Source organism: Tamandua tetradactyla, chromosome 13 (assembly GCF_023851605.1).
Source record: "Tamandua tetradactyla isolate mTamTet1 chromosome 13, mTamTet1.pri, whole genome shotgun sequence".
NCBI lineage: Eukaryota > Metazoa > Chordata > Mammalia > Pilosa > Myrmecophagidae > Tamandua > Tamandua tetradactyla.
Genome location: NC_135339.1, coordinates 25,668,051 through 25,955,364, shown reverse-complemented (window position 1 = coordinate 25,955,364; position 287,314 = coordinate 25,668,051). Strand labels below are relative to the sequence as shown.

Genomic DNA, 287,314 nt, shown 5'->3' with positions numbered 1-287,314 from the left:
TTCTGAGACAATAAGCAAAGAGCCCCACTGAACTGTGCTGTGCCCAAACTTCTGACTCACAGAAACTGTTAGATAATAAATGGGTGTTGTTTGAAGTCAGCAAGTTTGGGGTAATTTCTTATGGCAGCAATAGAAAACTAATACACCCAATAATTTGTTTTCTTTGATTCCAGACATTGAGTTTGACCTTGTTGGGTGCTATATGTTTATGTATTCCTATAAGTGTCCTTAAGTTTTGTTCTGGCACAGTTGAATTACTTGGAAATAGTTGGGTTCTTTTGAGACTCATTTTAAAATCTTTTTTTTTTTAAGGGCAGATCTAGAGTACTATTTATTGTAGGACTGATACCCTTCTGGGGGTTCTAGCTGGTATCTTTCGCATTCTAAGGTTTTCTGCTCTATGAGGTAAGCAATAACAATTCCCAGGCCCATGTGAGCTCTGGAAATTGTTCTATCAGCTTTCTAGTGGTTCTTTTCTGGTCCTAAGTGACTCCCTTTCGTACAGGATCAGACTAGTTCTTAGCCAAAGACCCAAGTGGACCCCTCAGCAATACTCTGGGGCGCTTTCTTTCTTTCTCTCTTTGTAGCTTATCTCCAGTACTCTACCCCATAAATTCTAGCCACCTAGTTCTCCACAATCTCCCATCTCTGTCCCTTCAACTCAGAGCAGTAAGCAGATGAGATTATAAGGCTCACCTTATTTCCTTTTTCTGAGGGATCACAGTCCTGACATGCCTGCTGTCCAATGCCTGAAAACTATGATATCCTCCACATTGTTCAGTTTTCTAGTTGTCTGAAGTAGGAGGGTATATTCAGTTCCCACTACCCACTTATGGCTGGAAGCAGAAGTCTCTAGGCAGCATTTAAATATTGAAGCATAGGTCCCATCCCAGGATATTCTCTGCAGGAAGATCTGGATATGTGAAGCCTTATAAAAAACTCCCTTACTACTTCCAATATACTGCCAAGGTTGAGAGCCAATGTCCTGGAAGATCTCCACAAATACTTATTAAAAGAAAGTACGTACTGCTTACTGAACACTTACTACATGCCAGGAACTCTGCTAGGTCTTTTATTTATCTCATCTAATCCTCACAACAACCCTGTGAAGTGGGTATTGTTATTCTTATCTTAAAGATAAGGAGGTTGAAGCTCAGGTCGGTTAATGACTTATCCCAAGCCATACCACCAATAACTGAAGAACTGGGAAGTGAAACCAGACTGGTTGACTCCAGGCTAGGCTCTCCCCACTCCTAACACTACCAATCTTTCTGAGCCTGATAATCTGAGTTTGGTGCTGCCTCATCCTGGGTTCTGTGGAGGATGAACAGCCCATGGCCCAGGATGCTTGGACAGAGTTGGGCTCTGCTCTTGGCTTTCCAGTGGGTCCAATGAAGGGCTGTGGGCTGAGGGTGCATGAGCCCAGCCTATGTTCTCCTCAGCTCAGAGCCCCTCCTGACATTTTCGCTTCCATCTCTGATCTTGCTTGAAGCTGATGAGAAAAGCACCTGTTTGTCTTTTGGAATCTCCACTCACTTGATATATATATATATATATAAAATACGTGGGCAAGCACCGGGAATCGAACCCGGGTCCTCTGGCATGGCAGGCAAGCGTTCTAGCCGCTGAGCCACCGTGGCCCGCCCTCACTTTTTAAAGATGGGGAGCTCTTGGTTGCTACAGAGATGGCACTGCTGGAACTGTCCGGCCAGGGGCATGGTTTCTCTGGGTTGTCCAACCCTCTCACACTGTTAACTTGATTTGGTAAATGATTTTGGCCAGGGAATCGGGACATGACAGGGGATGGTGTCAGGAGAAGGTCACAGAGCTAGCAGGATCCTCAGAGAATCTTTGTCCCATGCTTTCATCCTGCAGATGGGGAAACCAAGCCTGGAGAGGCAAAGGGACTATACCAAGACTATACGGAGACTTGGGGGCATAGCCAAGTTCCCCTCCTAGGACAGGGGTTGCTATGCCACTCCAGCTGCTTCTCACCCTGCCAGTGAAAGCTCAGCTAGGAGTGACAGGCTCCTGCTCCCCCCAGGATGAAGGCTCCCCCATATAGACTGCTGCTCCAGAAGAGCTGAAGAGCTGATCCATCCCGGCTCACCCTCCCTTTCAGGAGCCTTGATTGAGGCATGTGGTTCCCTTGGAAACAGAGCCGCCTGTCTCCTGGGGTCAGCAGCACTTAATCTTCAGTTACTGCAATTTTGATGCTAGTGGGGGAAGGGACCCCAAACTCCCCTCCACATTCCTACACCATCCCTTATACCTGCTGCTTGAGAGCACAAACACTTTCCTTCCTCATTCTCACACCCAGCATGAATGGGGATCGGTGAGCACACACAAGCATGCACGTACACACATACTTTCTCCCAAGCCAGAGAGCTTTTAGTGACTGTTTTGTAAGCCCCAACTGAAAAGGAACAATCATGTCCCTTGCTTGGTGCCCTGAGGTTTCCCAAGAATCAGAATTGGAACAATCTATTCTTCGAAAGCTTTCTCCATAGCATTATGATCAGGTTAGGGCGGGATGGGGAAAACAGCCCAGAACATCCCTTTGTTTTTTTATCCCCCGCCTCCTCCTAAGAAACTTAAATGTCTACAAGGAAAGTCGAGGATGTGTTGGAGTACAACTTCGGGTGCCATGAGGCTTTCAGTCAATCTGCCTCGTAATCCTTCAGTATACCCACTGCTCCTGGTGCGCTGTGAGGCGTTTGAGGGCTGGCTCCCTGTCTGATTCCTGCTGTGGCTCCCTAGCACCCTAGGACTCAAAGGGTTTGCTCTGAATAAAGAAATCCTGCTCTTCAGGCAGGCGGAGATACACACTTTCAGAGCAAAGATAGTTGTAGTCCCACATCCCATGTTCTGACTCTGAACCCATGACCACAGCTGATATCAAGGAAGAAAAGGAGAAGCTTCTAAAATGTGAATTAATGTGGCTGCCAGGTTTACCAGGGACTTTAGCAGGAGAGCCACAGCCAACGCCAGGGAAAAAAGGCCAAAGTGAACCTGTAGTTTGGGGGTCAGAACGAGGAAGGTGGTTGGTGGAGGTGGGGGCTGGCAGGGCTGGGAGTTGGACAACCAGCCAAAGCAATAAAAAAACAAGCAAAGGCATGACGGAAATTTTAACAAATTCAGGCGCTCTTGGTGAAGAAAGAATCAAAACCTGAATGATAGACATAGCAAAAGAAAAAGCAGTAGCTTTATTTTTAATTATAAAGGAAATTGATACCATATGCTCAGATATAAAACAAAAATTAAAATTTCTTTTTTCTTTTCCAAACCCCCGTCCCACTCTCCAGAGGTATTTGCAGTTTCATACACTCTTTAAAATATTTTTATGGCTCGATAAGCATCTATACCTAATTTACACAAATAGAATCACACTGCTAGACTGCTCTGCATCTTGCTTTGCTCCACTTTGTGTTTCTTGGAGATCTTTCCATATCAGCCCAGGCAGGCCGAATGATTAAATAATAGGTCATTTGGGCAGGCCACGGTGGCTCAGCAGGCAAGGATGCTTGCCTGCCATGCCAGAGGACCCGGGTTTGTTTCCCGGTGCCTGCCCATGTAAAAATAAATAAATAAATAAATAAAATAAATAATAGGTCATTTAATAGTATGTTACCTTGTGTGCTGGTTTGAAAGGAAGTATGCCCCCTATGAAAAGTCATGTTTTAATCAAAATATCATTTTGTAAAGGTAGAATAATCTCTATTCAATAGTGTATATTTGAAACTGTAATCAGATCATCTCCCTGGATGATGTGATTCAGTCAAGGAAGGTTGTTAAACTGGATTAGGGGACAACATGTCTCCACCCATTTGGGTGGGTCTTGATTGGTTTACTGGAGTCCTATAAAAGAGGAAATATTTTTGGAGAATGAGAGATTCAGAGAGAGCAACATTACGAAGCAGAGAGTCCACCAGCCAGCGACCTTTGGAGATGAAGAAGGAAAACGCCTCCTGGGAAGCTTCATGAAACCGGAAGCCAGGAGAGAAAGCTAGCAGATGACTCCGTGTTTGCCATGTGCCTTTCCAGCCAAGAGAGAAGCCCTGACTGTTCGCCATGTGCCTTCTCACTTGAGAGAGAAACCCTGAACTTCATCGGCCTTCTTGAACCAAGATATCTTGCCCTGGATGGATATTTCTATAGACTTGTTTTAATTGGGGCATTTTCTCAGCCTGAGAACTGTAAACTAGCAACTCATTAAATTCCCCCTTTTAAAAGCCATTCCATTTCTGGTATATTGCATTCCAGTAGCTAGAAAACTAGAACACCTTGCTTCCCATGTTTTTTTTTTTTGCAGGGGCAGGCACCGGGAATCAAACCCGGGTCTCCAGCATGGTAGGCGAGAACTCTGCCACTGAGCCACTGTCGCACCGCCCTTTCCCATGCATTTATAATCTTACAGTGAACATCCTAAAACGTAGATTTGAGTTATGTGATTAAGTCTCTAAGGGCAAATGCATATGCACTTTGATAAGTATTATTTCCCTACCCTTATAGTACACTGCGGTAGCTTACACTTTGACCAACGACATACCCTGGCGCGCGTTTCTCCATATCTTGCCCACAGATTTTAATTTTTTCATTCGGTTCACTTCCAAATCTAATCTCTTGTTTTGCATTAATCACGAAAGACAGTATATTTTCATATGGTTATTGACCTTTTTTATTTCTGCCTACTCATATCCTCTACCCAGTTTTTCTTGAGTTGTATATCTTTTTCTTATTGAGTTTTAAGACCTACTTGTATGATGGAAAAATCAATCCTTTTGTAATATTTGTGGCACACATTTTTGTAGTTGGTTTTTATTTTGGAGAGGTAGTTTTTCCATGTTTAAGATTATTTATGTAGCCAAATGCAACGCTTGCTGGTGTTTTTTTTAATAGTTCCTAAGCAACGAGTCCCTTTAAATGAGTTTGTCTTCTCATTTATGAGACGTTATATTTTTAAAAAGTTATCTTTGAAGTTTCTGGAGGAACCAGCAGGTACGTTTTCAGAAACTGAAATAGCAATTCTTGAAAAATCATGGAAAACAAAAAAGAGGGGCAGAAAGTCAATAAATATTGTCTCAGTTTTACAAAAAATAGAAAGATAGATTCCGGAAATACCAGACTAATTGATTTTATGTGAGTCCCAAACAGAATTGTAGTGCTGATTAGGAAGCAGGCCGTTTGGGAGCCAACATCAAAGGGCGTGGAAGGCGCCAGGAGGGAGTCACGCCAAACCCACTCAGTCCCCATTTTCATTAGGGTCACAGACGTAGAAATCAGACGATGGTTTTAGACCTAGAACCCCTAGGCTTCAGCAGGGCACTTGATAGAGACTCTCAAGACTCCCCTGGGGACAAGGATGTTCACTGGATCCAACGCTGATTGAAGGAGTAGTTCCAAAGAGCCTGATTAATGAATCAATATCAAATTGAAGGGTTTTCTAGGGACAACAGGGCTTTCTTGAACTTGATCACCTCCTGTTTAATGCCTTTATCAGCGGCTTGGATAGAGGCGCAGAAGGCTGCTTATCAGATTTGCAGAGGACATGAGGCTGGGAGGGAAAGCTAATGCAAAGGGATGTCGGAATCAAGATACTAAACAGTATTGACAGCTTGGAACTGGGTTCAGAGGGGTGAATAAGTAGAGCTTAGGAAAGATATGGGTTAAAGCAGTAATGCATGTGGGAAAAAAGACCTTTGGTTGACTGCAAATCCAAGACATGCCTGGTCGATGAAGAAGAGCTAACCCGGTCCTAGGCCCAGGGAAGCACTGGTTCCACTTTGCTTTGTGCGCCCTTGTCATGAGGGATGGTAGATTCATCCCAGAGAAGGCTGGAGGGGGCACGATACTGTCACTCACGATAGCAGGTGAGAGGAGCGGACTGGTGCCTTTTGGTTCCAGCTGGCTGAATGAGATCGAACTGGGGTATCATAAGAAGGAAAACTGAAGCTCGTGAGAAGGGCTTTCTAGCAGCAAGCTACCCCCGAGTCAAGGGTTCCATGCCCAGGCCAGGAGCTGCCTGGTTCCCTCCCAGCCTAGGTACAGAGCCGGAGCACATTACTCTCCTGTATCTTTAGATTCCATGATCCTGTGATGCATGTTCAGAGTCATGTGGATCACCTAAGGCCTCCAGGAAAAAGCAGGCACCTTCCCAGAGGAGCACACAGATGCTCCTGCCCACGTCTGCCTCCCTATGTCTGCAGGGTAGGGGTCCTGGGCTTGCCTTGCCCCTACCTGGCACTCCTGTCTGGGCTGGATGTGGATGGGTAGTGTTTCTAGAGCTCATCAAGTGTAACTGCCTTTGTGTAATAGTCTGAGAAGCAAAAGCCCAGGTTGGGGCATGGGGGGCAGTGACAGACCCCAGGTCACATAGCAGGCAGAAGGAAAGATGTTCTAATCTGCAGCACAGAGCTGTCCCTCCTCGCCCTTCCACTCAGGTGAGGTCACTCTGGCCAAAGAGCAGCTTGGGAGGATAGAAGTGCCAAAGCTAGAAACACCTGGCTTCCCCTGACTATGCCACACACTCAGCTGTACCACCAGGCTAGCCAACTCCTCCCCAGTCTCCGAGGGGGAGAACCATGTGGGGCAGCACCAGGCTTCAGAAATTTGGAAGCTGCCCCCACCCAATAACTGGGTGAAGTTTTCCCCTCTGGTGGGCTCCCCTCTATCTCCCTCAGGCCCCCAAGTCACCCTGAGTGGATGTTCAATCTCAGTGGATTTGCTTTGCAAATGCAGCTTCAAGACAAGCCCCTAGGCCCCTTCCTGACAGCCTGCTGCACCCTCCCCTCCCAATCCCTCCGAAGTGATAGTAGGTGCCACAAACCCACCACCCTCATGGATTGGTTTGACCATATTGACAGCCAGGAAAGGTTCGATTTGCTCAGCCACCTCCTGGCTCTGTGTGTAATATGCCCCCCCAAACACGCCACCCCCTCCTCCAGCCATTTCCTGCTGCACAGTCATTTCCTGCTGCACACTCAGCAACCCCGGAGTGTCCTTTCGGCTCAGGGGTGGCTGGGCTGCCTCATCTTCCACCATCATTCCCACTCTCCTCTGGCATCTGCTTCCTGCTTCCTTCCCTCTCTTCCATCAGCGTCTCTGCCACCTTCCCATCAGCCCCAGGCCCAGCTCTGAAGTCACTTCCCAATTCCCTGCTGCTGGGGTGAGAGGTTTTGTTTTCCAGATTCCTCCTCTCCTGTGCCCTTGGCTTTCCAGAACCTCCGTTTTCTCTGCATAAAACAAAGACCCCTTCTGAGTCCAGCATCTACTGTCCCAGCATGTTATATCTTCTCTAATTCTAAAAATCCATGTAATAACTGGCTCACCTGTGCTAGGAGCTCATTGCAGCCAGACACCATGCTTTGGGGCAGTATCTTGTTTATTCCTCCTGAAACCCTGGGAGGTGGATAATGCCGTCAGCCCTGCTTTCCCCTTGAGGAAACTGAGGCAGCACTGAGAGAAGTAAGCTGGCTGGAGGGGCTCAGAGATTTGGGGGTGGGGAGCTGTGTGGCTCAGAGACCACCCAGCACAGCCACGTCCCAGTGCCACGCAAGCCCCGTGATGTTCCTAGAGTTTGGGCCTCCTTCCCCACTCGTGCTGATCAGAATCCGGGGCCGAGAGCAGCAAAGAAAACCCTTCCTCCCTGACAGCTCCAAACTCTGAGGCGATGACTGTCCCCCCACCATCAACCAGGGGCCTCTCCAAGCACCTCCCCTCCCCCAGGCCCCAACACCGTGCCCCCCCACCTCAATTTGTCCCAAGGAAAGGATAATAAGAGATGTCCTTCCATCCAATGGGAGGGATTTGGGTTAGGCCAGAAGGTTTGCTAAAAAATCATTTCTCCTTTTTGTCAAAGTTAAAAAAAAAAAATCAGAAAGTGCTAATAGGCTTTGAGGAGAACAGTTTCCTTCCCTGAGGCCCCCCCACCCCGTCACCCCCACCCCCGACTCCAGCTGCCTGGAGGCAGTCACGTTTAATGCTTTTAGCTGTTTCTTCAAGCATTTACTTTCATCTTTCTAAATGATGTGCTTTTACTGCTATTTCTTTACACATTGATTTTAGCCATTATCTATTGACTTGGATGGAAGATTTCTGACAGTCTGTACACGTGCCAAGGAGGGGTGTGGGCGGGGTAGGGGGAGAATGTCTTCCCCGGGAGGAGAGGAGCCAAGAGACGGGTCATAAGAACAGGGTGCAGCCCATTTACACAAGGCATAGAGGGGCAGCCCTGCTGAGGGGAAGGGGGCAGCCAAGGGGTCCCCAGCCTCCATGTCCGAGGCACTTCCCTGATGTGGGAACTTTTGAGACAAGCCTCTCCTCTCAGTAACTACAACAAGCCATGGCCATCCCACCCCAGACCTGCCTGGGAGGCACTTGCTTCCCCCACTCCCACTGGGTGCTCCTTTCTGCTCTTCCCCCTTGAAGCCCTTCAGTCCTCGAAGCCCTGACTCAAATGTTTCCCTCCTCCAGGAAGCCTCCATGGCCAGTTGCCCTTCCCTTTCCTTGAGTTGCTAATGGCTTGGCCAATGCAACTGTTCACCTCTTACTTCTCAGTTCTCTGCCAACTCAGGGGTGCATAGCTGCCCTCTTCAGTTAGACATCAAATCCCTAGAAAGCAGGTGTCTGATCTTCCGTCATCCTGAGCTCAGCTCCTGCCACACATGAGGCCCAGCCCTTGGGGCTGTGGCAATTATCGTACTTTCTGTTGGAGACCCCAACAGTGGGGAGAAAGAAAAGTTGACTGGATCCTAAGCAAGAGTCCACTCTGCTGTCTGAGGTCCCAAACAGAAGGAATTATCCAAACGGCCCTTTAATGGTTACAAAACACTCATGTAACCACTCTATGCATTATGCTTTATCACCCTTCCAACTTTGAGGATGAATTAAATGAGGCTCAGAGAAGTTTTTCAGAAGTCCCGTGGCTAGGGGGCGTGGGATTGGAATGCCAGGTCTTCAGACTTCCTGCCCCCAGCCCCAGCCTCAGCAAGGGAGAATGCGAGTGCTGCCAAATCGTGCAGGCGACACAGTCACCTGTCCTCCAGGCCACCATGAGGCCTGGGCAGCTGCTCCCCCTCACAGAGCTCTGTTGGCGGACTCCCTGCATCATTGCACAGCTTTCAACATCTGGCGCTTGTCCCCCAGCCGTGCGAGGCCCAGCTCACTGGTGGGAACATCCTCAAAGCACCCACCTCTCAGGGTCCTACCTATCTGTGACTTCAGGGTCACAGATGGGGAACGAGCCAGAGCAGGCAGCGGCCCGTTGGTGGCAGAGCTCGGGGATCTTGGACCCTTGACCTCCCCCTCCCTGCCCCTCCCCTCCCCTGCTGCCTCTCCTCTGCCCCTACCTCTGAGGAACCAAGTAAGGAGACAGAGCTGCTATGTACAAATGGGAGTGAGTTCAAAGGCAGTGTGAACTGTCCCCATAGCTGAGGGCACGTTGTGTGTCACCACAAGGGCATATGGGGGATTCCTCACCACGAGAGGGTCATTGGAATGTACAAAGGCCCACACACCTTGACAGAAGCAAGTTACAGGGTAATGATGTAACTCCGTTTTAGTAGTGTGTGTGTGTGTGTGTATATATATATATATTTGTACACATGTTTAAGTGTCTGTGGGTTTGTATAAAGCTCTTATATTATCATTTATAATAATGTATTTGTTGTAACTTTTAAAGCTAAAGAAAAAATCATAAATCATCCACAAGGACACAGGAGGGGAGGTGGAGGGGAGAGAGAGGCTGAGACCTTAAAAGCCAGGTCTGGCACAGCCTTACCAGCCTCCTTGTCCACAGGCTTGAGTGTCTGCAACCACAGACACCTGTCTGAAGTGTGAAAATTCACCCGCGCACTCAGATGTCTCCAAGTAGCCACCGGGTCTGAGCACACCAAGCCCAGTGGCCTGAAATGCACCCCTTCCACGTCTGGGGTGTGGCTGTCTTCAAGATTCGGGGGTTGGGGAACCTCGTTTTGGTTTTGACAGTGGCAGGTCCAGGAGGGATCTTGCACACCCGACACCACCCAGCGCCCCTTCCTTCACCCAGCAGAGGGATGCTCCGGCCATCCTGGGTCGCTGCCCCCGAGTACACTAGTGTCGCTCCTGGTGAATCTTTCAGAGGCCCAGCTGGGAGGCGGGTGACCGGAGCAGGCACATCCCCAGGCGTGGAAGAAAACTCGATGCCCGGTTTATCCGAGGCCTTGGACCTCTCATCTCTTAGAGATGAGCAATCACTGCCACCATGCCCCTCAGACAGAAAAAGAATCTGAGGCCCAGAGAGGGAAAACCGTTTCCCCTGAGCACCGCCCGGGCAGCCTGTGATAGCCCCTCCCCACCCCATCCCTTCTCTGCCGTGGGACCTGCTCCCCACGGCCCCTCCTCAGGCTGCCTCCCACTCTGGGGAGGGTGCCCCCACCCCCTTACCCCCCCACCTTCCACTGGGTGCCCCCACCCCCCGCACCCAATGAGCCTGGGACATGGAAGGTAATTTTCACTGAGTTCCCTCCCTCCCCCACCCCCAGCGGCTCCAGACAAGCTTGGCAGCTGAGTCCCAGGGAGCAGCCGAATCCATCACCGGGGTCAAAGACTGGGCCTGGGGTATGTGTTAAAACAAGAAAACCAATCAGAGCTGAAAATGAAAGGAGGCGAAGGTGTGAAGAGAGGATGGAGGCTGCCAGACGGGGTGGGGGTGGGGGCTGGCCGGCAGGTCCTCGATCGCCCCTGCCTGCACACCTGCCTCGGATGGACTCAGCGAGGGGCCACCAGGGCCCCCGGCCACTCCAGGAAGTGCAAGGCCAGTGGGAGCCACAGACCTGCCTCTCTCAACCCGAGGAGCAGGGCCCAGGCTTGGGCCGAAGTGACAAGGGCCATACAGATGCCAAAGAGAGAATAACCATGTTTGCCAACTTTTCCACCTGTCAAAGACAGAGAACAGAGAGTGCCTGCTGGGACACCCCAGGATGGGCCAATGCAGGCTCGCTGGGAGTGTGTCCTCTGAAGAGCAGAGCCTGGGTGGCTCCTGGGCTCCAGGCTGTAAAGCTGGGGGAAGGAGGTACTGCGGGGTTCCAGGTCCAGGGAATAAGGGGCTATCCCAACCAAGCCCAGGTCCTGGGCCTGGCCTGTTCACCATCTCACTGACTCCAGTGTCACAGCTGTGCAGGAAACACTGCCTCATTCCGCGACACGGGGTAGCCAAGTGATTCACTCAAGGTCACACAGCTGCGGAGGGGCAGAGCAGGGATTGCCAGGAAGAGATTCTCCTCACCCGTGAGGCTGGCCTCACCTGGGCCCCGACCACAGACCATGTCTCCCCCGAGGGGTCCGAGCCACTCCACAGCCTCTGGGCCGGTCCACCTAACACTTGTGGCAGTCCTAGTATATGCTATGAAAACAAGGGGTCTCTTTTCATGGAGTGCAAAAGACAGACTCCTTCCCTTTCTTGTCCCCTCATTACGAGCTGCCACCATGGGAACTTTCCTGGCTTGGCCCTGTGGATGCACAAGAGAGAGAACCAGAGAAGTCCAGGTGGTTGGCTGTAGGGGGGCTATTCATCTATCTAAACTCCCATTTTACAGAATAGGAAGACAGAGTCTGCAAAAGGCAATAGAGCTGTCCCACTGCCCCCCAAAGAGTGGTTGCAGCGCTGGGGCACCACTGGAGGCATCCTGGCACCACTGCCAGCAGGCTTTCCTCTGCCCCACGCAGAAGCAGGGGTCATGATCTCAAGTGGCTGAGGACTGAGGTCAGTGCACTGGGGCAGCCAGAAGACAGCGGAGCAGGAAACCCAGTGAAAGGTGGGGCCGAGGGCTGGTGCAGAGGGGCAGCAGGGTGGCAAGGGAGCAAGAAGAGCGGAGGGAGAGGGGAGTGTGTGGCGATGGAGGCAGCTACATTGGGACATGAGCGCCGGGCAGCGACTAGGGGCCCACCAAGAATTGGCTGGTTTCAGGCACCCTAAGCACCAGGCTGAGCTGGAAGGGTGCATTCTTCTAGCCACGTCAGTCCGTCAGCCCGCTGGGCTCTGGCCCCTCATCGTCACCAGGCCCAGACGAGGGAGCAGGGCAGAGGGTCCCGGTGGCAGCGGGCAAGGTGACCGCCTGGTCTGGGAGAAGAGAGCGGCCGGTGCAGGCTGAGCCCCGCCCGGCAGAACTGCTCCACCAGCCCCGGAGAGGGCCAAGGGCCCGCAGCCGCTCTATTAACACACACACCGGTGGCCCACAGCTGCTGACACCGGGGTTAATTAAATCTATCTCCCCATCAATTCTCATTCAACTACTATCGATGGCCATTAGATGGGTGACAGAATGACAAGGAAACAGTAATAGACTTGTCTTAACCCTCTTGCTGTGTGGAGAGGCCCAGGAGAGCCCCTCCCACATGCCATGCTCCCAGCTTGCTCCCGGGGAGGGCTCAGCTAAACGGTGGCCATCTCTTGCCACCTGCCTCCAGCCAGGCTCACCCCACTCTTTGTTCATTTTGCAAATTCTTCCCAGGCATCTCCTCCATGCCAAGCCCAACGGGAAGAGAATGGCATGGCAGCGCTCGGATTGCCCCCTTCTCTGCGATCAGTCCAGATCTTTCTCTGCTAAAGCCAAATCCATCCAAGGCTGCCTCCTTGCAGAAGCCCAAGTCAAGCTCCCATAGCCCTGATGGCCCCTGCCACCCCCTGAAGAAGGCAGAATAATGTGCCCCCCAGATGTCTCCTCCCTAATTCCTAAAGCCTGTGAATGTGATTCCTTACGTGGCAAAAGGGACTTTCTTTGCAAATGTGATGGAGTTAAGCATCTCAAGGTGGGGAGATGATTCTGGATTACCCAGGAGGGGCCAGTATAACCACAAAGTCCTTATAAGTGAAAGAGAGAGGCAGGAGGGTCAGAGGAGATGTGACAACAGAAGCAGTGTCCGAGAAATGCAGCATGGCCAAGACAAGGCTGATGGTGAGAGGCTCTGAATACAGAAGGGGGTCATGAACCAAGGAATGTGGGCAGCCTCTAGAAGCTGGAAAAAGTAGATGGATTCTTCTCTAGAGGTTCTGGAAGGGACACAGCCCTGCCAACACCTTGATCTTAGCCCAGTGAGACCCATTTCAGACATCTGACCTCCTGAGCTGTAAGATGAGTTTGTGGTAACCTGTTAGGGCAGCAAGAAGAAATCAGCACCCCAACGCTCCTTCTATGCTCCAACCACACCACCACCTGCAGCTGTGTGATCCCCCATCTCGGTCCCCTTGCCGTCATATGTGCTGTGACCTCCACTTGTTCCTGGAGAGTTTGCCAGTGCCTTACTCCAAAACTCCTAGACATCAGACTAAAACCATCAGCCTTGACTGGGAGAGCCAGAGGGTACCTGGGCTTCAGGAACAGGATGACACTCCCCGCCCATCACTTCCCTTCAGGTGACTCTGATGGGCCCACTGTACAGTGCATGCTTCTCACCTTGAGTTGTGCTCCGTTTTGCACTGGTGTGAACTCCATAAATAGGATTTTTTTTCACCTTCATAACCCAAATCTTCTCACAAGACGGTGCAGTAAACTATACTAGTAAAGTAAACTATCTGATAACCTACTTTTGTGCTACCTGGGGTCCAGCAGCAGTCAAGCACAGTGGCTCCAAGGGGAGGCTCATGCCAATTTCACATCAAAAGAAAGAAATTAAATATTGAACTTTAACATTCATGCTGAAGTGTGTAGGGGAAGTATGCCGATATCTTCAATGTATTTTGAAACACATCAAAAAATAAGATGGATTGATGGATAGGAGAGTGATGAAACAAGCTTAGTGAAATGTCAATAGCTCATGGGTGGTCACCGTAAAATTTTCCCACTGTACTACTGGAATTTTTCATAATCAAATGCTGGGAAAAAGTGTCCCCCCTGGCATTAGCCAGGGATCAAATCTTGGCTTTACCACTCGCTACTATATAAACAGGCAAACTGCCTAAGCTCCCTGGGCCTCAGTTTCTGCATTTACAAAGTGAGAGGCTGGCCCATCCCATGGAGCCATAGTAAGAGGTGAAGGGTTAATGCCCATGAACTGCTTACGAGCACGCCCAGGGCCAGGCAAGTGGTGGCAGCCATCATCTCAATAACCCCCACACCCCTCCCCGCCCCAGGAGCGTCACAGAGCCTGGTGAGGAGCAGGTGCTCAGGATCCCTGGTTGACGTGGTAAGGCTCTCAGGCTGGGGCCACGGGGCACAGCTAATGTCTGCAATCACTCTGTTTTCTTTGGTTGGAAGCGGGCAGGAGGTGGATGTGGGGTCAGACTCCCAGACTTGAGGCTCAGCATGTGCTAAGCACAGCTTCCCTGTCTCCTTGGGTCCAGGTCTGCCTTGGAAGTCTGGGCTGAGAAGGTACAAAGCGTGAGAGCAGTTTCTGGAAGCAGCAGCAGTTAGCCCACGGCCACCAGGGCTGTGCTGAACAACATGGAACCTTCCACCAGGAGCCTGGGCTGTCAGGAAAAGCCACATCGGTGTGTGCTCAAGTCATTTGTTTTTAAAATATGAAGAAGAGAGAGGAGACGAATGCAAGCCCAGGGGCCAAGCAGAATGCTCGTACAGTAATCTAGAGTAGAAAAAAGGGAGGCAGTGGTGGATAGAATTTATGTGACTTTCTCTACTTCTGGATCCATGAAAAAGAACATTTCATTTGGCATCCCACATTTAGCCTAAGTTACCACAAGCACGTTTGAGCCACGCTGTGGCTATTGAACTGTTAGGGCCCTTTTACCCCATTTAGCACCCAAGAACAAGGGCATGGAAATCCTTCCGTGCCCCACAGACCTAAGTGGATGCCTACTAAGCCTGGGAGACTGAGTCACCAGTCCTAGCGGGAGGAGGCAGGCCTGGCAGAGTCCCGCAGCTCACAGGACAGAGGGAGAGGGCCCTGGATTGCTCCCGCTTCAGTAAGTGACAGCCCCCGGCAGCCTCAGAAGGTGGCTCCAAGGCGGAGAGGGGACCAGACCAGGCCACTCCTTCCCTCTGCGTTTAAAAAAATGCCCCAGCGTCTGGTGCACAGACATTGGATCTATCTAGGAAAGACATAAAGAGGAACATGGCCTTTGGGTAAGTGAGGCCAGGGGCAGGGGGCAGCAGCTTTGTGCATTCACAGCAGGCTTGCTGTGGGGCTGGAGCAAAAGGCAGTAAGGGCCCTCGTGAGCCTGGTGGGCAGTGGGGGTTCTGAGCACAGCCGGGGTGCAAGACCAGCAGGACGGGGGGGCGCTGATGCAACGGGGGAGAAAGCTAAGGTCACCCACCCACATCAGGGGCCATGAGAGCAGCTCTAACCTTGAACAAGCACTAGACATTGAAGTAAGAAGAGCCAGACTTTAAGAGAGAGCCAGAGGCCAGAGGGGTGGATAGTCACTGCAGTTCGCCCCTTTTACTATCTAACATCCATAGCCACTCTCATCCCTCTACTTCAAGAAAATCTCATGTAGCTATTACACGCTCATCCTGTTTTCCCCACAGAGATTACCCCAGCCTGCTTCATTCTGTCCTAATCCAGTATCAGATTATATATTCTTTCAGCGCTATCCCAGCAGTGCCATGGTGGTGACTGGATTGTGAAATAAATCACCTCCATCCTACCCTGTATAAAAGGGGCAAAAACTAACCACAGCCAGGAAAATGCAGATAGGCATTTTCTTTTATTGTCACGGTTATGATAAAGGTTATAATATCATGGTTAGCTGTGGCCTGTTTTCCAGTAAAAATGCCACCTTCCTATTCCCTTAATCTGAAGCTTCATCTGATTGGGTTATTTGGAGGGAGGAATGAGCTAGCCTCTCAGTGCTGAGATGGGCGTACCTGTGGCAGCACAGCCAGTGTAAGGCAGCTGTAACTGCTAACCTGCCCCAGCGCTGGGAGGTTTGCCGGGAGCCCCCGGATCCCGGATTATATTATACTACCCCTGCCCTAATGCATAGGGCAATCTGCTTTGTAATCATTCGCTCCAGCCAACATTGCAACCTCCCTTTTTTTGTTGCCTGTTCAAAGTAATGAGGAGACAGCCAAGAAGAGGCAGTCTCCACTTCTAGTTTCAGGACAGAACAGGGTTCCCAGGTAGAAGCACCCTTACTTTAACGACCGAGGCCTTGGGCAGAAACCAGGAAAGGGAATTGGGTTCTACGAGTGGGACTCCTGATGTCACAGTGAGGGGTGAATCCCAGCCTCCTGGCTAGGCAGGAAAACCACCTTAGGCACTGGCTGGGAACACATCCTGCCCCTCGGGGATAATACTCCAACCCCCTACACCAGCATTCCAGTGCCGCCTGGGATTTGGAGACTCCAATAGACTACGCCACCATCCTGTAAGGCCAGCTGCCTCTGGGGGACAGGGCTCAGGCTTCAGCCTATCGCTCTATCCACTGAGAATTGGGCCTCTCGGTCAGAAGCCATACTGTGTGCGGTACAACGAAGCTGAACATTACATTCAAGTTCATAGAAATTATTCAACACACCTGTCAAGCAGGAAGGGCATAAGTCCAGAGTAAGTATCTGTTCTGGTCATGCCAGAGAGGAGTCCAGCAAATAGAGTCTGCCATCAGGTAACTGGCTGTTCTCCCAGGATTAAAGGGCTTGGTCAGGGCTTGGCCGCTCAGCAGTGGCCAGGGCCAGCTTAGCCTTTGTGAGGAGCTGAAGTTGTTGATCTCATGTACAGCCTTGGTCTTCGCCTCCTTGGCACTTCCTTCACGAGTCTGTTAAGCAAGCATTGAGGTGCCACGGGCAGGAGACAGGTGGATCCAAGGGTAGCCTCCTTGCACGCTGAATTAAGTGCCTCCTCTGTGAGCATTTGCAAGGGATGTCACCCATTTGGGGTCCATTGTAAGAATTCCTTCTGTAACACTTCCTCCTTGAGCTTCCTTGTCCCTTTTCACATAACCTCTCTCCTTCTAAATCCGTGGCCATCCATTCACATCCCCAGCCTCTGACCACAGATGCAGGAAGATCCTTATTTTAGGCATTGTCTTTCCAGGCAAAAGATGATACAAAATAACCCAGAGTCCTACCCCTTAGCAAGATTCATTTTTCTGTGGTCCTTCAAGGCCGCCCTGAGTGGGGTGACAATGCCACAGCAGTCCATATCCAGGTGACACAGGCATATGGTCTAGAACCTTTAAAAGTCCCTTGATTTTTTTCCCAGTCAATTTGTCGTGAGCCATAGGTATGGACTGAGGGATGGCGGCAGTGTGACAGGATTAGACATGCTGTAGCAGCCAACTGCTTGTGCTTGTGTGTAAGCTCTCATATGCTCTTAGGACCTGCTTGGGCCCTGTCTCCCACAGGATTTCCATTTGAGGGACTGCTGGGCATGTCCAGCAATGACTAGGTGGCCAGAAAACACCTGTTCCTTGTTGTAGTATTCTCTTTCTACCAGAGACCAAATAGCACACCAAGCACCATTTCTCAAAAGCAGTTACTTGCAGAAGGCAGCCTGGCTTTGCCCTAAAACTCTAGTGGCCTCCACTGAATTTTCTTCATTTGGACTTGCCAAACATCCCACACATCATCCCAGTTGGCTACAAATTCTTGGACACCAACATCCCCCTGGGAGGTGGCAGAGCTGCCCACACTAGAGCCAGTTCCAGCTGGAGTTTCTTCTTTCTCTGGACCCTACTCAAAGCAGTCCTCCAGGCCACCGCTGGAGTGGCTGCAAGCATGGGTACACACTGTCCTCAAAACCAGACCAGCCCACCCCACATGCATCTGCTAAAGGAATGGCCTTGGGTGACAAACCACCACCTTGGAGCAGCAAGAAATGCGTGACAAATTTAAGGACTGAGCCCGAGTTGTCACTGGACAACTTTAAGGACATTTCATTCTTGGTGACAATTTGTTCTTTCCCCATGACACAGACTATAATAGTCCCAGACCTTCATGTGAGCTAGATTGTCACTGGGCAGCCCCAACTGGGCCTGTATACCAGTCCCATTTCCTTGAAGTTCTAGGTGCTTGCAGTCTCCCGCACTGGCAGTCTGCCAGCCAGTGTTCTCAGCCATAGGCAATTGAAACCAATTCTGGCTGATTTTAGCAGAAAAAGGAACTCATAATGAACAGTGGGGGTAGCCCACAGAATCCCCAAGAGGGCTGGAGCCTGAGTTTCAGAGGCTACACACCACAGACCTGTCACTTCAGCCACCACCACCGGATATTAGATAGTAGAGTGGATATTGCCAATGGGACGGATGCGGCCACGCCCCGCAGTGCCCGGAGCTTGTAATGGTGACTAGTGCACCAAACCAGAGGAAAGACTGTCATCCTCAGCCCTAGAGCCTTCGTCTCACTGGCCCTTAGTCCACATCTGGGCTGAGCATTTGTAGTCAACAGAGCCTGGAGCACATGTCTGTACTGTGACTGCAGGAGAGGTTGGAACAGAGGTTATTCAAACTTCTGTTTCTATAGCAGCAAGCAGGTGCTACTTCCCACTAATACCTAAAGGGCAGACAATTCCCCACATGCAGGGACGGGGGTCCAGATACCTGGTGGCCAAAAGTGGCAGACACAGCCAGGTTTACTCACATAGCCCCGATTTTCCCAGGTTCAGCTCTTACCTGTTCATACGGGCTGAGAGCCCCTTGTGGTCTCTTCTACCACATTTAAGGAAGAGACACAGACCAGTCTTCAGGCAGATGTGGTTTTACTACCGTCTGGCTGCCCTTGGAAACATCTTCACTCATAAAGCCACTTGTGGGAGCTTCCCTGACGCTAAGCCGTGGCCACCATGAAACTGCCAGCCTCCGTGCCACAGCCTGAGCTGCAAAGCCACCACGCCTATGGTGCCAGGGCAGTGCCTGCTTCTGAGCAGAAAACTGAGTGAGAGGAGAGAAAAGAAAGAAAGGGCTCAGGGATCTGACCTGCACCATGCAAGACCCCTTGTCCACCGGACGAAGGGTCTTGCATGGTGCAGGTCAGATCTCAGCTTCAGTTTCTGCCTGAAGCCCTCTTGCCACAGGCTTCATGAGCTAGTCTAGGAGCAAAGGTAGATAATGTGCTGCCCTAGTCCTCTTGTCCTCTCTCCCCTCACCCCTGGGCAAGGAGCTCCTCCTTCAGCTGTAAGATAGTGTGAGGCTCTGGCCCCAGCTCTGCACTGAGCCCTCGTGGCCAGTGTACTTCCCTGAGTGGGAGTGAGTCATGCGCTTAGTCCAGGTGCTGGTCAGTGACTAGGAATACTTGATTTTTAGCCATCAGCAAATGTATGTATTTGTGATTTTTTCTGCCCTTCACCTTGGCTCTGGCCATGCTTCCTTCCAGGCTGCTCAGAGTTGTGGAACCCACAGAGGTAAGACAGGGGTCAGAATAGCCAGTCCCAGTTATTAAGCCCTGCCTACCCACCAAGGTGATATTTGCACTGGATACGATGTGTTTTGAGGTACATATGGGGACACTCTCAGGCTCTGCAGAGCCAAGGACTGCTTAATGTACCAGGTACCAGGTACTCTCTGGATATTGTCTACAGAGAGTGTGGAAGAGGTCAGAGCTACCAAGCGGGTGCATGCAGAAACCCACATACCACTGTGGCCAGGCGGAAGTCTTACCTGAAAGACATCCATGAGCAGCAAGAAGAGCACAGGAAAAGTCTGGGGCCAGAGGCAAAGGGAAGCCACTTCTGAGGAGCATGAATCAGAGGCTTCAAGGCTAATGTCTTGTTTTGGCACCAGATTCAGTCTAGGCAAGGTGACTACAATTCTCAGAAGGAACAGAGGCCACGCTGTGTAGTCCAGAAGCAAGCCTACACAGGGGCTACCCGTCTTTTGAGCACATGGGTTTTGGCCTTCTCAGCACGTCTGTCTGGGGCCTGTGTGCCAGCCTAGTTCAGTGGGGTGCAATGCCCTTGGGCTGTACATACCCAGTTGTATGTGTCTCTGCTGCCAAGCAGGCCACAGATGTTGTTGTCCTAGACCCCCATGAAAGGACAAGTCAGGAACCCTTGCATGAAGGTCTGTGCTCCCAGGTGGGGGAAATGGGAGATAGGCACCCAGTTCCGGTGTCAGCCTCGTGTCTGCTGGGAGTATCTTTCTGCTGCTCCATAGCAGTGACCGTCATGGAACCTACAAGCTCTAAGCTCAGTCTTGAGCTGATGACAATTAGCTGCAAGGCCACCCCTGATCAAAGTCATCCTCGGTGTTTTTCTGGGACCTACATACAGTCCGGGGGGCCCCATCCAAGCCTAGTCTCTGGCTTCAACTCCAGCTCCATTTCAGACAGGAATACAGACGGCATCCTTGAAACTCCCACTATAAGGTTTCTGGAAAATTCTACTTCTGGTGACTTCTCATACTTGCCCATGCCTCTTGCCTAGGTCAGTCTAATAATCTTTGCTTGACTCTAAGAAATGTCCACAGTGTAGGGGGTAGGTAGACAAGCCCAAGATGTTAGCACCTCCTGCCACTTTCTTAGTCTTCACCTTAGGATCTGGCTGTTTTAGAGGGTTGTTCTCCTTGCTTCAACCTCTAGCCTTCTGCCCGCCCCACCTCCCATATATATACCACACACTATGCACACACCCCTCTGGAAGGTCAGGGAAAGGAAAGAGAAGGTATCCCTGCACTCGAGAGGTATTACACGTGGGCCTCAGCCTGAACTTGGATGGGGCCTGGAGCAGGAGAGTGAAGGCTTGGACAGCCTTCATTTAGAGGCAACTTAGTCTAAGGACACGGGACCTGCTCTGGACCCACACTGTTAGGATCTCACAGGATACAGAGAAATCTGTTTCAAATAGCATTGTGCTCCCTCCAGGAAGGTAGGGAGGTCACAGCCCCCAGCAGAGACACCCTGAAACTTCTCCTTTTAGACAAGGATCTGGCTTTGGGCACCTGTCCCCACCTCCCAGACTCTTATATATGTCAGTGCTTGGAAGCATGACAGATGCCAAGGACTTCTCTCATGTGGGCCAGGCTACCCCTTTCCCATTTAATCCCCGCCAGGACTGGCTCCACCTGCTCTGTTGTGCTTCTGGAGCTTCCTTGTAGGAGGGCTGGCTTGCATGGAAGCCCTAAGTTTCAGTCGCCCTCAGGGATCAGGATAGAAGCTGTCTCTTGAAAGCCAAGTGCTGATAGACTACTTCCAGCAGCTTTCAGACTCCCACTATCAATACCTGGAACAGACATCTCTCCTGAGAGGTGTCAGTCTGTCTTTCTTTCCTCTTAAAACATAAGAGCATCCTCCAAACCTGGTTGAGGCCAGCCACCTTGACCAGCCCTGTCCCTGCTGCATCTGGCCTTGCTCCTCCCTGGCCAGCTCAGACTGAGAGGCCCAGTTGCTGGTGTCCCTGGAAACATTTGGGGCATATGGGAAAGCCCTATGTTCCAGCAAGGCCTGCTTTCTCTCTGCAAACTTAAGGATAAGACTGAGGTTCCCTGATAGAAGGGAAAGCCATTAGCATGTGATAATGTACATTTGACTCCATGCCCAGGAAACCAGAATGTTGTTCTCAAAGCCCTGAGGTCTGATCCATTGCAGAACAAGGGCTGGCAACAAAGCCAGGAGGCTGTCGGCATGGGGCTAGCCAGCTGGCCAGAGAAGCCAGATTCAGGGATGGAATATGGGAGGGACTGTAGCCAGACCAAGATGGGCTGGAGGCCTCAGAGACAGCAGGTGGGACATAGGAACCCAGAAAGAAGGAAGATGGAAGAGAACGCAGAGGCATGTGACAGGGGTAGCAGGGAGTCTGAGTTGGGGTGGAGAAGGATGAGCCCTGAAACAGAGAGAACACTAGGGCATAGAAGGAAAACAAGAGACCCAACTTCAGGGTCAGAAGCAGGCAGGGCAGCTGGGACCCCAGGGTCCCAGATCTGAAGGGAAGAGGAGAACCTAAGCCACATGCCCCCTCTGAGGGCATGGCCATCTACCTACTATGTGCACTTAGTGAGAATATATGACTCTAGGCCTTAGCGTGTACAGCTGCAGGTACCTAGAGACTCCTGCTTCCAGTCAGGTCCTCAGCTAGGCTACTGAGACCAGACACAAGTATAAATGGTGGCTTCTGATAGATGGATCAAGTGCTCTGGGGTACAATTAGCACTGAACAGCTGCACCCTGGGCCAAGGGCCTGGTCCCAGAAACCTTCAGACCCTAGGCTGCATCTTTTCAGTTTCCAATAATTCCACCTATAGACATGGCCTCCCCTGGGAGATATTGTTCCCAGGGCAACTGGGCAATTCTGAACCCTGATTCAGAGGTGAGCTACCTGGCTAGCCTCCTGAGCTGGTTTTTGACCTACTTCACCTGTGCTTCCATTATAGCCCCAAGGTTATCACAGGCCATCTGTTATCTGTCATGCCGCAGGCTATGGCAGAGTCAATGTCCGATAACCATTTATAGAATTGCTATAGCAGGTAGATTCCAGAAAGTCTTCCCCAGGTTAAAGAGAAAAGCAGAACCCTAGGTAACATGTTCAGCGTGACAAACCTGAAAAGTCTATAGGATGGACAGTTTTAGGGACCTTCTGAGTTCCTTTGGCTGTTGACCCTAAACAGAGTGAGGTGGGACAGAACAGTTTTAAGAAAAAAATGGCTGGACAGCTATGACCCCAGCTATGGACTTGTCTGGTCCCTGTCCAAGTGAAGACCAAATGCTTATCTGCCACAAAAGCTTCCTGATCAAGGGGAACCTTTAGGGTCCCATCACCTCTGGCCCAGATGGCCAAACATTGACGATAATATTAAGGAGCCTTTGGCCTTCCATGGCCTCCATTAACCATCCCACCCCTCCTCCCCAACACCAAATTTTCAATCTACTGTTTAGATATGCACACAACTACATGGTAAATATGCCAGATACAATCCCTGGGACCAAGAGTTCTTAGAAGAGGTGATCTGGAAGGAAAAGCAGGAAGGAGAGATGCATGGGGAATGGTCACGACCAAGTCAGACCTGGAGGTGACCATGACAAGTTACAGCACAATCTATTCCTGGCCAATCAGAGCACTGCCCTTGGGACTAGGATGAAGAGAAGGAAGACATCTCATCCTCAGGATTATGGGGAAACCACAACAGATAGTAATCAGAACTCAGAGGCAAGAGAAGCAGAACTCTGATGTGGAAGATAGAGGAGAAAAGACAAGTGGGAATCAGTAGACCTTACCAAGGAAAGGCCACTCATAGACTCGGTATAACAAGGAGACACGGCACAAGCAGGAAGAATGCCCTATTGTTGGAGAAATGGAGGTTCTAGGTAGAAGGAAAGGTGAGCAGGTTCAAGAGGATCTGGAAAGGAAACATGGAAGGCAAGGCTCCACATACCCAGCACTGAGTAGACCAGTAGCCAGGATGCCCATGGTTGAGTAAGGTCAGCAGCCAGCTTCTAATCAGTCCATTTAGCAGGTGTCCTAGTCCGCTAGCTGCCAGAATGCAATATACCAGAAACTCAATGGCTTTTAAAAAGGGGAATTAAACAAGTTGCAAGTTAACAATCCTTAGGCTGTGGAAATGTTCCAATTAAAGCAAGTCTATAGAAATGTCCAGTTTAAAGTATCCAGGGAAAGATACCTTGATTCAAGAAGATTGATGAAGTTCAGGGTTTCTCTCTCACGTGGAAAGGCACAAGACACAGTCAGGATTTCTCTCTCAGTTGGAAGGACACATGGTGAACACAGCATTATCTGCTAGCTTCTTCTCCAGCTCCCCGGGAGGCGATTTCCTTCTTCATCTCTGAAAGTCACTGGCCAGTAGACTTTCTGTCTTGGCTGTGCCGCATTCTGTTTTCCTTCTCTGCTTTCTCTGATTCTTATGGCTTTCTCTCTTGCAGTTCTTTAGTTTTTACCAAACTGCTTCTTCTTTTAAAGGATTCCAGTAAAACCAATCAAGGCCTACCTGGAATGCATGGAGACACATCTCCACCTAATCCAGTCTCACACCCACTCTTGAGTGAGTCACATCTCCACGGAGATAATTCAATTAAGGTTTCCAACATACAGTACTGAATAGGGATTAGAAGAAACCGTTGCTCCCACAAAATGGGATTAGGATTAAAACATGGCTATTCTGGGGTACATAACCCTTTTCAAACTGGCACAGCATGGATGCAGTGATGGGGGAAGCATAAGAAGGATGAGGCAAGGACCCAGATGGACATCCTTGAAATAAGAGATTGCCAGTATCCTCCAGGGCAGCAAGGCCCCAGTGACAGCCACATGAGCCCTGCCACAGCTCCTTGTGCTCCTAGAAGCTGCTTCTCCCTAAGCCCATGCCTGCCCCTGGTGCTCTTCTGGGCAGCAGCTGGTCATCCACCCTTAGCCATTCTCCAGAAGAGTCCTAGGAATCCTACCATCGAGCCAGAGGCCTTTGGCCCGACCACAGGGATTGGCAGAGATAGAAAAATACCCAAAGCAAAAGTGAGCCCAGTATCAAGTTATGCAAATCATATGAGATCTACAGATGTCTTCACCCCTGACAAGGCCACAGCACCAGTACAAACAGACCACAGACCTTTTTGAACTTCTCACTTGCTGTACAGCCCACAAATCTATGTAAATGCCACAGATTCTGATCCCCATCTAGTTAATAAATCTATGCTGAATAAAGGCTAGAAGCAGCAACACCAAAATATTAAGTGGAGACTGAATACTAGTTTGACTTTTCTATAGAAAATATAACCTTGTGGCAGAATACCCCACTGCTTCTCTTTAAGATTCTGGGCCAAAATCTAATTAGGTGTTTAGCTAATAAAGAGGACATTTATAATGCATAGGGAAAGGGTTATATATTTTACTTACTAGCTCAAATTATTCTATGGAAATTCAATGATTTCTGTACTCAGTTTTACCTACTCGCACCCTGAAGGACATGATGGAAGTCCAAACTCTCCTCCTGGGGTGGCCTGAAAGAGCCTAGAAGGGAGAGTGCAGGAGAACAATAACCCCCCACAGCGTTTTACCAGGAGAGAGCTAGAAGAAAGCAGGTACCTGTGCAAGTTAGGCTCTGTGGGGCCCAACACAGGTGAAGGAGAAGCAGAGGTAAGGTCAGCAGCAGAACTGCTAAGCTGCAGGGTGGGGCCCCGACACGGGAAACGTGTTTTATTAGGGTAGTCCCCCCTTGAGCACAGCCTGTACCCAGAGTCACAGCTTTGGGGAATACCTAGATTTGCCATGGAAGCAGCAGCACCTGTCCTAGCTGAGGAAGGGAGATGGGGCAGCGGTGGAGTTGGTGGGGAGAGAACCACCCAATCCATGGCAGACAAGCATAAATTGAGGGAATGCTAAGCTATGTTGTTATAGCAAAAAACTCAGAAGGAAGAGGCTTAACAAAGGTTTACTTCTTACTCGAGAAGAGAGGGACACACCCCCTCTCCTCTGCCTTGGACCGTAACGACATCACTTCCATTGAGTTGGTGAGTTACCGGCCCTGCCTTGCTGCTTGCGGCCAGGAAGCAGTGGACACACAGAGGGCCGGTGAGCATTAGCTGACAGCCCCAGCGGTGGTCCTCAGCACGATGCCCAGATTCCCATCACAGCCCCCGAGTGTTACACTCACACAAGAAACTGTCACTGCCACCCAGGCCAAAGAATTCTTTGGTAATGACGAAGAGACCCTGGGGAGCAGCCATGGGATTTAAAGCCCCCAGGGGGTTAACAGGGTCACTGGAGGAGACCTCCCATAGTACTGGGGGCTTCACCTGTCACCCAAAATACCAGAGACACCAGCACAAAAGGACTTTCTGGGCCAGCAACATTCAGGAACAGCCCTCGAATAGAGGCAGAGCAAAAGGCAAGCTCCTCCCTTAGGCCCAGGGATAAGTCGCGGCCAGGGCAGAGCCCGCCTGGCCCACCTGAAGCCGGCGCGCCCACGGCCTCAGGGTGTGGAGAGGTGGGTGAGGCCCACCCCAGAGGCCCCGGGCTGCCGTCGGGCACCGGCTGCCTCACCCCAGCAGCAGGAGGTGGGAGTGGGAGTCTGTGAAACTGCCTCCATGAAGCTGGCCTGACCGAGTCACAGAGCCCGTCACAGGAGAGCTGTGACGCCCGTACAGCCCCACGCCCCTGGGGGGAGGCCCTCCCCCCACCCCTCACTGCCACATCCACTGCGGGAAGTGATGCCTCCGAGTGGGCACTCCAGCCACGTCTAGACGTGCTTAATGGCGCAGTAAACTGTACACTCCCATCCGTTTTAAAGCAGCTGCCTTCCCCAGCACAGCTCCCTGGGGAATACCTCAGTGAAAATGTAAGTGTAAATTTAAAGAGCTGAAGAGAGAGCTCTTGAGTGAAAAGAGGCTACTGGATGGAAGGCAACCAGGTTCTCACCAGGTCCCTGGTGGCGACAGTCTAAGCACATCACTCCGTCAGAACCCAGCATTGCCACGCAAGACGGCTGCTGTTCATCCAGGAAACGGGGGAACGATGAAAAGTTGAGTGCCCAGTGGAATCAGGATGTAGCTTCTTCTCCAGGAGTCTCAAACCTTTCCCAGAGGATCCTGGGGCCAGAGGTGCCTCTAAGAAATGCAGCACCCCTCATCCAGGCAAGGATTAGCAATTTTAGAGATAGCTAATGAGCAGTGGTAGTCTGGGTATCTATGTAACACCCAACCGACTTGACTTTATATTTCTTCTTGATTACGAGAAGATGAGATACAAACCACATGATTAAGGGACCAAACTGTTTGGTAACCCAGTATAAGTCACCACTAACGAAGGCGTCTCATATGAAACAACGCAGAATTATCCTTACCTATTTTAGATTCATGTTCAATATTTATAGCTAGATGACATCAAACATTTAGATACAAATTCTGTGTTCTGGAGTACAAAGGGATAGGAGAACAGGCTAGAAAACACTAAGAAGCAATAATTTCAAAGGTGAACATTATGTAGAACAACTTGCTTGTTTTCTTGATCAAAGAGATTGTACTAGGGGGGTGCAAGGGGGAGGTCAGTGCTAGAATTCTCGCCTGCCATGCGGGAGACCCATGTTCGAATCCTGGCCCATGCACTTCCCAGACAAACAAACAAAGAAACCAACAAAAACAAACAAAATTCAACAAATGGTGCTGCAATAATGGGATACTCACATGGAAAAAGAATGAAATGTGACCCCACCATACAGCATACAAAAAAAAAAAAAAAAAGAGAGATTGCACTAGATTGAGACTTTAACCAGGTACAATGTGGGGTGCTGGATTGAACACTGCTGGAACAGACTACAGAGGACATCTCAGGGTCAGTGGGAAAACCTGGAAGGTGAATTTGATGAACACTTGATGTGAAAAGAGATCAGTGACTAAGAAAGGCAGGTTATAGGATGATATGCAGTTTGGTCTCATCCTGTCTGCATAGAAAGACCTGAAAGAACAAACACCAAATATTGCAGCAGTGATCTTTGGTAGCAGGAATATGGCCCTTTTGTCTGTCTTTCTATAATAGTAATAGGTTATTTAGAACAAAGTTACTGAAAAGTTATAAGCATGGTAGAGTCCTTTGACAGAAGCTGAAGACCCGATAGATACTAAGGTCTCAGAAACATCCCACAAGCTCCGATTCTTGCTATATTCACAGGAAATGAATACACTTACTTGGTCTTCTGGACATAATATTGGAGAAGCCATTTGTAGGCAAGACAACAACCTCTAAGGGGTGGGGGTGAGGCTCCAGAGCCAAGGAAATTTGGACACAGCAGCTCTGCTGACATGAAGCCCACCAGGATGGGAAAATCTCTCCAGCACCTGTATAAGAATTTGGAAGACACTCTTCTTTCCTAGAAATTACAACCCTCTACATTTTTAGTCTGCAAAAAAATGATTCTTTTACAGCTATTGTATGCCAAGTTTGGTTTCAGCCAAAAAACACCATAGGCCCATTTCACCTATAAATATGGACACAAACTAAATGAGAAATTAGCTGAAAAGATTAGGTAACTAAATCCAGCAGTGTATTTAGAAGTCCACCGTGGTAAAATAGGTTTTATCCTTGGAGCAAAGGAGTGTCCACCTTCAAAAAAGTCTTCCAAGGAGTTTTAACCACATTAATTCATGGAAAGGAGAAAGTTTTTTATCAGGTGCTTTTTCTCCAGAACACACATACACACTCACACCTGCCTGTTTAGGATTTGATGAATTTAGCAGCCAAAGAGAAGGTCCTTAACTATAAAGTTTCTAGCAATTAACAAAATACTTCTATTAAAAAAAGGTTCCGACAAGATGGTCTGAATAAATAGTCCATGCTCCTGAAAGAATTACAGGTTTTATGAACTAATTTGAACTAAAATAAAAGTAATACCCAAATTCTTCCTGAATTTATGGAACTCAAACTTATTCTAAAATTTGTGTAGAGTAAAAGGGTCTCAGACAATGAAGTCAACTGCAAAGAAGTGTAAGGAAGGGGGCTTGACCTGTTAATACGGTTCCATAGTGATAGAGCCAGCACCACGTTTGTACAAGAACTGAAAAACATCTGAAGGCACAAGACCCGAGAGTCTGTGAGAGCTAATTATGAAAGAGGAACTGCCACAAATCAATGGAAAGGACAAACTCATCCAAGTGCTGTGGGGAAACCAGCTTCCTCTAAAGAAAAATAACTGATACCTGATCACTGTATGCTCCTAATCTTTTAGAAAAGCTTTTCAGCCATAGTTATTTCTGTAAAAGAAAGAGTCTTGATTGATTATAGACCTAAAGAAGAAAATATAGTGTGACCTGGGGATAGAAAACACCTACTTAGGACCAGATGAGTACAAACCATAGGCAAGATTTTGAATTTAAACCAAAATTATGTTTCTATTTAATGGAAGATACTATGAGCAAAGTTGTCAGACATAGATTTGCATGCATTATCTAAAACCAATGAAAAGCCATTATCCTTCTTGAGAATTGAGACAGATGGGACCCCCCAAAGAAAAGGAAAAGACAAGGATACCCAAAGTTCTATAAGAAAATGCTCAAATTCAGAGATACACAAACCACACAATGAGATCCCTTCGTGCCTGCTAAACTGGGAAGTTCTAGAAAGCCAGATTATGTGGTATATCGACAGGAATCTAGGAACACTGATGCATTGCCATAGGAACATGTTCTGGGATGGCCATTCTGGAGAGCAATCTGGCACTATTCAATTGAATTAAATAATCCTTTATCTGAGAATAGTACCCAGATTATTTGTCTGACATGTTGATAAGGGAACACATGTGAGGATGTTCTTATCAGTATTGTTTGCAGTGGCAGAGAGATGGAATTAATTGGGTTCCAATCCTGGGAGAGTGGCTGGGAAAGGTGAGGTGGCCATAGGCCGTGGGGTACCATATAACAGAACAGACTGGATGCACACATGATATAGGTGTATCAGGTAGGACTAAGTGGGGATGAGACAGGATGACCAGCTAATTTAGGCACCTGAACCATTTTATCAGAATGCAAGGGAATATTTTTCAACACCTTACACATAAGAATTATTGACTATGGGTTGTGGGGAGGGGGAGAGGGGCAAATAGAAGGTCTCTGTGTGGTTTAGTGACGCTAATGTGCCATAAACTAATGGGAGTCATTGATTACCTCAACCTTCTCCACTAGGCCCCCAAATATAAAAGCTGTCATCTTGGAAGAGTTTTGGACTTCTGAAGGGCCACGATGTTAACAGGGATGTGAGACTAAACTATGTACGCTTTTTCCCTACTGGTTTCTCAAACTAAGATTCCCAGGGTTGTTGCCTTAGTTTGTAGTCTGTCCAGGTTCCTTGTCTTAGTACAGACACCTGAACCAAGCATGCTTCCTGCTGTGTATTCCCAGTAGCACACTATGTTCTCTTCTGTAAATATATTCCTGTGCCATTCTAACTTTCTTCAGCATCACAGACCATAAAATGACCCCAACCCTTAAGTCTCCCCTTAGATCCACTTAACTAAAGCCTCCTGTTATTCCCCCCTAATGGCCCTCCAAGGAGGATTCCAAGACCTGTGGGTCTTCAAAGGGAGCCCACCTGATGGCAAGTACTGGGAAGTGGTAGAACCACCTTAATTCAAGGTGTAAGGGGTTAGAATGGGGAAAAGGAGAATTCAGAACACAGATACAAGAGCCTAAGATACATGTTGGACTTCAAGAGTGATTAGAGGAGAAGACTTGTAGTAATCTGATGCAGAGGCCAAGAGGCCTGAAGGTTACAAGCTCAGCAATCCTGCTCTTAAATGAGCCCTTCACCTGATAGAAAAGCTAGAAATAAGGCAAGAAGTAAACTCCGATGTGGAAATCTACAAAGTGCCCTAGCCAGATTTCTTGCCCTCTGGGTCTGAATATAATCACATAGTCAGTCACTGTGACCAGGGACCCACTAATACTGCCATAAGATTAAATATCACATATTTCCCTACTGAAATCAAGCAGTACTTCCTGGACATATAGATGTCCCTTAGATCTTAGCCTACAGTTTAGGGGTATCCAGAAACAGATCGCTAGCTCTCTCTTTACATTCAGCCAGGTGTGATAAAGCACACTTAGTCCACTCATGTGCCATGCTGTCTGACTCAACCTTAATGAGGCTGATCAGCAGACTCAATGCCCAAACTTAAGGAGGGTATTTGGAATCAGGAATACCATGGATTCAGGACTAAGATGCCCCTGGATGGGGAAGAGGTCCTTTTGTAGACATATATATGTACATATATGTAGACATATATGCACATTAGGTCCCTATCAATGGAATAAGTCCAAGTACTCTTTTCTTATCCAGGAACTAGACTTTGTTACAGTAGCTCAGATCTTGGTCTAGGACTCACTTTAATATGGCCGAGTCTCCTGGTTTTTTCAATTAGCATGCGAGCTTTTCTCCTGGCAGCATTTATATACCACTCATAGGAGGACGAAAGAAGGATCCCTGCACTTGTCATATTTCTTCTCCTCTACATCCTATTCAGACTATGTTCCAAATCCCAACAGTATCTCTACCTCAGTTTCTTTTTTTGGGGTGGTGGTGGTGGTGCATGGTCCAGGAAATGAACCCAGGTCTCCCTCATGGAAGGCAAGCATTCTACCACTGAACCACCCATGCATCCTTCTACCTCAGTTTCTATATAGTGAAAACTGATATAGAAGCCTAAATCTGACACGCCCATTGGGATATTCTTCAATGCTTCCATATTGAGCAACCATGCACTATGATTGGAGCAAATCCTTCACTTCCACACAGAGCCTTAGAGGACCTGACCACCTGTAGAGAATCCAGATCAGGGCATGAGCCACCTGGGACGTTGCTGTCAGGCAGACCCCAGGCTCTGCCAGAGACAGAGGATACTAAGTCTGCAAGTCCCTTGCTCCATGAGCCCAGGAATCAAGCACCAGTTTAGAGAACAGCCAGTAGAGATCAGAATCAACTGGAAGACATCAAGGCAGGTCATCTTTGACCTATAGGCCACTGGACAGGTCAAATAGCTCCTAAATATTTACCTATTAGATCTGTGTGCTCAACTCAGTGGAAGGGAGGGTGTAGAGACATGCTAGTACTTAACAGAATGAAAGCTCAAGAGCAGACAATAAGACTCAATCAAGCAAGGGCAGGAGAAGGTGACCATGGCAGCAAGTGATATGAATAAACCTATCATATCTGTTGGTCAGAAATGGTATATCCATGTACCCCATGAAACATCCTTCCCTAACATGCCAAGGGACTATTCTTTAAAGAGAACAAGAATTCTATGGATTTTGGTACCTTAAAAAAAATTCCCATATTCAAAGGTCTAAAGAAGACCAGTTTTATCTTGCCCAAGGAAATATCTTCCAGGAGAAGGGCCACATCCCATGCTCAGCTGAGCAAGAAACAAGAGTATAGCTGCCAATGGTCTTAATGAAAATAGCTGCAGCTGCCATTTCTCTAGTCTCCTCAGTTGGTGGCAATGGGGGTCTCAAGTAGAAGGAAATGAAAATCATACTTAGACCAGAAAAGGTGACTCTGCAGAAAAGTATCAGAGACTGTATGGAGGATACCAAGGAACCAGTGTGTAAATGGCAAGAATGCACAGAGTTTATCTCCTGTACTTGCCAGCTTATGATAGCCAACTCCTAGGAAAAAACAAGATGAAGTCCTCAGTGGAAGTAAATGAGAAGGGCAGTCCTGTCCAATCTTTTATTTTTTCTTTTTTTAGTCCAAAGAACCTTGCAAATGATCACAAGCTGAATAAGACCTCAGCACAGCTCATTCCCTCCTACCAGGGACCACCAGTGCCTGAGAACAGAATCTGACCTGCAGCATAAATACCTTATAATAAGATGCCCCAGCTTGTTAAGATTATAACATTTGTCTGAAATGGTGCATGCCTTACAAATAAGATGCCAAGGCTGCTCTGTACTGGGCCTCAAAGATGGCCACTGCCCTTAGATACTCAATGATTGACTCCCAGAAATCTGCCAGCATGAAGGAGGCCCACGGCCACCTTCAGGCTATGCACCTAGTCAAGGACAATGATCAAAGCAGACAAAAAGACAAAGTTTAGAGGCAGGAAGAGATTTATAGCCATGCTTATCCCATGACTGAGGCCAAGATCCACATCATCGGACAATATATCAAACATCAACTCAGGAGAAATTCACACGCTAACACAAACATGCAAACCTTCTACCAAAATACTATGATCACAATTTAAGAGAAAGCACAAACTAAACTTAGAACTAGATCTGGAATGATATGCTTAAAATGGAAACGGTTGCATCCTCTTTTCTTTCATAGGAATAGTCTATGCTTGTCATTGATGAGCCTGTTCTAACCAATAAATTCTTAAAATTCAGAAAAAGAACCAATTATATATATATATATATTACATAGTAAGATGATTTCTCTAGTATGAGGAAAATGTATTAAAATCTTTTAATACATTCTTGGATCATTCAAGATCATTGGAAAAAGTTATACCCCAAGATGACACCAGAGTAATCATAAGAAGCCTGCTGTATACTATTGGAAGAAGATGGTTGTCTTATGGAAGAATGGAGCTCTCCTTCTCACTACATGCACAGATACAGCAAGAAAGCAGTCCCCAGGAGCAACAGAAGACAAAAACAGTCTTAAGATACTCAAGGTAAGGACGCAGCATCCTGAGGGACTGAATCACAGGAGAGCAAAGTGGAGGAGGCTCCAGTTTGACATTGGTGGGGAGTCCCTGCCAGGTTGCAGTGTAGGGGCCAGGCAAAACCAAGGACAGTCTCACTGAAGTGCTCAGAAACCGAGAGCAGCCCAGAGTCCTAACACCTGCCCATGGAAACAGTTTTCGGAATCTCCGTGGGGCACTGGCAAGTTGAGTGCCATTGGCAGATGAGGGAGAATTCAACAGTCATCACAAAGCTACATGCTCAAGAGCAGCCTGGTACAAACTGGGCTTGAAGAAATGGAACTTCCTGTTTGGAAAGAAAACGCAGTTAGAGAAAGGTACTGATATTGCTCTCTTTCCATTTTCTGGGTGACAGGGATTGAGGAACCAGATATAAGGGAAGAACATTAGGCCTTAGTCCAGGAAAAGCCCCAGAGATGTGATTCGGATAGGAACAGGACAAAGAGTCACAGCATGATCAATAAGATCACCAGAATCTGTTTGCTATAGTACCTGGATAGAACAGTTCCTCCTAATGAGGAGAGAAATGAGTCCTACTATGTCCTAGGAAGCTTTGCTGGTAACACATACTTCACAAATCTAGCTGTGAAGGTTGGCTCTTTCCAACCTAGCTCTTTCAAATCTATGGAAAGAGCCCAGCATGGCCACACCTGCATTCCAAGGACCTCAGATGCCCAGGGTAGAAGCTCCCTAGCATAGATTCCAGGCCCAAGCTACATGCTCACCTCAAGGCTTACAGTGTTGGGCCTCCTAGATGGTCACAGGCCTTAGAGAGACCCTCAAGGGCCAAGACCCAGCGTCACGCCGCAGCAGAGGCCTGCAGCCAGCTAGCTCCCAGGCAACCCATCTAGTCTCAGATAATGATCAAAGAGGACACCGGTAACACTACCAGTCCCACCATCACCATACCTCCTTGGTAACTGTAAGAAGGATCAGTTAGAACCTCAGGAGATCCACTAGGCCAATTGACATATGTGCCACTAATAAGCTCCAACGAAGAAGGTGTGCCCTGGCTATGCTTAGGACTCAGTTGAAGTATATGTAGCAATATGTAAAACTGTTGTTTTTACATTACTTTCTCCTATTGACTTTTCTATGATAGTATTTATCATAGTAAGATACACTAAGATGCCACAATACATTTGAAATTCAGAAATAGGATGAGGTATTGTACAGTCATATGAAAGATAACATCTAATAGGTAAAGAAAATCCTAATTCTTGGGATGATGAACAAACTTAAGAAAGGTATTAAATCTTCAAACAACCCCACAAAATGCCACAAAAAAGAAAGCTCGATGCTGTTGGAATACCCACTGCATTCCCTTCTCCGCACATGTTGGGATGGAGGCAGATGGAACCATTATGGGTGCTTCCCACATCAGAGGATACTGGGCCTCTGATTCCACCCAGTTCCAGGAAAGTCTGGTCTCAGGTTCAAGTCCTTCTAGATGGAAGGTGGCTCCCTAGGGCAAGTCAAATGCACCTCCTGTGTAGTTTTAAGTCCTAACTGCTAGTCCCATGAGGGTGAGCCTGCATGGAGAGAGGGTCCTTAAAGATATTAGTTAAGGCCAGACTGGTTTCTCTTGTTTGGACTGGTGGATCCTTGAGAGACTTCTAGGATGCTAGTCTCAGTTTTGGCTTCATGACAAGAGTTTTGGCCTCTCACTGGCATCTACCAGGACATTTTGGCTGTGCATACATGTGTATTTTTTAGTCTGCCAGATGCCTGAGGGACCAGTGTGGATGCTGGCCTTGGTTTAGGCTGCGAAAGCAGCAACTAATGCTTCCCACTGAAATCCACCAAAAGAGCCAGGGGAGCAGTTACCTTTGCATGTTGTCGGGAGGAGGCGTTTTCAGTGACCTACACATTTGAATTCTAAGCCAAATCAGTAGTCAAAGGCAGCATTACAACTGCAGGATGCAGTACGAGCATTTATGCTTTCCCATGTGGTTACCTATACCAGAGGACTTTTTCTTCGTACAGCTTCAGGCTACTGTCTAGTGTCCTTTCAAGGCAGACTCTAACATTTCCTATAAGGCAGGTCTAGTAGCAACAAATTCCCCCTCTGCTTGTCTTAATTCCAGCTCCCTCAGAGATAACTTAATTTTTTCCTCATTTTTGAAGGATAGCTCCGCCAAATATTATTCTTGGATAACTTTTTTTTTTCCCCGAACACTTTAAATATATCATCCCATTGTCTTCTGACCTTAATGGTTTCTAATAAGTCAGACTTGATCTTAAGGATCCCTCATATGTGATGTGTCACAGGAATCAAGACAGTGTGGCACTGGCATAAAGACACATGTACAGACAAATGGGGTAGAATGGCAAGTCCAGAAATAAACCTACACATCTATAGACAATTGGTTTGATGAAGGTACAAAGGGAAGAGATTAGTCTCTTCAACAAGTGTTAGGAAAACTGGATATCCACCTACAGAAGGGTGAAGTTAGAGTCCTTGCTCACACCATGTATAAAAGTTAATTCAGGGCGCGGCGGGTCCCCTGGCCGCGAGTCCCACGTGCTGCGGTGATTCTGTAGCGGGCTCTGGTTCTCCCGGACCTCCCCGACCTGCCGTCCCGGCTCTCTGAAGAGATGCCGAAAGTCAAGTCGGGGGCCCGCGCAAGTCGCCGCGCGCGGCAGGAAGAGCGCCGCGAGCTGAAAAGCGCCGGAGGACTCATGTTCAACACAGGGATTGGGCAGCACATTTTGAAAAATCCTCTCATTGTGAACAGCATTATCGATAAGGCTGCTTTAAGACCAACTGATGTGGTCCTGGAAGTCGGACCTGGAACTGGCAACATGACTGTAAAGTTGTTAGAAAAGGCAAAAAAGGTAGTTGCTTGTGAGCTTGACCCAAGGCTAGTAGCAGAACTTCACAAAAGAGTTCAGGGCACGCCTCTGGCCAGCAAACTTCAAGTAATGGTGGGAGATGTGTTGAAATCAGATTTGCCATTTTTTGATGCTTGTGTGGCAAATTTGCCTTATCAGATCTCTTCTCCTTTTGTCTTCAAGTTGTTGCTGCATCGACCTTTTTTTAGATGTGCTATACTCATGTTTCAAAGAGAATTTGCTCTCCGACTAATTGCAAAACCTGGAGATAAGTTATACTGTAGACTTTCTATTAATACACAGTTGTTAGCACGTGTGGAACATCTAATGAAAGTTGGTAAGAATAACTTCAGACCACCACCAAAGGTGGAATCCAGTGTTGTAAGGATAGAACCTAAGAATCCACCACCACGTATCAATTTTCAGGAATGGGATGGCCTAATAAGGATCACTTTTGTTAGGAAAAACAAGACACTATCTGCTGCGTTTAAGTCAAGTGCAGTGCAACAGTTGCTGGGAAAAAACTACAGAATTCACTGCTCAGTCCATAACATTATAATACCAGAAGATTTCAGCATAGCAGATAAAATACAGCATATCCTAACCAGCACAGGTTTTAGTGACAAACGGGCCCGTTCCATGGACATAGATGACTTCATTAGATGGCTACATGGGTTCAATACTGAAGGTATCCATTTTTCTTAGATATGTGGAAAGCAGAATTGTTCAAGGTCAAGGAAAGAAACTGGAATTATATATTCTTGATAATTTGAGAAGATGAAATATGTTTTGTACCACTGGGGCAATTTTTGCTTGGCTACTTCTTAAAACTATTCTTGTCACCATTTATTATTCTGGTTTTTTAAGGTAGTAAGTCAGTTCTAAGTTCCCAGGTTTTTTTTGTTTTGTTTTGAATATATAACATAGGGCAGGATCTGGTCTATATATAATATGTCTAAGAGCCGCAGATACGCACAAGTTTACATTCAAAACTTACTTCTATCAGTTTATTCTATAAAGATGTTAACCTTCCTATTTTCTGTAATATATTACTCTGATGATCTCTTTACACCTTAGCTCTGTCTCTCAAGTAGTAAAAAAGTTAAAATATGCTCAACTAGTCATGTCTTCCCCATACCATTTCTTATTCACATGTACAATAAATGTGCTTCTTAAAAAAAAAAAGTTAATTCAAAATGAGTCAAGAAACTGAACATAAAAGCTAAAACCATAAAGCTAATAACAAAGAGGTAAGTTTTCATTACCTGAGACCCAGCAATGGATTTTTAGATATGACACCAAAAGCATGAGCCACAAAACAAATAGAAAAGTTTAATTTCTTCAGAATTAAACTTTTTGCAGAGGATAAAATGGACAACCCATGGAACGGGAGAAAATAGTTGCATATCAAGTAAGGGCCTAATATCCAAAATTAAAGAACTTCTATAACACATAAATAAACAATCCAATTTTTAAAATGGGCAAAGGACTTGAATAGACATTTTTCTAAAGAAGGTACGCAAGTAGACAACGAACATATGAAAAGATGCTTATGATTGGCCATTAGGGAAATGCAAATCAAAACCACAATGAGTTACCATTTCATACCCACAAGGATAGAAAATAACAAGTGTTGGAGTTTGTGGACAAATTGGAACTCTAGCGTATTGTTGGTAGAAATGTAAAATGATGCAACCACTGTGGGAAACAGTATGGCAGTTCCTTAGAAAATAGAGACTAGAATAACCATATGACCTGGCAGTTCGTATTTCTAGGTATATGCCATAGAGACTGACAATGGGATCTCAAACAGATACTTGTACACCAGTGCCTACAGTGTTATTCACAATACCCAAAAGGTGGAAACTACTCAAGTATCCAATGAATGAACGGATGAATGCGGTGCATATAGAAATGTAATGTTATTCAACCATACGAAGGAATGAAGTTCTGAGACATGTTGCAACGTGAAAGAACCTTGAAAATACCCTGAGTGAGATAAGCAAAAGACGTAAGGACCAATATTGTATGATGTTACTCAATGAGATAACTAGAAATAGCAAATTCGCAGAGACAGGAAGTAGATTCGAGGTTACCGGGGGATGGGGAGGGAAGAGTGAGTGTGTGCTTAGCGAGCATAGTTTTGATAAATTAAAATTTTAAAAAAGATAAGACCAAACTGGATACAAGTGGGCCATAATTCAATAGAAGCCGTATGTTTATATGAAGAAATTAGACACAGGAGAAGGCCATGTGATGACTGAGGCAGAAACCACCATAGATTGTCAGCAAGCTAGCACCAAAAACCAAGAGAGGCATGAAACAGATCTTCCCGAAAGACCTCAGAGGAAGCAGGGCCCTGCCCACACCTGGATTTCTGACTTTAGGCTCCAGAACTGTGAGAACAAATATTTTTTCCTCCATCCAGGCTGTGGTACTTTGTTATGGCAGCTCTAGGAAACCCAGCCAAGTCCCAAACCCAGAAACAGCCATCTTCCTGCTTTTCTGAAAGTGCTAAAGCTGACCGTCCCTCCAGGGGTAAAGGATACCCCAGGAATAGAGATCTCAGGCCTCTAGCTGTCCTCTGACTTCCTCACGCCCAGAGCGAGTACCTTGTATCATACCAAATACGCTTTGCATCTCACCAGGCTGAGGCGAACTGCCTGACAAGAACTGGTGGGCCCGGGTCCTCTCAGTTCAGGATATGCTGAGAATCTCAGAAGAGAAAGAGCTATTCTTATCCCACCCACTTGCCATCACTCCCAGGAGCCAACCCTGACCATATGTAGTAATTCAGATAGCAAAGAACCTCGGTCCACCTGGACTGTGCCTCGGCCCCGGGCAGTGCTTGCTCAGCCATCAGGTCAGCCTCAACTCACCAGCCAGGATTTCTAACTAACCTCATTCCCATGGGCCTCGGGTTGTGCTGCCTAAAAGCTCCCGTGCAAAGGCTCCCAAGGTCAGAGGGAAGACTTCAGGACACTGCTCTGAGCTAGAATCCAGCTAAGAATTGTTAGGCTAGGACAAGGTCCAGGCAGGCAAGATGCCAGGAGAGCAGGGCCATTGCCATTGCTCACAGCCAGGGAAACTCCCAGTGCAAGTCCATTGGCAGGGACACCAGTCCTCGTGGAGAAAGAAAACACCAGACCCACCTCAGAACCCACAGTTCAAGGGCCCACATGATCAGCATTATGAAGATATTGGTGCCAGCAGAGATACATCTGTGGACAGGGACTTGTATGTCCCAACCAAAGAAAAAACAGTCACTGGAAGAGGAGAACCTGACCCACGTTCGGCCAGTGCAGCAGGACACAGAGGCTAATGAGCAGCCCCTCTAGAGAGGGGAACAGGAGTGAGGGGATCCAAAGATAAGCCAGCAGGCCAGGTTCCTTAATCAGCAGTGAGCACAGCAAGGGACCTGGAAGTGAGCAGCAGGGGAGCCCCAAAGGCAGCCTGCACCCACCACCAGAAGAGAAGAACCCTGAAGGATGCAGAGTCTCCCAGGGAATGTCAAGTCATCTGCCTGGCCACTAGAGACAGGTTTTCACAGGCAATACAGACAGCAAAATCAGACAGACAGCCTGAACACCCCAACCACGGAGCTACAGAAGGCAGCTGAGGCCCCAGGCTGCTCTGGGGACTGCATCCAAGCCCCAGATCTGTTCTTCCCTAGGCCTCCAAGAAGATCCTCACCGCCTGTGTAACCACCTCAGCTCCACCAGACCCCAGTGTTTGTGACATATTGAGGTGGGAAACCGACGAGTCCATCAACAGTGGATTGGATACATAAGATGTTGGCTATTGATAGAAGGGAATAGTCTGGAGCAGTGAAAGTAAACCATGCTATTTGCACCCTAGATAAAATCAAGTGTTGGAAATTAAATGAATATTTATAAAATTCAAAAACAGACAACAAGGGCGGGCCACAGTGGCTCAGCAGGCGGTGTTCTTGCCAGCCATGCCGGAGACCCGGGTTCGATTCCTAATGCTGCCCATGCAAAAAAATAAATAAATAAAATAATAATAATAAAGACGCCAAGACTGAAATGAGCTACCTTTCCTTGATAGAAATGAGCTTTTCTTCCTGAACACGAAAACCCAGATATCAAGGAGTAAGATTCCAGAAGAATCCAAGGAAGAATTTGCCACTATCAGACCTAAAACCCTGACAGCAGGGAGTCGAATGACACATGATGATCCACACGGCACATCTGAGACGGCAGCACCCCGCCGGGCCCAGGTGCATGCTGCAGAGAACCCAAACACAGCCTTCCCAGAGGGACGTCAGACGTAGCGCTTCCATGGGAAAATGAAGTAATTTGAGCCTGTGTCACTCTCCCAAATCTTGCTCTATGTGTCTCTCCTTGTATCCTTCTCTATAACAAAGCTATAATTTAAGTGTAAAAAACAGAGGGTACCATTCAAAGATTGCCAAAACCTGAAGATACCAATACCTTTTTGTCTGTAGCCAACCTTGTTCAGGGCATCCCACAGCGAGCAGCTCAAACTGAACATCGGTGAAGTTAGAAGCCTGTAAGTGACATTATCAATGATAATTTTCCTACTTAGAATGCTCCTGCCAAGACCTAAGACTAGATAGATGGGGGTTGTGGGGAGTTAAGAATATGGCCCTGGAACATTCTCAGAAAGAAAGCTAAGAGAGCTGCACAGTTTGGGTGGCTACATCAAGCCCAAAAGGTCTATGACCTTCATGGGCAGGAATTGTTGCAAGTACAGGAAGCCAGAGCAGCGGGCTTCCCTTTATTTCTATTTCTGCCAAGTGCCAGAGAGACGCCTCCATGTCCTGTGGTGAGTGGTAACATGAGAAGGCTCCCTGCCAGCCTTGCCTGACTTAGGGAAAGAAGAAAAAGGCTGCCCAGTTAAATCTGAGTTTCAGATAGACAAATGTTTTATTCATAAGCATGCCCCATACAAGTATCCTGTATTTAATTGGCAACCCAACTGTCTGCAGGCACCGTGACAGAATTCACCTGTTTCTTGCTGAATCTGGGAAATTGGGGGGAAATAAACATTCTTGTCACCTGCCTGTGATTTTCCCACCTCCTTAGCTGGAGGTTACCTGCTTCTGATTTCCAGCTCTTTACCCGCAGAATAAGATATTATACTCCAAATGTGTTTAAGGGACAAGAACTTGATGAAAGGGTCAAATAACAGAACAAGTGAGAAGAGAACAGGGCACCCACTTCCTTGGCTCAAGCTAACAGTGAAGAATCAACCCCAAGCAACGCCAGGGTCTCATGGTCTCTGGATTCCTACTCTCCCCACTCTCTTCTGTGTTGTCTTTCAGCATGAGTGGAGAAGCAGGTGGCAGATGGCACTTAGTATGGATTCTGGGCTTCAAGTGTGCAGTAGTGACCGCTACTTTGTGAGCTGGAGTACAGGAGACACTAGATGGAAAGTCATTCCTCAAACTTCACTTATGCATTTACCCTAGTTGAAGCTGGTCATTGTCTGCTTACTCTTTTTTTTTTCACATTTGAAATACAAAAAGGAGTGGGAATGACAATAACAAATAAGATTTCACCCCTGAATATTTGTGACGTGACCATAGCAACCTTCAATTTGAAACTCAAGAAGGAAACAATCGTGCTCCGAAGCTAAATATGCAGGTCCAAAAAAAAAAATGAAGGTTTTTTTCTAAACTGCCACATTCACTCCAAAGCCCATTGATCTCCCTCAGTGTCCCGAAGATTAAGCACATGCTCTGCTTAGCTATATAATAAAGTGGCAACCAAGCTGCACCGCTGACATCACAGGACAGTTGCCTATAAAACTAGACTGGTGACGCCAGGCTTCAGCTCCCTTTTCTCACGGGTCGTCGTCCTCACCCGGCAGAGCTGTGTCTGAGCCACCTCTAAGTTATGCTCACATGTGCTGCCAAAGCTCAGTCCATGACATCAGGTGGGGCAAGAGCTGGCATGGCAACAAACTACAAGTTTGCAATCAGTTTTCTAGCAAGCCAAGGGAAGGGCATTTCAAAGTTGTAGTTACTTTTAGCAGGAGAGTTATAGTACTGAAGATTCTTCTTTCGGTGGAAGACAATGGATTTTGCCTTAACTTTCCAGTCCTTAATATCCAATTTGTTGCCACACAACACCATGGGGATGTTTTCACACACTCGTACCAGACCCACATTGCCAGTTAGGCACATTCTTGTAAGTCACTCCTGATGTTATAGCAAACATTATAATGGCACACTGGGCTTGGATGGACTAGCCGTCTCTCAGCCCACCAATTTTCTCCTAACCGGCTGTATCCCATACGTTGAAATTAATAGGTCCTCTGTCGGTATGGAACACGGGGATGGGCCTCAATGCCCAAGGTAGCTACAGACTTCTCAAACTCACCAGTCAAATGACATTTTATGAATGTAGTTTTTCCAGTACTGCCATCACCAACCAATACAAGTTTAAACTGAACTTGGGATTCTCCTTGGGCAGCCATTGCAATGGTTCTTCTAGAAGTGTCTCCGTCCCCTGTTGTCTGGTAACTTCTTAATTGCTCCTCTGAAGTAGAGGAAAATTCAGCATCTCTTTTAGATGGGAACATCTTCAGGTGGGCATCATAGAGAAATGAGAAGAGAAGATTTCTTCTTTAATTTTTGCGGTGGTTTGGAGTAGTATGTACCCCAGAGAAACATGTTGCTAAATTTTATCCATTCCTGAGGGTGTAAGCACTTTGTAAGTAGGACCTTTTGATGAGGTTAGCTCAGTTAAGATGTGGCCCAGCCCAATCAGGTTGGCTCTTAATCCTATTGCTGGTGTCCTTTATAAGAAAATGAAATTCAGATCAAAGGTGTGGCGGAGTTACACAGAAAAGATAGGATTTAACAAATGCACATGATTGCTGAATCATTAAATTGATACCTCTTTTAGTCTCTAGTATCTTAGGGCAGCAAGAAGTAAAAACCTAAACCTGTGGAATTGTAACCCATGTCAAACACTGAAATATGCTCTACAACTAACTGTGGCGCTGTGCTTTGAAATGTATTGTTTTACATATATGTTATTTTTCACAAAAAAGAAAGAAAAAAGTCAATTGTGATGATAAAAAAGACATTTAAGCCCTCTAGCCTCCTGTATTCTGGAGCAGCTAGAAGGAAAAATCTGAGAGGATCGTATCCCATGACAGACTCTGGAATGTGTCCTGTAACTACTTGCTGAAGAGCGCTTTGAAAACTATTGCCTTTTTATTTCTTTGCTTTGAATATGTTATACTATACAATTTTAAAAGTTTAAAAAAGAAAGAAAGAAAGAAAAGAAAATGAAGTTCAGACAGATAGAAATCCAGAGGACACAGCCAGAAGATGATCACCAATGGAACCCAGAAAAGAAGGGAGAGGCCAGGAAATACCACCACGTGCCCTGCCAGGTGACAAGCTAAGGACCAATAATTGCCAGTAGCCAACCCCAGAATGCCCAATCATCTGGGAGAAAGCATCACCTTGATGATGTCTTGATTTGGACTTTTTCCGAACCTCAAAACTGTAAGTTAATAAATTTCTCATTTAAGCATTTTTTGGTATTTGCTTGAATAGCCCAGGAAACTAAGGCCTTTCTTCCTCAAAGATACATTCTATCCCAGGAGCTGATCCTTCTTAACTAGAAAATAGGAGAGAATCCCTAAATTGTTGGATTTTAAGAAAAATATTTGGGGCATGGGGAGGTGGGACATATATAGCCACTGTTCTTAATGTCCAAATCAGCATTTTTCAAAGTTTCCCAGAGAGTCTGAGTTCTAAAATTGGCTTCCAGAGCAAAGACAGGAGACCCTTCAAAGTTAACCCAGAAGTTATTTTGTAATTTCATCCTCCCTAAATAGAGAATTCCAAGTTCTTTCCCGGCATTGCCCTTGCTCTGGGGAGCTTCAAGTTCAATTATCCAATTACCCATTTGACGTTTATACTCAAATGTCCACAAGCAATGCAAACCAAAGCTGAATTAGTGATATTCCTTTCCCAGGAACCCCGCAACCAATGCTCTTCCAATGTTTCCTAACTCATTAACTGAGCACATTCGTCTACTTAACCATCTTTGCCAGATACTTCTGAGTTCTCTTTAATTCCTGCTTCTCTCTCTAACCTGGCCACCCAAATCATTCATTCATTCCCCCAACCCCATCCCATTTCCCTTGTCATAACCATTTCTGGCTAAAACAGGCTAGGTGGCTTCCTGGCCTATCTTTACCCCTGCTTTCCTACCCTACCCTATCCCCTTGGCCCACAAAGCCTAAAATATTTATTTGGCTCTTTGCAGAAAGTTTGCTGACCTATACTCTAAGAAAAAAAAAAGTCAAACTAGGAAACAAAAAAACTTCAAGGCTACTCTATCACATTAGCAAGGCATCTTATATTATTTAGTTTTCACTTCTAAATGAGAGCAGTATAATACCCCACCCACCGCCAGGCAGGCAGGATGTTGTGTGGGGTCACATTTCCAAATGCAAACCCAAAGGGTCTGACTTTGGACTTAACTGATGAGGAGCAAAAACTAGACGAAAGCTAGTTCAGGCTGTAAGGAACCAAACCCCAACCTCCTCAGCTGGTTCTGTGCCCTTCATTTGCTATTAAGTGGTCCCTGGTGTTTTCCCCAAGCCTATCACCACCAAGTATATCCAAAGAAAGACACCCTGCCATTTTTAAACAGCTTGTGCAAATGAACAGACAGGCAGGGGATGTATGGCCTTGTCACAGCCCCCGCAGCCTTATTCAATAGGAGCAAATTGATGAGGTACTCTTTCCAGAAGTTATGGCTGGTTGCAAATAAGATCAGCTCACTTGAGAGCCAGCAGGTCAAGTGGTATGAGTTAAGAGCTTCATTAACATTCACATATTCACTGTTTTAGTTTAGTGTTACTTTTCATACATTTGCATTTTATTTAGCTCCTATGAGAAAAGTGGAATTTACCAAAAATACAATATGTCCACTTTTAGTCACTAAGTACAACTAGAACATACCAATGCATCAGATTTTCTTCATGAGACTTGATATATTTTGTCCTGATACTGATGGCATTGATGGCTTGAAAAAGATTAAGTTTCATATCACTTTCCCTCCAAACACTCTTCAAATTAAATGTACAGCCGACCACAATCATAGAGATTAAGAAATAAAATAGGGCATGAAATCTTATAGTTGTTGTTTTCTTTCGGGGATAGAAGAAATCTCATTTTTTAGGTCTTTGAACACAGCAAAGTAAAATCACCAACAGTAATTTAAATAGTCAGATTTAATCATCCCTCACTACAGATGGAATCCAGCACTAATTTAAGTGCTATTCACCATGTTAATACTCCTTATAAAAGCCTATAACTCTTGTATTCTAAAACTCTCCAATGAGTTCTTAAAGTTCAGAAACAGAAACAAGTATATAGCCCAGAGATGACATTTCAAGTAGAACATATATGCATGGATTTAATATATTTGAAACAATAGAGAACCATAGAAAAGTCTGAAAGATCAATGTATGCCACCAATACATGATAAGCAAGGACTTGAGAAGCCCAATATTTGTAGCATCCCAAATGAGTGAGGAGGGGTCATATTAGATAGTACTGGGAAAACTGACTCTCTTTACAGAGCAAGCTGAAACTTGATCTCTAGCTCATACCATATAAAAATAAACCCCATATGATATATTTAAGATCCCAAAAGAGAAAGACTTCCAGCCAAGAATTCTGTATCCAACCAAATTGTCCTTCAAAACTGAGGGAGAGATTAAAATTTTCACAGACAAACAAACCCTGAAAGAATCTGTCAACAAGAGACCAGCCCTAAAAGAAATACTAAAGGAAGTTCTGACAGTTGAAAAAAAAAAACAAAACAGGAGAGGAAAGTCTGGAGGAGGGCACAGAACTGAAGAGTATCAGTAAGGGTAACTTAAAGGATAAAAAGAGAAAGAGGAAAAAGAGTATATAGATCTGACAAATAAAATCCAAAAGATGAGATGGTGAATCCAAGAAATGCCTTTTCAGTAATAACTTTGAATGTTAACAGACTAAATTTACCAATTAGAAGATACAGATTGGCAGAATGGATTAAGAAATATAATCCAGTTGTATGCTGTTTATGAGGGACTCATTTTATACAAGGATACAAATAGATTGAAAATGAAAGGATGCAAAAAGATGTTCCATTCAAGTTGTAACCAAAATAAAGCAGGAGTAGCTATACTTATATCAGCCAAAATAGGCTTTAAATGTAAAGACAACAAAAGAGACAAAGAAGGACACTATATATTAATAAAAGGAACAATTTATCAAGAAGAAATAACAATCATAAATGTCTATGCTCCCAATTAAGGAGCTTCAAAGTACATGAGACAGACATTGGCAAACTGAAGGGAGTGATAGATGTTTCAACAATAATAGTAGGAGAGGACGGACCACGGTGGCTCAGCAGGTAAGAATGCTTGTCTGCCATGCCCGAGGACCCGGCTTCAATTCCCGGGGCCTGCCCATGTAAATAAATAAATAAATAAATAAATAAATAAATAAATAAATAATAGTAGGAGACTTCAATACACCACTCTCCTCTATAGATAGAACAACCAGACAGAAGATCAACAAGGAAACAGAGAAGTTAACCTGAAAAATGAATTAGATTTAACAGACATATATAGGTCATTACATCCCAAAACACCAAGATATACAGTCTTCTCTAGTGCTCATGGAACATTCTCCAGGATACATCATATGCTGGGCCACAAAACAGGTCTTTATGAATTTAAAAACATTGAAATTATTCAAAGCATCTTCTCTTAATGAAACTGGATATTAATAGCCAAGAAAGGAACAAGAACTTTCACAAATATATGGAGATTAAATAACACACTCTTAGACAACCAGTGGGTCAAAGAAGAGATTGCTAGAGAAATCAGTAGCTATCTGGAGATGAATGAAAACGAGAATACAATACATATCAGAACTTATGGGATGTGGCAAAGGCTGTGATGAGGGGGAAATTTATTGCCCCTCAACAAGAATGGCTGCTATTAAACAAACAGGAAACTACAAATGTTGGAGAAGATGTGGAAAAATGGGACAGTTATGCACTGCTGGTGGGAATGTATAATGGTACAGCTGCTATGGAAGACAGTTTGGCGGTTCCTTAGGAAACTAAATATCAGGTATGCAAACGCACTACTCAGTATATACCCACAAGAGCTGAAAGCAGTGACACAAACATAAATTTGCACACTGATGTTCACAGCAGCATTATTCACAATCGCCGAAAGATGGAAACAGTTCAAATGTCCACAAACAGACGAGTGGATTAACAAAATGTGGTGTATAGATACAATGGAATATTATGCAACAGTAAGTAAATGACATCCTGAAGCACATGACAAGATGGATGAACCTTGAGGACATAATGCTGAGTGAAGTTAGCCAGACACAAAAGGATAGATACTACATGACCTCCCTTTTATGATCATGGTAAAGGTAAATCAGAGGCTTATAATACAGAATATAGGGGCCTCAGAGATACATGGAAGCTAGAGATGGGTGAACATTTAGCTAAGGAGGTTGAACTTCAATGTCAGGGAATAGACATGAAGTAAAGTGGTTCTCTAGTGGGTCTATACGTGATATTTGAACATGATTGAAGAGGGTTGCATAGACATATATATCCCACTGATTAACATTAGAAATATAAATAAGTTCTTGCAAGAAATACTTCAAAGATATGATTCATGCACAAAGACTGTTTAAAGCCAGAGTACAGGGGGAAAACTGCTATTGCATGCTGTGGGATAGGTTTAACAGGAAAACATCAGCAGTGCCACAGCAACACCAGGGGTAAATAATGGGGTGGAAGGACAAGAGTTAAGGGGAGGTTTAGATTTCTTCTGTGTTTAGGGTGTGTTTATTGGTTAGCTTTCTCTTGGGAACAATGAAATTATCTGAAACTGAGAGTGTTGATGGACTGTGGACTTTGGGCATTATACATGATGCCTGATGAATGCAGGCGGCTGAAGGATGCATGAATGAGAAGTAGACTGGTGAATGATCAAAAATACATTTGATCAAATATTGTGCTGCTATAAAAAGGAACGATGTTGTGAGGCATGCAACAAAGTGAATGAACCTGTGGGACAGTTGGTGAGGCAAAATAAGCCAGAATGAACAAACAATTATTGTGTGGTCTCCTTTAAAAAATGCTGATAAAAAAACAGGAGCCTAGATTTTAAGTTCTTATAGCAGATACATTTAGTTCGGAGTGGTAATTATTATTTCTGAATTTTGAGAGGCTGTTTTGTATATGTATAACTTGGTATTTAGAGATTAAAATGAAGCTGATCAGGTCAGGATTAAGGTAATTCAGAACACGGGGGTAAGGAAGACATCATCTATATTTTAGAACCACACCTACATTTTGAGTCAAAGGAAGAAAGGTTTATTTTTTTGTCTGGAACCTAAATCTTCTGTAGCACATAATCTAACTCAACCTGTTTGTGTTGTTCATTTGAACAATTAGAACACAGGGACCCCAGAATAATAATGAGGGCTCTTAATCCTGTATAGCTTAATGTAATGCCTGGGTCTATCCTAGAATATATTAAGCAGAAAATCAAAAAGTATTGGCAAAGTCCCTTGAGGGACAGGAGAAAAAATATGGAACTATTAAACTTTACCACCAGGGAAACCCCTGATACTGTGTCAAACATTAGGGACACCCAAATCAATAGGCCAAGCCCTTGATCTTGAGGCTTATTCTTGTGAAGCTTATGTAGGTAGTGGAGAAGCTTAGACTACCTATAGGCATGCCTAAGAGTTACTTCTGGAGGACCTCTTTTGCTGCTCAGATGTGGCCTTACTCTCTCTAAGCCCAGCTCTGCAAGTGAGATCATTGCCCTTCCCCCTACATGGGACATGATATCCAGGGGTGACTCTCTCCGGCAGCATGGGAGATGACTCCCAGGGATGAGTCCAGCCTTGGCACCGTGGGATCAACAATTTCATCCTGACCAAACGGGGAAAAGAAGTGTAACTAATAAAGTATCAGTAGCTGAGAGAGTTCAAATAGAGTCAAGGGCTGTTCTGGAGGTCATTTTTACACAAGCTTCAATTAGGCATTGCTACTTATCAGAACTTGTCAAACCCCAACCAAAACCATTTGAGCCAATCCTAAAGAACACCTAGAGCAATACAGAAAACCCTACAAAGGTTCCATCCACTAGGGTAACTTTCCAGAAACCTACAACCTCCAGATAGGTCCCTGGACAAGATAAGTCCTGAAACCCAGAGGACACAGTCTCTCCAGAACATCAGCTAGTTCCATCTCCCTATCCTATATTATTAACAGCCCCTTCCAACATGAAAAAGTTAGAATGGTCATAGCCCAAATACCCCTAAAGACTGGGAGAAAGATCAAAGGTGATATTGGAGTTATACAGAAAAGGTGGGATTTCACAAATGAGTATGATTGCTGAATCATTATATCAATATTGCTTTTAGTCTCCAGTACCTTAGAGCAGCTAGAAGTAAGAACCTAAAATTGTAGAATTATAGCTCATACCAAACTCTGAAATCTGTTCTACAACTAATTGCTGTGCTGTGCTTTGAAATTTATTGCTTTTTTGTGTATATGTTATTTTTCACAAAAAAAAGAAAAAAAAGTCAATTGTGATGATAAAAAAATATTTATTCCTTCTGATCTCCTATATTCTAGAGCAGCTAGAATGAAAAACTGAGATGAAGATATGGTAGCCCATGACAATCTCTGGGATCTGTCCTGTAACTACTTGTTGAAGAGTACTTTGAAAGCTATTGCTTTTTCTTTCTTTGTTTTGTATATATGTTATATAATATAATTTAAAAGTTTTTAAAAACTCAAAGGTCTCTAAAAAAATAAAATAAGTCCTAAATGATTAGAACCTAACAAAGAACTTCAAAAGCTAGCAGAATAGTCTACTTTTGTATATGTTTGAATTTCAATAGTGAGTTTTAAAGCTAGTAAAAAATAATAATGAAAAAACAATGGGCCTGGGGGGATGTTTGACCTCAAGGGTAAGAAATCTTTCATTAACATCAAAATCAGGGGTCATAATGAGATGAGAATAGGGAAGAAACGTATGAAACAAGAAACTTCAGCCTTTTTCTTTATTGGCCACAAAATTAGTTGGTAACTGGCAAAGAATATTAGCAATAATAACAAAGTAAAATAAAATAGAAGGCTAGACAAAGAATACTTAGAAAATACAAAGAACTGCTACAGAATAAACCAAAAATGCAGGTAGAAGAGAGTATATGAGGTATATCAATAGGGAGTTTATAAGAAGGGAGAATTGAAGCGATTTGCAAGTAAGATATGCACAGTTTTACTTGAACTCGCAGTGAAGTACAAGTTTATAGATATCATCTTATACTTTGATCAAATTAGTAAGTCTATATCTGGTAGAAATAAGACACCTCTAGCTTTGAGGAGTGGTGGAACTTAGTGATGTTGAGCACGCGTCTGCCTCAGCAGTCCCATGGCTGAGTAGATACCTCAGGCCTCTTAAGTACCTAAGAGATATTTAAAGGATCTCAATTCTTCACAGCACAGCCTCCAACTTCTCCCTAACAAGCAGTCTGCTAGGCATAAACAAGGCATCTGCACAGAATGATATGCCTTTAGAAATAGCTGTGTAGCCTTACGTACAGCAGCGTGAAAAAGTCTAAAGAGCAACCAACCTGGAGTCAGGATTGTAAAATCCTTCACATAGATGAGCACACTAAGCACCACCCTCCCCAGGATGAACATAGCAAAGCACACTCAAAGCATAGTAAAGACAGGGGGTGAATGGGAAAAGGGGATGCCACAGAAAAATCCGAAGACCAGAGCAGATCTTTTATGACAAATCATCTTGCCATGTTGCAAACAAACTCAGCTGTATTCCTGAAGTTTTAAAACCATACAGCAAGGTAGAGGGTAGGAAGCCTGGTAGATATTGATATGCCCCCAGATCCTTCCTGACTTAAACAAGTAAAGAGATATTCCATGCTAATGGATAGGAAGACTCAATATAATGAGGATTTGAATTGATACCAACTTGATCTATAGATTCAACGTCATTCAATCAAAATCCCAAGAAATTTTCTGTGGATAGCCGCATGCTGATTCTTAAGTTTATATGGAAAAGTGAAAGGCCCAGAATAACCAATGCAACACCAAAGAATAAAGCCAGAACACTTACTCTACCCAACTCCAAGACTTACTATAAAGCTACAGAAATCAAAACAACAAGATATTGGTGAGAGAATAGACAAGCAGATCAACATAGCAGAGAACCCAGAAATAGACCCACATAACTATAGGCAACTGATCTTTGATAAAAGAGCAAAAGCAATTCAGTAGAGAAAGGATAATCTTCTCAACAGATGGTATCAGAACACCATATGCAAGAAATATACTTTATGCCTTTCACAAATTAACTCAAGATGGATTACAGACTAAGTGAAATGCAAAAGTATAGAATTTCTACCAAATGGCATAAGAGAGGATCTAGGCGACTTTGGGATCAGTGATGACTTTAGATATAACACCAAAAGCGATGACCCATAAAAGAAATTGATAAGTGGACTTTGAGAAAATTAGAAGCTTCTGCTCTGAGAGACATTTGAGAATGAAAATCATAGTCTGGGAGAAAATCTTTGAAGGACAATCTTTTCATGACAAGTACATGAAAAGATGCTCATCATATGCCATAAGGTAACTGCAAACTAAAACGATGAGATACTGCTACAAACCCAATAAAGTAGCTAAAATCCAAAAAACTGATACCACCAAATGCTGGTGAGGACGTAATGTACCAGGAACTTTCATTCATTGGTGGTAAGAATGCAAAAATAACATGTCCACTTTGGAAGACAGTCTAGAAGTTTCTTACAAAGCTAAACAGTCTTAACATACAATTTAGAAATTATGCTCTTCAGCGTGTATCTAGTTGAGCTGAAAACTTATGTCTACAAAAACCAGCACATGACTGTTTACAGCAGTTTTCTTCACGATCTCCTGAAACTGGAAGTAGCTAAGTCATAAACAGGTGAATGGATAAGCAAACCATGGTACATTCATACAATGGAATAGTATTAAATTAAAAAGTGAGATATCAAGCCTTGAAAAGATGTGGAGGAACCTGAAATACATATTGACTGCTAAGTGAAAGAAACAAGTCTGAAAAGGCTACATACTCCATGATTCCAACTACATGACATTCTGGAAAAGGCAAACCAGAGACAGTAAAAAGATCAGTAGTTACCAGTTCAGAGAGAGGAAGAGAAATTGATAGGTGAAGCACAGGAGATTTAGAGGGGTGAAACTATTCTCTATGATAATATAATATAGATGTGGCATACATTTGTCAAAACTCAGAACTGTGCAGACTATGAAACTTAATGTAAACTATGGTCTTTAGCTAATGTATCAATATTGATTCATTAATTTGAACAAGTGTACCACATCTGAAACTGAACTAAGAAATAATTTAAAATAAGGGGGTCAAATCCCCTCATCCCCTTTATCTTTATATCCAGACCTGACCATACATCTGCTTCTCTCCATAGCACATCTAGAAGATCTATATGGCCATTTTGGCCTCCAATCCTATTTTCTAATGCCCTGCTCATAGCTTTCTCCAGACTACATCAATCAGTCTGACTGTCCTCATAGCCAATCCCTGTTTCACTGATCAGGTCACCCCCTAGTCATCCGCAGTAGCATCATCTAGGGTACTGAGGTAACAGATTCGAATCTACATCTTCACTATTCTATGCATCACCATGAACGAGTCCTGTGCCCCAACACAAACTCGTCCCCCTAGAGCCCCAGCAGTCAGCCCTCCAGCCCATATAGAATCCACACTAAGATGATCTCCTCCTGCTCTCCTTCCCCAAAGCCAGCTTGGCCAATTCTCAAGTTCGCTGAGCTCTACTCATCTTGTACCATCCTCCTGAGGCTGGTCCAACACCTGCTGGTGTACATGAGAACAATCCAAGTGGATCAAGTAGGAGCCACCTCAACATTGGGGCATCAGGGTAGAGCAGACAAAGTATAACAGTGGGAGAGGATGAGCAAGAAGCCCCAGCACTCATGAATAACTAAACACTAAAGGAGCAGAGCATGACCAAATCATGCTAGAAACTGAATGCAGAAACCAGGGTGATGAAAGCTGAAGCACCCAACGTCTCCTGAGCTTGGGTCCCTGTCTTTGCCAAAAGAATGTCATCATGGCTTAAGAAAGAATCAGAAGTCTCAGAAGATGGCAGAATAGGATGGGTCGGGTTCTCCCACCCCTGCTCCAAGGAACAGCTAGAGAAGGGACAGGAGGGTGACTGAGATGGCGATTCCAGGATGTAAGCGACCTTGAATGCGCTACCCTCACCAGCACAGCCCTGTAAACCACCCCACACCCCATGTACCTGAACCCCATCACCTGCCACCCCCTCCCCACTCTCCAGGCACCCCTGCACTGCCACCCCCCCATACCCCCACCCCAAGTGCATGCATGCCTGCCTCAGTCCAACCCACCTCTCCTGCAAAAATGCAGTCTTGTCCTCCCCCTTCTGAGCCCTACCTCCTCGTCTCTATCCCCTGCAGGAAGTTACCACGCATAAAGATTGCAGGTGCTTAGTTCCATACCCAGAATACACCTGCCCCTCAGCCCATACAGTCTTGCAATCTCCCCAACTCTCACCAGCTCTACACATGTGTACATCAGTTTACGGCCCTCTCAGATATGAGCATGTGCACAGCCTGCAGTCACGCCCCCCCAGCTCTGGGCAAGCACTGACCTGTGCAGCTGGGCCACGTCTCTCCCCAGCCTATGCAGGCATAATGTCGACCCACTTCCCAGAGCTCTAAGTATGCATGCAAAGGGCCCTGCACCCTAGACCAGCACACACCAGGGTCGGCCCCCCAGATCCATACACCCGCATAGCCACATACTCCCGCTGCTGGGCACCCAAGCTAACAGACACCAGCAAAGCATCCCCAACCTGTGTCTATACATAGGCTGCATGGCATCACTGCATGTGCTCCTCCCCATGGCCTGCATCTTGCTCCACAACCATTGTGCAAATACAAGGCTTTAGACTACTGTAGGAAATCAACTCCCAAAGTAAACCAATCAAGATACTTACATGCTGCGAAGACAGCAGAAGGTTACTAAGTATATCATGATGCAGACAGATATAGCTCAGCCTAATGACCAAATTAAAACACCAGAGGAGACACAGACATTGGAACAACTAATCAAAGATGTTCATATAATTCTACTAAATAAAATAAAATAAAATTCTACTAATGATATAAAGGAGATCAAGAAGACAATAGAAGAGCATAAAGAGGAATTTGAAAGGATAAATAGAAAATTAGCAGATATCACTGAGATTCAAGATGCTGTAGACAAAATAAAAAACATACTAGAGACACAAAACAGCAGATTTGAAGGGGCAAAAAAAAATAAGTGAATTAGAGGACAGGACAACTGATTTCAAACATTCAAAACAGCAAATGGCAAAAAAGATGGAAAGATTTGAATTGCATCTCAGGGAAATGATGGACAAAAAAAGCACACAAATACAAGAATCATCGGTGTCCCAGAGGGAGAAGAGAAGAAAAGAGCTAGGAAAGTCAGGTGAGGATATATTGGTGGGAAACTTCCCAACCAACCCTTATAAAGGACATAAATATGCAAGTCTAAGAAGCTCGATAAACTCCAAATAGAATAAATCCAAATAGGCCTTCCCCAAGACACATACTAATCAGTGTGTCAAATGCTCAAGAAAAGCAGAAAATCCTGAAAGTAGCAAGAGAAAAATAATTGACTCTATACAAGGGTAACCACATAAGACTGAGTTCAGACTATTCAATTGGCACTATGGAAGTGAGAAGGCAGTACATGATATATTTAAGATCCTGAAAAAGATTTCTGCCAAAAATTCTGAACCCAGCCAAATTGTCTGTTCTAGTTTGCTAGCTGCTGGAATGCAATATACCAGAAACGGAATGGCTTTTAAAAAGGGGAATTTAATGAGTTGCTAGTTTTCAGTTCTAAGGCTAAGAAAATGTCCCACTCAAAACAAGTCTATAGAAATGCCCAATTTAAGGCATCCAGGGAAAGATACCTTGGTTCAAGAAAGCTGATGAAGTTCAGGGTTTCTCTCTCAAGTGAGAAGGCACATGGTGAACACAGTCGGGGCTTCTCTCTTGGCTGGAAGGGCACATGGTGAATACGGCGTCATCTGCTAGCTTTCTCTCCTGGCTTCTGGTTTCATGAAGCTCCACGGGAGGCGTTTTCCTTCTTCATCTCCAAAGGTTGCTGGCCTTTGCTGGTGGACTTTCTGCTTCATAGTGTTGTTCTCTCTGAATCTCTCATTCTCCAAAATATTTCCTCTTTTATAGGACTCTAATAAACCAATCAAGACCCACCCAAATGGGTGGAGACATGTTGTCCCCTGATCTAGTTTAACAACCATTCTTGACTAAATCATATCATCCAGGGAAATGATCTCATTACAGTTTCAAACATACAGTATTGAATAGAGATTATTCTACCTTTATGAAATGGGATTTATATTAAAACATGGCTTTTCTTAGGGGGCATACTTCCTTTCAAACCAACACATTCTCCTTCAAAACTGAGGGAAAAATTAAAATTTTCACAGACAAATCCTGAAAGAATTTGTCAAAAAGAGACCAGCCCTATAAGAAATACTGAAGAGAGTTCTGCCAGTTGAAAAAAAAAGACAGGGGAGGGAGGTTGGAAGAGAGAGGTCTGGAGGAGGGCACAGAATTGAAGTGTACTAGTAAGGATAACTTAAAGGTTAAAAAGAGAAAGAGGGAAAAGAGTATATAGATCTGACAAATAAAATCTAAAAGATAAAATGGTGGATTCAAGAAATGCCTTTTCAGTAATAACTTTGAATGTTAACAGACTAAATTTACCAATTAAAAGATACAGATTAGCGGAATGGATTAAGAAGTATAATCCAGCTATATGTTGCTTATGAGGGACTCATCTTAGATGCAAGATACAAATAGGTTGAAAGTGAAAAGAGAAAAGGATGTTCCACAAAAGTTATAACTAAAATAAAGCAGGAGTAGTTATACTAATAGCAGACAAAATAGACTTTAAATGTAAAAACATCATAAGAGACAAAGGAAGACACTATATATTAATTAAAGGAGCAATCCTCCAAGAAGAAATAACAATCGTAAATGTTTATGCTCCCAATCAAGGAGCTCCAAAGTACATGAGACAGACATTGGTAAAACTGAAGGGAGTGATAGATGTTTCAACAATAACAGTAAAAGACTTCGATACACTTCTCTCCTCTATAGATACAAAAAAACAGAATATCAACAGGGAAATAGAGAAGTTAAACAATTTGATAAATGAATTAGACCCAACAGAAATATATAGGTCATTATACCCCAAAACACCAGGACATACATTCTTCTTTAGTACTTATGGAACATTTTCCAGGAAAGATCATGTGCTGGGTCAGAAAACAGGTCTTTATAAATTTAAAAACATTGAAATTATTTAAAGCACTTTCTCTCATCATAATGGAATGAAGCTGGATATCAATAGCCAACAAAGAACAAGATCTTTCACAAATATATGGAGATTAAACAACACACTCTTAAACAACCAGTGGGTCAAAGAAGAAACTGCTAGAGAAATCAGTAGCTATCAGGGGATGAAAGAAAACGAGAATACAACATATCAGAACATGTGGGATATAGCAAAGACTGTGCTGAGAGGGGAATTTATTGCCCTACGTGCCTATATTAAAAGACAAAAAGGAGCAAAAATCTAGAACTTAACTGCTCTATTGGAGGAACTTGAGAAAGAATAGCAAACTAACCAGAAAGCAAATAGAAGAAGAGAAATTGCAAAGATTAAAGCAAAATTAAATGAATGGGAGAATAAAAGAACAATAGAAAGAAACAATAAAACCAAAAGTTAATTCTTTGAGAAAATCAATAAAACTAATGGACCAGTAGGAAGACTGACAATGAAAAAAAGAGAGGGGATGCAAATAAACAAAATCAGAAATGAGAAGGGTCATAACCACAGACTCTGAAGAAAAAAAAAGTTGTAAGAGGGCACTATGAACAACTATATGCCAACAAACTAAACAACTTAGATGAAGTGGACAAATTCCTGGAAATACAAACATGCTACACTAACTTTAGAAGAAACAGATCTCAACAAACCAATCACAAGTAAGGAGATTCAACCAGTCATCAAAAATCTTTCTACAAAAAACAAACAAACAAACAAAAAACCCAGTGCCAGATGGCTTCACAGGGGAATTTTATCAAACATACCAAAAAGAGCCAATCCTGATCAAACTTTTCAAAACAATTGAGGAAAAAGGAACACCACCTAACTCATTTTATGAAGCTAATATTTTAATACCAAAACTGGACAAAGATGCTATAAAAAGAGAAAACTACAGCCAATCTCACTAGTGAACATACATGCAAAACTTCTCAACAAAATACTAGCAAATCAAATCCAACAACACATTAAAAGAATTATATCACCATGACCAAGTGGGGTTTATATCAGGAGTACAAGGATGGTTCAACACAAGAAAATCAATTAATGTTTGATTTAATTTGTTAAATCAACAAATTGTTGATTTGACAAAATTGACAAATTGTTAAATCAACAATCAATTTGTTAACAGCACGTTAACAAATCAAAAGGGAAAAGTCACATGATCATCTTGTTTGTTGCTGAAAAAGCATTTGACAAAATTCAACATGCTTTTCTGATAAAAACACTTTAAAAGATAGGAATGAAAAGTAACTTCCTCAGTATAATAAAGGGCATATATGAAAAACTGATAGCCATCATTGTACTCAATGGAGAGAGGCTGAAAGTCTTCTCCCTAAGATCAGGAATGAGACAAGGAGGCCTCTGTCTTCACTATTATTCAACATGGTACCAGATGTTCTAGTTAGAGCAATCAGGTAGGACAAAGAAATAAATGGTATACAAACTGGAAAGGAAGAAGTAAAGCTTTCATTATTTGCACCTATATTTCAAATAGATGACATGATACTATGCTTGGAAATCCTAAGAAATCTACAACAAAGTTACTTGAGCTAATAAATTCAGCAAGGTGGCAGGATATAAAATTAATGTGCAGAAATCAGTAATGTTTCTATGTACAAGCAATGGCCTAACAAAGGAATCAGTAAGGAAAAACTTCCATTCAAAATAGCAACTAAAAGAATCAAGTACTTAGGAACGAACTTGACTAGGGATGTAAAGGACTTGTACACAGAAAACTACATAACACTGCTAAAAGAAATCAAAGAAGATCTAAGTAGATGGAAAGGCATTCCCTGTTCATGGATAGAAAGGTTAAATATAGTTAAGATGTCAATTCTATCCAAATTGATTTACAGATTCAATGCAGTACCAATCAAAATTTCAACACCCTACTTAGAAGACTTGGAAAACTAGTTACCAAATTCATCTAGAAAGGAATTAGACCCCAAATAGCTAAAAGCATCCTAAAAAACAAGAACGAAGTGGGAGGATTAACACTTCCTACCTTTAAAACTTATTATAAAGCCACAGTGGTCAAAACAGCATGGCAATTTGAGAGGCTGTTTTATAAATATAATCTGACATTTAGAGATTAAGGACAAAGCCGAACAGGTTGGAGTTAAATTAATTCAGAACATAGGGGTAAGGAAGACAGTGTCTATATTTTAGAACCACACATACTCTTTGAGACCACTGGAAGAAAGGTTTATTTGGTCTAGAATTGAAGTTTTCTGCAGTGCATAATCTAATTCAACCTACCTGTATAGCTCATTCAAACAATTGAAACACAGGGAGCACAGAATAAGAAAGAGGGTCCTTTAATCCTGTATAGATTATTGTAATGCCCGGATACATCCTAGAGTATATTAAGCAGATAATCAAAAAGTATTGGCAAAGTCCCCTGAGCGATGGGAGAAAGAATATGGAACTATTAAACCTTACCATCAGGGAATCCCCTGATACTGTTTCAAACATCAGGGATACCCAAATCAGTGGGCCATGCCCTCACGAGGCTTACTCTTGTGAAGCTTATGTAGGTAGCAGAAAAGCTTAGACTACCTCGAAACATGCCTAAGAGTAACTTCTGGAGAACCTCTTTTGTTGCCCAGATGTGACCTCAGTCTCTCTAAGCCCAACTCTGCAAGTGAAATCATTGCCCTCCCCCTACATGGGACATGACATTTAGGGGTGAAAGTCTCCCTGGCAACATGGGAGATGACTCCCAGGAATGAATCCAGACTTGGCACTATGAGATCAACAATTCCATCCTGACCAAAAGGGGGAGAAGAAGTGTAATTAATAAAGTATCAGTGGCTGAGTGTTTAAATAGAGTCGAGTGACTACTCTGGAGGTTCCTCTTATGCAAGTTAGACCTTGCTATCTATCATATCCTGCCAACCCCCAACCAGGACCACCCAGCCAATCCTAAAGAACACTAGGGCAATATGTAACATTCCACAAGATTTCCATGCACTAGAGTAACTTTTTAGAAACCTACAACCTCCAGTTGAGTCCCTGGTCTGGATAAGTCCTGAGACCTAACCCAGCCTCTCCAGAACATCAGATAGTTCCATCTCCTTACCCCATATTAGTGACATACCCTTCCAATACGAAAAAGTTAGAGTGGCCATAGCCCAAATACCCCTAAAGAGAGGGATGGAAAGATCAAAGGTGATGGTGGAGTTATACATAGAAGATAAGACTTACCAAATGAATATGAACGCTGAGTCATTAAATTGACATCTCTTTTAGTCTCCAGTATTTCAGAGCAGCTAGAAGCAAAAACCTAAAATTGTGAAACTGTAACCCATGTCAAAGTCTGAAATATGTTCTACAATTAATTGTGGTGCCTTTTTGTATATACGTTATTTTTCACAAAAAAGAAGGAAAAAAGTTGGTTGTGATGATAAAAAAATATGTAAGCCCTCTAGCCTCCTATATTCTGGAGCAGCTAGAAAGAAAAACCTGAGAGAGGATCATATGGTAGCCCATGACAAACTCTGGGACCTGTCCAGTAACTACTTGTTGAATAGTGCTTTGAAAGCTATTGCATTTTTATTTCTTTGCTTTGTATACATGCTATACTATACAACTAAAAAAGTTAAAAATGAAAAAAAGGAAAAGAAAAATATAATAGCATGATACTGGCACAAAGATAGAAGTACTGACCAATGGAATTAAATTGAGAGTGCAGAAAGAGGCCACCGAATCTATGGTTAACTGGTTTTCGACAAGGCCTCCAAATCCACTGAACTGGGACAAAATAGTTTTTTCAATAAATGGACATGGGGGGACTGGATATCAATAGCCAAAAGAATGAAAAAGGTCACTTACCTTACACCCTATACAAAAATTAACTCAAAGTGGATCAAAAACCTAAATATGAGAAGTAGGACCATAAAGCTTCAAGAAGAAAATGTAGGGAAACATCTTCAAGACCTAATAATAGGAGGTAGCTTCCTAAACTTAACACTCAAAGCAGAAGCAACAAAAGAAAAAAATAAATGAATGGGAACTCCTCAAAATCAAATAATTCTGTACCTCAAAAGGCTTTGTCAAAAAAGTAAAGAGGCAGTCAACTCAATGGGAGAAAATATTTGGAAATTACACATCAGACAAAGGTTTAATATCCTGTATACATAAAGAAATCATACAACTCAACAACAAAAGAACAAACAACCCAACTATAAAATGGGCCAAAGACATGAAGGCATTTTTCTGAAGAGCAAGTGCGGATGATTCGAAAGCACATGAAGAGATGCTCATTTTCATTAGCTAAAAGGGAAATCCAGATAAAGACTACAATGAGATACCACCTCACACCTATAAGAATGGCTGCTATTAAACAAACAGGAAACCATAAATGTTGGAGAGCGTGTGGGGAAATTGGGACACTTATGCACTGCTGGTGGGAATGTGTAATGGAACAGCCACTATGGAAGACAGTTTGGCGTTTCCTTAGGAAACTAAATATTGAGGTGCCCTATGACCCAGCAATGGCATTACTCGGTAATACCCAGAACAGCTGAAAGCAGTGACACAAACAGACATCTGCACACGGCTGTGCATAGCAGCATTATTCACAATCACCAAAAGATGGAAACAATCTAAATGCCCACCAACAGATGAGCAGATTAACAAAATGTGGTGTGTACATGTGATGGAATATTGTGCAGTAGTAAGATGAAATGATGTCCTGAACCAAATGACAAGATGGATAAGCCTTGAGGACATAATGTTGAGTGGAATAAGCCAGACAGAAAAGGATAGATACTGTATGACTCCACTTTTATGACCATGGTCAAGGTAAAATAAGAGGCTTATTATACAGAATGTAGGGGACTTAGAGATACATGGAAGCTAGATAGATATGTATTTATAGTGAGCTAATGAAGTTGAACTCAAATGTAAGGGAATAGGTAGAAGTGAAGGTGATTCTCTAGTGGGTCTATAATCATATTGAACATATCATGTTCACCATATTGAAGGTGAACATGATTCAAAGGGGTTGTATAGACCTAAATGGCCCACTGATTAACATTAGAAATATAAATAAGTTCTTGCAAGAACTACTTCAAAGTTATGATTCATGTACAAAGAGTGTTAGTCCAGAATATAGGGGGAACACTGCTATTGCGTGTTATGGGCTATGCTTAACAGACAAACATCAGCAGTGCCACAGCAGCAGCAGGGGTAAATAATGAGGGGAGGACAAGAGTTAAGGGGAGGTTTAGATTTCTTATTTGTTTAGGGTGTGTTTATTGGTTATCTTTCTCTTGGGAACAAAGAAATTATCTGAAATTGAGAGTGCTGATGGACTGTGGACTTTGGGCATTATACATGATGCCTGATGAATGCAGGTGGCAGTGCACAAATGAGAAGTAAACTGGCAAACGATGGTATATACATATGATCGAACATTGTACAAAATTTTGTAGCAATCGAATGTTGCTACAAAAAGGAACAAGGTCGTGAGGCCTGCAACAATTCGAATGAACCTGTGGGACATTTAATAAGGCAAAATAAGCCAGAAACAAAAGCACAATTGTTGTATGGTCTCCCTTAGAAAATGCTTGTAAGAAAAAAGGGGTCTAGACTGTAAGCTCTTATAGCAGACACATCGAGTCTGGAGTGGTGATTATTATGTCTGGATTTTGAGAAGATGTTTTATATATGTATAACCTGGCATTTAGAGATAAGAATGAAGCCAACCAGGTTGGGATTAAGGTAATTCAGAATAAGGGGTAAGGAAGACATTGTCTACATTTTAGAACTTCACTTTCTTTTCAAGACCAAAGGAAGAAAGGTTTATTTTGTCTGGAAACTAAATTTTCTGTAGCACATAATCCAACTCAACCTATCTGGGTAGCTCATTTGAACAATTGAAACATACAGAGCCCAGAATAAGAATGAGGGCCTTTAATCCTGTGTAGCTTAATGTAATGCCTGGATACATCCTAGAATAAATTAAACAGATAATCAAAAAGTATAGGCCAAGTCTCTTGAGGGATGGGAGAAAAAATATGAAACGATTGAACTTTACCATCACAGAAACCCCTGATACTGTGTCAAACATTAGGGACACCCAAATCAATAGGCCAAGCCCTTGATCTTGAGGCTTACTTTTTTTTTTTTTAACTTATTTTATTTATTAAACATATCAACATACAAACACAAACATTCTTACCATATGATCATTCCATTCTACATATATAATCAGTAAGTCACAATATTATCACATAGTTGTATATTCATCCTCATACTCATTTCTTAGAAAATTTGAATCAATTCAGAAAAAGTAATAAAAAGAAGACAGAAAAAAATTCATACATATGACACCCCTTACCCCTCCCCTTCACCGATCACCAGCATTTCAATCTACTAAATTCATTTTAACATTTGTTTCCCCTATTTTTTATTTATTTTTAGTCCATATGTTTTACTCGTCTGTCCATAAGGTAAATAAAAGGAGCATCAGACACAAGGTTTTCACAATTACACTGTCACATTGTGAAAGCTATATCATTATGCAATCATCTTCAAGAAAGATGGCTACTGGAATACAGCTGTACATTTTCAGGCAGTTCCCTCCAGCCTCTCCATTATACCTTAACTAAAAAGGTGATATCTATATTATGCATAATAGCCTCCAGGATAACCTCTCTGAGCTTACTTTGGTGAAGCTTATATAGATAGCTGAGAATCTTAACCTACCTATAGGTATGCCTAAGAGTTACTTTTGGAGGACCTCTTTTGTTGCTCAGATGTGGCCTCAGTCTCTCTAAGCCCAACTCTGCAAGTGAAATCATTGCCCTCCCTCTTACATGGGACATGACATCCCTGGTGGCGTGGGAGATGACTCCCAGGGATGAGTCCAGCCCTGGCACCATGGGATCAACAATTCCATCCTGACCAAAAGAGGGAAAAGAAGTGTTAAGTAATAAAGTGATTGAGAGAGTACAAATAGAATTGAGAGGCTACTTTGGAGGCCACTATTACACAAGCTTTAGTTAGACATTGCTACCTATCATGACTTGCCAAACCCCAACCAAAACCATTCCAGCCAATCCTAAAGAACACCTAGGGCAATATATAAGATTCTACAAAGATTCCATGCACTAGGGTAACTTTCCAGATACCTACCCTCCAGATAGGTCCTGGACAAGATAAGTCCTGAAACCTAGAGGGCCCAGCCTCTCCAGAATGAGTTAATTTCATCCCCCTACCCCATATTATTGACAACCCCATCCAACCTGAAAAAGTTAGAATGGCCATAGCCCAAATACCCCTAAAGACCGGGAGAAAGATCAAAGGTGGTGGTAGAGTTATATAGAGAAGGTAGGGTTTAACAAATGAATATGATTGCTGAATCATTAAATTGAATTTCTTTTAGTCTCCAGTATCTTAGAGCAGCTAAAAGTAAAAACCTAAAATTGTGGAATTGCAAACCAAACCAAACTCTGAAATCTGTTCAACAACTAATTGTTGTGCTGTGCTTTGAAATTTATTGCTTTTTTGTATATATGTTATTTTTCACAAAAAAGAAAAAAAAAAGTCAATTGTGATGATAAGAAAACATTTATTCCTTCTAACCTATATTGGGGAGCAGCTAGAAGGAAAAATCTGAGATGATGGTATGGTAGCCCATGACAAACTCTGGAATCTGTCCTGTAACTACTTGTTGAAGAGTGCTTTGAAAATTATTGCTTTTTGTTTCCTTTGCTTTGGATATATGCTATATCATACTATGAAATAAGTAAAAAAAAAAAAAGAAAGAAAATTCCTCTGTCTGCAGACATGGTCGGCCCTACTGTGTTCCACATGCTGTTGACAGTGAGCCCTTGGGCTGCTTCTCCTTCGAGCTGTTTGCAAAGTTCCAGAGACAGCAAAAAAGAGTTTCATGCTCTGATCCCTGGGAGAAAGGATTTTGTTAAAAGGGTTCCTGCTTTTGCTGAATTATTCCTGGGTTTATGTGCCAGGGTGGTGACTTCACACGCCTTAACAGCACTGGTGGCAAGTCCATCTACACCGAGAAGTTTGATGGTAAGAACTTCATCCTGAGGCATACAGGTCCTGGCATCTTGTCCATGGCCAGTGGACACAAACGGTTCCCAGTGTTTCGTCTGCACTGCTAAGCCTGAGTGTTTGGATGGCAAGTACATGGTCTTGGCAGAGTGAAGGAGGGCGTGGATATTGTGGAAGCCATGGGTGCTTTGGGTCCAGGAATGACAAGACCAGCGAGAGGATCGCTGTTGTTGACTGTGGGTAAGTCTACTGAATTTGATTTGTGTTTTGTCTTAATCACCAGACCATTCCTTCTGTACCTCAGGAGAGTGTCCCACCTCCCCTGGTCTGCCTCAGTGTCCTACCATTGGGCTCTCACTGCAGTTCTTTGGGTTCTACATTATCCTCCCTTTCCAAGTCTAGCTGGATTGCAGAGTTAAGTTTATGATTATGAAATTAAAAGGACACAATCCAAATGCCCCTAAAGAGTGGGAGAAAGAGCAAAGGAGAAGGTGGAGTTATACAGAGAAGGTAGGATTTAACAAATGAGTATGACTGCTGAATCATTATACCGATATTTCTTTTAGTCTCCGTATATTGGAGCAGCTAAAAGTGAAAACCTAAAATTGTGGAATTGTAACACATACCAAACTCTGAAATCTGTTCTACAACTAATTGTTGTGATGTCCTTTGAAATTTATTGCTTATATATATATATATATATATATATATATATGTTATTTTTCACAATAAAAATAATAAAAGCATGGGCAAAGAACAATGAAAAAGTGATCACACGAAAAGATGTTCAATTTCATTAGTATTTATGGAAAGAAGATCCATTTTCTACCAATTCACTTGGCAACGTTTAAGCGTTTCTTATATTAACTTTTGGTGAAGAGGTAGGGAAATGAGTACTCTCATTCACTGCCAGAGGGAGTATAAACTGTTACAGCCAGTTTAGCAGCCATTTGGCAATACTTTTAAAATTAAAATGTATTTTAAAAGTTAAAACAGATTTATCTTATGACCCAGCTTTCCACTTCTCAGTATTTAATCTGGAGAATGTGCAGACATACACACAAAGAGGCATGTGCAAGGATAGTCACCCCTGCATTGGTAGCAAAATGAAAAACTGAAAACAACTTAAAATGTCCATCAGTAGGAATGTTAAATAAACTAGTTTATCCATGCTATGAAACCCTATACGGCAATTAACAGAATGAGGCATACCTATATGGTATAGATAGCTCTCAAGAGTGAAAAAAGCAAAGATACAATTTAAAATACAATATGTTCAATAAAAGTCAAAAATCCAAACAAAAACCCATCATAAGGCAAAGTTGCATACATACGCACATCTTTCTGTAAGGTAAAGGATTGGAATTATCAAGGGAGAATTTAACTTTATAAGTAATGTTTTGATTGTTTATAATGAGAATAAATGATTATTTCTTTTTTTATTAAGTTTTTAATTTTTTAAATACCAAACAAACGCAAACATTCTTAACTTTTGATCATTCCGTTCCACATATATAATCAGTAATTCACAATATCATCACATAGTTGCATATTCATCATCATGATCACTTCTTGGAAGATTTGCATCTATTCAGAAAAAGAAATAAAAAGAAAACAGAAAAAAATTCATACATACCATACCCCTTACCCCTCGCTTTCATTGATCACTAGCATTTCAAACTAAATTTATTTTAACATTTGTTCCCCTATTATTTATTTTTATTCCATATGTTTTACTCGTCTGTTGACAAGGTAAATAAAAGGAGCATCAGACACAAGGTTTTCACAATCACACAGTCACATTGTGAAAGCTATATCATTAGACAATCATCTTCAAGGAACATGGCTACTGGAACACAGCTCAACATTTTCAGGCACTTTCCTTCAGCCTCTCCATTACATCTTGAATAACAAGGTGATATCTATTTAATGTGGAAGAATAACCTCCAGGATAACCTCTCGACTCTGTTTGGAATCTCTCAGCCATTGACACTTTATTTAGTCTCATTTCACTCTTCCCCCTTTTGGTCGAGAAGGTTTTCTCAATCCCTTGATGCTGAGTCTCAGCTCATTCCGGGATTTCTGTCCCATGTTGCCAGGAAGGTCAAGACCCCTTCCTGTCCGATGTAGACAGGGGGAGGGTGGTAAATTTGCTTGTTGTGTTGGCTGGAGAGAGAGGCCACATCTGAGCAATGAAAGAGGTTCTCTTGGGGGTGACTCTTAGGCCTAATTTTAAGTAGACTTGACCTATCCTTTGTGGGGTTAAGTTTCATATGAACAAACTGCAAGACCGGGGGCTCAGCCTATAGCTTTGGTTGTCCACACTGCTTGTAAGAATATCAAGAATTCGACTTGGGGAGGTTGAATTTTCCCTCTTCTCACCATTCCCCGAAGGAGACTTTGCAGATGCTTTTTTACTCACTGTTCAAATCACTCTGGGATTTATCAGGGCAAAATTATTATTTCTTCTGTAAAGCTTGACCAAAGTAAAATTTTTAAAAATGCGAAAAAAGAATGGCATTTAAGTCTTAGCTGGCAGAGTTTAGCCTGGGTTCCCTTCCCAAATAAGGAACACGTATCTGTCGCAATGGGCATTTGCCCAGACATCTGGGCAGTATCTTGAACATTCCCGTCAGATTCCTTTTTTTTTGTTTTTGGGGGTGCATGGTCTGGGAATCGAACCCAGGTCTCCCGCATGAAAGGTGAGCATTCTACCACTGAGCCACCCGTGCACCCTCAGATTACTTTTAAAGCTAAAGATTTCTCAAGATAGAATATTCAAGAAATAAATTAGGGAGGAGAAGGAGAACAAGAAGAGTTCAGCACATTGGAGGATAAATAAACCCAGACTTCTTATTAAATCACTGATTTTCCTCCTCACCAAGCATTGGGAAAAGAAGACAAAGCTGAGAGAAGTAGAAAGCTAAGGCACTAGGGGTCTTACACCAGAATCCCACCCCTGCCATTTAGGGCATGGTGACGGAGCTGGAAGTTTCAGGTAGTACCTGTGCCTACAAGGGGCTTGGGGACAGGGCCATTTTCTATCCCCAGTACAGATACCCCCAGGCAGGACCAGGATGCCCCCTCAGCGTGCAGCTCTTCTGAACAGAAGTGTGCCTGCAGTTATCTCAGCTCGGCCACAGGTACCGCAGCCTCTGGTCCATTCCCAGCAGCAGCCAGGATAAAGGCCACAGGGTCCAGATGAGCCAGCCTTTCTTTCCTTCCAGGCCAACAGTCTGAATCCCACCAGGCATACTGGTCTGTCTAGTGCCCTGATTTTTACCCTGGGAGTTGTTAATAGAGGGGAGGTACAAGACATCAGTGATCAGTTCTTCCATGGTGTCCAGGGGTCATATGTCCTGGGCTCAGCCTCTGTGCCCTTTCCTCCACCCTTTTCCAGTGGCAGACACCTGCTCAGCTAACAGTCCCCATCCAGGCTCCCAAGCAGGCTCTCCCAGCTTAGAGCAAAGTTTCCCAGCTGCCCGAGCTCTCCCCAGGATGGTCCTGTACTGCCTCCATTCCAAGAGACAGCTAACCACCAACCTGTATTCTCAGGATGACTGACTCAGCAAGACCCAGAGACAGAAACTACCCCCTTTATGCCACAGTGGCCACCTTTCTAACAGAGCAGGGACTTGTGGAATCAGACAATCTAATAAGGGCAATTAGATTCAGAAGGAAAAGAATGGGACAAGACTTTTAAAAGATAATGGTCAACTCTATCTAGTCAAACCTGGAAGGAAAATCATTGCTCTCCCCCCATACATAGGAGATGACATTCGGGGGTTGAAAGTCTCCTTGGCAACATGGGGTATGACTTCCAGGGAATGAGTTTGGCCCTAGCATCGGGGATCACAAAGACTTTGGAACCAAAAAAGAGAAAAGAAGTTTAATAAAATAAGTCATCAGCAGCCAAGAGAGACCAAATAACATCAAGAGACTATTCTGGAGGATGCTCGCATACATGCTTCAGTTAGATAGTGCTAATTGCCATGTTTAACCGGACCCCAACCAATATCACTCTTGTTAACTCTTATGAACACCTAGGGCTCAAACTGAGACTCTAAAGGTTTCATGCACTGAGTTTCCTATAAGTACCAGAGGGCCCCTGGGTCGGGTAAATCCTGAAACCCAGAGGGACCAGCCTCTCCAAGATTATCTATTGATTGCATCCTCCTATCCTTTAGTTTGACTCCTCTTCTCAACATGAAGAGATCGGAATGGAATCGCCTAAAGACCCTTATAGATTGGGAAAGGGATCAGAGGAGAAAGAGGAGGCATAACAGAGAAAATAGGATTTAACAAATCAGTATGACAGCTGAATCACTATATTAATATTCCTTCTAGCCTCCAGTGTTTGCAAACAGCTATAAGGAAAAATCTGAGTTGATAGAATGGTAGCCCATAACAAACTCTGGGATCTGCTCTGTAGTTACTTGTTGAAGTGTGCTTTGATAACTATTGCTTTTTTTTCTTTCTTTGCTTTGTATATATTATATTTTACAATAAAAAAATTAAAAATCAAGATAATGGCCACGAATTTTCCAAAATAAGACATAAACCCAGAGATCCATGAGATGCTGCAAACCTCAAGGTAATAGGTTTAAAAGTACAGGCACATCAGTATTGATAACCAAAGAAATAGAACATCCAAAAACAACCAGGAGGAAAAAAGGATTCTGGGTGACTCCCCACAAGCAATAGAAGCCAGACAACAATAGAATGTCAACCCACAATTTCATACCTGGAAAAAACACTCCTTAAAATTTGAGTTAAAAAGACTTTTGGAAAAAAAGCTGACTGTCACAGCAGACTCATTCTAAGTATTGCAGGAAGTTCTTCAATCTAAAACAAATTATTCCAGATGGAATCCTAGGTCATTGGGAAGGAAACACATGCACCAGAAAGGTACAAAGTCAGGGAAAGTAAGAGCTGCTTCAGAGGAAGCAGCACGTCTGTGTAACCCAAGCTAAAAGAAAACAGGTCCAACACTGCAATCCCTGGAGAAGGTTGTTAAGTTGCACAGTCAATGGCCCAGTTAGTAGAATTATTTTCCCTTCCAGAAATGGAAAATGCTATGACAAACCTCTATAGGTCTCTTGGCCTAGGAGCCGAAAAGCTGTGCCTTTCAACACTAAGGGCATTGATCAAATACTTGGTATTTCCAAATGACTTTGGATCTTCCAAATGACAGGTGGAGCTGGCTGTACACTCAAGTCCCTACACGGGGCCCTTTCTAGGTTGCACACCGGTCTCATGGCCATTGTTGGCCAGTTTTTATATTTGGCTGAGATGATCCCAGGAGTGGGTCTGGATTTCCACACAGTTCCTCTGCAAACACTCTGGTTGGTTCTGACAACGTAGGAAAAGAAAGTGAGTAAAGCAGAGAAACTGGCACCAAAATCAAGCCTTGTCAGCGAAGCAGAGAAAGCAAGGACTTTCTGCAAACACGGTTAAAAAGATCATATAGGAAAGCAGCATAATACTTAAGAATTTTGCAGTGGACTTCTTAGGAAGCTTTAAATATGTGATTGGCTTCTATTTACTATGACTACAGTTACCAACTTTGGCATTCTGTTAGTACTTTCTTTGTTGAACTCCTTTGAGAAACAAGGAGATTGGATCTGGTTCACGTTCTGAAAATTAAGCACAATTCATAGCTCCCTCCACCAGGATCAACCACAGACAGACCAGAAAATGCCAAGCTGGGGTGGGAGTGGGGGGGGCGGGAAAGCAAAACCAAAAAAGACTGAGAAGCCTCTAGGGTAAGGGCTCTCACCTGGAGCAGGAGGCAGCCTGGCTGTGAAGGATACACTAGGAAACAAGGCAGTTTGAATTCTGCTCTTGCCTCTTCCCCTATGACCTTGGGCCGGGACCTGCCCCGGGCCTGCAGCAACTCGCATCTCTGGGCCAAGTGTCTTTAGGAATAAAATCAGGACCCGGCGGAAACCTGGAGTTAAGGGAAAACAGGCAGGTGGGGAACTCTTGGGACATAAACTTCCCACCTCTGCCACCTAACCCCACAGCCCCAGGGCAGGTGAATTACTGTCTGATGCAGCTGTTTTGTGGGGTTGAGGGTAATGATTAGAAGGTTTCCCAGCACCAGAGCTCCCCAGTCTAGAGCCCCTTTCTACCTCCACCTCAGCTCAGCACATCCTGCGGGGACTAGAATCTGGCTTTTTCCCCCTATAGGCATTGCTGGATAGTGGCCAACACCCTGAGGGAAAATGCGCTCAGTACAGAATGCGGCATTAGGAGTGCAACTATTTCAGGACCATTAACTTGATTACAGATTCCACCAGAGGTAGAAGTGTTACAACAGGTCAAGTTTTAAGGGTATTAGCAATATTAAAACTTTGGCATCAAAATAAATTAAAATAAAGGGTACAAGTGATGCGATAGAATTGATACAGCTAAGGAAGGAAACAGCTTACTCGAAGCATGGATTGAAGTCTCAGAAGGACAAAAGTCGATATGAAAAGAAAAGCTGAGATGAGGAAGATTGACATGCTACCATCCCAAGTAGGCGCCATAGGCCCAGCTCCTCAGGTGGCACCTGAGAACAGATGGGAAGGCCCTGCCTGTCCCAGAGCGTCCTGCACAGCCTGGGGGTGGGGTGGCCTGCAGTCGTGGGCAGAGGCTCTGCACAGCACCCGGATCTCTGCACCATCTCTCACAACAGGGCCAGGCTTCTGTTACCTACAGGGGCGCTCTGAGCTTTTGTCTTCAGCTCCTTCCTGAGCCACAGGCCAAGCTGAACTCTGCTGCTGGGGCTGAGTCTTTATGACAACGGTGATTCAGGTGACACAGAGGCCGCTGGAGGGTCTTGTGCCTACCTGTCTACTGGTGACCCATTGCTTCAAAATGCTGATCCCTGTTCCAGAGCTCAGCCCTGCTCAAAGGAAGCCCTCAGTTCCACAACCCAGAATGTCAAGTGTGTGACTGCAGGTCTGGTGGCCTCCTCTGGGATCCTGCCTGTGACGCCCCTCAGACAGCTGAGCCTCACCTTTCCAGCCGCTTTCCCCGCATTGTCCTGGACAGAGGCAACCCTAAGATGCAAGTAGGGCACAGGGACAGGAACCAGGGCCAAGACTCAGCCTCTTCCCCCCAGTTGAGCTTCCCCACCATCGGAGACTGCCCCAGCTCAAAAGCCAAGGCAGACCCAGGTCCCCTGAGGAAGCCCACTTGCCCAAAGCACCCAGGATACAGCAGAGACTGGGCCCAGCAGCCAGCCTCCCCCATCTCTGGGATGCTGTTACAGTGGCACAGTCTGTCACCCACACCAGGCTTCCCTTCCTGTCCAGTCCAGCCCCTGTGTGAGTTTTCCTGTCTCTCTCCACTGCACACTTCATCGCTCAGGCCCTCTGTGCAGCTGGTCCCTCAGGATTTCTCATTCCCAGTCCTTTCTCCCCAGACGGCTGGGAAGACCCCAGATGGCTGCTCTGCTGAATGCAGTACCCACCCCATCTCGGCTGAGCAAGCATGGAGTGCCTACAAAGCCACAGGCTACAACCCTGAGTGCTGCTCAGTAGGTGCCTCCATGCTGAGGGCAGGGTATCCCCATCCCAAGCCCAGCGTCGGTCAGAGGGGCACAGCCAGTCACCAAGCCAGTTGCCTGCCCCACAGAGAGCAGCCGCCCTGCCCAGAGCAGGCACGTCACCGGAAGAGGCAGGGCTGTAGCTGCTGCCGCCCAGATGTCAAGGCTGGTGAGCTGAACCTTCAGCCAGGCCTTCGTCCCCCAGCAGTCATGGGGTCCACATGTTCCCTGGGTCACAGCTCTCCTAGAACCTGGAGGCCCCCAGACCCAGGACTCCTTGCCCAGTGGCCTCAGCCCAGGAGGTTTACTGGCCTCGCTCAGACAGATTGCCCCAGCCCCTCACTGGAGGCATGCTCTGGCCTGGAAGGTGGGTGGGGCATGTCCCCAAAAGTTCTGCTCAGTCTTGAAAGGGCCACCGAGCAACTTCTGTCAGCTCAGGAGTGGAGCCCCGAGGGAAGGCCTTTATAGGGTCCTGAGCCTGTGCCTCATTCCTGAGCAGCCACTGTCAAACGCCAGTGTTTATAGAGTCACCGGGATGGCTTGGCAAATGACAGCACTGGCTGGGTCCCATGCCATAATTCTGACTCATAGGCTTGGGGTGAAAGCTGAGAATTCGCATTTCAAACAAGTTCCCAGGTGATATTTATGTTGAGAACCACGTTGAGAGCCACTGTTTTAGAATCTTCAAAAGTTTGAAGAGCCTCTGCCACCTATTTTAATGAAGACAAGGAAGGAATGCAGATTGCGGGAACAGGTTCAATATTTTGGGCTGATTCCTCAGGATTGGAGAAGGAAAGTGGTCTACCTTGATTTTGAAGGTCTGAGTCCCTAAGACTTCAGTAAACCCCAAGGGAAACTGACGGCTCTTAGGTATATGAAGACAGTGCTGGGTGCTTGACAACCTTCCTACTTCTGGGCTTCCTCGAGCAGAGTCATTGCAGACAGAAGGAGGAAAGTAGAAGGGGAGGGGGTGGGACATTTGAGGAACAGTCCTGGGGGTTGGAGGAGCTGGGGTCTGGGCCCAGCCTGCCACTAGCTCCTGCCGGGACATGGGGTATGTGATTCTATTCTCAACTCAAAGTGCTGGCACTGGACCACATTGATTAAGTCCCTAGTCTGTGCCAGGCACTGTGTCAGGTGCTAGGATGTAGAGGTAAAGAGTGTCCCTTTGTCCGGAAGGAGCACATGTTGGGCGAGGGCAACAAGAGAAGGATTATCTCCAACCCCATGCTGGTAAATGCAGGGCTCTCCGGGGAGCCCCTCCAGCTGCTCTCTGAGGTTCCCTCCAGGCAGGGATTTGAAGAGAAGGAAAGGCATCCAGAGAAGGGGCACGTGGGCTACACAGCCCTGGAAAACAAGCACACCAGCTTTCAGAGGGATGGGGCAATACTTAGATACAGAAATCAGACTTTTACAGCCTTTCTCCCTCACCCCAGCTGTGCCGGTTCCTGGGCAGATAGATGGTGGGCCCACGGGAGTTCTATGGGACTCATTTTCATCGTTTACGCGGAACCTATAGTTTACTGTAAGCTCCTTATCTGCCCTACGGTGTCGGTTAAGATATGGATGCCCTGGCTCCACCCCAGGCCAATTTCAGCAGAATCTCTGAAGACAGTCCCAGATACCAGGAGGTCTCTCTGCAGACTGGTTGACAATCACTGGTCTAGATTAGGAGGAGAATCACTTCCAAAGAGAGGAGTGGGCCGTGTGCATTCCCAGCAGAGGTGAGGCAGTGCAGAGAGGGGCTCAGACGAGCACAGTGCCCAGCGCGACCACTGGAGAGTGGCGGGTGGCTAGCGAGGCCCAGACCCAGTAGGGAAAGGATCTTCCTTGCAAAACTGAGGGATTAGCCTTTTTCCATGGCCAATGGGGAGACACTGAAGGTCTCTGAGAAGGGACATAATATAATAAAATCTGAGCAGCTTTTTTATAAAAAAAGCTGTCACAGCAGCTTTAGCTTCCTCCTTCCTCTTCTCTCCCTCCTTCATTTTATGATTTGCCAGAAAGGAAAGAGTCTGGTCCTCAGGTGCCCACTCCAGAAATGCAGCTTCAGGGGGGTTGTTGGTGAAGAAGTGAGGGAGGAGCAACACCTTAGCCAAGAGGTTAGGGAGGTGGCAACTGTCATTAGAAATTCCTGTGTGACCTTGGACTAGTGGGTTAGCCTCTCTGAGCTCCAGTGGTCAACCATGAATCCTCCTGCCTACCCAGGAACAGTATACAGGAGCATGATTCGAAAAGGTGAGAGTGGGCCCCAGAAGCAAGGAGGTACTTGCGGTATATTTAGTATCCTTTGCAGAGCCCAGCTGGGGCAGAAGGTGCTGAGGGACAGGCAAACTGGATGATTGGATGAACATTTGAACAAAATCACTTCCTGTTAAAAATCCCAAACCTGGGTAAAATCGTAAGGGTGAGTGGAACAAACATATCTATTTTTCATGATCTTGAACTCAAATGTGAGAAGATGGTAGCAGGGGCGATGGGTGGTAGCAAACAGATGAAATATTGATAGGAGCCAGACTAATACTGCAGGGTGGACCAGGCTGCAGGTGTGGGAGCAGGGCCCTGGCTGCCCCTCATAGGTGTGGCTTATATGGAAAGGTCCAATTGCGCAGGTAGCTTTAAGGAGAACTACCTGAGAACCAAGGGGCTGAGGCACAAGGTGGGGTGGGAGAGGAGCAGGTAGGCAAGGGATTATGATGAGGAGTCTTGCTGTGTTTTGCTGTGTGACCTGGGCAAATGGTGGCACTTCTCTGGGCCTCATTAGTGTTAATTCACCGGCTCCATCCATTTAGGCCAGAATTCAGCCCCTGGCTTGGGTTACATGTTGCTTTGATTGACAGAAGGCCAAGGTGCTGTAATAAGTGATAAGATGAGCCTAAAATGAGTGATGAGAAATAAAGGGTGATTTAAATAGTAAGGCTCCCAGCCCTTTCCTAGGTGGCCCAGCCCCAGGACAGCCCAGCTGCTGGGGGCCTGGCTGTCCTCAGCTAATACTCCATCCCCAGGGCGGGCTCACTGCTGATTGCAGAGCCAGAGAGCCAGCAGCCCCGAGAAGGGCCCCTCTGGTCAGGCCACAGATTGGTTTTCTCCCCCTTCTCTTGCCACCCCCTCCTTTTCCTCAGCCCCCGTCCATCCCCTTCGCCATTCCTCAATTCTAAGGCTGCGAGCCTGGAAACCAGGAAACCAGTTGCAGTCTCAATGGCTTGTTTTTTTCTTTTTTAAAATTAATTTTTAAATTAGAAGGTCAAGCCAACAATCGAGTAGCACCCATCATGGGCCATCTTCCTTTAACGACTGCAACAACTGCAAGGTCCCCTAATGAGGACACCTGGGAAACAGGGTGGTAATTAAGAAGTTAGTCTTCCTTCATTTTTATTTTCACACATATGCTTCCTTGAGTACCTAAGAGGAGCCAGACACGTCTATATATGTCATCTTCCTGAATTCTCACAAGTGTCTGGCCAAAGAGGTCTACTAATTGCCCCCCTTTCAGGAGAGGAAATGAGGCTTTGAGATTGAGAATCCCAATCCAGGGTTGATTTCCCCCAGGGCTGATTTCCCCCCCTGAGCCGAGCTCCTCCCCAGCAGCCCCAGGGTCACTGAGTAGTATGAAGCTTGTCTCTGGCCTCCAGGTGTCCCGCTGGCCAGCAGGTGGGGTTTGCTCGGCCCTATCCCCCATCAGGGTGGCTATGGGAAGCTCGGGAGAGGGTCACTCTGAAGCAACGTTGCTTTGTCCCAGCTCTGCAGAGGATGGGCAGGCTTCTCTGCACATCCCCCGCTCTTCCCACCCGTGGAGGTAAATCCCACAGCCACATACCAGAAACCCTCAAAAACCTACTTTGGGTCAGAAGAGCGCAGTGAAGGGTTGAGATTTGGAGTCCCACACACTGAGGTTTGAACTGGGGCTTGGTGGTTGGCTGGATGACAGCCCTCGAAGATGTCAGCTCCTAATCCCTGGAAACTGTGCTACCTTGGATGACAAAACAGACTAGATGGATGTTATTAAATTAGGATTTCACAGTGGGGAGATTGCCTGGATTATCCATGTGGAACCTAAATACAATCACAAGTGTCCTGAAAAGAGAGAGGCTGAGGGAGATGTGACACAGACCAAACAGGAGGAGGCAACGTGAGCACAGAGGCAGAGATTGGAACGATGCGGCCATGAGCCAAGGAATGCTGGCAGCCACCAGAAGCTAGAGGAAGCAAGAAACAGATTCTTCCTAGAACCTCTAGAGGGAGTGTGAACTGCTGACTTGTTTATTTTGGCCCAGTGAAACTGATTCTGGATTTGTGGCCTCCAGAAATGTAAGAGAATACCATGCTTCTGGTACTTTATTTTAGCAGCAATAGGAACCTAATACAGGTTTCCACACTCACTGACTGTGTGACCTTGGACAAGTGGTTTAACCTCTCTGAGCTTTGGTGTTTTCTTTCTCTGTTAAATATGGCTAATGCTACCTGGCAGATTTGCTGTGAGGCTTAAACCAATTTAATGAAATAACAAGTGTTATTTCAACTGATGTCAGTGTTGGTGGCATCAATTTGCCATAGACAGAATTAAACTATAGAGGGCTGACTTAGACCCTACCTGGCCTCATAATCAAAGTATGAAAGAGGCCACATGCCCAGGTGGTCTAATCTTGGGGTGCTTCCAAAGAGTAAGCCCAGGGGCTGTGGCACACAGATTCTAGTGAGGCTAGGTTTACATGGTGTGCCAGTTTGAAAGGATGATGTATCCTAGAAAAGCCGTGTTTTAATCCTGATTCATTTTGTGGAGGCAGCCATTTCTTTTAATCCCTATTCAGTACTGTAGGTTGGAAGCTTGATTAGATTATCTCCAAAAAGAAGTGATACACCCAATTGTGGGCATTAACCTTTGATTAGATGGAGATGTGACTCCACCCATTCCAGGTGGGTCTTGATTAGTATACTGGAATCCTTTAGAAGAGGAAGCATTTTGGAAGTGTCACAGAGCCCAAACAGCCAGAAATCTTTGGAGATGAAGAAGGAATATGTCCCCAGGGGAGCTTCATGAAACAAGAGGCCTGGAGAGAAAGCTAACAGACATCGCTGTGTTTGCTGTGTGTCCTTCCAGTTGAGAGAGAGGCCCTGAACTTCATCAGTCCTCTTGAACCAAGGTATCTTTCCCTGGATGACTTAGGGTAGACATTTCTATATCCTTGCTTTAATTTGGACATTTTTATGGCTTCAGAATGGTAAACTTGCAACTTAATAAATTCCCCTTTTTAAAAAGCCATTCAGTTTCTGATATATCATATTCCGGCAACTCACAAACTAGAACACATGGTGACCCTTCCTCCCCTTCTGGGGTAGTCTCTAAACCCTCTCCTCCCCCACCCAAAACTGCCTGGCTTGTGACACTTGCTGAAAGCAGAGTCCCTAGACTCTGGCCACCACATCAGGAACTTTGTAACATTCCCACACTATCCATAGAGCTGGATGGCACCTTCACAACCACTCAGCCCAGTGCCCCTGGGTTACAGATGAGGTGAGGCTCAGAGAAGGGACATGACATGCTCAGAACCACACAACTCAGCTAAAACCAGGCAGAGCCAGGCCTGGAGCCAAGGTCCCTGGCTCCCAGTCCAAGGCTCCTGTGGGCACACTGTGCAGCCAGGTTTTTTTCTTCTGGGCAAAACAGAGAAAGCAACTAGTCTGTAGGCCAAACTAGTGGCCTATGGCTGTGTCAGCAACTCCCACCCTTACAGTGTTTTAATTTTTTTTAACCCACATTTTAAAATCAGGAGGCATTTCATACAAATACACATTCCCAATTCCTCTTGAATAGTGAATGTGGTAACACTAGACCCATGGGCCCACGGGGCATCATTTTCTATTTCCGAGTAATAGCCTCTGCTTTAGACAGGACACACACCTCCAGTTTTCCACACTCCCCACCACTCCCTATGAGTCACCTCCTGCCAGCTTCATTCATGTCCATTATGGCCCACCTTCTACAGGAAGTCCTTTGAGGGCAGCATCTATTTCTGTGTTCCCATCCCCAGCCCCCAAAGCTTTGCCCAGGTGCTGATGATTCGCTGACATTTGTCCTGTCTGTCTTGACTTACAAAGTGCTTTCCCAGCTTTCCAAAGGGCAACATCGTATCTGCTTCCCAAACCAGCATGAAGCCTGATGGAGAGGAGAACAGGCGAGGAAACTGATTAGCAAGAGGGATGATGAAGAGATTAGATCTAAAACTGGCCCTCCCTGGGATGGCCTTTGGGGGTGCTCCTTGCCTACTAGTTTGATGATTGGAATCAAGAGGCAGGAAATGGATTGGGTAGATGAGGCCGGCCCTGCCTGAAGCAGTCTTAGGCCTGGCTTGGCCACAAGGGACGGGTCTGGGTAGTGGGGCGGGTCTGGCCTCCCAGCCTTCCATCACCCCTCCTTGGCCTGAAAGCTCTTCTCTGGTCCTGCTGGCTCGGGCCCAGACCCAGTCCTGCACACACTGGGAGTGAAATGGTTGTGCAGAGAGCTTTGGACCATGATAGCCTGTGCATTATTGATAGTTTACTGTACCCTGCAGGCCATAAATTATTGACAGGACCAAGGGAAGGGAAAGGCGGGGGCTGGAGCCAGAACATACAGAATGCATGTAAGGGGGAGGTGCGGGAGGGCTGGGGCAGGTGAAATTGTGGGCAAGTCACTATTCATGACACTGCCTGCTATGTGAGTGCTTTCCTCCTTCTCTTGTGCCCTCTCTATTTCCCTTCCACTTCCCCTTTCCCAGGTCATCCTCTCCCCCTTCTGCCCCAGCTCCTCCCTTCTCCTCTCCTTCACCATTCATCTTTGATGCCAGCCCTTCCTGGAGGGGGAGGTCTGGTTGAATCAAAGAGGCCTCAAGGATGACACCGAGTGCTCAGACTCCCAAGGGCTGGGAGAATAATTTCCTAGGTTAGTGGGTGCAGGGAGGACAGCATGGGACAACCCTTTGCGTGGGGTGAAATGATAAGACCTGTTTCAGCCAGGCTAAGACTGAGGACACCATCATTTGCAGGTGGAGGTGAGGCAGGGGTTCCTTATCACAACAACAGCTCCCACACAGTGGGCACTTCCTACGGACCGGCCGCCACTTTGTGCGTTTTCACTGATTTATTCTCTGACGTACACGTACCTTAAGGCACTTGTCCAGGATGCAGCTAGTTAGTGGCAGATACCAGACTCAGACTGAGTCGTGCCCCATGCCAATGCCCTTAACTTCCCTGCTGGATGCATGGGAAGTTGGCCCCAAGAGATTCAGAGGGGGTTTTATTTGCTTTTTGGCTTATCTCTATTTTCCAAGTTTTCTACAATAAATATGCATTAATTTTGTAATCAGAAAAAACACACAACAAATTATTTTTTTAACAGCATCTCCCGTCCCCACCCCAAATCCCCAGATGCCTCTAAACTCTCCCCTCCTTACCCTCTGGGAAACCCCAGCCTCATCCTCAAAGCAGGAAGGAAGAGGCAGAGCAGGCACAGACCCTACACATGCTCCCCTCTTGCAGGTAAGATGTCAGCATTGTGCCCCCTGCCCCTCTGTTACCTCGCTCCAGCTTCAGACCTCAGGGCAGGGCTCCGCCTGGCCTCTGCCAGGTCTGGCAACTTCTCCTTTGGCCTCTCAAGGACAGGGGCTCAGCACCAAGCCCTCCCCTGCCAACCAGGCCAGGACTGTGGGAGGGTCCCTCCGTAAGTCATTTCTGGCACTCCTGCTGCCTCCCAGGTTCCCCTGGATTCAGTCATATTCCCAGGCTGGAACCAGGGACGGTTCCAGATAAGAGACTCTCGCCTGCCTCTCCATTCCTGGCTCTCCCGAAAGGAGGGAAATCTGGGGTCAACCGATAACCACAGGCTCAACTACCTGCTTTCCCAGTGGGGTCAAAGGTGCAGCGACAGCCACGCTCTCTCCCAGGCCCCTCTGGGACGTGCAGAACCCACTCACCAGGCTGGACGCGGGGCGGCCAAGAGAGGACACTGCCCTGCTCGTGAAGCCAACAGGCCCAGGTGCCCTTGAAGCATTGTTTGTGCTCACACACATGCACACACACACGCACACGCACACCCTGAAATAACTCAAATGCCCACCGACTGAGAAAATGAGTGTCCATCCAGTCAATGGAGTACCAGGTAGGCCTTGAAAAGATTGGTGTAGATCTGCACGTGCCGCCCTAGGATGACACTGAAGTTATAATGTTAAATGGAAAAGGAAGTCGCACTCCAACACAAAGCACACTTTCATTTTTGTTTTTAAAAACAGACACTTGGCCATGTTTGTATAGTGGGCATGTCTGTGTCATCTTAGATCTGACCAAGAAGTCCACCCACCACTGTCTGGGAGGCGGCTTGTCTGCAGTGCCGGGAAGGCGAAGGCCGGGAGGACACGACCCCATCTTGCTTTACGTAATCCAAAAAAAGGAAGCGGCGAGATGATGAGATATGGGTTTTTTCTATCCATAATAAATAAAGCTTTAAAAAATGAAACATGGGGGTGCAAGGGTAGTTCAGGGGTAGAATTCTTGTCTGTCATGCAGGAGACCCCAGTTCGGTTCTTGGCCCATGCACTGACCGAAAAAAAAAAATCGACAAATGGTGCTGTAATAATGGGATCGTCATATAGAAAAAGAATGAAACGTGATCCCCACCATACAATATACACACAAAGAAAGAAAGAAACATGGGGGGAGGGCGGGGCGGGCATTCATCTCCCAGACGAGCAGCAATTGCCCTTAGACATGGAGTGTGCATGTGGGTGGTGAGTGAGCGCCCAGGGATTCCTGCCTCAGAGCAGTGTCACACCCTCAGGACGTGTCGGGCACACACGTGGCACCTGCTGGCCCATGGTCACTGGGACAGGTAGCTCCGGGCTTCTGTAGACTGAGCCTCAATTCGGGGAAGATTTCATTGTTCATTTAACAGTTATGTCAGGCGCTTCCTCTGTGGCCACCTCCCCTTCCCAGATCCTTCCATCACGTTTCTACCCTGTGCCCTGAAGGACCCACTCGCTCCTGCTGGGAGACTAAGCAAGTCTAGGCTTTCCTTCAACATATCAAGCCCCTGACATGGGCTGGGCACTGTGCTAGGTGCTTCCGTTTCCCCATCTTGACAAGGTCACACAACTCTTTTCTGGGAGGATACGGTGGGATCAGCCAGGGCTCGCTGGACCTGTCCGATCTGCAGATGCAAACATAACATACCTGTCTTGCTCTGCAAACTGCACAAAGCCAGATTCAAGGGGGAGATATAGGCCAGCAGGAGCCAAGAGGATAGAGGGAGAGTGTGTTCTCTGGAGGTGTGTGGAGATACGGATACAGGTAGTGATTTGGGCTCAGAGGACAACACCCTTTTCAGGGTCAGTATGGGGCAAAAAGTCTCCCAAAGGGGGAGAAACTGAGGCACAGAGGGCAAGCAGTTTTTCTTCTGATGGGGAGGTGCTGACGGTGATGGGCTCCCTAGGCCCCCGCAGCAATCAGGCCAGGGCAGAGCAAGGGCTCGGGGTGTGATCGGAGGCAGCCCCAGCTGTGCGGTGGATGAGGCAAGCTCACCCCGCTGTCCTCTCAGAGGTCACCATCTCTCAAGGAATGAGGGGACCCTATTTGGCAGATGGGAAAACTGAGGCCCAAGGAGGCTGGCTGCCCAGAATTAGAGTCAGGACAGCGGCTCTCCTGGGGTAACTACACCTTTGACTCTCGGTGAGCCGTGGTGCTCCTGGCCTGCCTGCCCATATCCCCTTGTCACTCCCCCCACTGCTCCTGAGTTCAGTCCCAAAGGGCGAGGGTAGGGGGCTGATCGCCATGGCCTGGAAAGCTCCAGAGAAGTGGGTCATCGAGGGTAACGGCGTTGAGTCTTAGAGCGTCGTGGAAGCCGCCTCCCCCTTATCGGCCTCCCTGTGCCTCAGCCCCACAGGAGGATCAGGGAGAAGGGGCTGTGGGAACTGATCTTGGAAAAAGGAAGGTGGGGCTTGGTACCAGCCCTGCTGCCAACTTTCCATGTGGCTACAGATCAGTCCTCACAGGCTGTAGGGACCGGAAGTGACAGAGGGCACAGGGAGATTCAGAGACAGTCAGGGCTGGAGGGCTCGGCTCGTCCAACCCTCGAAACCGAGATGAGAGGTGGAAGTGCTGGCGGGGGCCCCTTCCAGGGCCTGGCAAGAGGTGGGGTCCGGAGAAGTGGGGCTGGAGGGCAGGGGTGGCGAGCTGGAGGCTGGCAGCAAACGGAAGATGCTAGTCTGTACCATCAATATTCAGTCCAGCAGCCGCCAGCCTCGTGTGGCTACTGAGCGCTGGCAACGTGCCCAGAGTGACTGAGGACCTGAAGTTTTGATTTGTATAATTAAATTTAAAAACAATCAATTCGTTTATTGGAAGACTTTTAGTATATGTGGAACAATGTGGGAATGTGAATCTATTTTTTTGCTGTAAATTTAGGAAAGGTAAATATGGATCAATTCTTTCCAATGAAAATACAGGAACCAAGCTCAAGTGTGCTTAAAAGGTAAAATACACACCAGATATCTCAAAGTATGAAAAAAAAAACGTAATGATGAGTAATAGTTTTTATATTGATTTCAGGTTGAAATGATGATACGTGGAGCATACTGAGTTAGACAAGACACGTGAAAATTAATTAATTTCACCTTTTTCTTTGTTAGGTTTTTTTTTTTTTATCTTATTAGTTTCTTAATGTAGCCACTAGAAAATTTAAAATTACACATGTGGGGTGGTGCGACAGTGGCTCAGGGGCAGAGTTCTCGCCTGCTATGCCAGAGACCCGGGTTCGATTTCCAGTGCCTGCCTGTATTAGTTAGGGATCTCTAGAGAAACAGAATCAACAGGGAACACTTGCAAATATAAAATTTACAAAAGTGTCTCACGTGACCACAGGAATGTAGAGTCCAAAATCCACAGGGCAGGCTGTGAAGCCGATGACTCCGATGGAGGGTCTGGATGAACTCCGCAGGAGAGGCTCACCAGCCGAAGCAGGAATGAAACCTGTCTCCTCTGAGTCCTCCTTAAAAGGCTTCCTGTGATTAGATTAAACATCACTCATTGCAAAAGACACTCCCCTTTGGCTGATTCCAAATGGAATCAGCTGTGGATGCAGCTGACGTGATCATGACCTAATCCTATGAAATGTCCTCATTGTAACAGACAGGCCAGCACTTGCCCAATCAGATAAACAGCTACCACAACTTGGCCGAGTTGACACCTGTCCCTAACCATGACAGTCCACCCATTGTCAACTTGGCACTTATATATATATATATCACCTTAGACCATACTTAATTTCCAAATGAAAACAAAGGAGCACACATTTTTTTTCCTTTTACCTGACAATACTCAACTATCTTGCATATAACTGGAAACACATTAAATCTCTCCAGAATAGGGTGCAAATCCTTGGGCAACATTCATTCTTAGACTTCATATCTTACAACTTAAATAGTATAACATGAACAAAACAGCATTACAGTCCTCGTTTCTGTAACTGATCATGTGGTCGTAGTTCATATTTATCACTACCTTCTTCCATTACCCATTCTATGTTCCCTTTACCCTCAGCAAGCACTTCAGCTGGCCGTGGTTCTTTGCCTGCTGGGGTGACCCAAATCTTCATTCCTGAAGTTTCAGACCCATTGATTGTCCTGCCTGGATTGGGTTGTTGCAGTTTCCCATTGATTTTAATCACAGGGCATGGTAGTACTAATAGACGCCCTAGGGAATCTCCTATATTCCAAGAAAACTCTTCTTTACCTCCATCATGTAGTTGCAGTCCTACTTCCTTCTGATTGTCGGGGTCAATTATCCCAGACAATAATGTAATCCCCTTCTTGGCTTGTTGATCCGGAGGCATAAGTAGCCCAAAGTGACCAGGTGGCAATCTTAACTTCCAGTTCAGTGGTATCATTGTTGTTTCTCCTGGAGGAAGCACATCCCATTTTGGAACTAAAACCTGCAGACCAGCAGAACTCAGGGTAGCAGGGACAGGAAGCAAAAATTTTCCTAGTGGATCACTAGGAGTAATAGTGAGTGGTACCACACCCATTTCCACCCCTTGGTTCCTGGACACATGGATCCTGGCTATGGGAGAAACAGCACCATACAGCGGACGCTGATTCAGAGCATATACAGCTTCCTGGAGAACAGTACCCCAGCCTTTCAAGTTTTTGCCATCTAGTTGTCACCATAATTGAGTTTTCAAAAGGCCATTCCACCGTTCTATCAATCTAGCTGGTTCTGGATGATGAGGAACATGGTAAGACCAGAGACTTCCCTGAGCATGCATCCATTCCCACACTTCATTTGCTGTGAAGTGTGTTCCTTGATCCGAAGCAATGCTATGTGGAATACCATGACGATGGATAAGGCATTCTGTAAGCCCATGGATGGTAGTTTTGGCAGAAGCATTGCGTGCAGGGAAAGCAAACCCATATCCAGAGTATGTGTCAATTCCAGTTAGAACAAATCACTGCCCCTTCCATGAAAGGAGTGGTCCAAGGTAATCAACCTACCACCATGTAGCTGGCTGTCATCTCTGGGAATGGTGCCATATCGGGGGCTGAGTGTGGGTCTCTGCTGCTGGTAGATTGGGCACTCAGCAGTGGCTATAGCCAGGTCAGCCTTGGTGAGTGGAAGTCCATGCATAACCTCCATCCCTACCACCATGACCACTTTGTTCATGAGCCCATTGGGCAATGACAGGAGTTGCTGGGGAAAGAGGCTGAGTGGTATCCACAGAACGAGTCATCTTATCCACTTGATTATTAAAATCTTCCTCTGCTGAAGTCACCCTCTGGTGTGCATTCACATGGGACACAAATATCTTCATGTTTTTAGCCAACTCAGAAAGGTCTATCCACATACTTCTTCCCCAGACCTCTTTGTCACCAATTTTCCAATTATGGTCTTTCCAAGTCCCTGACCATCCAGCCAAACCATTAGCAGCAGCCCATGAGTCAGTATACAAACGCACCTCTGGCCAGTTTTCCTTCCAAGCAAAATGAACAATCAGGTGCACTGCTCGAAGTTCTGCCCACTGGGAGGATTTCCCCTCACCACTGTCCTTCAAGGACACCCCAGAAAGGGGTTGCAATGCTGCAGCTGTCCACTTTCAGATGGTACCTGCATATCGTGCTGAACCATCTGTAAACCAGGCCTGAGTTTTCTCTTCCTCAGTCAATTCACTGGAAGGAACTCCCCAAGAGGCCATAGCTCTGGACTGGGAAAGAGAAGGTAATGTGGCAGGAGTGGAAACCATTGGCATTTGTGCCACTTCTTCATGTAACTTACTTGTGCCTTCAGGACCTGCTCTGGCTCTATCTCATATATACCATTTCCATTTTACAATAGAGTGCTGCTGTGCATGCCCAACTTTATGGCTTGGTGGGTCAGACAACACCCAACTCATGATAGGCAACTCAGGTCTCATCGTAACTTGGTGGGCCATGGTTAAGCGTTCAGTCTCTACTAAGGCCCAGCAGCAGGCCAAAAGTTGTTTCTCAAAAGGAGAGTAGTTATCTGCAGCAGATGGTAAGGCTTTGCTCCAAAATCCTAAGGGTCTGCGTTGTGATTCTCTTATAGGGGCCTGCCAAAGGCTCCAGACAGCATCTCTATTTGCCACTGACACTTCCAGCACCACTGGATCTGCTGGATCATATGGCCCAAATGGCAGAGCAGCTTGTACAGCAGCTTGGACCTGTCACAGAGCCTCCTCTTGTTCAGGTTCCCACTCAAAATTAGCAGCTTTTCTGGTCATTCGATAAATGGGCCGGAGTAGCACACCCAAATGAGGAATATGTTGTCGCCAAAATCCAAAAAGACCAACTAGGCGTTGTGCCTCTTTTTTGGTTCCAGATGCAGCAACTTATCCTTCACCTTAGAAGGGATATCTTGACATGCCCCACACCACTGGACACCTAGAAATTTCACTGAGGTGGAAGGCCCCTGTATTTTTGTTGGATTTATCTCCCATCCTCTGACACACAAATGCCTTACCAGTAAATCTAGAGTAGTTGCTACTTCTTGCTCACTAGGTCCAATCAACATGATATCATCAATATAATGGACCAGTGTGATGTCTTGTGGGAGGCAGAAACGATCAAGGTCTCTGTGAACAAGATTATGACATAGGGCTGGAGAGCTGATATACCCCTGAGGTAGGACAGTGAAAGTATATTGCTGACCTCGCCAGCTGAAAGCAAACTGTTTCTGGTGGTCCTTACTAATAGCTATTGAGAAAAAGCATTTGCCAGATCAATAGCTTCATACCAGGTACTTGGGAATGTATTGATTTGCTCAAGCAATGATACTGCATCTGGAACAGCAGCTGCAATTGGAGTTACCACCTGGTTGAGCTTACGATAAATCCACGGTCATCCTCCAAGACCCATCTGTTTTCTGCACAGGTCAAACAGGAGAGTTGAACAGGGATGTGGTGGGAATCACCACCCCTGCATCCTTCAAGTCCTTAAGAGTGGCAGTAATCTCTGCAATCCCTCCAGGAATCCAATATTGCTTCTGATTTACTATTTTGCTTGGCAGGGGCAGTTCTAGTGGCTTCCACTTGGCCTTTCCCACCATAATAGCCCTCACTGCACGAGTTAGAGAGCCAACGTGGGGATTCTGCCAGTTGCTCAGTATGTCTATGCCAATTATACATTCCGGAACTCGGGAAATAACTACAGGATGGGTTCAGGGGCCCATGGACCCACTGTGAGATGGACCTGAGCTAAAACGCCGCTTATCACCTGGCCTCCATAAGCCCCTACTCTGACTGTTGGTCCAGAGTGACATGTTGGGTCCCCTGGAATTAATGTCACTTCTGAACCAGTGTCTAATAATCCCCGAAATATCTGATCATTTCCTTTTCCCCAATGCACAGTTACCTTGGTAAAAGGCCGTTGGTCTCCTTGGGGAAGACTTGGAGGAAGATTAACAGTATAAATTTGTGGCAGTGTGACAGGTTTCTCCCCCAAAGGGACCTAGCCACCCCTTCATTCAAGGGGCTCTGGGTCTGTAAACTGTTTCAAGTCTGGAAACTGATTAAGGGGTCGTGACTCTGTGTTTTTGTAATTCAGGTTAGACTTCTGTTCACTTGACCTAGAACTCTTTTGTTTATACAGCTGCAACAAGAATTTAGTAGACTGCCCTTTTATTTTATTTCTAGGTACCCCACGATTTACTAGCCAATGCCACAAATCTCTGCATGTGATATAATTCTGACACCTCCTTTGAGTTTGCTGTCTATTATAATAGCCCCGTCTACCCGTCTTTGGCGATTAAGTGCTGCCACCTGTCTTCTGTCAATTCGGGATCCTGTCATCCCCATTGTATTTAAGGATTCCAGCTCAGTGACAGCAGTTCCTTCAGTAATATCTGACCTACAGAGAAGTGCAACCACAGAGCTCTTCAGGGATGATGGTGCTAGTCTCACAAACTTATTTCTCACTGTTCTGGTAAAAGATGCATCCTCCGGACATTCCTGGGTGTAAGAGCAGGCTGTGCATGATAAATCCACTTTAACATCCCAATCTCTCAAAGCCTCTGAATCCCCTCATCTACTTATACCAGGGCAGTTCTGGCATTTCAACCTCAGGTAATGTTGGCCACCTTTTGATCCATGTTTCAACCAACCACCCAAACAAGCTGTTAACACCTTTTCTAACCGCTCAAGCTATAACACTGAATGCAGAATCTCTGCTTAGTGGACCCATATCAATAAATTCAGCCTGATCCAGCCTTATATTCCTCCCACCATTATCCCACACTCTTAAAATCCATTGCCACACATATTCCCCTGATTTCTGTCTATATAAATTGGAAAACTCACACAGTTCTTTTGGAGTATAACGTACCTCCTCATGTGTGATACTTTGTACCTCACCTTTAGGGGCCTGTTGGGACTTTAGTCTAGTTATAGGTCTGGAAGAAATGAGGGGTGATGGGGGTGGGTCATGAAAAGAATTAGAAATATCTTCCAAGCCATTTGCTTCAGGGCCTTCATTTGCAGTTTCATTTGGTGAAACAGGATTAATCACTCTAGGGCTAATCCCTTCAGGAGGAGGTTGGGTGGCCAATTCCTCAAGGCAGGCTGGAGGTGGGGTGGCTATGTCCTCAGGGCAGACTATTACTATCTAGAGAAGACTCAGCATGACCTAGGGTTTCAACCTCGCCCTCAACATCATTATCAATCCATATGTCACCATCCCATTTTTCAGGGTCCCACTCCTTTCCAATCAATGCCCTCACTTTAACGGCAGACACCAGGCAACACTGATATTTCAGTTTATGTTGTAAAGTTGCTACTCTAACAATAGGATTCTGAGTCTGATTTTCAGAGAACTCAAGTCTACGGCTACAGGAAATAAGATTTTCCTTCAGGATATTCATAGAAACGTCTACATCTTTCAGACGGCGCTTAAGCTTCTCGTTTGAAGCCTTAAACCCATCCCTTTCACCACTTAATGTAGCCAGTGTATCTAACAACAACCAACCAACATCTCTATAACTCTTATTTCTACAAAACTCTGTAAAAGTGTCAAAAACATTATCCCCCAGAGTCTGGCTTCGTACAAGCGAAGCATTAGGAGAATCGAATGATGATATTTTGACTATCTCCTTTGCTAACTCACTCCATGGATTGGGAGTGTCATTCTGATTACGGGAATCAGAGTCCTTAGTGTCTTTGAGTCCAGTCAGAGTAGAAAACCATTCATAAAAACCCATTTTTAAGATTCTGTTTCTTAAGAACCACTCCTGGTACCAAGATGTATTAGTTAGGGTTCTCTAGAGAAACAGAATCAACAGGGAACACTCGCCAATATAAAATTTATAAAAAGTGTCTCACGTGACCACAGGAACGCAGAGTCCAAAATCCATAGGGCAGGCTGTGAAGCCGATGACTCCAATGGATGGCCTGGATGAACTCCACAGGAGAGGCTTGCCAGCTGAAGCAGGAATGGAACCTGTCTCCTGTGAGTCCTGCTTAAAAGACTTCCCGTGATTGGATTTAGCATCACTAATTGTAGAAGACACTCTCCTTTGGATGATTACAAATGGAATCAGCTGTGGATGCAGCTGACGTGATCATGACCTAATCCTATGAAATGTCCTCATTGCAACAGACAGGCCAGCACTTGCCCAATCAGATAAACAGGTACCACGACTTGGCCAAGTTGACACATGTCCCTAACCATGACACTGCCCATGTAAAAAAGAAAAAAAAGAAAGAAGAAAGAAAATTAGATATGTGGCTCTCATTTCATTTCTATTAGACAGCACCAAAGCCTTTAAAGCCTGGCCTAAATTTAGCATTCAAATATGCATAATCCATTAACGACTGAGCTGTGAGTGCCTCTAGGAAGATTTTGATGCTCCCTAAAAAGTAAATAAGCCCCCTTCTGTGTGCTCCCAGAGAACCCCAGGTTCAAATCAATGTCTAATTTTTAAAAAGCTCTATGATTCTAAAGCTGTAGGTGTATTTGATTCAAGATGACTATTACTGAGGTTAAGTCCAGGGTTCTGCTTGCAGGCTCTGGCACCCCTGCCCGCCCCCCCCCCCCCCACAGCACCCCAGGGAGTCCGCAGCTCCCGTGCCCAGAGGAGCACAAATTCCAGCCCGGCATAAGCAGCCAGTGTCGTCTGCCCTTCCTCCCTCCCTGCCCACATAATCTCAGCACAGAGATTATGTGGGCAGTGTCCTCAGCCCAGGGCTCTGCTCCAGGTGCAGGCAAGGGGCTGGGGAAGGCCCAGGGGAGCACAAAGCTGGGTCAGCTCTGACACACATGACACCTGTCGACACCGATGCTGCAAAAGGAATGAGTGCACAGGCCAGTGAAAGATGACCCTGGTTCTTGCCTTGCAGGGTTTGGGCTCAGGCCACCCATGTGCAGCGGCCACCTCCAGTTCCCAGGCCCACCCAAATCTCCCGAGCTAAACACAGTTTAACAAGGGAAGAGAAAGCTGGAGCCAGGTCTTCCCAAAGCCAGAGAGGAACCAGATCAGCTTGCCTAACCTGTCACATTTCTCTCTGCCCCTAGTTTCTCTGCAGTGTTTGCATGGGGCAGGTTTTCACCCAGTCCTTGAAATTACCTGTTAGCCTGGTCCCTGCCGCAGGGAGAGAATCTGGCAGCTGACATTCTGAACAGGGCAGTTTCTAGTCTACAGCACTAGACTGGAATTGCTGTGTGACCTTGGGAGAGTCGCTTTAATACTCTGTGCCTGTTTTCCCAAGTGGAAAGACTTTTCCTGTAATCCCTTCATATGTCCCCCACACAGAGCTGTCAGCCACACTTTCACTGGGGGAAAGAACGCCTGGAGGTAGGGTGCAGGCATGCGGAGACAGGAGATATAAGTGCTGCTGGCTAAGGGCTCCATCACAGATCCAGTTTCCAAAAGGAAATGACCACCCTTAGGAGAGTTGGATTTTTAAACCAAGATGCTAAGCGAAGGCTACAAATATCCTTCTCCCATGTCTCTTCAGACTCTTCTTTCCGAATCCTGACGCATATTAGCTGCCCTTCTACACAGAAATAAGCCAAAGGTCTTCATGTATTCAGTCAACAAACATCTATTTAGTATCTATTATAAAAATTACCTGGAAGAATGCCTAGCACAGTAAAATTTTTCCTTTCCTCCCCTCCTTCTTCCCCTCTCCTTCTTCTCCCCTCCTTCTCCTTTTTCTCCTTCTTCTTCCTTTCCTTCTCCTTCTTCTTTGTCCCCCCTTACCCTTCCTTTTCTCTTCCCCTCCTCCTCATCTCTTCTTTTCTCATCTCTCCTTCTCCTCCTAGGCCAGATGCTGACCATGCACTCTCCCTGGAGACCAGATTCCTTCCTGGGGACCAGCACCTACTATATATTTTTCCCATGGGCCACGTGGTTTCAAGCATGATACAAATGATGCCTGTACAGTACCCGAAAGGACCATCCTCCTGCCTCCTCCACCTCCCAGTCTCCACCCACTTGTGCCCTTTACCCAGGATCAATGTGGTTTCCAAACTTTTCTCTTAGTAGTGGAACCCTTTATTTAAATAGACCCCAACATGTAAGCCAGCTGCTCTGACAGAGAGGGCTGGTGTATCTAGAACCATCCTACTCAGACCTCTGCAGAATCCAGAATCCAGATTCCCCGGAACAGTTTGAAAATGCCTGAGGTGAAGAAAACATTGGGAGTCAGAAAGATTGGGCTATGGCACGGGCCATTGTTTTGCTGTGTGACCTGGGCTTCAGCTTCCATTATGGTCAAATGAGGAGCTTGGAAAGGCTGAGTCTGAGTTGATGCACACAATACTACAATAGTGAGAGAAGGTACCACTAGAACTGGTGATAGAGCTGCCCACATTCTCCAAAGAGATGGCTTGAAGCAGCCATACCTCTTCAGTCGTCAGTCCCCTCTGCAGGGGGTCTTTGCACACCAGGAAGCCTTCAAGGTCCTGCGTGGACACCAATTGCCCCACAAATCCAAAATATGTCTCCTATAGTCTTTCACCATTAACACTGCCTTCCTCTGGATTCCCAGCACTCTTCCTTCCATGCAGGTCTTGTTAAAATACAGGTATCTATAAGGGGCCAAAACAGCAGATAACATCTTAGTGAAAAATGAGCTGGCTCTTGGCTTGGGATAGGCTTGGGAGTCAGTTTAAGAAGCACAGACCAACTTCACAAACTTCACAATTTTCTGCAAGATGTACTGGGACAGACAAGCTTGAGGTTCTAATGAGCATATAGGGCCAACCCAAGGCGGCGGAGCTTCCCCTACAAACTCACACCCTCCACCCTGTCCCATTCCTGCCTCTCTCCCAGGCCATCATCCTCTGCTTACTCAACTTACCAACAACTCCTGAACATCTACTGCATGCCAGGTCCTGGTCCCTGTGCTGGGGATTCAGACAAGGCTCCTGCCCTCAGGGGGATGACACGACAAAACAAGTGAAAAAATAAAGGAGGCTCAACTCTGTAAGTGAAATCATTGCCCTCACCCCTACATGGGACATGACATCCAGGGATGAAAGTCTCCCTGGTGGCGTGGGAGATGACTCCCAGGGATGAGTCTGGCCCTGGCACCAAGGAATCAACAATTCCATCCTCACCAAAAGGGGGAAAAGAAGTGTAACTAATAAAGTATTGGTGGCAGAGAGAGTTCAAATAGAGTCCAAAGGCTACTCTGGAGGTCACTCTTATGCAAGCTTCAGTTAGACATTGCCACCTATCATGATTTGCCAACCCCCCAACTAAAACCATTCCAGCCAATCTAAAGAACACCTAGAGCAATATATAAGATTCTACAAAGTATCCATGCACTAAGGTAACTTTCCAAAAACCTGCAACCTCCAGATGGGTCCCTGGACAAGATAAGTTTGAAACCTACAGGGCACAGCCTCTCTAGAAGATCAGATAGTTCCATCTTCCTGCCCCATATTAGTGTCAGCCCCTTTCAATATGAAAAAGTTAGAATAGGCATAGCCCAAATACCACTAAAGAGTGGGAAAGAAAGATCAAAGTTGATGGTGGAGCTATACAGAGAAGGAAGGGTTTAACAAATGAATATGATTGCTGAATCATTAAATTGATATTTCTTTTAGTCTCCAGTATCTTAGAGCAACTAGAAGTAAAAACCTAAAATTGTGGAATTGTAACCCATACCAAACTTTGAAATCTGTTCTACAACTAATTGCTGTGCTTTGCGTTGAAATTTATTGCTTTTTTGTATACATGTTATTTTTCACCAAAAAGGTCTATTGTGATGATAAGAAAATATTTATTCCTTCTAGCCCCCTATATTTCAGAGCAGCTAGAAGGAAAAAATCTGAGAGGATGGTATGGTAGCCTATGACAAACTTTGGGATCTGCCCTGTAACTACTTGTTGAAGAGTGCTCTGAAAACTATTGATTTTTTTCTCTCTTTGAGAGAAAATTATACAATAGAAAAAAATTTTTTTAAAAAAGAGGCTCTTGCAGATTGTGACGAGTGGTTAAAAACCCACACGGAATATGATGTTTTAAAGGGTCACTGGCTGCTGGATGGAGAAGGCAAACTAGAGTGCAACCAGCCATATGTGCCCTTTGGTTATCACAGAGCCATTTACCCAGGAAGCTGGAAAAGGGCCCAATAATCATCTAGTCCAATCTGTCATTTCATGATGGGAGAGGGGGTATCCAGAAGGGGGACATGACACGGAAGCAGCATGGTGTGGTGAAAATAGCCCAGGCAGTCTCTCACCTCTTAAACCCCAGTCTTGACATTATCTGCTGGGTGACCTTGGTGGAGTTATTCAGCCTCTCTGAGCCTTCCCACCCTCATCTCTGAAGTGAGGCCCAGAGATTGGCAGGTAAACAGCCCCACTATCACTGCCATCAGTATTAAAAGGTAAGCTGCCAGAACTGGATCCCAGGCCCCCCAGCACCCTTTACACCCCTGCCAAGATCCAACCAGCTTTCAACAGAGTTTCCAGGTTAGATGCTGGCAGATGGAAAAAAAAATTAATAGGATGTTATGCAATCAGCTAACATCAGGGTAAGTGATTTAAAAAGAAAGAAAGAAAAATGCCTATAAGGATACACTATTACACAAGCTATGAATCTGGTTTTCCAATGCATTTTTTCCTGAAGTGAGCTCAGTGAGAGACACGGTAAATTATTGTTCCACAGGAAAAGACCCTCCAAGCCCCAGAAAGTTCTCTAGTTCAATTACAGCCACCAGATAGGACTTGAAATCAATGATCCAAGTATTCACAGTAAGAAGTAAGACAAAGAAGAGCAAACTAAACTGAAAGTAAGTAAAAGGAAAAAATTAATAAAGAGTGGCAAACAATAACATAGAAATGCAGAGATAATAGAAAAATTCATTAAGGGCAAATTTAGTTGTCTGAAAAGATTGAGATACTGATAAACCTTATCCTATAAGGAAAAAAAGAAAGCAAGAGGCAACTCCAACTACCAATATCAAAAACAAAAGAGAGGCTATTAATATAGATCCTATAGACATTAAAAGGATAACATGAAAATATTATTTTAAACCACATATAAACAAATAGGACAACTTACATGAAATAATAAATCCCATCAAAGTACAACTTATCAAAATTGCCCCAAGAAGAATTAGAAATATGGATTCTCCTAAGACTGCTAAAGAATTGTATTCATAATTAAAACTGCCCAATTAAAAAAAACAACACTTGTGCATCAAAGAACTTCATCAAGAAAGTAAAAAGACAGCCTACACAATGGGAGACAATATTTGGAAACGACATATCAGATAAAGGTCTAGTATCCAGAATTTATGAAGAGATTGTTCAACTCAACATCAAAAAGACAGTCAATCCAATTACAAAATGGGAAAAAGACTTGAACAGACACTTCTCAGAAGAGGAAATACAAATGGCCAAAAGGCACATGAAGAGATGCTCAATGTCCGTGGCCATTAGAAAAATGCAAATCAAAACCACAATGAGATATCATCTCACACCCACCAGAATGGCCATTATCAACAAAACAGAAAATGACAAGTGCTGGTGAGGATGTGGAGAAAGAGGCGCACTTATTCACTGTTGGTGGGAATGTCAAATGGTGCAACCACTGTGGAAGGCAGTTTGGTGGTTCCTCAAAAAGATGAATATAGAATTGCCATATGACCCAGCAATACCATTGCTAGGTATCTACTCAAAGGACTTAAGGGCAAAGACACAAACGGACATTTGCACACCAATGTTTATAGCAGCATTATTTACAATTGCAAAGAGATGGAAACAGCCAAAATGTCCATCAACAGATGAGTGGCTAAACAAACTGTGGTATATACATACGATGGAATATTATGCAGCTTTAAGACAGAATAAACTTATGAAGTATGTAGCAACATGGATGGACCTTGAGAACATTATGCTGAGTGAGACTAGCCAAAAACTAAAGGACAAATACTGTATGGTCCCACTGATGTGAACTGACATTAGTGAATAAACTTGGAATATGTCATTGGTAACAGAGACCATCAGGAGATAGAAATAGGGTAAGATAGTGGGTAATTAGAGCTGAAGGGATACAAACTGTGCAACAGGACTGGATACAAAAACTCAGAAATGGACAGCACAATACTACCTAACTGCAATGTAATTATGTTAAAACACTGAATGAAGCTGTATGTGAGAATGATAGAGGGAGGAGGGCTGGGGACATAAATGAAATCAGAAAGAAAGATAGATGTTAAAGATCAAGATGGTATAATCTAGGAATGCCTAGAGTGTATAATAATAGTGAAATGTACAATGTACAGATTTTAAAAATCTTTTTGCATAAGGAAGAACAAAGGAATGTCATTATTGCTGGGTGCTGAACATAGATGATAATTAATACTTTAAAATGTCACCTTATGTGTGAGACTAAAGCAAAAAATGTTTATTTGTTACAAAATTTATATTTTGACTAGAGCATTTCCTAATATAATTCATGCAGATAGTTTGATTGAAGGTCATAAGTACTTGGAATCTCAGGTAGCACATGAGATTTTGTTGGTTTGTCCAGAGTGATCCCCCCATGAATCCCAGAATGATTTGATCAGTGACTGGAAAATATTTGCAAGCCCCCTTCGGGGAATGGTGAGAGTGGGGAGAAATTCAACTTCCCCAAGTTGAATTCTTGATATTCTCACAAGCAGTGTGGACAACAAAAGCTATAAGCTGAGCCCCCAGTCTTGGGGTTTGTTCATATGAAACTTAACCCCACAAAGGATAGGTCAAGTCTACTTAAAATTTAGGCCTAAGAGTCACCCCCAAGAGAGCCTCTTTTGTTGCTCAGATGTGGCCTTTCTCTCCAGCCAACATGATGAGCAGTCTCGCCACCCTCCCCTTCTCTTCATGGGACATGACTCCCAGGGGTGTGGACCTTCCTGGCAACGTGGGACAGAAATCCTGGAATGAGCTGAGACTCAGCATCAAGGGACTGAGAAAAACCCTAGAATGAGCTGAGAATTAACATCAAGGAATTGAGAGAACCTTCTCTACCAAAGGGGGAAGAGTGAAATGAGACTAAGTGTCAATGGCTGAGAGATTCCAGAGTCGAGAGGTTATCCTGGAGGTTATTCTTATGCATTAAGTAGATATCACCTTGTTCAAGATGTAGCGGAGAGACTGGAGGGAACTGTCTGAAAATGTAGAGCTGTGTTCCAGTAGCCATGTTTCTTGATGATGATTGAACAATGATATAGCTTTCACAATGAGACTCTGTGAATGTGAAAACCTTATGTCTGATGTTCCTTTTAGCTACTATGTCAACAAAAGAGTGAACATATGGAATAAAAATAAATAATAGGGGGAACAAATGTTAAAATAAATTCAGTTTGAAATGCTAGTGGTAAATGAAAGCAAGGGGTAAGGGGTATGGTAAGTATAATCTTTTTTTTCTCTATTATCATTTTATTTCTTTTTTGTTGTCTTTTTATTTCTTTCTCTAAATCGGTGCAAATGTACTAAGAAATGATGAATATGCAACTATGTGATGATATTAAGAAATACTGATTGTATATGTAGAATGGAATGATATCTTAATGTTTTGTTTGTTAATTTTTTTAATTAATAAAAAAAGTTTAAAAAAACAACACTAGTTATAGGTTTCTTTATTGGTGAATTTTATCAAATATTTACAGAAGAAATAATGCGAATTTTACATATTCTTTCTAAAACTATGAAAAGCGGAAACACTTCCTTACTCATTTTGTATCAGTATAACCCTATGCCAAAACCTCATAAAAGCATTACAAGAAAAGGAAATTACAGACTAATAGCCCTCATGAACATTGATGCAAATATGTTTTACAAAATATTAACAAACTGAATCCACACAAACATAAAAAAATAATAAAACACGACTACGTGATTTATCCCAGGGATGTAAGGCTAATTTTACACTCAAAAAAAATCAATATAATTCACCACCTTAACAGAACAAAGAAGAAAAATATATATGATCATTTTAAAAGATGCAGAAAAATCATTTGACAAAATCCAATACTCATTTGTGATTAAAAAAAATTGCAAAGTAGGAATAGAAGGGAATGAGTCAATATGATAAAGGATATCTATGAAAATTCTATAGTTAACAACATACTTATGGTGAAATTTGACTGTCTTCTCCCTAAAACCCAGAACATGACAAAAATGTCCATTCTCACCACATCTGTTCAACACTGTATTGGAGATTCTAGTCAGTAAAGTAAGATAAGAAAAACAAATAAAAGTCATAACAATTAGAAATGAATGAGCAAAAAATTTTTTATTCACAGATGATGTTTGCTTATGTAAAGTATTAATCAGTGAATTTATCAAGTCATGGGATACAAGGTCTATATATAAAAGAAATTTTATTTCTGGAAAAACAATTAGAAAATGAAATTTTAAAAGTTTAATAGCATAAAAACATAAAATATGAAAGAATAAATTTAATAAAAATGCACAAGACCTCTACACTGAAAACTACACAACAATGCTTTTTGGGAGAAATTAAGAAAATGGAGAAATATGCCATGTTCGTGGATTAGAAAACTCAATATTGTTAAGATGTCAATTCTCCCCAAAATGATGTATACATCCAATGCCAATCAAAATTCCACATCTTTCTCTTTTTTTTTTTTGGTAGAAATTAAGCTGGTTCTAAATGTGAAAATGCTAATGACATAGAAGAACCAAAATAATATTGAAAAAGATAAATGGGGTTAGAGGGCTTACATATCTATTACAAAGCTTTAGTAATGAAGATGTGGTATTGGGGTAAAGATAGACAGATAGATTGATGAAAAACAATGGAGATTCTAGAAAAAGACCCATACTCATACAGTCCATTGATTTTTTACAAAGGGAGCCAAGTGGTCCAGTGGGGAAAGGAAAGTCTTTTCAAAAAAATGATGCTGGAACAACTGGATAATCATATGGAAAAAAATTGAACCTCTACCTCTACCTCACAGTACACACAAAAAGTAATTAGAGCTCTAAACCACAATGAGATATTGTGCTGGTTTGAAAGGAAGTATGCCCCCTAAGAAAAGCCATGCTTTAATATAAATCCCATTTCATAAAGGTAGAATCATCCCTATTCAATACTGTATATTTGAAACTGTAATGAGATCATCTCCCTGGTTGATGTGATTTAGTTAAGAATGGTTGTTAAACTGGATTAGGGGATGACATGTCTCCACCCATTTGAGTGGGTCTTGATTGGTTTATTGGAGTCCTATAAGGAGGAAATATTTTGGAGATTTGGAGAGATTCAGAGAGAGTGACACTACGAAGCAGAGAGTCCTTCAGCCAGCGATCTTTGGAGATGAAGAAGATGCCTCCCGGGGAGCTTCATGAAACAGGAAGCCAGGAGAGAAATCTAGCAGATGACGCCGTGTTCGCCATGTGCCCTTCCAGCTGAGAGAGAAGCCCTGACTGTGTTCGCCACGTGCCTTCTCACTTGAGAGAGAAACCCTGAACTTCATCGGCCTTCTTGAACCAAGGTATCTTTCCCTAGATGCCTTTGATTGGACATTTCTATACACTTGTTTTAATCGGGACATTTTCTAGGCCTTAGACCTATAAACTAGCAACTCATTAAATTCCCCTTTTTAAAAGCCATTCCATTTCTGGTATATTGCATTCCAGCAGCTAGCAAACCAGAACAGATTTTGGTACCGGAGAGTGGGGTGCTGCTGCTGCAGTTTGCAAATACCAAACATGTTGGAACGGCTTTTTAAATGGATAAAGGGAAGATTTTGGAAGAGTTGTGAGAAGCTTGATAGAGAAGGCCTAGAATGCTTTGGAGAGACTGTTGGTAGGAATGTGGACTCTAAAGATACCTCTGCTGAGGCCTTAGACAGAAATGAGGCACATGTTATTGCAAACTGGAAGGAAGGCGATCCTTGTTTTAAAATGGCAGATAATCTGGCAAAGTTGACTAATGGTATTGGCTGGAAGGCAGATTTTAAAAGCCATGAACTTGGATATTTAGCAGAAGAGATTTCCAAATTAAGTGTTGAAAGTGCAGCCTGGTTTCTCCTCACAGCTTATAGTGAAATGCGAAAGGAAAGAGATAAACTGAGAACTGAACTCTTGAGTAAAAAGAAACCAGAAATTGAGGTCCTGGAAAATTCTGGGCCTACAAAAAAGGAGGCTCCAGAGTATAGTGCCCTGTGTGTGGATTTAACCAAATGTGGAACCAGCCAGTCATTTCAGAGAAAGTCAGGATCAGACATGGAGTTATCCAGGAAGGATTTGTGGAAACTCCTTATGTCTGATGGGCATGATCCAAGGCTACTGCATAGAAAGCCAACGAGAGTGCTGTGGGACCTGTATAAACAGAGCTGCTGCCAGTCTGGACTGGGGGGTTCAGAGAAGGGACACACTGGAGGAAAAATAACTTCAGAGGCAAAACCGTGGAGGCTGAGGTCTGAATTCAAGAAGCCTCGGGCCAGGAGAGTGGACCCACCCAAGCCCATGGAGAGGGTGAGTTTGCCCCAAAGGCAGAGAATGAGCCTTCCACCTCGTTGCAGTGGAAGAGTCATGCCACCTCAGGCCTTGGAGAGGGTGAAGCACGTTTCTTGGGGTTGGGGGAGAGCCTGGCTGCCACCACATGGAGGGGCTGAGCGTGTGCCCCGGAGATGGCAGAGAGCCCGGGTGTGGCCCCAATGCTTAGAGAGGGTGGAGCCGAGAGAAAGGTGGTCTCCCCAATATCCCCCAAGGTTGCATTCAGAGAGAGGCAGGCGTAGGCATTTGGAAAGGGTGGGACTGCCACTTTCTAAAGCCCTGAGGATAAATGACTCTCAGACTTTGAAAACTAATGGACTTTGCCCTGCAGGTTTTCGAAACTGTATGGATCCGGTGACCCCTGTGTTCCTTCCTCCCTATGGAAATGTGTATATGCATCCTATGAATGTTCCTCCTTTATATGTTGGCAGCAAATAATTTGTTATGAGTTTTCAAAGGTCCAGAGCAAATGGAGAGAATTTTGCCTTAGGACGGACCATGCCTGTAACTGACTTGATGAGATTTTATACTGTCTTCAATTTTGTACTTCATTTGTATTGCTATTGAAAGGTTTAAGGTTTCTGATATTGTTATGAAATTAATGTATTTTGTATATGGGATAAACATGTCTTTTTTAGGGGCCAGAGGGTGGAATGTGCTGGTTTGAAAGGAAGTATGCCCCCTAAGAAAAGCCATGCTTTAATATAAATCCCATTTCATAAAGGTAGAATCATCCCTATTCAATACTGTATATTTGAAACTGTAATGAGATCATCTCCCTGGTTGATGTGATTTAGTTAAGAATGGTTGTTAAACTGGATTAGGGGATGACATGTCTCCACCCATTTGAGTGGGTCTTGATTGGTTTATTGGAGTCCTATAAGGAGGAAGTATTTTGGAGATTTGGAGAGATTCAGAGAGAGTGACACTACGAAGCAGAGAGTCCTTCAGCCAGCGATCTTTGGAGATGAAGAAGATGCCTCCCGGGGAGCTTCATGAAACAGGAAGCCAGGAGAGAAATCTAGCAGATGACGCCGTGTTCGCCATGTGCCCTTCCAGCTGAGAGAGAAGCCCTGACTGTGTTCGCCACGTGCCTTCTCACTTGAGAGAGAAACCCTGAACTTCATCGGCCTTCTTGAACCAAGGTATCTTTCCCTAGATGCCTTTGATTGGACATTTCTATACACTTGTTTTAATCAGGACATTTTCTAGGCCTTAGAACTGTAAACTAGCAACTCATTAAATTCCCCTTTTTAAAAGCCATTCCATTTCTGGTATATTGCATTCCAGCAGCTAGCAAACCAGAACAGATATCATCTCATCCCCACCAGAATGGCCATTATCAACAAAACAGAAAATGACAAGTGCTGGAGAGGATGTGGAGAAAGAGGCACACTTATCCACTGTTGGTGGGAATGTCAAATGGTGCAACCACTGTGGAAGGTAGTTTGGCGGTTCCTCAAAAAAGCTGAATATAGAATTGCCATCCGACCCAGCAATACCATTGCTAGGTATCTACTCAAAGGACTTAAGGGCAAAGACACAAACGGACATTTGTACACCAATGTTTATAGCAGCATTATTTACAATTGCAAAGAGATGGAAACAGCCAAAATGTCCATCAACAGACGAGTGGCTAAACAAACTGTGGTATATACATACGATGGAATATTATGCAGCTTTAAGACAGAATAAACTTATGAAGCATGTAATAACATGGATGGACCTAGAGAACATTATGCTGAGTGAGACTAGCCAAAAACTAAAGGACAAATACTGTATGGTCCCACTGATGTGAACCAACATTAGAGAATAAACTTGGAATATGTCATTGGTAACAGAGACCATCAGGAGTTAGAAACAGGGTAAGATAATGGGTAATTGGAGCTGAAGGGATACAGACTGTGCAACAGGACTAGATACAAAAACTCAAAAATGGACAGAACAATACTACCTAATTGTAATGCAATTATGTTAAAACACTGAATGAAGCTGCATCTGAGCTATAGTTTTTTGTTTGTTTGTTTGTTTTGTTTTTTTATATATGTTTTTTGTATTATTTTTATTTTTTCTCTATATTATCATTTTATTTCTTTTTCTAAATCGATGCAAATGTACTAAGAAATGATGATCATACATCTATGTGATGATATTAAAAATTACTGATTGCATGTGTAGAATGGAATGATTTCTAAATGTGTTAGTTAATTTTTTTTTAATTAATAAAAAAAAAAAGAAACTAAGCAAGCCAAAACACAGAACTGTGTTCTGAAGGAACTAAGTGAAGGACCACTGATGCCAAGTGAGAAACCCTCACAGGAAACAGATGCTGAAAGCAATGGAATGCATGAGAAATAGATCAGCAGTTACCAGCAATGTGCCTTCCCAGCTGAGGTGTTCTGGATGGCATTAGCCTATCTTTAGTGAAGTAATCTTTTATTCAGTTTCCTTTGTGAAAGCCATTCCATTTCTGGTATATTCCATTCCAGCAGCTTAACAAACTACAACACCATACAATCACACAAAGTGTACAACAAATGGTTCACAGTATTAATGTAGATCAGTGCATTCCTCAAAATTGATTTTTGAGCATTTTCATTACTCCATAAGAAAACAAAAGCAAAAAATTACATTCAAAACAAACAATACCTGATATCCCCTATTGTTTATTTATTTAGTGTTTATTGCTCATTTTCTCTTATCTGCCCATACACTGGACAAAGGGATTGTCTAGTCACAGGGTTTTCATAATCACATGATCACACATTAAAATTCTATAGTTATACAGTCATCTTCAGAAATCAAAGCTATTTTATTACAGTTCAACACTTTCAAGAATTTCCCTCTAGCAACTCAAGTCCATGAAAAACTGTAAAGGGATAACTATACACTGCATAAGAATAACTTCTGGGACAATATCTCAGTCTTATTTGAAATCTCCAAGCCACTGAGACTTTATTTAGTTTTATCTCTCCTCCCCTCTTTGGTCAAGAAAGATTTCACACTCTCATGAAGCTGAGGCCAAGCTGATCTCATGGACTCTTGTCTCACATTGCTAGGGAGATTTATACCATTGGGAAATTTATACCTCATTTAAGGGTGAAGGCAGTCAGTTAACCTGTGGTTTTGGCTTTAAGAGAGAGGCCACAAATGAGGATCTCTGGGGGGAACATTTAGCATAATGATAAGTAGGTTTTTCTTCTCCTTTGCAAAAATAAGCTTCATAAGGCAAAAATAAGTTTCCCCAAGATCAAGGGAATGTCCCATCAGATTGGTAGTCCCCAGGATTGTGAGAATATTTGGTCCTTCTCAGGTGGGTGAACTTTAATATTTCCATGTTTTTTCTCAGTCACTCAAACAGAATTTGCAAATATATATTTTAATTTTTTTATTGTGAAATATAGCATATACAAAAAAGCAATAAATTTCAAAGTACATTGAAGCAAGTAGGTATAGAAGATATTTCATAGTTTGGTATGGGTCACATTTCCACAATTTTAAGTTTTACTGACTAGCTGCTCCAAAAAAAAAAAAAAGTAATTAGAGATAGATAATAGGCCTAAACGTAAAGTTAATTCCTGTAAAACTTCTGGAAATAAACACAGGACAATGTCTTATGGCACAAAATGCAGTAACCATAAAAGAAAAAAAAGTAATGATTTGATCTTTATTGAAACTTAAAACTTTTCCTCTTTGAAAGACACAGCTAATCAAATGAAAATCAAACTACAAACTGAGTGAAAATATTCACAATACATGTATCTGACAAAGGATCTGTGGTCATAATGTTTAAGGAACTCGTATAAATCAATAATAAAAAGACATTCAGCCCAATAAAAATTGGGCAAAATATTTGAACAGACTATTCATGAGAGAAAATACACAAATAGCTTGGAAGCACATGAAAATATGATTAGAACCACTAGTCCTCATGGAAATTCCAGTTAAAACTAAACTGACATATCATCTCATGTCCACTGGCTAACATTAAAAAGACTGATGTCAAATGCCAGTGAAGAGTTTCTCTTTGCCAAAGAGAAAAGAAAACATACATCCACAAAAATACATATATTTGCTTAAGAATATTCACAGCAGCTTGGCTCATAATAGACTAAAATGATAAACAGCCCAATTGCTCATCAATACTAGAACGGAGAAACAAACTGAGGTGCATTCATACAACGAAGACTACTCAGTAATAACAAGGAATGACCATTGGGCAAAGCAGCTTGGATGAAGCTCAGGCATTATGCCAAGTTCAAGAAGCCAGTCTCACGGGAATGCCTATTGCCTGATTCCAGTTATATGGCATTCAGGAATAGTCAAAACCAATCCACGGGGTTAAAAATCAGAACTGTGGTTGTCTCTGCTGAGCAAGGATTCACTATTTAAATTTTACCTCCATTAAACAAAAATATAGAGAAGATGACTGGGCAGGAACCCTTGGGTATGTGAGTCCTTTAAGGCTCCTTTCCTCCTTCCATGGCCATCCCAGCCATGTGACAGTCCTGTCCCAGCAGGGAGCACCAATCTGCTGGCATCAGACCAGGTCCTGACTCTGGCACTCTCACTTGGATGAGGATGTTCTAGGCAGCAATTAGAAACTTTTATAGCTCTCTTAATTTGGAGCAGAACCCTTACTTGTTTAAAAATATCTCACTTTTAACTAAACTAATCAAAAAAAAAGGTAAAATATTGAAAAACTTAGCCATGTTAAGGGAGAATACATATATTTATATATGTAAATGTATTGAAACAGCCTTGACTCCTGCTTAATAGAAGCCAATATGGATAAAGGAGCATGAGGAACCGCAGATCTGGAAGCAACCAGTGAAAAGTTAAGCAGGACCACCTGCCTAGTTCAGGGTGGAATCGATTTTACAGCAAAAGAGCAGAAAGAAGAGGACTCTAAATAGCTGAACCAGATGAACTGACTGCTGACATTACAAGAAGGATAGAACACAGGGTCCGGCAAAGAGAGCCCTCCACATTGCCCTTTCTTCAAGGGGACACCGTGCGATGGAAAGGAGACTTCCGTGGAGCCTCCCACCTCGTGCTGCCCCATGACCAACTGTGCCGTCAGGTTTCTTTCCTCTGCCTCTTCTCCAGCCAAGGCCTTTGTTACAACACACCCAAGAGCACAGTTCACAACACAGCGCCCATTTTTCCTCCTGTTCCTTCTGAACACATGCATGAGCCACTTCAAGAATACTTTTCACTGAAGGACTCTGGGGCCTACATCTTGAAAATAACAGCAAGTTACCATCCACGTGGACTGCAAATGAGCCTACTATGGGCATCCAGAAGCACAGCAAGAAACATAGGGATTTTATCTCTAAAATTAATTTTGAAATATGTCTCATTTTTAGTTGAAGGTATTTCTATTACCTAGGTGTTAATGCTTGTGCCTAAACAAAAGCTGTAAAAATTATAATTCTCCAGATAGTGTTTTGTAAATAAAGTTGATTTAAATATTAATCTTATTATTTACATTATCTTGAACCCTCTGGATAACATAAATACTATGTCTATTTTGATTAACAGAACATTATTGCATGAACAATACTGGAATCATCACATGAGCAATTCTGAAACTGGGCGTATTTGAAATGGCAAAAGGCGTTTTTATCAATCAAGCGCAGTACTCACCATAGTTTGAAGACAAACATGAACGTTCCCTAACTTTTATTAGACAAAGCAGATAAAGTAAGTTCATGATTACCTGGATACATTTTAATCAGAATGTTTTTAAAAAATAAAGTATGAGAAAGTCTAAAAGGTCTATCTTGCTCCTTTAATCCTGTTCAATGGTACACCTTCCCTTCCCTGCAGCCTGCACAGATAACACCCCACCCTCAACTCCAGGCAGAACCTGGAGGGGTCATTCGTGCGGACTGGTCAGAAGAAAGTGGACTTAAAATTCAGAATCAGCACTTAGCAACTGAGCCTAGCATCTCCCTTTCTCCCTCTGAGCCTCGGTTTCCTTTTTAATGAGCCCACCTCCAGTGATAATTGACATGTTTGATGAGAAATCATATCATGAAGATAAAAGAACTACACAAAGGGCATTCAGAGAGGTAGTATTATGAGTTTGCTAGAAGTTTGGGCTTTAAAACTACACTACCTGGGTTTGAATCCCACCTTGATCTGTAGATAAACGGGGAAACCTGCGCCTCAGTTTTTCCCATTTTTAAGTAAAGATAATAATAGCATTTACCTCATGGGTTATTGTGGCAATTTAATGAACCAATTCATGTAAAGCTCTCTGCACAAGTCTGGCTCTTCTCATTGCTTGGCAACCACTCATGTAGGCATCAGTCAGTCCTGCTGCGCTGGTGTGAAACTGCTGCATCCCCCAGAAAAGCCATGTTCTTCTAATCCAATCTTTTGGGGTAGACCTATTGTTGGCCGGGACCTCTTGACTAGGTTGTTTCCATGGAGATGTGACTTCGCCTATTCACGGTGAGTCTTGATTAGCTTACCGGGGTCCTTTAAGAGGGGGACACTTTGGAGACGACAAAAGCTTTTGAAGACGCAGGCAGAAACACCCCCAGGAGATGCTAAGCTAAGAAATGAAATCCAGAGTTGGCCCAAGAGAAGCTAAGAAAAGACCCAGAGAAGCTTAGAGAGAGAAAGCCACTGGAATCAGCAGCTGAAGGCAAGAAACTAGAGCAAGGACTGACAGATGCCAGCCACATAACTTCCCAGGTGATAGAGGTGTCCTAGATGCCAGCTGCCTTTCTTCCAAGAAGGTATCTCCTTATTGGTGCCTTAATTTGGACATTTTCACAGCCTTAGAATTGTAACTTATAATTTAATAAATTCTCTTCATAAAAGCCAATCCACTTCTGGTATCGCATTCCAGCAGCTTTAGCAAATCGAAATTCCTGTGTTCACAACTGTATGCGGCAAGTCCACAGGAACTTCTAACTTACCCTGCCCAATGCCCAGTGCACCACCTTCTCCCCAACCCACCCCTCCTCCTCTCACAATTTCTTCCATTGCAACACCCCTTGCCCCAGCTCCCCAACTCTCATCTCCCCTCAAATTCCCATACTCAGTGAAGCACAAAGTCTCCCCAGGCCACACCCTTCCTGGCCCTGATCAGTGTCGCATTGCCTGGGGACCATGGCAGTGGGCATCCCTACCAGCTTCCCTGCCCCCCCCCACCAGCTGCCTTCAGTCGGCCCTGGCATCCAGACTGAAATACGGTCCCACAGTACAGTTGGGTTGAGGCCCCTCTCTAGTGCAAATAGCATCCATGGCTCCCCTTGCTGGGAGATTTTCCCACCTGTCTTCTCTGTCACTTCTTCCACTGTTTAAGTGGAATTACTCATACCTGGCTTTTCTTGATCCCACCAACCACCTTCCTAACTCAGTCTTTTCTCACGCAGTTGCCTCTGCCTGGAATATCCTGAGCCCTCCTCTGTGTTTCTGGCTTCTTTCTCACCCCTGGTCCTAGCTCCCAGTTCTCCCTCTTGAGAGCACACAATGCTTCCCAGACTGTGCCCTGGCAGTATGACCAGTGTGCTGTGGGTCCCTGGGCCTGCGGAGCCGGCCTTTTCTCTGCCCTATAACCCATAAGTAAGACTGGCTATAATAATTGCAAGGCCAAGTGCAAAATGAAAATTCAGGGCTCCTTGTTCAAAAACTAAGACCTTTGATATGCACACATCCCATTTGAGGGACATTCTATAAAACATCTGACCAAAAAATTCTCAAAACTCTCAAGGTCATCAAAAACAAAGAAAACCTGAAAAAGTGGCATCATTTCTCAGGAGACATGGCCACTAAATGCAATGTGGTGCCCTGGAACAGAAAAAGGACATTAGGCAAAAACTAGGACATCTGAATTAATTTTAGTAACAGTAATGTATCAATATTGGTTCATTAATTGTAATAAATGTACTGTACTAATGTAAAATGTTAATAATAGAGGAAACCGGGTACAGGGTATATGGGAACTCTCTCTGCTCTCTTTGCAATTTTTCTGTAAATCTAAAACTGTTGTAAAATAAAAGCTTAATTTAAAAAAATTAACAAGAACAAAAAAATAATTTCCGGAAAGCATCAGCAGAGCATTACACTAAGTACAGGCCTTGTGCAACTGCAGGCCCATGAGGTCAGGCCTACCCAGAACCCTCCGTAGTCCAGCCCCCCATTATTTCTGATTCTGTAACCTCCCCAATCAGTGTCTCACAAAGAGTGGCAGTCCAAATGTGGTGGCTGAGCAAGAATGAATGAACGAATGAATAGTAATGAGTATCAGAGCCTGCTCCAGGGAAGGTCAATTGGATAGTTCTTTAATAACTTGCCTCTAAATCCATTCCATTAACCTCTTTTCTCACTTCCCTGCTTCACAGCTCACTGAGGGCCCCAGCAAGTAGGACAAGAAGAGGTGGTGGTAGTAATAATCATAATTGTACTAGTAACAAAGCAACATCAATGATGCCAAATGCTTCCTACACATCTTCTCTTTCTCCAACAGCTCTCTGAAGTAGGTGTTATCTTGCTGCACTTCCTCAGATGGAGAATCTCAGGTGGTTTAGAGACAATGAGTAAACTTTCCAAGATTGCGCCAGGATTGGCATGCAGATCTGCCTAAGCACTGCTTATACTGTCTGAGCACCAGTGAAAGAAGACCCTTCCCTGGAGGGAAAAGAAAAGGTTGGGGGGGGGGTGCAGAGGTGCCAGTTAGGAAGGAAGAACTCAGGGAAGGAAGGTTGTCACAGTATTTAGTAGAGGTTATGAGTACAAGCTTGTTTATTTGAACACTATAATTACACGGATCCTCAAATAAGGAGTGAGATCTTGTTGGTTTGTACAGGTGAGTGTGATGCCTTGATACATTCTGGAGTAATTTGAGGAGAGAATAAAAAGATATTTGAAAAACTCCTGTGAAGGTGTGGGGAAAAATGTGGAAATGTTAAACTTTCCCACTTGAAGAATTTCTGATATTCTCACAAGCACTGGGGACTACCAATTTAATAGTAGTAAACCCCCTTGATCTTGGGGTTTGCCCTTATGAAACTTATTTCTGCAAAGGAGAAGCTAAGCCTACTTACAATTATGCCTAAAGTCACCCCCTAAAGAACCTTTTGTGGCTCAGATGTGAACTCTCTCTCTAAGCCAACTTAGCAGGTAAACTCACTGCCCTCCCCACTAAGTGGGACATAACTCCTAGGGATGTAAATTTCCCTGGCAAGGTAAGACATGACTCCTGGGGATGCACCTGGATTTAGTATCCTGAGACTGGGAAAGACTTCTAGGCCAAACGGGGGAAGAGAAATGAAACAAAATAAAGTTTCAGAGGCTGAGAGATTTCAAATAGAGTCAAGAGGTCATTCTGGAGGTGATTCTTATGCATTAAATAAATATCTCTCTTTAATTGCTGGTGTATTAGAACAGCAAGAAGGAAATACATGAAACTGTTGAACCATAATCCAGTAGCCTTGATTCTTGAAGACAACTGCATAACTATATAGCTTTTACAGTGTGACTCTGTGATTGAGTACCATTGTGGCTGGTACTCCCTTTATCTAGTGTATGAACAGATGAACAAAAAATTAAGGACAAAAAATTAAATAATTCAGATGGGGGTTAAAGGGCATGGGATGCTTTGGGTGTTCTTTTTTATTTTTATTTTTAAGAGTAATGAAAATGTTCAAAAAATGATTGTGATAATGAATGCACAACTATATGATGATGCTATGAACTGGGGATTGTATACTTTGGATTATTATATGGTATGTGGTGATATCCCATTAAAATTGCATTTAAAAAGAGAGAGTACAAGCTTGATCTATTCAGTGGAAATTTCTTAAAGATTCTTTGAAGCTTCAGCATGTATCTTTACAGGTGTATCTAGAATTAGTGTCAAAGAAGAGCCTTAATTCAACACCAGTCAATGATAAAACCCTAGGCAAGAGAGAGAAACTGATCATCAAAGTAAATTCATTAAGATAATCAGATGCCTAGACATCAGCAAAAAATTATAAGCCAGGGTAAAAAACAGGAAGATAAAGGGCACATTAAAATGTTGTTAAAAGACAACAAATTAAAAAGTTGTAGAAAACACAAAATTTGGAACAATGAATTTCCTACAGATTTTCCAAATTCTCTAGGAAATACAGAATTTGGAACAACTCATCAAAGACGTTCAAACAAATGTCTTAAATAAATTCAAGGAGATGAAGGAAAATATGACTACAGAGATAAAGGATATTAAGGTGACACTGGTGAGCATAAAGCAGAATCTAAAAGCTTACAAAGAAAAATAACAGAACTTACGGGAATGAAAGACACAAATGAAGAGATTCAAAACACAGTATAGGGTGGGGCCACAGTGGCTCAGCAGCAGAGTTCTCGCCTGCCATGCGGGAGACCTGGGTTTGATTCCCAGTGCCTGCCCATGCAAAAAAATAAATAAATAATACAGTACATTCATACATACAACAGCAGATTGGAATAGGCAGAAGAATGGGCCAGTGAACCAGAAGATAGGACCTCTGAAATAATACACAGAGAAAATAATGGAAAAAATGAGGGCTCTCATAGAATTGAATGACAGCATGAAGCACACAAACGTGTGTCATGAGTGTCCCAGAAAGTGAAGAGAAGGGAAAACGGGCATAAAGAATATCTGAGGAAATAATGGCTGAAAATTTCCCAACTCTTATGAAAGACTTAAATATGAATGTCCAAGAAGTGCAACTTACTCCTAACAGAATAAATCCTGACAGGCCTACTCCAAGCACATATTAATCAGAATTTCAAATGTCAAAGATAAAGAAAGAATTCTGAAAGCAGCAAGAGAAGGACAATCCATCACATACATACAAGGAATGCTCAATAAGACTAAGTGCCAATTTCTCATCAGAAACCTCTGAGGCAAGAAGGTATGGTACATTATAGTTAAGGTACTGAAAGATAAAAATTGCCAGTTAAGAACTCTTTATCTGGCAAAACCATCTTTAAAAAATGAGGTAGAGTTTAAAATATTCACAGACAAACAGAAACTGATAGTGTCAACAAGAGACCTTCCCTACAAGAAATACTAAAGGGAGTTATGCAAGCTGAAAGGAAAAGACAGGAGAGAGAGGTTTGGTGGAGAGAAGTGAAGATTATCAGTAAAGGTAACTAAAAGGGTAAAAAGAGAGATAAAAATAAGATATTACATAGAAAAACCAAAGGATAAAATGGTGAAATAAGTACTACCTTTACAGTAATAACATTGAATAATAATGGATTAAACTCCCCAATTGGCAGATTGGATTTTAAAAATATTAGCCATCTGTGTGCTGTGGACAAGAGACTCACCTTAGACCCAAGGACACAAATAGGTTGAACATGAAAGGCTGAAAAGAGATATTCCAAGCAAATAGTAATCAAAAAGAGCTAGAGCAGCTGTACTAATATCAGACAAATAAACTTTAAATGCAAAGCTGTTAGACAAAAAGGACACTATATGTTAATAAAAGGAGCAATTCACCAAGAAGAAATAAACATTCATAAATATTTATTCACTTATTAGGGTGCCCCAAAATACATGAGGTAAACATTGGCAAAACTGAAGGGAGAAATAGATGTCTCTACAATAATAGTTGGAGACTTCAGTACACTACTCTCATCAATACACAGAATATCCGGACAGAGGATCAGTAAGGAAACAGAGAATTTGAATACTGTGGCAAATAAACTAGACTTAACAGGCATATACAGAACATTGTACCCTAAAACAAGTACTCAAGGATCATTCTCCAGGATAGAACATATGTTGGGTCACAAAATAGTTCTCAGTAAATTTTAAAAGACCAAAATTATACAAAGCACTTTCTCTGACCATAATGAAATAAGGCTGGAAATCAACAACAAGCTAAGAACTGGAAAATTCACCAATATGTGGAGGTTAAACAATGCATTCTTAAATAATCAGTGGGTCAAGAAGAAATGTCAAGAGAAATCAGTAAATATTTCAAGAAGAATGAAAATGAGAACACAACAGATCAAAACCTACGGGAAGAAAGGTGGGGCAAGATGGAGATATGGGAAGTGTGGAATTTAGTTCATCCTCTAGAGCAGCTAGTAAATAGCCGGGAACTGCCAACTCTTTGGGATATATCCATGAATGGATACACATTGTACACCAGCCTGGAATGGGTGGAAGGGCCTAGATCACTGCACAGAACTGTAAGTAAAGCTCCCAAACTGCAGAGGCTGGTGCCCCTCCCCCACTGGCACAGCAGGCCAGTGGAAAAAAGGAACAGTTTCTAAGAGCAAGAGCAGGTAACTCAGCCAAGCTCCAGCTGGTTTTAATGAACAATTTTGGACTGTGGAATATAAGCTCTGAGCACAGATATACCCAGTAACCCTGAGATCTCTCCTGGCAGAGACCAGATGAGGCTTGTGCAGAAAAAAAAAAAAAAAGAAGAAGACTTTTGGAGTTGAGTGAGCTCAAAGCATTGGAAATTGGCTATGCCCCAAGAAAAGGGGCACATGGAGCCATGTACCAACTCTAGCTCTGATGACCTTGGGGGCAGGGGAGACTGGCTCTGAAAAGGGATTTTATTTCTCTCTCCCCACCCCACTCCAGTTTAAGAAGTATTCTAAGCAGCTACTTAGAGAAAGCCTCTAGCATTTTCAATTGTCAGTGCTGACTCAGGCAAGAGGCAGAGGTAAGATGGCAATGAGAGGCAAAGTAACAAGTCAAGTGAAAAAGTTAAGTCCCTAAAGGATGTTTCCTTCAGAAGGAAAGATGGCCAGAGCCCAGCTTAAGTGGTGGTTCTGCTTCAGAAAGGGGCTGGGAATCAGAAACAGACTAAGCTTGCCATCCAGCTCAGCCTTGGACTCAATCACACCCCTGGTAGACTGAGAATTAAAAGCTCCAATTTTAGTGATTAAATGTATGGGAGGAGCTCTTGGGTGACACATATCACCTGCTGGGCAGGACAGGAAAAGCACAGAGTCTAGAGGCTCCACAGTCAGGCAATCTGTTGGGTCTAATCTTCATGGAAAGCTGATACTGATTACACCCTCATCCTACAAACCTGGCATGCCTTGTCTGGAAAATTGGATTGGGGTCAATCATACCTGGGGAGACCCTCATCGAAAAAAGGTTCCATATAAGAACTAGAAAAACAGGAGCTGAAAAATTCTGATCAGTTAAACAGAAGCTAGGCTAGAGATCTTGAATAAGTTGAACTGAATGCCAAAGAACAGATAGATAACAAAGCCAACCAATAAGAAAAACCTTAGGTAAAAGAGTGAAAACAACCTCCAGAATAAACTAATCAAGGAAATCATATGCCTTGAACACAAGCAAAAAATTACAAGTCAAATTAGGATGAATGTACGGCTAGTCAAAGGAACATACCAACACTTTAAATGAGTAGTTTAAAACAACTAGTTGAAGATGTTCAAACAAACATGCTAAATCAATTCAAAAATCAAACCAAACGAGTTGAGGGGATATACAGCAAAAGAGATGAAGGATATAAAGAAGACATTGTGAAACCTTAAAGAAGAACTTGAAAGCTTTAAAAAAAATGGCAGAACTTATGGGAATGAAAGACACAGTAGAAGAGATGAAAACATACAATGGAGAATTACAACAGCAGATTTGAAGAGTCAAAAGAAAGGATTAGTGAACTAGAGGACAGAACTTCTGAAATCCTACATACAAAAGAACAGATAGGAAAAAAATAGGAAGATATGAACAGGGTCTCAGGAGATTAAATGACAACATGAAGCACACAAATATATGTGTTATAGGTATCCCAGAAGGAGGAGAGAAGGGAAAACGGGAAAATTTTCCTATCTCTTATAAAAGACATAAAACTAAGGATCCAAGAAGCACAGCATACTCTAAACAGAATATATTAACAGAATATATTGAAATAAACCTACTCCAAGACACTTACTAAGCAGACTATGATATGTTAAAGGCAAAGAGAGAATTCTGAAAGCAGTGAGAGATTGATCCATCACATACAAGGGAAGCTAAATAAGACTCTGTTTGGATTTCTCAGCAGGAACCATGCAGGAAAGAAGATAGTGGTATGATATATTTTAAATAGTGAAAGAGAAAAACTGCCATCAAGAATTCTATAACTGACAAAACTCTCCTTCAAAAATGATGGAGAGTATCATGCAGGAGACCCAGGTTTGATTCCCAGACCATGCACCCCCAAATATATATATATATAATATATATAAAATGAGGGAGAGTTTAAAATATTTTCAGACAGACACCAAGAGAGCTTGTGAGCAAGAGACCTGCTCTACAAGAAATATTAAAGGGAGCACTACAGGCAGATAGGAAAAGACAGGAAAGAGAGAGGTCTAGAGAAGATTATAGAAATAAAGACTATCAATAAGGGTAAAAAGAGAGAAAAATAAGAGATGGTATGTTAGAATAAGGTCATGACGCATGCACTGTGGATGAAACTTGAGGATATCATGTTGACTGAAGTTAGCCAGAACCAAAAGGATAATTGCTTGTATGGTCTCATTAATATGAACTAACATTAATGAGAAAACTTTGAGAGTTAAAGCTGAGAACACCGGCTATCAGGAGAGAAAGGGTGTAGAGATTGGGCATTTGATGCTAAAAGAGTATGGACTGTTCAACAGGATTGATTGTAAAGATCCAGAAGTGGACAGCACGTTACCATCTGATTGTAGCACAATATTGTAAATAAACTGAACAAAGCTGAGTGTGAGTACGGTCGAAAGAGGAAGGCTAGGGGCATGGATGACACCAGAAGGAAAGATAGAAGATAAAGACTGGGACTGTACAAATTAGTGAAATCTAGAGTGGACAATGATGGTGACTACATGTACAAATATAAGAATTTTTTTTTTTTTAACATGGCACTGGGAATCGAACCCGGGTCCTCTGGCATGGCAGGCAAGCGTCCTTGCCTGCTGAGCCACCGTGGCCCACCCTATAAAAATATTTTTACATGAAGGAGAAAAAATGAATGTCAACGTGCAAGTTGTTGAAAATGGGATGGTATATGAAAAAATACAATTAATGCAAACTAGAGTCGATAGTTAACAGTAACATTGTAGAATGTTTCCATTAAGAGTAACAAAGGAAATATACCAAAGGTAAATGTCAATAAGAGGGGGATATAACGAGAGGTATGAGAGTCTTGGTGGTGGTGGTGTTTCTCCTTTATACTTTATTTTAATTTTTTACTCTTTAGTTTTTCCCTCTTCCTCTTTGTTTGTGGAAGAAATGGAAATGACCTCATATAGATTGTGGTAGTGAATGTATAACTATGTGATTATACTGGGAACTCTTGATTGTTTACTTAGGATGGATGGTATGGTATGTGAATGAAACTGTAAAAATAAACAGAAAGACACAAGTGCTGGAGAAAATGTGGAGAGAGAGACATACCTATTCACTGTTAGTAAGGAAGTAGAATAGTGCAGCCCCACTGGAGGACAGTGTGGTGGTTCCACAGGAGGCTAAGTATAAGGTTACCATATGATCCTGCAACCCTGTAATTAGGTATCTATTTGGAAGAACTGAAAGCAGGGACATGAATGGACATTTGCACACTGGTGTTTATGCTGGCATTATTCATGATTGCCTATTCATGATGGAGGTGGCCTAAGGGTGCATCGACTGATGAACAGAAGGAGGAACTGTGGTGTATACACTCAATGGACTATTGAGTAGCTGCAAGAAGGAATGAAGTTATGAGGCATGCAACTAGGTGAATGAACCTTGAGGACACTACGTTGAATGAAATAAGCCAGGAATGAAAAGACAGATATTACAATGCCTCACTAATATGGACTAACCACATTGTGCAAACTCTGAGAATTGATTTTGAGAGCATAGGTTATCAGGGGGAGATTTATTGTAAAGGTTCCTAGATTGTAAGCTCTTACAGCAGTGACATCTGTTCCTGCATTGTAGCTGTGATTTCTAAATCCTGAGATGCTAAGCTCTTTGTACATAACCTGGTCATCCTCTGGAACTTGAGTATCTATGTGATATCTGAGAGTCAGAGTTAGAGCTCTGCAGCTATGAAAGTCAGCAGTCACCCCATACAATAACTGTTTAAAAAGCTGAAAAAGAGATTAGACTGAAAAGGAGATTAGACTTCAATTAGAGACATGAATGAAGCTGATCTGGTTAGAACTAAGGTAAATCAGATTAAAGGATAAAGGACGATATTGACTATATTTTAAAACTTCAACTTCTGGGTGAGACCAAAGGAAGAGTTGTTTATTTAGTGCAAAATTTATATTTTCTGTAGCACATTATCTAATTTAACTTGTATGGTCAGTTTATTCAAACACCATAATCACATGGAGCTTTGAATAGGGAGTGAGATATTGTTGGTTTGTACTAGTTAGTGTGATGCCCTGACATATCCTAGAGTAATCTGGGAAGAATATAAAAAAGTTCTTGCAAACTTTTTTTGAGGGATGGGGGAAAATGTGGAAATATTAAACTTCACCACCTGAAGAAGACCTGATAGCCTTGCAAGCACTGGGGACAACCAATTTAGTAGGCCAAACCCTTGATCTTGGGGCTTGCCCTTATAAAACTTATTCCTGCAAAGGAGAAGCTAAGACTACTTATAAAAATGCATAAAAGTCACCCCCAGAGAATCTCCTTTTTTTGCTCAGATGTGGCCTCTCTCTAAGCCAACTCAGCAAGGAACTCACTCCTCCTTCCTATGTGGAACATAATAAATCTTCTGAGCTGTAAATCTCCCTGGCAACACAGGACATGACTCTGGGGGATGAGCCTGGCCTTGGCATCATGGGACTGAGAAAGACTTCTAGACCAAAAGGGGGAAGAGAAATGAAAAAAAGTTTCAACGGCTGAGAGATTTCAAATAGAGTTAAGAGGTCATTCTGGAGGTTATTTTTATGCATTATATAGATATCCCTTTTCAGTTTTTGGTGTGTTGGAGTAGCTAGAGGGAAATACCTGAATCCGTTGAATTGTAATCCAATAGCTTTGATTTTGGAAGATGATTGTATAACTATAGTGTGTTTATAGTGTGATCATGTAATTGTGAAAACCTTGTGACTGACACTCCCTTAAATTTTGTGACTCACACTCCCTTTACTCATACTGATAGGAGAGTAAGAAAATAAAGACAAAAAATAAATACATAATATGGGGAAAAAGGGGTATGGGATGTTTTGGGTATTCTTTTTATTTTTACTTTTATTCTTATTCTCATTTTTGTTGTTTATGGATTAACGAAAATGTTCAAAAATCTATTGTAATGATGAATGCACAACTATACGATGATACTGTGAACCACTGATTGTATACTTTGTTGATTATATAAGAATATATCTCAATAAAATTGCATTAAAAAAAGGAAAAAACCTTATGGGTCACATGGAAGGCAGTGCTGAGAGGGAAATTTATAGTCCTAAATGCCTGCTTAAAAAAACAAGAAAGGGGCGGGCAATGGTGGCTCAGTGGTAGAGTTCTCGCCAGCCATGCTGGAGACCCAGGTTCAGTTCTCAGTGCTTGCCCATGTAAAAAAAAAATAAAGAAAGAGCTAAAATCAAAGACCTAACTGTATACCTGGAGGAACTAGAAAAAGAACAGCAAACTAATCCCAAAGCAAGCAGAAAGAGAGAAATAGTGAAGATTAGCACAGAAATAAATGAAATTGAGAATAGAAAAAAGAGTAGAAAGAATCAGAAAAAAGAAAACTTGATTCTTTGAAAAGATCAAAAAATTGACAAACTTTTAGCTAGACTAACAAAGAAGAGAAGAGAGAAGATGCAAATAAATAAAATCAGAAAAGAGGAGGGACCTCACTACTGACTCCACAGAAATAAAAAGGAGCATAAGAGGATACTATAAACAACTGTATTTCCATAAAATATAAAACTTAGATGAAGTAGATAAATTCCTCAAAACATACGAATGCCTATACTGACTCTAGAAGAAATAGAAGACAGCAACAGACCAATTACAAATAAAGAGAATAAATCAGTCATCAAAAACCTCCCAAAAAAGAAAAGCCCAGGACCCGATGGCATCAATCCAAGCAGAATTAATACCAATCCTGCTCAAACTCTTCCAAAAAAGTAAGAGGAGGGAACACTACCTAACACATTCGATGAAGCCAACATTACTCCAATATTAAAGCCAGCTAAACATATTACAAGAAAAGAAAATTGCAGCCCAATTTCTCTAATAATACAGATGCAAATATCCTCAGCAAAATACTTGCAAATTTAATACAACAACATAGCAAAGGACTTATACAACATGACAAAGTCAGTTTTATCCCAGGCATGCAAGGGTTGTTCAGCACAAGAAAATCAATAAACATAATATACCATATTAACAAATAGAAGGGGGAAAACCACACGGTCATCTCAATTGATGCAGAAAAGGCATTTGACAATATCTAGTATCGCTTCTTGATAAAAACATTTCAAAAGATAGGAATAGAAGGAAGCTTCCTCAATATGATTAAGGGTTTACATGAAAAAACCCACAGCTAACATTGTACTTAATGGTGAAAGACTAAAAGCTTTTCCTCTATGATCTGGAACAAGACAAGGATACCCACTGTCACCACTCTTATTCAACATTATGCTAGAAGTTCTAGCAAGGGCGGTTAGGCAAGCAAAAGTAGTAAAAGGCATACAAATTGGAAAGGAAGAAGTAAAATGTTCATGATTTGCAGATGACATGATCCTATACACAGAAAGTTGGAAAAAATCTACAATTAAGTTACCGGTGCAGATAAAACAAGTTCAGCAAAGTGGTGGGATATAAGATCAACATGCAAGATTTCTTATTACACTATTGTATAATGTGTTTTTTTCCACCTCAGATGGTGGAAATCAATTAAAAATTCCATACACAATAAAACTAATGAACTAAAAGAAATCAGATGTCTAGGAACAAATTGAACCATGGATGGGAAGGAACCGTTCACAGAAAACAACAAAAAATTGCTTAGAGAATTGAACGAAGACCTAAATAAATAGAAGGACATTCCCTGTTCATGTATTAGAAGACTAAGTATCATTAAGATGCCAATTATATCCAAATTGATTTACAGATTCAACACAATCCTAATCAAAATTCCAACAGCCTACTTTGCAGACTTGGAAAAGCCAATTATTAAATTTATTTGGAAGGGTAAACAGTCCCAAATAGCTAGAAACATCTTGAAAAGGAAGAACGCGGTTGGAGGACTCACATTTCCTGACTTTAAAGCACATTACAAAACTACAGTGGTCAAAATAGCACGGTACTGGCATAAAGACAGATACACTGACCAATGGAATTGAATTAAGAGTTCAGAAACAGACCCTCGCACCAATGGCCAATTGATATTTGTCAAGGCTGCCAAGTTCACCCAACTGGGACAAAATAGGCCCTTCAACAAATGGTGCTGGGAGAACTGGATATCCATATCCAAAAGAATGAAAGAGGATCTTACCTAACACCTTATATAAAAATGAACTCAAAATGGATCAAAGTCCTAAATATAATAATCAGGATAAAACTCTTAGAAGAAAATGTAGGAAACATCTTTAAGAGCTTGTGGTAGGTAATGGTTTCTTAGACTTTACACCCAAAGCACAAGCAATGAAAGAAATAGATAAAATGGGACCTCTTCAAAATTTAAAAATTCTGTGCTTCAAAGGACTTTGTCAAGAAAGTAAAAAAGGCAGCCTATGCAATGAGAGAAAATATTTGGAAACGACATATCTGATAAGGGTTTAATAGCTAGAAAATATTTTTAAATCCTATAATTCAACAATAAAAAGACAAACAACCCAATAAAAAATGGGCAAAAGACTTGAATAAACATTTTTCCAAAGAGCAAATATAAGTGGCAAAAAAAAAAAAAAAACCCCACAGGAAAAGATGCTCAACATCACTAGTTGTTAGGGAAATGCAAGTCAAAACCACCATGAGATATCATTTTACACCTACTAGAATGGTAAATTAAAAAAAAAAACAGAAAGCTACAAGTGTTGGAGAGGATGTAGAGAAAGAGAAACACTTATTCGCTGCTGGTGGGAATGTAAAATGGTGCAGCCACTGTGGAAGACAGATTGGCAGTTCCTCGGGAAGCTAAGTATAGAATTGCCATGTGATCTGACAACCCCATTACTAGGTCTCCACTCAGAAGAACTGAAAGCAGGATGTGGACAGACATTTGCACATTGATGCTCATAGTGGCATTATTCACAATTACCAAAAAATGGAAGCAACCCAAGTGTCTATCAACCGATGAATGTGTGGAAAAGGATAGAGGTGATGGCAGCACATTACTGTCACTATAATTAGCAGTGCTGAATTACGTGTGTGAATGAGGTTGAAAGGGGTAGTGTGAAGTCATGTATCAGTAGAAGGAAAGCTAGGAGACAAAACATGGGATTGTGCAACACAGCAACCCCTGTGGTGGACAATGTCAATGATGAATAGTACAAATACAAGAACTAGTACAATGTGTTAATAGTAGAGTAGTCGATGGAAAAAAAATACATACCTAATGCAAACTATGGACTATAGTTAACAATAATATTTTAGTATTCTTTAAATATAAATAAATCTATACAGAACAGATTAGATTAATGGTTCTGCAGGGCTGAGGAAGGATAGATGGATGGAAAAGTGACAGCTAAGGGGCATGGGGTTTTTCTTTTTGGAGTAATGAATATGTTCTGAATGTGACTGTGGTGAAGAACACACAACTTTGTGATTATACTAAAGCCATTGATTGCACACCTTGGACTGATTGTATGGTAGGTGACTATATCTCAATAAAACTGCTAAAAATAAAAAAAAAAAAGTACAAGCTCAATGACCCAGTAATTCCACTCTTAGGTATAGGCCCTCAAAGAATTGAAAACATATGTTGATACAAAAACTTGTACACAAATGTTCACGACAGCACTATTCATAATGGAACCAAAGAGGAGACAAACCAAATGTCCATCAACTGATGAATGGATAAACAAAATGTGGTATATCCATATGTGGAATAGTATTGTCATAAAAAGAAATTAAGTACTGATACATGCTACAACATGAATGAACTTTGAAAACATTATGCTTGGTGAATAGAAGCCAAACAAAAGGTCACGTATTGCATGATTCCATTTATGTGAAATGTTCAGAGCAGACAAGCCCATAGAGACAGGAAGCAGATTGGTAGTTGCCAGGGCTGGGGGGAGGAGGCTCTGGGCAGCGACTGCTTGATGATATGAGGTTTCATTGGGGGGAGGCAACGAAATGTTCTGGAATTAGATAGTGGTGATGACTGCACAATACTGTGAATATACTAAACCCCCTGAGTTGTACAACTGAAAATGTTTATTTTTTTTTAATGGGGCACTTTATGTTATGTGAATTTTATCTCAATTAACAAAAACAACAACAAAAAAGACACAAGTTTGAGATGCAGACCATCTGGATTTGAATCTCCACTGCACCCTTCAACAGCTGGGGGTGACCCTGGGAAAAGTCCTTCTCTGTTACCTCAGTTTCCTCATCTGTTAGGTGGGAGTAACAGTGCCTCCTTGCTTCGGGGTTGTCAGCATACGGAGGACCTGGAACAGCATCCGGGACTCTGAACAGGCAGGACATGAGCTAGGATGACGTCATTACAAGGCCATGGTGAAGCCGTAAGGACGTTAAGCCTCTCCAGGATCAGGCCTTGGTGGCTGTCCAGGTGTGGATGGATCAAGGCAGGGTTCACAAACTCCTTCCCAAACCCTTCCATCCACGATCCCGCAAACCGAGTCGTCCCAGTGCCTCCTCCAGCTGACAATCCCGGGCGGGAGCCACTCCTGGGCCGCCTCCCAGGCGGCCTCTCACAGGCGGGGTGCGCCCAGGGCGCTCTTCCCTTCCAGACCCACGGTTTTAAGGAGGCTGAAGCGGCCGCGCTGGCGGCATAAGCTGTGGCGCGCCGCCTGGTGGCACCTGCAAGCACACAGATAGCGTCCGAGACAGGCGCCAGCTCCCCAGGCGTCAGCCACTCCTGGGCACCCTTTCAGCTGCTTTTAAATCATCATCATTAATTTAACACAAGTACCTTTTATTCGGCCAGACAAGGGGGCTTTATGCATATTCTTTTTAATCCTATGAGGAGTTAGTACTATTCCCCTTTGATTATTCCCCGTTTATTGATCATTCCCCTTTTACCATTTCCAATTGAGGAAACTGAGGTCAGTAATCTACCCAACTTCTCCCAGTCACCACAGGTGTAGGACTATGCCTATCAGCTTGACCCCAGACTTCAAAACTCAGTCTCCCACCCTCTTTTGGCTTGGGAGACACAAGGGTAGCCTGTGGAGGCACCTGCAGCCCCCACTAAGGACCAGGACTGTTTTCCAAGCAGCTGTACACAAGGGCTGCTCACCCCAGCCTCAGGGGTCTCCCACGATCCCAGGAAATGGAAGGGAGGTGGGGGATTCCTTCCAGCGCTCACTTGGCAAGGGCTGTAGCTCCTTTGACCAATTGCCCCTCTTCACCCAACCTCATTACTTATGTCCGCTTAACGAATATTGATTGGATCCCTACTAAGTGGCAGAAACCGTTTTAGTTGCTGTATGCACAAGGGTGAATACAAAAGACAGGGTGCCTGCCTTCAAGCAGGTGATCACCTCGTTCTCTTTCTGAACACACAGAGCACCCCTCTGCTCTAAATGCTTTGGCACTGTGTCTGGGGACACCCTGGCAAGTTTTAATCCAGTGACTCCAATGTGCCACTCTGGGGGCTGGGGGCTTGCCGCCTTCCCGAGGGCAGGCACGGGCTCAGGGCTTCTCACTCCCTCCAAAGCCCTTTCCCTGGCCCCAGCTAGGGTCAGCCCTCTCTGAGATGCCTAGGCTGGGGAGGATCACAACATCTGCAACAGGCTGCTTGGCTGCAGGTGGCTGAAAAGGCGCATTCTCCAAAAGACCTGGATGGCACAGAAGGGTAGGCAGAGGAGTTATGTGGGGGGATTCCCTCTGTGACAAGACCCTCATCCTGAAGCTGAAGTCCTAAATGAAAAGTATCCCCCTTGGGTATATTTCAAGAATTGAGAAGTTTTTAAGCTGGAGAGGGGACTGGTGCAGTAAGTGGCAGGAGAAGGAGAAGTGATCGCTCTCCTTTTGCTTGCCCCACTCCCCACAGCCCTCACCCTGTTTAAGCCAGGACTTAACAGAGCCAAAAATCTGACCCTTATATGAACGGGAAGTTACTGATAATAGCGTTCCCCAAGGACTAGTACTTTGAAAAATCTTCATATCCCCCTGTTCTTCCTTAAAGAGCGTGTGTCCATGCATGTGTGTGTGCTTTTGGGTCCTTGGATGCTGTGACTCTGTGTGGAGGGGGTGGCCAGGCTGGGGCCGGGAAGAGAGCGCCAAAGAAGTGCCTGAGTCAGGTCGTGGGAGCATAGGGTCCTTGACCTTGTGTGTACATGTCCAAGGAATGACATCTAAATACGGGTCTTGGGATATGTGCTCTATACGTGTTTTCTGGTGGTAGGTAAGTTTCTAGATATCGATCTGTCTTTGGAGTCATGTACCCATGAGTACATTCGTGTTTTTAGATGTATGTACTTGTGTATGGTTTTGTATTTGTGTCTAGCATGTGTGTATGCTTTCTTAGTCATGTTTCAGGAATGTGGGTGTTTTTGCATTTATGCCCTGTTTGTACGTGTGATGTTTCTGGGAGGGTCACTTTGCAGCTATACATCCTTATTGCATGTTTATCTGTTTATTTGTGTGTACACTGTAGATATGAATCCAAGGGCGAGTGTGCACTGTAATTGTGTCCACAGGTGTGTGTGTAGGTGGGTGGGCTTGCAGTTTTGTAATTGGGTAAGGCTGGCTGGGTGGGATGAACTTTTGACTCTCTGATCCACTGCTCTTCCTGCCCACAGGGACCTTTCACAATTGACCAGAGTCCTTCCTCAGGGAATCCCACTCATATCTAACTTCCTCATCCTGGTTCCCAGGAGGTTGACTGGCTACTCCCACCATCTACCCCAGATGCTCCAGACCCCAGCTGCAGGGGGATTGCTGAGTGGATGGGAGGTACTGGACTGTCCCTGTCTTTATCTCCAGCCCTCAGGGGAAACAGCTTGTTGCTTCCCAGCCCCTTCCTATCAACCTGCAGGTCTGGCTCCCAAGCCACTTCTTCAATCTAGGGAGCACTCCTGGGGACACTCTGGCCCTATTCCAGCCCACCACTCACCATCTCCTGGGCCTGGCTGGACCTATCTTAGGCTTCCCTCACCCCTTCCTAAAGCAGTCCCACTGCAACTGTATCTGAGGAATGCATTTAGATTCCAGTTCCTGAGAAAAGGAACATCCCAAGTAGCAGACAGATCAGGATTGGGTGGAAGGGTCATTCCTGCTGACTGCCAGCAGAAGTCCCCCTCCCCCATGGAGAGGCAGAAACAGGAGGTCCCCCCCATCCCATCCATGCTCCAGGAAGGTGTGGGAAAGGAGGCTCCCAGTTCAGAGGTTGCTTTCCCAATCCCATCTCCCCTGTCACTTTTACCCAACCATTCATTCACACACTTGTTCACTCAAAGCTGTGTGATCTTGGGCAAATGCCTTTATATCTCTGAGTCTCAGTCTCTCATCTGTAAAATCGGGGTACAAATTGTACTGTTGAGAGGATTAACTGAGGTGATGTGTATAAAGTTCTTAACCCACTGTTCGCACATAGTACAATATCTGCCAGTGTCAGCCCATCCACTCCTTTGGCTTCAGTCCCAAAACAACACCCAAGTCCCGCACATTTCTTGCCCCCACCATTGGGGGGGTCAGGACTTTATCCCAGAAATCAGACTGGCTGGGAGACTCTCAGAAAGAGATTTTTGACATTTGTGTGGCAGTTTCCATGCATATTTTCCACTCTATTCTACAACCTCTTATGAAATAGTTATCATTATTCTCTATTTTACAGATGATCAAAAAGGGTCATCAGAATGGTGAAGTAACTTACACTGAGATCTGTTTAGATTAGAGCCCCAAATGCCTACCCTCTCCTCTCTGGCCCACTTAACTTGGGGGGTCCTTTACAACATCCTAGAATCTGGGGGCTAAAGGTGGTACAGAGGTAGTCTGGTAAACAGTTCTGTTCAAGGTCATACAGCCAAGTAGGGCCAATCAAGCCGATCCAAACCTATACACAAATTCACAGAGCTGAAGCCCACCCCCCCACCCCCCAGCTTAATCTGGACTTGAGTGTTTCCAATTTTTCTCATTTGGAGACTCGTTCTTGGAAAGACTCCCCCACATATGGAGGCATAGGGCATAAACAGAGCAAGAGTCCTGAGTTCAGTCAAGACTGAAGGAGTCTGACACAGCCAAGCCAAAGGAGAGCTCAAAGGTGTATTTCCGCGGCTTTTGGAAAGGAAGGCTGGGCAGGCTCCTTTTCTAGTCAAGTCTCCCTGCCATGTTTTCCAATGCCCCGGGACCTCCGTCTCCCGTGGAACCCCCTGAGAGGCCCCTAGCTCCGCTGCGGCCGCGCCCAGACGGCTTCCAGGTCCCCCCTCACGGCAACCCCTGCCGGCTCCGCCCTCGCCAGCCCAGGCCCCGCCCCGGCCGCGCGCAGTTCTCCACTCGCCGACTAACTAGGAGTAGCGGGCGGCTCCGCGCGGCATTGTGGCATTCGGCGGTGGCCGGCGAGGGCCCCGGAGCCGCGGGAAGCGCCGGGGCGCGCAGAGGGGCGCACCGGGGCTTGGACAGTGCGGCGCTAGCCCCTGCCAGCGCCGCTGAGCGCACTCACCTTCGGCCGCTCAACTTCCGAGCCAGGACGCCAGGGCCCGGGTAGCGCTCGGAGCTCCGGAGTCCGCCGAGTGCAGAGAGGGGCGCGGCGGAGCCTGGTTCGAGAGCGGGCGCCGGACACCCACCGTGCTCCGAGCGCCGGGCGGCCCTGCGCGCAGCGTGGCTGCCGCCGCCCCCACGGAGGGCGCGGGCTGGCGCTGCCGGGCGCCGGGGAGGACGGCGAGGAGGAGACGGCGACGGCGGCGACGGCGGCGGCGAGGCTGGGGCCAGGGAGAGAACCCCGGGGGAGAAGCGCCCGAGCCGGGCCGCGGGAGCATGTGGATCCGGAGTGGAGCGCGGGGCGCGCTACTGCTGGCGCTGCTGCTCTGCTGCAGCCCGAGGCTGAGCCTAGCAGGTAGGGAGGGAGCCGGCGTTGCGGGGGGAGGGGGTGGGCACGGGACGAGGAGACCCTACGCCCCACTCTGCCGGGCAGTTGAAGTGGTCCTTCGCCGCGTTGGTGCGCACAGGGAGAGCGGCAAGGTCGCGCAAGTTGAAGTCAGGTTTCTCTGCCCGGTCAAAGTGGGCAATGGCGCAGCCCCCTCGCGGGGGGGGGGGGGCGGGTTGGGGTTCGGAGTAAGCCGGAGGCTACCTGCACCCGACTGGAAAGAATAGCTTCTTTTGCCTGGAACGGAGTGTCTGAGTTGGGGTTCTGCGCTTCGTAAAAGGGCTGTCTCCAGGAGACCCCTGGTTCTCTGCGTGCCTGTCGGCGGTGCCGGATAAAAAAGAACCCATCGCTTCATAGTCCAAGTGAGCGCTCGCTGCCGTTCATCGGCAACTTCCTAGTCCGGGGTGGGCCCGTCCGAGCCCTTTCGCGCTTCACCGAAGCGAATCGGCCCTCCGTAGGGAGGGAGCCAGAGACCTGCGGGGCATGGGAAGCGCAGGTCCCGCTCGGCCGGCTGCCGGGGTAAAAGACTTTGGCTGTTGAGCTAGGGAGAGGTTAGTGCTGCACGCACAGCTTTGCCTGAGATCGCCGGTCCGCAAATCTGAGGGGATTTGTTCAGGGTGTTGGGGCGGCAGGAGGTGGAGGTGGGGATGCGGTACATAGCGGATTCTGCCGAGTTTCCCTTTAAATCGGGTCACTGACTTTCTCTCTGTCCGGGAAGCAGACGAGGTGCGCTCGCTTCGGTACAGCGCCTGCTCCGAACAGAATAGGACGCCTTGAGGTGGGCCCCTAAAATAAAGTCCCTAATTCTGGCTACCCTCCTGGGATGTGGACATGCCTTGTTCAACCTTTAGTTAGGCCAGGAGTCGCAGTCTGGGCTGTTGCTTCCCGGGACGCTCCGTAACACCTGAGATCAACCTCTCTGGTGCTGGAATCCGATCAGCTGGGCTGTCTAGGGCAATAGAGCGCCTAGGCTCTCGGTGGGGGGTGGGGACACATCCTAAACGGAGCCCTGTGTGAGTTGAGGCTGAGAATGGGGCAGGAAAGCTGGTGCAAAAAGTGGATGAGATGACTCAGCGCCCCCTCCCCCTTTCCGCTTGGATGTTGACATCCGCTCTCCCCATTCCCCTATAGCCAAAGATCCCGCACTCTGGAATTAATGATTCCCACGGCTCAGGAGTGAGGGCTTGGTTTTAGCACATCCTCCACTTTTTTTTTTTACCCCTGCCCTGCCTGCGAAGTTACAACACTCCTTCATTTGATCCAAGTTAATTATGATTTGGGCAGACTCTGGTGTTTAAAGCAGTGTTTTGAAGTTGGAAGGTAATGATGGGGGGTGGGGAGGCTGCTGAATGACCAACCTTGTTTTAAAGGATTCAGTTGGATGAGGGAGGTGCTGGACTGGGGTGTTGATTTCTGGTTTGAGGGAGTTTTGGGGGAGGTGATTGGAGGGTAGGGTGAAGTCTCTGTAAATGGAACATGGTCAGGGTTGGGTCTTGGAAAGCTGTATTTGAACCAGCAGCTGATGGGTTCGAGAATGAAAACTGAGATTACTGGGGATGGGAGAAACCAGTAGTCAGGAGAAAGACACGACTAGTTGGCCTAGAGTTCTCCAGAGCTGGAGGGTGGGCTCTGCTGGGAAGATTGGGGGAGGCCTGCCTTTCCTGCTTGACAAAGCATCCTGCCCCCACCTTCCCCAGAAAAAAACCCCATGCCCGGGGCTTTGATGGATTAGGGCACACATGGTGCCCAGCTAGAAATGGCCTCTAATACTGGGCTTTGATTTCTCACTAGCAGGCCGAGCCGAGTCAGTGTCGGAATTGTGCTCATTACTTAGCACGGCAGGGGCTGCTGCCACCAGCCTGGAGAGTGGCCAACTGGTGAGAACGGCCTGCAGTTTTCCTTTTGCCCAGAATGTGGCCCTTAGAAACCTGCCTTTGGGAGGGAGAACATGCCCCTTCCTCCTACACAATCCTTTTTCTCTACTGTCACAGGCACAGAGCATCTTACAAAATTCCTTCTGAGTTTTCCCAGTGGATCCCTCATTTTTTGTTAGAGTCCCATTTCATTGATGGGGAAAACTAAGGCCAAAGTGTTGGCTTTCCCCAGAGCTTGCCTTCAGTTGATGGCAGGGCACAGACATATGTAGGGCTCCTGCCCATTAGCCAGAGTGATTCAGGCCACATTGGATCCCTCTACCCAGCCCCATATTTGCTTCTCAGCCTTGGGCCTCATACCAAGCCTAGGCAGGAAATGCTGTCTTCACAGAGAGGGATCTTTCTTGGGGGTGTCGAAAGCCCTCTCATTTCCCCCCCACCTCTGATGTACATGGGGATGCCTTTCTTTACAGCACTGAGAATTTTCTTAAAGCCATAAAGTTCGATGATGGATAAATCAAAACCTGAACCATAAAAGCCCTAGATCCTAAGAAGGAGATGTCAGTGGCTGGTCAGGAGCGGCCACTTCAAAAGCCCCGGTTGGCCCTGGGAAGTTCTCCAGATCCCACTCCTCAGCTCTACCTGGAGCTTTTAATGAGCCTTCCCTTGGCCTCTGGCTGAGTTGGTTGAGAAGAAGCCGAGGTGTCATGATAACACTTCTTTTTAAAGAGCAATTAAAATTGGAGTTTTCCTAGTGTCACCACTTAGGCTGTGTGTGTGTGTGTGTGTGTGTGTGTGTGTGTGTGTGTGTGTGTGTGTGTGGTCCCTGTCCTTATCTCCCTCCACACTATCGCAAACACCCATCTCACTTAAACAAATGGAAAATCCAACAGCATCTTAATGGGTTCTTTCATTAAAGCGAAAGTACCAAGTACCATCGCAGGGGACGAATTTCATCTGTAATCTCTCTTCTCCCTCCTTTTCCCTGCTTCTTCCCACACTGGAATTTGGTAGGACAAAATAATCCCCTCTTTTCCAAACCACTTGTTTAGCTGTTGAAGCTTTGGAACAAGCTCTCACTTGCCTAAGGTCACTTGGGGAGTCAGGGACAAAGTCAGGATTTGAACTTAGGTCTCACCTCAGCCTAGTCCTTCTGGCCCTTTTATTCCACCTGGACCAGCCAGCATGGGCCTAGGGTTGAGTGTCTGAAATGGGGCATCACTTAAGGCAGCATAGCAGCCAAAGATAAGGTTGGATTGGTATAGCTGGGATGGGTAGGGGGAAAGAAGGTAGAATTGGGACCCAGGAGAGATGGAGCAGGGCAGGGCCAAAGGTTAGGGGTGAGGCACCAGGCAGTGCTCAAAGATGCTCTGCCCCAGACTCCCCTCACTTCATCTACTTTGCAGCAACTGCCCAGACCTCAGGAAAGTAAGACCAGAAGCCAAGTTCCCTTAGGCTGCTGGCTAACCATTAGCAATTTATAGTGCCACACCCATTTCTGCGCTCTGGGTCAGAACATGTTTTTACTCTTCATTTGAAGCTTTGGGGGTCCATCTGCATCCCACCCCACTTTGTGGTTGAGTTTCTCCTGGACTGCAGGGCTGTGTGACCCCGTTCCCTGCTGTCAGGCCTAAAATGGGGTCCATCTCTCTCCTCCCTTCAGGCACAAATGCCTAATAAAGAGGGCATGGGTTTCCTAGGACTTTGGGGATGGGGCTAGGGGAGAAGATGGCCCTCCTCCATTCCAAGTGCTTAGAGAGCAAGCTTAGTGATTCTGAATGGGAATCTCCCCCAGAGGTGAGCATATGGAAAGGAGCCAACTTGGGGCCCACTGGGGCCTGCAGGAAAGGAAGGAGGGGCTCAGACACTGCAGCTGCTGGGCTGTTGGTTTGGGGCTGGGTCGGGGAGTAGAGGGAAAATGCTAGTCTAGGCAGGATGGCTCCGAGTGGGTAGGGAGAGGGAGCCTGCAGCCCAGGCTGGTACTTGTGCTTCTCCTGGCTGCCGCCTCCTCCTCACCAGTTTCCTAAACAGCTTCCACAAATGGAGTCATTAAAGCTGTGAAGGCAAAAATGAAACCAAACAAGTGTATTCTGTGCTTTTTTTTCCCCCCTAAGGAATATTTAAAATTAGAGTAATACACACAGTGGGCAGTTTCAGGAGGGTAGAGTGAATTCTCTCTGGGGTTTGCTCCTGTATTTGGGGCTGGAGTGCCAACTCTTGCCATCTCTGTTCCTGCGCTCAGCCAGACACCTGGAATTAATTTCGCCCCCACCGGACGCATTTTGCTGAGAAGGGCCCAAGTGAGCCCCTCCTCTGGGCTTTTGGGGAGAAGACAGGCATTGCGGAGGCGGCCTTGGCTCCCCACTGGAAGTCGGGTGGGCGCGTCGGATTCGAACCCTGGCCCAGATCCGCCACAGCCGCTGCGTCCTCACCGGGCAAATGGAAGCTGCTGCAGAGTGCGCGGCCCAGCCCCACGCGGAGCGCGCAAAGCCACAGGTTCCCGTGGCGCCCCTTTCTTTCGGCTCCTGGTCTTCCGTGATGCTAATGGCAGCGAAAACATTTACTGAAGTGCAGGCATAAATCAGCCGCCTCTCCACTCGCCTCCTCCTCCCGTCCCTTTTGTTTCCTCTTCCTTCTCTCCAAAAGCTCTGAGTTGCTGGAAGCTCCCGAATTTGCCCTACTCCACAAAAGGGCCTGATTAGCATCTCCGCTGCTTGTGGGTTGGATTCAGCACCCCGCCGCCGTGACTGGGTGTCAGTGCGCACCTCGGCGCCGCGCCCCTTTCTCTCCCCTCCCTCTCCCGCGTCCCGCCTCCCCACCTCCCTCCTCACCACCTGCCCACCCAGCTCAGCTAAATCAGTCTGCGGAGCCCCGGGACCTCTAACTGCACCAGCAAGCGAGTGAGCACACACCTCCCTCCTTCTCACCTCCCAGAGCAGGCAGCCCCCAGCGCCTCGCAGCTTCCCCGCCGCCCTGCGCTCATTTCTCAAGGAAGGCTTGTGGGTGAGAGAGCGTGCATTGTGGAGGTGGGAGTGCACAGTGGGGCGGGAGGGCAAGTGTGGAGTTGCGCTTGCTGCAGTGTTGTTAGGTGTGCGAGGCGGGGCAGGCGGAATGGAGGTGTGTTGAGGAGGGTCATACCTTGTATGTGTGTGGGGATGTGGGATGTGTATAGTTATGTGGGGGGGTGGCGGGGGTGGGTGGGTAGGTGAACCCTATGCATATGGGGTGCAGTTATGGGGTATTTGCGCATAAGTAGGTACCTGTAGTATGGACAGTTAGTCACCATCAGGCAAGGGAAGCTTGAACCATGGCATTCTGTCAGGACTTGCTCTTCAGGGTGGGTCCCAGGCTGGTGGCTCTTCAAGGCTAAGGAGACCTCATGTGCCCTGCTCTTGGGACTGGGAGCAGAGTGTGACCTGAATGCAGAGCCAGCTTCTAGTGCTGAGGGAAGATGGGGCCGGTGTGCTGGAGGCCGGGCCCTGGGCTCCAGAGGGAGGAAGGTTGGCAATGACAGGGCTCAGGCCAGCCCAGGAATTTGGGTGACTGTCCCCAGGCAAGCAGGAATCTGACCCAGAGCAATGAGAGGGTCTGCAGTTTGGGGATCTGCTCTCTGACCTGGGTCAGGCTCTCCCTTCAACCGCTCCCCTCCAAGACGAGAGTAAGGTCTCCTTTGGAATTTGCTGGTGAAGACACAGGCAGAACCTGAGTAAGTGGCATCCCTAATGGAAAGCAACATCTCAGGGTGGCATGGCTGGGGGCTGGGACTCTCCGTGGACTCATGCTGGCCTCCACTGTCCTCACCCCTTCTCCTGCCTTCCCAGGTCTGCCCCTGCTGAGGACTGCCATCCCCTTAACTCTAGGATAGGTGTGCCATTCTGGAGATGGCAGACCTCGAGGAAAATCATACCCCCATATATGTGCATATCACTTCACAGTTTATAAAACCTTTTACAAGTGGTACCTCACTTTGTCCTCGGAAGAGCCCCTCTAGGGGGTAGATGCCCAGTTAGGAAGCTGAAAGAGGCAGGCTGGGGAACCAGGTCAGAACCAGAGGGCACTAGAGGAAGTCCTGTCTTGGGGAGAAGACATGAGCCTCCCCTGATGTCCATTCCAGAAAATGTTAAATTATGTTTAGAGTCTCAGATGCCACATGACAGTAAGAGATAATTTATTTGGGGATGAGCACAGCAAAAAGTAAATGTTGTAAGCCTTGGCGGCTTCCTGGAAGAGGTGAGGGGAGCCAGACCTTGAATCTCTCCTCCTTCCGGTCTTTCTTAGAGTATTTTCTGGAGACAGAGATAGGTGAGGTGCCTGGGCAGGTGTACACAGCTCCAGGCCTCTTCTCACTGCTCTGGATATTTGCCCCTGACAGCATCTGGGGCAGGCAGTATCTTTTGATGACAACATCCTGGCCATGTTTCCACTCCTGCCCCTCTCATCTCCCTCTGACTTGTGAGTTGGAAACTTTCAAAGCACTGAAAGGAAATTTTTTTTCTGGATGAGGGGTATACTTTTCTGCCTTCTGCCATACCCCCACCAGAAAGCTCAGAGTGGGTGGGAAGGACAGAATTCACCACCCAGACCTTCTGTGAGCCTGTCAGAGGGGAAAGGTTATCATTACCACCTCTGAACCACCAGCCCCTCTGTCACCACACATCCTGTCATGGTTAGGGACATATGTCAACTCGGCCAAGTTCTGGTAGCTGTTTATCTGATTGGGCAAGTGCTGGCCTGTCTGTTGCAATGAGGACATTTCGTAGGATTAGGTCATGATCACGTCAGCTGCATGCACAGCTGATTCCATTTGGAATCAGCCAAAGGGGAGTGTCTTCTACAATTAGTGATGCTAAATCTAATCACGGGAAGCCTTTTAAGGAGGACTCAGAGGAGACAGGCCCCATTCCTGCTTTGGCTGGTGAGCCTCTCCTGCGGAGTTCATCCAGACCCTCCATTGGAGTCGTTGCTACACAGCCTGCCCTGTGGATTTGGACTCTGCATTCCTGCGGTCGCATGAGACACTTTTATAAATTTTATATTTGCAACTGTTCCCTGTTGATTCTGTTTATCTAGAGAACCCTAACTAATACATCTTGGTACCAGGAGTGGTTCTTAAGAAACAGAATCTTAAAAATGGGTTTTTATGAATGGTTTCCTACTCTGACTGGAATCAAAGACACTAAGGACTCTGATTCCCGTAATCAGAATGACACTCCCAATCCATGGAGTGAGTTGGCAAAGGAGATAGTCAAAATATCATCATTTGTTTCTCCTAATGCTTCGCTTGTACGAAGAAAGACTCTGGGGGATAATGTTTTTGACACCTTTACAGAGTTTTGTAGAAATAAGAGTTATAGAGATATTGGTTGGTTATTGTAAGATACACTGCCTACATCAAGTGGTGAAAGGGATGGGCTTAAAACTTCAAACTAGAAGCTTAAGCACCATCTGAAAGATGTAGACGTTTCTATGAGTAACCTGAAGGAAAATCTTATTTCCTGTAGCAGTAGACTTGAGATCTCTGAAAATCAGACTCAGAATCTTATTGTTAGAGTAGCAACTTTACAACGTAAACTGAAATCTCAGTGTTGCCTGGTGTCTGCCGTTAAAGTGAGGGCATTGATTGGAAAGGAGTGGGACCCTGAAAAACGGGATGGTGACATATGGATTGATAATGATGTTGGGGGCGAGGTTGAAACCCTAAGCCATGCTGAGTCTTCTCTAGATAACCCTGTAATAGTCTGCCCTGAGGACATAGCCGCCCCACCTCCAGCCTGCCTTGAGGAATTGGCCACCCAACCTCCTCCTGAAGGGATTAGCCCTAGAGTGATTAATCCTGTTTCACCAAATGAAACTGCAAATGAAGGCCCTGAAGCAAATGGCTTGGAAGATATTTCTAATTCTTTTCATGACCCACCCCCATCACCCCTCGTTTCTTCCAGACCTATAACTAGACTAAAGTCCCAACAGGCCCCTAAAGGTGAGGTACAAAGTATCAGACATGAGGAGGTACGTTATACTCCAAAAGAACTGTGTGAGTTTTCCAGTTTATATAGACAGAAATCAGGGGAATATGTGTGGCAATGGATTTTAAGAGTGTGGGATAATGGTGGGAGGAATATAAGACTGCATCAGGCCGAATTTATTGATATGGGCCCACTAAGCAGAGATTCTGCATTCAGTGTTATAGCTTGAGCGGTTAGAAAAGGTGTTAACAGCTTGTTTGGGTGGTTGGTTGAAACATGGATCAAAAGGTGGCCAACATTACCTGAGGTTGAAATGCCAGAACTGCCCTGGTATAATGTAGATGAGGGGATCCAGAGGCTTAGAGAGATTGGGATGTTAAAGTGGATATATCATGCACAGCCTGCTCTTACACCCAGGAATGTCCGGAGGATGCATCTTTTACCAGAACAGTGAGAAATAAATTTGTGAGACTAGCACCGTCATCCCTGAAGAGCTCTGTGGTTGCACTTCTCTGTAGGTCAGATATTACTGAAGGAACTGCTGTCACTGAGCTGGAATCCTTAAATACAATGGGGATGACAGGATCCCGAATTGACAGAAGACAGGTGGCAGCACTTAATCGCCAAAGACGGGTAGACGGGGCTATTATAATAGACAGCAAACTCAAAGGAGGTGTCAGAATTATATGACATGCAGAGATTTGTGGCATTGGCTAGTAAATCGTGGGGTACCTAGAAATAAAATAAAAGGGCAGTCTACTAAATTCTTGTTGGAACTGTATAAACAAAAGAGCTCTAGGTCAAGTGAACAGAAGTCTAACCTGAATTGCAAAAACACAGAGTCACGGCCCCTTAATCAATTTCAGGCTCGAAACAGTTTACAGACCCAGAGCCCCTTGAATGAAGGAGTGGCCATGTTCTTTTGGGGGAGAAACCTGTTACACTGCCACAAATTTATACTGTTAATCTTCCTCCAAGTCTTCCCCAAGGAGTCTGACGGCCTTTTACCAGGGTAACTGTGCATTGGGGAAAAGGAAATGATCAGATATTTCAGGGATTATTAGACACTGGTTCAGAAGTGACATTAATTCCAGGGAACCCAACACGTCACTCTGGACCACCAGTCAGAGTGGGGGCTCTTAGAGGCCAGGTGATCAATGGAGTTTTAGCTCAGGTCCGTCTCACAGTGGGTCCAGTGGGCCCCCAGACCCATCCTGTAGTTATTTCCCCAGTTCCAGAGTGTATAATTGGCATAGACATACTGAGCAACTGGCAGAATCCCCACGTTGGCTCTCTAACTCATGCAGTGAGGGCTATTATGGTGGGAAAGGCCAAGTGGAAGCCACTAGAACTGCCCCTACCAAGCAAAATAGTAAATCAGAAGCAATACTGGATTCCTGGAGGGATTGCAGAGATTACTGCCACTCTTAAGGACTTGAAAGATGCAGGGGTGGTGATTCCCACCACATCCCCATTCAACTCTCCTATTTGGCCTGTGCAGAAAACAGATGGGTCTTGGAGAATGACAGTGGTTTATCGTAAGCTCAACCAGATGGTAACTCCAATTGCAGCTGCTGTTCCAAATGTAGTATCATTGCTTGAGCAAATCAATACATCCCCTGGTACCTGGTATGCAGCTATTGATCTGGCAAATGCTTTTTTCTCAATAGCTATTAGTAAGGGCCACCAGAAACAGTTTGCTTTCAGCTGGCAAGGTCAGCAATATACTTTCACTGTCCTACCTCAGGGGTATATCAGCTCTCCAGCCCTATGTCATAATCTTGTTCGCAGAGACCTTGATCGTTTCTGCCTCCCACAAGACATCACACTGGTCCATTATATTGATGATATCATGTTGATTGAACCTAGTGAGCAAGAAGTAGCAACTACTCTAGATTTACTGGTAAGGCATTTGTGTGTCAGAGGATGGGAGATAAATCCAACAAAAATACAGGGGCCTTCCACCTCAGTGAAATTTCTAGGTGTCCAGTGGTGTGGGGCCTATCGAGATATCCCTCCTAAGGTGAAGGGTAAGTTGCTGCATCTGGCCCCTCCCACAACCAAAAAAAGAGGCTCAATGCCTAGTTGGTCTTTTTGGATTTTGGCAACAACATACTCTTCATTTGGGTGTGTTATTCCGGCCCGTTTGTCGAGTGACCAGAAAAGCTGCTAATTTTGAGTGGGGACCTGAACAAGAGGAGGCTCTGTGACAGGTCCAGGCTGCTGCACAAGCTGCTCTGCCACTTGGGCCATATGATCCAGCAGATCCAATGGTGCTGGAAGTGTCAGTGGCAAATAGAGATGCTGTCTGGAGCCTTTGGCAGGCCCCTATAAGAGAATCACAATGCAGACCCCTAGGATTTTGGAGCAAAGCCTTACCATCTGCTGCAGATAACTACTCTCCTTTTGAGAAACAGCTTTTGGCCTGCTGCTGGGCCTTAGTAGAGACTGAACGCTTAACCATGGGCCACCAAGTTACCATGAGACCTGAGTTGCCTATCATGAGTTGGGTGTTGTCTGACCCACCAAAACATAAAGTTGGGCATGCACAACATCACTCTATTGTAAAATGGAAATGGTATATATGAGATAGAGCCAGAGCAGGTCCTGAAGGCACAAGTAAGTTACGTGAAGAAGTGGCACAAACGCCCATGGTTTCCACTCCTGCTGCCACATTACCTTCTCTTTCCCAGACCAGAGCTATGGCCTCTTGGGGAGTTCCTTACAATGAATTGACTGAGGAAGAGAAAACTTGGGCCTGGTTTACAGATGGTTCAGCACGATATGCAGGTACCATCTGAAAGTGGACAGCTGCAGCATTACAACCCCTTTCTGGGGTGTCCTTGAAGGACAGTGGTGAGGGGAAATCCTCCCAGTGGGCAGAACTTCGAGCAGTGCACCTGGTTGTTCATTTTGCTTGGAAGGAAAACTGGCCAGAGGTGCGTTTGTATACTGACTCATGGGCTGCTGCTAATGGTTTGGCTGGATGATCAGGGACTTGGAAAGACCATAATTGGAAAATTGGTGACAAAGAGGTCTGGGGAAGAAGTATGTGGATAGACCTTTCTGAGTTGGCTAAAAACATGAAGATATTTGTGTCCCATGTGAATGCACACCAGAGGGTGACTTCAGCAGAGGAAGATTTTAATAATCAAGTGGATAAGATGACCCGTTCTGTGGATACCACTCAGCCTCTTTCCCCAGCAACTCCTGTCATTGCCCAATGGGCACGTGAACAAAGTGGTCATGGTGGTAGGGATGGAGGTTATGCATGGGCTCAGCAACATGGACTTCCACTCACCAAGGCTGACCTGGCTACAGCCACTGCTGAGTGCCCAATCTGCCAGCAGTAGAGACCCACACTCAGCCCCCGATATGGCACCATTCCCCAAGGTGACCAGCCAGCTACATGGTGGCAGGTTGATTACCTTGGACCACTCCTTTCATGGAAGGGGCAGTGATTTGTTCTAACTGGAATAGACACATACTCTGGATATGGGTTTGCTTTCCCTGCACGCAATGCTTCTGCCAAAACTACCATCCGTGGGCTTACAGAATGCCTTATCCATCGTCTTGGTATTCCACATAGCATTGCTTCGGATCAAGGAACACACTTCACAGCAAATGAAGTGCAGGAATGGATGCATGCCCATGGAATTCTCTGGTCTTACCATGTTCCCCATCATCCAGAAGCAGCTAGATTGATAGAACGGTAGAATGGCCTTTTGAAAACTCAATTACGGTGCCAACTAGGTGGCAAAAACTTGAAAGGCTGGGGTAATGTTCTCCAGGAAGCTGTGTATGCTCCGAATCAGCGTCCACTGTATGGTGCTGTTTCTCCCATAGCCAGGATCCATGGGTCCAGGAACCAAGGGGTGGAAATGGGTGTGGTGCCACTCACTATTACTCCTAGTGATCCACTAGGAAAATTTTTGCTTCCTGTCCCTGCCACCCTGAGTTCTGCTGGTCTATAGGTTTTAGTTCCAAAACGGAATGTGCTTCCTTCAGGAGAAACAACAATGATACCGCTGAACTGGAAGTTAAGATTGCCACCTGGTCACTTTGGGCTACTTATCCTCTGGATCAACACACCAAGAAGGGGATTACATTATTGTCTGGGGTAACTGACCTTGACTATCAGAAGGAAGTAGGACTGCAACTACATAATGGAGGTAAAGAAGAGTTTTCTTGGAATATAGGAGATTCCCTAGGGCGTCTATTAGTACTACCATGCCCTGTGATTAAAATCAATGAAAAACTGCAACAACACAATCCAAGCAGGACTACTAATGGCTCTGAAACTTCAGGAATGAAGATTTGGGTCATCCCACCAGGCAAAGAACCATGGCCAGCTGAAGTGCTTGCTGAGGGTAAAGGGAACATGGAATGAGTAGTGGAAGAAGGTAGTGATAAATATGAACTTCGACCACGTGATCAGTTACAGAAACGAGGACTGTAATGCTGTTTTGTTCATGTTATACTATTTAAGTTGTAAGATATCAAGTTTAAGAATGAATGTTGCCCAAGGATTTGCACCCTATTCTGGAGAGATTTAATGTGTTTCCAGTTATATGCAGGACAGTTGAGTATTGTCAGGTAAAAAAAAAAAGAAAAGTGTTTTTGTTTGTTTGTTTGTTTTCAATTTGGAAATTAAGTATGGTTTAAGGTGATAAATATATAGGTGCCAAGTTGACAAGGGGTGGACTGTCATGGTTAGGGGCATGTGTCAACTCGGCCAAGTTGTGGTAGCTGTTTATCTGATTGGGCAAGTGCTGGCCTGTCTGTTGCAATGAGGACATTTCATAGGAATAGGTCATGATCACATCAGCTGCATGCACAGCTGATTCCATTTGGAATCAGCCAAAGGGGAGTGTCTTCTACAATTAGTTATGCTAAATCTAATCATGAGAAACCTTTTAGGGAGGACTCAGAGGAGACAGGCCCCATTCCTGCTTTGGCTGGTGAGCCTCTCCTGTGGAGTTCATCCAGACCCTCCATCGGAGTCATTGGCTTCACAGCCTGCCCTGTGGATTTGGACTCTACGTTCCTGTGGTCACGTGAGACACTTTTGTAAATTTTATATTTGCAAGTGTTCCCTGTTGATTCTGTTTATCTAGAGAACCCTAACTAATACACATACCTGACTTCTGGGTCAAGATGGCAGCTTAACAACATGTGCATTTTAGTTCGTCCTCCAGAACAACTACTAAATAACCAGAAACAGTACAGAACAGCTCCTGGGGCCACGTCAGTGACCAGACACACAGCGTACCCCAGTCTGGACCAGCTGGACCAGCTGTGAGCACCCCCCAGAACTGTGAGTTCCCAAAGCTGTGGCGGCCAGCGCCCATCCCTGACAGGTGACTTCCCAGAGCGGAAAGGAAAGAAACTTTACCAGCAGCAGGGACTGGGCACAATCAAACACCAATTGTGGAACTAATTAACAAATTCTGACTACTAAAAATAGGCCCCCAGCTTAGGTGAACCTGATCAAAGCGGAGGTTGCTCATTTTTGCCCCAGTGCCAAGGGGGCAGGACTGACAGAAAAAGGGGGGGAAAAAAAAGGAAACAGAGGTTTTTGTGGCTGTGTATCTGCAAAGGCTTGACTGCCTCTGGATACAGCGGCAGGACTTTTCAGACTGCAACTGCCCCAGGCATAGGTAGAAGTGAGCTCTTTTGGGGGTTTATCTGGAGGCTGTGCCTTCCCCAGGGGAGGGGTGAAGCCCCACCCAGGTGGAATCACTCCATCAAGAAATTCAGACACCAGGGCTTGGTAATTTGAAGCCATTAAAACCAGCCTGCAACCTCTGCTCTGTCTCCACCATGCCCCCAGCAGAGAGAGTCGGCCAAAGTTAAAGGGACCACATCATCTTATGCTGGTGGGACCTGCAGTCACACAACCGCCACATACTGGGCAGGATAAGAAAAACAGAGTCCAGAGACTTCACAGGAAAATCTTTCAACCTGCTGTGTCTCACCCTCGGGAAAAACCAATGCAGGTGACTCTTTCCTCCTGATAGAAGACCAGTTTGGTTTGGGAAAATCTGGCTGGGGTCAATAATATCTAAGTAGACCCTCCTAAAGTGTGTGTGTGTCAGGGGGAAGGCACCACCCAAGCAGGGCAAGAAACAAGAAAACAAGAACTGAAAAATTCTCCTCTGTTAAACAAAACTTAAGCTAAAGGTCCAGATAAAGCTGAACAGAATGTCAAAGAACAGATAGACAACAAATTTATCCAGCAAAAAACCCTAGGTAAAAGAAGTGAAAGCATTCTCTAGAATAAACTAATTAGAATAAACTAAATGCCTAGACGCCAGCAAAAAATAACAAATCATACTAGGAAAATTGAAGATATGGCCCAGTCAAAGGAACAAACCAACAATTCAAATGACATACAGGAACTGAAACAATTAATTCAGAATGTACGAACAGACATGGAAAACCTCATCAAAAACCAAATCAATGAATTGAGGGAGGATATAAAGAAGGCAAGGAAAGAACAAAAAGAAGAAATAGAAAGTCTGAAAAAAACAAATCACAGAACTTATGGGAATGAAAGATACAGTAGAAGAGATGAAAAATACAGTGGTAGATTTCGAGAGACAGAACATAGGATTTCTGAACTGGAGGACGGAACATCTGAAATCCGACAAGAAACAGAAACTAAAGGGAAAAAAATGGAAAAATATGAGCAGGGACTCAGGGAATTGAAAGACAATATGAAGTGCATGAATATACGTGTTGTGGGTGTTCCAGAAGGAGAACAGAAGGGAAAAGGAGGAGAAAAACTAATGGAGGAAATTATCACTGAAAATTTCCCAACTCTTATGAAAGACTAAAAATTACACATCCAAGAAGTGCAGCATACCCCAAAGAGAATAGATCCAAATAGACATACTCCAAGACATTTAATAATCAGAATGTCAGAGGTCAAAGAGAAAGAGAGGCTCTTGAAAGCAGCAAGAGAAAAGTAATCCATCACATACAAGGGAAGCCCAATAAGACTATGTGCAGATCTCTCAGCAGAAACCATGGAGGAGAGAAGACAGTGGGATAATATATTTAATTTATTAAAAGACAAAAGCTGCCAACCAAGAATTCTACATCCAGCAAAATTGTCCTTCAGAAATGAGGGAGAAATTAAAACATTTTCAGACAGAAAATCACTGAGAGAATTTGTGACCAAGAGACCAGCTCTGCAAGAAATACTAAAGGGAACACTAGAGAAAGATACGAAGACAGAAGAGAGAGGTGTGGAGAAGAGGTAGAAAGGAAGACTATGAGTAAAGGTAAAAAGAAGGAAAATTAGATATGACATATAAAATCCAGAAGGCAAAATAGTAGAAGAAAGTACTACCCATGCAGTAATAACACTGAATGTTAATGGATTAAACTCTCCAATCAAAAGACATAGTCTGGCAGAATGGATTAAAAAACAGGACCCATCTATATGCTGTCTCTACTCAAAGGACACGAGGCCAAGGACACAAATGGACATTTACACACCAGTGTTTATAGCAGCATTATTAACAATTACCAAGAGATGGAAATAGCCAAAATGCCCATCAACAGACAGTTAGCTAAACAAACTGTGACATTTACATAAGATGTAATATTATGCAGCTGTAAGACAGAATAAAGTTATGTAGTATGTAACAACATGAATGGAACTTAAGGACATTATGCTGAGTGCGATTAGTCAAAAACAAAAGGACAAATACTGTATGGTCTCACTGATATGAACTGACATTAGTGAATAAACTTGGAATATTTCCTTGGTAACAGAGACCATCAGGAGATAGAAATAGGGTAAGATATTGGGTAATTGGAGCTGAAGGAATACAGATTGTGCAACAGGACTGAATATAAAAACTCAGAAATGGACAGCACAATACTACCTAACTGTAATGTAATTATGTTAAAACACTGAATGAAGCTGCATATGAGAATGATAGAGGGAGGAGGGCTGGGGCATAAATGAAATCACAAAGAAAGAAAGATGATAAAGATTGAGATGGTGTAATCTAGGAAGGCCTAGAGTGTATAATGATAGTGACTAAATGTACAAACTTAAAAAATGTTTTTGCCTGAGGAAGAACAAAAGAATGGCATTACTGCAGTGTGCTGAAAATAGATGGTACTTAATATTTTAAAATTTTAACTAATGTGTGAGACTAAAGCAAAAAATGTTTATTTGGTACAAATCTATACTTTGACTACTGCATCTCCTAATATAACTTATGTGGATAGTTGATTGAGCACCTTAAGTACATGGAATTTTGTATAGGACATAAGATTTTGTTGGTTTGTCCAGGTGATGCCCTGATGAATCCCAGAGTGATTTGATTAGTGAGTGGAAAAGTATTTGCAAAGTCCCCTCTGGGGAATGGTGAAAACGGGGGAAAACTCAACTTCCCCAAGTTGAATTCTTGATATTCTCATAAGCAGTGTGGACAACCAAAGCTATAGGCTGAGCCCCCAGTGTTGGGGTTTGTTCGTATGAAACTTAACCCCACAGGGGATAGGTCAACCCTACTTAAAATTAAGCCTAAGAGTCACCCCCAAGAGAACCTCTTTTATTGCTCAGATGTGGCCTCTCTCTCCAGCCAACACAGCAAGCAGACTCACCACCCTCCCCGTGTCTACGTGGGACATGACTACCAGGGGGGTGGATCTTCCTGGCAGCGTGGGACAGAGATCTTGGAATGAATGGAGACTCAGCATCAAGGGATTGAGAAAAACTCTAGAATGAGCTAAGACTTAGCATCAAGGGATTGAGAAAACCTTCTCGACCAAAAGGGGGAAGAGTGAAATGAGACAAAGTGTCAATGGCTGAGAGATTCCAAACAGAGTTGAGAGGTTATCCTGGAGGTTATTCTTATGCATTAAGTAGATATCACCTTGTTATCCAAGATGTAATGGAGAGGCTAGAGGGAAGTGCCTGAAAATGTAGAGCTGTGTTCAGTAGCCATGTTTCTTGATGACTATTGTATAATGATATAGCTTTCACAATGTGACTGTGTGATTGTGAAAACCTTGTGTCTGATGCTCCTTTTATCTACCTTGTCAACAGATGAGAGGAACATATGGAATAAAAATAAATAATAGAGGAAAGAAATGTTAAAATAAATTTAGTTTGAAATGCTAGTGATCAGTGAAAGGGATTAGTAAGGGGTATGGCCTGTAAAATTTTTTTTTTCTGTTTGTTATATTTTTCTGTTCTCTTTTTATTTCTTTTTCTGAATTGATACTAATGTTCTGGGAAATGATCATGATGATGAATATGCAACTATGTGATGATATTGTGAATTACTGAGTGTATGTGTTGGGAATATTTGTGTTTCTTGTAATTTTTTTTAATTAATAAAAAATTTTTAAAAATACACATCCCTACTCACTGAGCCCCCTTCCCCACAGAGGTCCCTCCGAAGACCCTCAACTATGGGTGCAGAAGGGTGCCTGGTGTGGCTAACTGAAAATTTGAGGAGGTGAACATAGCTTCCCAGAATCAGCACTTACTAACTCTGCAGCCTTAGGGAGCATACTTAATTTTGCCATGCCTTAGTTTCCTGATCTGTAAACTTGGGTTAATAATAAGATTGTCCATATGCTGTTGTTTTGAGAACTAAATGGCTGATATAGGATAAAGCACTTAGCACAGTGCCTGGTGCACAGTAGCCTTCAGGAGAGTCTGCAATGACAGAGCCTCCCTGCTTCAGTGAAGTAGGAAAGGAGGGGAGAAAGCAGGGAGACTCAGCACCTGATAGCCAGCATCATGGCCTAGCAATTAGGAGACTGCCTCCTGCCCCTTCCTCTGCTGTGTGACCATGGGCAAGTGTCATTCCCTCTCTGATCTTGGTTGGCCTCTCCATCGACAAGTTTGGGAAAGAAGAGAGGTGAATATGATTCCTAAGGGCTGCGTGGTTTTGCTCTGGTTCTATCTGAAGAGGCCCCCAGCAGCCCAGCAAGAGACAGGTAGCCGAGGCCCAGAACCTCTTGTGTTTACAGAGGCCCCTCTGAAAAGTCAATATTATTGACTGGAATGCCCTTGTGTGCATTATTCGGCCCTGGGTCTCTCTCTGAAGCCATAAATCACCCTCCAGGACCTGGGTCCCTCTTTCCTGCTCCATAAGCATCTCCTGTCTCAGACCGAGAGCCCCAGATACCAAGCAAGGCCCAGGAGGCAGAGTAGGACCCCAGCCCCACTGGTGGGGATAGTCTTGGCTCTTGGGGAAAGAGGCATTCGCCATCCTCTGCCACCCTCCAATCCCCCACACCAAGGAACAGACGGCCCCAAGACCTGGCCCCCGTGCCACTGCACTATTTCATTTCTTGAGGGGATGGGGGGCTGATCTAGGGTGTGGAGGGTTAGGAACCCCATCCTTACAGCAGGTGTTGGAACACCTGGCCCAGCCCTAAAACCTGGTGCAAGGAATAGCCCGAATTCACTCAATTCTTTTCACATTTTCTGAGTGAATGCTGGGCTCTGGGAATCAGAGACAAGGCTTGGGCCTGACCCTTGAGAAACTGATGGGCTTTACGTCATTTCTGGATTATGAAGCCTGAGCCACATGCCAGGCTTGTGATGCTGGAGGGTACAAGAGAAATATATGATGGTGCCACAGAGGAAGCCATTCAAGGAGGAGCCAAGAGGTGTGGCCCAGGAGCATTTGATGTGGTGTGCGGTCAGCCCACTTGGGTTCAAATCCTGGCTGTGCCGCCATCTGGCTGTGTATCCTGGGACAAGTTTCCTACCCTCCCTGAGCTTTCTTCCTTTATAAAACGGGAGTAATACTAGGACCAATTTCATCAGATTGTTGGGGGGAGGAGATGAGTGAGGTAATACATAAAAGTGCCTTGCGTTTTCTAAAGTGCTCAGAAACATTCACTTTCATCATCATCATTATTGTTGTCATTATTGGTGCCAGATATTTGGTCGTATGACAGGAAATGCATAAGATATTGAGGGGAGGCCAAACCTCCTATGGACCTGGACAGTCAAGGAGGACTTCCTGGAGAAGGAGAGGATGGCACATGACTGGTCTTAGGATGAGGAGACTTTTGCTAAACTGAGGGGAGCGGAGAGGATGTTCCTGGCAGGAAATATGTACATGAAGGTGGGACGTAAAAACATCTGGCACATCTGCCCTGGAAACAAATTCCAAATTCAGCCATTGACTCACGTCTGGTCATTTTGAAAATTAAGAGATTCTGGGCCCTGGGTTCTTTCTTAGAACAGTAGAAAGAGCCAAGGCTTGGGAGTTAAAAGGATTCAAATCTTGCCTGAGTGTTTGGGTCAGTTTCTGAATCTCTGGACCTCGGTTTGCCGATCTGTGACTAGAGCTAATACCACCAACTTCGCTGGGTAGAGACCTATTGGAGGTAACAGTAAGCAGCCCTGACACAGAATAGATGCTCCATTGATTTGCATTGCCCTCCTGCTTCTTCCTGCACCCCACCCCCCAATCTGGCTGACTCCTGGCTGGGGTTGGGCCTTGCTTCTCTCTCTGACATCTCTGGATAGGAGAGCCCTAGTGACAGAAAGCCCCAGGTGGCAGCTTCCCATTGGCTGGAGAGCCAGGAAGAGAGGTAAGAAGAGAGAGGCAGCCTCTTCTGGTCCCTGGTGCCCACTTGGGCCTGCCCCAGCCCTGTAGGTGTCTCCAGGGATTAGGAGAAATGCCTTCTACTGAGATCACCCAGGAGCCTGCAGCCCCCAGAGGCCCTGAGTGGCGTCTGGAGTCACTACCGGCATCAGGAGACAGAGTAGAAGGAAAACAGCTCTGCAGTGTGGTCAGAGGCACCTTCCTGCCCTGCTTGGGATCTCAAGACCCATGGAGGATGCAGAGCTTACAAGAAATTGAGTCAGAAATTCCAGGAAAGTTGTTCCTGACCCCTCTCCCATCCCACCTTGGATCATTTCATCACATAGCTAGGCAGACTCATGGTACAACCCCTCAGAGGCGGAGTGGGCAGTGACCAGGATGGGGTGGGTATGCCATGTGGGGCAGCTTCACACTTTTTCCCTTTCCTTGTTACTGAAGCAGGGCACTGGGGATGGGGAGGCAGGGTCAGTGAGTGGAGACATGGTGGTATTGAACACCTAGGTGACAGGAGAGCTTCTGTGGCACTAATGACTCGTGAGGCTGGGTCTGCTTTGCTCACTTATGTGTCCCTGGTCCAAGCACAATGCCCGATGTTCAGGGCACCGAATACATGTCTGTGGAATGGGTGAATGAGGAACTCAGCCAAGATGTTGCTGTGATTCAGTCCCTACTATGCCCTGGAACTTGCTGCTGTGGATGAGTTACCCAAGAATTAGAAGGTTCACATTCCTTTGCTATGTAAATGCTTACAACCTCCCCTCCTGCCTGCCTGCCTCACTCCTTTCATTCTCTTCAACTTTCTTTTATTTTTTGAGCTCTTGCAATAGGCATGCTTGGTGGACATCACAGCCAGGTCTTCAGTGGTCAGAGCCTCTATATAGGAAAGACTTTATTCATTAAATCCAGTAGAGCCACAAAAGATTAACCAAGCACAGCAGTAAAGTGCCTTCCCTTTTGTGTGGAGAAAGCAGACTGGCAGACACTGGCTGGGCTGGTAAACTGTGTCTTTATCTGCAAGGTGATCTTAGCAAAGCACAGCTGATCCAGGACCCCTCCTGTTTCCTACTGGCATCCCCAAGCCCAGTGATCATTCGTCTACACCTTGCCTTCTGGTGGCTCAAGAGAATGCCCTGTTGCATGGACACTGGCCCTGGAGCCTGGGAGGAGGTAGAGGGCTGAGAGGGTGTGGCCGAAGATCTGTGGCCAGGGTCTGACCCCAGGCTTTATTCCTGAAGGAACCGCCCCAGCTTCTTGGCAGGATCTGAGCTTGGTGCAGGGAAGTTTGGGCTGCAGGATCTGGCTGAGCCAGGCTCTCCCTGGCACTGCATCTAGTGTTAACATTCAGGGAGAGTCCCTGGGAGATTAAACATCCCCAGGCCTTTGGCCGAGGCAGCAGTAGGCCTGGCCTGGATGCCACCCTTACAGCTGGGTGCCCACCGGCCCTTGCCAGGAGCCCCCACCACAGGCTGACCTGAAATTCCTGTGGGCAGCCAGCTATAACTGCTCAGCACAGAGATCCTTGCTGAAAATTTGATCTGGCCCCACATTTTCCCCCTGGTCCATCCCACTGCTGTACAGATGCATCCATACCATACAAAGGAGTCAACAGTAGAAAGAGTGCTAAATGAAGTATGGGGAAGCCTGAATTCTAGTCCCACCATGCAGCTAATGTGCTGTGTGGTGTTGGAATAGTGCTTTTCCCTCTCTGGGTTTCTGTGCCTTCATCTGTCCAGGTGAAGGGAGTCTACTCTGGTGTCAGAGAACCTGGGTTCAAGTCCCTGCTCCATTGCTAACTACAATTCTCTGAGCCTCCATCTCCTTACTGTAGAATGGGGGCCCTGATTAGTGATTAGGGAAACTAAATAAGATGGGGCATGATCAATAAACTTTCCTTTTCACCTGGGAAAAATCAATCCATAAATCACTGATTATTCCCCTTCTTTCTTTTTGCTCTTCTCTTCTCCACATGGAGAGGTTTCAGCATAAGGTGGGATTCCTTCCAGCCATCCAGTTCCATGATTGAAGAGCCATGTGTGTGCGATTCAGGATGGCTCAGGTGATTGGTGCCCCCCACCCCCACCCCCACCCCGCCAGCCAGCAAGGGGAGAAGTCTGCATGGTCAGACAACATAAAATAAAGCCCTGGACGAGGAGTCGGGAAGCCTCAGCTCTAAGTTCAACTCTGTCTCTGTGATAGGCAAATCACTCACGCTCAGATTTGCCCACTGGCAAAAGGAATAGAAGAAGCTGAATGCCAGGTAGGGTCAAGTGAGAAACCACCCAGAGAGGTGTTTTGGGGACTGTTCTCCCAACCCTAGCGCTGCTGACCTGTATTGGAAGGAGACAGGCAAGCAGGGTCTGTTACCGCAGGGGCTGGACGGTGCATCCCAAGAACAGTTCTCTGTGGCCTGTGTTTCCATTTCCATGGCTGGAACCTGCCCAGTGGTGGGTTGAGCCTTGGGCGCTATGTCTTGCTGGCCATGGCTATCGAGCCAGATTACAAGAGTTTGAATCATTTCCCATCCCACTCTGTGTCCCCAGACCATGCTGTGTGTCCACACCCCAGAGCAGAGGAGACCCTGGGTGCCGCGTCAGGGAAGGTTAGTGTCAGTGCTGGGTTTGCTGCTCTCTGAGCCAGCACGCCGTCTGCCATGTCTACCCGAGTTACATAATCTCTCGGCCTGCTTCCCGTTCTTAGAAAACGGGGCAGGCAGGTCCGGCAGGGAGTGGAGAATTAGAGCTTTCTTCTCTCCGTTTGGTTCCCTCCCAGCCCACCACTGCCCAGGACCAGGCATCATTCTCCTAGTTACTCCCATGTCGCCCAGAGCCTGAGACCTGGACGCCAAGTCAGAGTGAGGCTAGGAGTCACAGGGGGCGTGGCGGGTCTCGAAGCCACTGCTTGCTGCCCCGCTGACCCTGGGGCCTCCTGCAGAGTCTGCTTGCTGACTGCACACCCGGCTGGCAGCCCCTTGCCAGCCTCTCAAACCACAAATCTATCAAGCTTGCATGGGGTGGGTTGAAGCGGGCAGCTCTAACTTCTGGCAGATATGGGGAGAGCCTCCCATTTCTTACAAAGATCTTCCTCTTTCAACAACTTATCAAATACTAAAATTTTTAATAATGCCAAATAACAAATGATGCTGCCCACATATCACTAGGGCCTTGGGAATCACACTGGGGTACAGCCCTATCCCCATTATTTTGCTAGCTGGGTGATCTTGTCCAGGCTGCTTCACCAGAGCCAGGCTTAGTGCCCTTATGAGAATGAAATGAAATGAGAATTAATGAAACCTGTTTCACATGGGTATCTGAGGATTGAGGAAGTGTTCAATAAATGATAGCTGTGATCATTAGTGTCTGATTCTGTTTTCTCTATTTTTAGAGAAAATAATGTATCGACCAAGTGGGATTTATTCCAGAAATGCAAGGTTGGTTCAGAATTTATCCATTAATATTTGTATCAGATGCCATATTAATATCATATACCCTATTAATGAATCTAAGGAAACAAAATCATGATTAATTCCAAAGATGTTGAAAAAGCTTTGGACGACATTTAATACCCATTCATGGTATAAACACTGAAGAAAATAGGAATTAAGGATACTTATTTACCATAATAAAATATATACACTCTAGCCCTAAAGCTAGTAAATGGGAATCCACTGAAAGCATTTCCACAAAGATGCATAAAGCATAGCTACTTTAGATCTGCTACTATTCCACCCTGTGCTGGAGGGATTAGCCAGTGCAATTAAGCAGTATAAGTCACTTGGAGGTTTTAAACATGGGTAATGAAGAAACAGAACTCTCCCTACAAAATAGTAAAACATACTATAAAGCCTCTGTAATTAAAACAGTGTGGTACCGGTGTCTAAATTGGCAGTAGATCAGTCAAAGGTAATAGAAAGCCCCAGAATTAGACCCTGGTGCATTTGGAGATGTAAAGTATGAAAAAGGGGGCATCTCAGGTTATGGGATAAACACAAACTCTTTACTAAGAATGGTACTGGGACAACTAGGTAGCCATTTGGGAAAAGATAATTTTTGATTCATATCTCACAGCCTGCAGAGAAATTAACTACTAACGAATCAGGGATCTAAATGTGAACAGTGACACCAAACAGATTCTAGGTAAAAACATGGGTGGATTGTTCTCTAATCTTGTTGTAGGGAAAGTCTGTCTAATTATGACTCGAAATCCTGAAGCAATAATATAAAAGATTGATCATTTTTATTGCATGAAAATCTGAAAACATGTTTTGACAAAAAACACCATAAACGAAAGCAAAAGGCAAAGTATCTGACAAACCTAGAAAAAATATTCACAACATATAACACAGACAAAGGACTAATATCCCCCATTTATAAAGAATTCTTATCTATTTAGAGACAAAAGACCAAAAGCTTGATAGAAAAATGGAACAAGTAGACACAAACAGGCAGTTCACAAAATAAAGTATAACTATGACCCTCAAACACAAGAAAAAAAATGTTCAGACTCACTCATAATTAGAGAAATGCAAATTAAAACAACCCTGAGATTAAAACAATTTATCAGACTGGGGAAAATTCAAAAATACAATACATTCTGTCAGATAAACTGGGGGCGAGAGGGCACGCTCTGATACTGCAGTGGGAATGCAAACTGGTCCAGCGCTTCTGATAGGTAATTTGGCAAAGCTAACAACACTACATCCTCACTTATCAGTCTGTCTTCTAGAAATTGCCCTGTGAGGTACATCTTCATCAATGCAAAAATACATATACACAGGGTTCTTCAGTGCAGCATGGTTTGTAATTGCAAAATATGGAAACAACCTGAATGGCCTAGGAGTGTGATGGAAAAAACGATGGCACATCCACAAACCAGAGTACTTTGCAGCTGTAAAAAAATGGCAATTGGTGATAGTAGTGCAATATTGTAAATGTTACTAATATCACTAAATTGTACATTTAAAAGTTGTTAAAATGTCAAATTTCATGTAATGTATGTTACTCCAATAAAATTTTAAAAAGAGAGAGAGAGAATGATGAGGCTATCCATGAACCAATGAGGAGAGATTCCCAGGGCATGCCAACAAGTGAAAGAAGCAAAGCACAAAACAGTTTCAGTACTATGCTACCTGTCATGTAAGGAAGAAGTGGATGTGAGGCCAAGCCCCCTTTTCGTTCTCTTTTCGTGTCCTGTTGAATACATTGTTTCCTCTTGGGATGCCCCTCACTGCTCTGCTTAGAAATCAAAGGAGTGAGGCGTGTGCAGAGTGGAAACGGGGCATGGAGTGCCTGTCCTGCCACCAAGGAGGCACAAGTGCCTTGATTTCCCCTTCTGTAAAATGAGGATAGTGAATCCTATGCATCGTGCTTCACAGAAAAGAAAGGTAGAACTGACATCAAAAGTAGTTCATGTGTGTGTAAAGAATGCGCTCATAAATTTCAGTTATTATTTACCCACAGAGTTTGCAGGTTGCTCATTGGACCTGTGTGCACATGCACACACACACACACACACACACACACACACACACACACACAGTTTCATTCTAGGCAGAACTGCAGGGAGACACTGAAGTCACTGCTTAAATTGCTGTTTCCTTGGCCTGTGAGGGTTCCATTGACAGCTGCTCCACCTGCATGCCAGGTATGTCGTAAGCTCCCCCACTACCCCCTCCCCCAGCCCCTGGCCTCCCTCCCACCCAAGCTTGATCCCACCCACCACGTGCTGGCCCCCGCTGGCTATTTTGCATGCTTTGTCTCATGTAGTCCCTGGAAAGGCTCTGGGAGGAAGGTCTTGCCAGAGGAGCAAGCGGCTTGGGGAAGTGAAGTGATTCAACCTCCTCTCCCAACTTGTGATGTCAGAGCTTGGATGTAACCCTGGTTTCTGAACTCCAGATTCAGTGCTCTTTCTGTGAACCCCCTCTTACCCACTCCTCAAGGCGGGGGCCAGGCTCTGTGCCCTGTGCACCCTCCTCATGTCCCAGGAATTCCTCGCGGAGTGCTGGGGTGGTCAGCGAACAGAAGAACTTGAAATAGTTTTGTAAAATGCAGAATCCTCCACAAATGAGACTCTGGTTGCATAGATAGCTGCTAACTGATGAACAGAACTGGGCTTTTCCCCCAGGTGTGTCACGGCTAGCATGCATCAGGCCCCTCTCCCCTGCCTCTGCCCATTTTAAGAATTGGTGAGAAAATCTGTTCATAGGGGAGCCGGGGCAGGAACACTAGCAGCCCTGGGGCACTTCAGCGCTGCAGGGAGGTGTCAGCACCTTCAGGCCCCCACAGCACAGCTTGGCTGGAAGGGGAGGGAACAGGCCGAGCTTCCCGGAACGGGAGGGGGCCTCAGGCATAATTGCCGGAAGGTCATGCTCCAAGCATGGCCAGTCAGTACACTTGGCAGTGCCCTCCTCTTCCCCGTTCCCTGCATCCTGTGGAGCTGCAGAGGGAAGGGCAGCTAGTTGAAGAGGGCTGGCCTCCTGGGAGAGGGGCTGCTGGAAGCCTGAAGTTACCCATCCTCTCGCCTTCCCTTCACAGCCCACATCCCCAGAGGCCGTGATCCTGCTGGAAAGGGCAGGCTAAGCAGAGGTTCCCGGGCACTCCTGGCGTCTCACATCCGTGGACTTCCTTTCCAAGTCTCCTTCTAGAGAATCGCGAATGCAGTGCTTGTGGGGGGCAGGGTATCCCCTGTGCTGGCCAGAGCTGGCCATGAGAATCAGCCTGAGTTGCCGCGGGCTTCCCAGCACCCTCGCACGGCAGGGTGGGGACGAAGCACATGGCCCTGCAAAAAGCACTTTTTCATGCGAACCTGAACTTCTCGGCGCCCCCAGGAAGTAGCCATGGAGAATATTTCTACCCCCTTTTACCATGGGGGAGCTAAAACAGAGAGGGAAATGACCTGCCCAAGTTATCTCCTGGCTTGCTTTGTCACTGCCTGGTTTTCTCCACTCACCAACCCTCTCTGCTCTTGCCTCCAGTTGGTGGCTGAGAGAGCAGGAAAAGAGGTGTCACTGAGGCTGTTCTAGATTGTCCTTCAAGGGCACCCTGTCTTACCCTCCTCTTTTTTACCTACTGGGGTCTGAACAGGGGATTAGGGGAAGCTGTCAGGGCCTCGGCTCTGACTGGTCAAAGAGAGTAGGGGTGCATTTTCAGGAAACAGGGTTCCCCACCCCTTCCACTCCACAGCCAGGAAGGGACACTGCTGATGGCGGAATATGCAGGAAAGCAGGAACCCCAGCAGGCTGAAGCCTGGGCAGCCCTGGCCTCTGGCCCTCCTGCTCGCCCTACAATCCAAGGTGAAATCAGGGCTGAAGAGGGGTAAGAGCAAGTCAATGGCCAGTTTGGAAATTCCTCTTAATGGTGTGTCCGCAGAGTGACCAGTGACCCAGCCTGCCTTTCCTGGGCCAGGACTCTCTAGCCACATCTTCTCTGCCCACTCCCTCCCCCCCCCCGCCCACATCAGGTCTCCTACCCCCAGTTTCTGGACCTCCCACCCCACTCCTGGGACATGGATGCTTATGGCGCCCCCGGACAGCTGAGACCAGCCTTTCCCATGAGGGAGGTTCCAGATCCCACCAAATTCCGTGGCCTTATCTGGCACCATTCTGTCTGGCCTTTGATGGCCTTCCAGGTGTGAGAGGAAGGTCCTTCCCAACCTCGGAGAGCTTATGGGGCTGCGGGGGGTCCCTCATCTTCCCATCACCTAAGCTCCCTGGGTGTGTGACACCAGGGAGGAGTAGGCCTGTGCCAGGGCTGGGACACAGAGATTGCATATGGAGAGCAACAAGGGGTTCGGGGATAGCGGTGGGAGGGTGGCAGTGGGGTAGACAATGGGCCAGACAGCCAAGCCAGCTCCTTGCTGCACTTAACCCTTTCAGAACTGCCACACCAGAGTAAACCACTTCCTCTCTCCGAGCCTCAGTTTTCCCATCTGTTAAATTAGGGGAATGGACTAATGGATTTTGGGTCTCTTACAGCTTTCAGCTGCACGTGTTCTAAAATGCCCTTAGCCCAGTAGCCTGCAGAATTTCTTGAGGGACAGAGGATGCAGCTGTGACGTCCTAGGGGCCACGCATGTGCTGTAGCCCCTGTAGCCCTGGGGGCTGGCCGACGTGTGGGTTCTGCCCTTAGGAGTCATCAGTTTCCACACTGGTCAACTCGGCTCTGTCTGGGCGCTCTCCCCTTGAGCTTTGCATGGCCGGCTCCTCCCTGCCAGCCAGGTGTTGGCTCGCTGTCCCCTCCTTGGAGAGGTCTTTCCCTGACCTCCACCCTCTTTTACTTTTATCCGAAGCACTATTTCTATCTGGAATTGTCATTTATGTGTTTTTGAATGTTTGCTAGTTTGCCATCTGTCTTCCCACTGGCATATGAGCTCCATGGGTGCAGGGCTGGTCACTCGTTCCGTGACAAACCAGCACCGACTGTGGCCCGGAGAGCGCCCGTGTGAGCAGGGCTCAGTGGGTGAACAGTCAGGGATGTAACAAAGGAATCTCTGAAGTTTTTTTTTTCTTTTTTTTCTTTCAAAATTCACATGCCTGGCCTTCACCTTTGGAGATTCTGGTTTGGGAAGTGCGAGCAGGGCTTGGACCTAAGAATTTTAGTAAAGCAGCCCAGGTGATTCTCCTGCACCATCCTTGTTAAAAAGAGACCAGCTTGGTGGTTCTCAGCCTCAGCTGAAACAGTGGGATTAAATTCTTCCTTCCCCACTCCTTAGCCCTGGGTCAAGTTACTTAACCCAACTGAGCCTCATCTTGCTCAACTCTGAGATGGAGTTAATAGCAATCTCCCCCACTTCACGTCACCATGAGGTTTAATTGAGATCGTGGAAGAGGAGCACAGCTCAGTGACTCGGGATCTTTGGGGTCCAGAGGCCTGGGCTCCAGCCCCGAGACTGCGGTTGGATTGGTGTGGGGCCTGGCCCAGGTATTGGGAGATTTGCATGCTCTCCAGATGGTTCTCGTGTGCAGCTAAGGTCAGAGAAGCTCAGGATCAGATGGTCTCTAGATCCATTCTTAGAAAGTCCTACAAGGTTAAGCCACTCTCTTTGTGCCACGTGGCAAATCCAAACCTCAGAAAGGAGTTCCCTCCTCCCCAGCCCTGCCTGTATAGAGAGAGGACGTGGTGCTGGACTTGACCCTGGCAGATGAGTTGAGAGCATTTCCGAGGGCCATGGCCCCTCACCACGACTCCCTAGAAAGGCGTCGGGCCTTTGCATCTGGCCCCCAGCACCTCCTTTCCTGGCAAGACGGCCAAGCTGTGTTGGAACCTGTCTCTTCTCCCTTGATAGCACACGTTTAAATAAGATCTTCGTTTACCAGAAGTTCACACCACAGCTTACGTGTTATATGAGAAGCAGCAGACTTGTGTTCATGGGGGAGATGTTCTGAGACATGATGGTGGGGGGGGTAGGTGCTGGGGGAAGGCGATGGAGAGGGTGCGGGAGGGAGAGGGCGGGGCTCGTGGACTGTGTGCTGGGCGCCTGGGCAGGGTGGGGGGAGGAGGTGCCGCCAGCCTGTGAGCTGACCTCACAGTTGCCTGCCGGAAGGCTGGGGACTGGGTGGGAGTGCCGTGTCACTAGGAGCTCCGTCGGTCAGTACCCCGGTGTTGCTCTGGGTCCTTTACATGTCTTCGGGTGGCTAAGAAGGGCTCTTGCCACTTGTTTGTTAGCCACCTGCCTTGCTTCGGTGCTGAGATAAGGAAGGGATTTACTTGGCAGCTGTGGACAGGCATCACTCCCTTCCCAGGGCCATCCCACCCACGATTCCTGCCTCGCTTCTTCCCAACCCTGCCCCTGAGCATGTGTATAAATCAACAAATTCCAGTTGTCCAGGTGTTTTCATGTAATCTTCCCAACTGCTCTGCGGGCTGGGAATGATGACCTTGCTGATGCAGAGGAGGAAACGGAGGCTGGGGGATTTGAGCACACTGTACAAGATGTGTGCGTGTTGTACATGTACATGGCAGAGCTGCTGCCTTAGCCCAGCACCTCAGGGACTGGGGGCGAGGTCGCTGTTGCATCTCTAGATGTGATCTGGCATTTTTCTGTTCTGATGGCCTGATAGTCAAGAGATGTGGGATTGAGTGTGAGTGCGTGCCCTGTGATCTTGAGTGAGACTGTTTCCTCTCTCTGGGCCTCAGTTTCCCCAAGTATAAACCGCAAGAGTTGGGTTTTGTGGTCTCTTGGGGAAGTAGAACCCTTCCAGCTCTTCCTTACAGGTGTTCAGGTGCGTTCTGGCAATGAGGAGATGGAGGAAAGGGTCCTGTGGCAGGCTGCATTTTGGGGTCTGCGGTAGATGACCGATGCACTTGTAATAGGTATTGAGCCAACAGAGGCTAAGCAGCACTCCCAACCCAGAATCCCAGCCTGGACAATTCTAGAGGCTCCTCCCACTCTCTCTCACCTTTGCCCCTCCCTTTTGCTATGCCTTTGCACCTCTTCCCTGCAGCCCTTCTTATCACCTCCTTCCACCCCGCAGTCCATTTGCTCGGCCCCAAAACATGGGCACTGCCTCAGACTGGCTTGGTTCACCGGCAGCTGCCAGGCCCCTCAGCCTGGCCCCCCTCCCCGCCCCCTGCCCCCTCAGCTGTCAGAGCAGCTAATGAGGACCAGTCCCCACAGGTGACAGCTGGGGGGCGGCCCAGCCAGACCCTCACGGGGCTGGGGGTGGAGCCCAGGGGAGCGTGCCTCTGATCTCCAGCACCAGCCAGAAGTTTCCTTCTTTGTCAGGACCCTGAGTGGCATTTCCTTTACCTCCTCCCTGGGAGGGGAGCAAGCCCATCTCCAGCCGGAGGCCACTCCGACCCGGGGCTCACCTAGGTGGCTCCAGGAGGCTCCAGGCTAGACGTGTCAAAGCCTGATGTTTCTTTGACTGACACGTGCATGTGAATGTTTTCTGGCTCTCTCGTCATTATGGTTTGAGTTTCTCAGGGGCAGAGACCCAACTGTTAGGTCAAGGACGAAATCCTAGAATGTTAGAGCTGAAAAGACATTTTCCTTATATTACAGTAAAGGAAACTGAGTCCAAGGCTGCGGGGGGGGGGGCGTCACGCAGCCAGGTGGCAGGTGTGGATTTGAACCCAGCTCCAGAGCCACACTTGATTCTGCCCTCCTCTGGGTCCTTTGCTGGACCTGGGATCCAGCCCAGCCCCTGAAGACCCCAGGCCAGGGCATGCAGACCCCTCATTGTGTTCTTGTTCGGTGGACTTCCCTGGGAAAAGAGAAAACCTGCGTGCTGCTCCGTGAACGGGACCGCTGCTGTGCTGCAGCGTTTCACTGCTCGGGGAGCCACTGACATGAAGTCCTTTGGGCTTCCAAACTCTGTGACAACCTGCAGAGAGGCCCCCCTGGGAGAACCTTGAGGGGTGGGTGGCTCAGAGCCGCCCCAGAAAGCACTCTCACTTGAAGGTGAGGACCTACAGAGGACCTGAAAGCTGTGTGTCTGAAGCAGTGTAGTGTTTAGTCCCCATACCCCAGTGGAAGCCCTGGGGAGAGTGCAGTTGCAATGTCACGGGGTAAGACAGGGCACTGCCCGCTGCAGGACTGCTGAGTCTGGGCGCCTTACTGCTTTGCTGGGAACCTGGGGCCTTGCCTCAGCCCGTCGTCTCTGCTCTGCTTGTGGAGGTCCCAGGCTGGCCTGAACACACGGGCGAGACCTGTGGTGAGAGCTGAAATGGAGGGCCAAGGAGTGGCATCCAGACCTCGTCCCCCAGCAAGGCTGGATTCCTGAGGCTCTGCTGGCCAGGATGGACCATTCCCTGCCCCTCCCACCCATCACCTCCCTCCCAGCCTCAACCCTCCCCAGCACCCAGGGCTGCAAATGGGGTCCTCCCTCCCTCCTGGGACTCCCTGCCCCACTGCCTGCTGCTGCCTCTGACATTCCGCCCCAGAAGATAAGGATCCTGTCTGGCGCCTGAGTGCTTTTTTTTCCTCCTTCTTTCTGTTCCCTGATTATCTGCAGACAGCCCCTCGCTAGGGGGCCACCAGGGAGGGGGCCAGACCTCTGAGAAAGACAGGAGGGGGAGACCAGGAGGGTTGCAGCCACTGCTGGGCCCCTTGGGCCAGACATCTTACCTTTCCTTAGGCCCTCCCTAGAGCCTGAGCCCCCAGCTGGGCTCCGTGGAGAGCTGAGGTCTGGACCCCCTGGGTGGCACTGACCCAGTTTGGCAGGAAGAAGGGTGTATGTGGAACTGGGGGCGTGCTGGAATGGGCCACCATGGGGACAGAGGGTGGGATCTTTTCCGTGGTCAGCAAGCCTCAGCACTGGGCCTGGACAGCACCCAGAAGGGATGTGGTGGAGGCTGCAGCCAGCCAGACGGCCACATCCTGTGGGAGACTCTGGCCTTCCCAGGGCAGACAGGAGCTGAGGACACTGGGGAGCAGGGAGGGTGCTAGAGGGCTCCCAGAGCCCGGCTCACAGCTCTGGAGTCTGGTCTCAAAGGGCTGATATGGGGGAGAGCCTTAGCCTGGAAAGGGGTATGGAGAGCCGCTCTCTGGGGTTTGGGGATGAGAGTGGGGTCAGGGGTGGTGATGCAGTACAGCCAATGACTGGACCTAGTACCAAGAACCAACATAGAGCCCCGATCTCACAGTGTCACAGCTGCCCAAAGTCCCGGAGAACATCTGGTAGCACCAGGCCATTGTATGGCAAGGAGACCCAGACCCAGTTTAGAAAGGAGAAGGGATAAGCCGCCCTCCCCCCAACCAGCATGTAGGGTCTGCTCTTCACAGTGTGTCACAGGCCCAGCTGCTCAGATGTGGGACATCTTCCCACTCTGCCACTAACATGCTGTATGACCTTGAGTGAGTTCCTTTCCCTCTCTGGGCCTCACACTCTTCACCTGTAAACTGGAGGTCCAAGTCCCAGACCCTGGGGCAGCCTATTGGGTAGGAGGGACAGCAAAACTGGAGCCCACAGACACCACCTTTCCAAACCTTTTCAAATTTCCCGGGGTTGTTATGAATATCAAATGAGATGTTGGATGTATTGACCTTGGCTTGGAGTAGGCATGCCCCATAAATATGAGTATGTTCAGCCATTCACAGCTCAAGCCAGGGACCCCAGGAGCAGGCAAAGCCTGCTGCAGGAGCCTGGGCAGTTTTGCATGAAGACGGCTGAGGGGTCAGTGGTTTCTTTCCATGTATTTGCTTGTACGGGCTTTGGAAAAAAACCTACACCTTCCCTGCCCCCGCTCCACCATTGTCTCCTTCCCTACCCCCCAGCCCCCTAAGAAAACCATGTGGGGAAAGAGAAGCAATGCAAGATCATTTTTTATGGCTTCCTGGCCCCGGAGACAGAGGGCTGAAGATTGGGTGGTGTAGGCTGGATTCCTGAGCCTCCCCCTCCAAGTCTTTCAGCTCATAAATATGAAGCCCAGGGTTGGGAGGAGCTGGCTGTTAAACTGTCAGCAGAGCTCCCACTTAGAAAGTCGTAAAACGTTTCTTGGAGCTCCTCGGAGCTGGGCTCAGGGCTCTCCCACCCCTACCCTGACCAGCAGTAGCCTCCTCACTGGTGAGTGCCAGGCTTCTCCTGCACATGCCCTAATTTTGAACCACTAGTCGTTCAGATGCATCAAGGAGATGCCCAGCTCAGGAGGACGCTGGGGCTCTTTGGAGGCCTTGAGAGGCCATAGGGGGCCCTGCTCCTGGATTTCTCCTCCTGAGGACAGTGAAGCCCCACCCCGTGTTTATAGCACCCCCTCTCTGTACCTAGGCCCAAGGGAGCCCATAACCTGGCCTAAAGAACTCACAAAATTCCAATTAAGGTGCCTGCGAAGAAGAGCGAGCCCAGTTTTAACTCAAGAGGACGGCGTTTCTCTGTGATTAGGATGTGAAGACTTCCTGGAGGAGGCAGGATTTGAGTGGGGTTCTGGGACTGTAGGAATTCAGAGGGGAGGAGAAAAGTGGGAAGGACAGCTAGAAGCTGGGACTGACCCTGCCAGCCACCTTGTGAGCAGAGGGCCACCCTTGGGAACCACGTGCTCTTTCCCTTAGGACCCCTTTCCCTTCCTCTTCAAGACTCACGCTTATGAGCACGAACTCTGGCAAGAGACAGGGTTCAAATTCTTCCTTCCCTACTCCTTAGCCGTGGGTCCTTGGACGAGATAGTTAGCTCATCCAACTCTCATCTCATTCAACTACGAAATGAAATTAATAGCAACCTCCCCCCTCCCCCCACCGTGAATGTCACCATGAAGTTTAAATGAGATCGTGGAAGAGGGGCCATAGGTCCCTGGCTTGGGGTCTTTGGGGTTCGGCAGCTGGGATCCCAGTCTCAGCTCCGCCTCCTCCTGGCTGCTCACTGAGGCGATTATCTGGCCTCTCAAGGCCCGCGTTCCCTCATCTGTAATAAGGGCAACAGTGAGGGTTTGGTGACCCTGGGTGGCCCGCACAGCCACTCCACTGCGGGCCCACCCCCACCCCCCCCACCCCCGTGCCGGGAACCTCCCTCCCCTTCCGGTGGGCCAGGGGCGTCTTCCTGGGAGTCGAAAGGGTCTTTTCTCAGACTTCTTAAGTCCTTTCGTCTTCCTTAAGAGGCTTTTAATGCTTACCTTAAGGCGAGTAAGAACAATCAGACGCTCGCCCATGCGCCCGCCCAGTCCATTTTCTCTTCCCGAGGAGAGGGAGGGACTGAGGAGGGTGGGAGAGGCCCCTGGGTGGGCAGGTAATTGGGGGGCTGCGGGGCCTGCTGTCTTCCCACAGCGCGGGGGAAGGGACGGCCTCTCACAGAGTCGCCTCATTAACTTCACCACAAATAGCCCGACTGCCTGTAACTCCCTCAGGCAGAAATCTGGGGCTGTTCAGAAACTAAATAAATAGCTGAATGATCGTTAAAAATAAAAAGGCACTGGCGACATTGCTCCCACCCCACCCCCTACCTCAGGTGAAAAGGCTCCCCAGAAAGGATTGCTTACAGAACCCAGGGGGAGAAGGTCCTGGAGAGTGCTGGGGGGTGCAGAAGTGGGGAGGGGGGAGTCATTGTCAGGCAGAATCTGCCCCGACACCTGTCTCAGGCAGGCTTGGTCCTGGACCATGGAAACAGTTCATGGATCACTTCCCAGAGTTGCTCTTTTCTTCCCGAGGCTTCTGTGACCCCCAGACTTTGCTGCTCACCCACGCTTGACCGCCATGCTTCCCCGTCCAGTCCACCTGGAACTCCCCGTGATTCCCGCTTGGCACAGACTTTGCCTGAGGCAGGGGCCCTCTTTATGCTTTTTCTTTCCCTCCCTCTTGCATTTTGCACTTTCAGTCTCTTGTACAAATTCTCAGAGTGTTGAAGAGCGGGTGGGCATCTTTAGGCTCAGATTTACAAACTGAGGCCTGATTAGTCCTCACTCACCTCCCCACCCTTGAGCCGCCCTGGGATGGTGCCAGAGATGGGGGCTGCCCTTGGCGATCCTAAACCCACCTTCTGCTCTCAGGGCGCCTGTACTCCAGGGAAGGCTGACTTACTGCCTCTTACCTGGTTAGCACCTAGCAGCCTGGAGCTTCCAAGGCAGGGAGATGATTTGGGGGTAGGGAGTTTTACAGCAGCCCTGGGAAGGTGAGCCATTGTCCTTGAATGGAAGTCAGCAGAGACTTTACCCCACTTTTTCCCCCAGGAGAGTCGAGTTACGGGGAAGGGATTCTTCAGGTGGCAGTAGGCCCAGGCTGCAGGGCGTGACTGTGGCAGGGAGTGGCCATCTCCTTTGCAACGTGGATGGAGGAAGGGACCCCTGGGCCCCAGGCTCTGGCTCACCATCCTGATGACAGGGCATCACCAAGCACCCCTCATGCATCACTGGACAGGTTACTTCACCTTGCTGAGCCTCAGTTTCCCCAACATTCACAGCTTCTACTTTAGGAGGGTCAGTGGGAGGCTCCCGGGAATGGCTCAGCACATGGTCTGGTAAATTGGAAGTGCTCAGAAGGTATCCAGCGCGCCTCCCAACATTAATGTTAGCCCTTGGGCTAAGCTGGACAGGGCTGGGGTCCAGCCATATACCCACCTCCAACTCCTACTCCCCAGTTCTCTTTTCAGCAGTGAAAGAGCAGGGTGCTTTCCCAGGGTGAGCAATGGGCCGGCAGGTCCTTTGAGATGGCAGGCTCCTGGCCATCTAGTTGCTGCTGTCAGAGGGTTCCTGGGGGACCTTGAAGCCCCAGTTTCTCAGCTTCACAGAGCTCCATCCACGTGGACACACATACCACCTGGACTTGGCATTCAGAAAGTGAGGACCGCAATCACAGACCCCTGGGCCTGCCCTCCGTGGGGGAAACTGGCCTGGACTCCTGAAGAGAGGGATGGGTGCTCTGTGTTGGGTGCTTGGAGGTGGCCAAGGCTGGACTGGGGAGCACAGCGAGGTGCTGAGAGGGTGGTGTATTAAATGCTGCCCCCACTTCCTACCCCATGGTGTCTCCTTTCTGCCTCCAAAAGCTTTGCTGCAGGGAAGCCCCAGAGGTTGCGGGCCATATTTCTCAGGCCCTTTAGGAATCCCCATCCCTTCCCGTGCCCTCTCCCACGTGGCACTCTTGCCCTCCTGCCACGTGGCCTGCTCCACGTTTGGATGACTTGGACAGCTGTGGGTATTGAGCCTAAACCTGCCTTCTCTGGCCTCTCCTGGCCCTGGGCCAACCACTTGCCACCAAAGACAGACACATCAATTCCTGTTCGGGTGTAACTTCTCCTGAGTCTTAATTTCTCCTTCCTCCAGGAAGGAAGGAAGGGTCTCAAGGTGGTGGTTGAAGCCCTGAGAGCCCATGGTCCTGGATGTGGAGGGGATGGGCATGTCCTGCCTCTGGCAGGCTCGAGCCGCTGGCCGAGGACAAGCAGGGTGGGAGCAGGGCAACGAGGCCTGGAAGGCCCAGCTCCATCCTTCCGCTCCGCCTCCTGCCTTACACGGGGCCCACTTGATCGTTTCCTCTTAGGGTCACTGCTAAGCGGAGGCCAGCAGCAATGATTTCCTCCCTGCCCAGCAGACACCTGCTCCCTCTCTGACCAAAGCAGATACTCCCCCCAGCCCCCAACCCACACACCCACAGCTCCTCCACTCCCGGGGCAGAGGTGGGGACAGGGCAAAGCAGAAGGTGCATTTGGTATTTCTGGGCCCCTTTTTGTTTACCCTGAGAAATCCTGTGGCTGAGAAGCTGGAATAAGGTTCCTTTGACAGCCTTTAGAAGTAAGATGAGCCATGCTCCCTGGTGCAAGTCCCCTAGGGCGAAGAAGCTTTTGGCTGGGATTCCTGCCTGGAAGGCGAGTTTGGGATGGCTCTTTAAAGCTTCTTTTAATCTGACAGCCTGCAAGCCCAAGATTCTGTGATTTTGCCTGTGTGATTTCAGACTTGATGTTTCATTGTGCCGTCACAATGGCAGCCACATCTATGCCAGGAACTGTTCTCTGCCCTCTGCTTATACTGACTCAGTTTACCCTCAGAGTCCCTTAGGCAGGAACCCTGTCCCCATCTTACAGATGAGGAAGCCAAGGCCCAGCCTGGGTTTCACACCGTGGCAGCCTGACTCCAGACCAAGATGCTGTGTCACCTTCCATTGCCTCAGTCATGCCTGGCCGCCTTTTGCGGTTCTCAGAGCTCATATTTGGAGGCCAGTTAGCAGCGAATCACTTCAGTTAGAGGAGAGGTTACCCAAGCCACCTTGAGAACCCAGGGGTTAGGGATGCCAAAAGGGACCCCTAGAGAGACTAGCTGGGCAGCCGCAGCAAGAGCACCCCACAGATGTTCCAGAAAGAATCCTGGCCTGTTGCAAAGGCACCTGAAACCTTCTTTCCCATTCCATTTCCACTCACAGCTCAACCCTCTCGAGCCAGGGAAGTGGCTTGCATCATGGAGCCTGGTGGCTGGCTGTGTCCAAGCTTGGTGATGTCTCCTGTGGCTCTGGTGTGCTTGGGGAGTGAGCAGAGGCCATCATGAGCATAAGCATTAGGGCCGAGGGCTGGGCCTCTGGAGGGACCTGGGGTGGGGAGGTGCGGAGGGAGGAAGGTGCTTAGTGGGCACATCTAGCTCTGTCCCTGGGAGGATGGGCTGGACTCGAGCACTGGCAGCAGGACAGAAGGCAGGTCTTTTTCTCATCCTGGCACCACACCAGAAGATCTCTATTGTTAATGCTGAAGCTGGAAGGAGCCTCCCATTACCACCTCCCAAAATCGAGGCCTTGAGCCATTAGGTGCCACCCAAGGATGCAAGAGCACAAGTGCTCCCTGGCTGTTAGGGTGGGTGAAGACCAGGTTAATATTAACAGTAGATCTAACAGTGGGAATAATTACGTCTAAGCCACTGCCTTGGTATCTAGCACATCACCTGAGATGAGATAACAGCCTAGAGTGGGGCTGACCCAGAGTCCCAGAGTGAGGAGGCGAAAGTTGTCCAGAGTCCCTGGCTTTTTGGGAGAATGCTTGTGGCCTGGTGCACAAGAAGGCTACAGAGGGCCCCAGCCTGCTTATAAGTGACTCACCAAGAGCTACCAGGCCAGAGCATAGGGGGATTCCTGGTAAAATGTTTTGAGGCCCTGTAACTAGTTCAACCAAAAGAGGGAACCCCACGCAAGGAGAAGAGAGACAGGAGTGGGCTCCTTTGCAGCAGAAACTTCCCATCTGACTCCTGTAGCCTGTAGCCTTGACTTCCCTCTTCTACGTGGTCAGAGGGGGTGAGTGCACTTCCCCACAAACTCAGCTACCCAGAGGGGTCTGCTTTGTACCTGGAAAGTGGCTGCTGCCCCCTGTCCAGCCCTGGCCACCCCCTGCAGGGTATGGAGCTCCAGCCAGGCAGCCTAAGAGTGCCCAGTGGCCCCTCATATCACTTCAGTTACCCACAGGCCCCTCCTGGTCGGCAGCTTCCAGAACCTCACACACTCATGTTTAGGAGGCACCTCAGTGAGACCTGGGTGTGGCAAAACGGGGTCACTTGTTCCGCCCACTCTGTCCTGGGCTTGGCCCTGCCAGCAGCAGAGCACATGTGTGTCACTGCCTTCTGGCATATGGGACTGTGGAGCACCTGACAAAGGTGCCAGCTTTGGTGCCAAGCAGAAAGAATCTGGGCTCTGGGCTCAGTTTCTCCGTCTCTGCAATGGGGCCATCATGCCTTCCTGTAGAGCACTGTTGTCTAATGAAACGTTCTGTGGTGATTGGAATGTTCGATGCCTGTGCTGGCTGATACGGTAGCCACTAGCGACATGCAACTGTCAAGCACTGAAACTAAGACTAGTGCCACTGAGTTTTTAATTTTAGTTCAATTAAATTTAAACAACCACATGTGGCTGGTGACTTCTGGGTTAGACAGCATAGCCATCAAGTGCCCGGCTTAGAGTAGGCACTCAGCCATGCTAACTCCCTTCCCTACTCCTCTAGAGGGACTTGGGAAGCCTTCAGCATCCCCAGATCCACCCAGCCCACCCCACCCCACCTGAATGGCCAAGGCCACAGAGACCAGAAAGTCCAGGGTGCACTGAAGGCCCCCCTGCTTGTCCCAAGAGGTCCTTCTGCAACCCAGAGGAAAAGAGTTACTACAGCAACAGTTGTCATACACGGTCATCAGCGACGATGACTTTGAATGTCCTCCTGTACCTCATCCTAATAACATTGGCTGCTGATGCTGGCTGAGCTCTAACCCAGCTCTAGCACTTTGCAAGGGGCCTTGCATGGCATGTTCCTTAACCCTGGGAGCTAAGTGTTGTGCTCCCATTTTACAGTTGAGGACACTGAGGCCCAGAGAGGTGAAGTGACTCCCCCAAGGTCACACAGCCAGTGTGGCAGCCGCAGGATCTGCACAAGGGTGTGTCTGTCTTTAGAGTCTGTACCCTTTTCATGACCTCATGCTGCTCCCATTTACTTAACCTGTCCACCTGTTCTGCTGTGCCCAGTCCTGGGCTAGGCATCTTTGGGGACACCAGAGATGGTAACAGGTCCCTACAGCCTGGGCTGGGGCTGGCAAAATGAGGGAGGGCAGTCCCCAGGGTCACTCAGGCACATGACTACACCCTACATCAGGGTGCTAAGGTGGCATCATCAGCTCTTAAAATGGCACTGCAGACGGCTTGCAGTCAAAACCGGTTGAATGAATGTCTCTTTTCCCATGAGCCAGGCAGGAGAATCCTATCCCTTTTACAAAGGAGGAAACTGAGACCCAGAGGAGTCTCAAAACTTGCCTTGGGCCACCCTCCTGCTCAGGCCAGAGGTGGATGGGCTCTCCGGCCTCCTTAGGACTCGCTCTACCTCCTGCGGCTTCTTTTCCAGGATGACCAGGGAGCAGGTGGAAGGAAAACACTCAGCTTGCATATGCAGAGAGGCAAGTCATAAATACAATAACATCCCAAGAGCAGGAGGAGAGGGAGGGGGAGGTGGATGCCGAGAGCTCCAATGTCCGCTTCTGAGAACCCACCTTCTCTGGGCCCTGCTGCTGGTGAGGGGCTGGGGCTGCCCGTGTTGTGCACACGCGCGTGTACGTGTGTGTCCCGTGCTGTGTGGGTGGGGGTCGTGCATGCCAGCGTGGCCGCAGGAGCCTGTGGGTAATCACGGCACACGGACCGTCTCCGGCCCTCCCCAGCCCGCTGCTGGGCTCTGCGGCAGCCAGATGTCTCCCAGATGTTTCTCACTTCCTGCCTGGCTCCGTGCAGTGCGTGTGTGTGTTTATTTTGGACGGCCCACTAAATAATAACCATTTTAAGAAAAGCTTTTCATAACCCCGTTCCCACGAGGAGTCACAGTTCAGGAAATAATCCCAACTCTATTCACTATTGTCCCTGGGCGCCCGTCTCTCTGCTCCCACCATACATTCCCTCCCCACTCCCCTCAGGGACCACTTTTGAAAAGAGTTTTTTTTTTTGTCCCACATGATGTATCCTCTCTCTGTGCCGGCTGGCTGTCTGGGAAGCTTGGCTGGGTGCTTTGAAGATCACGGTGAAGCTGGAAGCTCTGGGCTGGGTTGTACAGTGCAGAGAGTCCTTTGGTGCTTTACGACGCCAAGTGGCACCCAGGGGTCAACAGCCTTGGCGTCACCTGGGAGCTCGTGCGTTTTCAGTCCCCACCGCCTGAATGGCCTCTGCCATTTGACAAGTGTCCAGGTGATTCATACAAGCTTACATTCAGGTTTGAGATGTGCAGGCCAGCACCCCAGCCCTGCTAGGGGTGATGCGGGCTGACTTGGGGGTGGAGGGCCCAGCCATCGGGCCTTCCTTAGCGGAGTCCAGGGTGGATCTGGACCATCAGAAGTTGGTAATCTGAACTGCCTGCTCGATGAACTAGGGCAAGAGGCAGGCCAGCTACTCGCCCCTGCTGGGTGGGAATTCGTGTGTTGTTGGGGAGCGGTGATGGGGGAAGACTAGTCCTGAAAATATGCCATCCTACCCTGGGCAACAGTAGAGCAGCAGGCTAAGTGCCAAACCAGCCTGGCCACACAGCATGTTCAGGAGGTTTGGGCCAGGCTGACCATCTGCTCCTTGGGCCCCTGTTGGTGCTCCCCTTTCCTGCCCCCGCTGCCCTCTAGAGAATGGGCAGATGCTCTACATTTACAGGCGTTCTGCACTCTCAGGTGGGGGCTCTCAGCGTTTGTGTTCTCCTGTCCCTATCTCCCTAGGCTTCTGGTCCTTGCTCCCATTGCAATAAGCACTGAATGTCTGTTTTTCTGCCCTTGTGGGGGTCACAGGGATTGGAGGGCTGGGGCTGGGAAGGTGCTCCGTAAGCTGTCAGATGCCCTACAGATGCCTGGTGCTTGTTTTCCCTTCTCCCCTCTCAGCAAGGGTTGCTGGAAGCCCTGACACACCTGGCTCTGGGTGGAGGCCCTGTGTACTTTGAGAAAAATGAGGTCCACTCTGACCTCAGGCTCACCTGGGGAAGCAGGACTCCCACCTGTGGGAGGTCAAGTACAAATCAGACCCTGCTTCAGGAAACCAGGCTCAAGTGCTGCTCCTTCAGCATGGATAATGCTGGCAGAAGTTTCCTGATGGACAAGACAGGGGTCCACCGCAGGCTGGGGGAGAGTGATTCCAGGGAAGTAAGGGTGCAGAGGAGGACACCAGGAGCAGAGATCTGAGTAGTTCCTTCCTCAGGGCTGGCTTTGTGGCCCTGTGTGTCCAGAGAAAGGCAAGATTGCAGTGGACAGGGGTCAGGATGGTTGGGGAGGCCTCCCTGAGGAAGAGGGGCCGAGGCAGGGAAATAACGCGCTGAGCTCCTTCCCTGTGGAAGGTAACCAAGACATATCTCAGAGCAGATACACATGAAATTATGGGTGAGTTGATGAATGAGTGATGGGTTAGAGAGAGGGAAGGAAGTAAGAGAAGATGGGCAGGAGGGGTGAATGGATGAAAGGGAAAGAGGGGAGAATAATCTAAGAATGGCCATGATCACCCTAATACTTTATACTTATCAAAACCCTTTCCTGTCTTTTGACCTCCATGTTCACCCTCGGAGGAAGGTAAAGCCAAAAATGTTCTCTCCACAGGACTGATAAGACGAAGATGCAATCCCAGAAGCAAGTAACCAGGGGTCAGATGAGGGGTCAGTGGCCTCTGTCTGCCTCCCAGCCCAGAAGGCAATCTTTGAAGAGTGCTTGAACACTTCGGTTTGGTTGGGTTCCCACAGTGGGGAGGACTAAACCCTGAGTCATTTGCCCATTCCCGGTGTGACCAAGGAACCCGTCCCTGCAGGCTGTCAGGGCCTATCTGGTCAGGCCCCTACTGCTCGGAGAGGGTCGGCACCAGCCGTGTCTCAGCCTCTAGACTTTCCCCAGATTCCAGTGCAAACCAAGTGGGCCAGCCTATCGCCCTAATTACCCCAGTTGCCCCTTGGGGCATGACCTAGCCCAGCAGGACTGGCCAGGAAGCTTGGCACTTACCATTTGTTGGGTGCCAGCTATTTGGGAGACCCCTCAGTGCCAGGTGCCTTGGGACAATAAGGATAGTAAAGGTCCATCCCTGCCCCAGAGGCACTCATGGTATTGAAAACTGACAGGTCAGCACGGAGATGGCCACAGCTCAAGCTGCAGAGCGAACTTTCCAGAGCACTGGGGAAGGCTTCATGGCAGGCACTGGTGGAACTGGATGTGAAGGGAGGGTGGGGGTCCATGGAGAAGGCACTGTTCCCCGTCACCTCAACCCCCACCCTACTGGAGAGTAGAGGTGAATCAACAGGCCTGCCTTGTTTCTTTTTCGCTTTCTGAGGACTCCACCGTTGGACAAACTCCCAGACATTGCAGACATTTCTCGCCTCTGGGAACTCCCCAAGCCTGACCCTCTGCAATTCTAACTTGGCCCCTTCACCCAGCACAGCTGGCCTTCCTCACCTCTCAGCCCCTAGCCCCTGGCAAAGACATGAGCAGTGACCACACCCCTTAAACCATTACCTTTGCACACTTGGGAGGTTTTGTGCCAAAGGGCAGTGTGACCACCCAAATAGAAATCAGGCAGCAAGGCCCATAGAAATCAGGCAGAGGACCTAAGCAAAGACATGCTCCCTTTTTTTTTTGTTTGCTGTGGGATCTGAGGCCCAGGCTAAGTAAGGTTAATGGTGATTTGGTTTTACTTGGGTCCTGGTGACTCCTGAGACCTTTGAGAGACCCATCTCAAGGCCTTCAGGAGAAAGAGAGGGGGGACAGGAAACACGTCTACCTCTGGCTAGCTGCTCTCCTGTGTGGCCTTTATTTTCCTACTCTGGGTAATGGGGGTGGGGGTGGACCAAATGACCCCCCAACAAAGCCCTGCTTCTAGCCCTGCCTTGGTAGGCTTGTGGTGTCTCAGAGCAGATGATGCTGGCTTTGCCCTGGGAAGCTGACCGAGGGAGGACCCCAGGTCCCTGACGCCAGCTCTCATCTCCTCTCATCTATGCAGCAGAAGGGGAAGAAGTACGAGAGGGAGGGAGGCAGGGAGAGTAGGAGGAAGGAGGGTGCTCCTCTCTGCCCTCTCCCCATGGGCTCCTTCTGGGGGGGACTCTCCTTCTCCAGGAGGGAATGGAGTTGGAGGGAGAGAAGGGCTTAGGCTTGGCCCCTCCCTCCCCTGAGCTGGCACTTTTTCTCTGGGTGTTAAACTGAGCTCTTCTTCCCTTTTTTCTCCCATTCCTGACTGCCTGTTAAATAATTTAAATATTTGGGCCTAAAAGGCTTCAATTATCCTTTAATTTACATTAGTAATTTATATATTAGGCAGAATGGACATGTGGTTAGTATAATAGCACCCAACAGACCAGCTAATATCTGCCACACTCGATGTTCTTAAGAATCTCATTTCTTTTTTTTGCAGCCCAAGGTCTTTGTTTTAAAAGCAGTGCCTATACATGCGCATTTACACAGACCCACGTACATGCTCGTGTGTGCACACAGGAAGGTGCTTTTATGCAGTGAAGACTGATAGGTGCTTACTTCCCTGCTGTCACACACAGGTGGTGGGCACAAATTTCCCCTGCTGTTACACACACACACACACACACGCCTGCAATCTCTGCTCCCACCCTTATGCCCTTCCTTAGTCCTCTGGGTGGTGGTGTACACCCATGCTTGCATTTGCATCGGTTGGCCAGGTGGTCCCAAACATAGACCCTCTGGCACAAGGGGCCCAGGATGGCATCGAGATGTCTGAGTTTTCAGTCCCTCTACATGCAGCTCCACCCAGCTGTCCAGCTGACCCTGTGATTGAATGCATGCGTGAGCACACGTATGTGGCCACATTTCCAGCCCACTCACATGCCCCATGCTGGCACCAGCTCCAGACCCCCCTCCCCACCTGGGCTTCTCAGGCATGCTGCCCACAAGGTCTTGGCACGGGAGCCTTGCTGCCTGGACACCAGTATCCTGGCATGGCTGAGCTCTTGCCCTGATACAGCCAGGCTGCCAGAGAGAGCCCATTTGGGATTGCCAGCTCCTGGCTGGCCCTTGAATCCTAGCCCAGCTGCTTCAGCACCAGCTTGCAAGGGTGGGGGCTTCCCAGGGCATGGGGACAATAGTGACAGGGAGTGATGTCCCCATGAGTGAGTGTGTGTTTCTGAGCTTGTTCAGCTGAGATGGGTCCCTAGCCCTGCGGGAACACACTTGGCAGCCCTGTGGCGAGACAGTGCCTTATGAGTGAGGCCCTTTGGATTCAGAGCTGACCCAGAGAAAGTGCTCCCAGCTGTCACCAGGAGAGTCCCCTGGCATGGTCCCTGGCCCCATCACCCCCTTTCTCTCCCACTGTCCCCAAAGCACTAGGTGGCTAGGAGTCCAGTGAGCAGAGATCTCGTTAATGGGGTTGTCTATGATACAGAGGGAAAAACCAAGGCTGTAGGAGGCAAGACCTCAAGACAGACTGCTCAGAGAATCCTCTGGAAAGGTCCCACCTAGGACCCTGGCCACATGTCCCAGTGCCCGTGGGGCTCCTTTGGGGCCCAGTTTCCCCCTTCCCACTCTGGCACTCAGGGTAGGCCCTCTGCCTGAGTCAGCATGTGGATGTCGTGTCCCACCCAGGAGTGTGTCCAGGCTCAGGAGTACCGCCCAAGGGAGCCAGGTGGAAAGCATGTGGACCTTGGGGGCCCATCTCTCTGCCCCCTCATGGGACTACTGCAGGCATCCCACCACTCCTGAGCATGGTAGGGGCACCAGGAGCCTGTGGTAACCCACCCTGGGCTTGGGGCACTGACTGTTGAGGGTCTCTTTCCATGTGGGTGCCCCAGGGCCCTGCTCCCCAGGGTACCTTTAATGAGGGGGCAGTGTCAATGAGGCAGACCTCAGAACCCCATTCCCCCAGCCCCCAAGGATGATCCTGCCACCCCATCCCTGGGCTTTCCTGCTGGAGCCAAGCAGGATGTTTCCAGCCTCTACTGAGCTGGCATGCTCCATGCCGCTCCTGGAAATTCCCACCCTTTCCCCAATCCTAGCCTTGGTTTCTCCCACATTAGTAAGGCCAGGCAGGGGTGTTGGGTGTTTGCGGTGGTTCCTCTTCCTAATCAGTGTTCCTCTCTCTCTCCAAATCTACCCAGAATTCCTAACTCTTCCAGGAAGCCTTCCATGATAACCTCAGCCTCCCTGGGCCTGTAGATCCTGTGCCTGAAAATCTAGGTCAGTAGTGGCAAAAATGGTTCATCTCAGGTGGTAGTTTTGATACCCTGAGAGTGACTGACTGATACGTTGAAAAGAATTCTAAGGCCACATCTGAGTTCATTTGGAAAGAATGTCACCACAATTGGTGATGTCTTGGGATGGGGATATGGTGGCACAGATACCGGGAATTCGCCATCACAGATCCAAGGCTAAATTATGAAGTCTCATGATTGCTGTTGAGTGGTTTCACGAAGTGTTATCATCTCTCCTGGCTCCCAGCACCCCAAAATAAGTTATGGCTTTTCTTTTGAGCAGGAACATACTTCTCTAACTCCCATAGATTCTAACATACATCTGGATACACAATAGCCACTGAAGATCGGGATACTTATAACAGGCTAGAGATGGAAGGAATTCTAGAGGAATTGAGTTCAGGAATGGCGGATAGGTTTCTCTTGCCTTCCAACTCTGAGCAAACAGTAATGACTTCCAGGAGCCTTGTCAATTCTGGCTTTGTCGGAAAGAGTGCCACAGTTGATTGGTAATGTCTGCTCTGGCCTCAGCCATGGCAACCTCTGTACTGTAATCTTTGTGTCTCTGTTTTATTTCAACCTCCCAAATATATTCACATGGAAACGAGGGCCCAGAGAAGGCTAAGATGTCAGAGGTCACCCCATTGCTTGCAGATAGATGGTTGAGTGACCAGAGAGTCTTACACACTTCCACACTCACGGAAACTCACGAGCACTCACATAAACATACACACACAAACATAGACACACATAAACACATACCATACATAAGACACACATACACACTCTGCTCTGCCTTCTCTTCTGATAAGCCTCATCCTTCTCAGCTGGGACACAGGGACAGCTCAGAGCAGCTGGGACACAGGGACAGCTCAGAGACGTGTCTGTCTGAAGCTGGTCCCTACAGCTATGGTCTTCGTGAGTCTTTGGGTAGTTCTTAAACTTTTACCTTCTATCCTCTACTATTATAGGGGCTTGGTGCAGTAGAAACAACCTGTAAATGGCATTAAAGGCAAATTGGATTTCCTTCTGACAGCTTCCCTGGACTCCAGGCTTATAGACTGCAGAGCACAATAAACCTCCCCATCTTCGAGAGCGATTTTCCATTTGCCCTGCGATGGGAAATGAGAATCCATCGTGTGTGCCTGTGTTGGAAGGTGGCCTACACTTTAGAAAGTATCTCATGCCTGCAGACAGAGCAATTAAAGTTGTGGAGTGTACAAAGTTCATTCCAAGACTCTGAGCTCTGTCGGTCCTAGCCATATAAAAGAATGAATGAGCCAAAAGATAATTCCTGTCCTGTGGGAGTCTTGTAGACTGGAGCACCAGCAGAGAAGAATTTGGGACATTTTATTTTCTGAAAAAAGAATATGATTGGAAGCTGGGGATGTGTATTTCAAGCCACTGGTTTTATTCCTTCTCAAATTAACTTTTCCTTTCTGGGACTTTGCGTTTTTAAGTGTGCCTAGTGTTTTACAAGTAAGTGAAGTGATAAGTTGTATGTTTTGTCTGCCCTCAACAAAAAAGTGACTTGAAATCTTAAAATAGGTATCATTTATGTTATGTTTCCCAATGTCAGTGCCTTTTAAAAAGGTGGAAAAACAGTCAACTCTCTCTTTAGTGATAGCTAAATCTTAAAGAGTTTCATCTTTTCCAGGTTCTAGTCTCTTCAGGGTTGCTCACACACTGTGTGACTATAGCCTGGTTTATTGCCCCCTCTGGGCCTCAGTGTTTTCCTCTGTAGATTGGGAATTGTGAAGCTCCCTGGTGTGGCTCTGAGCCAGGGTGGGGCAGGGTTTGACCTGCCCAGGCTGAGCGGCTGAGCCACTCTCAGGGTCCCCACCCACTCCTGTTACAGAGTGCTTTCATAGCTCTCGTCTTCCTAAGCACAGGCTGACCCTGGGCAGACTGGATAAGTATGCGTTTATGGAGAGAAAGCCAGGGCTCCCAGAAGTGACTAACTGCAGCCACCGCAGTTTGTTGGGTTTTGTTATGGGCCCTGCACTGTGCCAAACTGGTGTTTTCTTGTGAGTGCCTTTACGACCCCGAGTAACCCCACAAGGTACCCCTTATTTCTTCCACTTTGGAGTGAAGGAAACAGGCTCAGAGAGGTGAAGCACTTGCTCAGTTGCTGGGACCTGCCTCATTGGACAGCACTTGCGAGCTGTGGGAAGAGTGGAGGCATCGAAGGCATGAAATTACATTTCAGAGAGGGAGGAAGACGGGACCGAGGAAGCTTCAGAGATTCCCGAGGCCTGACTCAGGGGCTGGGCAGCTTGTTTTCCCCCAGGGAGTAAAGGGTGGGCAGGGGGAGGGGTTCTTTGGGGATCTCAAGGAGTAGGAAAGGAGGCAGAAGAGGGCACAGCACAAGTCCCAGGGCCCCAGGGTGTGAAGACTTTTAATGTCTGCAGCTCAGACCCCTAACTCTTCCCCCTACACCCACCCACACAGCCTGCTCCCACACCAGCTGTCGGTTCTGGGCCCTGCTCCCCATCCTTTCTCACTGCACACTCCAGCCTCAAGGGAGCTGCAAAGGCCCAGCCCTCCCCAGCACTGGGTATCTGAGGTGCCACACCCCTGCCATTAAAGTCCCTAGTACCTCCTTTCCCACAGGCAGGGCACGACCACCAGCCCTCCATTCCTCATCCCCACTGTATAATCAAGCCCTTAGATAGACGGTTCCTGGAGTTGGGGCATCCTGCCCTTCCCCCCCATGCCATGCCCTGGAGATCCTGATGCAAGGAGTAGCAATGGTGGAGCGTCCCAGGAATGAGGTTTTCTTTCCATCTCCTCCTTTTCCATTGCCCAGAAAATACCTATAGCAGGTGGGCAAGCCGAGGTGGCAGATGTCAGCGTGGCGGCCGCATGTCACTGCTCTCCCTGCCCTTGCTTTGTTGTAGGCTGTGGGGATGGTGGGGGGTGGGGGGGGAAGCTGAGCGCATTCAATCCCTGGACAGCCTGCAGCTTTGCCTCCCTCTCCCTGGGGCCTTGCAAGCTCTGTTGCACCTGGCTGAAAACATTGCCAGGTGTCAGAAGCTCCTCTGGGGAAGAGGGTCAGGAGAGCTGACAGTGGCATGAGCACTCTCTCTCCCTAGGGATCTCCATGGCCCGGAGCTAAGAAGTGGGCACCAGTGGTCCTGAGGAGCCCCCAGGAGACCAGAGAAGCTGGCTTAGGGATTTCTTCCAAAAGGTGTTCAGGGAGCAGCTGCCCCAGGTGGGGTCACTGGGTGTAGGGAGGATGGCCCAGGGACTCCAGCTGTACGACCGGGTCTGGACTTACAGACCAGCATCCCAGTCCTCCAGTGTAACAGGCGGAGAAACTGACCCCTGGAAAGGACAGACGCTGGCCCAAGGTCACCCCAAGTTAGCAGTTTTGCTGGGAGTAGACTCCAGGGTTTCTGACTCTTGGGTCAGTGTGCCTTCTTCTAGAGCAGGAGGTTATGCAAATTAATGCAAATCACATGCAAATGAACATGGCTTCCTCCACCTGGAAAGAGGGAAGAGTATATAGTAGGGGAGCTGACAGGGTCTCCCCCTGTCACAGAATATCAGACTGAAAGACCCATGGAGAGCATCTCATGGGCCACACCCCAAGGTCTGGGTCCCACGAGCCCTGGTGGTAGGGGAGAGTGTGAGGTGGCTCTGGGCCCGTGGGCTCCCTGTGTCTTGCTGCGGTGGGAGCTGTAGGGCCGACAATGCCAGGAAACAGGCAGAGGAAGCTTCCGGGCTAGGCCCCCAGAGAGCCCGGGAGCCGGTGTGGGCCCGGCGCGGGGAGATTTTCTCACATGCCCTGGGAAGGAGGCTTGCTCTCCCCAGGCCCCCTGGGCCCCCATCAATATAGTGGCCTGAATAGAGAGGCCAGATTGGGGCAGCGGGGAGGGGGGTTTATTTCCTGAGTTCGGGACCAGCCATTTTCCCTGCCCCCAAGCTTCCTCCTGGCCGGAGAACAATGGGGCATCCCCAGAGAGGCCTTCCTGAGGCAACAGGTGCAGAGAGCAGGGAGGCGGAGCTGGGCTCTGTGTCTCCCCCCTCCGGGGCACCCTGAGCCAAGACTGCCCCTTCTCCTTCCAGAACTGCAGGCCGAGGGGCACTGGCTGGAATCCCTGGGGCCCTCAGACACAACACCAGGCTCTGACCTTCTTGCCAATAGCTGTGGGTCAAAAATGTTCTTTTTTATAAGGTTCAGATAATGTTGCCTTATAATCCCCAAAATGGGAAACAAAGGTCTGAAAACCAGTCATCCATAATCCCACCATACAGACCCAACCATTATTTGCACATTAATGTGCTCATGTTCAGGTTTGTTTTCTGCTGTAATCAAAGCATATGCTTCATTTTATGCCCTGGTCTCCTCACATAACATATTTCCCGTGTAAATACATAGATTGTGTAATGAGCCTCTTAAGTAGCGCTGGTAATAGCTGAGAATAATCCATATTGTATATGTACTTTAAATTACTCAGCCAGTGCCGCCATCATTGGATATCCTAATCAGGTAAATAACACAGCAGTGAACATCTCCAGGCATACCACTTGGGGGGCTCCCCAGGATTGCTTTCCAGAGGGGCAGTTCTAGGTCAGAGGACGTGCCCTGCTGTGTGGTTCTTGATGCACGTTGCCAGATTGCTTTCTGGATTGGGGCCAAGAGTCACCCCAATTGTCATTCTCAGAATTCCCAGCCAATGTGCATAGGCCTGGGGTGGTGAGAAGTACTTCCCAGACAGTGCAGACTTCCAGACTTCTCCAGGTCTCATGAATTATGGGAAAAGTAATGTGAATTGGAGACAATCGGATCTCAGAGTTCTCACTTCCAGAGTCCTTAACTTAGAAGCCCTCGGGCCCTAAGGGACCTGCTCCACTGAGCAGGGCACTCCTCGCTCATAATTAGCACCATCCGTCTGCACTCAGACCTGGAATGAGCGGAAGCCCTTTAAAGCAATTTGCTCTTTTAATATCACCCCTGTGATCTCATTTAATTTTCTCAACCAAACTGTTCACTGAGGATGGGAAAGGCTCCTGCATTTCACCAACCTGGACTGAGTTCTCACCCTTTCCAAAGAGTGCGGCTGACTTCCAGAAGCTCTGCTGAGATTTGTTTCACCTCTGGAAGCCCAGATCTCAAGCAATCGAGATGATCCATCCAGCTAAAAAGTATGGTGTAAAAACCGCATGACTTTAAATGTAGACAAGCACCCTTCCTTACAAGTCCCACAACTGGAAGGCAAGTGATTATTTACACAATCCATTCTGTGGCAGGCCCTGCAGTAGGTGTTTTGTAGGTACATCTCAGGTCCTGTGGGGTTGGGTATGGTTACCCCATTTTACACATAAGGAAACTGAGCCTCTGAGGCTCAAGGTACGGTGCCTTCCTTGAGAGATTGCCAGGTGATACCACGTAGGGAGCTGGGACATTGCTGTCATAACCCAAAGGTGCTGGGGTGAGTGGACATGTGCCTGCCCCAGCCTGCACCTGCACCCACTCCCTGCCCTGCCCTGGGCTCCCCCGGGAAGCTGAGCCAGCAGGTCCTCACAGAGCTCCCAGGCCATTGGCAGCCTGGCTGGGAGAGACAGCCCCGGTGATTTCCGGCCACCCTGTCCCACAGCGCCCCACCCAGGCCCGGTGTTCTTACTGACTAATGGAAGCACCACACGGACAGAAATAGTTCTGCCAGGATCTGGCTCCAGTGACGGGGGTGACCACCATTGCTTCAGAACAAGGCTGGGTTAGGGGAGAGATGGAAGTCCGAGACACAGAAGGCTCTGAGAGAACAGCTGGAGCCGTGGAGGGGGACGCTGCCTGGCACCCGAGTCCAGGACCAGCTTCTCCAGGGCCGCAGGAGGGAGCCAGGAGGTGAGCCAGGAACACAGCGTCCCAGATGCCCGCCAGCCTGTGTGTGCGGCGTGTAGAACGTTGGAACATCTCACCTAACCTCTTAATGACAGATGGGAAAGCGGAGCCCAGAGAGGGTCACAGACTTGTCCAGGGTCACACAGCCTGTCACTACTGAGCTGAGGCAAGAGCCCAGGTCACTTGCCTCTCTAGGACGTCACAATAAGCTCCAGCCAGCATGGAGTGTTAGTGGGGCAGAGAGAAAGAACACAAAGAGGACAGACAGGAGAGTGGGAGGTGAGGCAGGGAGTGTGGGTTTGGGAGAGGATGTGGAAACAAAGCAAGACTGCTAAGGTGGAAAATTAGGACAGCTCCGATCACTTGGCCCAGGATAGGGGGTCCAGCAGCCAGTGTAGACCAGCTTGGCAGGGGACAAGCCAACCAGTGGGCTTCCTTGGTTGATTGCCCTTGCCAGGCACTGAGGGGTGGGCGGGAGGGGAGTCACCATCCCCTGCTGATCTACCCTTGTCTCTCACCCCTGATGTCCCTTAACAGTTCAGGAGCCTAGAGACCCTGGCACCTCTCTTGGCCTCCTTCCCCCTCCAGGCCCACCCGGGCCAGTCACGTGGGAGGCTCATGCCCCAGCGATGTGTCCCGTCTGGGAAATGGCATGGCCCCCTCCCTAGGCTCCCAGCCCCTGGCAGGAAGACCTTAGGGCAGAGGCATCCCTCCTCCTCACACCAGGTGCTGCATGGAGGCGCTGCGTGGGTTGGGAGGTGTTGTCTCTGGCTGGGGGCCCAGCAGCCATCTGGGGCCTGACAATAAGAAGGAACAAGAAAACAAGCAGGGCCTCTTGCAGGGCAGAGGCAATACTCTGTCCCACGCCTGGAAACTGGGGCAGGCTGTGGTCAGGTGTGTGGGGAGCTCTGCCGGGTCGCCAGGCCTCAGCCGCCCCCACCAATGGCCAGAGTGCCTGCCATGCACCCGGCCTTCACTGAAGCCCCTTCGCGCACATGCTCTCTTAGAGGGAGGTTGCAATCAGATACCCACTTTACAGACGAGAAGACAGAGGCTGGAGACTTGAGGTGACGTGCTCCAGGACAGCATTGTGGTGGCTGAGAACTGTTTTAAGGGCTCACCTTGGGGCAGGCGCTGGCCTAGGCTGGTGGAATCCGCACAGGGTCCCATGCTTGTCTTTGCCTGCCTGTTGCCAAGCCCAGGATGGGGGGAGGAGGTCTCGTAGGTCAGGAGACCCTGGGGTGAAGCTCCGGTGGTCTCAGCCACTCTTGAGGGTCCAGAAGCTACCAAGTCCTCTCCAAACCCAACCCTGTGGCCCCTCCAGAAAGCCTGGATTTTTCCAGGTCCGGTGAGGGGCCAGCTTCTTTGCCTCTAACTTTGCTAGAACCCTGCACTCCTGAGACTCTAAGAACATTAGGGCAAGCACTTCCATATAGAGAAAGGAAGGCAGGTCCAGAGAAGGGAGGGCACGTCTCCAAGGCATGCTAGGTAGCCCCTCTCGAGTTCCCTCAGAAAAAGGGCAGGAGAAACCAGGACAAGCTTTGCCCAGCTGGTCCCCCCCACACGCCCACCTGCCTCCAGTTCTGCCTCCTGTCCCCATCCCATCCCAACACTGCCTTTTCTCTTGGGGACTGATTCCCATCCAGGCAGAGGAGCCACCCAATAGGTAGAGAGACATCTCCAGAAAAAGCTAAGCATCCAAAGCCCTTTTTACTCCTCCCTGCCCCAGGACCCTAAGTCACCTCCCTGCTCAGGAGACAGCTGGCAGATGACAGAGGAGAAGCTGAGCCTCAGGGTGGCCGTGCTTGTGGGGCAGCGGAGCCAGATGCCACCAGTATCCCACAGGGCAGGCCAGGATAGAAATGCCCAGCCTCACCCTATGGGCAGGGCAGAGGGAGGTTGAGTATAGTAGTTCATTGAAAAAAATAATAGTGACTGATCTTAGATTTGGACAGCCTTTTACTGTTTATAAAGCTGTTTCACGTATATAAGAAGAATTCACTGTTCTCCCCATCATTAAGAAACAGGGGCTCAGTGCTGTGAGTGGCTTGCCCAGGATCACACAGCAAGTTGGCAGGTGGGTAGGGCTTGCGCCTAAACCTAGTTCAGGGTGGGTCTGGGGGTGCCCCCGTTGGCCTGTGTCGATGACTTGCATACATGACAGTTCACTTTAACAACAGGCCTGGGGTTCACAGGGCTCTCCCCATTTCATAGAGAGGCAGTGGGGACCAAGAGAGGACCTGTACTCAACTGGGGTCACACAGGGAGCAAGAGGGGAGCCCAGGGCCTGGCCAACCTGGTGAGGGCCTCAGGGGCCCATTCTCCTCACTCCTGATCTTGGGGGCCACAGCCCTGGGCAGTGCAAAGTCCATCCATCTTGGATGTGGGAAAACACTGTCTGTTGGGTGCCTGGAAAAGCTGGGTTTGTGTTTGGGCCGGGACCTCCTGGAAGCAAATGTCCCAACTGCCAAGCAGGACCTTTGCCAGTGTCCCTTCTGATGGGGAGGTGGGGGCCGCACAGGGTCAGGGACAGAGGCATTGGGACCCACTCCCCTCCATGGCCCATACTGGGCTGTAGCACAGCTCCTCCTGCCCAAGGCTGGCTTCTCTGTTTTTGCCAGCTATCTCCAACTCCCTGTTTCCATGCCTGAGATCCAAGCCTCAGCTTAGGAAACCACACCTGAGAGCTCCAGTGGCCCTTCCCAGGGGCCCCAATATGGGAGAAGCAAACGGGTGCTCAGGGAAGAGGTGGCAGGGGCGGGGGTGAGACGGGCAGGCTGGGCCTGGGACTGTAGAGGCCTCTGATGGCACCAGGCGTGGCCCGCAGTCCTGCTGGCTGCCTGCCCTGCTTCCTAATTAAAGTGTCCTTTTGAAAATGCCCTCTGATCCAGGCACTGCTGGATGAAATGGGCACCTCCCTAAAATCCCAGCGGCTTTGCGCCATCCCCCCAGCCTCGGGACTTCTGCTCATCAAGGTCTGGAGTGACCTGGGTGAGGCAGGGGGAATCAGATAAAGGTATGGACCTGGGGATTATGCCCGTCTGCCATCTTTACTAGACCCCTTCTCCCCCTTCCACGTCCCTCCCCCCTTTAACCCACACCCCTTGCGAAAGGCAGCAGGCTGTCCTTGTTAAAATGCCTTGAGAGCCGGGATCAAAGGCACTATTGAAGAGGTTGTTAGAGCTGGAGGGGGGATGCGGATGCGGGGCAGGAGATGGGGAGGAGGAGGTGGTAACGAGAAGACTGAGTCACTGCGGGGCCGATTGTGGTGAGTGGGCAGCGGGTGGCTGGAGCCAGGTTTTGGGGCTGGGAGGAAAGCCCAGCCAAGAGGCCCAGGAAGGGGCAGGCAGGCAGGCTGCCCAGAGGTGTGTGGAAGAGGCTACCTGTGGTTGCATGGGAACACGTCTACTGTCCCCCCACAGCCCCTTAAGAAAGCCATCCATGGTCAGGGCAGCAGACCAGCTCACTCAGTTGCTGAGCAAGTCACCCCAACTCCTTGGGCCTTGTTTCCCTCTTGAGTTAATCAGATCGGGGATGGTGGATGATCCTCTTTTTCATCACTTGATTAGTAGTGGCTGAGTCCAGATGTGCCGCAGTCTGTTGGTGATGTCTGGCACAGCCACAGAATAGGCCACGTTGCTGCATCTTTGCTCCTGGATTAGGTTTTCTCTATAGTCTTTGCACAGTCGACCACAAAGACCAAGGATGGGGTGGAAAAGGTCACTTGTGGATCCTAAGATGTCAGTTGAGTTCTGAGCCTCAATTCCTTCATCCCTATAAGGGAGAAAAGGACTCAGCAAGACTCTCAGGCGTGAACTTGCAAGCCACATAATTCTCCATGCCTTGTAGAGTGACCAGTGTAGTGAGAGGCAGGCAATGGAGTGTAGCTACCCTCCAGAACCTCCCCTCACCCCATGTGCGGACCTTGGCTTGAGTCCAGGACCTGCGTCTTACAGTCTATGTAATTAGGGCAAGTTGTTTAAGCTCTGAAGCTCAGTTAGTAAGTGGGGCTAATGGTACCTATCTTATACTCTTGTGCTGTCCATTAAATGAAACATATGCAAAGCACAGAGGTCACAGCCCCTAGATGGTGCTCTGATGGAAAGAATTAGAAGAGAAACTTCTGCTGGCTTTCTTGCCCATTCTCGACCTTGGCTTTGGATGGGGATTTTGATGGGGGTGGGGGAAGGGTGGGAGGCTAGTTTCAAAGCAGCACAGACCCAGACTGTCAACTCTCAATTTTCCCTGGAGACCACAGCCCCAGCCGGAGCAGGCTAGTCCCTCCCTCTAACCAGCCCCATAAAAAGGGAGAGGAGAGGAGGGAATCCGGCTGCAGACTTTGTAATTTGGCTTAGAGGCGGCTCCTGTTCCTTTTAACCAGGCTGTAATTACGGCTGGCACTGGACACCCCCTCATTACCGGAGCCTGAAAGGAGGACTCTAATTATAGCATGCTGGGTCCTGGCTGGAGCAGGGGGAGGCCACAGAGGAGGCCTATGGAGGCAGGGAGGGACCCCACGCCAGCTTGGGGGCAGGGGCAGAGCTGGGAGCAGCAAGGCCAGCACTCCTCATCCAGGAAGAGCTGCTCTGGGCCTTAGGCACCCTTTCCCAGGCTCCTCCTTTCTCTTGCTTCCAGAGCCATCCATGGGTGGCATGGATCGAACTGAGGGCTCTTCCTCAGGGAGGGAGGACCCAGAGGAGCCCAGGAGACTCATTCATTCATGCAAGAAGCATTTATGAAGTCTCTACCTTGTGCCCAAATAGCACTGGAATACAGCAGGGAACCAACACATGCTGTCCGGCCAGGGAGGATTTTCATCAGAAAGTACCAGTAAGACTGTAGTGCTGATTGAAATTTCCAGATCCTTCCACTCGGGATGGGAAATAACCACTGCCCCAACCCCTGAGTGCCCCCTAGCTGCTTCCATCACTGTCTTGGGACCCCTTCCTCTAAAACCGCACTGCCCCAGCAGTGCCCTACAAACCCCAAAGCCCCATTAGGGTACCCACACAGGTGGTTACTTACATATGGTGACTGTCACCTTACATCTGCCCTCTAAGACCCCAAGGACTGGTGGGAGCACAGGTATTCAATAAGGAAGAACGCAAATGAGTACAGAGCTTAAAAAGTGATGAGGGCAGTAAGGAAAAGAAATGCAAGAAGAAGAACCAAGGCCCTGGTTTAGTTGGGAGGAGTGCACGAGGCAGGGCTTCCCAAGGAAGTGACATTTAAGGTGGGACCTGAAGAAACAGCAGGATTTAGCCAGGGGAGGGGAGGTGGGAGAGCAGCATTCCCAGTGTGAGAATGTGAGACTTGAGGTCTGGACATCTTACATGCTAAGTTGTTCCCCACATCAGGTGAAAGCACTAGACAGCAGTGGGCTGAAATTCTGGAGACCTGTTCTCTGGGCCCAGCTTTGCGCTAAGTGCTGTGTGACTCTTCACCCTCTCTGGGCCTCAGCCTCCCCATCTGTTCACAGGGAGGCCCCTTCAGGCCTCAAGCCCTCCCTCTCTGCCCTTACCCTGAGGATTTGGGGAGATTGTGGCCAGCAAGTCCTGTTCAGATGCCCCTGTATGGAGCAAAGGGACCTCTGTGGCCAGGGCAGGATGTCGGAACTGAAGAGCTCAGCTGAGAGCTCCAGGCTGTCCTGTCCCTTCGCTGAGTTATTAAGAGCCACCTGGAAGCAGACACAAAGAGAATTGTCTGGAGCTCAAGTCAGTCCCCGGCCCCCAGCCGAGAACAATCAGGGAGGAAAACTAAGGCCATTTGTCCAGCACAGAGTGCGGCAGAGGCGGCGGCTGGGAAAATGCCGAGTATTTCTCAGCTAAAATTAGCTGTGAACTAAACCTCTACATCAAGGGCAACCCTATTGTTTTGAGCTGGGGCATCCCAGGGGACTTGGGGGCAGGAGATCTCAGGAGAAGCAAGTGACCATCCCCTCTCCCAGGGGCTGGACCAGGCCAACCAATGCCAAGCCAGCGCTGGAGGCTTTTGAGCACCCGGTCGGAAAGAGGAGGCCTGGGGACAGATGGACAGACAGGGCAGGAGTCTGGCTGCCCCAAGTCATCAAATGTCTGTGGCTAACACAGCCTCTGGGTCCCTTTTGAGACTTACTGCATCCTGGGCTCAGCCTGGGAGAATGAGAAGGAATTCCAGGAAACATAAATAAGAAAATAACTCTTCCTCCTTTCCTGAGGAAGCAACAGAAAGGGCCACCGCTGTTTGCCAGTAGTGGACAAGGACAGTTCCTGCCCCTGGGGCAACAAACTGGCTGCGAATCCCTCTGCCTCTGCCACGTAGTGGCTGTGTGACTGCAGCCTAGTTACTTATCCTTCCGAGTGGCTTTAGCTCACTCAGAGGTTGGATGTCGGTAACTAAGCTTGCAGGGTTGTTGAGAAGATTAATTGAGAGAAGACAGACCACGCAGATATTAATCATGGTAATAATACTCAAAATAACAATGCAAAAAAATAAAATAAATAACAATGCAGCTTCTAGTCCGCAGGCCCCTTGGACGTGTCAGACACTGTGTTGAGCTGTGTGTGTGTATTCCTTTTTAAGGCCCCCGTAGCAGTACTAAGGGGAAGGAGGCTGGCATATGCTAAGCGCCATTATGTGCCCTGAGTGTTTTCTATTTCTGTGGGGAAGCGAGAGGACATTGGACCTGCAGCAGCACCTGGGAACTTGTTAGAAATACACATTCTCGGGCCCCTCCCTGGACCTCCTCAGTCAGAACCTCTGGGGTGGGGGAGAGGTGGAGGGAGGCAGGGTGCTGGGTTTGAAGGAGCCTTCCCCGTGATTCCAGGGCCTGCTACGGTTCGAGAACCCCTGGCATAGTGTCTGGGGGACCCGGACAACCCTGCTGTGCGACCAGAGGTGAGTTAATTCACCTCCCCGTGCCTCAGCTTCCCGCCTGCAAATTGGGGTGACAATAAGAGTATTTGCCAGAAAGGTTCGTCGTGGAGGATTAAATTAGATAACATGCTCAGTGGCAAGAATTCTCGCCTGCCAAGCCGGAGACCCAGGTTTGATTCCCGGAGCCTGCCCATGCCAAAAAAAACAAAACAAAACAAAACCAATTAGATAACATATGCCAAATTCTCAGCACAGTGCCTAGGAGCTGTTTGGCACTTGTAAGTGGTCGCTGGTTTGGGTTAACCTGCTGGGACGGAAGGCAGTAAGTACCAAAGGGTTATTTTTGGCCAGAGAAGCCCATGCACCCCAGCTGGGGTGCGACCTCCTCCCCGCCTCCAGAGCATCTGGGAGCCGGCTCCCCCCTGGCCTGCCCCTTGCCCATGGAGGCTCCCAGTCTCCCAGGAGCCTACGATGCCAAGCGAAGAAGCTTCCAGCAAGGGCAGCGGCATGAAATAAGTGAGACTTTCTCCTTCTCCCCTTTCTCAGGGAAAGAGCAAAGGCTACTCCAGGGAAGCTGACTCTGAGGCTTCCATCTGGGGACTGCCACCACCAGCAGCTGTCCTGATGGGGCTTGTGCACTGGCCCTGCAGTTTCCAGGAGCTCGTCTCTGCTCTCCTCCCCTCCTCCTGTGTGTTTTTGACAGCTCCTTGGTGACCTCTGGAGAGCTGTGCGCTCCTCTTCCTTGTCTTCCTCCCCAAGGAGAGCCTCTTGGGGCCAAGCCAGGCAGAGAGTCGCAGCTGACAGGCCCCACGTCCTCTGTCCAATGGCTACTGGGGAAGGGCAGTGGATGGACTGGGCTGGGCAAGGCCTGCTCCACGTCTGAGAATCCCAGGCTCCTGGTGAAGTCCCCTCACTAACTGTCCTCAGATCCCCACAGCTCTCCACATGTTTTAATGTCATGTCATATTTTCATATCCCCAGCCCACATGACTTTCTTTGGGAGGTGCACAGCAGATGCCTCGGCTTCACTCATTTTACACCTAAACAAACTGAGGCCCCAGGAGGTGAGGCGGCTGACTCAGAGTTACCCACTGAGCTGGTGGCTGGCCCAGGATGGTTTCGGGGGATTCGTTCCACTAAACAGTCTTACACTTTCATTTCTCCCCTCCCAGACTTCCTTATCTCCCCTGGAGAAATGCTTAGAAGGAAACACATCTTCTGGGCCGGGTACCATACCGATGTCATCTCATGAGGTATCTGCAGCTATGATCGGGAAATAGATTCAGAGACTAGGATAGCCCCCTGCAGGGACGCAGCAGCAGAGCTGGGATTTGAACCCAGATCTTGCCGATTCTAAAAGGTGCATTCACTTCAGATATCATCATTCAGGTTTTCAGGCTCTTTCGTCCCCTCTGCTGTCCTGTGAGGTCCAGCCACTTCCTCTGGAGGGGACCCATCTGGTGGTGGACATCTGCTTGCCTCCCCTGCCCTTCTGCCCTCGCACCCTTCCTCTGGCTCTTAGCATTGAGGACAAGTGAGCAGGTCAAGTCCTGAGCCAAGGAGGCCCGGTGATTACATCAGCAGGTACAAACAAGCAGGCGGGACCATGACGGGCATCCCAGGAGACTGATGGTGGAGCTCCCTCCAGCCCCACGCGAGAGTCTGTTTCATTCTCTCCTTCCAGCTTGCATCAGCCTTTTGCAGCTCTTGTCGTCACGGAGTGGGCTGGGGCAGAGGCTGAGAGGCTGGGACAGGTGCAGCTGCTGGGGTAGGGCTCCCGAGGAGTGGGGTGCTGGTCCAAGCTGACAGCCGGTGCCCCTGGCAGCCCCAGGAAGGCACGCCCAGTGCTTCTTACTGTGAAAAGCAGCAATAAAAATTAGCAAATGCACAGGGCTGCCCAGATAGCAAAACATTTTCACATTTATGATCTTGATGTTCCTATCGACCCTGGGAGGGATGGAAAACCAGTAAAACTGGCCCCATTTCACAGAAGGAAAGATTCAGGCCCAGAGGGAAGCTTACTCATGATCACCTCGTGAGTCAGTAACAGTGCCAGTAGGTTTCAGCCTAGGAAATACATGAAACTCTAGGAGCCTGTAGAACAAGAACTCCATGCAGAGGTCAAGGTAGGAGAAGTTAATGCCGGCTTCTTGGAGGAGGTGAACCAGCTCCCTGACTGAAAAAGAGAAAGCTAAAGACAAAGCTGCAGATTTATTTCTGCGCTGATGCTGGGTGGGTCACCAAGCAGAGGTTATGTGGGGACATTTCATGCCGCTAAGTGGGAGGCAGATTGAGTACTATTCTGAGAGTCAGGGTGTCTATATTCTTAACCTTGAACCTTTGCTGTGAGCTTCCCACGGGGGCCCAATGGTTATTTGTTGCTTTCCAGGCCCTACCACAGGCATATCAAGAGGTAGCTCTTGGGAAATATTGGGCAAATAAATTAATGAGTGAATGAATGGGGTGAGTCCCTGCCCATCACCCTGCCTTCCCCAGGTTACATCACATAACCACACAGGCACCTACACTTAGCAAGTGCCACCTGTCTCCCCTCATTTCCATCTACCAAGGACTTGGCTACTCACCTACATCCAGGCTAGGGTCTTCCCCACCACTGGGACCAGAGAGAGGCCGGGGCAAGCACACTGGGCTGAGTTCCAGGAGGCTCACGTTCCAGTCCCAGCTTTGCCTCCAACCTGCTGTGTGGCCTGAGGCAAGTTACTTCCCACCTCTGGTCCCCAGGGTGTTCCTAGGAGCCTGTATCTTCAAGACAGGCCTTAACCCCACTCTCATGGTAGATGACGATTATAGCTAGCACCACTAGCAACTGAGCAGGACCCCAAGTGGATTCCAGTTCAGAAAAACCCAACTCAGGAGAGCCCCTTACATAGCTCCAACAGCCCCTACCACTCCTTCCCCCCCCCCCCCCCACCAGGTGCTCTCAAGATCTCTTTCTCCTTTTCCCTGTGACTCCATCTCTACCTTCCTCCCTCTCCCCAGCTTCTCCTCCTCTCTTCCCAGGCCCCATTCCATAGATTGCAAAGTCCAGAGTGAGGGCTTTCTCTCCCTACGGTGGCTTCCTTTATGCCAACACGATGTCAACCAGGTAGGGGGCTTTCCACATAGGCTAGCTGACTGCCCTTGACAAGTCATCGCCCCTCTGTAGCCTCTGGGTCCCCACAGGAAACGAAGGGGCTGGGCGCAAGATCTAAGAGCCCCTGGAGCCTGCCTGGCTGGGCCCTGGCCTGAGCTGCCTGCTGGGGACTGTGGGGCAGCCAGGCTCAGGTGGGGTCTGGCCTGAGCGTGGGGACGGTGCTGACGGCAGTAGGCAGGGATCATCCAGTTTTTCCACTTTGCAATGTGTTTGGCAGTCATTCTCCCCTTTGGCCCACTGCAAGCGGGGGGTTCCTTCGGTCCTAGAGCATGCGCCGTGGACGGCCAGAGACATTCGTGCCTGGAGGCCATCTAACGACAGGCCTGACCCTGGACTTTCCGGGGTGGTGTGAGGACATTGTGGCTGGGAGGGGAATGAAAACGTAACCCCTGCCCGTCAGGCTGGGCCAGGCAGCCCTTGTGCCAGAGGCTGTACCTATGGCATTTGGACATTTCCAAAAGAGAGGGAAGGGACACTGGGCGTTTTTCCACCCCGTGCCCAAACAAGCAGAGCCAACCGGTTGTCACTGCCCAGGCCATCTCCCGGCACCGCTGGCCGTCCCGTGGCAACTCCAGTGACCTGGAACGCAGTGACAGGAGCACTGGTCCAGCCAGCCTGTACCCGGCTGGTGAATGTGACTGTGTGGAGATATATGTATATCTTTGACATGCATTTTGCTAAGAGCTGTCAGTTAACTGTCTTGAAAGGAAAACATAGGCTGCAAAACTGAATAGAGTGAGACCCGACCCTGCTTGAGTAACAAAATATATGTGCATCTAAAAAAGTCAAACAGGATCAACGTCCAGTGTTAATTCTGGTAAACTATGGCGAAAGTTGGGTAATTTTTATTTTCTTCTTTTCTAAATCTCTCAACTGTTGTCTAAATTGCCTACAATGCAAGGGTGTTACCTTTGTAATTAGAAATGGCCAGGAAAAAGTGTTTTCATTGGAAGGAAAAGGAAATTTTTTTAAAATGAAGTCACTCTCCCACCCTGACAATCTAGTGCCCCATATCTCTTTCTGAAAGAGAGCCCTGCTGCCAGGGCTGTGTGACCTGAGGCCAGACCACAACCTCTCTGGTCTCTGTCTTGGAGGACAACAATTAGAAATTCTCTGAGGCCTCATCAGCTGGTGACATCCTACAGAATGAGGTTTCCAAAGGGGTCAAGTGTTCTTGTACCCCACCCTCTCCAGTTCTCCCCGGCCCAACCTACCACCCCAAGTGTTTCTGGAGGGTCTGGGGGCACACTTGGCCCCAGTGGGCCCAGCTACACAGGCAAATAAGATTTCCAAGTCCTCAAGGAGCTTACCTTCCAGACAGCAGAGACAGATAGCAAACAATCAGACAAACACATGGATGTGTGACATCCATGATGTCACACATCTCCACAGATGGAGAGCATGGGGGAGTGGAGTATGGCAGATTTGCATTGAGTAATCAGGGAGAGCCTCACTGCGGAGGAGGCATTTGAACTGGAATCTCAATGAAGAAAACTCGCCTTGAGAATATCTGAGGGGAGAGAAGGTGGAAGGGTAAAGCATTCCAGGAGGAGGGAACAGCAAAAGCCCTGAGGTAGAAATAAGCAAGACATATTTAAGAGACAGGAAAAAAAAAAAGTCCTGAGTATCTTGGAGCACAGCCAATGAATTCATGGATGAGCGTCTAAAGTTTGAGAGTTTGGTGAGAGTTAAGACTTTATTCCAGATGCAAAGGAAAGCCCTGGGAGGGTGTAGAAGGAGAGTGACATATTTTTAAAGCGTGCCTTGGCTGCTATGAGGAGTGAATTTCAGGGGCAAGAAGGGAAATAGGGGGGTTGGGGGCTTAGAGCAGGGAGGGAGTGGCTGAGGGGTGGTGGGCATGGCTTCAGGGCATGTCCTGAGAGCCTGTCCAGCAGGAAGCTTCCCCGCTAGGAATCCACCAGCTGGGTGTTCGGTGGAGTCTGAAACTGCAACTCAAATTCCTCCCCTCCCAACTTTGAATGGGTAAAGGGAACCCACAAAAAGAACAGCCCCCCGTGGACCAGAGCCAAGGTTGGGGAGACTGCCATTGCCTTAGAGGTGACAATAGTGCTGACAAAAGCAGCTGCAAGAAAGGAGTTGTTGCCCCAACCTCTTTGGGGCTCCCAGGGTGTGCAGGGAGTCTGCTGTGGGCTGTGACTTTGGGTGGGGGGAGTGTGGGCCTGTTGGTTGGGCGTGCAGGTCTGTGTGATGGGGCTGGGCCAGGCTGGGATGGGTTGTGTCATGTCTGGTTACCTGGGTATCCCCCAAACAAGTCGGGGACTTTGGAGGTTCAGACCTCCAGAGTACGGGAGGCCAAGTGCTGAGGTTAGGAAGCAGAGACCCCTCCCCTCCAGCAAGGGAGGGCACTCCTGAGAGACTCCGTTTGCTCCTCTGCAGACAGCTGCCCCTTGCAGATCCCCAGGAGCACTGTGGGCTCCAGCAGGCCTCGTGGTTTAATGCAAAAAGCTTTGGGACCCAGGCCCCATTCCAGGGGTCTGTGTCTGCCCTGGGATTTCACCCCCAGCCTCCCAGCAGCTCTTCTTCTTGCCCTCAGGGTCCTTCCAGAGAAGAGACTTCTCCGGGTTAGCCCTGCATCCCAGCAAGCTCTTGTCCCCGCCAACCATCTTGGTGAGGCTACTTCCTGTGGCCAGCGCAGGAAGTAATGTCATGGGCGTGGGCAGGTCTACAGAGGGTATGGGAAAAGGGCTGTATGAGGGGCCTCCTTTGTTAGGAATAACTTGGCGTCCCCCAAGCCCGCCAGCTCCATTTGTCATCAGTAACGGCCATTGTAACACCTCTGAGGGGGGCCCCAGCCTGAACCTTACGGCCGCCAGGAGCCAGGGCCAGATGGAGGAAGGGCTTTGTGTTCAGGGCGGGTCTTTCCATGTGGGGTTTGTGTGTTTTAAAAACATAATAATAAGTGGACTCCTCTCCCTCCGACTTTCCCCACTCCCCACTGAGCACATCAGCCGAGTAGTGAATGGAAGAGATTTTCCATGCAGTGGGAGGACAAGTCTGTCAAGAATTAGCAGGTGTCCAGGGGCTAGAGAAAAACTGTGATTGCTGATGATAAATGTGCCCAGCATGGGGCGTTTCTCTCGCCCTCACCTCCCGCCTGCCCCCCCTCCTCCCCTTCCAGTCCCACCCCTCGGTGTGGGCACCACCTCATGCCAGCCAGCCCTGCAATACACAGCCATGCTCAGCAACAGTTGGGTACCAGGCCTAGACTTGTCCCCCACCTGGGGACGAAAGCCAGCAGTCGGGGTGTCAAGGCCTTCCCTCCTAAGCCTCTGAAGCCTCACACTGGGGTCCCCCCCACCCCTGCCCTGGGCAGCAGGGCTGAGCTGAAGTGGAGTTGGCTGAGCTGTATGCAGTGAGTTCTTGGCCCAGGCAAGGGTAATCGAGTCCTAAGCCTTGACCCATGCCTGGCCATGCTGTCCTGAATCCCCACCTCCCTCCCACTTTATCCCCAAAGAAAAAACTGGGCTTTGGTCCAGCGTGTCTGTTAATTCATTGTGTTCCATTGCATTCATGGCTCCCCCATCTGAGCTGGTAGGATGCAGAGTCCCAGGGGCCCCAGGCCCCCTCTGAGCGTGGACCTTCTGCCCTTCTGGCCTGCTGGGGCCTTGGCATTGAACATGCCAGTGTGAAGTTCAGGGTTCTCTTCATCATCCCAGCCAGAGAACATCCCAGTTCAGCTTCCATGTTAACTTTAGTTTGGTTGTAAGCAAAATAGAACTTGTCCACAAGGAAGCCAGAATGGTGGTGAGGGGGTTCAAAACTGTCTTGTGGAGGTTATTCAAAGGAAAAAAGGAAAGACTGAGGAAGGCAGGCTGCAACCTTCAGCGTCTGGAAAGAGGAGGTGTACTTGTCCTCTGTGACCTCAAAGGCTGGGACCATAGTCATGATTGGAACTTCAGCAGATTTCAGCTGAAAGTAAGGAAGACTTTTTCTGTTAGGTCTCTCCAGAGGAGAACCTGGCTGAGAAAGTGGTGAGTTCCCCATCCCTGGAGGTATGTAAGTCAAAGTTAAATGAGGAGTTGAAGGATGTTGGATGTGTTGGCCCTGGAAAGTAACCTCCAGTCCTGCAAATCTGTGCCTGTATGAGATAACAGACTAGCTGACAAGAGACCACATACAGGCAGGTGAAGGTATAGTTTTCTAAGTGAGGGTTTTAGCAGAGCCCAAGGAGGTCCGACCCAGGGGTTCCGTATAGAAATGATTCCTCATTCGTACTTTCAGATTATCTGGACCTTGCTTGTATAAAGCTTTAAAGACAGGTTGCATTTTTTTAACTAAAGGTCCAAATGAACTCTACTGCTAGAAGGAAAAAAAACCACTTTATATGGGAAATTTTCCTGCCAGCAGGAAGATCCTCCCAGGGGAGCCTTTCTTGATTATTATATTCTCCTCGGGAAAGATGGAGCCAGTGGGGAGAGCTGTACTGAAGCCAGGGAGATGGTGAGTGACTGAGAAGAAAGTAGCAGAGATGTGACTCCAGGCTCTGCCTCCTCCAACTGGCCAGGGGACCCCAGCCAATTCCCTCGATGCTCTGCGTCTTCGTCTGTAAAATGGGTAAATACTCCCCAACTTGGGAGTTGTGGGGAGCAAATGGGGTGAAGTATTTGAAACCCCTGGATGTAAATGCCAGTTCTCACTTTGGCAGAGTTCGGAAGGCAGATTCAGGTATTGGACGCCCCAAATTTGCTCCCCAGCTATGCTTAACAGCTTGATAGAATGTGTCAGTTACTTAACTTCCCTCATCTCAGTTTCCTTATCTATAGCATGGGATGATAATAATACTTTAACTCATGAAGCTGTGGTTCCCAAACTGTGTGCTGAGGCACCCCGGGGAGTGCTGGAGAACAGTTTTAATTTTCAGGGGGCGCAGCAGCTATACGGGGCAGCTTACAGACAGCACATGAGCTGACAGCTCAGGGTAGCTCACGGTTCCACCATCACAATGTGCGTCTTCCCTTTAGATGATGTCATAACTCTTCAAAGCTGGGTTCTGGCATTTGCAAGTACCGAGAAACCGTGTGGGGAAGGAAATGAGTGTGGTGGTGTGCAATCTGATGCCAAGGTTTGAGAAGCTGGGCAGTGCCTGACAGGCGCACACATCCTATTAGTAAGTAATTGTAGTTACTTAGAAATGAAACAAAAATACTCTTTTTCTTTCACCTCATAGGTATTATTACACCAATAATGAACTGTGTATGCACCTAACTACTTAATAAACAGAATTATCAGGTATTTCTTTTGGCTGTGGGGTGCTATAAAAAATTTACCCAGACACAAAAGACCAAAAAAATTTGAGAACCCCTATCTAGAATTATTGAGGGGATGAATGAGTTAATGTGAAATGCCCTCCAAAATGTGCCTGGCTGAGTTTGCAGCCAGGAACCGTTGAGATGACTCCTTTTTCCTCTTTCCAAGCCGGTGCCTGCAGGGCCTGGCTGATTTGATCCATCAGGGACACCTGTCCAGTCTCCTTCAGGCAGAGGGAGGCTCGGCCTCCTGCTAGCTGTGTACCTTGGGGAAGTTGCTCAGCCTCTGTGTGCCTCATTTCCCCCATCTATAAAAGGGGACGTGGGGTAATGTCCATCTGGTTAGGGTAAGAGGCCTACCTCAGCTAACCCACAGGCACACCCCTTCCCCACCCCCCATTTATGGAATTTGAAATCATTGAGCATCTACTGCACACCAGCCACCAGAGCCTACTGGGGGTCTTTCCAGGGGGGGGATTTGGGGTCTGCCTTTGATTCTTCTTCCTCGTGTCCTGGCAGTATCTGCCTCCAGGAGGTCTGGGTGACTGCCAAGGGGGCCGTAGCTCCACCTAGAGCCACCCGGGCTGTCAGTGTGGGAGGCCCTGAAGAGGTCGTTCAAGGTCATGCTCCTGCCAAAGCTACTCGAGGATCTTGGCGCCGGGGCAGAAGGGACGGGCAGGGCTGCCCTGCAGAGGGCCTGTGCAGTAATGGACGTCTGAGATTGGCTTTCCTACTTTATACATGAGCTGCATTAGGGTTAAAAACCAAAGTCATAAATACGGGCCTCAGTGCCGTAGAGAGCCGGGGCAGCCTGGGCGCCCGGTGGACAGAAGGCAGGAACTAGCAGGAGTCATGCGGCTCCTGTGTACTTTGAAACCGCCACCCCCAGAGGGAGGCTGCTCATCCATTTCACAGATGTGCCTGAGGCCGGCAGGTGGCTGATTCTGACCCAGGGGTGCTTAAGTCTACAGCCTGAGGCTCTGTCTCACCCCTCTCTGGACGGAGACCTGGGGAGGCCAGCAAGGTGCTTGGTGAACCCTTCACCACCCAGATGCCCCCTGGCTCTACCCTGCACTCCCAGAGCTGCCCGGTTTGGTGGGGCAGCCATAGAGGCCACCTCAGGGTAGGCACAGCAACCTGCTCTCAGGCCAGTGGAAGACCCATGCCCAGCTTCCTGGGCTGGGATCAGGTCATCATGTGGTGCCTTCCCACCAACCCCCCCAGGCACCCAGACCCCAGGAGACTGCTGATTTAAATGGCTGCCAAGAACATGGCTCCCTGTATGGCCGAGGGAGGGGCTGTGGGGAGCCCTGGCCTGGCCACAGGAATCCTCAGTGCTATTCCTGGAGTGACTCCTCAGTAACCTGGAAATCTTGGGCAAGTCACTGGCCCCATTCAGATGATCGTCAGTTTCCTCCACTTTGAAATGAGGACGGTCCCAGCCCTGCCAACCCTTTGGTAAGAGAGCCCCCATAAACTATAGAGTCCCAGCGTCAGGCTACAATTGGGATTCTGAGGTGTAGGGAGGCTGAATGTTAGGGACCAACTCTAGTGACAGCAGTGTGAAGTCCTGGGCACCATCCCAACTCTGAAGTCTGTTTGACAGTTCAAACCTAGACTCTGCCTTTTGCTACCTGTGTGACCTTAAGTAGGTTACTTAACCTCTCTGAGCCTCAGTTTCCTCATCTATAAAATGGGGGCAGTAACATAACATACCTTACAGGGCTATTGTAAGAATTAGACAGTCTAACTATGCAAAGTACAGAAAACATAGCACCTCGTATAGGCATTAGTGTGGTTTTGATGCATCAGCACGTACCCACTATATGCCTGGCCCTGTCCTGTGCACTCGTGAGTGTTTGTCTCACGTAATCCTTAAACAGCCCAGGAAGGGAGAACGTACTTCAGAGTTTCCAGGTGCAGGAGCGAGGCTCGAAGTTAAGGGGGTCTCCTGGGTCACACCTGCCCGTGCAGAATGGAGCTGGGTTCACACTCCTTCTTGCTGACTTTCCCCCTTGCTGCTCCATTTTCCACACACACACTCACACACTCTGCTCGGGTCCAGACCAGAGCCCGTGATAATCCACACATTCCCTCAGTTGCCACTGAGGCCGCTCAGGTTCTTGCTGGGGCTCCCAGTCTGCAAAGAGAAAATGTGGCATGCAGTCTGGGCAGCTCAGATATGTTTTGTTCATTCTGCTCTTGGAAAGCTGGGGCTCCCCTTGGCCCCTCGGCCCGTAAGGGGCTTCCTACAGCCAGTTGTGCTTCACTGGGGCTCCCAGTGTCCCGGAGACCACACAGACTTACCACCCCAGCCCACTTGAGGCCTCAGGCACCCGTACAGCGGCAGGGCCATGGCTGGCACGAAGGCCAGGGTGGGCATCCACACTCCCATCGCTTAATCTGTTGTTTCCTCCTGAGCCATTAGCAGAGAGGACAGCCCCCTGCCGCTTGTCCCTGGCCTTCCACCTAATAGTTTGCCGTTGGAAAACCAATTTTCCTAAGTGGACTGTAGAGGCCGGGCCTGGCCTGGTGCCCCTCCCTTTGAGCCCTGGCGGTGGTGCCCGGCCCCCTTCCTGTTTGTCTCACCTCCTGAGGTAGTGTTCTTTCCAGGGAGGTGGGTGGGCCCTGGTTTCCATTTGGCCCCTCTGTGGGGGGGAGGTGGGGGGGGGAAGACTGCCACGGGCACAGCTGCACTGTGTCCCCAGCCTCTTCCTCATCTGCAGAGTGGAGGGTGTGGATTTGGCTGAGGCGGGAAGAGGCTAAGGGGTGGGTCAGAGCCACGGAGGAGGGAGGCTCTGGGTAGAAGCTGCTCTTTCCTCGGCCTGGCCCTCCGTAGAGACCTTGGGCTTCCTGGAGGAGGATGCCAGCAGAGGGGCTGGGCCCCAGGGAGCCCAGGCCTGGTGCAGCCGCCCCCACCCCACCCCGCATCCCTGAGTGCCCTGGCTTCGGGGCTGAGCTGGCCTGGTTTTGCTCCAATCCCAGCCCTGTTTCCAATCACCATGGGAAGCCAGAGCAAGGCCGGGCAGGACCAGTGCAGTGGGCACTGAGGGGGCCGGGGAGGTATGCCTGTCCTTACAAGTGGCCTCAGCTTTCTGGGCCACCCTGATTTCTCCCTCAGTAAAGAGTTAGAATCACATAACACTGGAGAGCTGGGCCAAGCTCCAAAACTCACTCCCAGACTTTTAAAAGCCGGGTGGGATGGGGAAACTGAGGCCGAGAGAGTGCCAGGCTGCAGCCAGGCCGCAAGGAGCATCCTGGGCAGGCCTCTGGCTGCCTGCCCCTTGCATCCGCCGTGGGTTCCCAGGCTGGGGGAGGGGGGCTGCAGGGCCCCCCAGCACCCTCACCCAGCCCCGCCTTGCTCCCTCTCGCAGGCCCTGACTCCGGAGGTGAGGTGCTCCCCGACTCCTTCCCGTCGGCGCCGGCCGAGCCGCTGCCCCACTTCCTCCAGGAGCCGCAGGACGCTTATATCGTGAAGAACAAGCCCGTGGAGCTGCGCTGCCGTGCCTTCCCTGCCACGCAGATCTACTTCAAGTGCAATGGCGAGTGGGTCAGCCAGAACGACCACGTCACGCAGGAGGGCCTGGACGCGGCCACCGGTGAGCCCTCGGCCTCGGCGTCCCGCGGGGGCCCGCCCGGCCAGTGTTCCCCACGTATTGGGTGCCCGCCCCACGCTGGACTGAGGCTCCACCTGCTCCTGCGTTCAGTAGCTCCCACGCCGCCCAGCGTCCGTCCCCCTTTCCGTTTTCTTTCAATCCTTCTGCCACATCAGGGGCAAGTTCCCATTGGAGGCTAGCAGATTCTCGAACCCTCTCCAACCGCTGCTTGCCCCATTTTGCAAGGAGGAGGAGGCTGCTCCTCCCAGCCCAGGCACCCCAGGGCACCTGTCCAGGACTCAAGGCCTTCGTTATTTTTACAGTTCCCTTTGTTTGTGGAAAGTGATATGGTTTTCCATTCACAATAGTGATACATTTCCTTTATAAAAATAAATTGCTTTAGGGCGGTGCAACAGTGGCTCAGTGGCAGAATTCTCACCTGCCATGCCAGAGACCTGGGTTTGATTCCTGGAGCCTGCCCATGCCTAAATAAATAAATAAAGTGTTTTAGGCTGAAAAAAAAAAAGGTAAATAATATTAAGTACATACTCGAACAAATGTTGCTAAGATGAAGTCCAAATTCTTAGGAAGAAAGGAGAAAGGCTGAAATTTGGAGAATAGGGACTCCTTCTCCCTCCTGAAATGAGTGTGGGGTCCTGGATGCCTGCTGGGGAGGAGACAGAGCTCTAGGACCCTCACATCTCCAGCCTAAGTGGGGACGTAGTGTCACCAGGCCCCAGTTTATAATGCAGGGACCCCCCAGGGGCCAAAGGCCTTTATCAGAGCTTAGGACAGGGAGGGTGGACCACCTGCTCCTTGTCACCACACAAGGCCCCCCAGCTGACCCCAGGCTCACAGGGATGCCCCATGCCCCAGGAGCCTTCCTTGAGTTCTGTTTGTTTTTAACCATCTCTTTGCTTCTTCCTCCTCCTTGATCCTTTTCTCTTTCCTTCTTTTTCAGCCCTCTCTTCTTTTCTTCTCTCTCTCCTGCCTCTCTTTTCTAAAACCTGTCTGCTCTGTCTCACTCTCATTCTGTTGTTCCCTCTCTCTCTCTCCGAATCTCTCCACTGACACACTCACTCTCTCTCTCTTGCACTCTCTTCCTTTCCCCGTCTTCATTTTTCCCCTCTCTCTGTTTTGCTGTGAACAGTGCACAAATTACAAAACTACCCAGGCTTGAAACCAAATCCCAGCTGTCCCCACACTGTGTGATGTTGGGAAAGTTGCTCACCCTCTCTGAGCTCTGTTTGTACACCGGTGTCGTCATCAGAAAGTCCTGATGAGGCTGGACACACAGCACCCTGCAGCAGTTCTAGGGCCTGGCAGGTGCTCCAAAAATGCCCGTTTCCTCATCCTCTTCATATTTTTTTCCTGGTCTCACTCTTTCACTTGCAGCCTGTCCTGACTTCTCTGTCCTCCTGACACCTCTGGCCTGTATCAGAGGTCAGTAGCCAGGGGTCCAAGCAGGGTAGGAGGACAGTGTACCTTGCTGGGCCCTCAGGGACACTGTAATAATTAGTAATAATAACAGCATGACTCTTACACCCCTGCTACCAGGCACACCAGCCCTGCCAGCCCTAGAAATTGAGGGACTGGTGGCCACATTAGCTGTAAATAGTGAACAACGATCCTTCCATGGCAACAGTGAGCCAAACCTAGTCCCACTGCAGCCTCCCACTCTCTACCTCGACCCTCCCTGGCACCCTCTGAGGTCCTGAAAGCAAAGAGGATGAGCAGCCGTGGGCCCAGGAGGGGTGGGTTGGGCCCCACCCACCAGTGTTCGTGTCAGGCCCCGGGCGGGCAGCCCAGCCCTGGTGTCCTGGTGCAGGCACCTCCTGCCATCCGGCCACCAGGCCAGGCCACAGGCCCCCTTCTTATCCTCTCTGCACCTCCCTGCCTGCTGAGAGTTCTTGACAAGGTGCCCAGCCTCTCTGGGGGCTGTTTTTCCCTCTCTCCAACTGGTTAGGTGCTACTTAACCCTTCTTGGGTGGATGACCCACCTGAAAGGAACCTACTTCCAGGTGAAGAAGGCCCAGGAGTGGCAGGCTCAAAGGTTGACCTGGCCCTCTGGGCAGCTGCTACCCCTAAAATAGCTCCTTCCCTCCTGGTGTTCCCCCAGTGGCAAACCCCCAGCACACACCCCCCTCCCCCCCCCCCCATTTAGATCCCTGGGTCAAAATCAAGTTGTCCTCATTGTCTGAGCTCCCCGAACAAGGATCCCCACCCCTCCCCACGTCCAGGTGAGTTAAGGTAATAACGTCGCTGGGTCATGTCTGGAGAGGTGGCCGGCACTCGGGGTCAGAGCTCTAACCTGAAAGAGCTGATCTCAGCTCTGCCGACAACTTGCTGTGGGACTCTGGGGATCACCTATCCTCTCCTCACTTTCTCCAAATGTAAAAGGAAGGAGAGTGAGATCCAGAAGCCCTATCAGAGTGGATTAGTGACCAGGTTGGGCCAAGTAATCAACATGGCTTATTTAGCATTTCCCCTAAGTCCTTTATTTACTAGCATGAGGTACCTGAGGCTCAGAGAGGCTAAGTAACTTAGAGAAGGTCACACAGCTTGGGGAGTGGTGTCCAGCCCTATGTTTAACCACCATGCCAGTGGTACCCCAGTACACAGAGCTCTGTCCTCAGGGGGCTTTGCCGTGTGCAGCTGTGAGATGGGTCATGGTATGGCAAAGAGGAACCTCTTTAGGAATTCTGAGACAAGAGGCAGTTGGGGGTCTCCTAGAACAGGGGCCTCCCTGCAGCTCCAATCCCATAGGCTCCTGAGTGGTGACTCACCCCTGCCACCTGATCCCATCAGATATTTGTTGAGCCCCTTTTCTATGCCAGCCTCAGAGCCACAGGGTGAGCAGTTCCAAGCCCCCACCTCATCTCATTCTCTTACAGGAGGTGAGGATTAAGACATTAACACATCATTAAATAATATAGTTCCAGATAATGGTCAGTGCTGGGTCAGGCATAAGTGACTGCGTAGATAAATGTAGAGTTGCAACCCCAATGCCCAGCTGTGCTCTGGGAGCAGATTGAGGTGGGGCAGGGCCCAGGAAGGAAATGACTCAGAGTCCATCAGGCAAAGGGGCTGGGACTGAGTGCAGTGGCCCTGTGACTGGAGGAACCTGGGGACTGAAGGACGGCTGCAGCTGGGTGGTTGGGGAAGGTGGGTGCCCGATGCGGCTGGAGGAAGTTGGATCACGTGGGCCCTGGAGGCATGCGCATAACCGGGGGCTGTTGTGCCCTGGTGCTTTTCTGAAGGCTCGGGCTGCTTGCAGGTGGAAGATGCATTGGAAGGGTCAGGGTTCTTGCCTCAAAAAGCCTTTGCATGGCCTCAGGCCGGCGGTGATGGCAGCTCAGGCAGGGTGGAGTCAGTGGAAATGAGAGAAACGGACAGAACCAGCGACACTTTGGCTGAAGAGCCAGTGGACTCGGGGATGGAAGGGAGAGAGGTGTCAAGGGCCAGCCCCTGTGCCTCGTGCCCTCAGACCTGTCCCCTGACAGCGTGTCCCCCTAACCAGGCCTGCGGGTACGAGAGGTGCAGATCGAGGTGTCTCGGCAGCAGGTGGAGGAGCTGTTTGGACTGGAGGATTACTGGTGCCAGTGCGTGGCCTGGAGCTCCGCGGGCACCACCAAGAGCCGCCGGGCCTACGTCCGCATCGCCTGTATGCCCCCCGACCCCCACCCCCTTCCCCAGGGCCCTGGAGAGGGAACCCTACCATCCGCATCTCTTCCACCTCCCTGCATGAAGTTGTCCACAGGAGACGCATGTGTGCCAGGACACATGGCTCCCAGACTCACTCCCAGCTCCCATATTCACCTGCTTCCATATACTGAAGCTGTCAGCATCCTCATCCATTCTGAGCTGCTATGGGCTTAGGGCCCCAGAGTCAGGGAGGAAAGCTGTTCCCCTGCTCCACCTGGTGAGGCTTCTCCCTTGAAAGGAGGTGAGGGAATCCCCCAGGGAAAGGCCAGGCGGCCCCATGAGTGTTCCCTTGGTGTGCACTGCCACCTAGTGGCTAGATAGGGCATTTCAGGCTCCTGCTCTGCCGTGGCAGGGAACCCTCCCTGTCCATCTGAGCCTCGGGACCCTCTCCCTTCTCCCAGACCTGCGCAAGAACTTCGATCAGGAGCCTCTGGGCAAAGAGGTTCCCCTGGACCACGAGGTCCTCCTGCAGTGCCGCCCACCAGAAGGGGTGCCTGTGGCTGAGGTCAGTGGGCTTTGGGGGAATGCTGGGTTTGGGGGGTGGGGAGGGGAGGGACAGGCAGGAAGCCACAGTCCCCCAGAGCCTTCCCTAGTTCCCAGGCGGGGAGGTTGAGGCTTGGACAGGAGGACAGGCAGAGCTGGTCAGGAACCCCTAGGACCCCATAGACAGGGCACTCCATCTTCCCTGCCCCGCCCAGAGCCCAAGGGCTCAGCTTTATGGGAGCCCAGGGACCTCATAAAGATGAATGGTCCACGCGTGCGTTCACCCCAAAGCTGCTCACTCCCTCCCCTGCCCCCATGGTCTCCAGATCCCCTCTTACTACCCCTACCCATGTTCCAGACACGCCCCTCCCCTCCCACTCACACCCCTGCACCAGTGATCCAGGGGGCAGGGCAGGGCATGGGGAGGCATGCCAGATTTTGCCGGCTGGGGTCCTTTCTAGAACAGGGGTTTGGGGAAGACTGGACTCAGAATCATCCCTGTGGGGCCCCAAAATCTTGCATTAATCCTTCACCTCCCCCACCCCCAACCCTCGTCCACCCTCATCTGGAAAATGGGCCCAGACAAACACAGTAGGCGTTGGCTGCCCCCGGCCAGGCTCCCCTGTGGCCATGCCCCCGGCACACATCCTTACTGGTCTTCACAGCAAGCCTTCAGGGGGGCCATCGGCACCCCCTCACAGCTGGGGGAGGCGGCGCTGGGAGTGAAGCAGTCCCCAGGGTGACCCAGCTGGCAGGTGGCAGATTTGAAGCCAGGCCTGCCAGCTGCGGGGATCATGTCCTCAGTCACCCTGCCTAGGGGAGCTGGTGGAAGAGTATGCTGGAAGCGCGTCCCGCGAGCTGACCCTTACTCGGCACTGGCCGTGGGCCTGCACTGTTCTGGTACTTGCCATGTGCTCACTGCGTTGCCCTCACCACAGCTCTGTGGGGTGCATGCTTTCAAATTCCCATTGCACAGTGGATGAAGTTAAGTTGCTGCCGCGACCATACCACTGGCCAGTGGTGCTCTTACCCACTCTGCTATATGCAGCGATTAGCCCAGGGCCTGGCCCAAGTTGGCCTGGTCTCGCTGGGTCGCTGTGGGGTGGACATGGGCAGAGCTGCCCAGCTTCTGTCTTGGTCATATACACGCGCCCCTTCCCCAGAATAGTGGGCCCACTTGCCCAGGTGCCCGGGGCACAGGCACAGGGCCCTCACCGCCACCCCACCTCACCCTCCTGTAGGTGGAGTGGCTCAAGAATGAGGACGTCATCGACCCCACCCAGGACACCAACTTCCTGCTCACCATTGACCACAACCTCATCATCCGCCAGGCCCGGCTGTCGGACACGGCCAACTACACCTGCGTGGCCAAGAACATCGTGGCCAAGCGCCGGAGCACCACCGCCACCGTCATCGTCTACGGTGCGAGAGGACGAGGATGGGTGGCGGGGAGGAGAGAGCCCTGGGGCCTCTGTGCCTCCTGAACAGGTGGCGAAGATGAGGCCCAGAGAGGGAAGGTGGCTTGACCAGGGTCACACAGCAAACTCAGTGGCCAAATCAGGCTTTTCTGAGTCCCCAGCCGGGAGCACTCCCTACTTCTCTAAGCCACTGGCCTGTCTCTGGAAATCAGTTCCCCCATACCCAAGCCTTTGTCCCTGCAGAGTGAGTGACAGCTGCCTCGCGGGCCCCAAAGCTGAGATGACTTTGGAGTATTGTGGAAAGAGCGCTGTAGGGGTGTCCGGTCCGTGTCCAGCCCTGTGTCCAGTCCCTCTGTCTGCCGTTGTACAATGGGAGCAGCGTGCAGGCGAAGACCTCCTGGTCAGCCTGTCGGCATCTGAGCCCCCAGCGCTGCAGCAGGAGGGATCTCACTAGGCAGGGCCCGGCCTGAGTGCAGGGGCCGAGTCAGCACCTTGGGATCGGGCTGGGGGAACAGAGGGTCCGAGAGCCCGGCCATCGGGTAATGGTCGCCGGCCCTACAGTGAACGGCGGCTGGTCCAGCTGGGCAGAGTGGTCTCCGTGCTCCAACCGCTGTGGCCGCGGCTGGCAGAAGCGCACCCGGACCTGCACCAACCCCGCCCCGCTCAACGGAGGAGCCTTCTGCGAGGGCCAGGCCTTCCAAAAGACCGCCTGCACCACCGTGTGCCCCGGTAAGGGCGACGGGCCGGGGGGCACCCAGCCCCACCCCCGCGCCTGTCCCCACCTCCTGCGGCGTGTGCCAGAGTCAGGATGGCCAGGGTCTTCAGGATGGCCAGGGTCTCCCGTTGGGGAGAGCAGAGCGTGCTTGTCCCGCTGGCTGAGTGCTGTGACCTCTGACCTCTCGTTCCGTCCTGGCCCCATCTCAGGCCCCGCCCAGGGCTGTTGGAGAGATGGAGGCAGATGCCGAGGCTCTGAGTGGTGGGTGGAGAGGTGGACTCGTCTTGCTGACCCCCAGCCAGGGCTCTTCCACCCCCCCAGGCCAGGATCCCACTGCTGCCCAGGGTCAGAGAGAGCCTGTGCACCTGCCCATAAGTGTGGGACGTGCCCAGGCCAAGGTCCTGAGTCCTCTAACAGCCCTCTTCTCTTTCTGTCCTTTGTCTCACTCTCTGTCTCCATCTGCTCGCCACACCTTGGCCATGTGCCTTTCCCTCTGATTGTGCGTTTGTGTGAATGGCGTGATGCTTTTTGTTACACTGGGTTTGTGACTCTGGGTGCACAATCATGCATGGGCCATATCTGTGTGGGGCCTTGTGTGTTTATTTGGGTCTCTTTGTCCACCTGGTGGTTCTGGCTATGACGTGGATTTCCCTGTGTGGATTGCATGTGTTTTGTGTTCTTTTTTCACGGCCATGGTGTGTGTGCATATGTGTGTGGTGCACCACTGTATTTTGTGTGCACAACTATGTGTACGCATGTGTCTGTGCGTGTGTCCTTCTGCACGTGTCCCTGTGTGTGTGTTTGTATCCATGTGTCTGTATGCACGTGTCTGTGTGCACGCCTGCGTCCCCGTGCTCCTACAGTGGACGGAGCGTGGACTGAGTGGAGCAAATGGTCGGCCTGCAGCACCGAGTGTGCCCACTGGCGCAGCCGTGAGTGCATGGCGCCCCCACCTCAGAATGGAGGCCGCGACTGCAGCGGGACGCTGCTCGACTCCAAGAACTGCACGGATGGACTGTGCATGCAGAGTGAGTCCCGGGAGGGCAGGGTGGGGGCAGGGAGCTCTGGAGCCTGGTAAGGGTCCCCACCAAGGCCCAGCCCCTCCACCTCTGTCCACCCCCTACATCCATCAGCTCATCTCCACCATCTCCCATCACCTCCTCCGCCACCTTTCCCTGTCACCTGTGTCATTACCTTTCCCTTTATTTCCCCGACAGATAAGAAAACTCTAAGCGACCCCAAAAGCCACCGTAAGTCCCATTTCATGGCTGTTCTCTTTCCTCGGTGGGACCCCTGGTTCTCCTGGGCTGGCTTTTTCCGGGTATGGGGTGCAGGGCAAGGAGAGTCAAGGGTGCCCCCCATAGGGTCCCCTGGGCTGCACGTATCCACGTCCTCCATCATATCAGACAGACAGACTCTCAGAGTCTCAGAGAGAGGAGGGACCCAGCTTGGAGGTAGCAGAATTAGAACTTGAACCCATGTGTTTTTGTGGCCAAAGCCAGTGCTCTTGCCCCTGTGTCCTAGTATTCCTTTCTGGGTCAGGGCTAGCCCCTTACCTGCCCTTCCAGCACCCCTCACTGCGGCCCCAGTGGCCACACCCGAAGCCACCCCAAGTTCTCCGGGCACCTGCTGCCCTGTATCAGCCCCCGGGGGCTGCGCGGCCGCTGCGGTGACACCAGAGCAGTAAAGCCACGTTGGCAGATTGGCCTGTGGTAATTAAACCACAATTTCCAAATAATTCTGGAATCACAAAATCAGCCACGACGAGACCCTCGGCCCAGCTCACTGGGGGCCCAGGCTGGTGCCTAATTATAGATGGTGAATCACCAGGCATGTGGCCCCCGCTGGTTAGCGGGGAGCTGCAGAGGCAGCGCCTTACCCGGGAGAGCCATTTCTCTGCCAAGCCAGGAGCCCCCACTCCCAGCCCCAGAAGGGGAGACCAGCCCTGAGCGGGCCTCTCTGGCAACTGTCCGGGGAGTTGGGGTCCTCTGGGGAGCCCAAGAGTGAGGCAGCTGAGGAGAGCCAAAGGACGCCCTGACATGTCTGCTGTGGGCAGACTTCTGGGGTGAAAGCCACGCCCAGCCCTTGCTACAAGGCTCAGACTCACCCCAAGGGAGGGGGGCTTGGAGGAATTCAGACCTGGAAAGGAGGCCGCTTCTGCAAGCGTCCCTCAGGAAGAAGAGAGTGGACAGGGGCTTTCTGGAGTTCCCAAGAGAAGCAAGTGGGGAGAGCACCCATCCTGGAGGCTGCCATCTTGGCTCTACCTGACCTTTCCACGACGATGGCCACTGGTCATGTACAGCTATTTAAATAAATTAAAACTAAATAATTTTAAAACTCGGCAGCCTCTTTTCAGCTGCTCAATGACCTTAGCCACATGCAGTACTTGACTGTCATATCGGACGGCACAGATACAGATATTTCCATCATCGTAGAAAGTTCTGTGGGACAGCCCTACTTTAGACCCTGCCTCTCTGACCTTGACGCCTTCTTGCCTGGCCGTCTGCAGTTATATCCAGCTGCACAGCAGCCTTCCCTGACCCCCATTCCTCACCCCCCTCATCTGCTTTCCTCTTTTCCACCCCATCAGTGCATTTCACTCCACTCTGCCTGTCCACCTTCCACCTCTACCTGCCACTCTCTGAGAGTGGAATGGAAGGAGAGATCCAGAATGGCTACTTGGAAAGATTTCTGGGAGCTGGGATCTTTGGTCCTATGGAAATCGCTGCAAGAGAGGAGTGAGGCTGTGTAGATTTAAATCCCAGCTCTCGCAGGACAAGCTGGGTGCCCTCAGGGACTGAGCCACAGGCTCCTGTCTCCTACTCACCAGTGAACCATCAGTTGGCTCCTGGGATTGATCATGGTGGGAAATGTGACCTACGGATGCATCACATGTGTTTGCTTCTCATGGCCACACTGGGAGAGAAGTGGGGTAGGGGTTTTACTGATAAAGAGACTGAAGCTCAGAGAGGTTCCAAGGCTTTCCTGGGGTCACCCAGCCTACCTGACAGGGTCGAAAGTAGAGCCCAGCCCAGCACTCAGTCTGCTCTACTCTCTGTACAAGCCTGTTCAGCAGCACCTTCCTACCTGCATCAGATGCTCTGTCCAAGGCCTTGGGGACCCCTCAGCTTTGCTGGCTCCTCCAGGGCCTGGGTCTCTGCCCTTGTCCCTCATGTGCCCCTCCTGTCCCTGCAGTCCTGGAGTCCTCTGGGGACGTGGCACTATACGCGGGACTCGTGGTGTCCATCTTTGTGGTCGTGGCGGTCCTCACGGTGGTGGGGGTGGTGGTGTACCGCCGCAGCTGCCGCGACTTCGACACCGACATCACTGACTCATCTGCTGCCCTCACCGGCGGCTTCCACCCAGTCAACTTCAAGACTGCAAGGCCAAGTAAGGACCCAAGGATGACTGGGTGGTGGATGGGCGCAGTACACTCAGTGGGGCATGATAGCTGGCCAGACAAGAACTCTCCCAATTAATGGATATTTCTAGAAATAACTGTGTGGATGAGTTTGTATTTGAAGAAAGCAGGAAAGAACAGGAGTAATCTAAGCTGGAGAAATCCTGGAGGGCTTTTTGCAAGAGGTGGCATTTGTGCCTTTGGCAGCTGAGCATTTGGGTGGGACTTTGCAACAAGAGGACCCAAGCAGGAGCAGGGAATGGGGCTGGACCTGACTGTAGTCCCCGTCCTGCAGATAACCCACAGCTCCTGCACCCATCTGTGCCTCCCGACCTGACCGCCACTGCTGGCATCTATCGTGGGCCTGTGTATGCCCTGCAGGACTCAGCCGACAAGATCCCCATGACCAACTCACCCCTGCTGGACCCCCTGCCCAGCCTCAAGATCAAGGTCTACAGCTCCGGCACCACAGGCTCTGGGTCTGGCCTGCCAGATGGGACTGACCTGTTGGAGGTCCTGCCGCCTGGCACCTTCCCTGGCGATTTCACCCATGACGCCCACTTCCTACACCTACGCAATGCCAGCCTTGGCTCCCAGCAGCTCCTGGGCCTGCCCCGAGACCCAGGGAGCAGTGTCAGTGGCACCTTTGGCTGCCTGGGTGGGAGGCTCAGCATCCCTGGCACAGGTGAGCCCCTGCTTGCTGACCCCTCGGTATACCGTTTCTGGACAGCCCTGACACCCCAGCCCGCAGGTGGGACTTCCCCAAGCCCATTTCACAGATGGGGAAAATGAGGCCTGGGGAAAGACATGACTATGAAAAAAGAGAGGCTTGAATGGGAGAACTGGGTTTAGGCCTGACTCTGTCCTTCACTAGGGCAGGGCAACCTGGAACCAGCCTCTAAGCCTCAGTTTCTTTATCTGTTAAGTGGGTTCACCCCTGCAACAAACCCGCAGAGGGCTGACCTAGACTCTAGTGGCCGGGAAGGGCAGGGATGCTCGTTTCATGCTGACAGAGTCAGCACTTGATGGTTTCCCAACATCACATAGCAGGAGAGGGTTGGAGCTGGTGCTGGGCCCTTTAAATCCAAGTCCTGGTCTATCTCTGCTCTCACAGAAATGCCAGAGGCCCCTGTTACTGGACAAGCCAGCTTTGACCAAGATCTGACCTCTCCCTGCTCTCGGGCTCCAGACCCTCTCCCCACAATCCTGCTGTTGCCCCAAGCCAGCTCCCCCACGCCTGCTCTCCTAAGCGCCTAGACTCCCTCCAGCCCCTCCCTGCTGACCTCGCTCTTCCCCTAGGGGTCAGCCTGCTGGTGCCCAATGGAGCCATTCCCCAGGGCAAGTTCTATGAGATGTACCTCCTCATCAACAAGGCAGAACACACCCTGTGAGTAGTACCCCAGCCCCAGCTTCCAGCTACCCCCTCCTTTTCCTTTCTGCTTGCTGCTCAGCATTCCCTCACTCCTCACACAGGCCGGCCTGCCTTGAGATTATTTATTACCTTCTCCCCTTCTATGCCTGATCAAAAGGCCAGGGGAAGTCCTCAAAGGAAATTGTTGATAGAGCTTACTATATCCCAAAAACCACCAAAACAAATCACAGAACTGACAGGCAAATGACAAACTGGCTACAAGTAACAAGGGGCTAATATCCTCACTATATAAAGAGATTTTACAGACCAATAAGAAACAATTCAACATCACTGTAGCAAAGAACATAAACCAGTGGATTCTCTCTCTTATTCTTGCTTACACACACACACACACACACACACACACACGGGTTGCTATTAGGCTATGAGAAAACATTCGACCTCATCCATAGTCAAAGAAATGCTAATTAAATCAGCCATGAGATATTGGGAGATTTTTTTTTTTTCCTTAACAAATATTCAAAGTGGCATGTTGTTGGGAGTGTAAATTGGTACATACGTTCTGGAGGGTAGGTAAGCAACACCTCTCAGAAACGCTGAGAGAGTGCAGCACCTTTGCAAATGAGAGCAGAGGCTTGGCTGTGAGAAATGTGCAGGGTAACAGCAGGAATCTGGAAACAACCTCGAGGTCCGTGACATCTCCTCTGCATCTCCTCCAACCCCCTGGCCTCTGGGGGCTGGGGACCCTGCCCTCTGTGGTACCCCACCCTTGCCAAGCTCCCCTCACCGCCCTCTTTCCCCACTCCCCGCAGCCCGCTGTCAGAAGGAACCCAGACAGTATTGAGCCCCTCAGTGACCTGCGGGCCCACGGGCCTCCTGCTGTGCCGTCCCGTCATCCTCACCGTACCCCACTGTGCCGAAGTCAGTGCCGGTGACTGGATCTTCCAGCTCAAGACCCAGGCCCACCAGGGCCACTGGGAGGTGAGGAGCCGAGGCTGGAGGTGTGACACCTCTTCTGGGCTCTGCAGGCCTTGGGAGATGATCTGCCGCCAGGACCAGGACTCTGGGGAGCAGGGAGCTTGTATGGGCCCCTCCAGGACTTGTCTGTGACTCGTCAACCCCACCCCACCCTCTGCAGGAGGTGGTGACCCTGGACGAGGAGACCCTGAGCACTCCCTGCTACTGCCAGCTGGAAGCCAGGTCCTGCCACATCCTGTTGGACCAGCTGGGCACCTACGTGTTCATGGGCGAGTCCTATTCCCACTCAGCGGTCAAGCGGCTCCAGCTGGCCATCTTTGCCCCTGCCCTCTGCACCTCCTTGGAGTACAGCCTCAGGGTGTACTGCCTGGAGGACACACCCGTGGCACTAAAGGTAGGGAGGCCCAGGCTACAGGTGGCCAGCCATATGACCTCGGCGGGCTGTGGTTGCATCATCCCTGGTTGGCCAGCTGCATGGTTCCTTCCAGCATCCCCTCCCCAGGCTCATAGTACCTCCCACCACCATCAGCCTCATTCATTTCACAAACATGGAAATGGCATCAGAGATGAGTGAGGCTTGGTTCCTGCCCTCACCAAGGTCTGGCCTGGAAGTGGGCAGCAGACAGGATCACAGAGAGCTTTGATGGAGGTGTCGATGGAGAGCTGAGGGACCACCACACTGGGGTTCTAGCAGGGCCTGGGTTGGTCAGGAGGCAGTTCAGGATGGCTTCACAGTGGAGCCGACCTTAAGCCTAAGCTCCAAAGGACAGGTAGGGGTTGCAGGCAGGAAAGGGTATTGGGGATTGTGGCAGACAGAAGCTTAGGCATGTAGTTCAAAGTTCGCAGTGAATACAGAGGATGAATGAGTCTGGGAGGGAAGGAAAGCAGTGGGGCTTGAGCTTCTGAAGAGCCCTGAGGCCATGCTAAGGTTTTGGAATCTATCCAATGGGAAGGGGGTAAAATTGGAAGAGACCTGTGGCCACACTGCAGGGGTGAATAGGTGAGAGGTAGAGAGGCCAGGAGCAAAGCTGGGTGGACCCTAGGCCATGGGCAGGGGTGGCAGCAAGGAGAGCAGAGGCTGGATGCTGTGTGCTTAGTTGACAGAATGGACAGAACCATGATTGATGGGAGGGGTGGGGGAGAGGTCAGGGCTGGCAACCAGGCTCCTGTCTTAAGCAAAAGAATGGATAGGGTGCCCCTGAGTGAAGGAGGGAGCATGGCAGGTGGAAGTGCTTCATCTCAACCTATAGAGCTTGAGATGTCCAGAGACAGTCACATGGCGTCCCCCAGCTTCAGAGCCCCCATGTGTTCCATCCCCAACCTTTTGCCCAGTTCCCAGGATCTCACTCTGATCCTACCATAACACTGGAAGAGTTCAAGGGCTTTTCCCTATTTAAACTCCTATCCTTTTTCCATTCCTCCATCTGCTCCCTGAAGCCTTGTGTCCCCTCCCATCCATGCTCTGTGGTCCCTTCCAGCTTCCCTGTCTCCCGGTGTCTTGTCTCAGACTCCCACATTGCAGAAAAGAAAGGGTAGCTGAGTTGTACTGAAAGTCCTACTGCGACTGCAAACATGCCATGGGCATCTCTGATGCAACATGGGTGAAAAGTCCCAGATGGAGAGGGAGTGCCTCCGGTGGGGCTCAAGGTGGTTTGAATTCCAGGAGGTCCATAATGGGGTTGGAGCCTCCTGGGAAATGATCTTTTGGTCCTGGGACAGTGAATAATGACCAGGTTTGGCCAGAGAGAGAGTGGAGATCAAATGAGGGACAAGAGGGAAGTTGCCATATGGCATTCTTTATTTATTCAGCCCCTATCTACCCATTTATCCATCCACCCATCACCCACCCAAACATCCATCCTTTTAACTTTCTGTCTATCTGTACCCACATTCACTCAGCAGTCCATCTGTCCATCCAGTTATCACTCATCGTCCATTTATTTTTCCTTCCATCATCCATCTGTCCATCTATCCACCCAGGTCATCTCTAAATCCATTTATCCATCCATGTGTCTAACTGTTCCCTCACTCATCCATGTTTCTGTTTATCCATCCATCCATCTGTTCATGCTGTACGCTTTCTGTGAGCACCTAACAAATGCCCAGCCTTGTGCTCACATGGGTCCCTGCCCTTAATGGTTCAGCCTGGTCCCCTCTGCCTGCATCTGCTTGCCCTCCCTGGCCACCCACCCATGGCCCTTCCCTTTTGCAGCAGGAGAGGGCCCATTGGCCAAGTGTAATGGCTCTTCCCTCCCATTTCTTCTGGCCCACAGGAAGTGCTAGAGCTGGAGCGGACCTTGGGCGGCTACTTGGTGGAGGAGCCAAAACCCCTGCTGTTCAAGGACAGCTACCACAACCTGCGCCTCTCCATCCATGACATCCCCCACGCCCACTGGAGGAGCAAGCTGCTGGCCAAGTACCAGGTGAGGGACTGGAGGGGCAGGACGGTTGGAGGTGGATGCATCACTCAGGGGATCTGCCAGGGAAGACCGACCTCCCAGCCTCCCCCCAGGCCCGGCCACTGCCTCCTTCCTTCTTGCAGCCCTGTCCCTCTCAGTCCCCCCTCTCTGCCACCTCTGTCTCTTTCCTTCTTACTCTCCATTCTCCCAGTCATCCTAGGACACGGCCCAGATTCAGTGCATGGACAGCCACACTGCACTTCCCCAGCGTCCCCGTGACTTGCCCATTGGTCCTGTGCACAAATCTCTCTATGCATCATCCTCAAAGCCTCCCTGTCTATCAGAGTGTGCACACCTGCCCAGAGACGGCCCAACCCAATCTCTGATGGTTACGTCCCTCTGCCCCACCCAGCCACATGCCACCAATCCATGAGGCCTTCCCAGCCAGACACACCTCCTGGCCCATAGGGCACCCATGCACACTTAGCCTTTCAGACTTGTGCCTCTTTTCTCCCACAACACCCCCTTTCTCTCTTCCCTTTGGGAACCAAGGGCCTGACACAGGCCCAACCGGCCAACCTGAGGGTCCTTGACCAGCTGTTCCCCCTCTGTCCATCTGGTGGTGAGGCCTGGGCAGAGCCCCCAGCAAGACGTCCTGGCTTCCCCGAGGCCGACCACTTCCCCAAGCTGTCCCCATTCTCTGGGAGGGCAGGGCAGGCCGGACAGGATACAGGAAGGCTCCCTCGCTTCCACGGCCCTGATGCTCTCCTCCCCCAGGAGATCCCCTTCTCCCACATCTGGAGCGGCAGCCAGAAGGGCCTGCACTGCACCTTCACACTGGAGAGGCACAGCCTGGCCTCTGCCGAGCTCACCTGCAAGATCTGCGTGCGGCAGGTGGAGGGAGAGGGCCAGATATTCCAGCTGCACACCATGCTGGCAGAGGTGAGGACATCATCCCAGCCTCACCTGGGTGGAAATGCCATCCCGCCTGCATCCGACCTGGCACCTGGTCACCCTTTGGTAGCAGCCACCACTGAGGGCCACCAGTGGGTCTGGACGTGCTGGGCCGTTTACAGGAAATCATCACAACCACCTGGGGAGACAACAGGGTAACCCCCACCCAGCAGGTGAAAGAGTGGGAGGTGGGCGAGTATCTGCCCACAGTCACTGGGAACCTAGGTCAGCACGGCGTTTGGCCCTTTTCCATCAGACTAAAGTTTACCAACCCCAGGCAGGCCAGGGTGAGAGGGCCATGCCAGCCTGGGGGTGCAGTGGGAAGAGCACGGGATACACTTGTAGACCTGGTCCTGCCACTAACTTGTGTGGCCCTGGGCAATCCTGTCCCCTGTCTAGACTCTATTTCCCACACATGTGAAAAAGGGTTTGTGTGGGTTCGACTGTGCCTGTCGCTCTTTACTACCTTATAACCTCCATTAGCCCGGCAGTGTCCCAGGCGCAAGCCCTGGGGTTGGGGGTCCGTCGGGATGCAGCCCCCATCCTGGGAGCTGACCCACAGGGGAGAGAGCCTTTGCATGTCTGGTGAGGGTGACTCAGAGTCCTGACTCGCTCACAGTCCTAGAGCAGGGGGGCGGGAGGGGCCAGAGGCCCAGTGCCGTCCCCAGGGGCCCGCTGCTCCCCTTAGCCTTCCCCCCTGCCTTTGTAGACGGCTGCCGGGTCCCTGGACACCCTCTGCTCGGCCCCCGGCAGTGCCGGCACCACCCAGCTGGGGCCCTACGCCTTCAAGATCCCACTTTCCATCCGCCAGAAGATCTGCAGCAGCCTCGATGCCCCCAATTCACGGGGCAACGACTGGCGGCTGTTGGCGCAGAAGCTTTCCATGGACCGGTGAGTGTGGGGCCTGCCCCCACCCAGGCTGCAGCCCTCACCCCTACCCCTCCACCCTCAGGGCCTAGCAGGGGCAAGGGGCAGGCAGCCTGCATGCGGGACCAGATCCCACCCGGGCTTCCGACCAGCTGAGATTGAGTCTGTCTCCTCTCTGGGCCTCGCTTTCTTCACCTAGGCTGGATGAGGGGGTCACAAACCTCCAGGCCCACAGGACAGGGAGGGGGTGCGCTGCCTGGGTGGGCTGTTGGGTGGGGGCCCCCCAGGTGAGCAATGCTCCCTCCCTGCCTGGAAGCAGCGCCCACGGCTCAGTCCCAGCAGATTGTCGCCAGACAGGAAGGCCGGCGCTGTGTCGCTAGATCTGTTTCACGGAAGTCAGAAATCCAGATTTCTCTGTAAAATCCACCAACTCTTAAAGTTAATAACTAATTTGTTTTTAAAAATGTAATACTGCAATCCAGGCAAAAATCCCTCTGCTGTCCACATCTGGCCCACATGCCTCCCATTTGCAGCCCCTGGTTTCTAAACGCTCACGTTGGGCGCTCTGTGGCTTACAATCAGCCCTTCTCGTGTCTGGGCCCCTGGTTTTATTTATTTCCACGGTCCCTCCAGGTCAAGGAGTTCCAGTTTTTCTCTCCAGGATCCTATTGCTTATAGTTTGGGTGCCCAGGGCTGGATCTGTCCAAGTAGACATTCACCCGGGAATTATTTGTAGAGTACCTACTGTGTGCCGGGCAGTGTTCTAGGCGCAGAGGATACCATAGTGAACAAACAAACGGAAACCCCAGTCCCGTGGAGGGTACATTCCAGTGGAGGGAGACACACGATGGCCAGGATCCATCAGTAAAGTGTGGAACGTGTCAGACGGACAGGAATTGCACACGGAAGAGGGTGGAGGGGCAGGGACACCCTCACCGAGGTTCTGGGAAGGAGCTCCATGCAGAGGGAATGGCCAGTGCAAAGGGCCTGGGGCAGAGGCGTTCCTGATGGGCCTGCAGGTAGAGTGGAGTGAACAAGTAGGAAGGGGAAGATGAGGTCAGAGAGTTGACAGCCGGACCTTGCAGGGCCAGGCGAGCCTTTAAGCCTTTTAAGGCCTTGGAGTTGCCAGATATCCCGATGGGGTGGGGACAGAGTGGTGGTGGGGCTGGAGTGGGGCTCAGGGGCTCAGGTTTGGGCATGTCAGTCTGAGAAACCTGTCCCTTTGGCCCTGAGCACTGGCCTGCCAGCCAGCCAGGCTGAGAGGCTGCTCCGCTGTTCATGCCCTGCCTTCTCCCGCTCCGTGGGAATAATCTCCACTGCCCATCTCCTGGGACAAAACCGGGATACCAGCTGGCTGGGACCAACACCTTCTCTCCAGCACCTGGGCAGCGCCTAGGACAGAGCAGGCTCTGTAGGTGCTTGCTGAGTTAAAGAATACACCTCAGCATCAGAACTCTTAAAGAATTTAAAATGCTAGATAGCTATAATGGTAATAAGAATAGCGTTATACTATACTCACTGAAAAACAGTTAAGGAAATCTTATTGAGGAGATGCCATTTAAAGATCTGTTTCTAGAATTGGTGGAATTTTCAGAGATGTTTAAGACTCTGTTTCTACTATCAGAAGAGTTCAGAGGGAGGGGCCAGGCAGGAAACAAAGGTGGGTGGAGTAGAGAAGGGCATGCTGGGAGTGGCTGGTCGCTCCTGGTGCCAGTGTGTCTCAACAGCGGTAATGACAATGAGGGTGGACAGGACAGGCAGTGTTGGAGACCATGCTAGACCCTAACTCTGTATGCTCTTGGGTCTGTCTGCATGTTGGAAGGGAAATGGCACCATTCCCATTTTAGAGATGAACAGAATGAGGCTCAGAGAGGTGCAGTGACTTTTCCAGGGCCACACAGCCTGGAAGGAGAGTAGCTAGGACTCAGACCTAGGACCAGGGTCACCTGAGCCTACAGTCTTCTCATCTCCAGTGCTGCCTCCACCCCCCCCAGGCTTTTGGTAGGTGCTGAGCAGTCAAGGACCCCAATGCCCCCCTCCCTCCCTCCGCCAGGTACCTGAACTACTTTGCCACCAAAGCTAGCCCCACGGGGGTGATCTTGGACCTCTGGGAAGCTCTGCAGCAGGACGACGGGGACCTCAACAGCCTGGCCAGTGCCTTGGAGGAGATGGGCAAGAGTGAGATGCTGGTGGCCATGGCCACCGACGGGGACTGCTGAGCCGCTCGGAGCCACGGATGCTGGGGACCGGCAGGAGGCGGACGCAGGGGCAGCCTCCTGACGGGGAGGTCTGGCCTCTGCCACCCCAGAGCTCGCAGCCGGAGCTGCCCCTCTCCTCCTCCCCCTGCCCCAATCCCCAGACCACGACCAGCCTTAGATAAATCCATGTGTCAAGGGGACCAGGGGTCCCCCCTCCACCCTCTCCTCTCCTGGGTGGGCCCTCTGCGTGGGGACAGGGACGGGGTGGGACTGACGGCCCGGTGACAGGGGCAAAGGCGGTGGCCCGCCCTCTGCTCTGCACCTCCCACCCTCAGCCCCGGACTTCTGGGTTACATTTTGTTCTTCATTTTCGCCCTCGGTTACTGATTTCTCCTTGCTCCCTTAAGCCCCTTCTCCTTTCACGCCACTTGACTCTTTGAAGAGTCAAGGACAATTCAGATAAACTGCTTTCTCCCATCCTAAAGAAAAAAAAAGGAAAAGGAAAGAAAGAAAGTTTCAGACTGCTAGTAATGCTCAGAGAAGAAGAAAACACCAAAACTACAAGGGAAAAAAAAAAAACCCAGTTTCTTAGGAAACGCAAATGATTTATTATCCAGATATATGGATAAGTCCTTTTTAAGAAAAAAAAAATGAAAAACTCACACAGAAAATAGAAAACTCTTTTCTTGAGTAGATGAGAGTGGGTGTGCTCTGGATCTGGCCAGGTGTGTGTGTGTGTGTATGTGTGTGTGTGTGCACGCGCGCGCCTGCCCAGGAGAAAGAGAGCGGCCAGGGAACGCTGCACTGCTGATGAATCTGTTTGGACTCAATTCTGACAAGCCTTCATTTTCCCCAGTTGTGCAGGGAGGGGTAGGTCAGGCTGGGTTTTAGCTGTGGTACCATTTCCCTCTAAAATCCTAAGCAGAGGGCAGTGCAAGGAGAGCTCTGTGGTGAGTTCTTGCTTGCCATGCAGGAAACCCGGGTTTGATTCCCAGAGCCTACCCATGCCAAAAAAAAAAAAATCTGAATAAAGGGAGGCAAAGGAGCCCTATGGGTTGGAGTGGGGTGGGGCCCTCTCTCCTGTAGCCCCTGGCAGACACCCCCAGATCCTCTGGGGAGCACCGCGGCTCCAGGGAATCTGACTGAGAAGAGCTGAAGTGGAAAATGTGGGCAGGCCAGTCCAGCTCTGGGCGAGGGAGAATGTTTCCTGACGTGATCTGGAAGTTCCTGGAGAGGGAGGGTGGAACCAGAAGTGGGGCTCAGGCAGAGGGAAAAAGTGGGAGAGAGGGTCCCCATGGGGCCCAGCCATGACACTCCCTGTACCCCACCCAGTAGCCTCTTGACCTCGTGGGCTGAGACAGTTTGATACTCTCAGATGCCCAGGAGTCCAGAATCCATCCTTCCCAGACTCAGTTTCTCCTTCTGTAAAATAGGAGGGATGGATTAAGAGGGCCCCTCTAGCTGTGCTAGCAGGCAACCCTGGGCCGTGGGAGGCTGAGAGGTGGGTAGCTTGGCTGAGACTTTATGAGCCTGCGAGTGGAGGAGGAAGGGCGGAAAGCTATTTTCCCAGCGCTCATCTCCAGGGCACCTCCCTTTAATCCTCTCCTCACCCATCCTCTGCAGTCTGGGAGAGGGTGAAGTATCCTTTCTGAACAGACTGGGTTTCCAGGGTGGAAGAGGGGCTGGCGGCCCCCACCAGGCTGTTCCATGATGATCTGAAAGGCCGGCAGGGTCCTAAGGAAGGAGAAGCCCCCGCCCCTTTGCTGCAGGCTGGCGATGGCTGGGACCAGGGCCTCTAATAGTTGGCACTGAGGACTCATCAAAGGCTTCTCCTTGCCACTGGGGGCCAAGCAAGTGCCAGCTCCCCCGGACAGCTCTGGGCACTGCCCCAGGGCCTGCCCCGGCAGGTCTCTGAGCAGCTGCTGGGACCAGCCTCTGCCTGCTCTGGCCTTCGAAAGTCTGCGCTCCCAAGTAGAGGGAAGGCCTAAGGGCTGCCGGCCCAGCCAGCCCCCCACCCCCACCCCAGCGTGGCCTCTGCCACGGGCTCCACAGGGTTATGGGGTTATGGGGGATTGACCTTGGGCAGATGAGGTCTTGTAGGGGTTTTAGAGAGGATTCCTGGGTCACCCCCAGTGGGGGGTGGGTCCTGTCTGGCCCCCAAGGCTGAGACGGGGCTGTTTACCCCAGGCCTGCATGGACTCTGCCTCGGGCAAAAGTGCCCAGCCCCCAGGGGCTCAGCCTCCTCGGTCTCTTTATGCCCGCTGAGTTGTGGGGGCACTGTCAGGTGACCCCACACCTGGGAGGGGCTTGCTGCTGCCCTTCCCGCTCCAGGTCTGCAAAGATTTTCCTGTGCGTGGGAGTCTGGAGGCCTGGGATGGAGCTCCAGCCTTGCTGTTACACCGCTGTGTTAGTTCGGGCATATCACTGCCCTCTCTGGGCCTTGGTTTCCTTTTTACACTGAAGCAGTCCCTTGGCTGTTGTCTGAGGCCCATTTGGGTTTCTGACCCACTGGAATTCTTCTAGGCTTCTGAAGGGGACCTCGGTGGATTCCAAGGAGGTGACAGCGTCTCCACCCGGCTCCCCCACCCTGCCGCCCTCCCCAGCCTCGCCCACGGGGCTGCTCGCTCATGCCGAGCCGTGTTCCAATTCCAATCTGCTCTTCAGAAATTGTGTACCAAGCCCTGGAGCCCAGAAACAATTGGCTGGAGCTCCTGGGAGGGTTCAAAATGTCCAGCATTTTAAGAAAAGCCCAGAAGTGTTTGCTGCCTCCATCAATCTGCCAGGGCTGCTGTGACCATGTCGGCACGCTGCCCACCTTGGGTGGAGGGATTAGCGGCTTCCCCTCCATCCAGGCCTGAGTGGCAGCCCCCCTGCAGCCCGCGAGCACGTACAGGTGCCTCAGGCACTGCTGGCGCGGCCCCCACGCAGGTGGGGTGGGGTCTCTCTCCTCTCTGGGGTGTGTGTGTGTGTGTGTGTGTGTGTGTGTGTGTGTGTACGCGCATGTGTGCCTCTGTGCATATACTTGTCTCCATGGGCCCATCGGGCGTGTGCTTGTCTTCCATGGGCCCACGTGTCCCCACCTGCGTGGGCGTGGGTGTGCCTTCCTCTGTGTCCCGGGTTCGGACCCCTGGAGGTTGGCGTACCTGTCTCCTGCCCTCTCTGAGTCCACAGGGTCAGTCAATGTACCTTCAACGTGCCTCTCCCTTGGCTTACCCCCAGGCTCCAGAACCCTGCCTGGGACAGGAATCCTCCCGAGGGCGTGGGGGCCCCTCCCTATCACCTGGATGACCCAGGGACCTCAGGCCCCCTACCCCCAGCTCCTGGGCAGCTGAGCCGGGTCCCATAGCCGCTCTCTGAGCAGCCAGGAGCTTGGAAGCAGGGAGCAGCTCTCCTGGTGGGGGCACAGGGCTGGCCCCCTACTCAGGCTGTGGACATGGTTATATGTCCGAGGAGTGCAGGGCTCCTGGGAGGGCCCCCAATTCCACCTGTTTATTCTGTAAACTACAACCTGTAAATAACGTTTAGCATTCCTATTGTAACAAAATTAATTTTTATGAAATAAATTATATTTCCTAGTCTAATAAAAAAATATCAGGTTGTATTCTGCTGTTCTTAGATGTCTTTCTACCAGCAATAGGAATGGCCTCTCTGCCTTCTCAAAACTCCACAGGGAAGGGGGGAAGTGTTCACGATCCATTCAGAGCTCTCTGGGGCCCTGGCGATGTCCAAGCTCAACCACCTCAATTTACAGAAGGAATGAATGAACAGAAAGGGATAGGGAATTCCCTTGGGTCACACAGCACGTCAGAGCAGTGCTGGGTCTGGATCCTGTTCCCTGCTCCCCAGTCATGTTATGGAACGTGTTCCTGGGGTCAGTCGTTTGAGCCTGCCGTGGACTAGGTGATGCAGGCGTCAGGGGGTGGAGACAGAGATGAAGCTGGGGCTGAGGCTGAAGGGTCAGCCTGGTTCAGAGCCCTCACCTAGGCCATAATATTGTGCAGGCAGAAAGGGAATAATGGGTTGACTGGGAGTGAGTGACTCTGGGCCCAGGGCTGCCATGCATGGTTGGGCAGGCTGTGCACTGCACAGGGCACCACATCTAAGGGGCAGGGTGGTGCATTCCCAAAGATACTGTAGATTTGCATATCACTATGGAATGTTTCCAGCAGATGGCAGTAAAGGGTCTTGTTCTACTAAAATCAATGTACTGGCAGTTAATTTTTCCACAGATGGAAGTGTCTGAAGGAAGGGACCCCTTGTTCTAACTTGCATAAAGGTGTTGCATGACTGGCAGCAGCCCTGTTCCAGCTGCTCCCTTCCACCCTAGGGACTCAGTCTCCCCTGTGTGAGCTGAGTCTGGGCTCAGCATTTCCCTGCATGCATTTCCTGCTCCATAGCGGATTCTGTGGTCTCTTAGGTTTGGGGTGAGCACACCCTCTGGCCCCCTTGTGGAGATTCCCAGTGCATCAGCACATTAAAGGTCCTGACAAGTCCCGCCTGGTGAAGCTTGTTCTTTGGGTTGTTTAATTAACACGAGATGTCCTGGATGTATCTGGCTTCGGAATTCTTTTCCAGCCCATTCACATTCTGAGATATGTTGCGCCTATGGGTCCTGCCAGCCCTGAGTTTCTGGGACCTGGGGTTTGGGGGTCTGTGCCAGGCTTCTCCCAGCCGTCCCTGTGGGGGTGCACAGAACCCAGGGGGCCACCTTTGCTGGTAGTAAGTACGAAGGTGAGGGAAAACCCATATCCTTCCTTAGACACTTATGGCCTAGAGCAGGGAACAGGGTAGACCAGGCTCACCTGTATACTCACCCACAGGCTCCATTTTCCCCGGGACCCAGGCGGCCTGGAGTGCCCCATTCCAGAGGCCAGTTAGTGAGGCCTTCCCAGCAGAGGTGAGTGTGCGATAAGGATTAGCAGGAAAGAAGAGGAAGGGACTGCTCTGTGGGGGTGGGGGTGGGGGAGGGATGCTGAGCTGGGAGCAGCAGCCCAGGGAGGGGATGGGCGGAGGCAGATGAGGGGCAGTGATTTCACACAACTAGCCCCCACAGGCAGCCCGATACTCCGGAGCACCCCAGGACTCTCATTCTGCCCGCCGGGGCAGGCAGGGCCGCTCCTCGCCCCCTGCCCTTGGTAGCTCACCTGAACACAGTTTGGGTAGCAGGTGGGGTGCCAAGTGCTCCGGTCTGGGAAGCAGGGGTCCTGAGTTCTAGTCCTGATTCTCGGGGTGGGGGGAGGTGCTGGGGCTCCCTGGGCCCCCGTTTCCCTATCGGTAAACCACGGGCCTTGAACCTGCCACCATGTGAGGCCCCTTGGCTGGTGTAGTCCTGTCATTTGGGTGGTCCCGGTTCTAGGCAGGGATGCGGCAGCCCACCCCTCGGGGCCTCTGCACATAACCCTAGGAGGAGGGGTCACGGGGGGGCAGAAGGTGGGCTGGTTCCCACCCCCAGCCTGAGCGGCTGCCCAGCGGTCTCCTCAGTCCGGCTCTGCTAGAGCAAGACAGTGAGGTGACAGAGGAGGCACCGTGCCCGCCAGCAGGCCAGCCAGGCAGTGGGCTGCAAGCTCCGGGCCATCAGCTGGCGCCCATGAAGGAGCCCTGGGTGGGAGCGGGCAGCTGGGCGCCCCCTCCTCCACCGCAGCCAATGGCTTAAGGTTACACATGGGAAACCTCGCCCAGTTCTGCTCAGCTAGTTTTTCAAACTTCTTCCGATTTTTATTGGAAGTATGATACATGCATATGGTTAAAATAATTCAAAAGTTATTTTGAATTGGGTGCTCCAATTCAAACCTCCTGCTCCACAGAGGCTATCGTTCTGTTTCTTATAGATCCTTTTAGGAAGATCTATGCCTATAGGAGCATATTTGTACATTTAAATATTTAAATACATTGGATTTGATCCAAGAGCCTCAACCCCTTGCAGTATAAATATGAAACAGTTTTATTTTCCCAATAATTGCTCTGAAACTCATTTTTCCTACACCTTCCTTCCCGCCGGATAGCAGGCCCCTAACAATTTCTCCACAGAGGTCCCTAATTTTTCCATCCCTTGCTGATAGTAAGACAACCTCGTTTCAGTTCTAAGGCGCCATCCCATCCATCTTGGAACTCCAACCTCATCTTTAACTCAAGTTCTCTGCACTGCCCAGTGCAGCCCAAGCCGCGGGACGTCCTCTCCCCGCCGGCCTCCTGTCAAGCCCATCTGCCGCTCCCTGCAGGGGACACAGGCGCCCACCACCCAGAACCCAGCCCCGGGGAATCGAGGGGTGGTGCTTCTCTAGACGCTGCCTCTTCCCTGCATGGGAAAGAAGATTCCAGGGATAGGAGGAGTTTGCGACCAGGAACTCCCAAGTCCTGATTTTTCAAAACTCAAATGGGGGTGGGGGGAGTGGGGGTTCCATGCTCGCCGTCCACCAGCTCAGTCAGCAAATGTACGGGTCACCCCTAGGTGCCAGGGCTGGGCGGCACGCACTGCCCTCGGGGGCCCTCCACCTAGAGGCTGGACGGATAAACAAACGGCCAAGCGCCACCCAGTTCCAGGGGCCCTGGGACCTCAGAGGGGCCCCCATAAGCCTGGGGTCCAGAATGGCTCTGGGAAGGAGGTGACATCTTAGAACACCAGGATTGGCGTCCCCCAAATGTCTTTACCACAGCTTCTCAGTTATGCATTTTGTGGGAGACCCTTCTCGTGAAGCGTTAACAGCAACTTTCTTCTACAAACTACTAAGAAAAGAGGCTGGTGTCCTTTGATGAGCTTAGCTGTGAGGGCCACTGTCGGCCTGCGTCGCTGAGATGGTCCTCAGGGCTCCCCATGTGTGCAGCTGCAGTGGGTGTCTGTGGGGTCCTCCCCTGTCACTTATCTGGAATGGGGAGTGTACCGGCTTAAAGTATTTGGTACCCAAAAAAAAACATGTTTTAATCCTGAGCCAATCTTGTGGAGATAGCTGTTTCTTTTAATCCTGATTCAATATTGTGGGTTGGAAACTTTTTATTAGAATATTTCCATGGAGATGTGACACCCAATCGTGGGTGTAACTTTTGATTAGATGGAGATGTGACTCTACCCATTCCAGGTGGGTCTTGATGAGTTTACTAGAGTTCTCTAAAAGAGGAAACATTCTGGAGAGAGCCAGAAATGACAGAAGCCTCAGAAGTGAGAGGGCCAACAGAAACTTCAGAGCAGAGCTGACACAGATGCCAACAATTGGAGAACAGAGACATGGATGTTTGGAGATGCTCGGAGCCCGGCAGATATCACCACGAGACGTTAAGCAAGCCAGAACCTGGAGAGAGCCAAGGGAAGCCAAGAGATGCAAGCCAGCCCCAGAGAAGCAAAGTGAGGAATCCCCACAGGAACAGGGGCTGAAAACAACGAAGCCCAGGAGCAAGGGACCAGCAGATGCCAGCCACGTGACGTCCCAGATGACAGCTGTTCCAGACCCATCAGCCTATTTTGAATGAAGGTCTCTTTCCTTGGATGCCTTAGTTTGGATATTTCCATAGGCTTAGAACTGTAAACTTGTAACTTATTAAATTTCCCTTTTAAAAGCCATTCCAGTTCTGGTATATCGCAATCCGGCAGCTTGCAGATTAACACGGGGGGGCCGGGGGAAGGGGTGCCAGTGAGTTTGCACAATTCCAGCAGCCACGAGGAGCTGGCCCAGCCCAGGCCTCACTGCAGGGTGGCTTGAATCTGCCCATCCCAGATCCTCGGCCTAAGAAGCTTCCCCAAAATGAGAGGCCAAGGTACCTGGAAATTCAATAAACATTTATGGCTCTAACCCACAGGCGGGCACAGCACTGGGGAAGTGGGGGTGGGGGTGGGGGATTGGGTGTGGACTGAGCAGAATGAAAATTTGAGTCCCCATAGCTGGGGGTAGGGCCAGCGGACAGCCTGAGCGTGGTCCCAACAGCACCATGGGGGGAGGGCCGTTCCAGCTGCTCCGCCTTCAATGACGGTGGCATTTAGGCAGCAAGATATGGGTAGCGAGCTGGGTCCAGGGGATGAGCAGGTGGAGCGAGCAGGGTGACCTCAGGCACGGCGTGAGAAGGCTCAGCGGGATGAGGAGGCCAGTGGGCTGGGAGAGAGTCGGGGATCCAGTTGGGGGCTGTCGCAGGAGAGGGCACAGCCCTACAAGGCCACCCATTTTAGCTCCTGGACGTGAGGGTCAGCCTGGCTTCAAAAATGCAAATGTCCTCAGGATCCAGGCTGGGTGGACCGGTGAACGAGAGAAGCAGCCAGCACCCCTTCACAGAGAGACACATCCTCTCAGCTGTTTCTTGAAACATCGGGCTATCTCAGCATGTCATACCCTTCACCTCCCACTCCTGTGGGCAGCACGGGTACAAAGAAATGCACCTCCTCTAGAGCGAAACAGCGAGATAAATGCTCTGTTAAATGGCCTTGTGGCCACCCAGGGGAAAGTCCAGGACACTCAGCTCCACCTCTTGGCTGCCAGGCAGGAAGAAGCGCCCAGGACGGTTCCATCCTCCTGCATTCAGAAACCAGAAACCAGGATTGTGCATCAAGTCACTCAATTTGCAAATGGTTGGCTCATATTCTTTTAAACACTATGTGGCCCAAACAAAACCCACCCAGTTTGTGATATGCCAGACCATGGGGAGCTAAGGAAGGCTTTGGGAGCAGAGCTGCTCCGGTTCAGGGGTTCGCCGCCCGGAACCGGGCCCTGAGTCCCAAAGCCATGGCCCTCTCGGTGGATATCCCAGGGGCCCCTGCTGGGCACTGCTTTCCCCAGGCTGCATCAGGGGGTGGTGGCACCTGCCCCAGCTCCTTCCCTCCAGTGTCCCTCTGTGGGAATAGCCTCGGCTGGTCATCTCCCCAGGAGCCTCTCCTCTAACTGATGAAACCATGGCAGGGCTTGGCTGCCAGGCTCCAGGGCCTCAAAATTTTCCAGCTACCAACTGCCCAGGGACAGATGTCCAGTCCCCATGCCAGTAAATATTGTGATTAGCTAGGGTGAGACGGAATGGCTGCCTCTGAGCACTGCAGGGGTTTACCTGGATCTATTTCAGACTTCTAGGATGGCAGAGGTGGGGGTGCTTGGCCGCCATCTACTCTATCCTCCATCGGATGCCAGATGGCCCAGACATGGGTTTTCCCCCGTCTCTGGTTGATTCCCTCCAGAGATGGGAACTCACTGCTTCCTCACAGTAATAACTATAATTGCTGGCATTTATTGAGTGCTTACTTATTTTCACTTAAGGGGCCTATTTTACCCTCAGGAGTCAACAGAAATAAGCCTAAGTCTTCCACTCCATGACAGCTTTCCAGATATATGAAAACAGCTCTCATGATTGACACTGGAGTTGTTTCTCCAGCAACTGTCTGCTCCTAGACCCTCACCTGGCTCGGCTTCCATGTGACCCTGACTGTTCCCTCAGGTTCCTTGTGGCCTGCCTCAGTTTCCCTGAGTCTCACAGGGGAGAAATGATGGTGCCTACCTCTCAGGGCATGGGGGGTAACCAGTGGGGGGGGGGGGAACACACTGAAAACAGGGCAGGCCCTGGCTCAGGAGGTAAAAGCTCATGTTATTCATAGTCCCAGCTCAGTTGTGGGCATACGGGGAAAGCTTTGGGGTCTGCCGGACCTGAATTCCAATTAGCCCAGACCCCACCCTCTGCTCTCCATGTGCCCTTAAGCAAATTGCTGAAACTCCTGGAACCTCAGATTGTCCATTATACTGGAGATGACAAGTCCTTCCTCACAGCCTTACTGGAAAGGTGAAATGAGATAATAGGTGTAAATATCAAGAGCATAATTAGCATTAGTCCTTTTCCACTTTGTCACCATCAACACCAACCAGCAGCAGGTATATTGCTGGGCTGTCACTGTCACCTCCCCTATTCTGAGCTCTATACCTTTGTTTATAGGAAGACGAGAAGGAGGAGAAATTGTTCCTTGCATTAACAGATGCTTTGAGACCACAAAGTGCTTTCGCAAACCTCACTTTGGTGACAGCCCACATCTTTTCTGCTCAGAAAGCTGGGAGAAGGCTAGTGAGTCACACAGCTAGAGTGTGTGCTCTCCCAACTCCCAGCCCAGTGCTTGTGCCATGGCCCCACACGGTGGGGGGCATGGCCCGGCTGGAGCTGCCACCCCAGCCTGTACCACTGCTGCACTCAGCACGTCCTGTGGCCTTTCCCCAAACGCCTTCACATCAATCCCCAATTTGTCCTCAGCATCAGCCCCCTCCCCTCTCTGGAGGTTGGCGGGACAAGGGCTCCTCCTCCCAACCTTACAGATGGGGAAAGAGACCCAAGGACAGTTAGCGCCTTGCCCATCTGGGTTGGGACCACAGCCCAGGGTTCTGACTCCTCCCTGGGCTCCATGCCCCAGAAATCAGAGAGTCTGAACAGGGACTGGCCCATTTAATCTTTGCAAGCCTGGACCCAAACATGAGCCTGTCCTGGCTTCTAGGCTCACCAGGTGGCCCGCTCCCTCAACAGTCAATAAAGACGTTCAGTAAAGAAGGTGCCTCCCTGAAATGGGGAAACAGAGCCATAGCTGGGCAGGGCAGGGGTGCAGGGCTAAGGGGAGATCTCCTCAACTAACCCCTTCGATCAGCCCTTGCTACCTCTGGCATCTTGAGCCCCCATTCTCCTGGCTTTCCTCCGACGTCTCTGCACAGTTCCCCATCTCCTTTGCAAGCTCTCTCTTCAAGTCAATCTTTAAATCTTGGTTCCGTAGTGCACAGTTCTGGGCCTCCTCTCTCCTCTCCTCCTGCTTTATCTCATCTGCATCCAAAGCTTCCACCACCGTCCACAGCCCATAACTCCTCATCTTAGACCTGGACTGAGTCTTTATGAAATAGAGGTCAGAGCCTTCCACCCAGTATCTGGTCCACGGAGAGAAAGGTCACCTGCTTTCTGGAACTCTCCCTTCTGCGCGACAGGAACGATATGAACGCGGCCGCCAGGTGGCGCCCGACCACCGTGCGGACCTGGATCCCCGGGCCGGTGAGGGCGCGCCGGCAGCCGCTAGGAAGCCCGGCCTCATCCCGGTCTCCGCGGGAGATGGGGCGGTGGGCGCGCCAGGCTGGGCCCCACACGGGGACTCAGCATGAACCTTGGAGAGGCGTCTCTGACGATGGAGCCCCGTGAGGGACCAGGGTGGGGCCCTGGGCACCCTCCCCAGGCTTCCTGCTGTTCCCAGGCTCCTCCGGGCTGTTACTGAAGATGGGGGACCACCGTCATCTGAGACACAGAAGATAGGGGATCCCAGGTGCGGGGTGTCTGTGGGGAAACCTGTCATAGTTTCAGGCCCATTCTGTAAATCTAAAACTTCGAGCATAAAGAGAGGCTATTAATGTTTTAAGGTAAACAATAACAAACCGAAGCCAAGTTGAGAATAAAGTAGGAACTTGGGTGAATGACCACTTATGATAACGGTCTGATGAATTTGGAATGAAAATCAAGGATTTAAACTATTAAGAGATTTAGACCATGAAGAGGGAGAAGGAAAAAGGAAAATAAACATCACACTGAGGGTGCCTGTGAACGTGGCCCCTCCACCTAGACTCCAAAGGGCTGGCAGGCGTCCAGTGGGGGGATGCTGCATCTGGGGCTGGAGGAGGCTGCAGAGCCCCGAGGAGCTGGCAGGTCCCCCTGGGCAGGGGTGGGGGGGCAGGTTATCCATTTATCAGCATTATAAGATATGAGCTTTACAGTAAATCTGATTAATGCCATCAAGAAAATACATGACTTGTAAAGGAATTTTAACAGAAGACTGGAATCTATTTTTAAATTATTAAGCAAATTCTAGAAATGAAAAAAAAAAAATACCATGATATTAGGGACTTAACATATAGATTTAACAGCAAATGAGACATAGACAAAGAGATGGCTAAACAAACTGACCGGAAGATATGTCAGCAGAAAACATCCTGCCAGAAGCACAGAGCAGAGAAAGGCTGGAGAATGCAGAGAAAAGTGGTATGCGGAACACAGAGTGCGGGGAAGAGGTCTCACACGGTTGTAACTGGAGTCCAAGAAGGGGAGGAGGGATATGGCAGGAGCAGTATCTGAGGAAGTGCCGGCTGAGAGTTTTCCAAAACTGACCAAAGATATCAGGACCCAAATTCAAGCTGCACACACACAACGGAATCCAAAGATATCAGGACCCAAATTCAAGCTGCACACACACAATGACATAAGCATATCATAGCATAACTGCTATAGCCAAAAAAAAGATAAAAATCTGAAAGCAGCCACCAGGAGGTGGGGACTTACCTCCAGAGGAGGAGCCATATTTAGAGCTGTCCTCTCGGCAGAGACAATGGAACACAAAAGAGCATGAAGCAATCTCTTTACTCTTTGAAGTGCTGAAAGAAAAGAACCACCAATCTAGAGCCCTAGATCTAATGAAAACATCCTTCCAAAGGCATTTTCAAATGAGCAAAAACAGAGAGACTCCACTGCTAACAGACACTAAAGAAATACTAACAGTTCTTCAGGCTTTCTAGGAGGAAGCAAATGTAGGAAGAACTGAGGAAAATAGGAAGGGTAAATAGATGAGTAAATCAAAATTAAAACAAAACATTTTTTAAATGCTGTGTTTTGAAATGTAAACTAAGATGGAAGTAAATTACTACATGGTGTCCAGGCACTGGTGACATCTGTGATCTTTCAAGCTGACCACTTCAGGTTTGTACGCTAGTCTATATGCGGGCTGAATTTCCACAGAAAGGTAACCAAAACGAAAAGAAGAAAGAAGAATACAGTAGAGGCTGAAAGGTGAAAGCATAAGAAAGAAAAGGGCCTTGGATTCTCATTAGGCTCCTGGGCAGGTGGGTAGGGGTGAGATGGAATCTGGAGCCCCGAGCAGGCACCAGCCTTAGTAAGGGGCAACTTTTCTGTTGTACCTGGAGAGAAAGAGAAAAACAAAACGCAAACAAGAACTGATGGAGGCAGATTCGGTGCCAGGAAAGGAGGCTGCTCCCATCAGGTGACATCTGTTTTCTCCGTCAGCAAGAGACGAGACCACGTCGGGATGGTGTATGCTCGGGGTTCAAGGCACGTGGAGGAGGAGGCTGTCACCTGTTAGGAGCTAAGACATGTCGTAGGATTCCCGGGGATTCCTGAAGACCTACATTAGGTTGGTGATGGTGAATTCAGAGTGGAACCACTGCCCCAGTTTATGACTTTCTCCAAAGAGACCTCTGTGCTCAGGCGTAGGTGAGCTCCCCAGGGTTGGCCAACGATAGAAGGAGAGGAGAGCATGTGGGGTACCACCAAGAGTGTCCGTGAAGGTGGACCTGCGGTAGCTATGCTGGATAGGAGGGAAGGAAAGGGATGCCTGATAGATGCGTCAAGGACTGAGGTCTCCAGGAGACTGAAGGATTGCAGGTCCAGAAGAAAGGTGACAAGGGTCAGACTGGGGACCTGAACTAAAGATGTAGAGCAGAGCAGTTGAGGTGATAGTTATGACGATACCCTAGCTCCCAGGATCCATGTGCCCTGCTTGGGGACCAGTACACGCTGGAGGGAAGGAAATGCGTTCTCCAGTGAGCAAGTCCAGCCTGAGAGAACTGCTGTGGCAGGACAGTGCCACAGGATGGCAGCACCGGCCCGTGAACCCCATGAGTGGTGGCCTCTGCATCCACCAGGCTGAAGGGACAAGGGCTGAACAAAATAGTTATGCTATTCCTGAAGTGCTTAATCGCCCACGGGTCAGAGACCTTGGGTAAGTGGAGGAGAGGGTTGCCTGCAGGGTTCCAGTCTTGGAGGATAGGGTTTGCGTGATACCTCACCCCCCCAACTTTTGATGGAGCTCCTGGGTGGGTTCTGGAAGCAGAAAAGCCTAGCTGGGGACCCAGAGCAAGGCGCTAACCTCGTGGTATGCCAGCTTCCTCACAAGCACGGTAAGGATAAAAAATCATGCCTACCTCGTTGGGCTGTGCGGTGGATTCGACCACGAGGTCCCTGCTGAGGGCAGAGCTGGGGCAGGAGCTTGGTAGCAGGGTCGCCTGTGTCTCCAGGCTCAGCTCCTTTAACAGCAGTCTGTAGGATTTGCCAGGCACCTGCAGCTGCCTCACAGAAGGCTTCAGGTTGGTGTATCACACTCTGTACAGGTGAGGAAACTGAGGCTTGACTTACCTAAGGATACGGAATCAGCATCCGAGCCCAGGTCTGCTGGCCTCAGCGCCCGGTTCTGTCCACCGAGCCAGGCAGCCTCCGGCTCAGGCCCCTCTGCCCCGTCCTTGGCGTCACATCCCCAGCTCCCTGCAGGCCTTGGAGCAAGTCCTTCTGTCATCACGACATGCTTCCACCCAGCACTAGAACCCTGCAGGGTATTTCCAAGCAAGAGTGGCAGGATGCTTTTTGTAAAGGACTGAGCAGAAAGAGATCAACCCAGCACAAAGTGTTTGGGATGTATTGAGCTTTTCTTCTTTCTTTCCTTCCTTTTTCTTCTCCCTTTTCATCCTTCTTCCTCTTCTTCTGTTTCTTCTTTTACTTCTCCTCCTCTTTCCCCTTCTCCTCTTCCTCCTCCTCCACCTCCTTTTCTTTCTTCTTAGTGTCTGTAAGGAACAAATAAAAAAACTTTGGATGTGCAGCACTTTATCCTTTATGTATATTTTTCCTGACACTTCCTGGCCATGCACCCCACACTTCCCATCTGCACCCCAGATACACAGTGGGGGGCCCTCTGGGTGGAAAAGTGTAGCCACTCCATCTCCAGACACTTATCAATGGTTTGTGAATGTAATTAACACTACTGAATGATAGCTTGGAATGTGGTTAAGAAGGGAAATTTTAGAAAGAAAGTTTTTAAAAGAACAATCATAGGCCTGTACAACACAGTGACCCCTATTGTAAGCTACGGGCTGTAGTTAAGAGCACAATAATAATAATATTCTCTCATCAACTGTAACACATTAATGCAAAATGGTCATAATAAGGGGCGGGTTTATGGGAGCTCTGCCTTTTCTGCATAATTTTTCTGTGAACCTACAACTTCTCTAATAAAAAATATTAATTAATTAATCCAAAAGGGGGCTATGTGAGCCTGCCCACAGCAACTTCAGGCCAGCTTAGAGGAACCCAGCCAATCACTGCACCTGCCCACACCAGCCCCCCTCCCGGGCCCCGGTCCCTGGTGTCTGTCATTTTTCAAGTCAGCCGTGTAAAAACACTCGTATCTCTCTCTCCTCTCCACCTCCTCTGACCGCCTCTTTTCTGATTACCTGTCAGGATAGATGCTTTTATTGCCTCATCAAGGAAGCATCCCTAGAGTAAGTGATTTGCTCAAGGTCACACAGCTGCTCAGGGGCAAGGTCAGAATTTTAGCCGAGGACCTCTGACTCCCGCCCCGGTGGTCTCTCCAGCCTCAGACATGCCCTGGGAGGCTGAGTATGCCCCTAAGTACCCGATTCATCCCGGCGCTGAGCTAGACGCTCCCGCCACTGTCTGTCTGGACTCTGGGGGATGAGAACAGCCCATCCTGCTGGGGAGTAGCCCAGAGGATGCATCCGCAGCCTGTTCCCCCCAAGCCTCTGTCTTCATGATGGAGACCATCTCCAAGCCCCGCCCCCCAGAAACCCAGCCTTGGCAACCAGCCAGTACCCAGGTGCCTGCACCTCCTCCGTTTGGAGAGAGCCCCCCCACCCTCAGAGAGCTGGAGGAGAGCTCCCGGTGCCTCTGATTCTCTCAGCAGGTGTCCTGAAACTGTCTCACTCACACACACACATTCTCCAGAGATAAAGCAAATTATAAATTATAAAATGGCTATATAAATGACGATATATAAAATGACTCAGGGCTTCACGTGGAGAAAAAGCAATCAAGTGACAAAACATTGGCGCTTCAAAGAAATGGGGGCTGGGGGCAGGACTAGGAATAGCCATGGTTGGGTCTAAGGACTCTTGTCCCCTGTGTCGTCCCCTCTCTCCTCAGCCTCACCCATCTGCTTGCAACGTGGCATGGCGGAAAGAACTCTTCGATCTATCCCACCATTGTTAGCTCTGTGCCCTGGGCAGTCACTTCATCTCTCTGAGCCTCAGTTGCCTCATCCGTAAAATGGGAAGAGCTTCATTTCACTGGGTTTTGGAGATCAAATGCGAGTTCATGAAAATGCTTTCTATAGTAAAGGACGTTTTTTCAAATGTTAAAGAAAGCTAAAATCAAGGTCTGAGGACATCCCTCCACTGCCCCAAACAAAAACCAACCCTCCAACTACATCCTGACCAAAAGAGAGAAAAGAAGTGTAATTAATAAAGTATCAGTGACAGAGAGAGTTTGAATAGAGTTGAGAGGCTACTCTGGAGGTTGCTCTTACTCAAGCTTCAGGTAGACCTTGCTACAATCATAACCTGCCAACCCCCAACCAGGACCACCCCAACCAATCCTAAAGAACACGTAGGGCAATTTATAAGATTCTACAAGGATTCCAGGCACTAGAGTAACTGCTGGAAACCTACAACCTACAGATGGGTCCCTGGTTCGGATAAGTCCTGACACCTAGCCCAGCCTCTCCAGAACATCAGATAGTTCCATCTCCCTACCCTCTATTAGTGACAGACCCTTCCAATAACAAAAATTTAGAATTGTCATAGCCCAAACAACCCCCAAGAGAGGTATGGAAAGATCAAAGGTAATGGTGGAATTAAACGTAGAAGATAGGACTTAACAAATGAATATGAATGCTGAATTATTAAATTGATATCTCTTTTAGTCTCCAGTGTTTTAGAACAGCTACAAGTAAGCACCTAAAATTGTGAAATTGTAACCCATGTCAAAGTATGAAATATGTTCTACAAGTAATTGTGGTCAGTGCTTTGAAACTTATAGCTTTTTTGTATATATGTTATTGTTCACAAAAAAGAAGGAAAAAAAAGTCGATTGTGATGATAAAAAATATGTAAGCCCTCTAGCCTCCTATATTCTGGAGCAGCTAGAAGGAGAAATCTGAGAGGATCGTACGGTAGCCCATGACAAACTCTGGGATTTGTCCTGTAACTACTTTTTGAAGAGTGCTTTGAAAACTATGGCTTTTTTATTTCTTTGCTTTGTATATATGTTATACTATACAATAGAAAAAGCTTTAAAAAAAAACCCTCTCCCTATCTGGGGTGGGGCACTCCACTTTGGGATGGAAAAAAATTTGCAGCAAGGGCCTGGCATGTGTCAACTCATCGGATCCTCCCAACAGCCCTACAGGAATCCTGGCTTCAGAGGTTTAGTAACTTCACCAGGATCTCTCAGCTCGTAAGAGTGGGGCCAGGTTGCACACTTCTCCAGGGCTAGGGGACTTACTTAGGGTGCTGTTTCCCAAACTCATCTGTGGGCAACCTTATCAAATATATGGCTTTTGGAGCCCCACCCCTGATCTCCTGAATTACAAATTGCATTCATTCACCAGGTATTTATTGAGCACTTATTACACACCCAGGGCTGTGGGCTACCAGTAAACAAGCCAGATAAAGTCCTGCCCTCAGGATCTCCGGGGAGGGGCTGCAAGAGTTTGAGTAAGTACCTCAGGGATGTTTATAATCAGGTATAATCAAAGAACCTGTCCCCACAGAAATCCCAGAATGAGCTGAGACCCAGCATCAAGGGATTGAGAAAACCTTCTCTCAAAGGTTTGGGAAGAAAACCTTCTTCCCAAAAGGGGGAAGAGTGAAATGAGGCAAAGTGTCAATGGCTGAGAGATTCCAAACAGAGTCGAGAGGTTATCCTGGACGTTATTCTTATGCATTAAGTAGATATCACCTTGTTATCCAAGATGTAATGGAGAGGCTGGAGGAACTGCCTGAAAATGTAGAGCTGTGTTCCAGTAGCCATGTTTCTTGATGATGATTGTATGATGATATAGCTTTCACAATGTGACTGTGTGATTGTGAAAACCTTGTGTCTGATGCTCCTTTTATCTACCTTGTCAACAGATGAGAGGAACATATGGAATAAAAATAAATAATAGGGGGAACAAATGTTAAAATAGATTTAGTTTGAAATGCTAGTGATCAATGAAAGGGATCAGTAAGGGGTATGGCATGTAAAATTTTTTTTCTTTGTTATATTTTTCTGTTGTCTTTATTTCTTTTTCTGAATTGATGCTAATGTTCTGGGAAATGATCATGATGATGAATATGCAACTATGTGATGATATTGTGAATTGTTGAGTGTATGTGTTGGGAATGTTTGTGTTTCTTGTACTTTTTTTTTAATTAATAAAAAATTAAAAAAAAAAAAAGAACCTGTCCCCACACCCATGGCAACGCGGACCCCTGGGGTGGCGGCTGCAAGGGGTGCTGTCTGCAGCCATAGGCCCAACCTCGGGGCCCAGGCCCGGAACCTCAAACCTTGACCAGGCTTCCGGTTTGCTGCTTCACACTCTCCCATGTGGCCGGGACAGGGATCCAGAAGGCCCCGCTTCCTTGCCCATGTGCATTACATGCAGGGGGTTGAGGTCAGGGAGCAAGGAGGGCTGACAAGTTCTGGCTTGCCCCAGTCCTAGAGCTGCATCCACCTGGGTGTGGGGCCTGCTCCCCCTCCAGAGCAGAGGGACTCGTGGACCTGCCCGATCTCCCTGAACGTTGGAGGGAGATCCCTGGTGCTCTGAAAAGGAAGTGGGCTAGAGAGCCCTCCTCCAGCAAGACCCCAGTGTCCTGGGCTGGGGTGTTGAAAACGACACTGACTCTGGTCAGAAGCGGGGATGGCTTGAGCCTAAAATGAGTAAGACACAAAATAAAAACTCTGCAAATGTGGGTATGTTTTTCTTAGGCCACTGCTGGACAAAATGGCCTCAGCCACCCCTCTGTGGCCTGCCTGCAGTCTCCATGGCCATCTTATCGATCCCTGGAGCCGCCTGCTCTCCTCCTTACAGTCCCTTCTGGAGCCCTGTCCTTCCAGGGGGATGTCCACACCCCCAGCTTGGCTCTCAGGGGCCACCCCTGTCCGGCCCCAGCCTTTTTTGCAGCCTCACACCCTTCCCCAGATTCTGGTTCACACACTCCAGGCCTTTACTGCCGCCATTTTCTCCTTCTGGGACGTCCTCCATGGGGCAAACCCGTCCTTAAAGATTCAGCTCCAAGATGACCTCTCCTGAGAAGCTTCCTCCCTCCCCAGCCTCCCCATCTCCAGGCCCTCAGGTGGGATCCCAGGAGGGGACTTTAAAATCAGACAGACCTGGGAGGCGAATCCAGGCTCCCGACTGTGGCCGCGTGAAGAATAAAATAGGACAACTGAAGTTCCTGGTTTATCTAGCTCCAGAGAAGCTAATACAGAGCTGCAACTTTTAGCTGCAAAACTTCCAGGGACAAAAATTTCTCTAAAGCGCCAAAACCTCCCCAAACCATAAAAGCTTATAAAATCAGGGGCCCAAAGCAAGCTCTTAGCTAATGATAGGAACCTAGGGTCATAAAGATTGTTAACCATCTGCCCAAAGACAAATTTTAGGCCTGTGAGGATTAACCATGACCATGATAAACCATGAATGTCGCTAGCTATCTCCTTCTAGAACAAAGGCGACACCTAGCATCCAAAGGTTACTATGGAAACCTGCCACCAGTAAAACTTTCCTAGGAAACAAACTAGCCCCTCCACTCAGTTGTGTCCCTTCCACCGGCAAGACTGCATTAACCCCATTAACTCTGCGTTAACCCTTTAACATATACTCTCCTCCTCTTTAGTAACCTTTACTCCTTATTCCTACTGGCCCTCTTGTCTAAATTCTTTTAGTATCGAAACAATCGAACCTGGATCAGGGCTCATCTGGCACCATTACCAGCAGGCACTGATTACACTTGGGCCAACTATTTAACGTTACAGAGCCACGGATTCTTTCCTCTGTGGAATGGGGGCGGTGCCGGGGCCAGCACACAGGGCGCCTGCTGAGTGGGTCAATGGCCCTGTCTCCCCGGAAACCAGGCTGCCATTCGACCTTGCCTGGAGAACACCCAGCACCAGCCACACCTTTGCAAGTTGGGGGGCATCACATGCAGGGCTTGGAACTCAGATCTGGTGGAAGCTTCCAGCTCCACGTTGTTTCCTCCTGTCTATTAAGGGGGATAGTGAAAGCTCCCCTCCTGAGGGCCATGAGGTACTTAATGAGAAGGATGTAAAGAACACAGCACAGAGGGAGGGCTGGATAAAGGAAGGCCACTTGGTGGCCAGAAATGAAGGTGAGGTGGGAGGGGGCTGGTGGGGTGGGAAGCAGACCTGAGCTCCTCTGCTCCCACTGTGTTCTGGGCGCCCAGTTACCTCCCCCCTCCACAAGCCCCAGCCAGGCAGCAGCTTCCGGGAGGCAGTGACAGCAGGAAAGGCTCCTGGCACTGGCCTGGCCATTGGTGCTGCTAGCCTGAATCTGAGCGAGGGCTGGGTGGGCGCAGCCAGCTGCGGACTCTGGGGCAGGAGGGGGCCCTGAGGTGCCCGGCATGGGGTGCGGAGTGAGGAGGACGAGGGCCAGGGAGGAGCGGGAGCTGCATTTAGAGGGGCACATCCCAGGGGTTTAGGGGCGAGGTGGAGAGCTGCTCGGAGACCCGGGGATGGCTGCTCTGGAGCTGAAGTGGAGGGCGCAGCCAGGGGCCTCGGGCTCACCTCGCGTTCCAGAGCCACCTCGGGCAGTCCCTGGCGCCCCATTTTCTTTACCTGTGGAAAGGGGCGAATGCCTCCGGCCCCCGCCCTGGCGCGGGAGCGCAGAGAAAACAAAAGACGAGTTTGCCGGGCGGGCAGGGCCGGTGTGGGCGGGCGGCCGGGGCGGGCCGGGGCGGGCCGGGGGTGGAGCCGGGCCTGCTGTCCCGCCCGAGCCGGAGCCCCGAGCCCGAGCCCGAGCCCGAGCCCCGAATCGCGGTGGCCGCGGCGGCCCTGAAGGCGGCGGCGGCGCGGCGACAGTAAGTGTGGCCGGAGGGCGGGGCGGTGTGCTCGGCCCCACGCGGGGGCCCGACCTGGCCCGGCCTCACCGACAGCGCTTCCGCGCCCGGCCGCCCCGGGCCTCCCTCCCCGGCGTCCTCCTTCCCCCCGCGCTGCCGCCGGTTTCGATCTGGAGCCTCGGGACGCCAGCCCCATCCCGGCCCTCCCAGTCTACCCCTCTGTACCCCCTCCCCAGCGCCCCTCCTCTCCCACCTTGCCTTCTGCCTCGCCCCTCCACAGCCCACCTTGCCACACTCTTCCTCTCCTCTCTCTCTGGGTCTCCACCCCACCCCCAGCCCACCCCCACACGTTTCTTTCCCCACCTCCAGCCTGGCCGCTGGGCAGCCCCTGTGCTTCCCAGCCTACTTTCGCATAGATTGGTTTCCCCAGCCCCCAGCCCTATTTCACAGACGAGGACTTGCAGGCCGGCGTCCGAACCCCCACTGGAAGCAGCACTCATCCCCTCCCAGCTCAGCTGTTTCCTGCCTTGGCCCGGAGCCCTGCACGGGTTCTGCTTCTTTGTGCAGGCGCTGCCTGGGCCCTAGGGTCACCCCGGGAGTGAGCCACCCCTGTGCATGTTTTGAGGAGCACCCTCCTGGCCACAGCCAGCCTGTCCTAGGGAGACTCTTCCTTACCTTTCTCTCTCTTTCTTTTTTTTTAATCCAAAAGTCAGCACCTAGCTTTTATAAAGAGTAATAAGGCCTCGCTCACTCCAATGCCCTGGCCTGTGACTGGGTTAGAGAAAATTCCTGGCTCCTTCTTCAGAAGCTCTGTCAAGCCTGAATGGTCCTCAACAGTCAGAGGCCGGGAGCTGAGACCTGGCCAAGCATGCCATCGAGTGACCCAGCTGTGGGGTCACTGCAGCCACCCCATCACAGCTGGGAGGAACCACTTGTTCATTCTCTTTTGTCCTGCATGGATCAAAATTGCTTTTTACATTTTCAGATAATTTTTAAATTGTGTGTATTTGCTGTCTGCTTAGTGAGAGCTGCTGAGCTCCCTGTGAATTAAGGCTGGGGAAGGACTGCTCAGCCAGGGAGTTTAAAATAGCTTTGCTGACGCAAAGCTGGGTGCTCTGGACTGGGGCAGCCACACTGCCTCCAGATATGTGCGGCCCCAGTAAGGGACACTCAGCTGGCCCTGCAGCATCCATCCACGCAGCACACGTTGGTGAGGGTGCCTTAGCAGTGCTGACCCCGTCTCTGCGCGCAGCTCATTGGCTGCAGGCCCTTTAGGACAAGAGGCCTGTATTTGGATCCAGGGGACATGGGTTCAGAGTCCCAGCCAGCCTCTTCCCAGGGAGGCTGAGGAGTCCGGCCTGAGCCTCAGACTGCTTGGCTAATTTCATCCTAGCTATCTGGTTACTGTGTGACCTTGCTGTGAGTGACTCAACCTCTCTGACCCTAAGGCCTCTCGTGTGTGAAATGAGTCGAGACTAGTACCTGCCTCATTAGGTCATTGCCAGGCTAAAGAGCTGGGAACAGATCTTGGTGTGACTGAATGCTGGTTTAATTTTAACCATTGGTAATTCTTATTGGACAAATGAATGTGGGAGAAATCAAGTGCCAGCAAGGCCTCAGTCTCGGCATCTGAGAAAGGGGGCAGCAATTATCACCCTGCCTAGTTCGGAGGAATGTTTTGAAGCACTCCTGAGATAGCAGGCAAGGATCTGTGCCCAGGTGAGGAGGCTCTCACCTCGCTAGGGAAGAGGGGCGTGCACCACTCTGCCCGACTCAGTGCTCTGAGTTAACTCGGCTTCCTGTGTGAGCAGAGACGCATTGTTTGATTGATTGATTGGTTGGTTGGTTGATTGATTGAGTTGGAAGGAAGCTACTTAGAAGAGACTACTGAGTGTCCCATCCTCAGCATTATTGAAATATTATCCATTTATCAAGCTGCTGCCGCATCTTAGGTGCTATATAGAACCTAGAAGTAGCCTGCTACTTTGCAGCCAAATTCAGCAGCCAGCCAGGTGACAAGGCCAGGAAGCTGGGGAAGAGTCTGATGTTTCTTCAGCAGCTGCTGCCACAAGACTGGCATTACCAACTAGGTGCAGTTGCAGAACAACTGGAAAAGACTTCCCTAGGCTTGCAGATAAGGAAGGCCGTGTAGCTCATAATCCCTGGCAGCCCAGAATCTTCTCTTTGCTTTAGGCATGACCACAGATTGGGAATGGCTGCTTCGTGGTGGATGTGATAGATGGGTGAGGAGCCGGACAGAATCTGCAAATCCAGATTTGTCCATTTACCTAGACTGTGACCTTCCACTCGCCAGGCCTTGGCATCCCCACAAATGAAATGAGGGAGTGGACTGTCAGAGGTCAGAAATTGGCTTATGGAAGCGGCTTTACAGTTTCAGGGTTTTTAAAAATTATTTCATTTGAATGCCTTTATTTTTTACATGCAATTTTGATTTTATTTTTTGAACAAATAAAAACTTCACATAGTTCAAAATTCAAAAGTTATAAAAGAAAGTGCAGCAAATTTCACTCCCTCCCTATCCCCAGCCCCCTTCCTCAGAGGCAACCATTTGTTAGAAATTTCTTCTTTTGTGTCCTTCCAAAGATAATCTATGCAGATACAAATAAACACCTATATATGCATACATATATATTTTCCCTTTTTGTATACAAATCGTAGCATATATTCCACACCCTCTCCTGCTTCTTGCTTTTCTTACATCAAGTGAAAACAGTTTAGAGATCATTTTATGTCCACTAAGGGTCCTGATTCCTTTTTTCCTGCTACAGAGAGATTTGAATGTCTTTAGACCAGACTGCCCCTCTGGGGTGATTGCCACAGGCCTCACTGTGCCCCACTGCCTTACACCCAGTCTGCTCCACACTTGTATATTACCTGTGGTGGCCCTATATGGGTGGGGTGACCTCTGAGGTCACTTAAATTCTGTCATCCTGTCCTCTGAGTCTGACTTCTGTCTTTCTCTCTGTTCCTTGAAACTGAAGCTCTCCAGCCAGGCTTTGGTGACCTTCCCGACCCTGGTGTGGGGACACTGTCTGATTGGTAGGATGGGCAAGGTCCCAGCTGTCCCCAGCCTCGGTGTTTCTCACCTTCCCTGTCTCATTTTCTCTCCCTGTTCCAACAGTGGCCATTGTCTCAGAGGGCGACTTTCATCACAGTACAAACGCCACCTACAGAACCACAGGCAGCACCCTCCAAGTCAACCAGGAGGACCTGCTTGAGAAGCTGCTGGACAGCCCACCCCTGCCTCGCCTGCAGGGGCCCGAGGACCGCTTCAATGGCACCTACCTCATCTTCTTCTTCATGGGCATTGGAGCTCTGCTGCCATGGAACTTCTTTGTCACTGCCAAGGAGTATTGGCTCTTCAAGCTCTGCAACTCCTCCAGCCCAGCCTCGCAGGAGGACGCCGTGGACTCGGACATCCTGGTAAGGGCAGGTGCCTCCTGCGAGGTGGGTGAGAGGGAGGGAGCAGCTTGGGGGGTGGAGGAGGTGGAAGGGGAGATTGATTTGGGGTGCCCCATTCCAGGGTGCAGCACACTGAGAATGTGGACGTGGATTAGAAGGCTGTGTGAATATTGTAGAAAAACTTCCATTTAGTTCTAAGACATGCTTTGTGCCATGTCTGAGGCGTCATGCTTAACATAGTGGGGAGGACAGAGGTGGATGAAGCCCAGTTCCAGTCTTCTTTATTATATAACTAGAGCAAGGAGATTCAAGTGATGATTCTATGGAGTGGAGTATGATCAACACAAGGATCGAGGGTCCATGGAGTCTAGGAATCCATGGAATACAAATCCATGCTCACTGGAGTTTGAAGGAGTAGATTTAGTAGCATTAAGTTGAGCTGTAAAAGAAAATTCCAAATGAACAGTGGCTAAAAGAAGATGGAAAAAAAAAGAAGATGGAAGGTGGTTTTTCTCTCATATTTAAATCTGGAGAGGTCAACCCAGGTCTGGTATGCTGTTCCAGTGTCAGGGAACCAGTTGATCCACGATGTGTGGTTCCCATTTCCAAGGTCACTTCACAGGCCAAGGTGGCTTTGCTCCAGCCATCACGTCTGGAGGAATGAGGAAGGGGAGAAGGAAGGAATGCGTCTTGCCTATAGAACTCTTCCTAGAAGTAATGTACTCTGCTTCTTACATTGCATTGGAATCGGTCTGACCACACAAACTGCAAAGAAGGCTGGGAAGTTTGGTCTTTATTCCAGAGGGCCATGTGCCCAGCTGAAACTGGAGGTTCTGTAGTTATAGAGACAGGGGAACCGAACCTTCCAGGGATAGTGAGTCATCTGTCACCAGGGAGATCGCTGTGACTTAGGGAGGGGCTGGGTTTGAAGGATGGGGAAGAGACATTCCGGGCGGAAAAAAAGAAGCAAAGACCCTTGGGAGGATAATTCAGGCACATGTGAGAAACGAACGGGTGGCAGATTTGCTGCAAGTATGAGAGAAGTGAGGCCTGAGGCCATTGCCCGGGCTTTGGGAAGCCCGATAAGGAGTCTGAATTGTGTTCTATTTGCAGTGGTGACAAGCCCCTGTCCCACCCAGGTGCTCTTTGCTTTGTGGGGTGACTTCCTTTGTCTGGGGCTCAGTTTCTGCAGTTGAGACGTCAGCAGGCTGGTGCCTCCTCCCACTTGAAGCTCATGGATGGGGAAACAGGGACATTCCTGAAGGCATCCCAGGGTGCCACCGTGTCCTCTCTCCTCCAGGGGTGTCCTCAGAGACAAAAAGAGCATACACAACAGAACCCTAACTGGCCCCAGGAGGTGGCTTGCCACCCCCTCCCGAGGAACTTTCCTCATTTTTGTTGCAGTGAATCTGACACACAAATGAGCCATTTTGTGTCTGTTGTCTTTTCCATGTCTGCACATCAGAATCACCTGGGGAGCTTTTAAAATGTACCAATCTGAGAAAAAAAAAAAAAAAGCACCAATCTGGGCCCGGCCCCAGAGACTCGGATTGCATTAGTTTGAGGTGGGATGTGGGCATTGGTAATTTTTAAGATTATCCCCTCAGCCCCTACATCCCACATCCCACCACACAAGCACACACACACACACACACACACACACACACACACACACACACAAAACCCCTCCATCCTGTTTCTATTAACTGAGATATTCATAGATGCGTCCAGCAGGTAGGACAGTGGGGTATCCCCAACGTGGCCCAGGAACCAGCAGCATCGCCTGTGGGGCTTGTTAGAAATGCAGAGTCCCAGGCCTCAGACCCCTCCCTCCCCCAGACACACAGTCTGTGCACTGGCGAGGTCCTCAGGAGAATGACAGATGACTGACGTTTGGGAGGCTCTGTCTCGGACATGGGTTCTAGAAACAGACTGCCTGGGCTCAGCCCTGGCTCTGTTAGTTCTCCATCTTGTGGCCTGTCTGCTGCCTCATTTCCTGGGCAGGATAAATAATGCCACCAACACCGTAGGGCTGTTGTGAGAAATAAGTAAATTAACGTATGTATGAAAGCACTTAGAACCATGTCTGGTATCACTGTGTTGAGCTATCCAGGCATTATTGGCATTATTATCATTTGGAGACTGGGATGGCCCCGGGTCGGGGCTCACACTTCTAAGCTGCATGTGGCCTTGGTGTATTTCCAGCCACAACAGGCTTTGCTGGGCTGCTTTACGATCTGCTTTTATTTACCAGTGACTTAAGCGTCCCAGTTTTCTGCTGGCCTCAATAAACCACCCAACCCCCTTGGGTTTCCTACAGAAGATCCCCTGCCCCTTTGCGTGCACCTGCCCCTGCTGCCCTCCGTCCATCACCCCAGCCCCAGGCGCAGGCCGGGCTGCCTGAGGGAGGGCGGGGAAGCACGCCTCCCCCAGTGCATGTTTTCTGCAAACTGTTCTCGCTCCAAGGCGGTCCCTTCCCAGCTGCAGGCGCTTAGTATTCCAGGCCCTGCTATGATGCTTTATTGCCTTTTTCCAAGTGCTGGCAGGTGCGGATGTAGTACCTGCGGCTGCCCGGAGCTCCTGGCTCTTGGCATCAGAGATGAGAGACCTGTCACCCCTCGATTCATGGGCCGGCTTTGGGAAGCAAGCGTGCTGGGGCGTTTCTGCATTTTGTGGACCATTTTTCTTTGCCTGATTCCTCATTCCTGCCACCCGCCGCCTCCCCCAGTTCTTTCTTTCCCTTTCTCTTCCTGGTTTCCCTATGAGTGGTGGCTGGTCTGCCCTGTCCCTTGAGGGTCGTGTTGAGGGGGAGGGGGTTGTCAAATGACTGTCTTCAGCCACCACCTGCAACTCAGTTAGCTTCAGGCCTGGATGTTTGTTCTGTTGTTTGCTATAGTTTCCTTTTAATATTTTTTCAGGAATGGATACCATTTGGTGGGGAGTTTGACCCAGTAGGAATGTTTGCATAGACCCCTACCCCCACCCTTAATCGTGTCACTTTCAAGATCACCTCCCATCCCAGGCTCATTTCCTTCTGCCTGGAACAGATTTTGGAATGGTTTAGAAAGCATTCTCCTCACCCTTTCCTCTTTGTTCTCTGGAATAAGAATCTCAAATAAGCCCACCGTGGGCCTGGAGCCCAGGGCCAAAAGAATTAGAGAATCAACAAGGAAGAATCGATATAATAAGATGGTGTATGGGGAAGCCACAGTGGCTGCTATTTTCTGAACCTGGCTTTAGTCCCAAGGCAGGGCATTGTCTCCGATTAACCTTGCAGGGCAGGTTTCATTAACCCTATTTTTTTCATATGAAAAGATCTGGGGGTCACAGTGGCCACCACCCAAGGGGTTCTGATGCTTTAGGCAGCTTGACACAGACATGAAGTGGGGTTCTAGCAGTGGAGAAGGAAGCCAGCTTGGTCTGGTTCAGCAGGTAGGGGCCTTGGCACCCCCTTCACTTATTTATAGCACCAGTGTCACCCTTGGGCCTGGCCCAGTTCCTGAGCAACCCCAGAGCAGCAGGATGATGTGACTCGACCAAAAAGCAGATACCCCAATCTAAGAGAGAGGAGTAAAAGGAACCAGGATGAACTGTTTTGGAGAAGAGGTCCTGGCAGGACTTGCTGATTGCATGCAGCCCAGGCCCACCCCACCCTTGACCTACCATCTTATTTCATCCTCATGAGTGACCTGGTGAGTTGGGTTATCCTAGATTTCCAGAACCAAGATTTGTACCACCATGGAGATGGGCAGACCCCGTGTTGTAACCGCTGTGCTTTCTGGCCTGTTCACCCACCTTGGGTGTTCTCAGTCTTGGTTGCATATTTGAATCTGGACAGTGTTTAAAAACGACCCCATCTGCCCTATCCAGGATTCTGACTCAATCAATCTGAGGAGGGGTCTGGGTACAAGCATATAAGCTCCCCAAGTGAGGCTAATGTGCAGTCAGTTCTAAGTGAAAGGTTCCCACATTGGGGTAAGGAGCAGCTCTTCTCTGCCTCTACCAGACAGTCTATTTTGTGGCTTAGCCTACATCATGAGAGACTTAGGTCAGCTCTCTAGAAGAACTTCCTGCAGGGCAAGTTGTCAGACCAGGCAGTGGAGAGGAGACTTTCTTCCTTGGAAACCAGCAGTAGCCACCCTGCTGGAAGAGGAAGACTGCCCTTCCTTGGCCTGGTCAGCCTCAGAAACTGCGGGATGCCTCACTGGGACCCTCACGAAGGCAGGTGGGCCGAGAGCTTTGTACCTCTGTAACCTACATGTGTTGGGTCTGAGTAATTCCTCCACGTGGCTGTGCTGCCCCCACGCCCCCAAGCCTGCATCCCTACCCCAGCTGGTGATGACCCTGAGAGAGGCCTTTGGCCCCTCCCTCTGGAAAATGCTCCCCCTTGGTGGGAAGTCGGGAACTGAATGGATGAGATTAGGAGATTGGAGGGCTTTATACTGACCTTCCTCTTCCTTCCAGTTTTCCAGGCTCCTGGGAAGGAGCCGTGGGGTGTGTGGGCCTCAAGGTAATCATCCCAGCAGCACCTGGGAGGACGCAAAGCAAGGGCAAACGTGGCTGTAAGAATTCAGAGAGGAAAATCCTTCCTGGAGGCAGCCCTGCATGTTTCTTGCCCTGTGCAGGAACTTGCCTTGCAGGAAGCTCTTCCAGAGAGCTGACCTAAGTCTCTCATGATGTAGGTCACTGCAAGGCCCCAGATCAACCTGTTCCCCTCTTTGCTCTCTCAGGGTCTGGGAGGTTTTAAGAACTGCAGGGAATTTAGTTTTTAAAGTCTCCTTACCTTAGTGAAAAAGCTTAGACTGCCTATAGGCATGCCTAAGAGTTACTTCTGGAGGACCTCTGTCGTTGCTCAGATGTGGCCTCAGTGTCTCTAAGCCCAACTCTGCAAGTGAAATCATTGCCCTCCCCCACTACATGGGACATGACATCCGGGAGTGAAAGTCTCCCTGGAGACGTGGGAGAGGACTCCCAGGGATGAATCTAGATCTGGCACCATGGGCTCAACAATTTCATCCTGACCAAAAGGAAGAAAAGAAGTGTAATTAATAAAGTATCAGTGCCAGAGAGAGTTCAAATGGAGTCGAGAGGCTACTCTGGAGGTTGCTCTTTTCAGGTAGATCTTGCTACCTATCATAACCTGCCATTCTCCAACAAGGACCATTCCAGCCAATCCTAAAGGACACCTAGGACAGTATACAGGATTCCACAGGGATTCCAGGAACTAGAGTAACTTTCCAGAAACCTACAACCTCCAGATGGGTCCCTGGTCCAGAAAGTCCAGTCTCTCCAGAGCATCGGATAGTTACATCTCCCTACCCCATATTAGTGACAGTCCCTTCTGATAACAAAAATTTAGAATTGCCATAGCCCAAACAACCCCAAAGAAAGGTATGGAAAGATCAAGTGATGGTGGAATTATTCATAGAAGATAGGATTTAACAAATGAATATGAATGCTGAATTATTCAATTGGTATCTCTTTTAATCTCCAGTATTTTAGAACAGCTAGAACTAAAAACCTAAAATTGTGGAATTGTAACCCATATCAAACTCTGAAATATGTTCTATGACTAATTGTGGTGCAGTACTTTGAAATTTATAGCTTTTTTGTATATATGTTGTTGGTCACAAAAAAAGAAGGAAAAAAAAGTCGATTGTGATGATAAAGTATTTAAGCCCTCTAGCCTCCTATATTCTGGTACAGGTAGAAGGAAAAATCTCTGAGGATCGTATGGTAACCCATGACAAACTCTGGGATCTGTCCTATAACCGCTTTTTGAAGAGTGCTTTGAAAACCCTTGCTTTTTTATTTCTTTGCTTTGTATATATGTTATACTATACAATTAAAAAAAATTAAAAAAAAAAAAAGTCTCTGTACCTTTACCAAGGAGAAAGCTGGGTTTGTCCTGTCCCATGGGACCACAGAGGGCTGGGAGGAGCCTGGAATTGGGCAGTAGAAGGGCTTTAACTCGCCTCCTAGCAGTGTCCTTATCTGCTGTGCGTCCTGGGCCTGTGGCTGCCCAAAGCCCCACCTGGTAGCACTGGTGGTATTATCCCCATTTTACAGAGAAGGCAACCAAGGCTCAGAAGAGATGAAGTAATTTGTTCCCAGACACAAAGTGTCACCCAAAACTCAACCCTGGGTCAGGCCCTTAGCCACTCGACTCTGTGTTTTCTGTTCTCAAACTTTTTTTGACCACCACACACGTTTACCTGGCGAGACATAAGTGCTTATGATTGAAACAACAGTTTCATGAAGCAATAGTGACACTGCACGGTTTTCATTCCCTTTTCTAAAAAGGAAATCCCTGAGTGTGGTTTTCAAGGAGGAGCACGGCGGAGGCTGTTTGTGAGCCACAGAGGGTGAGGACAGAGCCTCTGCCCTTGGTGACTTTGAGGAGAGCAGAAGTGGGGAGGGTGGGGCAGACGCTGGACCAGAGGTGGCAAGACAGAGAGTGGGAGGAGAGAAATTGGTGACGCCACACTCAGGGGCGTGAGTAACATGGGAGCGGGGGCATGAGGCCAGAGTTGAAAGTGAAGTGTGATGGAGAAAGGTGTGAGTTATCTGTCCTTTTTTTTAGTAGGTGAGAAATAGCAGCCAGTTTATGTGCTGAGGTGAATGATCCCATGGAGAGGGGAGGATGGGTGGTGAGGAAGAAGAGGGGGAATAGCCGAAATGGTGGCTGTGAGTAGGCCAGAGGGATGGGCTTAAGTGTACCTTGAAGAGGGGTAGCCAGAAAAGAACATGGACAGTTTATCTTAAGTAACAGGAGGGAAGGCAGCAAAAAATAAAATAAAAATCATTTCTGGTCATGACCCACCCAATGGAGTTCATTTCCTCTAGTGGGTTGCAGCCTGTAATTTGAAAAACCCTGCTCTGCCTGTTTGCCTCTAACCTCACAGCCATCCCATGATGATGTCCCCCTTGTACAGAGAAGGACAATGGAGATAATAAGTTAACTTGCTGGTGCCATGTGGCTACTAAGAAGACACAGGGTTCTCCGATCTCCAGATGGATCTGAGTTAGCACCTGTGTTCCTGGGGCGCTTGGCAAAGCCCCAGATTCCCCACCCTGCCCTGCAGACCCTGTCTCCCCACATGGGACCTGGCACTGTGGCCAGGGGGTCCTGATGTGACCAGCTGGCATGGGAGCGGGTATCCAAGAGCCTCTCCTCTGGGCTACACATTGCTCCTTTTGAATCCAGAAGGATAGCGATGCTCCTATAGGCCGAATCTTATTGCAGCCCAAATGGTTCCTGATGGAAAAGATGTGCAGACTCCATTCGGCATTCCAGGAGCTGGATTCTAAAGAACGGTGCCAGATGGGGACGGGCAGTGGTGGTGCAGTGGCGGAGTTCTCGCCTGCCATGCATGGTTCCCGGTGCCTGCCCATGCCAAATAAAAAGTAAAAAAAAAAGAACGGTGTCAAATAGGTGGGAAGCTTCCCCTCCCCGCATAAAAGTACATGAAGTGGGTTTTTTCTTAAATGCAATTTATTGAGATATATATTTACATACCATATGATCGCTTAAATTATGCAATCAATGGTTTTCCATGTAGCTGTGTATTCTCATCACAACCGATTTTGGAACATTTTTATTATTCCAATAATAATAATAATAAGTGAAAAAGAGCACCTAAAACATTCCATTACCTCCACCCCCACCCCCCATGAAGTGGGATTTTGCTCAAGCTTTGTCATCCCAGCTCAGGAGATGGAGGTAGTGGCCCAGGGGTTGGGCAGGATAGGAGGGGCTTCCGGCCCCAGGGCCAGGGTGAGAGGCCACCCACTCACTTGGGCTGGTGTATATGGCTGCTCTAAACCATTTTTAAAAACAAGATCCAAGAGCGAGTCATTCTTTTCATTCCCTAGTCCACCGTCTGATTCTAACTGCAGACCCCGACAGTGTGCCGTTGCTAGTGAATGCGCCTGGGATGGCTTTTTCTTCTGTTTGCAGCTCTGGCGTTTCCTCGATGGAGAGAAAAAGCCCACCTCGGATCGCTGTCCGTCATGCTTTTGGTTGCCCGGTTCCTGTACGGCTCACAGCCGCCCCGCCCCACCCGCCGCGCTCCCCGGCCGCCGGCTGCCGGCCGCTCCCCCTCTGCCTTCCATCTGATTTCTTCCCGCACACTCCTTAGAGTCCAGAGGCGACATTCTGGACAAATGAGAGCATGGCCTGGGCCTTCAGTGCTTGAGTGTCTCCTTAACGAGATTGATTGTCGACCATCCAGAGCGTAGCCCGCGTAGAGGCTTTCCCGGGGCTCCGGCGCCTCTGCTGCCAGTCATTTTCCTGGAAGGGTCTGCGGTGGCCATGGGGCCCCGGAGTGGGGTGCGGGTGGGGGCGGGGCTGGGGCAGACTGTGGTTTCAGCCCACGTGGGCCTCCACACAGCAGAAGCGTGCCTCAGGGGAAGTGTCCGCGGGGTGCAGCCGAGTGCTCCCTCTTCTATGGGGAGCAGCTGGCGCGCCCCAGAGCTCCCCTCATTACTTGCATGCCACGAGGATGGTCCTGGTCCCCAGCCTTCAGCCTCATGTCACCGATCATGAGGGCACCGTGGGGGCTGCGGGAGGTCGGGCACGGTGAGTGGGTGGGTGAGTGGACCGGGAGTCTGAGTGGCAGGCCTTCTCCTTGCCCTGTCCACGTGGCAGAGCTCAGGCTGCAGACGGAAGTACAGGCTAGCCCCGGCATTGGCCAGCGACTGCACCGTGAATCAGCTGTCACCACCCGAGCTCAGGGTCACTTGTGTGTAGATTTATGAGGCTCCCTATTTCTCTGGCTCTTCCTGCTGGCTGTATCTGAGCCACTTCTCTGCCCATAAGGCTCTGGCCTGAGGGTGCATAGAGGATATACAAGAGATTGGAAACCGAAGAGGCTGGCTTGTCCCTTGTTAGAGAGCCTGGCAAAGGTTTGACTGAGGAGGGGGTGTAAAGGTCTGCAGAAATGACGTACCTGTGCCCTTGCCCTTTCTCCCTAACAGTGTGTGGTAGAAAGACCCTGGAATTCAGAGTAGCTGGGTTCTGTGACCCTGCTTCAAACTTGCTGGGTGACTTGGGGCTCCATTTCCTGATTTATGAAATGAGGAGATGAGACTAAATCGGAGCTCAGCAAACATTTTTCTACAAGGGCAGCTGCTCAGCTGTACCCTTGTAGAGTGCTAACAGCCAGACACAATATGTAAGCAAGGAGTGTGTCTCCATTCTAGTATTTACAGAAGCAGGTGGTGGGCTGGATTTGACCTCAGGGAAATCGTTTGCTGACCCTGGACTAGCTGTTCCCTTAGGGTTCTTCCCAGCACGGATGTTCTCTGATCCCCTCTGGAGGTACTGCCCAGCTTTATCTTTCTTCCTAGCACTTATCACTACTTGTCATGTTATCTATGAATTTGTTTATAGGTTTGCCAACCTTCTCCTTTACGGCTAAAGCCCCCATGCCTAGAATATTTATTGAGCTTAATGAACATTTGCAGAATGTTGAATGAATCTATAAGCATTTGCGGAGGACCTGTCATGTGCAGTGGGTTGGGGAGAGAGATGTGGGAAAAAAAACCCTGCCATCAGGGAGTTTGAGTCTCAGGTTGGGGGTCTGTATCTTAACTGGTTCATGTTACACTGAGTGGACTCCCTTTCCCTGCCTCGTCAACCCTTTATTTCCTGCTGTTCTTCCTTTCCCCACATTCAGTCCACCGGCAAGTCCTATCAATTATTTTTTCCAAAACGCTTCAAATCCCTCCACTTCTCTCTTTCATGGCCAACATCCTGGCCTAAGCTCTCTGGCCACCGGCTTCTTATCAGATTTCTGGCGTTCCTGCCAAAGTGATCTGTTTTAAGACATAAAATAAAGAGGTGTCTGCTGTGTTGGATATGGGCACACGACTTGGGGACAGATGGCCGAGCTTGAGTGGTGTGATGTTGGGCAAGTTACCTGACTACTCTGACCCTCAGTTTCTTCATCTGGGAAATGAATCCTCCCTCAAAGGGCTGCTATGAGCATCGTCCATATGTGAAAAGTACTTAGAATAGCAGACCCTGGCCAGGCTCAGGAAATGGGGGTTGAAACCAAGTGACTGGTTAAAATCCTGCAGTGCCTTCCTGTTGCAGTCAGAAAAAGATTAGCTTTGACCATACCCTAAATGCCAGCCTTGCCTATTTCTCCAGCCTTGTCCCCTCACTTTTGCCCTCACTCCCTGTATCCAGGCTCACACCTGCTTTTTCAGTTGCTTAAACACACCAAGTTCCTTTCAGCCTTGGGGCCACTATGCACTGTTCCCTCTGTGCAGAATGTTTTTCCCTTTACCCCTCACACAGCCTATCTTGTGGGTCTCTGCCAAAATTACCTTCTTTTAAGAAGTCATCTCTTGCTCCCCTGGCTAATAAATCTGCCCCATTCAGCTCTGTTTTAGTCTCTTAGTTGGTTTTTCTTTTATCACATTTATCATAACTTGCAATCTTTTATTTATTTGTTTGTTTATTTATTTTACTTGCTGTTTACTCATTTTGCCTGTCTCCCCCACTGGAGCAGGGACCTCTGTCTTGTTCACTGGGGCATCTCCAGCCTCTAGCTCATGTTGGGTACATAGAAGATACTCATTTGTTATTTGTGAGTGCTAGATAGCCAACTGCCTTGAACATTGAGTGAGTAAATGAATAGTCATGCCTGCTTTTGCCCCTCCAGTCATTCCACCTACTCTTGACAGGCAGTCCCTTTTTACCCAGCACTGATATTGTCCTTTTGCTATGGAAGTTTTCCACAGCTCCCTGGTACCTTCTGCAATAATCATCCTTCTTCAGCCACTACCTGAGACCACCCCTTAACCTCCCCTCACCCCCACATGCATTATCATTTAACCAAACACAAGCTGTCTTGCAAAAAAGCCTAGAGAATATGTAGAATGGAATGATTTCTAAATGTTGTTAGTTAATTTTTTTTAATAAATAAAAAAAATGTTATTGCAAGAGGAAAAAAAAAAGGCCTAGAGAGAGGGGACAGTGCACTGAATTAGCTCAGAGAAGGGCAGGGAGGCAGATTTCCTGAAGAGGAGGGCGTGGCCTTGGAGGCAGATAAGATTTGGGCAGATGGGCACAGTGTGGAGTTGGGTCAGTAGAGAGGGTGGCCAGGCCAGGCCCGGGAAGAACTTGAGCAAAGGCGTGAGATGGGAGAGCCAGAGGGAGCAGGCAGTGGCCAGTTTATTGCAGCTGGAGCCCAGGGTGGGTAGAAGGAAGTTGTAGAGGGATTGGGTTGGAAGAGTTGGGTGCTAATATAAACCACAGTCTGGTGATGGAGATATGGGGCCAACAGATGGGACCAACCCTCGAGTAAGGCTGAAGGAGAAACTAAAGACAATTTAGTGTGTTTGTTGGGGGCTGGGGGAAGTGGGGGGCTGGTGTGGGGACTGAGGAAAGAAGGGATGGGCCATGAGGCCTTGGGAGGACCTGCTTGAGGAGTCTTCTCTTGAGGGGCTTTGATTTTGGACATTTGACATTTAGGCTCAGCAGGACACCTAGGCGGTAGCATCTAGCAGGCCTGGACATTGTCTAGTGGTAGGTGCCGAATAAGGGTGTGTGGGGGGTCATTGAAACCAGAGGTGGACCTCCCAAGGGAGGCTTCCCCAGGGAGGGAGTGCAGCAGAAGGAGAGACTGTAACTACGGGTGGAACTCAGGAGGCACCTGATCTGGGTGGCAGAGAGGGCCAGAGGGAGACTGAGCTGAGGAGAAGGAGGAGAGCTGGGGCTGGGGTGGGGGAAGGTACTGTGAGTCTAAGGAGAGTAATGCTGGGAGGACAGGGCAACCTGAAGTGTCTGGGGCACGAGGACTGGGACCCGACCTGGGTTGTGGGTGGGTTGCTAAGAGGACATGGAGTCCCTTTGAGGTAGAGTTTCCCTGAGGCTGTGAGGGCCCCCCGCCAGCCTGGGGTGGGGTTACGGCATTGGCAGTGAGGCCATGGGCTGCATTTTTAGGGAAAGAGGGGCGTGGTGCCTAGAGGCACCAAAATTGAGGGGCATTTTTGCCCAAGGGAGACCTGCAGGAGCCTCTTGGTCAGTAGAGAAGAAGCACAAGCAGTGGAGCGAAGAGAAGATGCATGCAAGATCATGGACTAGATCTAATAATGGAGGAGAAAATGCCCAGAAAGACATTATTGGACCATATGAAAAAAGTAGAGTGTGGACTTTTATATCAATATTAAATTTTCTGAACTTGATAACTGTACTTAAGGTGCTTACATAAGTGAATATCCTTGTTTATAGGAAAAGTACATGGAATTGTTAAGTGTCCAAGGAGCATGATGTATAGAAATTACTCTCAAATGTTTGGAAAATAGATGACTAGATAGATTATAGATTGTGTATACAAACTACTCTCAAATGTTTAAGAAATAGATGGATAGGTGGATAGATATGATAAAGGTGGCAAAATGTTAAAAGTTGGTGGATCTGGGTATCTGGGTGAAGTGGAGAGATATTCTAGTCTATAAGCTCCCAGAATGCAATATGCCAGAAACAGAATGGCTTTTTAAAAGGGGAATTTATTAAGCTGCAAGTTTATAGTTCTAAAGCTGTGAAAATGTCCAAATTAAGGCACCAATAAGAGGTTACCTTCACTTAAGAAAGGCCAATGAAGTTCAGGGTTTCTCTCTCAGCTGGAAAGGCACATGGCGACGTCTGCTAGCTTTCTCTCCAGGAATCTTCAAAGGCTTCCCCAGGGCTCTGACCCGTCTTTTGGCCCTGATGTTTCTGGTGGCTCTAAAGCTTTTTCCAAGATGGGTCCCTCTCAGAGGGCTCCAGTAAGCAACCCCACCTTGAATGGGTGGGGACACATCTCCATGAAAACCATCTAATCAAATGTTCTACCCACATTTGGGTGGGTCACATCTCCACCAAAAAAATCAGAAAGTTCCCACCTAGCAAAAGTGAGTGAGGATTAAAGGACTTGGCTTTTCTAGGGTACATAATAGCTTCAAACTGGCACAGGAGTGTTGGGGTTCTCTGAGTGGGTTTTATATTATTTTTGCAACTGTGCTGTAAGTTTGAAAATATTTCCAAATAAAAAGCTTATTTATAGAAAAAAAAAAATCCAGGCTTTCAAGAAAGGTGAAAACTAATGTCATAAGTCTCCAAGGAGATGCTGGAGAGATTTCGAGATCAGCTCAGGCTCGAGAAAGAACCCTTCTTGCCGAAAGGACAGAGGTTCCTTCCAGAAAGCCTTGTACAGTGGGGAGGGGAGAGGAGGGGAAAAGTGCATTCCAGAAACTTTGCTTATCTTCTGGCATGGATTCCAAAGGAGATGTGACAAAGGATGTCGTGGTCTGGGGAGGGCTCATGAGCTGTTGGAGAGCAAGATTTGTAGTGGCCCCGTGAGCCCAGATCTGGACATAGCCAGAGAGGGCGAGGACAGAAGGTGGTTTTAGAGCAGCAGGCACAGGTCTGATGGATCTTACGTCCTTGTGTGTGTGTTGGGGGGGGGGGGGGGGGGGGGGGCTGTGGCGGCGTGGTCTCTGGGCAGCGTTCTCCCAAAGCTTACCTGTCTGATTCTGACTCCAGCTTTGTCCTGACCTCGAGCCCCAGGCTACCCCTTCTAGCCTTGCTGGATCCTGGGCTCCTGCTTCCTCCTCCCTCTGGCTTTCAGAGCAGGCACAACCCCTCTCTCTGGGCCAGCCAGTCCTTCCACCTCATCCAGGTGGCACAACCAATAGCTTTCCAGAGCCTGTGTGGAACCCACAGACAGGATACTAGCTGTACCCCTTGTGGCGGGGCCCTGCCCTCTACTCACCACCCACCTGCCCAGATATGGCCAATGTCCAGGGTGAGGGCACCTTCCCAGCCACGTCCCTGGCTGCAGAGCTCAGCTATCCAAAGGCAAGTTTGCAACGGCCAACTATTCTTGGCTCCAGCCTGCTGGCTGCTGCTAATTTCATGGCCCTGTGATCCAGGTAACGCTCTGCTGCCTTGAGCTGCCACCCCCCCAGGCTTGAATCGCTTTTTCTCTCCCGGCAGGAGCCCAGCTGCCTGTGCCGCTGAGTTCCTGAGGTGGGGCTGCACCAAACCGACTGCTGAAGCTGCTCAGCAGCCCTGGCCCCGAGTAGCCCACAGCTAAGGACTAATTTGCTACGCTTTTTTCAAAGGGCCGAAATGGCATTCAGTGGAGAGGAAGCTTAACCAGGGACTGCCAGAGATAAACGGGCTCATTTCGGGGCCTCCCTGCCCAAAGAAACCACTTTACCTGAACTCTGAGCCTGGAATTCAATTTTTTCCAGAAGAGACACTTAGCATGGAGCCTCTCAGCGTGGCGGAGGAGAGGAAATGTTCCCTGTCATAAAACGGGCCTCACACCTGGCCAGCTGGCTCCAGTGGGTTTTTAGACTCCCTGCTGGCTGATGCTCACAAACTGGGCCAGAGCGTAGGAGCCTAAAAGGGGTTTTCTCGTCACCATGGCGAGTGAATTCAGTGCCCCCAGCCCCATTCCCTAAGGGCCAAGACACAAGCTCACACTCACCTGCCATCTGGGGACCCTGGCGCCTGGCACCCCTGGGTCAGGGTCTGGCCACAGTCTGGGTTTTGAACCCTTCCCCCGCACCCTCCAGGGGCCTTTGCTGAGGTTTGTTCGGTCAGGAGGGAGGCTTGGAAGCCTGCCCGGAATTTCCCGACAATAAAGTTTTATTTAACTCGGTCTGTGCTTCTCAGTGGAATTGTGTCCATCCATCTGGGGTGGCTGGCAGAAGTACGTGATTTTCCTTCATCTTTTCTTCTTTTTAATTTCTTTCCATTTTTTTTTTTTTAGCACTGATCAGATCCAAGGCTTGTGTGTGGAAATGCCTGGAAGGGATGGGCAGTGGGATTTGAGGGGGAGAGAGAGTTAACATTTTCCACTCACTCTTGTCCACCACCGCAGGCAGAGGGCAGGGAAACCAAACCCTGTCCTTGGCTGGCAGCATAGGTCAGTTACACGTAGGGGCTGGGGCAGAGGGAAAATGCTACTGTGAGAGAAATGCAGCTTACCTTATGCCAGGGGCTCCTGAGACCCTGCAAGCTGCTCCCTGATCCCTGCTCCCTGCTGGGAAAGCACATGGGCTGCAAACCCTGGCTGCTGGGCATTGGGTGGCACGCTGGGATCCCAGCAACAGTGCTTAGGCTGGCACATCTGTGAGGCAGGCAGCCTCAGCTCGGGCACGCCCACGTCTGTAAAAATGGTTGCTGTCTCCCACCCCACCCCTGCCCTGCCTGCACCGGCAGGGCTTACTCCAGCCTCACCAGGTGTGCGCCGCAGTGCACCTGAGCACCTGCCTTAGCCTTGAGCTCCTTAGCTGTGAAATGGGAGCAAACCCAGCTCAGCCTCCCTCCTACAAGTTATGGTAAGAGCAAATGGACTGAAATCCGAGCAGGCACTACACGTGTAAGCTGCTTTGCTCAACTAGCAGGGTTAGCTGGCACTCTGCAGGGCCTCTGTTCCCCTACCTGGTTTTAGACAGATACCAGTGGCAGCCTTTGATGTCAGTGCTGTCAGGGGCTGGGTTCTGAGTGCCTGGTCCCCTCCCGTGCTCCAGGTCATTGCCAGGTACAGATAATCCTGGGGAGATCGTTGAAGATGGGAAGAGATGCTCAAGATTCAGAGAAAGACCGTCCTCTTGGTTCCTCAGAGCTGGGCCTCACACACGCTGCGTGTGAGAATTAGAATGGTGACTGATGGGGTCACTCTCTCTTTGCAGCAGCTGGGGGGCTGGGGGCCGGAACTACCTGAAATTCTGCCAGCCCTCCCTTTCTCTCTCCAAGCTGTGTTTGGATGGATGGACGACTCAGTGCGGTTTTGTCTGAGCTCAGCAGTGTCTTATCTCCATGGAAGGTCCTGCTCCAACAAGTAACCCAGAGTTGGAGTCAAAGAAGCATCCCCCCCCACCCCAATGCCTTTGCATGTGCTCTTCCCTACTCTTAGAAAGCCCCTTTCTCTCTACACCTGCACCCTTACCTCCCCCTGCCTGTCTGGCAAACTTCCCCCAAGCTGCCACCAGAGTTGGCGTCCTTGGGAAGACTTCCTAAGGCCCATGCCCCCCCCCCCACACACACACCCATATCTTGTGTCCATTGCACTACAGCTGTAGGTTTGTGTGTGTCACTCCCACCAGCCTTCCTGTGCTCCCTTCCCAGGGCAGCCCATCTCAGTTGGCAGCTTAAAAGGTTGGGATTCCATTCCTGGAGTTGTGCAACGTGACAGCAATCAGTTGGGGCCTTAAATAACTGCAGGTGAAAGAAGACAGGGCCGAAGGGGGCTGAGCAAGGCAAGGGGAGTGATGAGGCCCCATTCTTTTGCAAACGTCCAACCTCCTGCACAGTGTTTGCTTCACACACCTTCAGGAAACAAAGGAGCAGGTGAAGACAGGAGGAGGTGCTGACCTGGGTGCACAGTGGCCCCCCAGCGAGGGCCAAAGGCATAGGATTCACAGCCTAGGGTCTCCTGCCAGGGGCCCAGCCTGCTGAGGCAGTGGAATCTGCTTCACGAAGCCTCGTGGTCTACAGGCATGGCGTCCCCTGGAGACGTGCAGGGCACAGCCTCTGCTGTCACATGCAGTGGTCCCAGTGCCATAGCTTGTGATCGTCTCATCTCTCCCTCCTCTGTGTCTGGAGCTGGCTTCTGGGGTCCCTCTGTCCACCTCTTGATGGCAGAGGTCATGTTCATCAGCCATGCTGCAGGCCCCTGGGGGGTACATAACAACAGAGCCTTTTGAGTGCGCTCTCAAGAATCAGGTCCGAGTGGAGGTGGGCTATGACACGAATTATCCCAAACATTACAGAAAATCCCCCTATTGGATGAACATCACAGATTGCTTTGTTGGGGGCAGTCCTCTTACTCTTATCCTAATAGCAGTGTTGTTTGAAGCAGTCTTCAAATGCCTTCACATTTCCTGAAGTGAAATAGGAGAAGGCGGCCTCCACAGTTGTTGGAAGCAAATGAGATGAACCCAGGAAGGAAGTGCCAGCTGCAGATCTGCCAAGTGTATAAACAGGAGCCGAATGTAGGGCCTTCACCGTTGGATGTTTCCTAGAAAGGCGTTATCTTAGAGAACAGAGCCAAAGGTGAGACCTTATGTGCAAATTCTCAGCTAGGGAGTGCAATCCTAGGGAAGTAAGAGTGAAGGGAGATGCAGCTTCCTGAAGGGAGGCAGGGATGGGGAAGGAGCAGGTGGAAGGTATGGTATTACTGAGCTGGCCCCAGCTTTGCAGCAAACACAGCTGGCTGCTTAGGCACATGGGGCATCTCCAGAGAAGCCATAGGAAGCTGCCATATTTCAGAACCGTCTGTTGGGGGAAAGGAGAGCACTGGATTTTTCTGCTGGCTCCTTATCTCCTGTCTCTCATTGGTCAGAGTCTACCTAGTGAAGCTTTGACTGCCTCACACTCTGAGGAGCGTTCCCCTAGCGTTCCCCTCAGCAACAGCCACTGGGGAAGCAGGACCCTCTGTGGGTACAGTGTGGCCGGTGCGCAGATGCAGGGGCCTCTCCTCATCTACCTTTGGTGGCAGCCCTGGCGGCAGCTTTACAGTCATGGGACCAGACCTGGAAGCAAAGAGTGTGACCTGAGGGGCAGACGGGGCAAGTAGGCCTGGGATGGCACATGGAGCAGATCCAGTTCCTTGAAATTAGTGCCTGCTGCTTCCAAAAATGAGCCTAATTTCAGCCAAGGGTTTGTTGAGGAAAGGCTAAAGGGTCTCAGGCATAACTTTTGTTCCCCCCAGGGACAAATGTGGCGGTCATTGTGTTGGGCAGGAAATTGAAGAAAGGATCACTATAGGCTGTTCTTGTTTTCGTCAAGGAACTGAATTATAAGTTATTCGGGAAAATGCTGATTAGCAGGAACCCAACTATCTGAAGCCCTAATGTGCTGGTTACCTATCCCTGCATAACAAACATCACAAACAATAGCTTAAAACAACTCGCGTTTACGAGCTCACAGTTCCTGTAGGTCTGGAGTTTGTGCATGGTTTAGCTCAGTTTCTTTTTTTTTTTAATTTTTATTAATAAAACCAATCAACATACAATATGAACATTCTTTTTTTATCATGTAGTTGTATATTCATCATCATGATCATTTCTTAGAACATTTGCATCAATTTTAGAAGAAATAAAAAGAAAACAAAATATTCATATATACATACCCCTTACCCCTCCCTTTCATTGATCACTAGCATTTCAATCTACTCAATTTATTTTAACATTTGTTCCCCCATTATTTATTTTTAATCCATATGTTTTATTTGTCCATAAGGTAGATAAAAGGAGCATAAGACACAAGGTTTTCACAGTCACATAGTCTCATTGTGAAAGCTTTATCATTATATAATCATCTTCAAGAAACATGGCTACTGAACACAGCTCTACATTTTCAGGCAGTTCCCTCCAGCCTCTCTATTACACCTTAACTAAAAAAGTGGTATCTGTTTAATGCGTAAGAATAACTTCCAGGAAAACCTCTCCGCTCTGTTTGGAATCTCTCAGCCATTGCCACTTTGTTTTGTCTCACTTCTCTCTTTCCTCTTTCGGTCAAGAAGGGACTGAGAAAAAGTCCCTTAGTGCTGAGTCTCAGCTCATTCTAGGATTTCTGTCCCACGTTGCCAGGAAGGTCCGCACCCCTGGGAATCATGTCCCACGTAGAGAGGGGAAGGGCAGTGGGTTTGCTTGTTGTTGGCTGAGAGAGAGGCCTCATCTGTTAGCTCAGTTTCTTACTGGCTGTCAACCAAAGTCCACCCTCAATGACTAGGGGTCCCTCTCAGCTCCTTGCCACATGGGGTTTCTCAAATAGTCACTTGTCTCCTCAGAGCCAGCAAGGGAACGAAAAAGAAAGCAAGATAGGTGCTACAAACATATATAATTACGTAATTGCATCATCATGCACATCCTGTCACCTTTGCCATATTCTGTTGCCCACATTTAGGGGAGGGCATCACACAGGGCATGCACCCCAGAAGGCAGGGACCACCTTAAGAGTCTGTCTACCCCTCCCCATTTACTGCATCACTACTTATAGGCACAAGCAGCAAGTTATTAAAAACTAATTGGGTGCATGGGTGGTTCAGTGGTGGAATGCTCGCCTTTCATGTGGGAGACCCAGGTTCGATTCCCAGACCATGTGCTCCCCCCAAAATAATAATAATAATTAAACTTAAAAACGTTCATGGGATATGCTGACTCAGCCTCTGTTACCATTTGCAGCTCTCCTCCCATACCGGCGGAGAGCAAGCCCAGGCCACACCTGTTCACCCGCCAGCCTGTTCTTCGGAAGGCAGGGACGCAGGCTCGGTCAACAGAAAGGGAGTTATGACCTTATCCAGTTGTCAGTGTTTTCAAAGTTTCCAACATCAAAAGAAAAGTGTTCTGCTTAAATGGCAACAAACCAGAACATTCAGTTACTTGGAGGTTCCCCTTTCTGAAAATGTTCATGGAGCCTGAGCCTACACACAAAAGCAAAAATGGGTTCCAGATTTGGGATAGTCTTGGCTCCTGACTACAGCCCTCCCTTCCTGGGAACTGAAGCCCACGAAGGCCTTTTTTCCTGCCCAGCCTCACCAAGGGGGTGGGGTGGAGGTGCAGTTGCTATGTCAAAAGGTCATTGTCAGGCCGCCCCCTACCCCGGCAAGCTCTGCTGAGTCCCTCAGGGCAGAAACAAAGAGCAAGGCTGCCTCAAAGGAGGAGGGCTATTTCCCAGGCTCAGGTTGATGGACCACACTCACTGTGATTTCCATTTTAATTGCAAGGGCCGCCAGGACCTTATATGCAGAGTGTAGGTTTCAAAGACCACAAAACACTCTGCAGGCTTAAAAAGCCGAGGCGAAATGGTCTGTGCTTCAGGCAAGAAGGGACCCATTATAATGTCTTTCTAGAGATCCCTGGCCTCCAGATTACAATAAACTCTCCCAGGAAGGAGAAATCCGACTGGCTGTTTTCAAGGTCTGACTTAAATCCCACTTCCTCGGGGACCCCCCCTATTCTCTCAGATGGTCAACACCCCCAATCCTGACTCCAGCCTCCTGCCCGGAACTGCTTAGAACTGATTGCCCCCATCTGATCTGGCAAAACCCCACAGATTTTCACATCTCCTCTAGGGGTGTTTTTTTGTTTTCATTGAGAAATCTTCACACACATACATTCCATACATGGTGTACAGTTAATGGCTCATAATATCATCACATAGTTGTGTATTCATCACCATGATCATTTTTCCAAACATTTGCATCACTCCGGAAAAAGATTCTAAAGGTATTTTAAGCTGTTAAACACCTTCACCCACTTTCTTACATTCCCAAAATTCCCGACCGGCAAGAACCATGCCTTAGGCCTGTTAGGTATCCTGAAAGAGTTCTTTGTACATCACAGGTGCTCAAAATGTGTCCTCAGTTAAGTTAGAGTTCTTGAACTTTCCAGAGCAGAATATTCACACAACTTCCTTTTTTTAAAATGGTTAAACAATATGATGCATATAAAGCCCTTTTACTCGGTATTCAGTAAGTGCTTAATACATGTGCGCTGTTATCACAGCTTAGAATTCACCATCACTACGAACCCGGGGTTCGTGGTGGGAAGTACAGTGACCAGAGCCCAAACCCAGACACGTCAGTCCTTTTCATTGTTTTTGTTTGTTTTGAGGATAGGTATATTGAGGTTTGAACATTCAGTAAAATCCACCCTAATTGGTAGACAGTTCTCTGCAAATAGATAGGTTTGCCACACAGCCTCTTAAGCTCTGACTTCCAGCACATAGTAATCGTGAAATTCTTCATCTCACTCTCTCCTCTCCCACCCCATCTCACTTAAAATCGCTCAGGCACCCTTTGTCCTCCATACCCCTGAGCTCTTTCCAGGCCAAAGGCCCAATATGACTTCCACCTTCGGAGGTAGGTCTGGTGAGGGAGCAAGTGCAGAATCAGGACATAGTTTCCCTGCAGGGAGTAGGGCCTGGCATATTTCTAAAAGGGCTCATTTAGCTGCAAGAATGTGAGATGTGCTTGGGTATTAACAGAAGCCATTTGGATTTCCCTGCAATTTGGCAATGAGCTAAGAAAGCCGATAAGGTAAAAATAATTTTTTTAGAATCCTGCCTCCACTGCCACAGTTCCTTGTGGGACAGGGAGAGTGGGTGGGAGCGGGGGCTGCAGAGTATGAGGGACCCCCCTGGGGGCAGGGACAATGTCTTATCCACCCCTCCGACCCCAGCACTCGGCACAGCTCACATCGGCATCTGTCTGTTGAGTGACAGGGTAAGGACTTAGATGAGAGGGCAGGGGGGCCATGTCGGGGTAGACTCACTCCTCACTGTTCAGTGTTTGAAGATAGTTGGGGGAAGCCCCACTGAGAGGGGCCCCATCTCGGCTCCTGGTAGGGCCCCTGACCTCCATGCCCCATACGTGACCTGGGTGCCTCTTCGCTTCTGTGCTTACAGAACTACTTTGAAAGCTACCTTTCCATCGCCTCCACCGTGCCCTCTGTGCTGTGCCTCGTGGCGAACTTCTTGCTGGTCAACAGGTAGGTTGCTCTCCTCCCTCCCTCAGGCCCCCAACCTTGGATCCAGCCTTCTCTGCTCCCCTTTTGGACACAACTGCTTTTTTTCCATCTGTTTAAATGGTGGCCACCGAAGTAGGAGGCAGGCAGCTCGGGCATGCCCATGAAGACTAACAAGTCACACGGGCTGCCCGAGCCATGCCCATGGCAAGTCCGCTCGGGGAACTGGGTTTGCACTTTCCAACCACCTGTCATGACATGGTGTCAGTGGCCAGCGGGAGGCCTGTGGGGACACATGGTCTTCGTCCTTTCCTCTCCCAGGAAGCCTGTCTGCCAACAGCTGCCTGGGGAGCCAGGCTTGCAAAAGCTGGTCTTCCAAAGCATTTCTGAGAACAGGTAGAAGTGCAGAGCCTGGGCTCCCCCTGCCCCGGCTCTCCCTGTGCAGAAATGGGTCGCTTAACTGCTCAGTGCTATGGTGGTAATGCTCACGTAGAGGGTCAGTGGGGAATTTTGACATTGTATTGGTGAAGGGCTGAGAGGGCTACCATCTGGATGCACTGTGGAAGGAGGAATTATTTCGGAAATAGCCAGGCAAACAGCCCCTAGACTCCACTAGTAACTATTGCCATCCCTTATCAACTTGGGTTTATAAGGACAGTATGCTGAGCTACCTTGTGGTGAGCAGCCAACTGGGTGGAAAAGGATGGTACATTGTGATCCTGAAAGCCGAGCATCTCATCCACATGGCCTACCAGGCTTTGGGTCTCTGAGGGCAAACCTCTTCTACTAGCTCTGATCTCTTTCCTGACTGCTTGGCTTTCTGGTTGAATAGGCTTCTCAGCTGGTCTGGCCTCAGGGAGTGTACAAGGATGGATTAGTTATGTCTGCCTTGGGCACAGAATAAGCAGGGCCAGTGTGTATGCCATGCATGGGCTACCCCTGAGTAGACCAGTCATTCCTAACATAGTATGCTGTGGGGCTATTGCTACATAGAAAACTATCCCAAATCATAGTGACTTAAAACAATAACCTTCATTCTTATCCCTCTTGGATCTGGGGGTCAGTAAGGCTCAGCTGGCGGCTCTGGCTTGGCGGCTCTCAAGCAGTTGCAGTTAGACAGTAGCTAGGGCTGGAGCAGCTGGGGCTCCTTGGACTCCTCTCTTTCTCGGGTCTCTCCTTGGGGTCCCACGTGTCAGCCCTGGGGTGATCAGACTTCTTCTATCGCGGCTGAAGGCACCTAGAGCTAATGTTCCAAGAGAGCAAGGCGGAAGCCTCCTGGTTTTCATAGCGTCGTCTCTGACGTCACATAGAGTCTTTTCTCCCCTTCTCAATGGTCAAGGCAGTCTCAGAGCCCACTCAGTGACAGACGCGCTCAGTGGAAGGGGTGGAAGGAAGAACTTGCAGCCATCTGAAAACCAGCCCAGGAGCCACCATGCAGGTTGGGAGAGCAGGATGGAGAATGATCCTGAGATGGGCCAGAGGGCTTTGCAGCCCCTTCCACGAGCCCACAGGGCCTTAGCTTGGCCCGGCACACAGGGCTGCACTCAGGGCCCTAGAGGGGGGTGGGGCAGGGAAGGTGTGCAGCCTGCAGAGACCCCATCCCAGCAGGAAACAGGGCAGGACTGTGTTCCCTCTGCACTGTGAGCCCCTTGTGGGGAGGAACAAGCCAGGTCCCTGGCAGCTACCAGAAGAAGAGAAGGTAGAGGAAAGAGAGGAGACATGAAAGGAGGAGGAGGGCTTAGAGGAGCCCGGGACAGAGCCCGCGTGTGAGGGAACCCTCAGCCCCTCTTATGGCCCCCTCTCCCCCATCCCTGGGCCTTACCCTGGCGTGGGCTATTGGTCCAGTCCGGATAACCCAGGAAATCATAAACGAGGGCTCCCGCCCCCTTTCAGATCTGGAGGTGCTGAATGCCCCCCTTCCATTCTCACCCTCGTTACATCACTCAGGGTGCAGAGGGACCCGGGAGATAGGCAGTGATATCGCTCATATTCCAAGCAGAGGTCAGGAGATGTGCCCAAGACCACAGGTAGGGGACAGCCCATACTGGTCTCACCTGGTGCTGCCTCCTGCACCGATCCGGGGGCCCAGCAGGCTGCAGCCGGCCTGAGCTACGGGCACTCATGGAGGGAGGGGTTCTCTTGTCCCACCTCCCAGCATCTGGGCCCTAGGAGAATAGCCTTTAATAATCATCATCACTTTGTTTTTTTCTGTGAGCAATGAACCGACATACCCACGTTCTTGACATATGAGCATTCTTGACCTGGTTACAATCCATAGCCCACTAAATCATCACATAGTTATGTATTCATCACCATGATCATGTTAACATTTGCATCTCTCCAGCAAAAGAAGGAAAAAAGAAAAAACTCATACATGCCATACCCCTTACCACTCCCTTTCGTTGACCACTAGTATGTCAATCGAATCAATTTACTTTAACCTTTGTTCCCCCTTTTATTTCTTTCTTATCCATATGTTTTATTCATTTCTCCATACTGTAGATAAAAGGAGCATCAGACACAAGGTTTTCACACAGTCACATTGTGAAAGGTATGTCATTATACAATCATCTTCAAGAAACGTGGCTACTGGAACACAGCTCTACAGTTTCAGGCATTTCCCTCCAGCCTCTCCACTACATCTTGACTAACAAGGTGATATCTATTTAATGTGTAAGAATAACCTCCAGGATAACCTCTCGACCCTGTTTGAAATCTTTCAGGCACTCTCATCATCACTTTTAAATGACATCAACACCCACATTATCTGCTTTAATTTTCACAACCACCTACTAGCAGGAAACTCTTACTACCCTGTTTTATAGATAAGAAACAGGGTTATAGAAGAGACTTGCCCAAGATCAGAGGGCCCTTAAGACAGTGGAACCAGGACTCAACAGGGCCCTTTCTCACTCCCAATCTATGCTGGGCACCTCGTGGCCACCTGCCTTCTGGCTGCCCCCCACCTGCAGCCAGGGCCTGCTCCGACCTCTCTTTCCTGAAAAACCCTCCTCTCCCCACTGCAGGCTGCTGAGTCCTCCCAAGGTTGCACTCTACAGGGCTCAGCACCTACAGGACATTCTCCAGAAGATTCTGACCTGTCTGGGGCCTGCCCTTACCCTGTTCTGGGTGCCAGGAGGGAGCACGGGAGGGCGAGGACAATGGAGGAGGTGCTCCCAGGCTTCCATCTGTTTCCAGCCTGTGGGAATATGGTTTGGGCTCTGCTGTTTTTAATTTAGTGTGTAAGATTGAAATGTCTCCTTTTTCCCCCTCCTGGAGAATCTCTGACTGGCTCATCCATAATCGCCAAGTGTTTTATTATGTTAAATCTGCAGCATCATAAATACTTATGAGGAGGATTTACATTTTAGAGATTATGAAGAAATCTGTCCCTTGGGGTCCTGAGCCTCAGGAGCCAGGAAGGAAGCTGCAGCCCCCTGGGGATCTTCGCATTAGTGCAACCAGCCTCTGGGTCCCAGGGCTGCAGACTTTATCGCTGGCAGTCCCCTGGCCCAGCAGCAAGACTTGTCTGGACTTTCCCTAAAATCCCAGGGGAGTCACCGCCCTCCGGACCACTTTCCCTGCCCTGGCTGAAGGAGCAGAGAGTATGCCCCCATTCACACCAGCAGGCAGGCTTGCCCGGGACTCCATTCCATGGTTTCAGGAGCATTGAAAATAGGCCCCAGCAAGATCCCTCGGCCGGACCCCTGAGCGGAGGCTCGAGCGAATAATTAGCAGGCAAGGAGATCTGTGCAGGTGAGGGACCATATGGGGGTGGGGGTGGGGGGTGGGTAGGCAGCGACAGAGGCAGCATTCCAAGCTGTGTTGCTCTTGTAATGTATTTGGCGTTTGCCTCATCCCTAAGTCTTCCTTCGTTTCCTGGCCCTGAGCTTGCCTGGGTATGAAATCCCCCAGCTCTCTCTAAGTGACCTCCTTGTTCAAGCAGCTAACTGAGGGGGTGCTTCAGTGATGCCAGCAGTGTTCCTGGAGTGGACTTCTACTCTGTGTCCAGGAGAAGGCGGTGACAGACAGAGCCTTTCCCAAGGTGGACTCTGTTTACAGCCAGACTCCCCGTGAAGCTCTCAGGGTGAAGCAGCAGAGGGCATTTGGGAAGTTTGGGTGCACTGCTGGTCTCCCTTGCTTGTCAGTTTGTGCATCCAGCACATGTTCTCCAGGTGCCTACCAGGCCTTCTGCTCATGCTCAGTTCTGGGAATGGGCCAAGAACAAGGCAGGACACCTGCCTTTGCTGCACTTTTTGTATCTTCTCATCTGTCCTTTGGCTCCATCTTTCCCCAGGGAACTGCTTAAAATTTGGGGGGATTTGACCACAGCTTCACTCTCCACTTGAATTTTTTCAAATTCAGAATCATAAGCTGGAAAGGACCTTATCATTACCTTATTCAACCTCTTCTTTTTAGACCTGAGAAGAACTAAGGCCCAGAGAGGTTGAATCCCTGCCTGGGCCACACAGCCAGTTAATGGCAGAACTGGGCAGGGCTCTGCTCTCCTGAATTGGGCCCTATGTCCTATTGGGGGTGGGGGTAGTCAGGGGGAGGCCATTGCAGTTGTGTGAGTGTAGGATTGCCTGGACATCTGAGGAAAGACCTGACACCCGCCTCCAGACACCTGGTGTGCACTTAGAGTAGGTACCCTGGTCCCCCAAGGGCCCACCAACTCCTGCCCGGGCTGAGGCCCCTGCGGACCCTAGGAGGGTGACAGTAGCCCCAGTGTGTGTTTTAGTGTGGGGTTCAGACCCTGAGACAAAGATTCGAGCTGGTGTCAGATTGCTTGGGAGGGGGTGGGAGGAGAATGGAGACAGGGAAGGGAAGACGGCCAGTAAAGGCCACCACAGAGGGTGGCCAGAGCCTCATCCCTCTGGGAAACTCTGAGGCCACCCTGGAACACACACCTCAGCATTATCCCACTCACCGGGCACAGGTGCTGGGGTATTTACATGCCGACTTCCCCGCATTGGTGAAAGGCTGTTCTTGGGTGGCGTTAATTGCCTGCCCCTTCCAGCGTGGACCAGTGTGTGCAGAAGTGGGCAGAGGGGGAGCACAGGGCAGGGGAATGACAGATCACTGCAGAGTTTCTGACCTGGCCGTTCCCAGCTTCAAACCCTCATGTCCCTCTTTGCATTAGCTGACCCTCTTGGTAACAAATAAGACACCAAAGGGATGTATTCATTCCTCAACTATAAAATTCAAAGTTGGGCCTGTCCTCAGGCATCAGCAGTGTCCACGAGGGCTCTCTGTCTCCGGCACCGTCTCAGGGCTCTGCGTGTCTCTGCTTGGCTTTGTTTCATATGCACTTGTTCCCCACCTGGGTGTGAGCTGGCAGCCAGCAGCCCACACCCACCATGGCCAAGGCGGATGGCCCTCTGCCAACCTCCGTGTCTCAGGCGTGGGGGGACGTGGCTTGGCCCTGTTTAGATCATGTGCTGCTCCCTAACCCAGCCACGGTGGCCAGCGGCATGGGACACTACAGCCACCAGACTGGGCCAGTGTGGGCGATGTGGCCGACAGCCACCCCGGGACAGTGTGGCCAGGAGGAAGTAGAGGTCTTCAGGAAGATAGAAGCTGAATAAGACATCAGGTCCCCTCCACACCGCACGGTCGGATCCCCGCCTGAGGCATACAGGTGGGCTTGGCCCTACAGGGCCGGCTCCCTGTACCTCCACAGCCACACCTCCTAGCGCCCCTCTGCTTTCAGTCGCCACCACAGCCGGGGCCAGCTGCGTTCCGCCCAGCATGCCACACTGTCACTGACAGCACGGCTGCACATACGTGCAGACGCACCTCCCATTCGCAGCCACGGGCCAGCTTGGATTTTACCTTCAAACACCTGTTATGATCCTCAGTGGGGGGTTGTGCCCCTTGGATGTGCCCCATGACGTCCCGTGGCTCTGCCGCAGAGCATCGGCACGCTGCAGGGAACGGCCTGTTTCTGGTGTGTTTGTGCGTCTAACGTTCCGGGCGCCCAGCACTCTCGGCACACAGTAGGTGCTCCACGGGAGTCAGCAGCGCTGCTACGCTAGAGGTGGGCGGGGTCACACACTCGGCAGCTCCTCCCGGCTCCCTCTGCAGCCTTGTGCTCTCCCTTACCTTCCTTGGGCTTCCTCCCCTCCCTGACAGCTGTGCTTCTGCCAGCCAAGGATCAGAGGGAAACTCAAATCAACCCAAGGGCCATAAAAGCACTTTGAAAAAATCCTTTATTCCTTTTCTTTCTTAACATTTCACACCTATTTATGCACACAGACAAACCCACATATATATATATATTCTACCTTTCAAGTTTGTCTTTCATTTATTTTAGTTTTTTAATTTGTATGTACCTAACCTGGCTTTTCTCCCAGCTCCCACTCACTGGTTAGCAGGAAAACTAACCGAACATCCAATGTAGTTTAAAGCTTAGTCTAATTTGATGATTTAGACAGCCCCATTAAAAGCTGTTTTCTCTCTCTAGGATAAAAATGGGTAGTTTTTCAGAGAGGCTCTGCTCCCCTTTTCTCTCCTAGGGCAGTGTCTGGTCCGGGTAGGCTGGGCGCCGGGAGGGGTGTACGGTTTACATGTGATCGTGGTGTTGGGGATCTGGGGAGGGTCCCTGGTCCTGGGGTGCACTAAACTTGGCATCAGCTTCTGCCCAAGACAACCTGAAATCACAGGGGTGTCCTGCCTGGCCCCTGTCCTGTGGTGCCTTTGCCCCACCCTTATTTCCTGTATCTAGGGGGGTGGGAGATTGTCATTCTCGGAGTACAGACTGCAGCAGACCTCTGGGATCCACAGCTGGGGGATCTTGAGCAGGTTTCCTAACTTATCTGAGCCTCAGTTTCCTTATCTGTAAAAGCGGAATAGGGAAAAGCATGCATCTCATACGGCAGGGGTGAAACTTAAGCAAGGTAGTATATAGAAAACTACAGAAGAGTGCCTGGTGCAAAAATGTCCAATGTGAATGTTTGCTCATATGATGAGGGTGAGGATGGCGTGTTCTCCTTCTTCCCGCCCCCACTCCCACCCCACTGCTAAGTTTCAGAGGAAGGAAACCCATCTAAAACATTAAGGTGAAGCCAGTGGAGCTCAGCCCTGTGGCCAGAGGAGCAGAGAGCTGGCCTCAAAAGCCCTCATGCACTGCCCTCAAACCTCCCAGCAAGATTGCAAGAAGCAGTATTTGCTGAGCACTTACCTGGGGCCAAGCACTGCCCTCTGCAAGGTGCGTGTATCAGCTCCTTTCACCCACCCTGGGAAGCAGGTCCAGTCTCCTTCCCAGTGTACAGACGCAGTAGCTGAAACCAGAGCTAACCCAGGGCCACAAGCCCCGGCCCACATAGGGAGGACCTAGGGGGCCGCTGACCACCTCTAACATCCTCACCCCAGGGTGCCAGTCCACGTCCGTGTCCTCGCCTCCCTGGCCATCATGCTGGCCGTCTTTGTGGGGATGACCTTGTTGGTGAAGGTGGACACCTCCTCCTGGAACCACAGTTTCTTCGCCGTCACCCTGGGCAGCATGGCAGTCCTCAGCGGCACCTCCATCGTCTTCAGCAGCAGCATCTTCGGCATGACCGGCTCCTTCCCTATGAGGAATTCCCAGGCCCTGATATTAGGTGAGAGCTGGAGTCCAGACAGCTCACAGGTCAGTCCACCAAGGGGTTGTGGGAAGGTCCCCAGTGAGCATGCAGCAGCCCTTCCAGAAAAGGAAATCTGTGAGTTGACTATTATTTATTGTTGTGTGGCAAACTACCCAAAACTTAGAGACTGTTTCGGTTTGCTGAAGCTGCCGGAATGCAATATACCAGAAATGGATTGGCTTTTATAAACGGGATTTATTAACTTACAATTTTCAGTTCTAAGGCCCTGAAAATGTCCAAAATAAGGCATCCAGAGAAAGATACCTTGACTCAGAGGGAAGGCCACTGGCATTTGGGACACCTCTTGTCAGCTGGGAAGGCACATGGTGACATCTGCTGTCCTTCTCTCCCGGCTTCTGGTTTCAAACAGCCCTCTCAGCTCCTTGTGGCATCTCCTGGCAGCATTTCTGTCTGCACCTCCACGCGTCTGTGTCCTCTCCAAAACGTCTCTTTCTTAAAGGACTCCAGTGAGCCGATATAGACCCACCATGAATGGGCGGAGTCCCATCTCCATGGAAACAACCTAATCAAAAGGTCCCATCCAACAATAGTTCTGCCCTCTCAAGATTCGACTAAAAGAACATGGCTTTTCTGGGTTACATGACAGCAAACCAGCACAATGACTGTCAACAGCCACCTGCATTTATTTTGCTCAGGAATCTGTGGGTTGGGCAGGACTTAGTGGGGACAGTTCAGCACTGCTTCAGGTGGCATCATCTGGGGTCTGGAGGATCCATTTTTGGGAGATCTTGATGGCTTAGCAGGTGTGTTAGTGCCACCTGTTGACTGCAAGCTCAGCCAGGGCTGAGGCTGGAGCTAGAGGCTTGGGTTCTGCTCCCTGGGGACCTCACTGTGGCTGCTTGAGCTTCCTCATGACATGGTCTCTGGGTTCCAAAAGTAAGCAGCTCACAGAAACCTTCTAGGGTCATTTCCACCATGGTCACAGAACACCTGGATTCAAGGGGAGAGAACACAGGCTCACCTGTTTCAGTGGGAGACATGCACGTCATATTGGAAGAAGAATCTGTGGGAGGGGAGACGTACTTGCAATCATGTTTAGTAAATACAATCTGTCTGCAAGATGCAATTCCTGAACTGAGGATTCTTTTCTTTCCTTCCTCCTTTCCTCTCTTTCCCCCTTTCCCTTTTCCTCTCTCCTTTCCTCTGTTTTTCTTTTTCCTTACTTTCCGTCCCTTTTTTCTCTTTTCCTTCCTTCTTTCTGTCTCCTCTTCCTTTCTGGTTTTGTAGAAGACCTCCTATGTGCTGGGGATTCAGAGATGACTAAGACCCCATACTCGTGAGCTGACGGCGTCCTCCCCGCTCCCCCCGCCCCATGACCTCTGGCTTGTGTGGGAGTGCTGATGCATGGTTTGGGCCATCCCCTCTAGCTGGAGTTTTTTATTTGCCGTGCTAAGCCCGTTGTCTAGACCTTGGCAGATTTATTCTCTAAGCTGGAGAAGCACATGTTTCTCAACCAGATGATCTAATAAGAGAAAAAGGAGCTTGGTCCGTGGGAACCTGTGTTTTATCAGGAGACCAAGACTGGAGGCTCAGCTACTCTGCTCTGCATCTCTGCATGTCCCTCTTGTGTAGTGCTTTAAACATCTGCCTGCTTGAAAAAGCTTTCACGAAGAATGTTTTGCGCCCATTGATGAATAATGCCAGGTAGCATGTATGGCAGGGATGGCACATACCTCCCACTCCCATGCAGGTGCCGGGCTCCTCTCGTAGATCGGAGTCTTTCCTCCCGAGCCTCTGAATCTTCTCAGCGCCGTCCTTCAGGCCATTGCTGTCAGTTGATCAGAATGTAATGTGAACTCAAATCTGTTTGCCACCTTTGATGTATAGGGTTAGGCTTCGGCTCTATCCTGGGAAACCCCTGGGCCTTTAAAACAAAGACGCAAATACACAAAACTTGGACCTCTCGCTAAGGTTCCTGAGAGCAGTCAGTGTGCCACTAGCAGTGCTTCCAGAAGGGTGTCTCTCAGCCAGGGTCACAGTAGCCAGACATTGGATTTAATCCCTTCTGTCACCTCTGGTCTCAGAAAGTGGTTCTTACTCCATCATCTCCCACCATTCTGCTGATGGACGTATTTTTTTGGGGGGGACGGTGCGTGGTCTGGGAATCGAACCTGGGTCTCCCACACGAAAGGCAGACATTCTAACCACTGAACTACCCGTGCACCCGGTGGACGTATTTTTAAATATAACTTCAGCCTGGCCGTTTCTCCAGGAGCCAGTGGCCCAATGCCACTTATGTTGGGAAGCTGCCCTTCAGGTCCATCTGACCTCCTGAGTATCTTCTAGAGAAGGGAAGTCTCCTGTGAGTTTTCCAGAAAGTTCATTGTTTTTTGGCATGGGATAATTTAGTACTCACCCTTCAGTGTTAATTACCCTTGGCCCTAAGCCACTGTCATTGCTGTGTGACACCATCAGCTGCAAAAGTTCGACCTCCCAGGTCAGGGTAGCCCCTCACCAGCCAGTCCTGATTGTTTTTGTCCAAAGGAGCCGATGGTCTGTGAATTCTGCATGTGCTGGCATCTGAGGAACAACTCATTTGTTTGGTACTAGTGTTTTTTCTAAACCCTCATTTGCATGTATTTCCATAACTGATGAGATAAAAGTAGGGAGTCAAGAAGGATGAGGCCCCGGAGGCCTGGGTTGTTGTTGATGATAATATTGTAAATTCTCTGCAAGTTGGAAAGAGGGAGAGGAAAACCAACCGGGTGATGTTAAGATAGTCTTCCTTGGGGTGGCAGTCTTCATGAGTTTCACCTCTGTTTCTACAACACACCCCGCTGGGGATTACAGCTTCTTAGATGTGGGCACCCTTTCGGCAAAGGGTTTACCCTGTTCTGACTGCTTTGATGTAAGAAGGACAGAAATAGCCAGATACTAATTGGGAGTCAGAGAGGATTTATATGGCAGTTCTCTGTGCCAAGGGCTGTTCTGAGCACTTGACGTGTAATAACCCTTTCAATCTACATAACGGCCCTAAGAGGTTGGTCTTACTAGCGTCTTCATTTTCCAGATGAGGACACAAAGGCAAAGACAGGTTAAGCCACTTACCCAGGGTCACACAGCTAGACAGATTAGACTCATGCACACTAGTTCTAGAGTCGAGGCTTTTGATGATCACTATGCTAATTTTTATCTTCACTTTCCCCTCAAATGCCAGCCTCTGGCCTCAGCCAGGCTAACAAGAGTTTATGTTGGGAAGGTTGGAGGGTAAAGGATTGTCCTTCAGGGCCATGAGTTATTTCCTAGAGGGAAATGCCCAGCAGAGTGGGATGAAGCAGGGGTCTGGGCTGCTGTGGGGGCCTGAGCCGTCCCCCTCCCCCTTCCGCTCTGTGTGAGAATGGCAGGAAAATGGTCCCTGGTGGAGAATGATGAGCATAGCACAGCAGTCTGCTGTTGCCTTGTTTGCCGTTTGCGGTTAGCCCCCTCACCTCCTTGAGCACTGATATCCTGATGCTCTTCAATGGGCAAATTCATTTATTCAGCCCATCGATCCAACATATTTACTGGGCACTTGCTATATTGACAATAATAGCCCTGCCCATGTATTCAGTGCTTTTTCCAGTCATTGTCCCATTCCTACTTCACTACCGTCTCACGGGATGGATTGGACCAATATTAGCCCCACTTTCCAGGCAAATAAACTGAGGTAGAGAGGAGTTAAATGCTCTGCCCACACTTGTCACCGCACAGTCCACACCGTAGGTACACTCAGGCCCTCTGACTCTTGGCCAGCACGACGTGACTGCCAGTGGCTGTGAAGGTTCTAGAAGAAAAGGAAGGCACACATCCTGCCTCCCAGAAGCTATTGTGCAGTTGTGCAAAGGAAGGGAACTGGCATTTGTTGAAAGCCGACTGTACTCACCTCATTCTCAAAGCAGCTTCAATAGAAGGCAGCTGTCATTGTGTCCATTTTACAGCCAAGCAACCTGTAGCTTCGAGGAGTCATGTTAGCCCCCAGGGCATAGCTAGTAAGTGACAGTCAAGGTCAGAGGTAATCTGTGGGGCTCCTGGACCTGTGCTGCCTCTCCTCTGAGGTTTGGTGAGAGGGCGTGGCTCCCCGTGGTCACAAGTGTGATGTGTATAGGGGACCTTGGCATGATGGAACATCCGGTGTGCTGGGACACTGGTACGTGGGGGGGGGGGGGGGGGGGCGTGTGTGCATGCCTCCAGTGTAGGGTGCCCCGGATGCTCAGGATACAGAGCTAAGTTCTGTGAGCTCATGGGTGGGAGACGTGCAGGGGTTTTGTGCCCAGCAAGGACTTCCCCGGATATGATAGCCTCAGAGGCTGCAGGAGAACCCACGTTGGGAAATTCCCTGAGCTGCTTTGCCAGTTTGATTGGAGGGCGGTTTGGATGGAGGGCAGAGAGAGGAAGTCCAGAGCTCTCTGAGATTTCCAGCTTCTGAATTGAAGATTTCAGACCCTACCTGAAAGGCAGTAAAGAGAGATGAGGGGGTTAAGGGTCAGAGATGGAACCAGGAAGCAGAGCGGTGGGACTATTTGCTGGCTTGGGCAGCATCCTCTCAACAGGCATCAGAGAGAAGCTTCAGACCCTCGAAACGACACATTCTTCAACTCCAAGCACACAGCTGGGCTGCAGAACCCCTCCATGCCTGCCAAGGCTTCAGAATACCATGCGAACTACATTTTTCTCAGCCGAGGGAATTTTTATTTTGATTCCATTAAACTCCAGCATCCCAAGGGGGACAGCGCCTGGGGCGCAGGGAAGATGGGCCCAGTCCGTTCTCCCCCTCCCTCCCCCACCCCCTGTCCATCTCTGCAGTGTCCTCTGGCCTCTGCAGGTGGAGCTATGGGGGGGACCATCAGCGCCGTGGCCTCGCTTGTGGACCTGGCGGTGTCCAGCGACGTGACCAGCAGCGCCCTGGCCTTCTTTCTGACGGCGGACGCCATCCTCGCACTCTGCTTCGGCCTCTACCTCCTGCTGCCCCAGCTGGAATACGCCAGGTGAAGTGGGGGCCTCTTGTTCTGTCCATTTTATTTTGTGTGCAGTTATAGTTTATATTATGTATTATACATTTGCACCCTTATGTCACCTGATTAGGTTACACGTTTGTTTTCCTGTATGTTGCCTGTCTCCCTGCTGGAGTATGCGCCCTGGGAGGGCAGAAATGCATCTGAGTTTTATTTACTGCTCTATCCTCGCTGCTGTGAGCTGCGCCTGCCTTCTGGTAGGGGGTCAGTTACATAGGCTCCGCCAGTGAATGGGAAGAGGCCGCTCTGTGCCGCACAACCGAGCAATGGGAGGCTGTATGTTTCAGGGCAAGGCAGGCAGGCAGTGGGAGTGGAACCTGAAGAAAAATAATGAATCACAGATAGCCGCCATTGGCAGAGCACCTCTTCTGCTCCAGGCCTGTGTCAAGTCTCATTTAATCCTCATACAACCCTGTGCCTCTTAGGGTACACTATTATTATGATTATTACTCCCATTTACAAATGAGAATGGGGATTCGGAGAACTTCAATCCCTTGCCTGGGTCTCACAGCCAGCAGGCAGCAAAAGCAGGATTCGAACCCAGCTCCAAACTTGGGCTTTTAGCCTTGGCTTCTTGGGCTTTCTTTCCACCCTGCGGTCCTCTTTTCTTGCCTTAGGTCTCTGCGTTCTCTCTAATTCCTCCCTATTCTTTCTTGTCTGCTGCTGCTTTTTAAGAAAAAGATAGCCCCTTGACTTTGCTCATGTTTCATTCTTTTCAAAGCATATTCATATCCATTCTTTTATTTGATCCTCAAAACAACCCTGTGATGTAAGGAAAGGCAAGGATTCTTATCCCCATTTTACAGGTGAGGAAACTGAGGCAGGGAGAAGGCAGAGTGATCTGCCCGTGGTCATGCAGCCGCTGGCAGGGCTGAGGGTGGCTCCTGCCCTGACTCTTTCCTTTCCCACCAGACATCTACTTTGCGTGGTGGCACGGAGCTGGGAAGTTTCTATATATAAATGTATTCATTTGGTATTTATGGTAAGTTTGTGCAGATATTGTATTTTCCTGCTTTACAGATGAGGAAGCTGAGGCTGAGGGCAGTTAGTACACCTGCCCCAGGTCACACTCACCTGGTGAATCGCAGCCGGGATTTGAGTCCTGGTCTCTGCCCAGAGCTGTCCTGTTCCCATGGTGCCGGGGAAGCCCTGGCCCATGGCTCCCATCCCTGCCAGGGGGTCACCCCATTACCTGCCAGTTCCACCCGGCCGGCTTCTTTCCCAGCTGTGGGATGGTCCATCATTTCAGCTGGCCTCTGTGGCTTCAGGAGCACAAGGGGACTGAGCTACTCAAAATGGCCTCCCACTCCTGGGTGTGCCCACCCCTGCCCCTTCCAGCCTCCATGCCCACATCCATGTGATTCCTGGGGTCGGGCAGGCTGGGTCACTGTCTCCCCAGCACCCTGGACACTGCCTGGCACCTTGTCATTGCTTATCAGATTATTTTTGAGTCCCAGAGGGACAGAGAATTCCTTCCACGGTGTCCCCCTGCACTGTTTCAGAGTGCTTTAGGTGTGTTTGCTCCGACAGAGCGGCCAACCACCCCAGGTTGCCCGAGACGAGGATTTGGGGGGTCACACCTGGGCAGTCTCAGGCACTGGGCTGGTCGGTCCCTCTAGTTTCCAGCCTGGCTTGGGCAGTTCAAAGTCCTTCCCAGCTAAACAGATGAGACAGAGGACACCCGGGGCGATGAGTCCTGAGGGAGTTTCTTTGCTGATAAAAATTTTGGTCAAGACATCTGGGTTTGACAGAAATTTGTTTGAGGGTGGAGCTTGTAGAGCTGTGTTTCTAGGGCTGCTTGGCCTGAGTCTCACTTAAAAGGGAAGGCTACGTGCCCCCAGCACCCGGGAGCATTCAGCTGGGCCGCCCCATCCCACCTGGGAAGGACTGAGCCTCGGGCAGTGTTGGGTGTTGCCATATGCTGTGGCAGAGCCTGGAGGCCGAGGGAGAGACTTGGCAGGAAGATTTGGGAGAATTTACGAAGCAGATCTTTGACCAGAACATATTTAAGGCAAGAACCTGGTGCTGAGTAAAGGAAAAAGAATGTTCCTTTCCTTGGATAGCGATATGAAACAAGGCAGCTAATGCCCTGCTCAGCAGCTTCACAGGGAAGTGTAATTCCCCAACCCCCACCCCCTGCCCCCAACTGCCTTTCTTGCTATTCATAGCTCTTAAGATAGGAGGACTGGCAGGGACCTCTAGATAAGTTCCTCCTAAACTCAAAAGATCACAGCTGCAGATCTCTCCATTGTACAGAGAAGGAAAATAAGGCCCAGAGAGAGGAGCAGCTGCCCAAGGTCACACATGGGGCAAGGGTGAGACCAGAACCCATTATCACCAAGCTACTGTTACCTCCCTCCACCTCAAGCCCTTCTGCTTGACTACATTAATACAGCAGCCAATGCCTGTTCAGACACATGAGGCCCAGAAAGGTTGTGTGACTCGGGCAAGGTCACACAGCAAAGCTAAGTGACCCAAGCTTGATAAAATTGATAATATTCCGTGTTAAGGATATGGGGTTGGGGGCAGGGGTAAGGCTCTTTTAAAGAGTATTTATTTATCAATTCTTTAAACAAATATGTTTTGAAGGGCTACTCTGTGCTGGTGGATTTAAATGGGAACGACCCAAAGTGGCCGTTGCCCCAGGGAGCTGCCTTCCATTGAAAGAGACAGATGACAAATGGATAAACTAATGCATGCAGTAATTGTAGATTGTGGTCAGGTGTTTTTGTTTTTATTATTTTAAGGAAAATAAACAAATGCTCTTCTAGAGATTGACAAAGTGAGATACTTTAGGTGAGGGGGGAGGGAATGTAAGAGAAATTGGTACTATTAAATATACAACCTTTTAATCCAGCAATCCCTCTTCTAGAAATACTAGTGTAAGTGTACAAGGATTTAGATATAGGGATATTCATTTGTAACATTATTGGTATTAGTGAAAAACTAGAGCTAACCTAAATGTTCCTCTAAGGAGAGAGGTCGGAGGTGGGAGTGGAGAGTTCTCTTTCTCCTCTGTCATTTCTCTATTATATTGTTTGGGTTCCCTGCTTCAAGCGTGTTAAAAAAAAAAAGTTGCATCTTTCAATGCTGTTTTATCTCTGCCTCTCTCCTCTGAAACAAAACAGAAACATGTGAACCACAAGGAATCCTACAGTGATTTCCTCTGTGCCTACTCATGACTGCAGACCTGGCCAGAGTCTGACCTTTCAGCCTGGCACTGCCAGGCAGTGCCCACAGCCTGGGATATCTCAGGGGGTCCCGGGGCTGATGGCCAGTGGGGCTTTGGCTTGACATGCTGGACCTAAAGTTTCTGCCTCGAGCGCCCAGCCTGGCGGTGCTAACTCTGGGGTCCGCCCCCTGTACCCCTGCCCCACCCCCAGTAATCCCGAGCGGCCCAGCTTTCTGGCTGACCCTCTGACCAGGTGCCATCTCTCCTCTCCACAGGTACTACCTGAGGCCTGCTCGGCCAGCCCACCTCGTCTCCAGTGAAGAGGAGCAGCCCCAGGACTCCCCCAGCACCTCCTCGGTGTCCCCCACGTCCAGCGGCTCCCACCTGCCCCCCCTGCGCCCCATCCTGAAGAAGACCGCCGGCCTGGGCTTCTGCATCGTCTACCTCTTCTTCGTCTCCAGCCTCATCTTCCCCGCCGTCTCTGCCAACATCGAGTCCCTCAGCAAGGCCTCGGGCTCGCCCTGGGCCACCAAGTTCTTTGTCCCCCTCACCACCTTCCTGCTGTACAACTTCGCCGACCTGTGCGGCCGGCAGATGACCACGTGGCTCCAAGTGCCTGGGCCCAAAAGCAAGCTGCTCCCGGGGCTCACGCTCCTCCGGACCGTCTTCGTCCCCCTTTTCGTGTTCTGCAATTACCAGCCCCGCATGCACGTGAGGACGGTGGTCTTTGACTCGGACGCCTACCCCATACTCTTCACCGCCCTGCTGGGGCTCAGCAACGGCTACCTCAGCACCCTGGCTCTCATGTATGGGCCCAAGATCGTGTCCCGGGAGCTGGCCGAGGCCACAGGCGTGGTGATGTCCTTTTACCTGTGCCTGGGCTTGACCCTCGGCTCAGCCTGCTCCGCCCTGCTCATGCACCTCATCTAGGAGGGCAGCGAGGAGGATGTCAGGGTCATGTCAGCCCCTGGAGCCGCTGCAAGGCAGGGAGGAAGCACCGGGGGCTTAGTTGGTGGGGACGACGGGGCTGCAGTTTCACTCGGTACAGAGGGCACAGCATGCTCACGCCTCACCCCTGCCCCAGAGAACTGATGAGCCATCTCTGTGGGTGAGGTGGTGACATCCCAGATACTTGAACACATCCTTCCTGAGACACCTGAAAAAGACCAAAAAGGACGCAGTTATAACAGTGACACGGTGGGTGCTTCACTTTCATAGCTGATGGAACATTCTGCTCTTTTTCAGAGCTGGGTGCTGGGTTTGGCTCTTCTAAAAGGCATTGGCACTGTTTGACCTCCGAATTGTCACTAGTTCCAAAGACCAACCACGGGTTCTCTGCATTCCCCAGCCTTGTACGCGCCGTCCAGCAGCCTGATGTGACAGAATGCTTGGCCCTCCCTCCCCTGAGGAGTCTCCCTAGAATGGGGTGGTGGGTGGGGCCTGGGATGGCCCATCTCTTGGGCCCAAGGGCCCAGCCTGCGCAGATCCTGCATTCTGAGATCACCCACCAACCAGCCTGGAAGACCCAGTCAGACAGGCCTTCCAGGAAATTCCTCATCCCGTAAACTCGGGCTCCAGATGCCCCCCCTGTGTCGGGACCGAGAGGGCCGGGCCTGGGTTTTCCGGCAGGGCTCCTTAAAGTGACCTATGTCCCGGGCCAGGGCGGGGTCGTTTACGTTCATGTTTATAACATGTCAAGGCCATGGGTTCAAGACTGTAATAAATACTTTGGTATTTAATCAAAGCCTTATGAAGCTTTGTGTCTGTATTAGTCAGTGTCGTGGCAGGAAATAGAAGCCTACTCAAATGCTCATTTGAGGATAATTTAAAAGAGGATGTAGGAAACTCACGAGGTTGTGTGTCACATCCCAGAATGGCAGTACGGTCCCTCCACCCCAGGCCTGACAGGGTGAGGGAGATTGTTTTTCAAGATCCTTGGAGTTCTGGGTGTGACTTTGGGGGGCAGGAGGAACCCCCTGTCTTCTTCCCTCCCTTCCAGCTCCTCCGTGCTCCCCTGTGGACTGGACTGAAGGTGGAGAAGGTGCAGAGTGGACAGGAGGGGGCAGGGGAAGATATCCAGCCTGAGGTCACCTCCAGAGGCCTATTTTTTATTGACATCCATGAAGCTCTGAAGCTTTGGTCGGTGGAATTAGCATTGACTCGTTCTGGTTTGTTTGGGTGTAATTGTGTATCTGATGCCATCACTTCAAAAGGCACCCCCCAGGTGCTGTTGTTACCTTGCCCAGGGAGTCTGTAAACCCACACACTTGCGATTGCCTGACATCAGTAGTCATCCAGTCTTTCAGGTTTCTTGCAGCCTCCTGCAGAGCTGTTCCTTGGGAAGCCGAGAGGGATGGGAACTAGATCAGACCACGAGTTCTTTCTCAGGAGTCCCGCAGCAAGAACAGAGCTCGTCCCAAAAAACAGCAACCCCAAGAGCCATAAATCAGCCCTCTCCATCCCTGAAGTGTGCTCTCCTCCTCAGCTGATTAAACCAGGAAGCAGCCAGTAATCCACCCAGTGGCAGCAGCTTATATTCTGCGCCGTCTCAGTCTGGTACACACTCCCTCTCTTTGGCCAGAGATTGAAGAGGACACCCTTGAAAGGTTTTCATAAAGTTGATACCTAAAAAAAAAAAGGTCTACCCTCCCCTTTCAGGAGTCTGAAATTTCCCTTTGTGCTACTTGTGGCATCTGTCATATTGGTGACTCATCTCAACCTCAGGTGTTTTAGAAATGGGCTGCAGTGTGTTTTAAAGTAAAACAGCAGCCTCTGAGCTCAGAGATGGGGGTAACCTTATGGGCTGATGGAGAAGGAGTAGCAGGGGCTGCTGCATGCTCTGTTGAAGGGGCATAGCTTTCAGAAGGATGGCAGGAGGTATCCTGCTACTTAAATGATTTGAAATTGGCTGGTGATGATTGAGGACCAAGGGAGCTGATGAGGTGACTGTGGTCAAAATTAGTGCCAAGTGCAGTGGATGCAGAGAAGCTGGGAGGGGCTGGAGCTTTGCTCTGTGCTTGGCTGGTGGGAGGATTGGCCAGGCTTTGCCCAATTCTCCTGTTACTTGCCTTGGTGGCTGTTTCACAAAGGATCCTTCTCTCCCAGAGAGGCAGAGGGGCGGACGCTGGAGTTGAGGTGTCCTTGCCCGCCCCCGCCCCCCACCATTGCTGTGATAGCAGCTCACAGGGTTTGGCTGCTCTGGGTCTCAAGTCCCCAGGGTTCCAACAGCCTTGTGAAACCAGCTCACACACTTTGCAGGGGAACAAAACTTGCTAAAAGGGAGGGGCTTTTTCAGTCAGGGCGGTCTTGGGGCCGTCCCCAAGAAGTTGCTTTTGTGTAATGGTTCTCTGGCAGTTTTTGATGCTTGTCGTTATATATTCCCAGACCATACAATATACATTTTTATTTTCCTAATTTTAGTCAACAGAGAAAGCCAACGAGGTGACTCTTCAACTAGTAGGTGGCAGGTACTTCCACCTACTTCTTCCTACACACATGGGGCCATTAGGGGCCATGAACCTGGGGCAGGTGTTTCCATCAAAGGCTCTTCATTCACTCTACTGTCTTCCATCCAGTACCCCAGGGGGACGTGATGTGGGGGGAGGTCACTGCAGGACCTGGACTTCTAAGTTGAGTAAATGCTTTTACAGAGAACTCCAGGTAGAAGAGAGAGGGTGGAGGCAACATGCAGTTTGAGATATTTTATTCCAGTTGAGCTTAAATCCGTGTACTTATTTCGGCTTTGCAGGCTTGCTGAGTGAGAGCACCTAGTATCTATTTTACCATTGACAGCCCCAGTTTTTCCCTCTGACAGTTCCCAGTCCAGCCCTGGCTGGACAAGTTCCCATCAGGAGTTTCAGCCTCAGCAACAGGTGGAGGCTGAGAGTAGCCCCATGATCCCAGCCCCAGGCTCCAAGACACCCCACCCCCACCCCACCATGCTGCCCAGAGCCAGGTGCTTCACAACTGCTCCCCCTTCTGCAAGTGACAATTATGAGGCTCAGAGAGGTTAAGTCACTTATCCAAGCTCACTCAGCTACAAAGTGGCTGAGACAGGAATCAAACCTAGGTCTGCTTAACTCAGAAACCTTGTCCACACTGTCCTCTTGCTAACCTGGCTGAGCCCTCCCTGACTCCCTCCTTGGTTCTTGGCACCTGTCGCCCCTAATTCTCACTCCGTGGCCTGGCTGGGGTTTGGTGCCAAATAGAAGTCCTTCCCAGGATCTCGGCACTGGCCCTGCCTGTGTGGCACGGCCCTGGGCCCAGAGCAGGCCAGCTTTCACCATTGCTTGCTGAGCAGGGGGTCTGGAGCTGCTGCCAGGTCCGGCCCCCTGTCCAGTCCAGTAACCCAGCCCCTGCCTCTCCTGGTCCCACCATCCTCTCCCTTCCCACACCAGCCTCTGCTGCTGAGGTCGTCCCAGCACAACTTCCTGCTACCAGATCTGTCTTGGGACAGCAGGGTTGTGGGACACAGGACACCGGTTTGGGGGCCCCAGCCCCAGCAGGTCCCGGCTGTGTGAGTCTCTTTTCCTAATCTGTAAAGTAGGGATGAAAATCAGTCCCAGAGTCATGACCACGTGCTGGGCCCATGAGCCAGCCCACCACATGCAGTCATGCCCATCCCCCAGCCCACACAGGCAAGAGCTGCAGGGTTCCCTGCTTTTGTAGCAGGACGACTCAGGGGCACAGGTTCAGCTTCTTGGGTGGTGGGAGGGCTGCCTTGGCCCAACCCCAGGCTGCAGTGGGACGGACTCCAAAGGAGAGCAGCAAAGATGGCCATGCTCTCTGCCCCCACAGCAGGCTCCAGCCCACTGGCCCTTAGGCCCTGCCTGGGGAGGGCCTGGCGCACCCACAGGGAAAAGGTCCTGCCCTTAATGGGGAGGTAGGGGAGCCCCAGGCAGCAACGCAGGGTGAGGAGTAGACAGACGCAGGCTTCAGTCGCCCCACCAAGGTTTGATCTCTGCCTCTTGTCTTCTTCTAGGTGGACCACCTCGGCTGGGTCTTGCTAGAACCCCCTTTTCTCTGCTTCAAAATGGAGTCCTCTCAGGGGATGTTGTATGGATTAAATGAGTTCCAGTTTTGTATGTAAAAGTGCTTTGCTTACTGTAGGTCCTCGATAAATTCTTTTCTTACTCTTTTTGCTGGAGCCTGGCAGAGTCTGCTGTGATGCCAGCGTCCTTTCCTATGACAGGTCATACCCTGTGTACCAGGGCACAGTCTGACCCCCTTACCTGGCCCAGGCCCCTTGCTCTCTCTGCCATCACCTCTGATTCTGACCCTTGTTGTCTGATGCCCCTTTGTGGGTCTCCTTGCCCAGACTTGCCTGCTCCGGGGCAGGGTGCGCTGGGCAGGAACTGGGGATCCCAGGCCAAGCGCAATCCCTCACTTTGACCTTTGGGCAAGCCACTTCACTTTCTTATCTGAGGCTCAACCGGTGAAAAGGACAAGCAACACCTGTCCTGCCCCTGTCATAAGCATGTGGCCATGTTCGTGGGTGCTCTTTGGAAACCGATTTTGATGTAAAATGGGTGGGTACGAGAGCCTGGGCTCTGGGGCTATGACTGCCTGCATTTGAACCCTGGCTCATCATTCCCTAAGTGCATGACCATGGGTTAAGTTTAAGTTCCACCTTCCCTCACTCATCTAAACAATAGGCGTGAATGCATATGTGACAGACTGAATGCACATGAAGCATTAGAATCATGCCTGGTGTCTCATCAGTGCCAGCACCAGAACACGCTGCAAACGTTTCGGGCCTATCTGAGCCTCCACAGTTAGCACTAACCCATCACCCTCCCTTCCCTTCCTCGCTGGATTCTGGGCTTGCCTCTCAGCCCAGACCACACACTCAGCTGCCTGGCCCCTCCCTTACCCAACTCTCTACTCCCCCCTCAAAGCCACATCTCCTTCAAGGGGGCTGCCCAAGGTCAGGGCTGACAGAGTGTGCTTGGAGAAGGGGCTTCCCCAGGAATGCGGATTGATCTTGCTGCTCATTCAGTGATTACAAAAAGAAAAAGCAAAAAAAAAAAAAAAAAAAAGCAGTGGGGGGAAGTAAAGAGAAGATGAGTTGACTGAGGGCTGAATCAGAAGACAGGAATTGGTTCCTGCTCCTCTGCCTGCTGTAGGACACAGAACCAGTGAAATGGGATTGAGAGGGCATACTTTAAGTCCCTTAAGTAAATAGTTCTATAGAGATTCCAGCAGTGGCCACTAGGTCTGTCTGTAAAGTAACAAATGCTTTCCTTTCCTTCTCTCACTTACCTGCCTTTTAATGGAGGTAGCTGGAAAGGTATTGCTTGCAGATGTGATGACACTTCTGCCTTGTTATCCCCAGGTGGATTTTGAGGCCTTTAACCTTGGAAGGCCACTCGTTGGATGGAGTGTTTGCTTCCACACTGGCATGCAATATCTGAGACTGATTCTAAGCAAGGCTCTGCCAGTCTCTGGCCTGGCTGTGTACCCCCTGCAGCATGTTAGGAGGGTGTGTACTGCATCACACTAAAGGGAGCGGCCGATTCCTGAGTGCCTACTGTGGCCACGCTGTGCATGACAGCCCTGCCAGGTGGGCCTACCATCCCATTTCACCAACAGGAAACTGAGACAAAGAGAGGGGTGAAGTCAATAAGAGGCCAAGTTGGAAATCAGACCAGGGGTGTGAGGCTCCAAAGCCAGTCTTCTTTACTCTCTACCCTCTAGCTTTAGAAGACTGAAAAAGACGCTTCCAATTTAAACTTTGAGGTCTGGGCCCCATGACTGTCTGGGATGGCGGTGATGGGGAGGGGGAGAGGGCAGAGGATGGACTAACTTACCCACCTGCCTTTGTAGTTTAATGTGGGGTCAAGACTGCAGATTTTATAGGCACTTGTATCATAAGGCTCACTAAGCCCAGGGCACAAAGTACAGAGCATGTCACAGGCTAGAGAGCCCCATTGTGTGGGCTTGACAGGTCAGAGGCCTCAGGCCTCCCAGTGAAAGTTGGAGATTTCCTGGGGCCCACCCCCTCCAGCAAGCAGAGGACCATGAACGGGGACCACCTTACCAGGCTAGGAGAGTAATGGCAACCCGAGAACCAGCCACACCTCCTGTGTTAGTTTGCAAGCTGCTGGAATTTGAAATACCAGAGCTGGAAGGGCTTTTATAAAGGGAATTTAATAAGTTACAAGTTTACAGTTCTAAGTCTATAGAAATGTCCAAACTAAGGCATCCAGGAAAAGATACCTTAATTCAAGAAAGGCTGATGCATCTGGAACACCTTTGTCATCTGGGAAGGCCCGCTGCTTCCTTGCTGGTCTCTTGCTCCTGGGCTTCGTTGCTTTCAGCCTCTGTCCATGTAGGGGTTCCTCACTTTGCTTCTCAGGGGCTGGATTTCATCTCTTGGCTTCCCTTGGCTCTGTCCAGGTTCTGGCTTGCTTAACATCTCATGGTGATGTCTGCTGGACTCCAAGCATCTCCAAACATCTGTCTCTGTTCTCCAAATGTCAGCATCTGTCAGCTCTGCTTTGAAGTTTTTGTCGGCCCTCTCTCTGAGATTCTGAGATTTCCGTCATTTCTATAGGCTCTGTCTCTTCTGGCTCTCTCCCAAATGTTTCCTCTTTTAAAAGATTCCGGTAAACTAATCAAGACCCATCTGAAATGGGTGGAGTCACATCTCCATGGAGATATTCTAAAGTTTCCAACTTACATTATTGCATCAGGATTAAAACAAGACTTTTCTAGGGTACATGATACTTTCAACTCTGCACACCTCCCATCCCTGACTTAAACAAATCTGCCCCTAGGACTGCGATGGGCCACTCCAGGTCAGCTGGCCCCAGGCTGACCAGCAGATCCTTCAGGCTGAGCCCAGGAAGCTCCTCCTACTCTGCAAATAGCTCCACGTGCCCAGCCCACTTCTCGCACACTTTGTCTAGATGGAAAGAGGCAAACTTATCTGACACATTCTCTCCCAGCTGCTTTTGCCCCAGTCCTGTTCCTTGGGTTTTTCTGAGGGCAGAATTTATAATGTCTCTTACCTTCTAAGACCCCTACATAAGTCTTAACCTGGAGTCCATGGAGGAATGGGAGGGTTGTGGAGCCCTGAGATCATGGGCAGAAATTTGTGTACTTCATCTAGGGAGAGGCACCACCTCTTCATCTGACCACCAGAGGTGTCCCAAGAAGGGTCCAGAGCCTTGGGTACCAGGTTACCTGTCCCATTTGCATGGTAACCATGTACACAGCAAAGAATTTGGAGACAGGCTGCCTGATTTCGAATCCTAATTTTATCTCTTATTAGTGACTTTGGGCAAGTTTGTTAAGCTCTTGATGTCTCAGTTTCCTCATCTGTAAAGTGGGATTAACCCTGTGCATACCTCACAGGTTTGCTGTGAAGATTGTGTGTTCATTCGGGTAAAGCCATTTACTGGAGACTTCGTGCACATTAAAGTATTATTTCTCCTCTCCATTGCCCTGTGAGATTGATGAGTCAGGGGTTATCTCTGCCATTTTCTAGATATGAAAAATGGTGGAGACTATACAATTTAGTTACAGAGCCTCTGACTGCAAGGAGGAAGTCTACACGTTATAGAGGCCATTTCCTACTGCACGCTGCTGTCAGAGGCCATTTCCTACTGCTGGTGGGAGGATTCCCTTTAGAGAAACTGGGGGATGAACCAGATCCACCGCCAGTTTCAGTCCTGGTCAAGTGCTGACAATCAGCCACCAGATGTAGGATGCAAGAGGTGGCTTTCAGTCTGAGTCAGAAGAGTCCCACATTGGATGGGCCTGGCCCGCTGGCCCATTACATCTGCATGGCGACCTCTAGAGTCACCATTGGCTCTAACTTCTGGAGCACTGTGTTAGAAACAGAGCTACTGTTTAATGGGCTCGGTGGGGCAAGCATGTGCCAAGCTTCTTAATGTGTAACCTGACTTAGTCCACTTGCTCACACCATGAGGAAGTGGTAGTATCCCCATTTTCTAGGTGCCCAAACTAAGACTCGGACATACAACTACTAAGTAGCAGAGCTGAGATGCAAAGCCTGGTCTGTGTGACTCTAGGATTCAAGCTCCTGACAAGCATGGCAGCAGTAGTCCTTAAGAGTCACCTGGAGCACTTGGTTACATGCAGATTTCTGGGCCCACTCCCAGAGGTCCTGATTCCATAGATCTGGGTTGGGGAACAGGAATTTCCATTTCAAACTGGTTTCCCAGGTGGTGCTGCTGCTGCTGGTCAAGAGAGAACCCTGTGCCAGACCGCCAAAGACCCAGGAGGGGTTGTCAGGAGCCCACACCTGTTCCTGGGAGAGTGAGGGCCTGACCCACACTTGTTCCAGTTGAGAGCTCAGGACGGGAAAATCATTAAAGAATCTAATGCATCATGGACACTCATTCAACCTTCCTTAAAGATGATCACAGATCTGGGGCAGAACCTTTCCATTTTAAGTGCCAAACTCACTTTCATCAACACCCGAGGTTGACATCCAATGGCTTTACTCCTCAGCTGCATCTTTCCCACCTGCTCCCTTCAGCAGAGGCCCAATACCAAAAATATACAGGAGTACGAGGAATAAAGGAGGGGATGAGGGCAAGTGAGGGCTGAGGAGCAAGTCTGCCGCAGCTCACAGTTTGGAGATGGCAAGTTGGGAGGATTTGTGGTCTCACCCCCTCCCAGGCACTCCTGTAACTGCACAACAGCAGGGTGGGAGTGCAGGGCCACCTCCTGCCAGGAGTGGGGTCACACTTTATACCTGTTCTCTGGAGCTCATTAGCTGCTGAGGTGGTGTTAATTGTTTTCATTTTGCTGAGATTCAAAAAGGGAAATGAGCCATTACCAAACAGCAGAACTTTTAGAAACAGAAACTGAGTTGACTGTAATTTTCTAGTAACGTTTTGTGAGCTAAAAATGCAGAAGTCTGTCCTGGCTTTATCAGTCAACTTTCAGAAGAGATTTGTCTATGGATTGCCTTATGCTTGCAAAGCTGTGGGAAAAAGGAACAGGGGAGGTCAAATGCCAAATATGCCAGGTCAGCTGGTGCCACATAAGTTAATGTTAATGGCTAGCCCTGACTCATTGTGAGGTCAGGATATTTTCCTTTCTTGTTTCTTACTATTGAAGACCCTCAGGCTCTGCCCTGATTCTTGAAATAGTGGAGACCTGAGACACAGGGCTTAGAATCAGGGACCAGGGCCTGAGTTTCAAGTGCGTATGAGTTTGGGCAACTCATTAACCATTCTGAAACTCAGTGTCTTCATCTGTAAAAGGGGGATGATGATGATGCATACCTCGTGGTTCTGATCATGTCATAGTTCCCTGTAAACTGCAAAAGGTGAACAAAACACTAGCTCTTATTTTTATATTAACAGCATCACTGTTTTACCACCTTTAGATCCATCCACAGCCCATCTTACAGGGCAAGGAGTCTATAGGACCAAGGGGCCATGGCAGCTAGAGCTTGTACCCACTCCCCTTTCTGGACCAGACTCTGGGTACTCAGGATTTCTGAAGCCCTTGCACAAATGGGCTCAAATCTACCTGGGCCTGAGCAGGCCTTTTCCTTGGTCTATTTATGCCAAAGGCAAACTGATCAAGGAACTCCTGAGGGTTGGCAGTTTCCAAGTGGTACAAAGATTGGACTGAGCCATCATATTCCAGAATCGAGATACTGGAGGATTCTACATTCAAACACGGTCATCCAGGTTGTCATAAAGGTCTATGTGTAAAGGTGGAAGGAAGGAGATACTTTATTTAACAGTTATTACTTGAAATCAACTTTTACATATTAAGATACATGGTATTAGCACGCCTACCCCGGGCCCTGCAAATATAAGGAACAGGCCTCTTTTTAATCATGAGAAGTTTGAATTCCACTTCCCTTTCCTTGAGCCAAGCAGACTTAATTTTCCTCTTAAGTCTGCATCTCCTCTTAGTTCCCCCTTCTCTGACTTCCTAAATTCAAAGCTGGGCCTGATTAGGGAATATGGCCAGGGTTAGGAGATTGGTTGATCCCAGGGGCTCCCTTTAACCATTTTCTTACCTTCTAGGGACACACAGGATGGATCCCAGGCAGGGACCATGGGTCCTCCCTGGTCAACAGCTCTCTTCCTTTTGGCCTCATAAGCAGTTTCCAAACACCAGGTGTTTGTGCTGCTTCAGGGTAATTAGAGAGAGCTCCCCTCTATTGTTACTGTAGTAACCCCTAAGCTGTGGGGCCTAGTTGATACTCAGAAAAGCCAGACTCCATCCTGGCTGGGGAGGCCCTGCTCTAGAAGTCTAGATTTTTGTTCAGAGAGCAGCTGTAGGAAAAGTGGTGCTGGCTGGTCCTCCCATCTCCATCCTAGAATGGCACAGGTCCTTGGCTGGCAGAAAGGAAAACTCAGGTGGGTAAAAGGTAACAGTCAGTGACTTCACCAAGAAGACCCAACAACTGGGGCTGCTTCTGGGGGCACACCCCCAGATCTCCTAACTCAAGCCTGGCCTGCTGCCCATGGCTGCAC

General features: G+C 48.9%; 2 protein-coding genes, 2 long non-coding RNA genes and 2 pseudogenes across 6 annotated transcripts; 3 read left to right on the top strand and 3 right to left on the bottom strand.

Annotated features, from left to right (window-relative positions):
• The first annotated feature begins 35,499 nt into the window (after nucleotides 1-35,499).
• LOC143653058 (dimethyladenosine transferase pseudogene) lies at nucleotides 35,500-36,722 on the top strand (annotated as a pseudogene).
• Nucleotides 36,723-41,665: 4,943 nt separating this feature from the next.
• LOC143653349 (GTP-binding nuclear protein Ran-like) lies at nucleotides 41,666-42,301 on the bottom strand (annotated as a pseudogene).
• Nucleotides 42,302-125,519: 83,218 nt separating this feature from the next.
• On the top strand, nucleotides 125,520-217,896 carry UNC5B (unc-5 netrin receptor B). Of its 2 annotated transcripts, XM_077125008.1 has the most exons (17): nucleotides 125,520-125,622; nucleotides 195,596-195,820; nucleotides 199,338-199,481; nucleotides 199,924-200,027; nucleotides 201,247-201,427; nucleotides 201,985-202,152; nucleotides 203,002-203,166; nucleotides 203,356-203,388; nucleotides 205,334-205,528; nucleotides 205,834-206,223; nucleotides 206,838-206,925; nucleotides 207,723-207,891; nucleotides 208,049-208,282; nucleotides 210,162-210,311; nucleotides 211,065-211,229; nucleotides 211,951-212,132; nucleotides 214,162-217,896. In XM_077125008.1, exons 1-17 carry the CDS (start codon nucleotides 125,544-125,546, stop codon nucleotides 214,325-214,327), a joined length of 2,838 nt encoding a protein of 945 aa, XP_076981123.1. In that variant the 5' UTR covers nucleotides 125,520-125,543; the 3' UTR covers nucleotides 214,328-217,896. The 2 variants fall into 2 exon arrangements, with proteins under 2 accessions (XP_076981123.1, XP_076981124.1); XM_077125009.1 differs by lacking the exon at nucleotides 203,356-203,388.
• LOC143653057 (uncharacterized) lies at nucleotides 159,739-162,372 on the bottom strand. The gene is made up of 3 exons (XR_013161062.1): nucleotides 162,180-162,372; nucleotides 161,070-161,349; nucleotides 159,739-160,966 (listed from the first exon to the last, which is right to left on the bottom strand). It is a non-coding gene; the product is annotated as an uncharacterized LOC143653057 (long non-coding RNA).
• A 4,157-nt stretch (nucleotides 217,897-222,053) lies between the features above and the next one.
• Nucleotides 222,054-223,003, bottom strand: LOC143653056 (uncharacterized). The gene is made up of 2 exons (XR_013161061.1): nucleotides 222,666-223,003; nucleotides 222,054-222,553 (listed from the first exon to the last, which is right to left on the bottom strand). It is a non-coding gene; the product is annotated as an uncharacterized LOC143653056 (long non-coding RNA).
• Nucleotides 223,004-235,063: 12,060 nt separating this feature from the next.
• Nucleotides 235,064-277,584, top strand: SLC29A3 (solute carrier family 29 member 3). Of its 2 annotated transcripts, none has more exons than XM_077125007.1 (6): nucleotides 235,064-235,152; nucleotides 238,274-238,575; nucleotides 259,973-260,055; nucleotides 267,406-267,632; nucleotides 272,479-272,641; nucleotides 276,116-277,584. In XM_077125007.1, coding segments are annotated over exons 1-6 (1,431 nt in total). In that variant the 5' UTR covers nucleotides 235,064-235,151; the 3' UTR covers nucleotides 276,771-277,584. The 2 variants fall into 2 exon arrangements, with proteins under 2 accessions (XP_076981122.1, XP_076981121.1); XM_077125006.1 differs by having other exon boundaries at nucleotides 238,274-238,599.
• The last annotated feature ends 9,730 nt before the right edge of the window (nucleotides 277,585-287,314 follow it).

Excerpts from the sequence above, each read along its gene's own strand:
- UNC5B (XM_077125008.1), top strand. The coding sequence starts at position 125,544 with ATGTGGATCCGGAGTGGAGCGCGGGGCGCGCTACTGCTGGCGCTGCTG. Across the intron at positions 203,389-205,333 it reads AAGCGACCCCAAAAGCCACC|TCCTGGAGTCCTCTGGGGAC; the intron begins GTAAGTCCCATT and ends CTGTCCCTGCAG. Across the intron at positions 211,230-211,950 it reads TGCACACCATGCTGGCAGAG|ACGGCTGCCGGGTCCCTGGA; the intron begins GTGAGGACATCA and ends CTGCCTTTGTAG.
- SLC29A3 (XM_077125006.1), top strand. Across the intron at positions 238,600-259,972 it reads GGGCAGGTGCCTCCTGCGAG|AACTACTTTGAAAGCTACCT; the intron begins GTGGGTGAGAGG and ends CTGTGCTTACAG. Across the intron at positions 267,633-272,478 it reads TTCCCAGGCCCTGATATTAG|GTGGAGCTATGGGGGGGACC; the intron begins GTGAGAGCTGGA and ends TGGCCTCTGCAG.